This window comes from Girardinichthys multiradiatus, chromosome 3 (assembly GCF_021462225.1).
Source record: "Girardinichthys multiradiatus isolate DD_20200921_A chromosome 3, DD_fGirMul_XY1, whole genome shotgun sequence".
NCBI lineage: Eukaryota > Metazoa > Chordata > Actinopteri > Cyprinodontiformes > Goodeidae > Girardinichthys > Girardinichthys multiradiatus.
The window spans coordinates 3,752,494-4,026,485 of NC_061796.1; the positions used below are offsets into that span (position 1 = coordinate 3,752,494).

General features: G+C 40.3%; 15 protein-coding genes and 2 long non-coding RNA genes across 29 annotated transcripts; 13 read left to right on the top strand and 4 right to left on the bottom strand.

Moving 5' to 3' along the window:
• Positions 1-509: 509 nt before the first annotated feature.
• On the top strand, positions 510-32,893 carry zgc:158766 (uncharacterized protein LOC100009641 homolog). 2 transcript variants are annotated; one of them, XM_047357082.1, is made up of 24 exons: positions 510-728; positions 5,750-5,947; positions 6,795-8,031; positions 16,453-16,656; positions 18,880-19,003; positions 19,422-19,515; positions 20,010-20,096; positions 20,314-20,430; positions 20,730-20,828; positions 21,440-21,582; positions 21,657-21,795; positions 21,911-22,033; positions 22,563-22,715; positions 22,959-23,830; positions 23,913-24,162; positions 25,428-25,517; positions 25,660-25,884; positions 26,021-26,191; positions 26,270-26,447; positions 27,479-27,595; positions 28,281-28,556; positions 28,909-29,138; positions 31,324-31,386; positions 32,511-32,893. In XM_047357082.1, the coding sequence occupies exons 1-23, from the start codon at positions 678-680 to the stop codon at positions 31,366-31,368; spliced, it is 5,223 nt and encodes a 1,740-aa protein (XP_047213038.1). In that variant the 5' UTR covers positions 510-677; the 3' UTR covers positions 31,369-31,386; positions 32,511-32,893. The 2 variants fall into 2 exon arrangements, with proteins under 2 accessions (XP_047213038.1, XP_047213046.1); XM_047357090.1 differs by lacking the exon at positions 31,324-31,386.
• Positions 32,894-33,061: 168 nt separating this feature from the next.
• On the bottom strand, positions 33,062-42,924 carry si:ch211-269k10.4 (uncharacterized protein LOC100150242 homolog). 2 transcript variants are annotated; one of them, XM_047357139.1, is made up of 6 exons: positions 42,794-42,924; positions 37,301-37,491; positions 33,894-34,013; positions 33,751-33,807; positions 33,558-33,665; positions 33,062-33,446 (listed from the first exon to the last, which is right to left on the bottom strand). In XM_047357139.1, exons 2-6 carry the CDS (start codon positions 37,475-37,477, stop codon positions 33,354-33,356), a joined length of 555 nt encoding a protein of 184 aa, XP_047213095.1. In that variant the 5' UTR covers positions 37,478-37,491; positions 42,794-42,924; the 3' UTR covers positions 33,062-33,353. The 2 variants fall into 2 exon arrangements, with proteins under 2 accessions (XP_047213095.1, XP_047213104.1); XM_047357148.1 differs by lacking the exon at positions 42,794-42,924 and adding an exon at positions 38,811-38,931.
• On the top strand, positions 39,196-41,536 carry LOC124862921. The gene is made up of 7 exons (XM_047357126.1): positions 39,196-39,268; positions 39,349-39,514; positions 39,643-39,735; positions 39,831-39,887; positions 40,123-40,233; positions 40,318-40,434; positions 40,523-41,536. The coding sequence occupies exons 2-7, from the start codon at positions 39,353-39,355 to the stop codon at positions 40,550-40,552; spliced, it is 570 nt and encodes a 189-aa protein (XP_047213082.1). The 5' UTR covers positions 39,196-39,268; positions 39,349-39,352; the 3' UTR covers positions 40,553-41,536.
• A 37-nt stretch (positions 42,925-42,961) lies between the features above and the next one.
• ptdss1a (phosphatidylserine synthase 1a) lies at positions 42,962-55,562 on the top strand. Of its 3 annotated transcripts, XM_047357102.1 has the most exons (13): positions 42,974-43,332; positions 43,763-43,854; positions 46,656-46,700; positions 46,794-46,918; positions 47,021-47,179; positions 47,394-47,545; positions 48,922-49,063; positions 50,924-51,036; positions 51,130-51,195; positions 52,078-52,177; positions 52,353-52,421; positions 53,400-53,466; positions 54,168-55,562. In XM_047357102.1, the coding sequence occupies exons 1-13, from the start codon at positions 43,151-43,153 to the stop codon at positions 54,248-54,250; spliced, it is 1,395 nt and encodes a 464-aa protein (XP_047213058.1). In that variant the 5' UTR covers positions 42,974-43,150; the 3' UTR covers positions 54,251-55,562. The 3 variants fall into 3 exon arrangements, with proteins under 3 accessions (XP_047213066.1, XP_047213058.1, XP_047213074.1); XM_047357110.1 differs by lacking the exons at positions 53,400-53,466; positions 54,168-55,562 and adding an exon at positions 52,544-52,737 and having other exon boundaries at positions 42,962-43,332; XM_047357118.1 differs by lacking the exons at positions 42,974-43,332; positions 43,763-43,854 and adding an exon at positions 44,440-44,527.
• A 1,629-nt stretch (positions 55,563-57,191) lies between these two features.
• LOC124865885 (E3 ubiquitin-protein ligase NHLRC1-like) lies at positions 57,192-59,454 on the top strand. The gene has a single exon (XM_047361376.1). The coding sequence runs from the start codon at positions 57,558-57,560 to the stop codon at positions 58,755-58,757; it is 1,200 nt and encodes a 399-aa protein (XP_047217332.1). The 5' UTR covers positions 57,192-57,557; the 3' UTR covers positions 58,758-59,454.
• A 2,175-nt stretch (positions 59,455-61,629) lies between these two features.
• On the top strand, positions 61,630-110,661 carry kif13a (kinesin family member 13A). Of its 4 annotated transcripts, none has more exons than XM_047360761.1 (40): positions 61,630-62,859; positions 63,075-63,165; positions 76,795-76,807; positions 78,922-78,982; positions 79,723-79,815; positions 80,257-80,437; positions 84,088-84,175; positions 84,653-84,787; positions 84,877-84,989; positions 85,084-85,195; positions 88,103-88,315; positions 88,409-88,519; positions 88,601-88,735; positions 90,010-90,140; positions 90,400-90,486; positions 90,921-91,096; positions 91,277-91,496; positions 92,820-92,982; positions 93,072-93,215; positions 93,295-93,444; positions 93,876-94,040; positions 94,149-94,322; positions 94,417-94,568; positions 94,655-94,787; positions 94,874-95,020; positions 96,480-96,512; positions 98,256-98,355; positions 98,449-98,575; positions 98,671-98,726; positions 98,808-98,932; positions 99,299-99,475; positions 99,552-99,644; positions 99,771-99,923; positions 101,352-101,429; positions 101,516-101,569; positions 101,831-101,924; positions 102,011-102,162; positions 103,602-103,766; positions 106,077-107,253; positions 109,361-110,661. In XM_047360761.1, exons 1-40 carry the CDS (start codon positions 62,805-62,807, stop codon positions 109,492-109,494), a joined length of 5,961 nt encoding a protein of 1,986 aa, XP_047216717.1. In that variant the 5' UTR covers positions 61,630-62,804; the 3' UTR covers positions 109,495-110,661. The 4 variants fall into 4 exon arrangements, with proteins under 4 accessions (XP_047216717.1, XP_047216720.1, XP_047216718.1 ...); XM_047360762.1 differs by having other exon boundaries at positions 61,631-62,859; positions 101,352-101,420; XM_047360764.1 differs by lacking the exon at positions 96,480-96,512.
• Positions 110,662-116,317: 5,656 nt separating this feature from the next.
• rbm24b (RNA binding motif protein 24b) lies at positions 116,318-126,076 on the top strand. The gene is made up of 4 exons (XM_047362127.1): positions 116,318-116,628; positions 118,095-118,218; positions 118,391-118,445; positions 123,281-126,076. The coding sequence occupies exons 1-4, from the start codon at positions 116,461-116,463 to the stop codon at positions 123,648-123,650; spliced, it is 717 nt and encodes a 238-aa protein (XP_047218083.1). The 5' UTR covers positions 116,318-116,460; the 3' UTR covers positions 123,651-126,076.
• Positions 126,077-127,225: 1,149 nt separating this feature from the next.
• On the top strand, positions 127,226-134,975 carry grinab (glutamate receptor, ionotropic, N-methyl D-aspartate-associated protein 1b (glutamate binding)). Of its 2 annotated transcripts, none has more exons than XM_047362100.1 (7): positions 127,226-127,378; positions 128,789-129,156; positions 129,240-129,343; positions 130,280-130,480; positions 130,756-130,884; positions 130,982-131,125; positions 134,084-134,975. In XM_047362100.1, exons 2-7 carry the CDS (start codon positions 128,835-128,837, stop codon positions 134,231-134,233), a joined length of 1,050 nt encoding a protein of 349 aa, XP_047218056.1. In that variant the 5' UTR covers positions 127,226-127,378; positions 128,789-128,834; the 3' UTR covers positions 134,234-134,975. The 2 variants fall into 2 exon arrangements, with proteins under 2 accessions (XP_047218056.1, XP_047218055.1); XM_047362099.1 differs by having other exon boundaries at positions 127,237-127,378; positions 128,828-129,156.
• Positions 134,976-135,009: 34 nt separating this feature from the next.
• On the top strand, positions 135,010-136,648 carry LOC124866350 (speriolin-like protein). Its single transcript, XM_047362101.1, has 4 exons — positions 135,010-135,248; positions 135,644-135,847; positions 135,924-136,048; positions 136,259-136,648. The coding sequence occupies exons 1-4, from the start codon at positions 135,089-135,091 to the stop codon at positions 136,589-136,591; spliced, it is 822 nt and encodes a 273-aa protein (XP_047218057.1). The 5' UTR covers positions 135,010-135,088; the 3' UTR covers positions 136,592-136,648.
• Positions 136,649-146,750: 10,102 nt separating this feature from the next.
• On the bottom strand, positions 146,751-147,185 carry LOC124865273. The gene is made up of 2 exons (XR_007037533.1): positions 147,049-147,185; positions 146,751-146,969 (listed from the first exon to the last, which is right to left on the bottom strand). It is a non-coding gene; the product is annotated as an uncharacterized LOC124865273 (long non-coding RNA).
• Positions 147,122-152,679, top strand: smpd5 (sphingomyelin phosphodiesterase 5). Its single transcript, XM_047361238.1, has 7 exons — positions 147,122-148,195; positions 150,198-150,273; positions 150,380-150,520; positions 150,642-150,731; positions 151,361-151,424; positions 151,562-151,721; positions 151,855-152,679. Exons 1-7 carry the CDS (start codon positions 147,122-147,124, stop codon positions 151,960-151,962), a joined length of 1,713 nt encoding a protein of 570 aa, XP_047217194.1. The 3' UTR covers positions 151,963-152,679.
• Positions 152,680-153,254: 575 nt separating this feature from the next.
• On the top strand, positions 153,255-154,757 carry malsu1 (mitochondrial assembly of ribosomal large subunit 1). Of its 2 annotated transcripts, none has more exons than XM_047361585.1 (4): positions 153,255-153,656; positions 154,045-154,220; positions 154,312-154,393; positions 154,481-154,757. In XM_047361585.1, the coding sequence occupies exons 1-4, from the start codon at positions 153,350-153,352 to the stop codon at positions 154,633-154,635; spliced, it is 720 nt and encodes a 239-aa protein (XP_047217541.1). In that variant the 5' UTR covers positions 153,255-153,349; the 3' UTR covers positions 154,636-154,757. The 2 variants fall into 2 exon arrangements, with proteins under 2 accessions (XP_047217541.1, XP_047217542.1); XM_047361586.1 differs by having other exon boundaries at positions 153,257-153,563.
• Positions 154,758-169,678: 14,921 nt separating this feature from the next.
• On the top strand, positions 169,679-170,939 carry LOC124866072 (peptide YY-like). Its single transcript, XM_047361721.1, has 4 exons — positions 169,679-169,757; positions 169,918-170,100; positions 170,194-170,283; positions 170,798-170,939. The coding sequence occupies exons 2-4, from the start codon at positions 169,937-169,939 to the stop codon at positions 170,820-170,822; spliced, it is 279 nt and encodes a 92-aa protein (XP_047217677.1). The 5' UTR covers positions 169,679-169,757; positions 169,918-169,936; the 3' UTR covers positions 170,823-170,939.
• Positions 170,940-173,876: 2,937 nt separating this feature from the next.
• On the top strand, positions 173,877-185,052 carry pals2a (protein associated with LIN7 2, MAGUK p55 family member a). Of its 3 annotated transcripts, XM_047361718.1 has the most exons (14): positions 173,877-174,039; positions 175,471-175,554; positions 175,982-176,105; positions 176,967-177,085; positions 178,996-179,148; positions 179,787-179,936; positions 180,155-180,382; positions 181,483-181,614; positions 182,467-182,569; positions 182,681-182,752; positions 182,841-183,002; positions 183,449-183,651; positions 183,733-183,861; positions 183,969-185,052. In XM_047361718.1, exons 3-14 carry the CDS (start codon positions 176,075-176,077, stop codon positions 184,143-184,145), a joined length of 1,659 nt encoding a protein of 552 aa, XP_047217674.1. In that variant the 5' UTR covers positions 173,877-174,039; positions 175,471-175,554; positions 175,982-176,074; the 3' UTR covers positions 184,146-185,052. The 3 variants fall into 3 exon arrangements, with proteins under 3 accessions (XP_047217674.1, XP_047217675.1, XP_047217676.1); XM_047361719.1 differs by lacking the exon at positions 175,471-175,554; XM_047361720.1 differs by lacking the exons at positions 175,471-175,554; positions 175,982-176,105.
• A 2,644-nt stretch (positions 185,053-187,696) lies between these two features.
• gsdmeb (gasdermin Eb) lies at positions 187,697-192,490 on the bottom strand. Its single transcript, XM_047361005.1, has 9 exons — positions 192,286-192,490; positions 192,008-192,200; positions 191,593-191,767; positions 190,600-190,720; positions 190,407-190,511; positions 188,844-188,971; positions 188,582-188,753; positions 188,417-188,490; positions 187,697-188,297 (listed from the first exon to the last, which is right to left on the bottom strand). Exons 1-9 carry the CDS (start codon positions 192,488-192,490, stop codon positions 188,079-188,081), a joined length of 1,392 nt encoding a protein of 463 aa, XP_047216961.1. The 3' UTR covers positions 187,697-188,078.
• LOC124865687 lies at positions 192,413-193,825 on the top strand. The gene is made up of 3 exons (XR_007037648.1): positions 192,413-192,536; positions 193,100-193,184; positions 193,279-193,825. It is a non-coding gene; the product is annotated as an uncharacterized LOC124865687 (long non-coding RNA).
• A 2,496-nt stretch (positions 193,826-196,321) lies between these two features.
• osbpl3b (oxysterol binding protein-like 3b) lies at positions 196,322-272,927 on the bottom strand. 2 transcript variants are annotated; one of them, XM_047361003.1, is made up of 23 exons: positions 272,783-272,927; positions 238,681-238,824; positions 224,897-225,013; positions 222,557-222,610; positions 221,769-221,882; positions 221,406-221,570; positions 221,187-221,310; positions 219,179-219,282; positions 218,622-218,714; positions 218,374-218,533; positions 214,294-214,424; positions 213,692-213,793; positions 212,133-212,270; positions 211,392-211,485; positions 211,045-211,289; positions 208,410-208,547; positions 208,195-208,258; positions 208,043-208,121; positions 207,495-207,639; positions 199,911-200,055; positions 199,703-199,829; positions 198,541-198,663; positions 196,322-197,171 (listed from the first exon to the last, which is right to left on the bottom strand). In XM_047361003.1, exons 2-23 carry the CDS (start codon positions 238,774-238,776, stop codon positions 197,075-197,077), a joined length of 2,655 nt encoding a protein of 884 aa, XP_047216959.1. In that variant the 5' UTR covers positions 238,777-238,824; positions 272,783-272,927; the 3' UTR covers positions 196,322-197,074. The 2 variants fall into 2 exon arrangements, with proteins under 2 accessions (XP_047216959.1, XP_047216960.1); XM_047361004.1 differs by lacking the exon at positions 213,692-213,793.
• Positions 272,928-273,992: the final 1,065 nt, after the last annotated feature.

A 273,992-nucleotide genomic window follows, 5' to 3' on the forward strand; every position in this document is an offset into this window, starting at 1 on the left:
GTTCCACCGTGACAATATTTAATAGGAATTCTATTACATAGAGTGACCTAAGCCTCTGCTCCTGTGCTGATGTCTTCCTTTCTTTTTTTTTTGAAAAGCAGCAGAATAACCCTGGTCCACTTGTATTGTGGTAACAAAGGGAAACCATTGAGGCAAAATTGGTAGTGGGGAGCTGCTGGTTGGAGGCAGGGGTGCAGAGGGTTGTATGTGTGGGGGAGTTTGGAGAAGAGTTGGTCAGAGTCTGATGCACACATTGTTTGAGTGTTGGGGCTTGAAAGCAGCAGGTTAGGTAAAGTGTGTGTATTTTATGAATGATGAGCTGCAAGTTCCTGCATTTGTCCAGCTGGAGGAGGTTTCAGTAGCAGAGAAGGAGCTGCAGCAGTGGCAGCAGGGCGGGGGAGGTTGTTTTGGGAAAAGAAGGGAGGGTGAATGACGGGGAATCCAGCGCTCTGCCTCTCTCACGCTCTGTAGTTTAGTTAGTCTGCTCCAGCTGCTGACTGCACTGCACGCAGAAAGAGAGGCAGGAAGTGGCAGACTGGGGGTTGAAAAAATGGACCTGGACCTGGACCTGTTGTTATCATGAGAGTGGAGGGTCGGATCTGCATCTTGGAGTTGATCACATTACTTATTAATGTTTTAGATATTTTTCTGGTGCCTGAATGCTGTGACAGGACAAAATGCACTCCAGAGCGAAGTCCCGCAGCTGTGATAACTACCTGAGTATTAAGGTATGAGCCTAAAAAGTAATTTTTATTATAAGAATTCTTTGTGTGTTTTTTCCTTTTTCTCCGTATCAATTACAGACATAACTTTATTGGCAATGTTTAATAACTACAGCCTATGTGTGTGATTGTCCACATTCCACAGATTGATGTTTTTGATGTGGCACTGCACAAGTGGCTACTATTTTGACTGCTTGATCTGTAGCCAAAACATACCTTTCAGCTTTTTATCCATGGAACATGTGAAGCGAAAGGACAGTCAGTCCCAGATTTGCTTCCTGCCTGGATGTTGTGCTTTTATCAGCCTCTCAATTGTTTTTGAAGTGCACACTTTCTATATTTACCCTGCTAAGGTACCCAGCAGTTTGGGAGCCCCCTTTGTCTCTGCTGTCAACACACATCACAGCTCAGGTCGGTCAAAGGAACCTCCATTAATATTTAGGCCTCTTTGTTGGAATTTATTTCTGCAAAGGCACACAAGAAAACATTAAAAACGTGTGTTTTCAGGGTGATAGTAGCATTAATAACGTCATTGGGATCTGTAGGCTTGGTGCAGGGACAATATCCTGTCATTGCTGTCTACGTCCTGTTGGAAAAAGTCATTAGTTTCAAACTTTACATATGTCAAGTCTTTCTGATAAAAACTGTGGGAACTTGCTGGGAAAAGTAGCTCAATTAAATTACCTCAGTCTGAGTTTTAGTGCCTTTTAAAATTATTTTAACCACTTTGACTTTTTCTCATGTTGTCATGTTAAAACCACAAACTTTGATTACTTTAATTGGGATTTTATGTGATCAACACACATAAAATGGTGCATGGCAGTAAATGATGTTGAATAAAAATGTAAAGAACTGTGGCATGCATGTCCACATCATGATGCTGCCATCACTATGTTTTAATTCAATTCAATTCAGTTTTATTTATATAGCGCCAATTCACAACACATGTTGTCTCAAGGCACTTCACAACAGTCAGGTTCATACATTCCAATTAATCCTAACAATTGAACAGTGCAGTCAGATTCAGTTATTTATTCAAATTGGATAAAAAGTTTTTCTATCTAAGGAAACCCAGCAGATTGCATCCAGTCAGTGACTTGCAGCATTGACTCCTCCTGGATGAGCATGTAGACAGTGGACAGTCACTGGCGTTGTCTTTGCAGCAATCCCTCATACTGAGCATGCATGTAGCGACAGTGGAGAGGAAAAACTCCCTTTTAACAGGAAGAAACCTCCAGCAGAACCAGGCTCAGTGTGAGCAGCCATCTGCCACGACCGACTGGGGGTTTGAGAGAACAGAGCAGTGACACAAAAAGAACACAGAAGCACTGATCCAGGAGTCCTTTCTATGGGAAGGAAAAGTAAATGTTAATGGATGTAGCTCCTTTAGTCGTTTCATCTAGAAAGAAAGAACATATGAACTCTGAGCCAGTTTCAAGGTTAGTCTGAAAGACACCACATATAATTAGTTACAGTAAAAGCTCAGTCAATTTCCATGTCTAGGAGAGAGAAAGGGTTAAACACTGAAAGACAGGGCTATGTGGATCATCGGTAGAGGGTGAGCATTAAATTGTTGCCAGCAGAAGCTCGGACGATTCCCCTCTCCAGAAAGGTGTCACAGGCAGACACAGAGTCAGGCCAGGTGTAGCTTCTAGGAAGAGAAAAGAGAGAACAAAGTTAAAAGCTGAAATAACAGCAAATAATGCAAAATTGGAGAGTAGTGTGAGAATGTTTTAAGGGGTATAAATAAATGTGCAAGGCTCCCTTTTCTGCTTTAGAATAACTTCTTAAATAATGTCAAACCTTTCTTACTGCCTCTTTTTTCCTGACCGTCACTCATGAGATTGAATTTCTACTGGTGCAGATCAAAAGCTGAATTGAGCTGCTCAGTGCAGGGGTTTAACCTAGCTCCTTTGTTGGCATCCTGGCACCTGGCAGAGTGGGGCATGTCTGAGCAACCTGCTGCCTTTCATTCACTCTGCTGCCTTTAAGAGCTGTTAGCAGGTTGGTTAGTGAGCAGCCTGTATGGGAGCTTCAGGGTTCTCCTGTTTCACTCCCCTGGTGACTTCATGCTCCACTGGAGTCCTGGTAGGCAATATCTTTTGTGTCCGTGACCCACCAAATGTGTCCGTGACCACCTCGTGTTCTGTCTCCCTGACTGTCTGTCTCTCACTTTTAGCAGTTTCGCTGATGCACTCCTTTGTTCTCTCCTTTTTTAAATCTTCATTGCTTTTATAGGCATGAAGTATGCTAAAATAAGTTTCTTCAATTAAAAGATAAAATCAAACCTCAGGTCATATTTTCCCTTCAGGTTCCCTGATTTCATCTACCCACTCTGTGAGTTCACCTTGCTAACAGCTGTTTTTACCCACGGCTCAGACAAAACCATCCCACCTGGAACTCAAATCCAACAATTACCAGCTCGGCCCTCCATCACGTAGCCAGCCGTTTTACAGAGACCTGGCATCAAAAAGGGTGGGACTTCCCACTTTGCTCCCATCCTGGCTAAAGCTCTGAAGCCAGACAAACACACAACTGCATTCCTCTGTGGCTAGCGACGAATGGGAAGTACAGCTTTGGTGGTTAAGCTCAGTCGTCCTGTGTTTTTTCCCAGCAGACAGGTGATGCCTGAGTCCAAAAGTCAAACGTTTCTCATGAATACTGAAATGTATTATCTACAGAGGGATGAGATAGTTGGGTTTTATCAATGTTGTGCTCTGCAGCTCTAAAGTTTGTTGCATTTTGTTACAACTCCTTTGCACAGGATCACACGGAGAGCCACTCCTGCATGATGAACTGTCTCTGGACTATAACTGAACTCAAATTTCTGCTCTGTTAAGTAATTGTTCTTCAAAACCCTGCTTCTGTCACAAACTGTTTTTTTATGCCTTTGAAATCTGAAGACAAACTTGCCAGTCAGTCCAAGCAAGGGCTTTCCTCCCATTGTTAGCTCTACTCTAATAAAATGCCGCCTCATTCTTCTCCCTCTGGGTGCAACAGTGACTAATGCCCAGAGAAATGTTTGTCTCACCAAAGCAAGCTGACTGCTAATGGAAGTGGGCGTTTTTGTTTCTGGGCACCAACACTGTACAGCACATGCCACTTAAGAGAGGAGGAGTACACAATGAGCCCCTTGTTGCAGGGCCACAGCTTGGCTCCAAATGAGCTGAATTGTACTCACTCTCCTCTAATAGATGATGCTGAGCTGCTCAGATGAACCGGACAGATCCTACAAAGGGGGTGAAACACAGGCTGTCCGACTGGTTGAAACTTGAAAGGGTGTCTTTTGATTTCTCGATGGCATTTTATGCATGTTTATTTTCATGTAAATGTAGCTCAGATCTTCAAAAGAAAGTAGCATAAAAAGCCAAAAGCCCTGCACTCTTGAACACACAACAAGGTTGTTATAGTGTCCAACCTTCCCTGCTGTTTGGCTGTATATCTGTGTGCTTATCGTTGGAGACAGATGTCTTTATTCCACTGTTGTATTCCACTCCGGAAAGACAGATAGTGGGGCAATGTTTGGCCTTGGCTGTGACTAATCAGAGGAAGGGCACAGCCTGAATTGTGAAAGCAACCAACACTGCAGGTCAACCTCATCCAGGACCTCAGTATTCCTGTCTCACCGTCAGACACGATGTAACTAACAGCGTTGGACATTTTCCGCTCTGTCCGTGGCGGATGGTGGTTGGGGAGGTCACGTGTAGGTCAGATAATGATGTGTGATGACCCTGTTGTTATTACAGAATTACAATCCTGCCTAAAACAGCAGACAAGTCTGGACGTTCTAGTTTGTGTGTGATGTCACTCCTACCAGGTGTTTCCCTTCACTGGGATGCTCTAACTTCCTGACTATTCAGCTAATCCTGCACAGGACATCTACAGCAAAGTGCTTAGTTGTTTTCATCTGCACTTAGTGGACATTAGGTTGTGCAAAAGTTTTAACCCATACTCGGTTTCTAATATTTTGCCCCGCAGGAGGTAAACGTTCTTTAATTATAAAGCGGTCTTATTTGATAGCTCTCCTGGTTTTTTGATGGTCTTTTAGAGTTTTTCTGTGGACACTGTTTTTTAATTCACTGGCCGTGTAACCATTTTTAACTGACTGGACTGGGCATAGAGAAGATAAACCAATAATGTCAGGCTAGGTCATACCAAAGCCTAATTCTTTCTCTCACAACGTCATTCTTTTGTTGATTTGGATATGCTGGACTCCAGTGATTTTGAACACCCTCTTCATCTTCAGCTTTCTTGCAGACTCCTTAAGGTTTTGGGTCAAAATAAAACTGTTCATAATATCCTCCACCTTCACAAAAAAAAAACAGTTCCATCTGAAGAAAGGTAACCCCAAATCATGGTCCTTCCACTGCCATGTTTCATGGTTTTGTAGTGTAATGTGGATTGTTGTTTTAACGCTAAACATATCTTAGACTTGTGACCCAAAAGGTGGAATTTGGTTTCATCAGACCATTACATATTCTCCCATGAGGTTTTGGTAGATTTTAGCCATAAATGAATGTTTTCTTCGGAGGAAACTGCTTTTGTCTTCTTGCAGCTCTACTCCTTAGTCTTGACATATTAAGAATAAAGCAGATTGCTGTGACAAACAGTCATTTTCTGCAGTACTTTTCTTCTGACTGGTCTTTCTTCTGACCTTTCGCACAATTAGATCATTTTAATTTTTTGTAATCTCTCCGCAAAAGGTTTTAGTGAAAGGATGCAAATGTGGAAAAGTCAAAAACACCTCCAGCAGGGACAGCTGAATTTTATTTCAGTTTAGGAGATCCACTATAATTGATGGCAAGTGTAAACTCAAAAAGACTGAAAGCTGGAACTGAATCAAAAGTTGTTGTACAAAGTATAACTTTGAGGGTTTTGACATTATTATTGCTTTTCAGTTGTATTGTATACAATATATTTCTCATTAAAGGTGGAGAAAGTTTAGAGATGATTTATCACGATCAGAGAGCCTCTGTACATTCTTTGCAACACTTATTTTTCTCATTTGTGCTCCCTTTTTTTCTCAGGACGCAGAGTCTTTGGACAACTGCATCCAAAGCACCTTGTCTGCGCTGTACCGTCCCTTCAGTGCCACCGCTTCCACCGTGTTGTGGCAGCTCTTCAGCGTGGTGGAGAGGCAGTACCGTGGAGACGGCCTCCGCTGCCTCATCGACTTCTTGCTTCCTGCCAAGAGGATCCTGCAGATTGTCCAAAAGGAGAGCTGCGTGAGTGCCTCACTGGACACGGTTAAACTGAGTAATATCAAGACTGCCTGCTGTAATTTATTTCAACCTCCATTTTGGGACATAATGTAGTTAGAGACTGCTGGACTGATGAACTTAGATTTCTTCTTAACTTTTGTGTGGAAAATGATTCTTGAGAGAAAGTGCGTCAAGCAATACAGTTGAGGGTGAAAAGTTTTGCTGTATATCGACCTGAAAAGAAATACAAATATTTTTTTGAAGAAACAAAGGAAAAGGCATACAAAGTGAAACTCAATATTCCTTTTTCTTTGACTGCTACTGAGTCAGGACTCTTAAGACCAAAGCACTGAAACTTTATTCCTCTGTATTCAACCCTCTGTTGATTACACTGTGACGATAGCCACAGAGCAATAGTTTCACGTAAGCCTGGCCCCTGAGAACAGCTCGCTGTGCATGAGAGTCTTTGTACTGCAGGCAATATGAGAGGTTTCAGGGGGAGATCACCTTCTTAGCCTTTCCCTCGGTTTTCATAAGAGGTGAAAGAAGCCAGCCCTTGAGCGCTGAATCTGTGGGGCTATTTTTTTTTTTTTTCTTTTAATGCTCTCACAACAGAGATTTGTGTTGCAGTGGCTGCAAAACCAGACCTGATCAGACAGGTTCTTATTGTTTTTTTTGAACAATCGCTGCAAGTGATTCATCAACAGCTTGCCGTAAAAGCATCTCGACTCTCCAGTACAGTTAAACATGTGTTCGAACAGCTTTGCAGATGTAAACTGACGTGATAGTAAGTGTAGGAGACATGAAACATGAAAAATTCTAATATTTTTCAGTGAATTTGAAATGAATTGTCTTTTCTCCATTCTCTCAGGTGAGGTTCAGAGGCTTGCTGTTCTATCACGAGGGGTGGCCTCTCTGCATTCATGAGAAAGTGGTTGTGCAACTTGCACCGCTGCATAAGGTTCGACTAAAGCAAGGAGACTTCTACTTACAGACAGTTCCTTTAGGGCGCAAAGCTGCAAAGTTCGTGATAAAATGCCTGTCTGCCAGCGGGCAGGCCATCACAGAGATCCCCATTCCGGAGAGCATGTATGGCAGCGTCTTCACAGCTGAGTTCCTGCAGAATGTGACACGTGACCGGAACCTGCACCCGCTACAGAACTGCCTGCTCACCACCGGTACGGCCGTGTACAGGACGCCGTGGAAGAACGTCATCAATCCACTATTTCTCAGCAGCACGACGGACGCTATCATGCAAGCTCGCTGCAGCAGCAGAGGCAGCTTCAGGGGCCACCTCAGTACCTGCAGCACCAGCGGCTCCACCGGCACTCTGGACAGCCATCGCAGCTCCAGAGAATCCCTGGTCTCTCTGGGAGCTGACTCCATCTTTTCTGAGCCCACTTCCCCAAAGAGAAACCACAGGGACTCAACCAATGAAATCCTAAATGTTTGTAGAGAAACACCTGTAACACCGAACATTAAAATAGAAGGACATACAGAGGAGTGTGGTAAAGAAGTAGGAGATGAAGACGCTAGTGAAAGAAAAAGAGAATCAGGTTCAAGTAGGCTTTCCTTCGATTCCGACCTCAGTAATCCAGACTTTCGCCGCCGCCCAAGAGACTCCAATGGAAGCAGCAGGAGACGTTTCAGGGAATCCTACATGGAGGCCCTGCAGAACCCAATGACTCTCGAGTCAAGCTCTGAATCCATTCTGGAGGAAAGCCCTGAACACAGCACTGGCTCGAGAGAGAGAGCCGTTACACCGGGGAGCAGTCCTGACACCCGCACCTCTCCCAAAGAACATTTAACCTGGAAGTTTGGCAGCCGGAATTGGCTGAGTGGTGATGACTCAAGGCCCAACACGCCTCTGTTTTACCTGCAGAAGGGGTTACGGAGTGCCGAGAGGCGGGCAGACCGGCGCTCCAAGTCACTGGAGAGGACTAACAAAGCAGGCCAGGTAAAAGGTCACCGAGAGAGATCCTCCTCTGGAGGCTCAACGAGTGTTTCTCCCAAAAAACTGATAAACGGTTACTCACTTCGCTTTGGGAAGCTGGATGTGGAGGCTGTGCTTCCTGGAAATGAGAGGAGAAGCAGCAAAGAGGACTCAGGTATGTTCTGCTGTACCAGCTATCAACCTCATGCACTAGCATTGTAAAAAAAAGGCAACATTTATTCTCTTTTAACCAGTTTTATTTGTTTTCACAGCAAGTGAAAGTCAGTTTGTGTAACCCTATTTTTTAAAATAACTGTGAAGTAAAGCTGAACAAACTAAACTTTTATGGATTTTATGTGATAGACTGACACAAAGTAGCTCGCAAGGGTACACAAGGGTAAGAAACATGAAAACAAAAATACATCTTCAACAGAGCCACACAATATATTGAATGCCATTGAATACCTATCTGGAGAACTGCTCGGACTGCAATATTTGGTGGGCTATATTATTTCAGACTCTGAAAACTCTGCTGGCTTTACAATCATATGGCAATTTGAATGGACTGCTGCTGCCTTGTATGCTTACACCAGATCTCAGTGACCAAGATGCTGAAGCAAAATGCTGGAGACATCTTAGTGAAAAGAAATTAAAGTTTGTGGAACACGTGGGTAATTACAATCAATACCATGTTTGCAATATTCAATAATAATATTATACAATTTCATGTCTTAGTAATATTGTGGAGCTCTAATCGCCAACATTTATTTTACCAAAAGAAGTTGCATTTGTCCCCTTTACTCTGATGCTCCAAAATAAAATTTAGTGCAATTAAATGCCTTTTTAGAAGTCATCTGATTATTAAACCGAGTGTAGTTTAATCCTTGTACAAATTCAGCTGTTCTGTGAAGGCCTCAAAGGTCTGTCAGATAACATTAGTGAACAAACAAGCATCATGAAAACTAAGCAAAAGAGTTCAGGAAGGAAGTCTTGGATCTCACAAGCCACTGTTCAATCCATCTTAGAAAGAGTATGAATCACCAGCAAATTGAAAAAGGACATGGAACCTAAACTGACTGGCCGGGCACACCAGAGGCACTTGGCAACTCTGGAGGAGCTGCAGAGAGCTACAGCTCAGGTGGGCCTATGTGTGGTGGAAAACTAACAATGGACAAAAAACTGAACACTACATCCTCATGGTGATACTTGGTAGTGGCAGCATAATGCTATGGGGATTTTTCTTCAGCAGGGACAGTAAAGCTAGTCAAAGTTATTGAAAAAGATACACAATATTGCCAGAAGTATTTGTCTGTCTGCTTTTACATTCACATGAACTATAATGACATACCATTCTTAATCGATAGGGTCCAATTTGTTGATGGACCAATTGTTGCCAGCAATATCAACTTTAACTATTCTGTAAACATTTTCCACATGTTTTAGGAGTGTGTTCAAAGATGAGAAAACATGAATTGCAGCCTCTGCTCTAATTCATCCCAAAGATGTTCAAGAAGGTTGAGGTCAAGACTCTGTGTAGGCCAGTCAAGTTTCTCCACACCAGCTTTATACACCTGCAGCCATGGAAGTGATTGGAACACCCGAATTCATTGATTTGGTGGTGGGACCCAATAATTTTGGCAATATAGTGTAGATGGACTTGAATAGAGCAATCCTGGATGAAAACCTAAGCTGGTAGAGACATATTGCAAAGAAGAGATATAATTTCAGTGACAGATATTTTTAGAAATATTGACTTAGGCTGGGCTAATTCCAACTCACACAACAATGTTTAGATTATATTTGTAATAAAACAAAAAAAAATTAAAACTTTGTTTTGGTACATCACATAAAATCCCAATAAAACACATTAAATATTGTGCTTATAATGTGTCCCAATATAAAAGGGTCCAATGGTTGGGAATATTTCCCTTCTACTTATTTACCCATTTAGTTGCAACAGCTGTAAAGCAAAACCGATGCTGCACGTTAACGCCCGCAACTAGTTAAGGCTGAATGTGTTTTTTTTCCTGGAAACCTGTAGAAGAATTATGAGGTTAATGTTACAGCAGTACAGTTGTTCATGCAAACTTAAAAACCCTCCAACAAATTCATTTTACCACAAGTTTAAAACATACCAATGATTAAAGTGGGTGACATGTTCCTTCATTGGCATGTTCTTGTACTTCACTTTGAGCTATATTCATGTACACCTTGCTTTTATTGTAAATCCTTCTGTTCTGAAATGTGCATTAATCCCTGACAAGAAAATTGGCCTAAATTACGAGAACCCTCTTTGCTCTGCTAAAAATGTCACGTAGCTATTTCACAAATCTGTGCAATTATTTTCAATTGAGAAACTATGCATTTGTGGCCTAAACAAATGGATTCTACCTCTCTTCTCCTGACTCTGATGGCTCCTTGACAAGTTTTGCTTTCTCTAACACTATTTAGATCATGATGACTTATCACTCATCAAATAATACCCTCTGAGCTTGTGCAAACCTCAGACTAATAGCAGGGTGCGCAGTAATGCCCAGCGGCAGGACTGGTTGCAACAGTTCACCCAATGGCTGGTTCTTAAGTCGGAGTAGAGGCAGCTTACATCTCTGGGGCTTTAATGCTCTCATTAATGAGTGATTGCCTCTTTCAAAGACCACACTCTGTGTTCTTTGGCATGTTCAGGGAGGCACATATGGCCCTACCCTGGAAAAAAATGCTTTCGGGGGCCAACCTGTGTTTTCTTTCCCGCCATTGGTCTGTTTTGTTTTCTGCTGGTCTGCCATGGGTGGCACAGGAAAACAGAAATGTGAGGGTACCACCTCGGAAATCATGCTGTTTTTAAATGGTTCTGGGTCTTCCGTGAATGGTGAACGTGCACCGAAAGCGGAGTGTGTTCTGCTAAATGTCTGAATGCGACCAAGAATGTTGCAGAGACACATTTTTAAATAAAAGGACAAATGCTGATCACGTAAAACACTGTAGTTAAAGCCCATCACTCCTGAATTTGCGGCGTTACTTCTGAGGGAATCGTATTTCAGCTTTTACGGAGCCGTTTTTCTCACAGTGGTGATTCAAAGCCAACAAAGGTTCTTGTAAACCCTGTACACTGACCATAGGGACCCCTGCATCCCACAATGAGATGACGCTATAATGCTATTCGGGTTGCTGGGGAATGCAATGATCCCAGATAGGTTCCCTCTGTTACAAAAGTATCCTTTGTGAGCCAAGCAGCCACTGGAGATCTATGGAAAGAAAATTATTTCAAACCATGGTAATGTCGTTGAATAATCCAGGAACGTGAAACATTACCTGCGCTGACATCCGCTTGTATAAAAAAAAAAAAAACAGCATAGGTTTTAATTCCTTATAATGACAGGAAATGTTTTCAATATTTAAACTCTGTTTTTATTTTCAAGCCTGCAACAATTTGTGCAGATTTAGTCTCACCTATTATTTAAAAACATAGGATCATATGCATGCAGCTTTGCTTTACAGTGCTTCCTCTCAAAACAAAGCATTTTAGGAAACATGCTGCAATCACCGGCCAGGTCACACAATTACACAGGAAATGCTCTAACTGTTTGAAGACAAAAGAGGTGATCAGGGAGGGTTTACTGTCACAGAGCACAGCAGGACAATACAAGAGGCCTCAGTCCATTTAAAAAGACAACACACAACAGCCAACCATAAAATCCCAGATAAATACACGCAGAGATACCTGCAGCGTGGGTGTAGCCCTTCATCTCTTATGTTTTGTGGACATATGAGTCAGAAAGGTAAAATACGTGTAAGATTTTCTCATTTGTATTGACAGTACTAATCCAGGCACGGCCTGGTTACTGGTATCAATTTATCCCGAGATACTACAGAGCAGAGTAACCAGAGTTTTCTCTATCAGTACAGAGCATATGCTCATACAGTGCTCTCCCTTTCCCACCTGTTGCTGCGCGCTGCTAGATAGCTGGCTGGAAAAGAGCTACTATACTTTTGCCTCCCAAGAAAGACAAATTTGGATGGAAAGTCATGGTGCGGGAACTAAAGAGGCACTACCCATCGTTTTTGTCATGTAAAACTGTTTTATTCCTGTGGTTGACAAGCAAAATGTATTTTACAGCAGTAGACTGCAGGCTGGCTACAGATAGCCCAACCTATTAACCAAATAATCCCTGTTATAGTTGTTTTGCTCAGGATGAGAATAAAGGACAATAAGCACATTGAAACTAGGTAATTTATTGGCAGTTTATTCTATTTGTTTGCTAATAGCAGAAATTAATGTTACTTTTGTTTTAAAGTAGATCAGGATAGGTTCAGATCACCTGAATGAGTTATGCTGTAGCTCTGAATGTGAACCAAATACAGTGAAAAGGTGGTATTTTTGCCTGATGTTATCCAGTGATAATTTAGCACGGGCCCATGCCCAACTATAAACTATAATCAACAAAATGTCATCATTGAAGAGCTGTTTGATGTGTGAGATCTGGCACACAAAGCATCATTTCATCCAGGATAAATAACATAAACGATCTTGACTTTGGGTTCTAAACACATTTAAATCTAACATCTGGTGTAAAAACAAACAAGAGAGATATTTCCACTTTGTCATTATTTGTTAATGACGCAACACTAAAAAGGTTTGGAAAGAAAATAATGATTACAATCTAAAAAAAACAAACAAGATACTGAATGTAGAAAATTTTTTAAAACCGTAGAATTTAAAGGGGGCATTCTTTTCTTTTACAAAGACTGTACGAAATAAAGTAAAATTTGAACTGTTTTATCAGCCCAACAATAAAACAATAACACTAGAGCCATAGTCTCAATCAATCAAAGTATTGGTAAAGAAAACCCATTCATTTAGAATTTATTTTGTTGGATATTTTCGATTAGAAATATTCAGTATAGAATTTATAATGGGCTAAAGTTCATTTGGCAGCTTAGATTTTTATTGATAATTTTACTTGAATATGCACCACTTCTCATCTAATGGACCACTCATAATACTGTGGGACCACCCATGATACTGAGCAATGATATTACCAGCCTAAATCAATTAAAATGCTTAGGTGTCACACTTTAGTTGTTAAGAACGTCCTACATAAAACTCCCAAAAAGACAAAAAACAAAGTGAAAATGTGGGTGAAAATCAATAGTCAAAAGCAGTTTATATTTCTGTATAAATGTAGCTGAAAAAATGTTAGTTCTTAGGTTACCAAACGTTTCACAAGACTTCTATGTCAAAAATATGCTTTTCCATTTGAAAGACCAATAAACAACCTTTCGATGATATCAAGATCATGTACACTACCCGGCCAAAAAAAAAAGTTGCCAACCTGGATTTAACTAAGCAAATAGGTATGAACCTCCCATTGGATAATTACTGCATGGGCGATTATGTTTCAGCTAGCAACAAGTTATTTAACCCAACTGGTGCAACGAGTTGCTTCTCATTTCTTAAACAACCATGTCGAGAGACATATCCTTTGGTCGTGGAAAAAGATGTCAGTATGTTTCAGAAGGGTCAAATCATTGGCATGCATCAAGCAGAGTAAACATCTGAGGAGATTGCAGAAACTACCAAAATTGGGTCAAGAACTGTCCAACGCATTATTAAAAACTGGAAGGATAATGGGGATCCATCGTCTTCGAGGAAGAAATGTGGCCGGAAAAAAATCCTGAATAATTTTGGTCAGCAATCACTTAAACGTTTGGTGAAATCAAATCGAAGAAAAACAACAGTAGAACTCTGGACTATGTTTAATAGTGAAAGTAAGAGCATTTCCACAACCACAATGTGAAGGGAACTTAAGGGATTGGGACTGAAAAACTGTGTAGCCTTAAGAAAACCACTAATCAGTGAGGCTAACCGAAAAAAAAAAGGCTTCAATTTGCTAGGGAGTATAAAGGTTGGACTATGCAGCAATGGAAGAAGGTCATATGGTCTGATGAGTCCAGATTTACCCTGTTGCAGACTGATGGGGGCATCAGGGTAAGAAGAGAGGCAGGTGAAGTGATGCACCCATCATGCCTAGTGCCTACTGTACAAACTTGTGGGGGCAATGCTATGATCTGGGGTTGCTGCAGTTGGTCAGGTCTGGGTTCAGCAACAGTATATGTTCAAAGAATGAGGTCAGCTGACTACCTGAATATACTGAATGACCAGGTTATTCCATCAATGGATTTTTTCTTCCCTGATGGCACGGGCATACTCCAAGATGACAATGCCAGGATTCATCGGGCTCGAATTGTGAAAGAGTGGTTCAGGGAGCATGAGACATCATTCTCACACATAGATTGGCCACCACAGAGTCCAGACCTTAACCCCATTGAGAATCTTTGGGATGTGTTGGAGAAGGCTTTTCACAGTGGTCAGAACCTACCAAAATCTACCATCATCAATGCAAGATTTTGGTGAAAAATTAATGCAACAATGGGTGGAAATAAATCTTGTGACATTGCAGAAGCTTATCGAAACAATGCGAATGCATGCTGTAATCAAAGATAAAGGTGGTCCAACGAAATAATAGAGTGTGTGACATTTCGTTTTTGGGTGGCAACTTTTTTTTTGGCCAGGCAGTGTTTATTGGCTAGATATTACCACACAGACCAAAGAATGCCGAAATGTTTGCGTAATTTATGTTCATTAATTAACTTTTTTATATCTTTTAAATAACTTTTTATGTGGCTTATTTTACTTCAAAATCTGTGAAAAGCTGTGAACAAAAATGACAAAAGTTGGCATATTTTCAGTTTTTTTCAGATATTGCCGAGATACATTCATTAAATGCTCTTTGGTCAATGTTATACCATTTTCAGTAGTGAGAATAAATATGACTTTATTTCCTCTTTTGTAGTTCTTCAAAGAAAGATCACATTTATCATCTCAAAATAAACAATTTTCACAATGAAACGCAGCCACAACAAACTATCTGCTATGATGTTATTGCGAGGGTTGATCAAATGAGATAACTAAGCATTACTTTATTACTGTCTTTAAGGGTTAGGCTATTTTGACAGGTTGTATGGACTAAAATGTGGACTCAAACTACCTCTTTCAGGGCTAAATATAAAGAAGGCCTGACCAACTTGAAATAACTTAAGAGAGATGTTTGTGGTCATGGATATGCAGTGCTTGGAGGGACTTTTTCTGTCCCACAACATCTGTATGCTGACTACTTGAACCATGCTTTCTGCCTCTGCTGTGCTTTGTTGGCATTGGTGGTTCCTTCAGGTGCTAAACTGCCTCTAGCGCCAATCCAGGTCACTGCTGCCCAGTTCAGTTTCCGCCGGGGTTTCTAGAAGTATATCTCTGGTTATAAGCGAGCCGTCACTACAACTGTTCTACTTATCTTAGTATTTCACTTTTATGTTTTTCTCAGCGCTACAATAAAATCTTATGTGCCACTACAGACCCTTTTAATAGTGTGTTTAATCCCTGCTTAAAGGTTGGTATTGTCAAAACTTACTTTTAATCTGACAAATGAGCCTCATCAGAACACATATTTTAGTTTATTGAATTTGACTATAGTGTAGTACCACAGTTCAAGAACCATGGTCCTAAAGGCTAGGGTCTTGGTTCTTCAACAGGTTCTGGCCTGGCCTGTATGCGTAGCCTAGCCTTTTCAAAGCGGGTGTAGCTGTGAAATCCAACAGGGCTCTATAAGTAATGCTTAAAACTTACTTCTGCAAAAATAAAAAAAATCTATACAGTCAAATCTAACTTGCCCATTGTCTTAAGGTCTGTACATACTCCAGAAGAAGAAAGAAAAAGAGCAAAGTTTGTCCTGGCCTGTTCATTTCATACTTCACAATAAACTCATGCAGTTTACTCATTCAGCTTTTTCCACATAAACCACCCCAGCTTTAATTTTCAGTCAGTAATACAATAAAAATGAAACAATGAACACAATGCATTGTCTGAGAGTTTTTGTATGATGCCTGATGTGTTGAGAACAAGTTTAATGAAATGTATAAAAAAGACCCACATTAACCTTGACATAATTTGTTCACTCAGTAAGTAGCTAAAAGTTAGTTTGACTAAACAAATTAACTTAACACACCCACCATGGTGAACTTGAATCAGCATTATTGTGTTAAAACAAAGGAATTATTTAACTCTATAATAATTCTACCAAGTAAATCTATGTATTTGTTTAATCACTGATTAACTTATTTCGATACAACAATTTTTGTGTTGTGATGTTAATATGCATTAAGTGAGGCACCCAGGAAGGTGTTTGCAGTTTATTTGCTGCTGGGTTAAGGCTGTAACGTCTTGAACCATATGGGAATGTCAGATCATCATTCCTGTAAACGGAGCCTCGGGTAGACTGGGTTGAACAGGCGAAGGTAAAAATATATGAAGGTCTAATAACACCAGACTCACCTGTGACTCAGAAAAACCACACATCTGGACTCCGTGATGACTCAGCGTGCACTCACTAATAGATAACATCTTTTTCTCCACAAATAACCACTTGTTCAGGTACAAGGGACTGTAAAGAGGGAAACCTCTCATTTAACTCTATATTTGAACTCTGCTTAACATCTCTAGGGTATCTATCAGATCTGTGTTGACTGTTTGCATTTATCCCTACAGGTCAGTATATTGACGGCATCAGCAATGACGTCAGACGGCTTAAAACAACTGTTGAAGAATCACACAATCCCAAAGCTGCAAATGGGATGACCCAAAGCCCGGGTTCTGCTCAAAACTCCTTCTGTGATTATAATTCAGTCTTTCCGAAACTAATATCAGAAATCAGTAGGGAGCTGCTTACTTCAGGGGCTGTGACCTTGCCAGGTAGGAAACTCTCATTAGCCAACGAGTTTGCCTTACAGGTACAGTACTGTGAAAATATCAGTTCATATTTTTAATTTACTTTCACTAGTTAGGCTTTCTTTTAACCTTTAAAGTGGTTTTGATCAGCATCGCTTTGTTCTTTCTGAAGGTTTTGTAAAAAAGTTATTTAGATTTTGGCTGCTTTTGCTCTCTTGTGTGGTCCAATAACTGACAATTTTACTAAAATATTCGATCAATGAATGATTCAGGCATAAAAAGTGCCTTTATTAAAAATGTAAATGAGTGTTGCTTCAACGCGTGCCAGACAAAAACCAATAAAGGGATTCCCAAAGAGTTATTAGAAAACTGGACACACTGGACAGTGTCAGTTGAAGGAGCTGTTGTTGCACACAAGACCAATACTGGTCTTGTTCTTGGTCTAAAAACTGTTCTTAAGACCACATTTTCAGAGGATTGGCCTTGTCTCGGATGTGCTGAACTCTGGATTTTTTCCTCCAGTCGAGTCCACAGCACATCCATTTTTTTTTTACTGCAACTTAGTGTAAAACTCCTGGCGATGTTCAAAAGCAATTAATATCATTTTTAATTTGAAAAATTTGATGCTGCCACCTGTGCCCCTATGTGGCGAAGATGAGAGGGATGAGAAAATAAGATGTATATATTTCTGTCTGTACACTACACAGACAAAAAGAATGCTAAGTGAGTAAAGTCCTCCACCTCTGGCTGCTACCTCCCCTCAAATAACGTTTAACTGGATGGACGCGCCGTCTTGGTTTGTCTGTTTAACTTTCTGAGATGCTGTGTTAGATATTTGCTGGATTCTCTTCAAGGTTTTTGACGTCACTTTCAGGTAATGTTCACATGGTGTAGTAGTTTTTTTTGTTTTTTTTTTGTGTTTTGTTTTTTAAAAACACACATTGTAGGCGCGGCGCTGATGGTGTAGGGGTTAAGTGCGCGATCATATGCAGAGGCTGCAGTCCTCGAAGCAGCTGTCCCAGGTTTGAGTCCCGGACCTGGTGACATTTGCCAAATGTCTCCCCCTCTCTCTACCCCTCTTTCCTGTCTGCCTACTGTCAAAAAATAAATAAATAAAGGCCACTAGTGCTGAAAAAATATCTTTAAAAAAAACAAAACACATTGTATAAAATGCTGTCATGGTGCAGCCAAAGTCCAAATAAAAGCCTTCAGAAATCCTGAAGAGCTATTGATTTGAAAAACCAATAACTCTTCAGAAAAACGGTAGGATGTACTTGTGTTCAACCCCCTAAGTCCATACCTTTTGCTCCAATTACAGCGGCAAGCTTTGGTTTTAGGTTCCTCTGTAACTCTGGTTGTGTGTTTAGGGTCATTGTCTGTAATCTCTAATGGGTTTCCAGGATTTAGCTCCATCCATCAGCTCAGATCCGGTTCCATGTCCCTGCTGAGGAAAGCATTCCCACGGCATGATGAGGTGCCACTGCCATGCTTTACCATAGGGAGGATGTAGGATTTTGGTTGTAGGCCAGAAAGTTTCATTTTGGTTTCCTCTGACCTGAGCACCTTCTTCCACATGTTTACTGTTGTTGTGGCAAACTGTAAAGAGAAATTCCTACTTTTTTTCAGCAATGGCTTTCCTCTTCCCTATCTTTAATAAAGCCCAGCTTGTAGAGGGCACAACTCATAGTTTTCCTGTTAATGGATTATTTTGTGAGCTGTGGATCTCTGCAGCTCCTCCAGAGTTACTATGGGCCTCTATGCTGCTTCCTTGATTCAAACTCTCTTTGCCTTGCCTGTCAGTTTAGTTGGACGATTCTTAAAATGTTTGGGGTTAAATAATACTTTTTCTGTCTTTAGAGATGTTTTAAACTTAGGATATAGCTTTGTAACTTAACCCTGCTTTAAATGTCTCCACAGTTTAATTGCTGACCTGTCTGGTGTGTCTCTTTGTCTTCATGATGCCTTTTGTTACCTGATGTTCTCTAACAGACCTCTAAGACCTTCTCAGAACAACTGTTTTAGATTAAATGACATATAGGTGGACTCTATTTACTAGTTATGTGGCTTTTAAAGGTAACTGGATTTTATTTAGTGGTATGAGAGTAAAGGGGGCTGAATGCAAATGCATGTCACAGTTATTTTGAAAACTACGTATCATTTTCATGACGCTTCATAATTAAACGTTGCTTTGTACTGATTGATCACATGACATCCCAACAACGCTGAGATGCGTTTTCTCTCTTCCAGGAAACAGAGACCGTGGGGGGAGACCAGTGATTCAGGTGTGCACAAGAGCTCAGGTGTGGGCGTGTGAGACATGCACAGTCAGCAATGTAACGTGTTTACTGGGCTACTACCACTCAACTCTGAGGTATGCCTTACGTGCTCAGGTTCATTTACCATTAAACAGAACCAGATGGTTATGCTAACTTCAAATGATGAAGGACTTTTGCACCTGTCATTCTGTACAAAGTGGCGTTCTTGTAGTTTTTACAGTTGTTGCTGCCTTTGCAGCAGCATATTTGAACATTTTGTCCGTGGAAGGACCACCTAAACATCTCCTTGTTATTAATGTTTATAATTCCTACATTCAGCATTCCTCCACAAAGAAAGTTGTGCATGTTTTTGATGTGAGTGAAACATCCATAAAATGCCTGTAAACCCAGCACAAGATAATCACATATTAAGGGGTTTGCTCCCTTAGAATAGAGACTATTCATTTCTGTGTTAGTACATGCAATCATGTGTTGGACCAAGGCAGCACACTAACTGTATCACTCTGGTTTTAGGAAAGAAAGGCGTGATCAAGGTCTGGTTATTGTAATAGACAGCAGAAGGCAGCAGCCTCTCCCAACTCTGTTGTCATCTCTGTTTGAATTTCAGGTGAGCCCGATGTGGAAAGTATGTAATTACCCTCCAACGTGCCCAAAAGCTTTTTTTATCCTCTCCACCCTGCTAAAAAACTCTGTAATGCTACGTCTCCGGACCAAAGCCATGATATCGTCTCATTCCTTACACGTTTGCTATTGTTCTGCCTCCCAGCCTCGGACACCGTGTGGTTTGTGTTTTTGTTTTTTTTTGAAGAGACACACCTTAAAGTGTATAGTGTCTGCACCTCCAAGACATATTTTTAAAAAATGTCTGACCTCAGGGCTCTTGCGCTGAGGCCTGTCTTTACTTGTCTGTTCTTAACCACCAGCTGGGAACCGGTTGGCTGCAGCTAAAGCCAAAATATACATATTATCATGTTATGGTTGGGCTTTTCTCTATGTGATGTAAGATTGTCTTTTTTAGCCCTTATTGTGAGAAACCTCTATGGAAATATGATGCATTGTTTTCATTTGGAGCGTGAAACTGTTTGTCCTTGATTTTCTCAGGCTTTAGTACCAAATGCACTTTACTCAGTTCTGCTCTTGGTGGACAAAGATGGATCAACCAAATTGGACAGAGACATCGGTGTACAGGTGAAATTTACAGCTGATTGTTTTATCATACTGGATTTTATAAATGAGTCTGTAATAAATCTGATTGTTACTCTTTCATCTTTTCACTACATGCTCTGATGACTGAGATTAGCGATGTGCAGGAGTCGTCCTGCAGGCATTTAAATTTGCTGTTCCTCTGAGGCAAGACAAGCCGCATGCTTTTGACTCAGACCTTTTTTTCTTCTCTTTGGAACAGACTGAGACAATTTCATCCCTGAAGGCGCTGCTGAAGCACATCGACCAAACCCAGCTGACACGAGACCTGGAGGGCACCTTTCATTACGACCACAACCACTGGATCAGCTTCAGACAAGTACGTTTGATGCAGGCACCTTCTCTGTTGCCAGAATCGTAAATACCTTTGTGAACCAGGTTTTACGAGGTTGAAGAAGCCTAAAAAATATGTTCCTTTGTTGTTAGCATTATTTAGTTTTTTATTGCACATAAAAAGAGAAAGAACAAGTATTGCAATTGCCAAGGTTGAGTACAGTTACAGGGAAAGGCATGTAAGCTTGTTGAAGCATGACTGGTTTCACGTGTAGCAATTGTTTTGACTGTTTAGGCTAATAATCCACCGCTGTCTCTGTTTGTTTCATTTTCATTTTGCTGCAGAAAATTGAACCCTTTGCCAGCAGCTGTAGTGCCGCCATCGGCTTCCTTCAGGAGTCTATCAGAACTCTCAGTGTAGCTGCAGACCTCAAGACCTCGAAGGTAAGGTACTCCGCTGGATACAGTAATAAGCTTTGTGTGCTTTTGAAACATCTGGGAGACCCCTAAAAACTGATTTGTATAGCTGATTTTTTTAACTCCAACTTCATCATAGAATCCCAAATCCAATAAAGTTTCGACATTGTGTAAAACGTAAATAAAAACAATACAATGATTTGCAAATCCCATTCAACTTACACGAACAAGAATACACTACAAAGACTAGATATTTAGTGTTCAATCTGATAAACTTTATTGTTTTTTTTTGTTTGTTTTTTTTTGTTTTGAATATTCACTCATTTGGAATTTGATGCTTACAAATAGTTGGGACAGGGGCAACAAAAACCTGGGAAAGTTGATAAATTCTCCAAAAATGCCCAAATATATGGAAGTTTGTGTTTGTAAGAAGACAAAATATGAAAACATTTTGGTTGTAAATGATTTTCCTAGGTGCTATATTTATTTGTGTAATGCAAACACCAAAACATGTAAGACTACTATGGCAAACTCAAGATATATTGTGAACCTGTGGCTGAACACAATGTGAACCTAAATCGTTGTATTTGTTATCCTTTGTGAAATCCATTCATTTGTCCCTTTGTGTGTTGAATCAGGAGGTGTCTGAAGTGTTAGAACAGCAGCAGCATCTCATGAAGGGTGTACTCGATGATACCCACCTAAACAGACTGCGTCTGGAAGGAGGAACTGTACTCGCCCGCATCAGGAAGGAGGAACCTTGTGAGAATGAAAACTACAGGTGCTGTCAGGGGACAACTTGGGATGCGTAGTGGGAAAATGTAAATTACTTACTGTAATGATTTTGTTTTTCAGAGATGCAGTTGAGATGTTGAATGCACTGTACAACCAGGTGGATGAAGAAGTTCATAAACTTGTGATCCTGTCCAACAAGTCACAGAAAGAGTTGGAGAATCTGCTGGAGGTTCACAAGTTTGAGGAGCAGACACAACAGGTGACTTCAGATTCTGACATTTGTCAGCACACTGGCACATTTTCTGCAGATCCAAATTTTCTATTTGTTCTCAGTAACAAAACAAATTAGATGAACAATCTGTTTTGCTTCCTAGACAAAACGCTGGTTTAGCATAGAGGGTGAGAAGCAGCTTCTACCTCTGGAATCTGTAACTCTGTCTATGGACAAAATAAAAGAGATGAGAGAGAGTTTGGAGCAGTTTCTGGAGGAGTCGGAGGTAAAGAAAACTTCCACTAAATGGTTGGAATGGGACAGTTTTCAGCTTTGCTGGCTGAAAACTGGCTGAAAACTGGCTGTGGGTAAAGCCTGTTTACCCACAGCCAGACAACCAGCTTGGTGCTACGTCATTATATCACGAAAAATGTTTCTGCAGTACAGTTAATGCTTAAAACCTCTATTTGTCATGATATGATTTGTTGTGGCTGTGCAGAAGGAAAGTTTAGCTTCACAAATTCCATTTATTTATCTCAGCAACCTTGCAAACACATAGACATGCATATAAATAACTGTGTAAGGCAAAAGCTGTATGGTGTAAATGTTCACAAGAGAGTATTTACTTGAAATGCAAAATTAATGTATGATAACACTATTCTAGGTTAGCTCCTAGTCAGACCAGCCCTTAGCTTGACACCTCCATGCAAATCTTTTCCTGTGTTCAAACTGAGGTTGTACGGACTGTTGCCTGCTGCAGGTAACTGCTGTTCTGGGGTGGCTCATGCTCAAAAGATCCTTTTTTTTTCCAACAGCACCAGGCGAGGCTTCTGAAACAGTATCCCAAGTCTCTTCCAGACTCAGCTGTATCCAACTCTAAACAACATATGGGGTCTGTCTTAAGCAGAGTACAGGAGAGGAAGGCCAAGTTAGAAATCCTAACAAACCTGTATGAGTTCTATGACTTGGTGAGTTTCAGAAGTTATTTTTTAATTCAGCCTGAAGTCAATGATAGGTCAGCAGTTTTTTTCTTGACAAAAAAGTATTTGCCCTGTACCGATTTCTTCTGTTTTTACTTTTTTGCCACAACTAAATCTTTCAGATTATCAAATCGATATTATTATCAGTCATCAAACGTGAATAAACTCAAAATGCAGTTTTAAGATGAGGATTTTGTTCTACAAGTTAAATGTTTTCTCTCACATCTTTAGGCACAGCAGTGGATAGAGCACTGTCAGGATTATTTCCATCAGCTCAGCTTGGACGACTCAGATCAAAGATTTTCACCGTCTGTGGTGAAAATCTTGCAGGACTACTGCACAGAAGCATCTAAATTCTCCTTGGACAACTTCAGCACTCTCAATAACATGGTGCTCTCTCTGGCGTGCCCCCAGCAGCTACAGCAGTGGAGCTCCGTGTGGCAGAAATGTCAGCAGACCAAAAGGCAGCTGGAAGGGACCTTAGCTCGAGTTTTGTTGTCAGCCCAGAACTCTAATACTGTCAATATAGAGAGTTCCTCACTGACTGCAGAGAGTTACGTGGTGCCCCCAGAACTACCTGCAGCTAATGGAGGTGTGCACTTGCCTGGAGCTATTACTTCACTCTCATTTGAGGATAGTAAAAGTCTCTCTGCTGAACCGTTTTCCAGGAGCCCATCTGGCTCGATCTCATCTCCATCGCGCTTCACTTTCCCCACCGACAGAGAGAACAAGCTGGGGCAGAGCTCATGCACTCTCGATGACACAGACAGCGACTGCACCATCGACTCAAACATCTCCTGCCACTCAGAGCCCGTATATTCCAAGGCCACACGGCTTCGAAAGCACCCAATGAAGAAGATCATGAAGAAGACGATGAGCTACGAGCTGACCCCGAGAGAAGGTGGACACTCTGATGTCAGCCACATTCACGGCTACACGGGGGTCTACATTAAAGGTTTGGAGGTCACAAATAACATGTCAGCAGAGAAGAAGCTGCTGAGACCCGAAGTGACGAGTCCTGCTTTAGGACGCAGCCGCAGCATGTCCACCCCTTCGAGGACGCACAACAGACGCAGTGAAGGAGATGGCAAAAAACAGAGCAGGTGAGGCCCTAAAAAAAAACAGGGACATCACTTCCTGTTAATGTAGTAAATGGGCTTATTTTCACATCTTTGTGTTCCCCAGCAAAGTTCAGCACATCATGGATGAAATGATTTCCACAGAGAGGGAATATGTTCGCTCTCTCAGCTACATCATTGACCACTATTTCCCCGAGATGGAGCGCCTCGACTTGCCTCAGGACCTGCGTGGGAAGCGCAGCATCATTTTTGGGAACCTGGAAAAACTGTGGGACTTCCACAGCCAGTACTTCCTAAAGGAGCTTGAGGCAAGCGCTCACTCCCCGCTGAGCATCAGCAGCTGTTTCCTGCGACATGTGAGTGAAGGTCTCTTAAAGCAGCCCGAGTTAAAATAGGCTTTTTAATATAGAAGCTCACTCAGGTCAAAGACATTTAGTTAAAAGGACAAAAATTATTAGATCTTTTAAAATATATGGAAATATTACCAAATAAATGTAGTGAAAACTGAAATGGGATGAGTGTGGGAATGCTATACCACTATTATATTAGCAAAAAAAGTAAAAATAAAACGAACAAAATAATCAAATCTATAGGCAATGAACAGGAATGTTTTAAAGCAATATTATTCCGTAGATACATAAAAATTTAGCAAGTTCATAAAAACAAACACTATATTAACACAAAAAATATAATTTAAAGTAAAAAGTATTTTATTTATTTAAAAATAATATATTTTTGGTTTGTATTTTTAGGGTTACACATAGGTTAGGTTGTATTCTCCTTTGTTTATTTCTCCACATTTACTAATAATCCTTTTATTTACCTTCCCTTTTAACAATTGACTCAATAATTCACAAATTATTATGTCTCATTTTATTTGTATAGTTTTCTTTATCATTTCTATACTTTTTATTAAAAAATCTAATATCAATATGTTTATATGAAAATAAAAGTAAAAAATGTTTTGGAAATTAATGTCAAGTAAAAGTGAAGAAACTATCATTATTATTATTATTATTATTATTATTGTTGCAATTATTATTATAAATGTTATTACAGTTTATTTACTTGTTTTTATTTTTTTAATGTATTAAATTTGTATGAGATGTTATTTCTTTTTATATTTTTAAATTGTAATCTTTCGAAATCTTTTCTTTACTTTTTATATTTCCATTTGCTTATTTCAGTTTATTTTAATTTCTCTTTTAATAAAATTTATACACTTTATTTACATATTTCATTCATCTGCCTAATTGTTGATCAATTTCTTTTTTTTTACATTTTTCCTCATATTTTTTAGCTTCTATCTTTAGGTTTTTCCGTTATTTTTGTTTTATTTCCTTATTTATTAACTTTTTTAGCTTTGACTTAATAAATAAAATGAATTTTGTTTTTATTTTGTTTTTTCACATTTGTTTAAAGCTTCAGGCATCACTGGATGTAATGATGTAAGAAAATATAGTTTCTAACTTTTGATAGATTTTTTAAAGGAATATATTATATCAGGTGCCTGTTAGCAAACTTCATCTTGTAATATGTTTTGAGGTCTTAGTCTTTCAGGTGACTTGTCAGCTGAAATGTCAGCATGCTTTGTGATGAAACTGATTCATGTTGTGTGCAGGAGGATCAGTTTGGAATGTACGCTCTGTACAGCAAGAATAAGCCACAGTCTGACGCCTTGCTCAGCAGCCATGGCAATGAGTTCTTCAAGGTGCGTTTCAAACTGCTCTGGTTACATTCCTCATACAGTGACTGGTCCCAGGGTTGAGGTACAAGCCACATCATCCTGCCATAAAGAAACCTGTAATTAAAAAAAGTTAAAACTGTCTTCCTTTATCTGTTTCTTTATCCAGAATAAGCAGCTGGAGCTTGGAGACAAGATGGATTTGGCGTCCTACCTACTGAAGCCCATTCAGAGGATGAGCAAATATGCACTGCTGCTTAAAGACCTGATAAAGGAATGCAGCTACTCTCAGGAGCAGGAGCTGAGTGACCTCCGCACTGCAGAGGAGATGGTGAGGTTTCAGCTTCGTCACGGGAACGACCTGCTGGCTATGGATGCAATCCGTGGCTGTGATGTGAGTACTCCGTATGACTAAGGCAACTCAGGGGTCATCAGAGCTATTTTTTGAAATGGAAGTCAGCTTGTTTTCATCCCATGAGGAACTGCATTGTTCTCTGTGACGCATGTGAGCAGCCATGTTTCCTCTCCAGGTGAACCTGAAAGAACAGGGTCAGCTCCGCTGCCAGGATGAGTTCATCGTTTGGTGTGGACGCAGGAAATACCTTCGCCATGTCTTTTTGTTCGAGGACCTCATCCTGTTTAGCAAGACCAAAAAGATAGAGGGAGGATACGACATTTACATCTATAAACAGTCCTTCAAAGTAAGATTTTAGTTGTTTGCGCTTTTTATGCTACTGTTTATGGAGTTGAAGTAAACTTTTGTATTTTTTTACGTGCAGACCGCAGAGATAGGTATGACGGAGAATGTTGGAGACAGCGGCCTTCGTTTCGAGATCTGGTTCCGTCGCAGGAAGTCCCAGGACACGTTTATACTCCAGGCCAGTTCGGCTGAGGTCAAGGCAGTGTGGACAGCTATTATTGGGAAGATCCTCTGGAGGCAGGCCCTCAGAAACAGAGGTGGGCTTGCATGTCAGGTTAAAGAGTCATAAAAAGTACCCACATCACACAAAAGCTGCATCTATTTTTACACAGGTTTGTCATAATATTGTGACGACTAGCAAGTAAGACGCATTATTTTACTGAACTCTTCTTTTACCTGTGGTCTCTTTGGTCGAGACTAAGGTTAAGCCTTTTAGCAACAAGCCTTCCAATAAGGTTTGGAGTGAAACCCATGATGGTTTTGTTGGATCTCATGTGTGGAGGATCTGTGATGCTGTGGGCCTTATAGTGCGTGAACTCTTTTGACCTCTGCCAGACAACTGATCCAAAGCATATGACCGAATTCAACATGGAAATGATTCAACAACCCCAAACTCCACCTTATTAATTTCCTCTCAATCCCCAGACCTAAATCCTGTAGAAAACATATGCAGCAAACTGAACAAAAGAACATAAGAGAGAGATTATGCAAAACCCTCTCTCTGTATGCTCCAACCACCAAACATGTCAAAAGGGGGTTTTAAAAGTATTATCAGCAGGGGTACAAAAGCAATTTTCCCCAGTAATTTTGTTAAAAACCAGTCATCCAGGTTAGATTTTTTTCCACGCTGAGTAGATGTAAAGGGCAGTTTTTCCAAAGATTTTCAGTGGGAGGCTGTGGTACTCCAATAAAAACCTTTGTTAAAGCCTTTTGCACATCTTTACCAGGGCTGTCAATAAATGTGGCTGGGACCGTAAATAGAAAGGATAGCAAAATAATAATGTAGCGAATAGAATAAGCCATTAAGCTAACTTTCGCCTGATGGATTAAATGGATATTTCATTCGAGTACTGCTTAGAAAGTGAGGCACTCCAGTAGCAATTTTCATCCTACATGGACTCATTTGGGCCGTTCCTTTTTGAGTTTATTGTGCTAAAAATCATTTATATTCTTGAAATATACTTTAACTTTCAGACAGATGGTCTCACAAAATCATTCAGAAATCCTTTGATTATATAACATGATCCTTTTCAGATATTTTTTTGTTTTCCTTTTTCATTCATTCTAGAGCTGCGAATGCGGGAGATGGTGTCCATGGGGATTGGAAATAAACCCTTTATGGACATTAAGCCCAGTGATGCAGCCATCAGTGACAGAGCCATTGACTACATCATGAAGGGGACAGGTAAGCAGTGCTCTTTTAATCTGATTTTACTCATTTTTGTTTTCATGAAACTATCCGTCTGTCACTTTGTAACCTAAAAAGGGATAATTTATGTTTTTTGGAGGGGAGGTTCTATGGAAAAAGTGTGAGTAGTTAACATCTTACCTGCAACCAGACATTACTTAGACTCTTGTTAGTTTGAGAAACAGAGAGAAGTTAACATTTCAAAGTTGAGTTAAAGGAGGGGTAGGTTTCAACAACTTAAATTTCTGAAGTTTTATATCAGTCATTTTATTTATAACTAGTCAGAGTAAATATATAAAGGAAATGTATAGGAATCAAAAATAATTCAAACTTTTTAGAATTGAGTTGTTTTAAGCCCAGGTTCCTCTCTAGCAAGGCAAAAGCTGAATTCTCTGATCACATCTAATTGCTCCTTCTATCAATGACGGAGGTCATTGATAGAACTGTCTGCTGCAGGTAAGGCACTCACTGCTAATAGGTGCTAATAGATCCCCTGTTTCAAAAATCCCAAATCCTTATTTATTTCTACTTAAACCAGAGCAAAATTATCTGTCAAAATGGTACCTGATTCGTGTCAGTAAATTAGTTTCCTTCCTTACCATCGGAAATGACTTATTCTGTTTCACATCAGTCTATTACGTACAATTCATGCATCTAATGTGTTTTTTGTTTCTACTCCTAGAGTGTCGGACGAGGGCGTCCATCGCGGTGTCGTCGTTCGAGCACTGCGCTGCATTTAAGAGGCCTCACTCCACCATCTCCAACAGTAGCAGCTCCTCCTCCAGCAGCCAGTCGTCCTCTTCCCTGCTGGGCTCACTCAACCTCCACCTCTACTCCTCGCCGTCCCACCCACACCAGTACCCGATGGGCAGTGTGGCCTCCTTCGCCCAGTGGCCATATGACTGCATAGAGGAGGACGAGCTGGAGCAGGACATCGGGAGCAGCCAGCCCTCCATGAGTCAGTGGCAACGCCATGTGCTTATTTTGAATGTTTAGCTAAAACAGCTTAAAAAATGGCTGCAGCACTCATTGGTTTATTTCAGATTTAATTGATCTTTTCCCTTATTCTTGTCTCTTTTCTATCTCATGAAGCATTAGTTGAAATCTTGTTAAAAAGTATGTATGCTGAATATACATTTTTAATTAAATGATAAAACTATAATAAGTGTCTCTGTTGAAGCTACCACTAGGAGCTACCAAAGACATAAAAAATTATAAAATGATCTCAATCTGTGTTAACATTTAAACGTTTTGCCTGCAGGTATTTTGTATTTTTTTCTTGAAGTATCTACTCTGTGTTTTTGTGGCAGTTACTGAAAGCTCAGAGACTTCCTCCTCCAAGTGCAACTCCAGTGACAGCGTGACTGGGCTGAGCACCCTCACCATTCCCGGACCCCCCAGCGTCTTCATGGAGACATTCAACAACAACGAGGCTTCTGATTTCCTCTGCTCCTCCACACCTAATCCATCCATCGCCTCCGTGTCGATGTTTCACAAAGATGAAGACCTCCAACCGCAGGGCACCAAGTTCATCACAGCGGTAAGTGCCTTTTTATCTGAAGCGCAGCAGCAGTCACACTCTGTGCTGTAGATGACAGTTTGTAAATGCAACATCTGGGTATTTCTTTTCTCAGGGTGCTCTTTAGTTGGCCTCACTTTGTCAAAATTTGCAGTCCAAAGAGACTTTTTCGCCTCTGCTGCTACTAAAGAATTGCAAAAACTACATGAGGCTTAGAGAAAAAGTTGTTTATTGAGTTTTAGAAATAACTGCAGTGTAAAACTTGCACCACAAATATGTTTTGGGGGATTCTGACCAAAAAACTTTAAAGGAAAGAGAATGAAAAGGTTTTCTTGAATTTAACATTATTTTTGTAAAATTAAGAATAAAACCACACCGTTTGCACCCTATTGACAAATAACATTTAAACTACTAGTGTTTGTATGGAAATTCTGCATAGGTATTGCATTTAAGTACACCAAAACATGCTCAACTATCTCTTTAATTTGCCTATCTACATCAAAAACACAGCTCAGTCTTATACCCTTTTTGGACAAAATAAAACCACTGTGTGGAGGAGAACTCTGCTGATTCAGATGTTTCTATGCCACCTTTTTTCCAGATGGGGATACATAATCTAACGCAGCTGGGTAGGTTTTCTGTGGCACATTTATGTCTCAATTTTGGCCAGTCGCGTGTCGTTTTATGATTCTTTTAAAATAAGATGCAGAGTTTGCAGAAGAGCAGAAAATTCAAAGAAACCCCTAGTCATGTCATTGCGTTTTGGCTACCTGTGTTTCCTGATAGAAGTGTTACACCTTTGCTTTTAACAGCTCCATAAAAAGTTAGAAGGAAAAAACAGAGGAGAACTTTTTGTATTTTAGCATTTATTAAACATTAAAAACAACATAACGTTTTGGATGCAGCTGCTGATACAAGCCAAAGTATAGCCGAGGTTTAAACAGTTTTAAAGATGAAATTCTTGTAAAGGAGCTTAAGACACACAAGTCTTTGACTTGTAACTAAGGCTATATTGTTGGCCATTAAAACACTGTAATTAAAGTTCCAGTTAGAGGTTTACACACCCTTATCATGGGCTCGAATATCAAATTAACGCTTTTAATGATGCTTTTAAATCGTTCTTTTTTTCTTTGTGGACTTATTGTAGAAAAATGCAGCTTTAAACAAATTTAAATTTATGCACCATTTGCTGTTGATTTTTGCTAATTATTATTACTGTTGATAATTTGGACAAAATAGTTTGTCTAGTGATGTGGTAATAAGGTTGCAACACTTAAATGATACTCTTAAACATAGTTATACACCCATATTAACATTGGGTTAAATGTTTTTTTTGCAAGAACACCTATCAACAAGCCTCCAGCATATTTCTGGCTGGATATCTTTTCTTACTGGGAGAGATCCTCAGCATCATGCTACCACACCCATGCTTGGCAGCAGTTTCACTATTCTTTGCTTTGAAAAATCACTTTAACTCCCCTAAACATTCTTCTTGAAACTGTGGCAAGACAGCTGAACATTTATATCATTTGATAAGATAGGCTGTCGTATAATATCTGCGAGAATTTCAACCATGCAGCCTTCTGGATGGTAAAGCTTGCAGAACTGTGGTCTAAGGAGAAAGGCTTTGATTAGATGTTGGCAGTTCAAACTTTACAAAGACATCAAAACTTCTGGAATGAATAAAGCAAGTTACAATAAGTAGATTTTCTCAAAGCTCTGACCTCAACCCTGCAAAAATCTGTACCATTTTTATCTGTCAGAAAATCAAACAACTTAAATAAATTCTACCACTTCTGCCAAGAGTAGTCGTCAGATATCTTGCCAGAATAATGCCAGAAGCTTTTTAACAGCTTAAAAAGGTGTGTGGTCAAGGCACAACTCGATCAGAGACATTTATTTCAATATAAGTGGGGTGTTTATTTAAATATTGAGCCACTCATTTTGATCCTGTGTGAAGTACAGGAAATGTAATAGAACTCCATATATAATATTACTGTGCATGCAACTCTTGTTAATCAACTTCACTGAATTGGTTTGTTATTTAAGGTGAGTGTATGTCAGGTTTTTACCATAACTGTGTTTGTTTCTTGCCCTATTGTTCTATTCAATATATTGTATTTTCCGTCTGAAGATTGAAAAGGACCGTTGAGGCTCTTGGTGTTTTACACCAATTCTATTTTTGTTGCTGTTTTGCTTCCACCAGAAAGCAGCCTCTCATGTAGCGGTCGGCCTCACTACAGTGGTCTGACTGGTGGGGTGTAACTCTGTAAGTAAGCTTGGTCACTGCAGTGAACATCTTTGTTGTTCTCTCTCCAACCCCATTGACATTTGTGAGACCTGAGTACTAATCTAAGCGAAAATATTTTTTGGGTTTTTTTTTTTGTAAACGCATGTTGCATGACAGTGTGTCCTGATAAGTTCAGTAGGCTCTCCTCCTGGTTGGGTTTATGCTCCTGTAAACGTCTGTCTGTCGGCTGCCTCAATCTTTTGTTTTTCTCTGTGAAGTTGACATCAAGGGGAAAATACAACCTGTGAAGTATCTCGTGTTCAGCATGTTTAAAATACATGCATGCTGTGGTGCAACCACCTTTTATGACTTTGAGGGGAATTTAACTGCATTATATTTGCCAGAACATTTTTTAATAAAACCATTAAACCTATTTATTGTTACATGCACTCTATAGGAACAGAAATTGAGTCAAATATTCTACCTTTGCACATTTTTAAATACACAAACGTTAGGTAAAACTTAAATAATAATAAAAATGCTTAATATTATTATTATCATTATACCTTTTTAGTTTTGTTTAATTAATTCAACATTTTATTCCTACTATTTATGCTTATATTTACACATTTTCTCCACTTTAGCTTTTTTTTTTACCCTGCATCCGCTTAATAATTCAATATTTACCATGCACATTTTGAAATTATTTTTGTATTTATAGTTTTTTATTTCTATATGATTTTATATTTTCTGTAGGACACTTGCATTTTAGTAGCAAGAATAATCAACTAACATAAAATTCAGATGTAAATGCAATCAATATGATATCAACAAAAATGACATGAATAATAATTAAAGAGCAGAAAAAAGTAAACAGCTGATAAAATGTAATTAAATTCAACAAAAAATTGATATTTATTACATGACTCATACGTTGTTTTTAAATTATGCACAGCTTAAAGTTTATTTTTAATCTATGTGATGCATGAACACCACATTACCATGTGAATGATTTTGAATGAAATAAGATTTCACAAAATCAACTCCGTTCTGTCACTGTCCTTGTTTGCACATTCACTCAACTTTTACTGCTGCAATTTATGTATTTTGACATACAATCATAATCAGTCTTTTTATGGTTGCGTTTCTGTCTTTCTTTGCAGTTGTGAAGTTTTCAAGACGGCCAGCGTATTTCACACCAGAGAGAAGATGGAAATAAGGGCGAGACGATTTTTTGGAGCACTAAGACTTTAAGAACGAAACTCAACGCAGAAAAAGGCATTTATTATGATACTGTAAATCATTGTCACTAACACCTGATATATATATATATATATATATATATGTCCATGTCATGGTACGCCACCGGTCTGTACATTTGATTTAACAAGATAGTTATGTGGTTATGTGTTTATATTGTAGATGTATTTTACAAATAACGTAGCAGACACTTTCAGACAATGCTTCAGTGCTGTATTCTTGTGACTTCTGAGTTACGACAAGTTTGTACAGATTAATAAAAAGCTTAAAGCTCCGACACATTGAAGATTGCTATTAAAGCTGTTATTTACCCTGACTAATGAAGGTTATCTGTGTGTGAATACGAGTGGCAGATATTTCCACAGATAATAAATAGCATGTGAACCTAAAACCATACTCTCACACACACAGAGGCCTCTGAGTACGCAAAGAACTGCAAAGGGAGACCCAATACTACCGTTACCCAAAGAGATGCAGAGTTTGAGGACGATGAGGTGTGGTTTTTGCCTTCATATGAGGGGAACTGACATTTGGTTACCACAGCTCTTGTGTTTTGCAAACCGTGTCAAAACATGAGACACAGACCACAACCCGGGCTACGCTGCAGGGGCTTTTGCTTCAGCAATGGAGACAAAGCCACACATGCATAAAAGGTGACACTGTCTCCTCTAAAGCGAGCAGTTCCCCAGTTTTCTATGCACAAAAAAGCTATACACAGGTAACTTACACACATTTAAGCAGTTTTATCATTTAGCATTTTTCTCTTTGAAGAACCAGATGCAAAGGACTGCAGAGAGGAAAGACTCGAGTCCCAACACGCACAGCCCCATCACTTCAATCTGTCACAGATAAAAACTTAATTAACACACAATATTAGTACATTGAAATTATATGCTGTATATTAGATTATGCTTACAAAAGTCTAATAATTAGTTTTGGGTTATTCTTACTCTAAGAGACAAATCGTTATCTCTATTCCAATGAGACAGGTCGACGCTTATCAGGATCGCTCCGATAAGGGCAAAAACAATGCAGCCACAGTTAACCGCAAATGAAACCTGCAATGAAAAACAATATTCATTATTTTATTTTATTTTTCTAGATAAATAAAAAAATGTGTAAAACTGGTTGGCTTTCACTCACAGTCAGTAACACTGGATATTTGAACAACAGGTTGGAAACAAGTCCAGCTATTACAAACTGTAAAGAAGGAGGATGTAGGTTAGACGCCCATTCATTCTGTTGTAATTTGTTATGTTTTAGTTCTGATTGGAGCAAAAACTTACAAGCACTCCGGTCAGCTGTGACACTCTGAACATAGTGAAAAGAGACTGGCCCATTTCCTGTGTTGCAGCAAAGAGAAGCCCCACTCCCACACTGAGGATGCCGCTCATTATCTGCAGAGACTGAGAAGACAAAGTGAAGAGTAAAAAAATGTCAGCTTACATACTAAACTGGGTCATGTAGTTCAGTGATCAGGTTGAAGTTGCAGTAGATAATTGCAGGTAACATCGTACATGTCATTGAATGAGCAGTCAGAATGACTACAATGGGAGAATATCAGCATATAAGGCACACAAAGTTTTGATCCAAGCCTTAAGAGTCATTTGTCTTCTCTTGATGTGCAACGAGAAATTGCATAATGTTTCCTTTGTCAGCTTGCTACCAACAAATAACCGTGTGAACCTTATTGAGAGGCTTTTTGTAAAAAAAAAACTGTTGATCAGTATCTGAGATATACATTATGTTCTTTACATAGTGTGGTAATACGTTTGCGACAACTAATGATTTTTTACATTTTTTTCTTTAAAAGCACCATTATATCCCAGTCCCAGGTGGTGAGATCCAGGAAAAGGATCTGAGAAGATAATGAGGCAGTGCTGAAGTGAGATGTTTATTGTAGATCAGGAGCAAAAGAACGTGACGAACAAAGAAGCTTGTATTGGCGTTTGAACATTTTTCAAAGTAGAATAGAATGAGTCACTCTGATCCACCAGAGTTTCCCTACTATGGTTCCTTCGGGGGTCAAAGGTTTCAAAGTACATCAAAATATGTGATTATTTAAATAAAATTGGAAACATGCAAAAAGTAGAAACGTAAATGTAGAAATAACAGAAGAGAGAAAAAACCTAAATTTTAATTCATCATATGTGAAAATCTTACCATGAAATGTTAGTGTTTGGAGGTAGGGGGAGGGTTACTCCAGAGTGTTCAGCAGCCTTATAACAGGTTTCCTTCCAGGACTGACATGTTTTTAACTCTCCCTTCCCATCAACTCCTTCTTAAATGAAATCATCCCCTCAGCATGATGTTGCTACCACTGTGTTTCAGTGTGGGGATGGTGTGTTCAGGGTGATGTGTACCATCCATATTCAACTGCATGTAGCATTTTGCATGTGGACACAAAAGTTCTGTTTTGGTCTCGTTTGACCAGAGTATCTTTTTCCACATGTTTCCTTTGTCCCTTACATGATTTGTGGCAACTTTAAATTAGATTTCTATTACTAGCCTACAGATTCTTCCAGCTGTTGATCTCTGCAGCTCCTCCAGAGTTACTACAGACCACTTGGCTGGATCTCCAGTTAATGCTCTCCATGTATACTGAGAATAACGAACACGCATGGAGTCTAATAACTGATAAAGGGACTTCAGAAGGCAAGTGGTTGCACTGGATTTTACTTAGTGGTCCCACACTTTTCAGATTTTTAAATTGAACAAAAAGTATTTCCTCCGTCAATTTAATAGGGGCTAAATAGATTTAGAAATGTTTCTCCTGAATTTGTTTTATGATGATAATTGGGGTCGCCACTAATGACTGAGGCACCACGGACTTTATGAAAAAACAATTTCTAAAACTGGATTTGTTTCTCCACTGAATGGTAAAATTAAAAACATTCTCAGTGTGAGATGACGTTACTGCAGTGAGAGAAGAATTTATTTTAAGGCCTTTCACAGATCCTCAGTCAATTTCAGTGTGCATACTTCTGTTCCTCATTCCAGTTTTATTGTGTTTGCACACAAAACAACTGTTATTTAACATTTTAATATTATAATCCTGAGGAAAACAAAATTGTAGATTGTCGTTTCATTTTTATTTTAGCTATATATCTTTCTGAAGATAAAGAGATTTTTGTGTAAGATATTTAGTGTAAGATGTGAAAAAGTACATTTTTATGGGCAGAAAAGTGTGACTGCTGCACAGTTTTGGAGCATTGGACTATGAGGTGTGAAACTTTGCACATATATGAGGCACAAAAAAACCTAAACCAAGAACTTCCTCTTTTTGGTGCCCAGAGGAGAAGAAACACACTTATGTGCTATTTTTTATATCCGTGTTGTCTCGACCTCCATCTTAATGTGCCTGCTGTATCTCAGATGAACTGTTTTATAAATCTTGGTGTTTTTTTCCTCTAAGTAAGCACTTAGACTGAAGGCTTCTCCTGCACACCAAAAAACATGCATTCATATATCACATCTTAAAATCTCATCAGATGAGATGCAGCTGTCCTAGAAACAACAAGCTTCTGAGATGTAGGACATTTAAACCTCTAGCTCTTCGTCGTTAGCACTGCATTTGCCGTGTGTGTGTTTGTAGCACTCATGTTGACGTTGATCTCAATAAGAAATTGTTGTTTTATAGCTTTTACGGTTGGGCCCATAAGTTTACATACACTGACAGAACTTCTAATATTTCTGAAACTTAAGGTAAACTGTCAAACAATTGAACCTTATCAAATATTTCGCTAAGCTAGTTGTTGATTCAGCCCGCTTTAACATCAAGCTAAGCAACAAGTTTTTGGTCTATCTTGCATGAACTGCATGTTTATTTGTGCCAAACTGGCCCAGGAAAACGGATGTTAGAAAATAGAGATAGACACACTTCAGAATATTAATATTTTGCTGCAGTAGGCAATGGCAGGTCAACGTGGCCTCACTGTTTTGTTGGTACGTTCAAACTAACCAGTAACTAACCATAAACTTTATACCCTTTTACACTGTTAGCAAAATGTTCTTATGTTATCATTATGTTATTGGCTTTATTGCATTTAAAATGGTCAAATTGATAACCTTGTTGTATGTTATTCATTTTTATTATTACATTCTTAGTTGCTACACCATAGTTTAGATTCAACAAAATCTCTAATTTTTCACTAATTGAGAGTTTGAATGTTGTTTATTGGTATTTACATTTCTTCAGATATCTTTTTATATCATTGTCTTGGCTTATAAAGTTTAGCTAGCTTCTCCCACGGATCTTTTGAAATTTATTCTCCTTTTCTGAATCCAGCAATACCAGTGCAGTGCTGCATAAAACATACAGAGGTCCATCAGGAGCCCAGAAAATCGCTTATTTTTTATACACAAATAAAAACTACAAGTACACAGATCACAGGTGAGGATGGCTATCTTTAGAGGTCATCTAAACCATGTGTATCAGCTTGTTGATCATTGTCAAGCCAAAATTTCAAGGTTATGTAAGCTTCTGATCGGGGTCATTTGCATAGTTTCTGCATCATTATGGTCTAAAGAGGAGCAAACATTATTGGTCCTTTTTTCATTCTCTTACCAGGAGTGAAAGAAAGGTTTGTGTATTATTCATTCATATATATTTAAAAGAAATTAGAAACTCTGCCAGGGTATCCAAACATCTGAGCACGGCTATATGTGTTTCATAATCCTTTCACAATCTTACCCCCAACACAGCTGGTTGTTTCTGCAACAAGTTGTGCATTTGGCCTTTTTCATCTGGCAGCATCTCTGAAGCCTGGTAATATCGGACCAGACACGGCGTGGAAGGAAGTTGTCTCCTTCCTTTTTGCAATGGAACATCTTCCTCATGGATGTCCATGTCTATATCGGCAGAGGCCATGGTGCTTCTTTAACCTGCAGGGATAGCCTCATAATTATCTATATTTCAATGCTTTTGTTTCATTTCAGTAGCTTTAAGAAAAAGTGATGGTTACAGTTTTTGGGCGATGTACGGTTGGGCTGAAAAACTGCAGTAAAAGGTACATCTCAATAAAAAAGACATTTTTTCCAGTAATTTAATTAAAATAGTCAAATATATTATCATAGATTCTCTACATGTAGATTAATTTTTTGTGTTTATTTTGATATTTATGACTTCCATCAAATGAAAACTAAAAACATTATTTTGTCAGGAAATTTGAATATTACATAAAAACAATAAAAATTACTGTAAAAACAAAAGTGTTGTACTATTATATACACAATCATGGTGAAGACTGGTGAACGCCCTCCACAAGAAGAGTAAGCTACAAAGGGTCACTTTTAAAGAAGCTGGCTGTATCCAAGCATATTATTGGATAAAATAAATGTTGCATTTAATTAGCAAATCAATGTCCCAGAATCTAATGAAAGAGTGAAAAGAATCTCCAGACACCCTGATGCTTTGAGTCCAGTTTCCAAAGTGATGACTGAGATAGCAATGTCATTAACAGAAAAATTTGAAATGTTAAGAGGAGTTTATGTTTCCCTTTGCTAACAAGCCTCATGGAGATGCCAGTTAAATTTTTCAGCAATACTGCCAAAAGTACCAATATCTGTTTTATTGACCATGTAATCATAGAGAACTATATTATGCATACTTTTCAGACGGCCAATATTTCTGTATTACAAATCCTATTCTGATTGATCTCATGCAATGTTATATTTGAGAAGGTGAATTTGGGCTTTTTATTAGCTGTAAGCTATAATCATCTAAATTAACAGAAACAGACACTTGAAATATATCACTCTTTTTCTGATGAATCTATGTAATATGAGTTTCACTTTAAATTAAATTATTCAAACAAAATAACTTTTCAAAGATTTTGAGATTCATTGAGATGTATCTGTATTATATAGCCTCTAATTATGATAAATAATTATGAACAAAAGGACATGACTATTTTACATATTCCAAAAAATAGGAAATGGCAGTTCATGCATATTGCATTTGATTTCAGAAAGCAGCAGTGCACCACGTTTTCCTGCTATTTAGGGTTGTCTCTGTATAGGAGACGGCTTTTACATCCTATAAGTCCTAAGAAATGCTTTTCTTTGCACACTGAATCCTTGCAAAATTTTAATCTGTAAAACTGTAAAATATCTCAGATGCCCTCCTGCTTAAATTGTCAAATTGTTTAAGTCATCTCTTTGCTGTTTAATTTGAAAAATATATTTTGAAACAACATTCTTACCGTGCTTCGCTCGAAGAGTATCTAATTTGCTGTCAGTCTCAGGCAAGGGTCTCACCCTACAGACATAAGTTCTACTTCCCTAAAAACACTTACACATGAGGTCATCACCCACTTTAATTTCCTCACCCTGACACTCGTCTCTGCATAACTGTTAAATTTAGCCAAAAGCAGCTCTTTCTGTGCTTTTCTGTTTTCCTTGTTAAATAAATGCACTCTTCAGAAATAAACTTATTCTGCATAAATAGGTTCAACTTTTAAAAGTTAAAATATTTGTCCAAAGCTGTATGCGTGCAAACCATCATGTGGTTTTTAAGAGATGGTGGGGGTGTAGTGTGAAGGTGAGAGAGAGAGATAGTCATCCAGAGAAGAGAATTGGCGTTCGAGGTCATTTCCTTGTCGAACTAATGAGACTAAGCTGCAGATTTCAGGTGTGAATCGAGCAAAGGACGAATAGATAGGTAAAGCTGGCTTTAATGAAAACATTAAGAACTAATCACAATCAGCAACATCAGCTGCATTGATATTTTAAACTTTACAGGAGAATGAGGAAGACATTTATTTGTGATGAATCAATTATCATCACCATCCCAATCGGAAGCCTGAAGAATATTCAGGAGGGTCAGCTGATGCCGGAGAACTTCCACTGTGTGTTCAGGGATAACTTCAAGGTGTTTGCTGTCAGAGGAAAGCCGAAACCACTCGGGGTAAGTTTAACTGCCTTACGCTGTAGATTTAATATGGTCAGGTGCTTTTCTCCCATAATTCCACAAAATCTACTGATTATCTGCCTTTTCTTTCATTTTCCTTTTTGTTTTTTTTAAATAAAAAATAGGCAGCCCAAGCAATTGGTAGTATGTTTCTTATCACCCTTGGACTGATTTCCTCAGGATCATTCACCATCGCATACTCTGTCATAAGTGTTCTGGTAAAACTATTTAAAATGACTACAAATTTAGCCATTTTTGTTTTATCTTGTATTATTTAAATTCCACTAAATTGATATAATGTTTGTTTTATTAGTTTTTGATCTCCGGCATGGTGTCCTTTGCTGCAGGAAAATGTTCAAACATGCATATGGTAAGTCAGATAATTTATGATAAAGAGTTAAAGAAGTTCCTCTAAAAAAGGCTAATGCCGATTGTATTTGAACAGCTTCAGTTTGTTTGAGAGTCATGTATTTATTTCTACACCACTGATATAAATGTCTAAATGGTGTGGTGATCTGACTTGTTCTAATACAGCAAGAATTTACAGCTCATGCTGCATCTCATGTTGGAGTTATTTGCCAACTCAGTTTTCTCCCACTTTGCAGGCCAAGCTGTCCTTCTCTATGAACATCATCTGCTTCTTTAGTTCACTGGTGATTTTTTCTCTCTGTGTGGCCGATCTTAATTCTTTAAGTTATGAATCAACTCCGAAGCAGGTAGATACAGAATCTTTACCATTCATTCAGTCAAATGTTGCTCAGCAGGATTCTAAGTATTTGGTTCTTTTGTGTTCGGTCCAGTTAGCTAATGGGATTGTCGGCCTGATCATGACTCTGCTCGTCTTTGAATGTATGATTTCGCTGTTCTTGATCTACTGGTTGAGTAAAGCTGTGTGCAGAGAACATTTCAACACCTTGGTATGCATGTCCCTTTTTTTATATAAACCTCTGCTATACATATAAGAGAACATGTAAACTCATAACGCTGTGTTGTTTTGTTCTGCAGCCCATCATAATGCTGAAGCAGGGGGACTGAATGATAAACAAGGAGCAAAACCAGAAATGATCAACTCCTGTCTACGTTTTTGTTTCACAGACTTAAACTGCAGCTGGGTGTCAGAAATTTGCTCTTTGCTGTTTTGCTCGAAATACAATCAATGAATCAATGGAAAAGTATATAATATAAATGGCTTTCTGTTTATGTACAATTTCTCGTTGTTTAACACAGGTAGGCTACTCATGATAGTATTACATTAGAAAAGGTTATATTCAGCTGCACCGACTGATGTCAGGTGGCTTTGAAATGACTTTACAGTTCCTTAAAGTCTTTTTCAAACTTTCCACAAAAAAAAACAACTCTGTACTTTTTCTAACCAAGGACAAAATATGTAGAAAGAAACCTCAGTTTGGAAATGGGTTATTTTCTGTTTTAGAACTATAGGTAGGAATCGAGGAAAGCCTTTTGCAAGCTGAACTGCAGTAGAAAAAAACAATTTAAATACTGTAAGTATTAAAAACTGTGAATGGTTGCTTGACCATATTGTGTTTGTAAATCATCTGGTCAATTTTTCCAACTCACAATTGTATGTCGATACTTTGTTAATGTTTTGTCTTCTTTCTAATCAAAAAAACCAAAACAAAAGGAACATCAAAATATTTCATGTAAATGCAACATTTTACCAAATGTACCTTTTTAAAGAAAAATACATTGAAAAGAGATGTTATGTATTTTTATATAAACATAAGCTAATTCATGTTTTCATTATATACAAAATACTGATTTTTACTCTGTGCTCATGGTGTAAAATACTGCTGAGCTATAATAATGCAAAATAATAACACTTCTAATTTGTTTATGACACGCAAAACTTACAACATCCTGCTTTCTATGAGAGAATAGCTTAGGCACACATGGGAAAATGCTTAGAGATCATTTAATGTTTATTAAAAAAAAAAAAAAAACTTCTGCAAAATGTGTCATAATTTCTACAGATGATAATTTGGGTTGGGGGTATGCAAAGCCACGGTCATCACTCTAAGCGTTTAGACACATATTAATTAATTTCTTTAAAATTAGAATTTCCTAATATTTAGAAGATGTTTACTTGGTTGTGTTGTATTTAAGGGGACCCCTCGGAAGCCGATGTACAGCCATGAGTGACCGCAAGAGGGAGACAAGCATGAAACAAATCAAGCTGTTGTTTCATCTTTTTTCCTGGAAAACGTGTTTATTAAGAATTATAAAGCTTTTTTATCTACCTCAGTTTTCCATAACGAATTATTGGTGATAGGTTCTACATATGATAGTAACAACAAAAAACTGGACAATGTTGCTAATTCGGTTTTATAAATTTAACCTACATTTCCTTTTCACGCGGGCATACATTTATTTATATTCTCCTCACTCATTGTGTTTAATATTACACCTGATGGTTTTAAAAGCGATTTCTCATGGTTTAAAGTCCTTCAGTTTAGTGATGTGCCAACCATGACTGGGCCAGCTTACTGTGCTGACTCACTTGAACATTTAATCAGATCCTGTCACAGAGGATTTTTATACTCTTTTTTTTTCCTAATGTATAAGCAGTAGATGTCTGAAAGCTTTCACTGAGTTAATTAATGTCAATCAACAACTCAGGTGCAAAGCAACCTGAGTCGTTGCAATTGTAGCACATCTTTATTAGCAAAGCAAAAAACATGCTAATCTGATGGACTTTCAGATTAGCAGATTTAATTTTAGATGATGAGAACAAGTATGACTGCTCATATTCCTTCTTGTCTGTAGAAGGATGCATTTGTGAAATAGGATTTGCTTCACAATCCTCTCAAGGCTGCAGTTATCCTTGTTGCATTCAAACCTTTTTCTAACACACTTTTGCCTTCCGCTTAACTTTCCAATAATATGCTTGTATACAGCACTTTGTGAACAGCCAGTTTATTTAGCATTGGCATTTTGTGTCTAACCCTTATTGTGGAGGGTATCAACCACTGTCTGTCTGACAGTTGTGAAGCCAGAAGTATTTTCCATGCTGTTGTAGCCCATAACAGGGCCACAAATATTCAGTATTTAAAATCTTCTTTTATTGGTCTTATATAATTCTCACATTTTCTTAGCCGCTGGGGTTTTAAATAGCTGTAAGCCATAATCAACAAAAAGACACAGTATGCAGTGAAACTTTATAAGTTTAATGTTTAATTAATGAACTTTTAGATAATAAAATATATCCATATGCATGCATGTGCTAGAGGTAAAGAGCCTGAAAGAACCGGTTCTTACTGATGGGTCGACGGAAATGAACCAGATCACAGTCAGAAACCCGATTTCCCATACCCGCACACAGCGACCAGTCTGCACAGGATGATAAGGTCGAGCACAACTCTTCCGCTTTGTGATTGTGAAGCTCCCCGACAAACCAATCAAAACCTAAACTGAACCGTTTCCTAGGAACTGATTCTCCTCTCATAGTTCACCCCTTTCTGCTTGCACTCTGCCAGTTAGTTATGTAACTTTATATCATTATTTTAGCTGCCTCATCGTCTGATCCGGTGGCTGTGGATCACTTTCCCATGTCGCCTCTGCTGCTGTGAGGAGCTGCTGCTCCGCTGCCTGCGTCCTGCCTGCGTCCTGCCTGCTATGGCGTCCGTGTATAGCGGATCCCATACCTTGAGCAAAGATGATGTGAACTACAGGATGCATTTCCGAATGATTAACGAGCAGCAGGTCGAGGATATCACCATCGAGTTTTTCTACAAACCGCACACTATAACGCTGCTGACATGCACGGTGCTCAGTTTGATGTATTTCGCGTTTACAAGGTGAGGAGTTCCGCTGCTAACGTTAGCTTAGTTTAGCCTAGCGTCAGTGATGCTCGGATACAGAGGAGGCTTAGCTAACCAGCTTTGCTGCTTTCTCTGAGCTTTTCTCGGTGTTAGTAACAGGGATTAGCATTTTAAGCTTTATACTTATTAAACCAGAGCTACACACCAGGAGTTGTGTTAGTTACGTTGTTTTTCATTAGCTGCAACATTATAATTAATAGAGAAACGAGTGGTAACATTGCATCCCTAGCTAACTAATCTGTACCATAATAGATATTAGATTTTTCTTCTTCGTAAGTGTATGAGACACAGTCATTTATCCACAGTAAAGGTATTATAAGCTGTAGTTACATAACGGGCTGGGCCGTGTGTCATAGTTCAATGTTATTTGCTGCTCATTGCTAATTGTTTTCCATCCTGTCTGCAGAGATGATGGAAATCCTGACAGTAATCTCTGGGTGGGGCTCATTCTGGTCATCTCCTTCTTCCTAGTCATCAGTGTTTTGGCATTTCCCAATGGTGAGTACAAAACATAGCGTTTAGGCTGCACCATTGGAAATAATGCATACTATATGTTGATTTCTACAATAAAGTGCACAAGGATGGTTAAATCCATTGTTTGTGCTGTAAATCAGGCACAGAGCACTTTGTCATTTGAGTTTATGCATATGTACATGTAGCAAAACATGTGCAAGCGTAATGATTGGAGGGGCTTTACAGAGGACTGAGTTATTACTAGAGATTTTCTGGCTGCTTTCTGATCACCTATAACAATTTCAACCAATCCTGATTTCATTAAGGACTATAAATAACACACACAAAAAAAATACTTGTGTGCTTCCTGGCAGTATTGAATATTCAGCTTTGTTCAGAGTAAAAGGTTTATAGTAAAAAGAAAAATAATTCGTTTTTTCTACAAATGGAGGAAACCCCAAGGAATCCAACTGTTTTTCAAGAGATCCATTGAAAATAAATCCTGAGACCCTGCGTCCTCAAGTGAGGACTTTGAATTTTTGCTTCTCTGTGCCATGTACTTATTTTTTTTTTCAACTTTAACCCAAAGGCCTCATTACTAAACACTACCAACACCGCCTAGTGGTCAAATCACAACATTACACTCATTTTAGTAAAGACAACATGGCGGGAATTCCAGTACACAGCGTCTACAACTCTTGTCAGAAAAAAGGGCAAGGTAAAAATCCTAACTATATTTCATGCTTGAAACCAGTGCATTTAGACACAGTTTCATCTTTAGCTTCGCGAGGCATGAAATTTTAACAAATTCTTGCATTTGTAGCAAAGTAAGAAGATGATTATTCACCTCCTGATTCACCAGAAGATGATTCTGATGATTATACATCATCTGATGCAGCTGAAGCAAATCACTACAACAGTAACGATAGTGACAGCGAGACTAGGAGTGAGCTACCACACTCACAAGCACGCAAACGCAAGCGTGAACAGCATGGTGAGCTTATTTCGTTGGAAATATGCTCCTTTCACCCCTAACTTAATCCAGTTTCAGGGTGAAGATGATAGCCTGAAAAATGAGCGGGCAGATTGGCAGCCACAGGATTATGTGGAGCACTATATCGGCTCGGAGCTGATGAAACTGGTGGCTGACTACAAATGCCATGTCACTGGCTAAGAGTGGGAGATCTCTCAACACTTCTGTTGATGAGATTTATCACTTTTTTTGGGGCAGCAATCTTGATGTCTTATGTACATTACCCACAAACAAGGATGTTCTGGTCAAATGCTCTGCGAGTTCCTACCATTAGTTCCTACTAAATGGCTGCCACCTTCAGGCTCGACCAGAATGTGTCTCAGTAGATGAGCAGATGATCCCATTCACTGGAGCATGCCTATTCCGACAGTATGTGCCATCAAAGCCCATTCCAGCTGGAATAAAGAACTTTGTTCTGCCATCAGTGGATGGAATTGTGCTGGACTTTGAGGTCTACCAAGGTGAAAGACACTGAGCTCACAAATTCAAGATTCTGAGAGATTGGGTTTAGGAGCCTTGGTTATCAAACGTTTGTCTGAAATGTTGCCTGCTGGTACAAAAGTGTATTGTGATCGATTCTTCATGACCATACCAGCTGTGGATCACATGCTGAAAAAGCTGGTGTATCTGACTGGGACAGTGATGAAGAACTGGGTCCCCATAGCAATGTGTGAAAGAGTTGAACAGGATTTCAGTTGAATTTGATAAAAGCGATAAAATGATCAGCGTTCACATTTTTCTGAGGCATCTTAGTGAGGGATTATCCTGGTTAGTTCATTTAAAGTCACTGTTTGGGACGTTTTCCGTACGCTTCAATCAAGAGAAAGAAAATATGAATGTGTAATTTGTTTTCCTTTAGTCAGAAGTAAATAAAGAATTTTAAAGATATTTTCTGAAAATAGTTAGATTTTTATGATGTCATAGAACTTCAAAAAGTGGTCATTACAGATCTCACTGGATTTTTAGTTTCCGGTTAACCGGATTATTCAGTGCATCCCATTATTATTTATTGGATCAAGCAGAGATGTATTGGGATGTTTCCTGTTTGCAGTAACATGGATCCTACTTAGTTTTTCCCCTGGCAGCTGAAATCTCATTTATGCCTGCAGAGAAGCAAAGGTTAACCTAATGTTCTATCCACTGTTACATTTTCGTGGAGAATTATTAAAACTAACTCCAGCTTTTATTACACCCGTGTCAGGGGAGTCCAAAGGTTGTCTACTGACATCTTGGTCCGATCCTTCACAGGTCCTGTATAGTCTGTGGCTTCACATCTCAAAGCTGTTTTTAGTTGCAAATGGGGGGGTCTACTGAATATTAGGTGGGTGATTCTAATATAAGAACCATACGGGATCTGGAAAAACATGAGACGGATATAAATAGGTGTTTTGGACTGAATTGTTCGCAGTATCTCTGTGCCAAATCATTAACATAGCAGACATGTGCTGTGACTGCTCTCTCTGCTGGCATGAATGTACAATTTGAATCAGTGCAATATGTTTGCTAAACCCTGGTCTAGTTTTGGAACTGTGATTTTACAGCTTAAAGGAAGTATAAAAAGTGCCTCTATGTGGGAGGAATGAACAGAACATGGGCCGTTGAAGCTAAATTTGAACACAGGCGTGAACAGCCTCTGTTAGTGTGGTGTTGTTTTTGGTGTCTATTGTTAGTACATGTCTTTAGCTTGCTTAAACCACATTAAGTGCCTCCACTACCAGTATCCAGTGATCTTATCACAGAAGCAGTAAACATTGGCCTAATCAGAGATCTGTTCCCATCCTTTGACATGTTGTCTTTATAAATCTGGTTTTAGGTCCCTTCACCAGGCCACATCCAGCAATATGGCGAATAGTGTTTGGTGAGTATTTGCTGAAAGTATTTTGGAGCAAAAACATACATATTTATTTGTGGCCACTTTCCCTGCTTAAGTTCATGTTCTTCTGCTTTTAAGGTCTGAGTGTGCTCTACTTTCTGTTCCTGGTTTTCATCATCTTCCTCAACTGGCAGCAGGTGAAGCAGCTCATGTACTGGTTGGATCCCAACCTGCGCTACGCCAAGAGAGAGGCGGACATCATGGTTTGTGACGATGGCTTTCAGCCAGCTTTATTTACGGTGACCTGCTGTGCCCACTGTCAGTGGGGATTATGGTAACGTGGCTCTCTGTGCTACTACCTGCAGGAGTATGCCGTAAACTGCCACGTCATCACCTGGGAGAGAATCCTGAGCCATCTTGACATTTTTGCGTTCAGCCATTTCTGGGGCTGGGGTATGAAGGCCCTCCTCATTCGAAGCTATGGCCTCTGCTGGACCATAAGCATTACCTGGGAGCTTACCGAGGTAGACAAACACTCAAAACAATAAAAACTCAGCAACTCTGAGCCTCCTGGCTGCCTGCCTGTCTAAGTCACTGAAGCTTGTGATGTAATGTGTTTATATAACAGAACAACAGTCAGATTTAGCCTCTTTCAGTAGTTTTGCATTAAATATTAAATGCTGATTTTACACTCATGGTCTATTCTCCAATTACATTCATCTCTTCTGTACTAAACAGCTTTTCTTCATGCATCTGTTGCCCAACTTTGCGGAGTGCTGGTGGGACCAGGTGATTCTGGACATCCTGCTGTGTAATGGAGGTGGAATCTGGCTCGGAATGACCGTCTGCCGCTTCTTGGAGATGAGAACGTACCACTGGGCCAGTATTAAGTATGAATTCACACCCTAAAGTTTATTGATAGATAGAAATGCACCACTCAACATTTTGTCATAGAGCTCTGACCTGGCACCGATTCTTGCTGAATTTAATTTCTTTGTAAAACTATAACAGAATAAGAGCATGAGCCGTCATGAATTATAAATGTCAGAAGCAGAGACAGTGTCGCACCCTTTTTTTTTGAGAGAGGAGATGCTTTATACAGATTTTTTGTGATATTTAAAAAAAAGAAAAACAAAATAAATATGAAGCTGACATTTTAAACTGTCTTTAGCGATATTAGCTATTATTCAAGCAAGCATTACTAAAATAAACTGTGAGATTTGCAAAAGGTTGCCTTCGTTTCCAAATCCAACATGTTTCATAACCAGACAGAGGCTAAAAAACTCAAAAGGTTAAAAGAGATCAGCTTTACATTATGCCGTTCAGCCTTCCTGTTCTCAGCTGAAAGTCTCGCTCAGTTGTTGCCTGATAGAACCACAGACAGGTCTTAAGATGTTGTGGGTATACAGTTTTAGCTTCTTACTTTGACTAGTTTTAAACACTTCAGTGATACTAAAATAAATAACAAAGAGTCTTTGTTTCTGCAATAACAACTTCCACACCAAAGACTGTGGTGGAAGCACTTATATGGTGCATTTACTGATCAGAAAAAGATTGGATCTTTTAGTTTTTGACAGACTTGTCACCTGTCAGAGCAGATCAAGCAGAAAATCATCCAGTTGCAGTCATCAGTCTATTTCTCAGTGCTGCTGTGGTATTATAGTTTGTTTCCTTTTATAAAATGTAACATTTGTAACTGAGATATACGACTAAATCATATTTTTATGCGTCTGCAAAGAATGAGGGGCTTTATATAGAAAGCTTAATGTAAGAATGAAATATAATTAGATGAAAAAGATTTTCTGTTTCTGTTCAATCAATTTTTTATCAGTTCATCTTCTTTTTGTGTAAACTAACTCGGTTTAAATTCAAACCTGTAAGGGTTTTCAAAAGCAATTAAACAAGATCAGGAATTAGTACCTCTTGTTTGATAAAGAAAAAGTATATAAAAAAAACTTTAGAGTAATGATACGGATCTCGCTGTCAAAATGAATACAGTTTATTATTAATATTTTATATTTATTTTCTTTTTGCAGTTTTATAACATTTGGATACAATCTAATCTTCTGTATAAAGGTATTACAGATTTAACGTTGAAATTGTTATTTTGAAAGATATTCCCAGAAATGAATCAAGGAGCGAAGTTGAATGATTTATTTAGTTACATTTATTCTGTTTTATTCTGTTTACTGAAGGCATTAGAATAATATTTCTAATAAATCTATTAGTAAGTCTTTGTAATCCCACTTCTATCCTGCGTAATCAGGGATATCCACACCACCCCTGGGAAGATCAAGCGAGCCGTGTTGCAGTTCACTCCTGCGAGCTGGACCTACGTGCGCTGGCTTGATCCAAAGTCCTCCCTGCAGCGCGTGATGGGTGTCTACCTGTTCATGATCATCTGGCAGGTGGGTCACTGGGCAAATCCTGTTTTGGAATCTAAACGGTGACTTAAGTGCTGACGATTCGGAGATCATCCAGCGAGCTTTGTGCGCTAAGTCCTCGCTGATCTAATTGCCTTGTCTGTTGCCGGAATCCTAAGCCGCATGGATCCATATAATACACCGGTGTCCTGTTGTCTGCACACTGGCTGCTAATCTTTTAAGGCTGAGACTGGCTTGAGTGCTCTGGAGCAGTTTGTGGTAATGAGAAAAGAATAGATGGAGGACATGACTAAGCAGTTATAGCCGCTAAATGTTTGAGCCTCCTGCTGTTATGGGCATAAAAACTATATGATGTTTTTTTTTTGGTTAGCAAAACATTAACTTCCTCTCCATAACTCACCCAGTTGAAGCATTACAATCTGCTGCAGAATGAGGATCAAATACAATCTGCCTGAGAGTTTTAGTGTCAGTGGTGACGTTTCTTATCTGTGAAGCAGTTTGCCAACCCTTACAGGGAGCGTTTCTTTCTAACCACTTCCCAGGTCTAGAACAAAGCCCCTATCGGGTGTCATTTTCCACACCCATGTTTGTTCTACGCTGGTGTTTCAAGATCATATTTCTGTTAGGTGGAAAATCAAAAATCTGTCTACTCGTTAGAAGCTTGAAACTTACTTTTTCCAGTATTGCCTAAAAAAGCTTCTGTATTATTCAAAGAAGCCGGCTGCATTTTGTGTTTTTATGATCCAGAAATACAAATCTCTCCAAAATTGTTGACCAAACTGGTAAAGATGCATATATGCTTTATATTTAGGTACATCTATTCAATAGGGAAATAATAATGTTAAGAAAAACAAGTTTAACTAAGTGTTATTGGCAGCGCAGTACTTTCCTATAAACCATTTCACAGTTGTCCAGTATTTACACAACAAGGTTTAATGTATAAAATGATCTAACTGCTTTAATTTAAAACAGGAAACAAAAATTATTAATACATATGGCATTATTGTCTTTTGTTTTTTTTCCTTTCTGAGCGAAAAGTGTGGTAGCACTGTTTCACCCAGCTGTCCAGCAGTGAGCAGCAACAGGTAGGGGAGGGGCAGCATTACTATGCTCTATGCATAAAAACATCTGCAACAGTGACAAACGAGGCTATATTAAGACTCAAGTTTATTTTGCTACTTCACACACTGGACATAATGATAAGGGAGGTAAAGAGAAAATCTCTAAAGTGGCATCGTGAGTTCAAGTTTCCAGACAAGCATCTAATTTACGGCGCTGACTGAAAGGGGCTGCGTGTAATTGCCATAAACTTAGAATATCAAACACATTCATTTAAACTCTCCAGCAATGTAAGTGTAAAATAAAATCCAAGATCGATCAGCATTTTAAAAAGCTTCACTGTTGGTTATTAGTGTCTGGTTTTAAGATGTTCACAGTACTTCTGAGGACGTTGCTTCAGTCTAACTTTCTAATCCAGTATATTTTCAGGAATGGATGGTTAGTTTGAAGATTACATTTTTTTCAGCAGATTCAAATGGCGAACTCTGGATGTTGCCCCCTTTTTGGAGTGCAAAATGATTGATTTTGGTTACAATGGAAATGCCTTTTTGTCAAAGAAAATTGTGGCTTCAGGCAGAGCAGAAACTATTATCCAGTAATCCAACTCTTGTCCCTTTAAAGAAGAAGTCTTCTTAAATTTCTTAAATTTTTACACATTCTGTAGAGTCTACTGAGTACCAGCAGTTAGTTTTCAAGGGTTCTCAGATCTCTTTTTATTACCTACCCCAAACATGTAACGTATGGATGCACAGTATTTTAGCAACCTTTTGGGGAAGTAATGAACTTTAATATTTTTTTTTTGTTTTGCCTGTGTTTTCCTCACAGCTTACAGAGTTGAACACATTCTTCCTGAAACACATTTTCGTCTTTCCTGCGAGCCACGCTCTCAGCTGGTGTCGAATCCTGTTTGTTGGTATCATCACAGCTCCGACCGTAAGGTACGTTGTCAGGACATTTTCTCTTCAGGGCAAGAAGAAGGATGGAAAGTGTAGCTAAAATGTGTTAATGCATGCATTGTTTCTTTGCTTCAGGCAGTATTATGCCTACCTTACAGACACACAGTGCAAGAGAGTGGGGACACAGTGTTGGGTCTTTGGGTGAGTAACATGTGTACTTGGTCGAGGTTTTTTGGTTTCAATGTAAAAAATGTATCTTTAGTCAAATGAAAACTAGACAATAGTTCAAAACCGAGGGAGGAGGAGATGACTCCTAAAGACAAGCAATAAATATCCTCATGTGAGGTTTAAGCTGATCTGCATCAGCCTAATATCGAAAAAGGTCACGCATTTTTATCAAATGTTTGAATTCAAGCTCAGCGCTGCTCTCTCTTAAAAGCTACATACAGTGGATTTGCAAAGTATTCACACCTCTTGTAAAATGGCTTTTTAATAGGATAAAATTAAAATGTTATAAATGATTTCAAAACGATTTGCATGTTTCTTGTGACACACACTTTACAGTTTCACTGGAAACACAACAATAAATTGGGGCAACATAAAAAAGTATTGAAAAGTGAAATAACCAGGTTCCATAAGTGTGCACATCCATCTTTTTATTTAAAGGTAGCATTCTATCAGCTTTTTAGGGAGTCTGGCAGCATGCCTCATATTGGCCCACTCTTTATTGCTAAATTTCTCCAAACGTATGGAATTATGAGGACATCTCTCGTCCAAAGCCCTCTCCAGGTGACCCCACAGATTTTTATTTTTTTGGTAGATTCTGCTCTGGACTCAGGCGAAGTCATTCCAAAACTTCAGTTTTTGTTCTGTGCATTTGTGCCTTTGATCATTTGGATGCATACTTGGACTCACTGGGATGCAAAAGATTCATCTTCAGCTTTCTAGTGAATACATACACATACAGTTTCTATCCACTGTATGTTTGTCTAAGGCCTTGTGTCTCCTCGTTTAAACTAAAAATATACTCCAGGCTGGCCAAAGGTTTCAGCTCAGTGTCTGTTTTCTTGTTGTTGTTTGCAGGGCGATAGCCTTTCTGGAGGCCTTGGCGTGTATTAAATTTGGACAAGACTTGTTCTCAAAAACACAGATCCTCTATGTAGTCCTCTGGTTGTTGTGTTTGGTAAGATCAGGAGTTCTGAGTGACTCTATACAACTGCTGCTTAAAAATATGTTCTTTAACCACCAACCGACAAGAGCTTTTCATGCCAATCAGAAATCTTCCATCATTATTAATATTGATAGTTGCATTTTTTAGAATTGTTTGACAGTCTCTGTTACGTTTGATCTGTTTTCAGGCCTTCATCACATTCCTGTGTCTGTATGGGATGGTGTGGTATGCAGAAACATATGGTCCGAGGGGAAAGGTGTGTTTCAGCTTTCAGCTTTTTGTTATCTTGCACTTACAAGCAGGGTGTGTGGCATGGTGAGAGGGTTGGCCTTTAGTTGAAATACATTTCTGTTATAGCTTATGCTCCTGGTCTTTCAGAAGCATCGGAGACCACCTCAAACGTTCACTGATGATCATCTTTAGTGAGGGAAGCGATATGTTTTTACATATAGTCTCTGATGTCGTGTTGATGTGTACATAATAAAAAAAAACGGTGTAGCTTGTGGCTTAAATGAATCAATTTCATTTTGGAAATGTGTAAAAAAAAAAAAAAGAGCATAAAATAAAGAAATCTGACACTCAGCCAAAAACAGCTTCAGAATAATGGCATTAGCTAATAAAAACTTGGCATCACTGCATAACACAATGGCCAATCAAGACAATAGTAAGGATAGCAAGTAAGTGACTATTAAGTCTCCAGTTTGAATATATGTTCCTAATCTGAAGGTTTATATGACAATTTGTTGGAGCGGAGGATGAAGTTAGGGGAGTTAATCTGGCATCCTACCCGAGGATTCTTTACAGCAGTCCATTACTGCTTGTGACAAAAAAACACAAAAATAAAATTCTGGCAGAATTTACATAGCTTTTTCTTGAGATATTACTCTATTTGCCCACAGGGGTGGACCAGTAAAATGTTTTCCCAAGCTTACGTGGTATTAGAATTAGTTACTCTAAAATATGATCAAATGTTTCTGTCCAAATTAAGCTGAATTCACCTCACACATTCTGTAGATCATAGCGGCTAAAAGCAATATATTATACCTTGTTAGATTTCCTATATGGCAGTAACTGAGCTCTTATTTTACAGTACAAAACTTTTTCCTTGTGAAGGATTCTCATTAGTCAGTCTGCTAGACACATTGTGTAGAATCAGTTGCTGTTGCGTATGATTATGATTCGCTCTGTTACAGGAATGTGTGTCATGTGTCTTTAATCTGCTCTCCTCTCACAGAGCTTCTCAGAGTATGAGGACAGTAATTACACAGAGTCTCCTGATCACATGCCGGGGGAATTTAAAGGTACAGTCTCTACTGTCAACAACATCATTTGTTTCTTTGGAAAACACTGACCCCTAGTGTCTGCACGAGTGTTTCATCCAGGTTCCTTCGCTGTCTTTGCAGTTCTGTCTTTTAAAGGACAAAAATCGAATAATGTTTTAAAACTGGAGGGGGTTTAGCATTTATTTATATTTAGATCGCATCTTATCTTTGATTTGTTACATCACATCTTGACTTTTAACATATTACCCATTAGTATTTCCTTCTCTGAATGTATGCTCATGCAGATATCAGAAAAAGGTCAATTTCTTTACTTTTCTTGGACTCTAGACAAGTTTAAATCTAGGCTGAGATGAACATTGAAGGGGTCTGGTTAAAATGCCAAACAAAGCACTAAAACTGCAAATGTTTTTTCATTTTCACAGGATAAAGGTACTAGCTTTCACAAACTATGCTTTAAAGAAATCTGCAAGTACTGTAGGACACTCCAGTTTGTATTTAAAGTAGTTCAAGTGTCAGATTTTGAAATAGTGCTGATCTGCGTTACATGAGATGCCAAAGCAGCAGGAATGCGGCCCCATACCTTTAAAACAAAAAGCCAAACTGTGTTGTTTAAAGACTTGGAAATGTCCTGCATGTTATTAAAACCTAGTAAAATACGCAGGAACTGTAATTATTCACATTTCATGTATTTTTGTGTGAATTTCAACTTCATTTTTCAGACGACATTGACTCAAACGGTGAGAGCCCAACAATCAGACGAAGGGGGAAAAACAAACCCTTAAACGGCATCGACAGCCAGTAGGACGCGGAGGCGGTGCGGCATCCAAACTCAATCTGCAGAGCCAAGTGTGACGAGAAGGTAAAGATGCAAACGCTTCCCGGTGTAACTGAAAATCCACCACCCACCGCCACCACCCAACCACCACCACCGCCACTTTCTGGGGAAAGAGAGTGCAGACAGCAGAGGAGGAGAAGTGGATGAACAGGTCGTCGTAGTGTTACGATGAAAGTGTAGTGGCTCAGACTACAGAGATGCACATTGCAGTGTGCGCTGAAGATGCTCCTAAGCCACTAACCACAGTCTGTGGGTGTATGAGAGAATAAAAACCATTATAGCTGTGACTGCATGTACATTGTAGCTTTTAAATTACACGTATCCTCTGACACATTATCATTAAAGGCAGATGTACATTTGAATGAACGCCAGTTCCAAACATTTCAATGTTAAAAGCCATCTTAAAGATTTGATCACTTTATTTGGAGCCTGTTTTTTTATACTTGTATCCTTCTCTGATGATCTATTTACTATTAATGTGGGCAGGATTTCAGTGCCAGACAGCTTTAGCTTGTTGGTGTGAACGATTAAGGTTTAACTTGCTATGAAGCACACAGTTTAAAGCACTTTGCAGGAGGCTTTCCTTGTAAATACTGGACATGTGATTATGTTCAAGTATTATGTGAACTTTGGTGATCCAGAGTGACTTTAATTTCTCTCTCCACCTGTGGCTGCTATGTTATTTAAAAATGTTCTATGTTTTAATCTACAGATAAAGTTGGGCAATTATTCGGATACTTGCATGTCCCCGTGCAACTGGTTTTCTTTTACTGGTGACCTTCTTGTTTCACTTATTTGTTTTGCATGACTGATCAAGTGTTTTGACTGGAAAATGTTACAACTGTAAGAAAAGAGTCTTTATATGATCTAAACCTGAAAATAAGTATCGTCTTTTACTGTCATTGTAATATTTTAATTCACGCCTTGTGCCTGTTTGCATGGAATATTTCTTATTCCTAACACTTCTCAGTCTGTATTTAGACTAAATCTAAGCTCGCTCTCATTATTTACTCCCACCTCGAGTGCTTCGTTATAGCTTTGTTGACATTTTGTTCTATCAGTATCATCTCAGCACTGAGATCTATCTTGTATCCTCGACAATCCAAATGCTGGCCTCTATGAAGCAGTTTCTTGCGCAATACTAGGCTTTGTAAATGGTACAATGTCTCTGGATTTACATTTCATTTTGCCAAAAATAATACTGTTGATGATGACCTGTGCTGTTTGTTTCACTGTGAAAAAAAGTCAACATATTAAAATGTTTTACATTTCCTCTTGATCTGTGAGTATTTTCTTTACAAATCTTTCTTATTTTTTAAATTAAGTATTAGGAACTGATTTTACATTTAGGAACTTAACAGTAGTGGATCTCTGACCGACGCCCCTGCAGGAGGTAAGTACTCCCATATTGGCTGACTTCAGCACTGCCCCTCTGGAGTCAGGTTTCACTCAGGCTGCATAACATGAAAGTCATTCAGAAATAACTTCCTAATTCTGACCCATACCAGTACTTACAGAGTCTTGCAATATATATCCTAACCATTGACCTTTTTCACAAGTTATCACATTCAGCCACGCATTTTCATATATATTTTTTGGGTTTTATTAAGATAAACGAATACATAGTAATGCATAAATGTGCAAATGACCTGATATGTATGGCGTGCATTTGTATTCAGCTGCCCTGGGAAATACATTAAAGAGCTACATTTCTCTCTACCAGTTTGTAAAACAGCATCTGCAAACATTAGTTTTCAATTATATTTCGGTCTGGACTTTGATTGGACCATTCTAACACATTAATATGCTTCAATCTAAACCATTCTATTTTAGCTGTAGTTGTGTGGTCAGGGTTGTCCTGCTGGAAGGTGAACCTCCACCCCGGTCTCAAGTCGTTGAAGCTGTTCACCGGTTTACTTCCAGCTCTGTCATGTATTCAGCTCCCTCCATCTTTCCATCAACTCTTACTAGCATCCCTGTTTCTGCTGATGAAAAGCATCCCTACAGCATGATGCTGCCACCACTATGTTTCACAGTCGGGATGGTGTGTTCAGAGTGAAAGCATACCATTTTACATATAGGGCAAAAACTATTTTTATTTTAGTCTCAGTAGACCAGGGACCCCTCTTCCACATGACTGCTGTGTGCTTAGAATGGCCAGTGCCAGACTTTAAACTGGAGGTCTTTTGCTTTTAACAATGGTTTTCGTCTTATCTCTTTCATAACGGTCAGATTTGTGGAGTGCACGATTAACAGCTATCCTGTCAACAGACCCCCTCCACTCCTGAGTCGTGGATCTCTGCAGGTCCTCCAGAGTTACCAAAAGCATCTTGGCTGCTTCTATGATTAATGGTCTCATTGCCCATCCTTTCAGATTTAGCGAACTGCCATGTTTTCGAGGGTTTGTGTTTTTTCCACATGCTTTCCATTTTTGGATGATGGATTAAACAATTCTCTGTAAGAATTAAAAGCTTGGCATATTGTTATACTTTGCTTTAAACTTCAACACAACTGTACACCAGAACTATCTGGTTTCTTGGCCTTCATGATGCTTTTTTCCACTAATGTGCTACAACAAACTTCTAAGGCCTCCACAGAATGAGATTAAATTACACACAGGAAAACGTTTTACTGATTAGGTGATTTCTCAAGGCAAATGATTGCACTGGCTTTCATTTATGGGTATCAAGAGCGAAGGAAGCTTAACTAAAAAAATGCCACTCTTGAGTTTTTTATTTCTCAAAATGCCACATCACAGTTATACACAACTTTTTATTGGACCATCCCATAAAATCCTAGCCAAAAAAACATTAAAGTTTATTGTTTTATTGAGGCAAAATATTTACAATTTTAAGTGGTGTAAATACTTTGGCAAATGATGATTTTAAATAACAGCAATAAATCTATAACATTCACCTGATGGACTGGCTTCCATATATTCCTACCTGTACTTCCATTAATTTCAGTGATCATGGTGTTAAACAGTCAAGCACAAGATATTTGACAAGCTCTCCTCATGTTTGAGATTATTTCCAAAAGAGGGCAGCAGAGAGTCTGAGTGAGCTTCAAAACATCACGTGATGACTGAGGCCTCAGCACAGGACATGTACACACAGAGCCTCTCCGGTCCATTTTGTTCTGTTGGTCTTCCTCATCACATCGCCTAAAAATTCCCAGATTTTCATTTTTTGTTTTGTGAACCTTACTCAGCCTGCACTGGTTAGCTGAACTAGCTCAGTACAGACTGCCAGGACATCAGTGTATTTTACTGATCATGGACCAGAGTCCTGGTGTCCCACATCATGGCTGCCTGAGTCCTGAGGCAACCCTGAGAGAGATCCAGATCAACTTACTGGAGTGTAAAGTCTGCTTTGAGACGTTTAACACGCAGCAGAGGGAGCGCAGACCGCAGAACCTTTCCTGTGGTCATGTTCTCTGTCTGGAATGCATCACAGGTTTGTCCCACGCTCTCCTGAGGAAGCTGGAGTGCCCGTTCTGTCGACAGCTGTGCAGTGTTGACACCATCTCCCATTGCCAGGTTCTCAGCGACCTGCAAGAGCTCCTTTTATCCCCGAAACCGTCCTCCTCTGCTCCCCCTCACAGGGCTAAAGGAGGATTTATCTTGGAAACATCTCTGCATCTTCGTGCCACATTTGGGGGCTGGGGGACTCTCATCAACCCCACTAGAATTGCTGTTTTGGGATCTGCTGGGGGAGTAGTCGTGGTGCATGATGGAGAGAAGAGAGTGGTGGTGTTCAACCAACAAGGGAGGAAGCTGCACAGTTTTGGAGAGAGAGGAACGGGCAATGGGGACATCTGTTACCCAGTGGATGTGGCAGTGAGTCCTACTGGTCATGTCATAGTGACAGATGCAGGGGACAAAGCCGTGAAGGTTTTCACTTCCAGAGGGTTACACAAAGTGACAATCAAAGATTGCTTCCAACTTCCTTGGGGCGTGGACACAGACAGTGGTGGGCAAATCCTGGTTTCAGACATCCAGGTTGGCACACTGTTCAGAATAAAAGTGGACCTTAATCATGGCGTTATCCTGGAAATTCAAACAGTCATAGCCAACCTTCAGTGTCCCAAAGCTGTGGCTCACTGTCGAAAAACCGGAAACACGGCAGTGATGGAGCATCCAAGAGAAAAGCACCAAAACAGAAAGCTGAAAGTGTTTACGAAAGACTTCCACCTTCTTTATCAGATGGACAGTTTCATCCTGACCCTGCAGTCCTCCTTCAGGTTGAACATATCAAATGTGGCATTCAGCAGCGATGGAGATGTGGTTGTGTCTGACTCTGACCAGGGGTTGATTTGTAGTTTAGGAAACCTTCAGAATAATCTAGTCCTGACTCCTCTTGTGGGAGACCATCTCATCCGACCTGCTGGGTTGGTGTTACTGGACAGCTCTATCATTACTGTGGATGGAGGCGATCATACGGTGAAGATTTATTCTACTAAGCCTGATGCTTGATGCACCATGTACATTATGTTAGAGGGAAAACAGAATAAAGTTCCTTTGAAGTGTCAAAAGTAATAAACTGTTTTTATTGTCTCTGCTTTTAAAAATGTCTAAAGATGAACTTGTTTGTTTGAAGGATACGTATTGTGTGCTCCATGTACATAACCAGCTGCGAGCCTGGTCTATAGGGCTATATGGGTCTTTAAAATTCAGTCATATTTAAAAATTAGGATTTTGACTTACAAACTTAGGTTGTAGCCATGCTTTGTTTGCTTTACGATATGCACAGTTAGAGTTGTAATTTGTTGGTTTCTAAAATTTCTCCTTACTGCAAATATCTAAGAAGCAATTCTGTTTAAGTTTATTGTCCTGCTGGAAAGTGAACCTTTGTCCCCGTGTCAAGTCTTCTGCCGTCTGCTTTTCTTTCAGTATTGCCTCTATTTATCTTTCCATCAACTCTGACCAGCTTCCCTTGTTGCTGAGTTAACATATCCCCCCACAGTTAGTTGTCCTCCACATCTTCACTGTGTCTCCTACATTACTTGAAGCAAACTGCAAACTGGACTTCTTATGGCTTTCTTTCAATGTTTTCTTCATACCACTGTGGCTCAAGGGTCAGATTTGACGAGTGTTTGACTAATAAACTGAACAGGGTAACATGTAATTGAACCAGTGATGCAGTTTGAGTCATAATAAACTCCGCAATCAACACAGTCTCTTACGAAGAGTTTGTTCCTGCAGAAAGATGGATTTTGAAGTCAGGTTTGTCAGGACATTTTTTACTTATGCTTTACTTGTGCCTTATTGACCTGGGATTTCCAACTCCCAATTACTTTATACAAGCTGCAGGTAAGAACACTATATTTTTGGTAAACAGAGATCCTAAGCAAAATAGTTGTTTGCATCAGCACTTAAAAAGGATTACAGAAATAAGCTAACAAAAAAAGACAATAAAACAAATTCTCTGCTTGTTTCACTGTTTATATACAAGGGAGCATTAGCACTGCACCACAGCTACCTAGCTGAAGTGTAGCTAAGCCCACATAAGCTATTAATGTGGAAACTGAATGGCAAAATAAGAGAACAAACCAGAAACATGAGTTGGGTAGCAGGTTGATCCAACAATGACTGAAAAGTCTGGAGAATAAATACTCGGAGGACTGCTTAATGGCACAAGGAACAAGTGAGTCTGATCATTGAGTTTTAAATGGCAGAGAGAGGAGGACAAATTTAAATGCTATAATGGAACACAGGGGAAAATAACATGATCAGGATGAGTAAAACAACAATCACAACAGGGGTTAACACAGCAGTACGTCAGTTGGAAAGAACTAAACCAACAAAATTACAACCAATTCAAAAGTAGTATGATTTTATTACCCAGTAATGGATTTTCAGCCACACTGCATTCATTTTGGCACCTAACTGTGTGAATGGGGGACACACAGGATTGTGTGAATCCTAATTGGATAACACACCTAATTGTGTGAATGCTTTACAGCATTCATACAGTTAGGTGCCAAAATGAATGCAGTGTTAACCCCTGTTGTGATTGTTGTTTTACTCATCCTGATCATGTTATTTTCCCCTGTGTTCCATTTTAGCATTTAAATTTGTCCTCCTCTCTCTGCCATTTAAAACTCAATGATCAGACTCACTTGTTCCTTGTGCCATTAAGCAGTCCTCCGAGTATTTATTCTCCAGTCTTTTCAGTCATTGTTGGATCAACCTGCTGATCCAACAACATTAGCATGTTGGCTATAATTAACTCACTCCATTCAATAAACATATTGAATGGAGTGAGTTAATTATAGCCAACATGCTAATGTAAGCCAACATGCTAATGTTAGCATTTAAGCTAACATTAGCTTTTAGGCAAATTTTCACTTGTAGTACTAAATGAACATATTGAATGGAATGAGTCAATGTTAGCCAACATGCTAGTAATAGCCCACATGCAAATGTTACCATTTAAGCTAATATTATCATTAAGGCTTATTTTAGTTTAAAAGGCTAAATTGACATAATGAATGGAATGCGTCAATGTTAGCCTACATGTTAGTGTTAGCCAAAATGCTAATGTTAGCATTTTAGCTAGCATTTGCTTTTTAGCTAATTTCAGCTTATAAACTGCTGTTATAATACTCTGTTTCAACAACTAGTTTTGAGGTAATGTTAGCTTGTTAACTTGTTTTTTTAGCTCATAGTCTTCTTACTTGAAGAGTTCAGATGGCCATTTCTCTTTGCTAATGTTCCAGCTATTTATGTTAATTAATCAGATTTCACCAAATTTTCTGCGGTCAACTTGTGCTTCTTTTTGCCAACTCTTCTGTTAACTGCTAATTCATTGAATTTTAGCCAACATTGTGCTGTCAACTTAAGTTTCTTTCCGCCAGGTTTCAGAAGAGGGGTTTATCGTTTCAGTTTTCCTGTTAATTCATTACATTTCAGCAGATTTTCTGCAGTCAATTTCAGCTTGTTTCTGCAAGCTCTCAGCTGGAGAATTCAGCTTTCAGCATTCACACTGCATTTTTGTAGGAAATGAAATTTTTCTAGTTATTTTAGGTATCTGTGTTTGTAGCTCAGGAGGTTGCGGTGACAGGTGTTATTAACAATCATGGTAATAGAAGTTCCTCAAGCAAAGACTGAAATGCTCCTTGTGAAACAATTTCTTACTATTGTCCCATATTTTAGTTATCACTAAGTAGGGTCTGTGTAAGTTTTGTTAGTTTGATATTTTCATAATAAATCAGAAATTAAAAAGAAAAAAAAAACAAGCAGGTTTTGGATTTTTATTTTGGAAAGAAAAACATTAAATTCAAAAATACAAGCTAGGTTTCTCTTCTTGATGAGAAGGTTTTCCTTTCTTTTCCTATTTAATAAAATGAAAATAAAAAATCAGTCAAAACAATTCTGCGACCCTCGTATTCTGTGTCTGCAGGCGGCGCTGTTTCTTCAGAACACCTCAAAGGTGTTATATTTCATAATGTTTAACCACAAAGCTAATATAGACATATAGAATAGCATACAGATATACGAATATATAACGCAAACACATATGGAAACTATTAATGTGCCTGGACGAGCGCAAATATATAAAAATGTGGCTTTTTAATTGCTTACCATAAGGCCAATAACGTCACGGGGCATCAATTTCAAGTAGAGAAAATCAAAGCAAATGTACATTTTCTGCTCTCCTGTTAGTCAACACAAAAACAAAAAATAAATGCTTTTATGTATTTATTTATTTTAAAGTACAAACCCAATAATCACTTGGTAATCTTTTCTTTTCTGGTTTTTGGTGAGAAAATCCACTTTCCACAACATGCAGACAGACCAACTCTGACTTGAAATGTTAACAAATAGGATTCCAATGGAACTACTAAAAACCGAAATGTTACCGCTTCTGATAATAATCTTCATTATATTTAAAAGTCAATAATCTGATAAAGGTTTAATCATCACAATAAATGTACAATACAGAGTTTTATTTTGGAGTGCCGTAGAGATAATTGAAATAATTAATATAACTTAATTAATCGTATAGCTTAATTTATACCCCAGTCTGGCTCATCATGAAGCTTATCTTTGTTGCGTGTAAATCACTTGTCATGATGCAGATTGCCATTTCTCCGCCGTTGCTTTTCTCCTCCCCGTTAAGGAGCGGCGCGGTGCGTAAATCCTTTCCCCTCCTTTGGCACAGCCTCTCCAGCCCTGCCAGAGGAGAGCAGTCGTGCTCCCGGGTGGAAGATGGCGGTAGGGATGCTGTCTGGGGCCGGAGCACAGGGCTCGATCAGCACAAGAAGAGAACCCAGGTGGATTTAAAGCAAGGAGAATGAACTCATCCGGATCTATTTTCCTGAAAATCTGGACTCCTTTAGGGCTTTGTTTTGACGATCAGCGTCTGCTGAAGCGGTTTTAGTCTGGAAGAAATCCGGGGCTGCTTGTCGGGGGATTTACGGACTATACATTTATAGCTCGGTGCACAGACAGACCAGACAGGGTGGGAGTAAAGCAAAAAAAGCAACAAAAAAAAAAAAATAAAATAAGTGGACGAAAATGTCGGATACAAAGGTAAAAGTTGCTGTGAGAGTTCGGCCCATGAACCGCAGGGGTAAGTGTTCAAAACGACGATTTCCGCTCGCAAACTCTTCGCTCTTTCTCGCCTGATCATAAACTGTTGCTTTCCTCATCATTCTCTTGAGTTATAATCCTGAAGTCATGCTCGAGTGTACTTTCAACATGGTGAAAGTGGCTCGGATTCTCTTTTCACACCCCCGCATTCTCCCTTATTTTCCACAAAAAAAAAAAACTCTTCTCCTTTTGCAGAGATTGAGCTGAATACAAAATGTGTGGTGGACATGGAGGACAACCAGACAGTCCTGCACCCTCCACCCTCAAATACAAAAGGAGAGAACAGGTAAACAAAGCTGAAATGCAAGAAAAAGTTTCTCTCTGCGGATCATTTTGAACATAATGCAAGTAACATGCACCTTATGGCTTGTTGGAGTTCATCAGGAAAAGTCGGGGTTGTGGGTGAAATGTCAGAACAATGCAAAGCAATGAGAGTGCAACCTGCTGTAAATGAGCCAATGACTATGCACATCTCTCACTAAGACTGCACATAATTTCCTTCTGAAGGAAACCTTAAAGCTTGTAGTTTGTGGAGAAACTTTTAAATTAATGGTAGTAAAGAGATGCAGTGGTTTTACAGGAATACTGCACTGCTGCTGCTGCTGCCTCAGAGGACATAGTGTCTGTCACCCACTTGCAACATGATATATTTTGTCATTCACTTGAACTTTCCAATATCAATCATTGCAGAGTCACAACTCCATAATGCATGTCATCTGGAAAGATTTCAGAACCGTTCAGTTTGCTGAACAATTTTTCCACTTTTATCCGTTTCCGTAGTTTTCTCAAACTCGCTGAACTCTGCTAATGTGTAAGTGAGGAGGACACAATCAGCAAGGGCACAGGAGGTGCTTGCTGTGTAGGGTTTCACAGTTCATCGTTGTATTACACAGAAAATCAGGAACAAGATGCTGCGAAGGGACAGATGTGGAACAGTGCAGCAATTGCAAAGTGAAGAACCTGAAGTGAGCAAACAGTACATTTGACTGCCCAGCCTGACTGAACAGAGTAGGGGTCTGCAACCTGCCCCTTAGGGTCTCTTAAGGTCATCGACAGTGGCTCTTGATGACTGGCTGAAAATGGTGAAGAACTGCAATGTTGTTTTGTTTTTTTGCAGTTTTAGCAGTTTATGGGGTTTCATGCAATACCTGTGTATTATTTCCACAACAGAATGATACTTCAGCTGTAAGAGATCCTTTTAGTTCGGTATTTTTTTATTTATGTGTGTTGCAAGTTACCAGCTGTTTTTCCTCTTTTTCCTTAAATATGAAACCTTCTATGAAAGAAGAATAATTGTTGTCTGGTGTAGGCTTTTAAACAAAATCATAAATTGTCTTTTTTAGAGCATGTACCTTTTGTGGCTCTATGTAAATTTTATTTAGCATGAGGTGCAGGATCGTTTCAGTGTCAGAATAAACTCATCTCTTAGGTGTCTCTTAGACTGCCAAATCAGCCTTTTTATTTGAAGATTGATGGGCACACTACAGTGAGCTCATGTCTGAGAACTTAAAAATGCCCTATAAGTGATGTTCAATATAGCCCAGTTTAAAGAAGTGGCCTTTGTTCGACCTGAGAAGTCGGACTTATTTCAACTGTTTAATGCCAAACCTCAGGGTTTTGCTGTAAATCTTTCGATCCAGAGCAAATTTATGGTGTGCTGTGCCGAAAGCGCTATTATATTGCGTACTTTCTATGGAACTGTCTGCATGCTCCACGTTTCATTAAAAGTTGTCTCTGCTAGAAGTGAAGAAAGGCTTCACCAGGAGAAAGTTTCACAAAGTACCTGCACAGAAAGGGTCACAAGAAGTCTGGTCGGCTGCCTTCTGATCTGACATGCTTTCAAGGTGTAATGAGAAGATCAGACTGTGTTTAGGCGTGTGATGACTGCATGCTCATGTTTCATGCCTGTTAGCGGTTGTCAGAAATGTCAGATTTGTCCCACAATTAAAGCTGCTCTGCAGTTTTACATTCGGTTTGTTAGCTCTCCTCTGCTGTCAGTGTCACACATTGTTAGACATCTGACCTGATTACCCACAGGCGTGCAAAGCATCTAACAGAATGCTGTGGTCCAGGGCTGTTTGTTTTTTATGATTTTTGATCATTTTAAATGGAAAAACAGCTTTTTAGGGTGCTCAGTTGTTCCCAGCGTGCCTGCAGAGAACAAGACGTGCATATGACGGGTCAAGCCTTTTTCTTATGAGCAGAGGGAAATCTTGTAAATTTGTAACACTTTCCTAGTTAACTGCTAGTCAGCATTAATGAGCATGAGTGAGCAATAATGAGCTGACTGTTCCAGCAGCTCTGCTCATTCGACTAATCTGTATTTAAAGCAATTATCAGAACAGAGACTGCCACACAATGGCCACTTTCCAGGCGATTGAAGAAATCTAACTCAAAGCTCACAAGTATTTAAACATCTTTAATGTTTTCACTTTTTGTCATGCTACAAGCACAAACTACAATGTATTTTATGTTATAAAGTTAAGTTAAAGTTCAAAGCAGGGTTTAGGCTACAAAAAATGTTCTCAATCATTGAACATCTATGGCACAGCTGAAAACCTAGCAAGACATGGGCGTCCACCTAAACAGATGAGCAGGACAAGAAGAACATTAATCAGAAAAGTAGCCAAGAGGCCAATGGTAACTCTGGAGGAGCTGCAGAGATCCACAGCTCATATGGGAGAATCTGTGGATAGGGAATCTACCAATAATGCACCCCATTAATTGGACCTTTGTGGAAGAGTGGCAATAAGAAAGGCGTAAGAAGACTCATTAGTAGTTTGCCATGGAGAGGACTCTGCAAACTTGTGAAAGGTACTCCAGTCAGATGAGTCCAAAATGTAACTTTTTTGTCTACATACAAAACTCTATATGTGGCAGAGAACTAATAATACACATCTACCTGGACACGCCATCCACTCTATGAAGCATGGTGAAGGCAGCATAATGCTGCAGGGGCGTTTTACTTCAGCAGTCTCTGGAAGACTGGTCAAAATTCACGGGAAGATGGATGGGCAATCCTGGAAGAAAACATGTTCTCGAGACTGGGATGGAGGTTCACCTTCCAAAATATATTTGTTTATTAGGTTGGCCTAGTCAAAGACGAAGCTACCTTGATCTGGTCTATTACATTAAATCTCAATAAAATACATAAAGGTTTGTTGTGACAAAATGTAAAACAAAAATCAAGTACTCCAGCAAGGCGTTGTGTGTGGATCAGGATGTGGAAACCTGTAGATTCAGAACTGGTTCAGGAACTATGAGAACCTTATACCAGTTATGTGTTACCCGTTTCCGTGTTGACAAGCGAGACACAAACATACTTTACTTTATCGTCCAGTGGAAGCTTTCATATCTGATTTAGATTGAGTATAACATCCACAGGAATTTAATTGTTGGACAGTGGTGGAAAATGTTCTCTGACTTGTTTCAGTTTCACACTCACCTTCTTTAATCCTTGGTGTTTTAATTTTGATGAAGCCATTTTGGTTCTGATCCTAGGTGCAGTCAAGTCTTTAAGCATACAGCTTGGACGGTTTTATTGTATTTATGTCACATTTCTGCTCTAAGATGCAACCTAGGCATGTACTTATTCAAGATTTCAATACTGCTGCTGCTTAGTGTGTGTCGGTGTGTTGGTGTGTCTTTTGGCTTCCTTGGTTTTGTAAAACCATGTAATTTTCCTGTTTTTCTGCGTGTGAAGCCCACAGAACAGGGGCGGGGGTACCCTGATCTCTGGAGCTTTGCCAGGTTTTGAAGACACCTGTCCCTGCGTGTTGGAAATGTGTCAAATTCAGAGGGTATTAGCCTGCCGAATATGGTTGCAGGGGCTGGGACCATGGGAAACTCTCTCTTGTGGGAATGCTCAGCCGGAGCATCAGAAAGAAAACACCCATAATAGATATTTTTATGAACACACCACTTAGGGTTTAAATCTTTGGCTGCTTACTTATAAATACAGGGTGTCTTGACATAAGAAAACTGGCTGAGTTTCTTACCTTGAAAACTGGCTCAGAATTTATCTGTTCTTTCTTTCTAGATGGAACAACTAAAGGAGCTACATCCATTAACATTTACTTTTCCTTCCCATAGAAAGTACTCCTGGATCAGTGCTTCTGTGTTCTTTTTGTGTCTCTGCTCTGTTCTCTCAAACCCCTAGTCGGTCGTGGCAGATGGCCGCTCACACTGAGCCTGGTTCTGGTTCTGCTGGAGGTTTCTTCCTGTTAAAAGGGAGTTTTTCCTCTCCACTGTCACTACATGCATGCTCAGTATGAGGGATTGGTGCAAAGTCAATGCCAGGGACTGTCCACTGTCTCTACATGCTCATCCAGGAGGGGTGAATGCTGCAAGTCACTGACTGGATGCAATCTGCTGGGTTTCCTTAGATAGAAAAACCTTTTTTCCAATTTGAATAAATAACTGAATCTGATTGCACTGTTCAATGGTTAGGATTAATTGGAATGTATGAACCTGACTGTTGTGAAGTGCCTTGAGACAACATGTGTTGTGAATTGGCGCTATATAAATAAACTGAATTGAATTGAATTGAATAAGAAGGGGAACATTTGAAAGTTATGTCAAGCTGTTCTTGCACCAGTGGTTTTTGCTAGATAAAGAGGTTCTTAATTCAGTATTTTTCTTTGCATATTCTATCAGGTTGATCAGACCGTACTGCGCCTCTTAGTGTAATAATTTAATATAAGTGATCTGATGATTAGGCCTCATTCTCTGCTCCTCAATGCCTATGGGCTGCCCTATTGATCGCCCCACCCTCCTCTCCAGCTATCCTGAGAAATGAACAGTAATTTCACCGAAGGACAAATGAAACAGATTGTGACTTCAGGCCAAAAGGTAAAGTTTCCCTGAGTCTCACCTTTCATCTGCTCGTTGAGCTGGCAGGTATGGCATATTTGAAACAGGAGTCTGGGAAAAGTGGTTTTCCTTTCAGACACCAGTCATCTCTCCTTAGGTGCGTAGACACAATAAGTCAGGGCAGGAGATGGAGGTGAACAGAAATACCTGAGGCAGTTGTCTGTGTAAGGGGGTGAGTGGTGGGGCGTAAACGAGAAAATACCCTGCAACCCACAAAATGGGACCATATTACACTTATCGTTGTGCATGTCAGTCACCATGTAACAACTGAAAAAGGGGATATAGAGTGTTGGAAAAACACCTGAAACCCCACAATATTGACCTAAAAATCCGACTCAATTGAAAACGCACTGCAATCTAAAATTTTGCAACGCTCTGTGAAGGAATGTCTTTATCTGATATTGTCTGTCCTCAAGCTTGTAATTTCCACTTTAATCTCTTCTTATTACTGGTGGTTACAAGAGCTCAATTGGGATTATCTCCACCAGCTGATGTTATCTTGCTTCCTTGGATATTGTTATCTGGTTGGCATGAAGAGGAGCTACAATTAGATCATTCTCTGTTAGAATGCTGCCCATTCTGTCTTCCCAATCGTTGAATTATCCTGAACTAATACCCCTGTCACAGTTTTTGCACATCTGCCTTTCAATTCATTAGCTATAAATAGACATAGTCAAGTCAAATCAAGTTTATTTATATTAGTGATTTTCAGCAACAAGGCACTCAAGGCGCTGTACATGAAGAAAAACATTACAATGATACAGAAAATCAAACAACAGAGGTAATAAAAAAAAATAAAGAGAATAGAATGATGGATAAGAAAATGAAAGGAAAATTGGACTGAAAACTTAAATGTTCAGATAACACATTCAAAGGCAACTCTAAACAAATAAGTTTTTAATCTTGAGGAAATATAGAAATATATAGGAAATATGCCATAGGAAAATATGCTTCCTAACATCTCTCTAGGTTCCTGCTTTTATTTTTTTTAATCCACCAGCATACAAGGCAATGTAAACAGTGTAATGGTGGCCTAAGATATTTATTGAAACTGTTTGTTTCTCATAGGTTTAATTTCTTCCAGTATTCAAGATGGTTTTTTTTCTTCCACTAGAACTGAACTAAAAGTTTCTCCAGTAAAGTCAATTATATTAGAAGTTTTACTAAAGACTGCACAAATAGCATTTCTGTTTATTTGCACAGCTATTGCCAACACCGATGTTAGTGTTAAAGTTATAGAGGTCAGTTACTTCTGGTGAAGTGTCATCATGTTTTCTAACTTCCATATTAAATGACAGTCCTGCCTTGTCCAGTGACTGCCCTCAGGAATGTTCTCTTTGTCTTTCCATACTGCTCGTTTCGTACCAAGAATCAACCTTTCCACTCAGCAGGATCTTGTTCTCAGAGTCATTTGGCCCTAAAGCATTCCACATTGGCTCACATTTGCTCCATAAAACTGTGTTGTTTTGTGCTGTTAGGAGAAAGTGCTGCAAGTGAAAGCCTTAAAGCAGTCTCATTCACTTTGCACTGTTTACTTGTTTGTTTAGAGGGCGGGATATTGTTGATATCTTCATTCGGAATCGAGAAAAGATGGCGCCCTCCCTCTTTGTTGAGCCTGCACCTCATGTCAGATGTGGCCTCTTATACTGAGTGTAGCAGCATATGTAAAAATCCAGAGTCAGGCATTGCTTCCATGATGTTTTTTTTGCATGATTCTCTATGATGAGACTTTTTTGAAGTTTGCAAGCTGGCATTTCATTTCATGACTTTAGTTTAGAGTTATGGTCACATTTAAGAGCATTGATGGCATAAAAGTTTTCAAGCTTTAATTTAAGCTTATCCTAAGCATTTCATTAGTTTCTTTAATATGTTTGAGCACATTTCTTGTGTTCTGTTTTGCTCTCAGTGAGCCAGCTCACTTTGGATTTTGTTATTCTCAGCTGCTACATGCCAGATCCATTCAGATAAGTGGCATTCAGCTGACAGACAGCATCACAGGAGGTGTGTTCTGGCAGTAAAAATGTCACTTCCCTTTCCTTGGAAGAAGTCATACCTCTGAAACATCTTGAACTTCTCTTCTCCCCAGCTTATTTGCCGACTTTGAGACTCTGCAGATTTAAGAGGTTCCCAGCACACGTGGTCCATTTTATTCTCCGCATTTCAATATGCACTGACTTGGCCCTCAGCCTGCGGACCTGACTTGTCACTGGAGTGTCAGAAATACCGGAGAGGATTAAATTAGAGCCTTCACTGCATCATATGCGGCGTTGTGAACATTTGTTATGGAAACTTAGAGGCCTTATGCTGAAGGTGGTATGATTATCATGTGTGCTGCTCGTGGCAGTGGTTTTAGCATGTTTTTCAAAATACACAGTTTGGCTTTCATATTGGAACTTTGACTCATGAGGCTGGTAGGCTGTGTCTCCTCCATGTTTACCGCCGTCGCTTAGAGACAGCAGACGATAGATACAAGAAGGTTCTGGGGGTTTGTGGATGACCCGAAGAGTGATAATCCCCAAGCCACTCCAAATAGTTGCATAAGAAACTAATTTTAGAACAGTTCATGCCCTCCTTTGTTTCAAGAATGCTGAATTAGTCAGGAACAGAAATAACAATTCTTTTGTTTTAAATGCTGAACTGTTTAGACGAAGTTTAATGGCTTATTTTTAATTTGGTGTTTTGTTGCATCTGATCTATATTTCAGAGGAAAATAACACAACTTTTATTAATATTAATATACAAAATAGTCTCTGATCTGATGCTTTGTTACTTAGAGGATTTTGCATGAAGTTTCTAACATGCAACATATTAGGATTCAAAGCTTTGCTTAATGCTTAGTTCTCTTATAACTTTTCAACAGAATTAAAGAGTTAATTTTCAGTGTAATTTATGCTTTAGAACATCATCATAGTTATCGAAATTTGCTCGGTCTGCAGGTTCAACCAATGTAACTTCACAGAGAAGCACGAAGATAGTTCGGCTGGACAAAAGAACACTCAAATGTACCAACTGTGCGTTGGGAAATTGCAGTCATAATATTCACTAACATTGCCTCGTGTCCCACAGATATAAACTTTATTATTTTGAGTCATTGTGATTTGTTAAAATGAGCTAAAACAGATGGTGTACGTCTGATTAGCTGTTGGCTTCCACCACTTCTAATCCATAAAAGCTCATATTGGTACAACATTTTTCTACTATTACAGAGCCTTACTTCAAAAACTGAGATATCATCTGTTGATTTCTCAGTGTATTTTCATCTTTACTGGCCTGAGCAGCTGGTTAGAAGTAATAAGATGAGGTAATCGCACCATACTGGTACACTAATGGGTTGTGCTGGAAATAACACTTTTATTGGCAGATACTGTTGTAGATAGAAGAAAAATTTAAGTTATCCATTTTCAGTATCATTGAAGTGTTTAAAATAAAGTCAGAGGAAACATAAGGTGTAAGAAGATTTTAAAAAGGAAACTTGTTTTTTCTAACCAATTTCGAGACATGTCTGTGGCCTTGTCAAATGCTGTTCTTTCATAACTTTAGAATTGATGTTTTATATTGTCTATCATGGGCCTGATGTTGTGCTTTAAGTGAGTGTTTTAATTGGCTAGGCCACTGAGCTGGGCTACAGTTGATTCATTACAGGCCGAAATAGAGCCAGCTTTTAGAGTTGATCAAATCTTTCTTTTAAATTTATTCAGGTCAGATTTGTCTTGAAACTCAAACTCTGGGGTTATCGAGCTGTGATTGGCAGATACTGAAAAATCAAAATAGTTTTTGTCACATGTATTAACTGGAAAAGTTTGGTAAAGTAACTTAAAAGTTAGGGACATATGCTTGGACTGATGTCTAAATCGAAAATCTTGTAATTTGTCATTCCAAACTACAACCTGTATCAAAGCACGAGTAGCCATGTTTAAGGAAGGAGTTCCAGAAATTGTTTGTGTGTCAGGAATTAGGTCTGTCTGTTTTTGTCATCAGCCGGCTAGTTTCCTTCAGCTCTGCGTTGACAGCATTTCCAAATGTCCACCATGGACACATCTGACAGAGAACACTTGTCCTGTTCACTTTAAATCGCCCATGCTCGATAAAGAAACAGTTTTGCATTAGTCTGTAACTTTCTTTAGAACCTGACTAATGTGTCAAACCCCGTATCTCTAGTGTAACACTGCTTGCTGTCTGTGCAGCAAGATGACCTCTGCAGTGAGTGGTTGGAAACTCAAGTGTCCTGTTCTAAACACACTGAAGCTTGTTTGAAATGCTGTCTCATAGCCTTCCAGTGCACAGTCCTGTAGCCCTGGTCTTCAACTCCTGGAGGGTTCCTGCTGCATTGCCACTGTCTTAAAGCTTCAGGAACAGGGAATAAGTCATATGTGAGAGTGTAGGAGGTTAAAGGGAGGGGTAGCTTCGAGAATAGATCAAGAGGAGGGGCGAAAATATGTGACGGGGAGTGGCGGTAAAATGTCTCATACTGTATGTGTCAAAAAGTCTCCTAATAGGAGGATGAGATCTGCCATTTTGGCTGAAAGAAAAAATTGTTTAAAAATTTAATTACATTTCAAATCGGTGTTGACCCATTATAATAGTTGTTTTGCAGTCATCCAGCTTACAGGGTGTGTATGGATAGAGGATTAAATCAAATGCTTTACAAAAATGCAAACTGTTTACTTTGTCTAATACATCCATGAGAACAGACTCACATTGTAATGTTTTGTTTTGCATGGATAGATGGCTCAGTAGTTGAATGATACTGTAGATTAATCTGGTTTGTTGCCTGCTGGGCTTGAAGAGTGCAGTTTTCAGTGGCATAATAACCCAGTGGCCTTAATCCAACACCGTAACCACAGAGTTGGGGGCGGGTGTCCTCTACTGTGGTTCCACTCTTTATACAGATGCTCAAATGGCATCAGTAAAGATGCCAAAAAATGTTCTGGGTGATTGGTCTGTCTGTGACCGTCCATAGAGAGTTAAATTGATTAAGAGGGATCCTACGTAATGAAAAACCAAAACTGAGTATGAAAAAATAACATTTCCAGGCTTTATTCCATGATACTTCTTCTTTTGAACTTTTAAGCAACAAATCGTAATTAACTGAGCTTATTATTATTATTGTTGCTGCTGTTTTGTTTTTTTAAATAAAATTATACTGTTCACATAGTACTAAATAATCCTTAATCTAATGTAAAACACATTAGCAAAGCTAAAGAAAAAATTGTAAAAATGATAAATAATGATTAATTTCATAAAAATGGTACATAAATAGACTTTTTCATACATACATCATTTTCTAAGCATAAATGGCTAAAATGTAAAACTATTAATAAAATATACCAATTAAAAATGTGCAATTTTATGAATACAATTTAATAAACTGATAGATTCTATTAAAATAATTCATAATAAAAGTCTAAAAGTTAATTTCATAGTTACCTTAGAATAAAACATGTATTTAAAATACTACATTAAAAAGGCAAGTCTTTGATTTGCCTTCAAAAGTTAGGAGAACTGTGAGCCATCATTATGTCTTCAGGGAGCCTGTTCCAGAGCTGCATACACAAGTCACAGTTAATTATTACTAATTATTATGAATTAATACTAATTATTATGAGACATTTCTTCCCCTACTGAGGTTAAATGAGCCTTAACTGGCCTAGCATCACGTAGCTGGAGGTATTGGAGCTGGAGCATTCCCTGGGGATCTCACAGCGGGTTCCTGCTGGGACTCCTGGCTTCAGCCATGCTCTCGTAAAGCTGAAGCTGCAGCGGAGTGCATCTGCCTTCAGGGGGCTACAAATCTGATGCTATGTGGCACTTCTGGGCCATACAGGCACTTTTATATAGCTAAAACAGTGTCATTGATAAGCTGTCTGAACCTAATGTGACATGCATGCTGATTAATAGGCATGTTTGAATAATAATAGAGGCCAGAGGTGTACAGTAGACTCACTGACTGATAATACAATATATCAATAGATAAAATGAATCTAGAAACATCGAAATTACAGTTAGAATATACAGTGAAACAATTTTGTTTTTACAGAAATACAAAGTCAGTCTTGACCTGTTATAATATATGTATATTTGGCATGTTTGTTAAGATGCAAGTTAAACATTTTCTTTAAATCAAAATTGAAGAAAACTCTGACAAAGAGGACAGACTGTACTGTAACTTGGATGGATTGTGAGGGGGCACACGGGTTTTTGAGGGGATTAGGGAGCTTATTTCCAAAGCAGAGTGGGAGAACTGGAGCTTAATGTGCTTTAATTTACTTTGGGGGGGGGGTTCATGTTTTGATAAGGAAAGGCGGTTTAGATGAGTGCGTGAGTTTTAGAAGAAGTATTTTCTTTATTATAAAATGAGAATGTTTCAGGAAGTTATAGCTTTCTAGCATCTTAAATAAATCTTGTTCCTCCCATTGTCATGTGAAGCATTCCGGGCATACCAGAACTGGAGACATTAACTGTACATACAATAGATTAAACAATGAGCTGGATGCCCCAAACTGCAGCAGCAGCAGCAGCCATGTGTCGACTTGTACTCTGCTGCAGATGCAGAGCCGTTCTTCATGATGTTGGATACTTGGATTTGTTTTAGTCCCATTTTTTTTATTTTAAATGCGGTTGCTTTAAACTTCCATTTTCCCAGAGTTCATACTTTCAGACCTGGTCAAATGCCTGACCATAGGACTGCAGTTAAAACCCCCTAGCTGTCTGAAGCTTATTTATGTTAGGGACTTTATTCTTTTCTTGGACATCCTCTCATCTCTACAGCATGAAAGCACATATCAGACCCAGTTTCGGTCTTGGTCAGTTGTTAAGCCAAGTTAAGACAATTTTATTTAAAATGCAAATTTGAGCAACAGAAAGTGCTGTCCACAACATTACGGCTAAGCAAAAGCAAAATCGGTATAGCAGAAACAAAATTAATAGTGAAGAAAAGAAATTTAAGATTTGCCAAAGTGGCAAAATACAGGTAAAATAACTAGAAATAGAAGAAGTAACATTTCTAACATGGTAAAGATGTTCAGTACAGTTACATTTCTACCATTTCCTACTGTAACAAAATGCCCGTAGATTTTGTGCTGTTGATTCTTCATTTGAAGTCATGAGGAGCTGTGAATAAAATTATTCACTGCCTGAAAAAGTGAATACTAATATAATAATTTTTATCACATATTTTTACATAAAATGTTTTTCTTTGAGTACATGTTATTTAACTGGTTATCTAGTTTGCTACAAATGTTCATTGACAAGGTGTTTTAAAAAGAATCAGTGTTAAGGAACAGTAACGATAATATTAAACATGCTACACTGAGATGCATCATGTCCCACATTATATTTAGTTGTTGTTTAGGATGTCCCAATCAGGATTTATGTGTCCCTGGTACCAAATCAAGTCATTTAAGATTAAGATTTGCCAATATGAGTCATTCCTTGTTGTTTAAAGAGTCAAATATTGGTGACAAAATATTGATGTTTGTAAGTGTATTTCCTGCAGCTTATATCCCAATATGAAATCTCAGTCCTGTGACTTTGGTCTCCACCAATCACCCACCCACCCCTTAATGATTTTGAAGGAATGGCATTCATGCTAGATCCGCCAATGTTCAACTCAAATAAGATGACCTAAAACCTTCATATATGATACAAATACTCCTTGCATGTGCACAGAGATTATTAATCAAAGAGCCTGAGGTGCCCATGTTTTTTTTTAGTGTTGGAGACAGAACGCTCTCAGTCTAGATTTAGATTAGGAACCCGTACCCCCAACCACCCCCACCCCCGTATTACTCCTCCACCCACTCACGCTCATTCTGTCCTTCACTATAAGGAGCCCAAGCACAGCTGCAGGCTCGCCTGTATTCTGTAAAGGAGATAATAATTTTTGCTTTGAGGATAACACTTTGCATGGCAACAGCAGGTTTGAATAGAGAATCGCTCTTTTTTTTGGCTGAGTGTGGGTATCCTCTCGTGCAGCTCTCTAGCTGGTGACTCAGCTCAGATTTGTGTGAGACTCCCTGAAGGGAGTGGGGGGGTTGGAGCCTTCCTGATGCACCCTGCCCTGCATTAGTTACCATGTGAACCTGATGCCCACCCTTGTCTTTGTGCCAAGAGAGTTCTACAGGAAGGATGTGCTGACTGCAGAAGGGGTAGACTGGCAGAAGGGTGGAAGTGTATTTCAATACGTTGTTGTGCACAATATAGCAGCATGGTTGCTTTTATGCTTATACAACAGTGGCTGTCATGTTAGTCCAGGACCTGTTTAGCTTCAGGTTCTTCCATCTTCACTTCAGATAATATCATTTATGTCATAGACACACACAGTCATGCATAATTCTGAAAAACGGATGAACATAGTTTTCAGTGTGGCTTGCATATGTATTCAGCCCCTTTTACTTGAGTGGCAGCATCATGCTGTGGGAATGCTTTTCTTCAGGAGGGGCAATGATGCTGGGCAGTGTTGAAGAAACACAAATGCGCACCATACTTTTCAGATTTTTCTTTCTAAAAATAAATTTAAATCATCCAATAAAGTACATAGCAAAATGTGAAAAACTTTAGTTCAGAGGACAACCTTACAACACATAGTAGCGTATATATAGCGTGTATTCAACAGTCTTGACCTTTATGGCGGTTGCTGGTAGTGGTGAGTGCAGCTTCCCCAAACTGGCCTCTGTGTTAAGTCCACAGGAATAAGAGCGATTTATTCAACAGAGTCAGTGGGACATTGAATCTTAAATCTCTTCCCTTCCTCACGCTCCACTGGACCAATTATGAACCTAATCACTGTAGCGCCTTCCACCAGGATCAACCGTGCACTCCCTGTGCGGAAGTGAGAAAAACAAGTGAATAAAGATGTCACATAAAGGGGTTTTAGGTGTCTTTCATATAAAAATGAAGGATTTTTATCATGAGAAAAGAAGAGATTTACTTTAACTAAATTTGTTCTGTGTAAATTCTAACCTTTTAATTTCTCTCTGCTTCTTTTTCTGCTCTATCCCTCACTCGCCCCTGCGTATGATGGATTGACCTTCTGCTTCAACAGGAAACAGCCTAAGGTATGTATATTTTATCCATTTGTTCAGCAGACATTTATTACTCACATATGACAACATCCAGAACTAATATACCCAACAAGCGGGACTATTTCTCCTGCACAGGTCGATTCTTCTTCGAGACGTTGTTCCTACGGATGTGATTGAGGGGTTTTTTTTTTTTTTTGATAGATCAGTGGGTCAGCAGGAGCCAGATAGATGTCCGTGTGAATGTGTCAGCTCTCTGAGATCTCCCAAACACCCACAAAGGTTTCCACAATGAGAGAGGGATGAGCGCGGACATTGGGGCTATGTGTGCGCACATTCAATGCCGCATTGTTGTAGCGCACCCCCACTTCCCCCCCTGACAACACGCTGGTGACTAGCTCAGAGATGTTTCACACACCAGGGACTGGCTTTGTGCTCAGAACGCTTGGGGCCCCCCCTGACTGGACCACGGGCTACACAGTCTCTGGGGCATGCAAACCTGAGCCGCCCTGTAATAACCCTTCACTCAGACAAGCACGTGGCCGTCTGCTTGGTTTTGACACTCAATTTATCTTCCCTGCATTCCTCAGTGCAATTGCAGACAACTTGTTTTCTTGACAAAATAAGGGGGAGTTTATCCGTCTCTGCTTTGTCATCATTTGCACTGCTGATTAATATTAATAGTCCAATCAAGAGAAATCTGTTGTGCAATCACACCCTCAGGCTCGATGGAAACAGAACAGAGGGCACTGAAGCCCTAGTTTCCAAACCAGCTCTAATTGAGAATGATAGCACTTTTGTTACTCTGAAGTCACAAGAGGAAGTCTTGCTTTCAGTGCATTCAGTGATCTCGGAGCTTCCCATGCTGACTGTGCAACCACGGCTTCCCCTGGCCATTAGTCGTTTTTGTGATTAGGAGGGAGTTCAATTATTTTGTGGTATTTGTGTTGGGAGGGGGGATGTTTTGGCAGAACTGCCTCAGCAGCCTGAAAATCACGGAGGAGATCCAGTGCAATCTGAGGATAAGAGAGCAACTGTTTTCGTGTGTCTCAAAAAAGAGAAGGAAAGTAAATAGTCCCAGATATACAAATATAGACAAAAACCAGATGAGAAAATTGCAGAATGAATTTCATATGGAAAATGAAAACATTTCTAATAGTTTTGTTTAACAAAAGCCAACTTTAAAGGTTGAACTTTTTTTCTATTCATTAAATACATCAAAACTGACTAACACTATTTAAACCCTATAAACCACCAACGACATATTCCTCGATTTGCTTTATTTTTAGTTTACTGAAAATCAGTTACAGGTTAGTGACATATGCTTTGATGTTTCAATGGAAATAATAATTCATTAATTTCTGCTGGATTCAACACTACTGCCACTATCAAAACATCTTCAGCATTTGTTTTCTCTTTTATGTGGTATGTTCCTGTTAGATCAGACCTCAAAGTAAATTTGATAGTAGTATCGGACGGGAAAAGACTGATTGGTGCATCTCCAGTATATAACACCACGTCGGTGTCCACTCTGGGCCGCCATTACTTCACACCTGCTGAACTGCAACTGGTGCAAAACAGACAGATGAATGTCACCAAGGCTGTTTAGAATGAAATTAAAGATTCATAAATGATTACACGGCGCATGCAAAGTAGCAAGGGCTGCTCTGTCTGAGATAGCCTTCTCTCTGTGCCTCATCAACCCAGTGCTCCTGCAGGTGCCTGGAGGATACTGGGCCTTTCTGTTGTTTAAAGTCGGTGCTGTGAGACCTGGGCCTGAAAGCCAAGAGCCAGCCTGCAGCACCGGGAACAGCTATGGCCCAGTTTCCTTGGAGATGAGGGTCACTGGGTGCTGGGATTCTTTCCTCAGAAGCACACACACTGATTTATGAATTCATTCCACTGCAACAGACAGAACACTCTGCTGCTTAACGCAGGCAGTCGTGGTCTGATCCTGATGAATGTCACCTCAAACAAAGGCTCTCAGGTTTCATCTTTACTTGCTCAGACAAGTCCTGTCCTGCTGTTTGACTGTACAAAGCCATACAATAATCCTGCATCTGTGCACTTCGGGTTTTGTTTGCGCTGGATGTGCTCGGACAGGTGTGAGAATGCATGTTTACGTTGTCTGTCTCCATCTCCTCCCGTAGGTGTTCGCTTTTGACCACTGTTTCTGGTCCATGGATGAATCCAACGTTCCCAAATATGCTGGTGAGTCATTGATCTTGCACTCACCCGAAGAGCTCAGATAATGGAATGGGCCTTTGTAAAGAGCTTTGTGTTGCCACTCTAGAGGCAGGGAAATTCCAGCCTGGATATGTTGCAAAGCCTCAGCAGGGTTTGGACAAATGGAATCATTTGGATTTTGGATGCATACATTAGGCAAGAAGTTGGCACTTTGTTGTCTTTCTATTAACAAATATAAAAGCATGTAAGATTTTACCAATGTACTCATCTAGGAGTGTTATACCCTCTTCTGTTGAAAATAAAGCTTCCTCAGAAACCATTCATCTCTAATTGGCGCTATATTAAAACAACAGTATAAAACTGATAAGATTATAAGCCTGGTATAATAATTAATCTGAATACTTGGTTTGTCATTTTTCTCTCATTGTGAGACAGAAATATAAAGCTTGCATCCTCTTTAGGCTGAGCAGACAAGGCAGTCTGCTCAGTGAAAGGCTGCCTCAAGGACCCGAGCCAAGGCTTTATTTAGCTCATTAAACAGCTGTCTCATTCAGCAGGGCCGCGGCAGCGAGCAACAACGATTTCTCTGCACAGCTTTACATTTTCCACATGACCAGACAGGAATCCTCCAGTCTCTTATTCTGTGCTCTGTGGACCTTGTCAATACACATCTCTGTACTGATTTTACACATTAGTGAGACCACCTGTAGGTAGTGGGAACTGTTTATCCTGATCTCCATGGTGACTGAATCTTTCTCTGAAAGGTCAAGAGGTGGTGTTCAAGTGCCTTGGAGAGGGAATACTTGAAAATGCATTCCAGGGATACAATGCCTGCATATTTGCCTATGGACAAACAGGTAATAAGAAAAACATTAATCTAATGAAATCCAGGGTTGCATGCTGGATTGTTGGACCATGCTTTCTGTTTACACTTTACAAATTGTCCTTAAATGCCTCAGCTGGTGGCAGGTTTCTCTCTTCAATTTTCTCATAGACTTCAGAATTTCCTTGTGGTAAAAAGGTGCAATAATTAGCCTCTGCTCATGTAATGCCTCCCGTGCAGTTTATTAAATATAAAAGTTGTAGAAGAAGTGTTTCCACTTCAACAACCCTTTCAGCAACCACAGTAGCTTCTGGGACATTTGGTAACTCCCCCATTTCCACTCCATCCATCCATCCGTCCGTCCATCCATCCATCCATCCATCCATCCATCCATCCATCCATCTTGTGGAATTTTTACCTTAACCATGCCGTCTAACTGTTTTCTTTTAATTGTGTGACTCTGCTGTGAATCCAGGTTCAGGGAAGTCCTTTTCCATGATGGGAAACGGAGAGCAGCCCGGTTTAATCCCTCGACTGTGCTGCTCTTTGTTCGAGAGGGTCCACAAAGAGGAGAACGAGGCCCACACTTTTAAGGTCGAGGTGTCCTACATGGAAATCTACAATGAGAAGGTCCGAGACCTTCTGGATCCCAAAGGGTGGGTGTGGTCCTGTGAATTTAATGATCTGTACGTTTTGAACTGCTTTTGATCTAGCAAGAGAGCTACGACTGTGGGGTCAATTAACTCCAGTTCACAGCACAGCACTGTCCTTCCATTCCCACTTCGTACTGGTGTCAGTGTTGTGTCTGCTGGTCTGAATGGTGAGAAGTTGACAGAAAAACGTGTGTAGGCCGATGACCCAGTCATTTCCTTTTGAACAGCATCTAGCGTCGTCCTCTGACACTACTGCATTGTTTGCTTCTGTGGTCTGATGTGGGTTGGCAGACAGACTACGAGGAAGACTGAGCTCTGAATGGGCATGCTTTAGGGACATCTGTTCATGAAGCTTGGAGCATAAAGGATGTCAGAGCAACCCTGTGGGCTAAAAGCCAAGCAGGAGCAACAGTGCACTGCTCTGTGTGTTGCAGATGTCTGAAGATGCAGGTTCAAAACAACTTCCTCCTGCTCAGAAAGAAATCATTGGTCCTGGCTGGACAAGTAGACTTACCTGTGGTCTGGACATGAGAAATTGGGGTCAACAGGATCACCCTGACTTTTATGTCTCATATAAGTTGGTAGCTGGTCATTGTCCTCCTGTTGCATGGATTACTGCTTTGCATAGATTAGTAAAGATGACACAAGGATCATTGTTTCAGTTGCTGATCCATAAAAGTATGTGAATGTTGAAGAAGAAGAGCTGTTTTTCATCTAGTGGAGCACCTCATTTACTTGGTTTAAAGGCAGATACCACCTTATTTATTATTAATTAACAAGTGTGGAATGTGATCAATAGTGATATTACCATATGATGAACTGGTCATCGGTATTGAGGAAAGCCATGGTTTTAAAAATGTTCAAAATGGAAAACATTTTTCATCATACCATTTTTACGTTTGTTTTTAACCCTTTTTAAAAAGAAGCCAATGATAGAGTGACCAGAGCTTCTCTGGCTGTATGAAGAGCTGAAATGCAGTCCTGCTCACTGCCAGTCAGATGGCTGAAAAACCGCTACCACAGTTTTCCCTTGCTTACAAGAAACAAAAGTTTGGCTGTTTGAAGATATTACGCCTTACTGCGTAATAAGCACATTTACATGAAAGCGTTACTTCATTTAACAGGTTTTTCTTATATTTTTAATAATGTTGCTAGAACTGTAATTTTTGCAGTAGTACGAACCATCTCTCTGTTTTACATCATCAATTTGCTTTATTTATTAATTCAAATCATGTTTTAGGTTTTTATTTAGACTATTTGCGTACTGTACATACAAATGTTGTCACAACAGCAACCATTTAAATAAAAAAGGAAATATAGAAAAATCTGGCTTTACTGGATAGCAAAACAGCAGAGACGATCGCTAGAAGGGTTAATATCATCGATGAAAGTATGTATCTTGTATTCAGTAATGCAAGTAATTGGAAAACTGACTTCTTAACAGTGTAAATGAGGATCTAGTCCATGCAAATATCTTCAGCAACATCTGTGTTCAGTTTCTCTGTTTCCAGTTATTTTGTTATTTTATTATGTCTTCTTTGATCAACTGAAGTCGGTGGGGTATGTTAGCATGAGCTCTGACTACTTCCCGCTCAACTTTTCTTAGCTTTATGCTGAATCCTAAAAGACACCTATAAAACATAACTTCTTGATGTAACGCCGTTTGTTAACATTAAATGTGTAGAATGTATGACCTTGCTGTCCTCATCCTAACCCGCTAAATCCTTTACTGCTGAACAGAGGAACGATGAAGGAGTGTGCTGGTCATTTCATCCCCAAATAACCTGGGATCCCGACATAGTGTCCAATGGAGTGAGCTGACGGAATACCTCTTAATACTATTTACCAAGTTTTTTTAAGCTACCTCAATTGAAAATATCATGAAGTTAAAGGGGCAGCAGGTGAAATTTGTTATCACCAAACACAATTTGGTGTGATGTGACTTTATTTCTGAACCTACTCAGCAGAAACGGTTTGCGGTTCAGCTGGTGTGATAACCATTGATGAATTTACTGCTGTTTCACTGCATTAGAGGATTTAAAACTAGACACATAACAATCTCTTACCTTTGGTGTAAAACCCAAAATGCAAGTCCTGTTATTCCACACACTGACAAATTATGACATAGTGGCATTAGATAGATTATTATTATTGCTGTATTATAATTACTTTTCTTTTGATGCAAAAACACAGCAGGAGCGTAAGAGAACAGGACTGAACAGGTCGACAGTCACAAGTCAGTGTTAACTGAAAGACCATAAAGCCATTAGGCTACTTAAGATAAAAATATGTGTTTTTGGCAGAAATGAAGGACCTGAATAAAAATATTGAACAAATAACTTCCTTTCTGCTGTTGTGGTCTGTATAAACTAATGCTGAATACAAATCTTTTTTAATGAAAGTGTTTCAAGTGGCAAATACAATCTTGGCAGGGATGAAAGAAATGCTCAGGATGTTGTATTTAATGTGTTAATGTCAGTAAAATTTAACCAAGCAAGAAAAAAGAAACCTAACCATCCTACTACTCCCAGAAAGCTGCAGATAGGGTGTGTATCACAGAAGAGTTGTACATTCACAGGTTTTGAAACTTGTCTATCAAAGAAATGATCAATCTGAGCTTTTGAGTAAATATCTATTTTTTTAAGTTTAAGGCCAAAGTGATATTGAGAGTCTGACTAGTTGATGTTGGCTGGTTAGTAAGTACCGTTAAATAAATAAAAAAGATGACGGATGGTGCTCCAGTGATAGCACAGTCATGTCTGTGTTATTCACTGCGGTCAGACAGCTGACTACATATAACAGGGAAAAGTTCAGAAGGTTTACACAGCTGACTGACAGAAAGCAGCAATGCCATTTCATCCACCTATTTTATCTCTCATAGTGGTTGAAATGGCAAAAAACAAATAATAATGTAAATTGTTACTTTATTATGTGTATTTATAAAATGGAGAATTTATACATGCAAAGCAAAAAGCCTCGAGACAAAAACATGATTTTACCAAGTAGGCTGATAAAGAGAAAAACAATGATCCATACTAAAGCATTATGTAAGTCAACAATGTAGAGAATCTTCAAAAAAGGACAAAAACATTATATTTCCAGTCAGTCCCTCAAACACCATACTGTTACCACAAACGCTTATTAGCACAGCCGCAGTTTTCACAAACAGCCCCTCACCACCTCACCTCAAAATTGCACCCTCGCCTTCTTGTGGCGTTGGGTTTTGTTGATTTTACTGAAATCAGCTTCAAACGGCATTGCCTGTATGAAGACCACTTCAAGGACCTTGCTGGCTGTGATCTGTTTTTTACTGTAGCTTCTGAGAACAGACAGACTCTCACACAATGAGCAGTTAGCTGGAAACCATGTAATAGAGTTGAGTTGTTTCTTTTAACAAAAAGCCCCTGACATACTGAAGCTATGATATACAATTGTGGTCTTTAATGCCGACTCACAGGGTCGTGTAATCACATAATACATAATGATGTTTGACATAACGTCTTTTTAGTGTGTCTTTCCATCAGGAAGATGATGTTGGCTTATGTTTGATTTTGCCAAAATGCTGAGTTCAGAGCAGAGATCTCTTATTGTTTTTAAACAACTAAATATTCCCTGCTTTGCTAACTCCTTCCAACCTTCTCTGTTTTCATCAGGAGCCGCCAGTCCCTTAAAGTCCGGGAACATAAAGTACTGGGTCCATATGTGGACGGCCTTTCGCAGCTCGCTGTTACCAGCTTCGAGGTTTGTCTCTGACACCACCAGAGCTGAATCTACTGGGTTATGTTCTTGTGATTCATAAAGTGCAGCAGAAATACCTTTGTGTAATCAAACCACTGATTTATAACGGAATACCCATTTAGCTTAAAGTCCTCCCATATGCAGAAGCTGCAGTGAGACTTATCCCTGCTGTGGCTACAGTAATGAGGTTGCATGCAGTTTATATGCCAAGCTTTGGCAGGTCCTTCCTCAGTGACGTTAAAACATCTCCACCCTCTTCCTCTGGGCTCTGTGCTGCCTGATCTGAGTTCAGTGGAATTCCTCCTGCCTGTTACCCAGGTTTGAAGAAATGCCAAAAATCCTCATGTGAAAAACTCTAGTGTTCACAGCAGTCATAACAATCCTTTCAGAAGCTTTAAAGTCAATCTCTAAATCTGTTTATCACACTAACAAAGAGATGTCTTTCTGTGTCAACATTTACCTGTAATTTGACCAATTTAGGACATTGAGGTGTTAATGTCTGAGGGGAACAAGTCCCGCACAGTCGCAGCAACCAACATGAACGAGGAGAGCAGTCGATCACACGCCGTCTTCAGCATCATCGTCACGCAAACACTCTATGATCTACAGTCTGGAGTTCGTCTTGTTTTGGTTTTTCACACTTTTCTGGCTGCTGTTTTTAATTAAAAAAACACATTTTAAATCTTTAAATGTGTCTCAAACAGAATTCAGGGGAAAAAGTGAGCAAGATGAGTCTGGTGGACCTGGCAGGAAGTGAACGTGTATCCAAGACTGGAGCTGCCGGGGAGCGACTCAAAGAAGGCAGCAATATAAACAAGTATGCCTTATTTGTATCAATATTATGAGATGTCACTGAATTTCAACTATTGGATGACTAAGCTGTGTGATGCCCCTGATTCGTGCCATTTTAGGTCTCTTACTACATTAGGATTGGTGATTTCTGCTCTGGCTGATCAGTCTGCGGGGAAGGGGAAGGCCAAGTTTGTGCCCTACAGAGACTCTGTCCTCACCTGGCTGCTGAAGGTTTGACGCCTTAGCAGTTACACTTTTTCAGAACAGATGAGAAGTGACAAAAGAAGATGACAAAAGTTAATGAATGAATAAATACAAATAAATCTTTATTATTTTTACATGTATTTTCAAAATAAAAATAAAACAGAGGATAGATACAGGGGTTGGACAATGAAACTGAAACACCTATCATTTTAGTGTGGGAGGTTTCATGGCTAAATTGGACCAGCCTGGTATCCAGTCTTCATTGATGGCACATTGCACCAGTAAGAGCAGAGTGTGAAGGTTCAATTAGCAGGGTAAGAGCACAGTTTTGCTCAAAATATTGAAATGCTCACAACATTATGGGTGACATACCAGAGTTCAAAAGAGGACAAATTGTTGGTGCACGTCTTGCTGGCGCATCTGTGACCAAGACAGCAAGTCTTTGTGATGTATCAAGAGCCACGGTATCCAGGGTAATGTCAGCATACCACCAAGAAGAACGAACCACATCCAACAGGATTAACTGTGGACGCAAGAGGAAGCTGTCTGAAAGGCATGTTCGGGTGCTAACCCGGATTGTATCCAAAAAACATAAAACCACGGCTGCCCAAATCACGACAGAATTAAATGTGCACCTCAACTCTCCTGTTTCCACCAGAACTGTCCGTCGGGAGCTCCACAGGGTCAATTTACACGGCCGGACTGCTATAGCCAAACCTTTGGTCACTCATGCCAATGCCAAATGTCGGTCTCAATGGTGCAAGGAGCACAAATCTTGGGCTGTGGACAATGCGAAACATGTATTGTTCTCTGATGAGTCCACCTTTACTGTTTTCCCCACATCCGGGAGAGTTACGGTGTGTAGAAGCCCCAAAGAAGCGTACCACCCAGACTGTTGCATGCCCAGAGTGAAGCATGGGGGTGGATCAGTGATGGTTTGGGCTGCCATATCATGGCATTACCTTGGCCCAATACTTGTGCTAGATGGGCGCGTCACTGCCAAGGACTACCGAACCATTCTTGAGGACCATGTGCATCCAATGGTTCAAACATTGTATCCTGAAGGTGGTGCCGTGTATCAGGATGACAATGCACCAATACACACAGCAAGACTGGTGAAAGATTAGTTTGATGAACATGAAAGTGAAGTTGAACATCTCCCATGGCCTGCACAGTCACCAGATCTAAATATTATTGAGCCACTTTGAGGTGTTTTGGAGGAGCGAGTCAGGAAACGTTTTCCTCCACCAGTATCACCTAGTGACCTGGCCACTATCCTGCAAGAAGAATGGCTTAAAATCCCTCTGACTACTGTGCAGGACTTGTATATGTCATTCCCAAGACGAACTGACGCTGTATTGGCCACAAAAAGAGGCCCTACACCATACTAATAAATTATTGTGGTCTAAAACCAGGTGTTTCTGTCACGGTTTACTTGATATTGGACCCCAGAATGCAGACGAGCAGGCAGCGTGATGGTAAGTGAAAAAAAAAGGTTTAATAACAAAAACTCACATTCAGCAGGAGGCAGGAACAAAACAAACGGGCAGGCAAGACAGGCATGGCATGATCAAAAAAAAACAAGACTTGGTTAGAGAACTAGACATGAGCATGAGAGTGAAAGATGTTTCCGCCAAGACTAACAGAACAGGTGTGAATATATGGCGTGAAAACCAGGTGGAGTAAGGAGACAGATTAACTTGAAGCAGGTGAACTGAATAAACTTAATTAACAGAACAAAACGTGACTGGAGCAAAACAGAGACTCTTGAACACAAACTAGAAAAACATGAAGCAAAAGCATAACCAGATCTGAAAACCAAACTTGACAAAACATGAACAAGACGACAAAACAAAAGCATGACCAGGAAAATAAACAGAAACATGATTCAAAACTTGAACAGTGAAAAACATAAGGAAAAACCACGAAACCAAAAACCAAACAACCCTACATCATGACAGTTTCAGTTTCATTGTCCAACCCCTGTAAACACATTTACCCATAATTACATCTAATTCCAAAGTGCCAGAAAGTAAAAAACAAATAAATAATTCTACATTAATTTGTACATATAATAATAATAATAAACATTAAACAAAAATAAATTAATGATATTAATACCATTATTATTCAAATATGTTAATAAACTATTTAATGAAAAATGTAGAAATTAAATGTGGAATTCAATCATTAAACTATGTAGTCATTGTATGTTAAAATCATATGTAATAATTTACAATTTCTTTAATCAATTCAAAGCTAATTTGTTTAAGTGCACCATGAAATAACTTAAACTCTGTCATTTTGGTTCTTTAAGTAGATCCAAACATCTGATTTATGTACCTTCAGTATGTCCACTTCAGACCAATCATCATGAATAGATCAATATGAGGCCAGCCCACTGGCTTTAATTAGTAAAGTTGTTGTTAAAAATTTGCTTTATACGCTCACTTGGTATTCATTAAATTCATAAGGTAAAAATGTCTTTGTTTTACGCAAAATAAATCTTTGTTTAATTGTATGTTTATGCAGTCTGTTTCCTATTTAATTAATTGTTGGCATAAATAAATAAGAATTTTATGATTTTGAAAAATTGTTTGGCACCTTTGGTCTTCCATATTGATTACTAAGATTTAAAAATGCATGTTATTATTTATTTCCCATCTCAATGTGGCACTTTTTTAAAGTTTATATTTGTGACAGATGTTGCTGTTGAATTGTGGCTCTTGGATCTCCACAAATTTAAAATGATTATTGAGACATTTCCAAAATAATTTCATTATTAATTTTGCAAAGAATTGTGGCACTTTTGTATTTCCATATTTTGGAAACAAATTATTGACAGGATTAAAAATTACCGTATTTTTTTTTTTTTTACGAGAATTTTGCCACTTTTGGTCCTCCAAATGTAACAATAATTTACCTTGACCTCAGGACAACCTAGGTGGGAACAGTAAGACTGCCATGATTGCCACAGTGAGTCCAGCTGCTGATAACTACGAGGAGACGTTGTCCACATTACGTTATGCTGACAGGGCCAAAAGGATCGTAAACCACGCTGTGGTGAATGAAGATCCCAATGCTCGGATCATCAGGGAGCTCAGGGAGGAGGTGGAAAAGCTTCGAGTTCAACTTTCTCAGGCTGAGGTGAGACGTGGCCCATCACAGATTTTGGTTCTGTTCTCCAATCACCAGAAATCATGTTCTGATTGTTTTTTCTCTCTCACGGCTATCCTTCAGTCCATGAAGGCTCCTGAACTGAAGGAGAAACTGCAGGAATCAGAGAAGCTCATTCAGGAGATGACGGTCACCTGGGAGGAGAAGCTCAGAAAGACTGAGGAGATTGCTACTGTATGCTCATGAATCACAAAAACACTAGAATCTGGACTGTCTTTCTTTGCAATGTGACACTGTTATTATCTGTGTTTACAGGAGCGTCAGAGGCAACTGGAGAGCATGGGCATCTCTTTGGAAACCTCTGGGATTAAAGTGGGAGAAGACAAGTGTTTCCTGGTCAATCTGAATGCTGATCCTGCCTTGAACGAGCTGCTGGTTTATTATCTAAAGGTAAATCTGTTTGCAAAGAGATGTGCAGTGCTTTTTCCTCTTATGGTCTGGCCCCTTAGCCATTACCGTACTTTGACCTGTAGCGTTTAACAACATTAGGGAGTTGCTTTGAGATTTCTGACAGATTTCAGATTTTCATTTTTTCTGCAGCTTTAACTTAAACTGGTTTCTCTATCAGAACCATAATTACACAGCTTTAAACATAGTTCTTGCTAGTCTTTCTGTTGTAACCATTCATTAGATATTTATCTGTGTGTGTATGTCATAGCAGATGCCATAAAATAAACATTTATTATTTTAAAATAGGGTTTAATTTAAGGAGAGATTTTAAACCGTCTTAAGCATGAGATATTTAGCAAGGTTAGTATTACTAACTATAATCAGCAGTGTCTGTGCGTATTCTCTAAATAATCTTTCATTGTTGAAGAATCTCAATGTTAAACTGCCAAACCTGTAAAGTGGTAAAGGAGTGAAATGACTATTAATAAGCAGAGTTTAGCTCTTGTTTCTTCCAGCCTAAATAAACGGCCAACATGCCTCCTTTAAAACCTTAAAACATTTAAAAGTACCTCTTCCTTTCTAAATGTTTCCTACACGTTTTCTTTATTCTTAATCTTTCTAAACACCTCAATGATACTAAATATGCCCAACTTTAAAAGATCAGATTTTGACAAGAGTGAGCTAAAAAACATAGTGACAACCCACACATGCTGTTAATGGCTGCATTTATGTACATAATGTCTGTAAAAACGTCCTCACATTAGAGTAACATTTGCTACAGAAGGCAAAACTCCGTTACTTTTGTTAATGTGTACTGTTAAAATACTTTTCCTCAAATGCAACTCAGGCTTTTATTCAGATGATGGAGAGTGTTGAGAGAATAGAGAGAATTGTCCACTTAATGCAGGTCTGGAATCATTAAACAGCTATTTAGACCTGTAAGAACAGAAGTATGTGAGAAAACAGCCTGCACGGCGTACAGAACAACAGCCCGTTGTCTGGCCTCTGTAGTCCGGCCCATCAGTCATTCCTCAGTGAGGAATGACTATGGCAATGTGAAATGAGCTAGAACATCCTCTGTTAGCTGGAATGTTTGTGCCCCTTCAGCATTTTTCCCCACTGAAACCTGTTCTTTCTTCAGTTCTTCACATTCCCAAAAGCAAAAGGCTGTAACTTTACGTTTTTTATTCATTTTCTGAGCAGAAGTTCACTAAATCAGTTTAAATCAGATTTGCTGCTGTGCTTTTATCAGTATGTTCTCCACCTCTGTGTAGGAGCACACCCGCGTGGGTGCAGACACCTCTCAGGACATCCAGCTCTTTGGCATCGGGATCCAGCCGGAGCACTGCGTCCTGGAACTCTGCCCAGAGGGTGATGTCACCTTGATGCCCATAGGGAATGCCAGGTGAGTTATTGTATAGATTACCTAGGTTCAGTGTACTTGCTATCCCTCAGCCTCTCTGCCTGCATTATAGATGACTGGACTGCAGAGTTTCACATGACATCACTGCAAAGGAAGCTTATGAACTGAGACCCTACACTTTGATATCAGAGCTTTGTCTTCCTCCTATTTACAAAAAGATTGTTTCTGCCGCGGTAATCAGTTTTTCCCCATTTAGAGATGAAGATTAGAAATTCCACTGACATGTCTGTGTTTTCTGCAGGACTTGTGTGAATGGTGCAGTTGTTGACTCCTTGGTGCACCTGTGGCATGGAGATCGTATCTTATGGGGAAACAATCACTTCTTCAGGTATGAGTCCTTCACTGTAATCCAGATGTTAAGCACGTTTATTTGTGTAGCACTAGTTGTACACAAGATAATTCAATGTGCTTTACAGGAAAAGGGATGGAATGGAGATAAAGAGAAATACATAAAAACAGTAACAAAAGTTCAACTTTGAGCATCACATAAAAAAAAGAAATGTTGAAATGCAATTTTACAACAAATAAATAGCGAAGACATGAGTCACGAGTAGTGATTTAACGGAGGCACCAGTTTTTGCACATCTCAGGTACTTATTGAGTTGGTTCAAAAGCAGATGGCAAAGTTCTGGTTCTGGAAACACGGAGGAAACAGGTTTTTGACGACGGTTCATGGTTCAAATCAAATAGGCGTTTTTGGAGCATCACCATTTAGACACATGTCATTTCAAACCTTTAGCAGTGCATTGTGTTGTGTTTCAGAGTCAATTTGCCTAATCGAAAGCGGCGAGACCGTTTGAAGGAGCTAGAGAGAGGTTCACCCAGAGAGAGCTTTGTCGAAGCAGATGTGGAGACAGCCAGCGAGGCCTCCTCCGAGCAGGACTACAGTTATGAGTTTGCCCAGATGGAGGTCATAATGAAGACTCTTGGAAACAATGGTATGATTAGGACAATGTGACAGTGCTTATTTAAATGGAGGAATTTATGCTTGCGTTCTATACCTTGTTTTCTACTTGGATGACATTTGTCATGTATTCCTTTGCAAAATACAACAAAGAAAGTGTATTATTTTATTTTATACATTGTAATACAAGATCATTTTCTTTCCACGTTCGTAGACCCAATGCAGAATGTGGTCCAGGTGCTGGAGAAGCAGTACCTGGAGGAGAAGCGGACAGCTCTCGAGGAGCAGAGGCTCATGTATGAACGGGAGCTGGAGTCCCTAAGGCAACAACTGACTCCGGAGAAGACGCAACAGTACCACCGAAACAGCAGCGAGCGCCTCTCTTACCCGACACACACACCCCATGGCAAGCTGAGACTGTGGACAGAGGAACGGTGAGTGGAGCCCTCACAACCAATCATGTCTCCCTTACAGTTATCAGTGTCCTGCCTCATCATGAAAGGAAAATCCACATGACACATTTGATCCAACGATAAACAAACCCAAACACATACAGACATCACTGCTGGAGGAGCAGAGCTACAAGGCCTGCAGCCCTGCCTCCTTGGGATATTTAAAGGGCATAGCAACTCAATTTAACATTACCCAAGCAACAGGGAAGAATGTTAAACCTCAAAGAAGATAATAGATGGTAAAAAATAATAACTAAAACTGAATCTTCTTTCGTTTGTTTGTACATACAAGCTAGCATTAGAACTAGCATTAGCACTGCAGTACAGCTAAATGCTACAGGAGGTTAGTAAAGTCACTGTTTAAAGCTGCCATGTTTACAAATGAATTGCTAATGTTAAGCTCTTTGTGTATAGATATAGACTATTATATAGTCTATATAGTCTATATCTATTACTATTATATATCACTACTGTTATTCATATGGGATACAATAACTGAATAAAGTTAATTAACAGCTTTGTTCTTAATGAATCTTGGTTAATCAGATTTTCATCAGACAACATTATTGGACACAAAAAAACTGTTTTCTGAATCAGTTTTCGTTTAGGGATTAAATAAATGAAAATACATATTCGTTAACTTAACAACCACCTCAGACAATTGACTTATTTTGGCTCTGAACCCCAAAATCTGGTCTGGCTGTGTTTTCTGTACCGGGACAGTCGTAGCTAACATTAGCTCTGGATGTTTTAACTGGAGTACAGTAATATTATATGAATGTGCAAACTAAGACTGAAGTAGTGCAAACTCTGCACTCCGTTTGTGTCTTTTTTTTTTTTTTGCATTGAGCTGATACTGTAGGCCGGTGTGGTCTTCAATGCATCCAGGGAATCTTCTTTACTGCTATCAAACAAACAGTAGGTGCAATACTGCCACCTACTGGGCTGGAGAGTTTGAATCAGTGTCAACACTGTCAGAAATGAAGGAACTCAGAAAAAAGCGATTAAATGTGTTATTGTAATTTATTAACCAAAACGAATGCTTTAAAGCCATTTGCCCTACAGTATAAAAAGTGTCTTCAACTAAACAGTTTTTTATTAGACAACTTACAGAAATTTAACAATTTACTAAGACTGTGCTTTAAAGCAACCAAATGTTATCCAGGTGTTAATATATTTTTAAACACATCTTGAGCAGATTTTTCACTTTAATCTGAATAAACATATAACATCATAAGTCTTCTACCTCATGAATGAATGTCTTTGTTCTAATAACGTGTCTGTACGTCTATGTTTGCGAGACAGGGACGAGCTTTTCCGTCAGAGTCTCTCTCGACTCAGGGAGCAGGTCGTCAAGGCCAACACTTTGGTGCGAGAAGCCAACTTTTTGGCCGAGGAAATGAACAAACTCACCGACTATCAGGTTACCCTTCAGATTCCCGCAGCCAACCTCAGTGCAAACCGCAAGGTCAGACCTTTGGACCCCCACTTACTAAACATACTCTGTGCAAGCTGCACATTAGGATCTGACATGTGCCCAATTTGTTTTTGATGTAGCGTGGAGCAATCGTGAGTGAGCCAGCCATTCAGGTACGGAGAAAAAGAAAGGGGACCCAGGTGTGGACTATTGAGAAGCTGGAGAACAAACTGGTGGACATGAGGGACCATTACAGAGACTGGAAAGAAGGCAGAGAGGAACAGGTGAAAAACAAAGAATCAAACAGATGAACATAAAACCAGATGGAAAAAGAGGATTACCTCTGCTTCTTTCTCTTTCCAGTATAACAAAGCAAACAGAAAACACTGCGACTCTTTCTACGAGGGCCAAGAGAACCACAACCTGATCGGCGTGGCCAATATTTTTCTGGAGTGCCTTTTCCATGATGTCAAACTACAGTATGCTGTCCCCATCATCAGCCAGCAGGGAGAGGTGAATATGATCATGCAGCTTTTTGATGTGCATCGTTATGTCCAAATAAATTGTGAAGAAAGGGTTTTGAATTTTTCAAGGTGTGCAAAGCTCAGAGAGACATAAACCAAAAGACATGCAGCTATAATTGCAGCAGAGGGTTGTTCTACAAAGTATTAACTCTGGGGGTGCAGAATACAAATGCAACTCACACTTTTCGGATGTTAGTTTGTAAAAATAAAATTAAAACCATATATGATTTCCTTTCCATTTTGTAATAATAAAATACACTAAAATACACTAAAGGTTTTGGTCATAAAGTGACAAAATATGAAAAAATATTTTTGCAAGGCACTGCATGTGGATGAATAATATTCAGTAACATTAAATTTGCAGCTCTATGATGACATCTTCCATCGTTTACACATGAACACTTTTGTTTATGTGTTCAGGTAGCAGGCAGGTTGCACGTGGATCTGATGCGAGTGAGCGGATCAGCACCAGAGCGCCTCTCCGGGGGAGACGACTCGTCGGAGAACTCCAGTGAAAGCAGCTGCTATGAGGTTATGGACACTAACGGGGAGATAGTCCACATGGCCAAGAGGCTCACCTGTAGGGTAAGGCGCACCTCCAAGCTCTAGATCCATCTGCCACTTTATGGGGAGGATTCATTTCTGGGATTACCAATATACATAATCTCCGTCCTGTTTGTTTCCATGCTGCAGGTGAGGATAAAGGAGGCCACAGGACTGCCGCTCAACCTGTCCAACTTTGTCTTCTGTCAATACAACTTCTGGGAGCATGGTGAGCCCACTGTGGCGCCTCCCATGGTCAGCCCAGACACTCCTTCGCCTCGAAGCCCAGATTCTCAGTTTACTGTCCAGTTTGATCACTGCAAAGTAAGGAAATAACTCCTTACACTGGAAATGTAAGTAGTCCTTTTCAATTTTAATTTAAAACTAACTTTTTTTATGCTATTTTTGTTTTGTCCAGGACTATGTTGTGAATGTGACAGATGAGTTTTTGGAGTTTATATCAGATGGTGCTTTGGCCATAGAAGTGTGGGGCCACCGCTGTGCCGGGAACGGACGAGCACTCTGGGAGTTAGATGTTCTGGAGGCCAAGACCCAAACGCTCCGAGACAGGTACAATGGACTTCTTGACTTCTGAATTTAAATCCTGATGCTGAAACTTTACATCTTGCTTAATCCCTGCTGCTGCATGTTAAAAGGTGGAGCGAAGTGTCTCGCCGGATTGAGCTGTGGGTCTCCATTCAGGAGTTGAATGAGCAGGGGGAGTACACATCTGTGGAGCTGCAACCTGCAAAGGACCTGAGCACAGGAGGCATCTTCCAACTCAGACAGGTCAGAGGAAAATAAGGGCGGCTGTTTTACTTGATCTCAGACTGACTGAACGAGAGCAAACATGCGCAACATATCTATGTGAGCAGGGTCACTCCAGGAGGCTCCAGGTGTCTGTGAAGCCGGTCCAGAATTCAGGCACTCTGCCTCTGCTGGTGGAGGCTGTGTTGTCTGTGTCGATCGGCTGCGTGTCGGCTCGTTCCACTAAGCTGCAGAGACCGCTGGACAGCTACCAGGTCTGTGAAAAGCACATTTACAGCCTAAGATGCACACATCCCATTGGAGTAAATAAGCTTGACATCAATGGGAGGGTGGGAAAGGGATGAAAGCAGATATCTATCTGAGAACAGCATGCTCACATTGTTCCACAGTTATACAATATCATGCTGAATCAGCCTGGTTAGGTTTATGTTTTTTGAAGACAAGCAACTTGGAAGTGCTGCTGGGTTCTTGTATTAAATTCACATAGATTTTATTTTAATGCTTTCAGGTTTACTGGCTTTTCTCTGTTGTCTAAGAGGCTTTTCCACTTTGAGTAAAAAACTATCAAATCAAACAAAAAAAATAGCAATTTATACATAATTAATGACACACTATGAGGTTTGTGGAAAATAAACGAAACATCTTTATTTCACATGGCAATAAGAATTTATCCAAACCAAACTTGATTTTGTCTTTTTTTTCATTCTCTTTTTCTATCATTTTCCTCCCATTTAACACTGTTTTGAGATTTGTTCCTAATATATAATTTTTATTTAAAAAAATATTTTATTAATATTTTTCTTTGTTTTCTTCATATTTTCTTCATATTTTTTTATTTTCTTCCCTTTTTTTATTTTTTTCCTTTAAGTTTTTTATTATTTTGTATATTCATTTAGCTTTCCCCACTACTCTAATGTGATGTTCTCTGTATTTTTGTCTGCAGACCAATTGAACCAGCTATTAGTGTTGATGTCAGTCAGCTAAAAACAGAACAGGAGTTTATTTTACATCAGACAGTGATACTGTTAAAGCCCAAGATTGGTGGCATTGTGTTATTTCTTTTTTTCTTATTAAGACATGCAAAATAAAGGTTTTCTTGGCTGCTTTCTGGATAGTACCAGTTATCAGTTTTTTTATGTCTACCCTGCCGATTATTAATTTTGAAAGAACTATAGCACATAAAAGAGGAGAATATGCACTTCAGGGTCTGACAGATGTAGTTATTTTTAATTCAACACAAACTAAAACGAAAAAGACAACTGATGTTTCAAAAGCATTGGTCCACAACCTTTATCTAATTTTTAATAAACTAAAGAAAAAGTCCACCAAAGCATTTGATGTTGGTTGATGGCTTTAAAATGTTGGGATTTCTTAGTTTTAGTGCATTCAATGAATAGAAATAATATTTTTCAGTATCTGACCTGCTGCTCATCGATCAGGGATGAAAATAGAAAATTGGCAGATTCCAACTTCTGGACTATTGATTGGTGCATCTCTAGTTTTGTGCTTTGACTCATCCTTTCCAGAGACTGACTGTCTCTTTCATTGAAGCCAGTTTGTTAGAAATGCACCACTGAATCCTAAAGAAATTTTTGTTTATCTTTTGTAATAACAAAATAAATGATTGTAGCTTGTATATTTTGCTCCGAGTTTCATTGCTGGAGCTTGTTCAGGTTTCCTCACATTTGACTGAGTGTCCTCTCCCCTTGCCAGAAAGAGGCGGAAGACGATATGGATAGTTATCAGGTACCCTCCAAGTCTCCTCCTGCTGCTGTTCTCCACCCTGTAGTTCACTTTGCAGCATGAAGGACACCAATTGATCATATGTTTGTGAGGCAACAGCCTCTGTTGACTAAAAAACATGCTTTATTAAACAGCATTTGCACATGTGGATGATTTCGGATGCTGTAATTATCCATTGCACCAGCAGCTTGTTGACGTGAAAAGCAGCTCCACCCGCTGCTGAGCTGGCAGCCCCCGCTCCACCCAAGCATAGCAGCATGTCTGGCAGGATCTCATCCCTCGCTCACTTTTCCTTCCTGGTCAGGATATTCACACTAATGCTACATATTGCATGTCACCCCCGAATAGCTGAAGTTACAACCCTCACTTAAATGTAAGGACATTGCATGGCTGCATGATTTACTGCACATTGCATGGTGAAAGTGTGTTTATGTCAGAGGCGTTACTTGTTTGGTTTTAGGTCTATTGAGTAAGAAACATTTTGCATAGGGGAGCCTTCTGCTGTGTGGTTCTGTGACAATGCCAGACCCATGTGCCTTATAAACAGGTAGGACTGTGGGCAATAGTTGTAGCAGGGGAGTGTATGCAAATATGTGAGTTAGTAGATGTTTAAAAGGGGTTTCAGACATTTTTTAGGTATTTATACCTGTTCAACTTCAATGTAACTTCAATGTACTGTAGTAAGATTTTATGTGATAGAGCAACACAGTGTTAGATTTAAAAAGCAAAAGAAAATGATGTATGGTTTTCAAAAATATTTTATATAAATAAAAATCTGAAAAGTGCATCGTAGATTTGTATTGAGCCTGCTTTACTCTATTCCCCCTAAATTTGTAAATCTGTAAATCCATAACTTAACCGGTTTGTAATTTATCTCAGTATGAAAATAGCTGTTCTGTGAAGGCCTCAGAGGTTTCTTAAAGAACATTAGTGAATAAACAGCATTATGAAGACCAAGCAACACAGCAGAGAGGTCAGGGGGAAAGTTGGACTTTAAGGTAAGGTTAGAATTAGAAAGAGTGTGGCACAAATGCAAACCTGCTATGAAATGACCTTCCTTCTAAGCTAAAAGGCCAGGCAAGGAAAGCATGAGGAGATACAGATGCACATCCACAGCTTGTGAAATATGACTGTTGCAGCATCAACCTGCGGGGAGCCTGTCTTCAGCAGGGACAGGGAAGCCGGTCAGAGTTACTGAATGGGTGGAAGGAGCTTAATGCAGGACAATCCTGAAAATAGTCAGAGGCTCCTCCACTCCAGACTTGAAACTGGAGTGAAGATTCATCTTAGCTTTAGTGTCTTTGCTTAGGTAGAGACATACCCCACAAATTGTACATCACACTTATCAGACTTTTATTGGTGACAACAGTGTTGAAACCATTTATTTTTTTCTCCAAATCACTATTATGCACTACTTTGTGTAGGTGTGTCACATAAAATGCCAATAAAAGACATTAAGGTTTGTGGTTAAGTGACAAAGTGGGAAAATGATCAAGGGGTATGAAGACATTCGCAAGGCCCTGTAGTTAGTGCAGTACCAAATGCTTTTAATTCTGACACCTTAGTTTTAGAAAATATATTTCCTAATTTTCAGGGTTTTTTAAGAAACAGTGTGGGTGCTAACTCACATAGGTGAGACCTGTGAACACCCCCACGCAGCCAAGGTAACACTTGTCTGTTCCCTGCAGTAGATTATCAGCCCCATTTAGCCAGCTGGAATTGATTCTGGTCCTTGTCTGGTTGTAGGAGGAAGACCTAAACTGTGTTAGAGAGCGCTGGTCAGACGCCCTCATCAAACGCCGGGAGTATCTTGATGAACAAATCAAGAAAATTATCAACAAACACGGTTAGTTTGAAGACGTTAGTTTGGCACAGCTGAAGGAAGGCAATCAGTGCTGTTTTTATTAAAACTATCTTCTTGATTAAATTGTTTTTTTAGAAAAGTCGGAGGAGGACGTGGAGAGAGAAGCGCGGCTGGTGGAGCAGTGGGTTGGCCTGACCGAGGAGAGGAACGCAGTTCTGGTGCCTGCAGCTGGCAGTGGCATCCCTGGAGCTCCTGCAGACTGGTGAGAGAGATAAACACACACATACATACACAGTATTCACTTTAGATGTGCCCTTTTGACTTTTCTAACCATTAAATATATTAATCTGTATGTAGGACTCCACCTGCAGGCATGGAGGCTCACATCCCTGTCCTCTTCTTGGATTTAAATGGTGAGTAAGGCCAAACCTAAAGCTTTATTCACAGCTTCCTCTTTGGCTTTCCAAAATTCAAACCATCTTTTATGTTGCCAGCCGATAATCTGACAGTGAATGAGCAGCTGACCGGGCCACACACTGCTGGAGTTAACTCTATCCTGCCCAAAGAGCATGGCAGCCAGTTTTTCTATCTGCCGATCATCAGACACAACAATGAGGAGGTAAGCAATGATTGTACTGCCCTCTGGTGGCTTAAAGTTAGGAAATACAGAAAAAAGGTTTTCTGTAAAAAGCCCTCGGTGAATAGAGTTGAAAGTTTTTGAAACCGTTTATAGTGATGACGTTTTTGTTTTTTTTTTACATTTATTGACAAAAATCTGAATCCCAGCAAGAATCATGCAGTGATCTCTGATGTATTTATTATATGAAGCTGTCCCACAAGTATAACCACACCCAGAGGTGAACCCCGCATCCACCACTGTCATCCATGTTTCTGAATGAGCTGTTACCTCCCACTCACAGCTTCTGTCTGTTTGAACATCTCTGGAACTGCATGAATTGAAAACAAAGCTCCTGTAATCCACCAGATGTTGGCTGTGTGCTCCTGGGACTCGTCCATTCATGACTCTGTGCACCTTAACCGGGTCACGTCCCCCAACGAGCGCATCTACCTGATCATTAAAGCCACGGTGCAGCTAAGCCACCCGGCCTCCATGGAGCTGGTCCTCCGCAAGAGGATTGCTGTCAACATCTACAACAAACAAGTTAGTGCTGGAATGGGTCAGAGGTGAACACGGAGGCTTGCAGTCATGTTTGACACTTTTGGTTTGTTTCGTTCAGAGTTTCACGCAGAGTCTCAAGAGGAGGATGTCTCTAAAGAACATGCTGTACTCCTGTGGTGTAATCTATGAGATTGTTTCCAACATACCAAAGGTACAGCTCAGGGTCCACGCTTGCAGATTTATGAATTTAAAAAAAAAAGCATCCAGGTATATCAATATGTCATTAATATGAAGCTAAAATGAATCTTTATCATTATTTTCTCTTCTGTCCTTCCAGGCATCAGAGGAGCCAGAGGAGAGGGAGACCTTAGCCCTCATGGCTGCTCGAGGGGACAGCGAAGAAACTCAGGATGGAGAAACGTACATAGAGAAATACACCAGAGGGGTTCTGGAAGTGGAGAACATTTTGAGTTTGGAGAGGCTAAGACAGGTATCCGACTGACTGATTTATTCTCTAAAAAATAAGATGGCACAAATGGAGCCTAGTTCAGTTAATTATTATTATTATTATAACTAATAATCTTATAATGTAAACTACAGTTTGGACTGAACATCTGTCCAAGCAGCTGGATGCAGATGGCTGAACTAATAAATTGCTGTGCATCTAGTATGCATAGGAAACATGACAAGTGTCAAGGTAGGTCAAGTTTTGAAGAGGTTTCCAATCCAGTTGCCATCATACCGTCCCTTAGATTTGAAGTCATTTTAATCATATGCCAGAGAAAGTACCACACACACACCTGCTGCTGCACACTGTCGATCTGCTGGCTGAAAGAGTAATATTATCCTATTTCCTTGCTTACAAAAATCCCAGATGTAGCTATTTAGAAATGTATATAAAATAGTCCTTTTTATTCTACATTTTTGTGTAAATAGCGTGATATTTTCACTGAATTATTATATGATGAGACTCTCATACCACCCCATTGATAGTGTCTAGTTGGTAAGTCTCATATTACACTATTCAAACTGCTTTGGATTACTAAAACGTCTAAAAATGGCTTGGAAACTCCCTCACAAAAGATGGTCCTGGGAGAGTTTGTTTGTAATTAAGCAAAATAAATGCTCAAATGTCACATATATTCAGTTTTTATTTTCTTAAGATGTTATATTACAAACTACATCCAATGATTGTGGTTCTAACCCAGTTTTGTCTATTAAGTCTTATAAAATATAAGTGATTATGATCAAACCAAAATCCCCTTGATTGCCGTCATGCTTTTCCACTCGAGTCATACATTTGCTTACAGTAGCCTATGAGTAAATTATATGAAACCACTCCTTAGTCATCAGGTACAAAACGTCCTGATCACACGTCAATCTGTACCAAAACGTACAGATTGACGTGTGAGCAGTATGAAAAGTCCTTGTGGCAGAGAGCATCTTTATTTTTCGGCTAGAAAACGACTAAAGTCCAAAAGTATGAAATGGCAATGAAGCGAAATGACCAGCATTGTTCTGTTCTGCCTATCATCTTTCCTGCAAACACTGGAAGTAAACGGACAACTTTTTAGTGGCTGTTTCAGACGGCCCTTGTCTTTTATTTGCCCATAAAAATCAAGGTAAAAAACGTTACATCTTTTGCCCATAAATTCTGTCTAAATTTAACCAAAACAAAAATTCTGAGTGTCAGACTTTGTAGCCATATTTAGACATTAACAAATGTCTTTATCTAGGCATCTTTACACCTTTCGTCCATGTTTTCACATTTTCCAGACTTAAGGCAAAGTCGTCCTTTCTACATCTTTTCAAAAAGCTTTTGCTTGGGTGATTAAATTTTGTTAATTCACCTGAAACTACTGCTACCATAACTTTGCTGTTTTGCTACAGACAGATCTATCCTCGTATGTCTCTGCAGGCTGTGACTGTGAAGGAAGCACTTGCTGCTAAGGGAAGACATTTACGAAGGAGTGCAAGCACACCAAATGTACAGCATGTAATTAACGCAACCTTTTGCGACTGAACACATGCATATTATGGTTTGACCATAAAGTTACTAAAACGTTTTTCGTTTTTCCACAGTCTTCGTGCAGTAAAATTGACCTGACTGAGGATGAAGATGGCAAGACTCATCAGGCATGGTTTAACCTCCTCTAAAACACACTTTCTGTCATTTCATTATAAGATTTCCCTTTTTTGTATTATGTTGGTAAAGGTACACTCAAAAATAACACATTTATATAACGAGAACCTAAATAAAATGTTGCCTCGACTTATTGTTTATTGGAAAATAGATTCTTTGCTTGGCCTAAATGCTACAAATAATTTTGTATTAAACCTAAGGGAACACAATGTGTTCATATTTCTAAACCTCTGAGACTGTATATTGTTGTATAGGAGCTCTGCGATCATGTGGACACTAACTGCAACCCTCAAGATGGCTCCATTTGTACCACACCCATCAAAAACAATCAGAACCCAGATAAAGCCGGTAAAAGTCAGCTACACCAAACAGATCAGATTTTGACAATGTACAGAAAAATTATGCCTGGGCTCTCTCCAAATGTTCTCACACAGGATCGGGTACTGAGAGTTCCACCTTTTTCAGCGCCAGCCCCTTCAAGGTCCTTTCCCCTCAGCCGCCTAAATTCCTCAAGTCTTTGCTTCCTGTCAAAGAGGAGAACAAGGCGAAGAAAACCCTGGAGGCTCGGCCCCTGCTGGGACTGGAGGTAAAGAGGACTGAGTTTAGTCTGTTTTTTGTTTCTTCGAGGGTTTTTGTCTTATGTTTTTTACAGATTTGTTCCCTGTGCCATTTGATTCATTCTCAGCTCCATCTGTCCTTGCTTTGTCAGTCCTGACTTACATTTTACCATTTTCCCCATCAAATTCCATTTTCAAATTGGCCTAATAAAAGGTGAACAGAAAGAAAAGATCCCCCTCATTATTTGCAATGTTGCAAGGGCCAAAACATGACTTGAAACTAAAAATATTCTCTTAACTTGACAAAACCCTGCTGCCTTCATTTTTTTGTGTGATTTTGTTTGAGATCATTGCATTATGCAGTATATGGCTACTCTGACCAATTGAAATATCCATGTTTTATTTTGATTTTATTGGTAAAGTGTCCTAAAAGAGGTTTAGGTACTTAAAGTTAATTTGGAGTAAGGCATTTTGAAGGTCGTTCAAAGTTTTTATTTTGACTTTGCAGGGATATTCACTGATTTCCTACTAATTTAGTAAATTGTTCAAAGTGAAAGAGTTCCAGAGTCTAGGTTTCAGCCTTTTTTGATGCAGCCATCCAACGTTTAATAGAGCCTAAGTACCTGGACCACATCTGTATTTTAGAAACATCTTTGGGCTTAAAAGATATATAACTACATATCATCTGCATAGCAGTGATTTCCATAAACTTACTAAGAATTTGCTCAAATGGAAACAGGTACTATGGTACTAAGACAGAACTTTGTGGCACACCATAGACAAGAGCAGTGGAAAGGACCTTAATGTAGAAGCAGTCAGAGAAAAGGATTATTCAGACAATATGAAGAGAACTATTCCTAAACAGACCAGTAGACCTTGTACCTGACCATGACATCATATTGTGCAGTTTGTGTATAAAAATTAAAAAAGTTGTCGAGTTGAATGGCTGAATTCAGCTGACAAACTGAAAAAAAATTATCTTTGTGACAGGCTGCTATAAACAAACTGCCTAAAAATCTATTTTTCCAAAGGACCTTTGTTGTTTGCCGTGTAATGATGGGACACTTGCCCATCCTTTGAGTTTTGGGGCCTTTTAATTGATCTTAGTTAAGTGTCCTAATAAGCAAAAACCCATTTGTCTAAAATGGTAAAATGCTGGACTGAAAACCAGTGAAAAATCAGCAGAAGTCCAAGACAAACTTGAAAACCTATTAATTAGAAATATGAATTTATAGTTTTTTTTTTCAAGCAAAATACTACAAAGAAATGGATTAAGACTCATACTTATGGCATTTTTGCACCAAACTACATGTTTATTGCAGTAAAAATGTTGCATTCCTCTGATTTAGGGCACTCCAAGCAATGTTTTTGTGAAATGTTTAACTGCATGGCACTAACTGTAACCAGCCTGCCCAGCTCTGTGCATGCTGTGTGTGAGTGTGTGGTGTTTGTTCTGACCCATCTGCAGAGCATGCGCTCATTTGTGGACAGCCCTGCTCTGCTCCCCTCTCCCTGCTCCTGGCGCCGACCCAGGGCAGGCAGCGAGGGCCACTGCAAGCCTTCCACTCCCACCTCCAACCCCACCTCCACTGCCACCAGCAGGCAGCTCAGCCGCACACAGTCACTCACTGCTGTAAGTGCTACACATGCATACATACAGGTCGTAAACAGAAACTGCACTTCCTGACACATATTGGCTCATTAACTGCTAACTACAGTGGCATCACTGGCATAGTTTTTGCTTTGATTGACTTTGCTTGAAGAGCCTGAGCTGCTCCCTGAGCTGCTGCTACTACACACAAGTCATTTTGTGAGCTATGAGTCACAACAACAAGGAGCAGTTTTGGGTGGCTGACCAGAAAACATAATTTCCAGCTCTGAGAGCAAAGCAGGAGGCTATATGTGCAAAAAATATCAGATTGTTTATGGCTTACAATCATTCAAGTATTTGGCTTGCTTCTTTTTCAGAATTATCTTTTACAACTAGTGTTCTTGCATCCACCTTTAATGTTGCATATATTCTGTGCAATTTAACGGAAAAACAAACATCTGTTTGAGTCAGAGAAAGAGAGAAAAGAGAAAATCATGAGTACCTCCCATCAATTATAGTAAATCTGAGTAATCTGAGATAAGGGTAAGCTGTCCTAGAAGTATTTTCTAAACAACTGATGATTCAAAAGGGATACAAAAAGTAACCTCAGCATTCTGTACTATATACCATGGCATAGCAAAAGTAATTGTCAATTATTGGAGAAACTTTGGGATAACAGGGACATTATGAAAACAGCTTGTCTCTCCAAAATTGCTAAATAATCAGGCATAAATTAACACAAAAGAAGCTGCAGGGGTTTCCAAAACATACTGGTTTGGGTTCTACATGTAAAAATTAAATCCTGTGTTCTCCACAATAATCTCCATACATCTGATTAGGGTGAAGAGTTACAAAAGATAGACATTCCACAAGAACAGCCCAATATGGCCAGAATCTCTTAAAACCTTGTTTGTTGAAGACTGTCTTGATCTGATAAAACCTAACTTCAAATTTTGGCCACAATTACAAAAGATACATTTTGGAAAGCTTGCTAGAAAAAATAAAACCAGAAATCAAAATTTTAAAGGGTTCTTTGTTGCATAAAGATAGAACTTTAGCTCACTTTGAGTTTGGGAGCAATTCATAGACCTCAGTTAAGTGGCCCAATAAGCAATAACACATTTGCCTGACAGTGGGGCAAATACAGTCATAATTAATAAATTTGAATATTATTAAAAATTTCATTTATTTCAGTAACTGATTTTCACTTACACCTAATGGAAACATGACATTTAAGATTAGAATATTAATATATCAGACCAATAAAAAAACATTTTTCATTGAGAAATGTGCGCTTAATGAAAAGTAGGTTTAATACCTGGTTATTTTCAAAAGGCACTTTTAATCTGACAAACGAGCCTCATGTTCTAATTTATTAAATATAACTGTACATCATTGCACATACAAACATCAGCAGCATCTAGCTGTGGGGTTGAATGTTTTTCAGATCTATAATTTTTTTAAGCTGGATTAATTTATGAGGAGTTTTAAATACCAGTCGGTTGTGACCCTAAACCTTGAGGCGTATGCTAGTAAACTTCAAATGTAGAGCAGTTTTATTTTTCAGCATCACCGTTTTAAACCATTCACTTCCAATCGCTTGCGGTAGTCATGCAGCCAAGGTGGAGTATCCATCCTACCAATGCTGTTTGATGCATATTTTACACATACCAAGGATCTTCTTGGAACCACTTTGTTACCCATTGAAGTTATCTGTTTTTATGCCTGATTTTGCTAAATTGGCATACCAAATACTTAAATTTATATGCATTGCATTGTTTTTTAAAAGAATATTCTCTTCATAATTTAGCATCTGATTGAGAGCAAAACACATTTTTAGTATAATTGTAAGAGTTAAAGTATTGGAAAGGCTGAGCTAGAACCCAGAAAATGAAATCTGTTGGCTACTCTGGGGAGGACCTTTGTACAAGAGATTATTTTGTGTATTTCTTTCTCTAACACCCTGTTTTGTTTTTATGAATAATTGTACAGAATATGTCAGATTAAAGGTGAAACCAATGAAATAATTTACCTTGGATTCTACATTGTCTATCACAAAACCCTGGCATTTGACACTAAAGCAAACGTAAGGGATGGGGGATCAAAACCCACATCTTCAGGTTGAACACCTGACATGTTTCGATTCACATTCACCCTCTGTTGGCTTTGTATACAATTTTGAAATATATACTGAGGTATCCTGTATCACAGAGTTCATACATCATATTTATGTTTCATCATCACTGAGCATTTTCACTGACTCCATTCTCTTTAGAAACTGAATGAATCCATAGAATACAACACAAATTTAGCTAAATTCAACTTTTGTCTTGCTGCCTGTTTTTTGATCAGCACGACTCTGAAGAGGAAGACACGGATGTGTCTCTAAATCTAAATAGGGGCCCACTGGACCAAAGCAGCTTCCAGAGTTACATCCCAGAGGATTTTGCAAACTTTGAGATATACAACGCCACTCTGGAGAGCTTGGACGGGTTTCGCACTGACTCAAAGGGAAGCCGGTGTGGAGGTGGGAGCGGAGACAGGGAGGTGTCTCGCAGCCCCACAGCCAGCAGCTGCACCAGTGGCTACTTTTCCCACAGTGAATCCAACGCCACTCTGTCCGACGTGCCTTTCAGCACCAGTGAAAGTTCTGACCACCTGAGCTGTGCCTCCAGAGAGTTCCACGACCCTGCTGGACGAAGCTCTGCTCAGACCAAAAGTGTTTCAGCAGGGAGCAATGGAGACCAGCCTCTTTCAGCGCGTGGTGGTCCTGAACAGTTCATTCATCCATCCTCTCCTCCTGTCAGTATTCCTAACTGCACAGATAAGCAGCACACTGTCCCACTGCCACACAACTGTATTCTGAGTACCAGCCAGGAGTTCACAGACTTTAAAGGGGCTGATGACAGTATTAGAGAAGGGGATCTGGCCCATTTTACTGAGAAATGGGGGCAAAGTGGGTTGGAACTTTCTACAAACCACCAGAAGGAACCAGAACTTGTAAAGACATGTGACAATCAGCTCTCATCTGACCCTGAAAATGTAATATTCAGATGTCCTAATTATGAAAACCCTGTTAGCATAACTGTGTCTTGCTCCAACACAAAAGTACCTAGCACTTCCTTAAATGCCGCCATCTCTGCACCCGATAGAGGCCTGCTCCTGTCCTCATCCTCCAAAGATCCCTTTCCATCACTCCCACCTCCAGCATCGGCATCTGCAATCAAACCTTTACCAACAGCACAATCCTCTGGTCCAGCTCAAAGAGCGGGAGGAGAGCCCCCTATACAGGAGCCGGCACAGGGAGACCTGCCTCATGGTAGCCCCTGCCCCAGTCCGAACCCCAGCAGCGCCGAGCCCTCCGGGGACTCCAGTGGGGATGAGAGCAGCCCTGTAGCTCAGCTTCCTGACTGGATGGCACCTGGGGAACAGGTGTGGGTAGGGAAAAGAAGAGGAACAGTTTACTATGTAGGAGGAGTGGAGTTTGCAAAGGGGATCTGGATTGGTGTGAAGCTGGATTTGGCAGTGGGTAAGTAACATATTTCTGTTTGTGGAGCAAAGTGAATTTGTTTAAATTACTTGTAAACCTGTAGGTATTATTTGGTGCTTACTTTGTTTATTTTTGTTAAAACAGCGTGTCCCTACTGAACATAGACTATTTGGTTTTCAGAGGGACTAGAGAGACAGGTACTGGCTCAGCGGGTGTCGCCAGAATCAGAAAATGTTCAGCTAGACTGAGGACATACTTCTTAAAAGAAACAACAGGATTTTTTATGTACAGTTGCAGTCAGAGGTTTACATACGGTCTTTATTGGTAAATGCGGCTTCAAACGGGGACAGTGTCCTGTGTCCTATTTGTGCTGGCTCCAAGCCCAGCCCAATGCAGAGGGTTGCATCAGGAAGGGCATCAGGTGTAAAACGTTGTCACATCTGCCATGCCAGTCAAGAACATGATCTCCATACTGGACCGGTCGAGGCCCAGGTTAACAACGACCGCCAGTGGTGCTGGTGACCAACAGGGTACCGGTGGAGATTGGGTTACTGTTGGTCAGCAAAGAAGAAGAGGAGGAAGACGTGTCCATAGGCAGAGAAAGAAGTGGAGAGTTAAAGAGTTTGCTCACATGATGCAGAGGAGGAAGGTGGAAATATACTGTGTTCAAGAGACCAGGTGGAAAGGTAGCAAGAGTAGAAGCTTATGAGCAGGGTTCAAGCTGTTCTACCATGGTGTGGATGGGAGTTATCTTGATGGAGGAGATTGTCAGGATTGTTCTGAAGGTGAAAAGAATATCAGATAAGGTGATGAGTCTGAAGCTAGAAATTGAAGATGTCAGATTGTTAGTGGTTATGCCCTACGGGTAGGATGGAAGTTTGAGAAGAAGGAGAAATTCTGGAGCGGGTTAGATGAGGTGATGCAGAATATCCCCAGAGGTGAGAAAGCGGTGATTGGTGCAGATCTCAATGGACATGCTGGACCAAGGAACATAGGTGATGAGGAGGTGATGGGCAGGTTTGATGTCCAGAACAGAAATGCAGAAGGACAGATGGTGGTAGAGGATGGAAAAGTTCTGTATGGAATGGCTGTAGTGAAAACTTTCTTCCATAAGAGACAGGAACACAGTTTGACTTACAAGAGTAGAGGTGGGAGCACACAGGTGGATTACATCTTTCGTCGACGATGTGATCTGAATGAACTCAGTGACTTCAAGTGAGAGTGTTGCCAGACAGCATAGGATGGTGGTGCGTAGATTAACTCTGGTGGTGAGGATGTAGATTAACTCTGGTGGTAAGAATGGCATTGAAAAGGATAAAGACTGGAAAGGCAGTTGGTAATGATGATATACCTGTGGAGGTATGGAAAAGTTTAGGAGAGGCAGCAGTAGAGTTTTTGACTACTCTGTTCAATGAGAAGATGTCTGAATGGAGGAGAACAAGGAAGATGTGCAGAGTTGAGGCAACTTCAGAAGAATAAAGTTGACGAGTCATAAATTGAAGTTATACAAGTGGAAGCTAGACTAAGGCCAGATGTGAACATCTGAGAGCAGCAATATGGTTTTCCTGCCAAGGAAAAGTACTACAGATGCAATATTTGCTTTTAATGTTAATGGAGAAGTACAGAGAAAGTCAGAGGGAGCTGCACTGTGTTTTTGTAGATGAAGAGAAAGCATATGACAAGATGTGGAATTGCTAGAGGATGTCTGGAGTATGTTAGAGTGGTGCAGCACATGTATGAGAGCTGTAAGACAGTGGTGAGGTGTACTGTAGGTGTGACTGAGGAGTTCAAGGTGGAAGTGGGACTGCAACAAGGATCAGCTCTGAGCCCCCTCTTGTTTGCTGTGGTGACAAATATGGATATGGATTATGGTTATTCCAAAAGATATAAGCTTCATATTTAAATGGCAAACACCCTAGATGTACTCCACTTTTTTGTATAAAACATCTATTTTTTCATATTTTTTATCATGCAAATATAACCTATAGAGAGACTTAAAACAAATGTTTCTACTCATGTTCTAGTATGCTATGTATGTAGTATTAAAAAAGCAATTGTTTTCTGTTCAACTTTCTGACTCACAAACTGTATTTCAAATCTTTAAAGGCTCCCTTTAAAATTAGTAATCAGTTCGACGTTTCTCTAGGTAAGCACAATGGGACTGTCCAGGGCAGAGTGTACTTCCGCTGTCCCTCGGGCCACGGTGTGTTTGTGAAGCCATCTCGACTCACCAGAGGACAGCCCTCCATGGACACAGACGCCCAGACTTTCATCAAATAGGACCCAAAGAAGAACGTGCGCTCTGGGGAGCAGCAAGGACCCAGAAGTTGCCCCCTCGCCTTCTGCGTCTGACCCCGCAGACTGATTTCTGACCACTCATGCGCTCTGTTGGTGTGGATGCTTTGCTAAACGGCATATCTTACCTGTGCATTTAATGAAGTATTTTGTAGTTGCTGTTCAATGAAAAAACAAAATCACTATGCACATATCTGAGTTTTCTATATGCTCATATTTTTATAGAGGACTCAACTTTTTCTGGGAATATTATCCGCCTAAGTTTTCTTACATCGCTTCTGAAGAATATGTCATATTTTTGTATTACAAAACATGCCCCTCTCTGAGGCTCATAATGAAGTGATCTGGGATTTGAAGATTAAGAATGTACTACTGTTCATAAACTTTGATATTTACGTCAATATGTCACGTCAGGGCTAACCAAAGAACTACGGTTCCATATCTGCTGTTACGAGTGTTGTGTTATATTTTCTATTGTATCTATACATTGAGATCCTCACTATAAATTGACGTGTCCCAGTAAAGCTTAGTGCCATATCTGGAGGAGCAATGCCACGTAAAGTTAAAGCTGGAGGAATCTGCCAAACCTGGGAGCAGCTTTCAGAGTTTGCAGGTAGTAATTGTCCTGTTGATGTACTGTAGCACTGTGGAGGAAATATTTCCTGTTCGGCCTGAGACTGAATGAGGAAAGGTTGCACTGGAAAGGGATATACAAATGTATGTCTTATTCTGTTACTTGCAAAGACCCCTCTCACTACTCGGTGAGAAGTTTAATGAGTTATAAATCATATCTAAAGAGTATGGACCTGTGATCAGTATGTCAAATGCAGAATGTGATCCTTCCTTTCATGGAGGATTGAATAAATAATTCAGAAACAACCGTAGTTAAGGTAAGAAAATTAGTTTTCCTCTAAAGTTTCATTTTTATAAAAGTTATGACCTGTCCAGAAAAATAATCAAGCTGCAGTTTCACTTAAATAAAACAAACCCAAGACCTTACTTTAAAGAAGATTACAAAGCTGCTCTCCCTTATAAGGAGTTGTTAATGTAAATGTATTTGAACATAGTATTTACGCTATTGTACAGAATTGTATTTATAATGTATCTTGTTTTAATTGGTACACGGTGTTCTAGAATAGAACATTTAAAATACTTTCTGTGTGTTGTCTCTTCATTTTAATAGGCTGTTTGATCATAATGCTTCGTTATGTTTGGTTTTACACATTCAGAACGCACAGGCATCAAATAGGAATGGAACAATATTTGTATTTTAAGACCTTGTTCCCTGTGCCACTATTTACATGATGGATATACACTACAGACCAAAAGTTTGGACACACCTTCTCATTCAAAGAGTTGTCCTCATTTTCATGACTATGAATATTGTAGCTTCACACTGAAGGCATCAAAACTATGAATTAACACATGTGGAATTATATACTGAACAAAAAAGTGTGAAACAACTGAAAATATGTCATATTCTAGGTTCTTCAAAGTAGCCACCTTTTGCTTTGATTACTGCTCTGCACACTCTTGGCATTCTGTTGATGAGCTTCAAGAGGTAGTCACCTGAAATGGTTTTCACCTCACAGGTGTGCCCTGTCAGGTTTAATAAGTGGGATTTCAAGCCTTATAAATGGGGTTGGGACCATCACTTGTGTTGTGCAGGAGGTGGATACAGTACACAGCTGATAGTCTTACTGAATAGACTGTTAGAAATGTGTATTATGCCAAGAAAAAAGCAGCTATGTAAAGAAAAACGAGTGGCCATCATTACTTTAAGAAATGAAGGTCAGTCAGTCCGAACAATTGGAAAAACTTTGAAAGTGTCCCCAAGTCCAGTCGCAAAAACCATCAAGCGCTACAAAGAAACTGGCTCACATGAGGACCGCCCCAGGAAAGGAAGACCAAGAGTCACCTCTGCTGCAGATGATAAGTTCATCAGAGTCACCAGCTTCAGAAATTGCAGGTTAACAGCAGCTCAGATTAGAGAACAGGTCAATGCCACACAGAGTTCTAGCAGCAGACACATCTCTAGAACAACTGTTAAGAGGAGACTGTGTGAATCAGGCCTTCATGGTAAAATAGCTGCTAGGAAACCACTGCTGAGGACAGGCAACAAGCAGAAGAGACTTGTTTGGGCTAAAGAACACAAAGAATGGACATTAGACCAGTGGGAATCTGTGCTTTGGTCTGATGAGTCCAAGTTTGAGATCTTTGGTTCCAACCACCATGTCTTTGTGCGGCGCATGAAGCATGGAGGAAGAGGTGTGATGGTGTGGGGGTGCTTTGCTGGTGACACTGTTGGGGATTTATTTAAAATTGAAGGCATACTGAACCAGCATGGCTACCACAGCATCTTGCAGCAGCATGCTATTCCATCAGGTTTGCGTTTAGTTGGACCATCATTTATTTTTCAACAGGACAATGACCCCAAACACACCTCCAGGCTGTGTAAGGGCTATTTGACCGAGAAGGAGAGTGATGGGGCGCTGCGCCAGATGACCTGGCCTCCATAGTCACCGGACCTGAACCCAATAGAGATGGTTTGGGGTGAGCTGGACCACAGAGTGAAGGCAAAAGGGCCAACAAGTGCTAAGCATCTCTGGGAACTCCTTCAAGACTGTTGGAAAATCATTTCAGGTGACTACCTCTTGAAGCTCATCAACAGAATGCCAAGAGTGTGTGGAGCAGTAATCAAAGCAAAAGGTGGCTACTTTGAAGAACCTAGAATATAAGACATATTTTCAGTTGTTTTACACTTTTTTGTTCAGTATATAATTCCACATGTGTTAATTCATAGCTTTGATGCCTTCAGTGTGAAGCTGCAATATTCATAGTCATGAAAATAAAGAAAACTCTTTGAATGAGAAGGCGTGTCCAAACTTTTGGTCTGTAGTGTATGAATTTCTAAAAATAAGTTGCGCAAGTCGGGCTGCTTTTTAAGTTGCTGTTTTTTAATCAAAGTTCATGTCCATTTGTTCCTCATTCCACTGATGAACCAGCTGTTCATCAGTCTATCCATCTGTAGGTCCACCCTTACCCTTTATGTTGTCCATCCATAATTCCAGTCTACCATTTGTTCATTATTCCATCAGTTAATCTACAGGTCCTTCTCAAAATATTAGCATATTGTGATAAAGTTCATTATTTTCCATAATGTCATGATGAAAATTTAACATTCATATATTTTAGATTCATTGCACACTAACTGAAATATTTCAGGTCTTTTATTGTCTTAATACGGACGATTTTGGCATACAGCTCATGAAAACCCAAAATTCCTATCTCACAAAATTAGCATATCATTAAAAGGGTCTCTAAACGAGCTATGAACCTAATCATCTGAATCAACGAGTTAACTCTAAACATCTGCAAAAGATTCCTGAGGCCTTTAAAACTCCCAGCCTGGTTCATCACTCAAAACCCCAATCATGGGTAAGACTGCCGACCTGACTGCTGTCCAGAAGGCCACTATTGACACCCTCAAGCAAGAGGGTAAGACACAGAAAGAAACTTCTGAACGAATAGGCTGTTCCCAGAGTGCTGTATCAAGGCACCTCAGTGGGAAGTCTGTGGGAAGGAAAAAGTGTGGCAGAAAACGCTGCACAACGAGAAGAGTTGGAATCGGCCCTTCTCCACAATCTTCCTCAGATCCCTGAGGAAGATTGTGGAGAAGGGCCGATTCCAGACCTTGGGGGACCTGCGGAAGCAGTGGACTGAGTCTGGAGTAGAAACATCCAGAGCCACCGTGCACAGGCGTGTGCAGGAAATGGGCTACAGGTGCCGCATTCCCCAGGTCAAGCCACTTTTGAACCAGAAACAGCGGCAGAACGCCTGACCTGGGCTACAGAGAAGCAGCACTGGACTGTTGCTCAGTGGTCCAAAGTACTTTTGTCGGATGAAAGCAAATTCTGCATGTCATTCGGAAATCAAGGTGCCAGAGTCTGGAGGAAGACTGGGGAGAAGGAAATGCCAGAATGCCAGAAGTCCAGTGTCAAGTACCCACAGTCAGTGATGGTCTGGGGTACCGTGTCAGCTGCTGTTGTTGGTCCACTGTGTTTTATATCAAGGGCAGGGTCATTGCAGCTAGCTATCAGGAGATTTTAGAGCACTTCATGCTTCCATCTGCTGAAAAGCTTTATGGAGATGAAGATTTCATTTTTCAGCACGACCTGGCACCTGCTCACATTGCCAAAACCACTGGTAAATGGTTTACTGACCATGGTATCACTGTGCTCAATTGGCCTGCCAAATCTCCTGACCTGAACCCCATAGAGAATCTGTGGGATATTGTGAAGAGAACGTTGAGAGACTCAAGACCCAACACTCTGGATGAGCTAAAGGCCGCTATCGAAGCATCCTGGGCCTCCATAAGATCTCAGCAGTGCCACAGGCTGATTGCCTCCTGGCCACGCCGCATTGAAGCCGTCATTTCTGCCAAAGGATTCCCGACCAAGTATTGAGTGTATAACTGTACATGATTATTTGAAGGTTGACGTTTTTTGTATTAAAAACACTTTTCTTATATTGGTCGGATAAAATATGCTAATTTTGTGAGATAGGAATTTTGGGTTTTCATGAGCTGTATGCCAAAATCATCCGTATTAAGACAATAAAAGACCTGAAATATTTCAGTTAGTGTCCAATGAATCTAAAATATATGAATGTTAAATTTTCATCATGACATTATGGAAAATAATGAACTTTATCACAATATGCTAATATTTTGAGAAGGACCAGTATTTAATCCCATTTTATCTGCCATCCATCCATCCATCCATCCATCCATCCATCCATCCATCCATCCATCCATCCATCCATTCAAGGCAGCCCCAAAGCATAATGCTACTGCCTCCAGGCTTGATGGTAAGTGCTTGATGGTAAGTAAGTACAGTTTTTTGGGTCTCAACGCCCATCTTGACTATTCCAAACATATTTCTTGTCACTGTGGTCATTAGCTAAATGCTTGTCTCATCTGACTATAAAACTTCCTATGTGGATGGATGTAAAATTTTCTTAACTTTGAACATTGACTGATTTTTTTGTAACTTCCGGAGCCTGGGAGTGGGGGAGAAAACAGGAAGCATCTGATGGTTCTTTGGTTTTCTTTCAGATCTTGGCAGAGTAGTGACACATCTGAATAACTTGTAATGTACACGTATTTGAACTGATGATCTCCGAGTCTAACGTTGTTTAGAAATGGCTTCAAACCCCTTTCCCAGCTAGTGCAAATCTACAATTCTTCTTAAATGGTTCCCTTGGACTTTCCCCATTGTTCTGAATAGTGATTGATCAAGTGAGTGCTGTCAAAAAAAAACCTTTTGATGCTGGTGGCAAAAAGGAACTACCCAGTGCAGACAACTACAGGGGTTGGACAATGAAACTGAAACACCTGGTTTTAGACCACAATAATTTATTAGTATGGTGTAGGGCCTCTTTTTGCGGCCAATACAGCGTTGATTCGTCTTGGGAATCACATATACAAGTCCTGCACAGTGGTCAGAGGGATTTTAAGCCATTCTTCTTGCAGGATAGTGGCCAGGTCACTACGTGATGCTGGTGGAGGAAAACGTTTACTGACTCGCTCCTCCAAAACACCCCAAAGTGGCTCAATAATATTTAGATGTGGTGACTGTGCAGGCCATGGGAGATGTTCAACTTCACTTTCATGTTCATCAAACCAATCTTTCACCAGTCTTGATGTGTGTATTGGTGCATTGTCATCCTGATACACGGCATCTCCTTCAGGATACAACGTTTGAACCATTGGATGCACATGGTCCTCAAGAATGGTTCGGTAGTCCTTGGCAGTGACGCGCCCATCTAGCACAAGTATTGGGCCAAGGGAATGCCATGATATGGCAGCCCAAACCATCACTGATCCACCCCCATGCTTCACTCTGGGCATGCAACAGTCTGGGTGGTACGCTTCTTTGGGGCTTCTCTACACTGTAACTCTCCCGGATGTGGGGAAAACAGTAAAGGTGGACTCATCAGAGAACAATACATGTTTCACATTGTCCACAACCCAAGATTTGCGCTCCTTGCAACATTGAAACCGACGTTTGGCATTGGCATGAAGCATATGACTCTTCAAAACCAAATAGACAGTACTTTAAATAGCTTGTAAAATACCTTTCATACAACCTTTGTTCAGAATTTTTAATTAAAGAACAGTTAAAATTTTGAACAAGGTCACTGTTTTTAGGCTTAATAATTTTTTTTCAATGGGACATTACATTCTTAGAGAAAGTGACTTTAAAAGGATGAATAGGCATGTAGTTTGCAACCTATTGCCAATTACACTGTTAGTGTCGTTCTTTGTGGGAATGTTGGGCATAAAATGCATGAAAAGGCCTAGGAAAACATGCTGAAGGTAGCATTTTTTCATTTACCTTTATTTCTTAAAACATTGCTCTATTCGTTAGCATTTTTGGCCAAGTTATTCAAAGCCACATGTAGACCTCCTGATTTAAGTGAATGCATGTTCACAGCTCTATGTATAATTTACTATGAATTTTGAGTGAATTCTGCCATGTCCAAATAAATGTAATCTAAAATGGGAAAATGTACAATAATAAACCCAGATGCACACTTCACAAAAAATAAAGTAAGAGAAGGAAAATCCTTGACAAAGATTAAACCGAATAAAGAGCCCATGTCTCTGGCCTCTATTGAGTGTCCATGCCACTGTTGCAGCAGCTGTGCGACTGTAGGTAGCCTGAACTCTCTGAGCGGTGGTCTGCAGATATGGGTGGAGTTAAGTTTCTGTGTCACACGAGCTGACAACTGGGAGAGCTTCACAACAAACTAACAGGTGTCCTCCTCCTGGCTTCAGGTCCTCAGTTAGTCAGTCCGTCACAGCAACTCACCGATCAACCACACGCGTTTCCTTCCCTTTATTCTAACCTTTAAAAGACTCCAACCGGACACTTAAATCCACACATCATGCACTCGGCACAGAAAGACACTACCTTCACCAAAATCTTCGTGGGAGGCCTTCCTTATCACACCACTGACTCCAGCCTGAGAAAGTATTTCGAAGTGTTTGGAGACATCGAGGAGGCTGTTGTTATTACCGATCGGCAGACGGGGAAATCCAGAGGTTATGGATTTGTAAGTACGAACCTGCTGATGTAGCTGAAACGGCTTTTAAAACCTGGTGGCACTGATGCACAACAGGGTTCATTGGACTAACAGATACAGCGGTGATGGAAGAAAATCTTTTTTTTTTTTGCCATTTTACAATATTTTTCAACTTACTTTGAATTTGTCATGATTGGGAATTTATGAGGCAAAATCAAGGATATTTATTTGTTCGCTTTTTTGGCATAGTGTAGCTATACAAGAAAAAAATATCACGCTACCAATCCAAGGAATTCTTAAAAAACCTAACTAAACTAAATGAGAAAAAGAGGTAGTAAACTGCATAAAATAGTTTCTTGCCAAGCGTCTTTGAGCTGGATGTCAGGTTATGGCAGCATGAGGCTGTCGGAATTAGTTTGTTCTTAAATGGGTACTTATACTTTTTTATATATATTTTTTCCATTTCAGTTGTGTTCTGGTTTGTATCTATAATAGCTATATTTATTTTCTTGGCCAAACTCGAGAAATATGTAAAATAAAATAAAAATTGTGAGATTAGAATAGAGAGCTCAAAGCCGAAAGTTGCCGAAGGGTGGTGACGTCACGTCTGGAACGCCGAACTCGGCCATCAGTCCATGGCCCCGTGTCCACCAAAGATAACAGTTTTAAAAACAAAGTCTTCAGCTTGTAAGTAAGTTCAAAACGTCCGGATTTATCTGCTTATTTGTCCATTGAGGAGGAGGAACTCAGGAGAAATGTAGTCTGAGGGGCGTAGCTTGGATACCTTACAAACGTCACCCTATAGAGATAGGATATAAAGGTATTCTGTTGGGAGGCCGCTCCATCTGTTACTTAACCCAGTAAAGAATGACTGCTTGTTACAAAAACTGCAATTTTACAAACTAAAATTCTGATAGAATTCATGTAGAGATTGTAATTTCTGATCCTGTTCTGTACGTTTTACTCTGAAGGTTCACTTCAAGCTAATGCTGCTCAGTTAGTCATGATAAACAGTCAGACAGCAGCTGCAATCCAACATTTATTTGGCTCAGACACAGAGAAAAAAACGATGCACAAATAAATCAAATTGGGAACGCTAAGCAAGATTTTCAATGTTTTGTACCTTAAAACGACATATGAGAAGTTAAAACCGCTGTAAAAGAACATACCTGAAGAATATACCTGATAAACCTTATACAATAAGCAGCCACACAACATATTTCGGTTAAAAAGCTATATTTTTTTTAACAATCGAAATTCTGTGTAGAAAAGCTTTCTGACAGTGTGGATCCAGATGACACATCATCATCATGTACATATTGTTCTCTTCCTATTTTTAAGAGAAGAATAGCTACAATAGTTTTTCTTGCCTAAAAGTTCTTTTAAAATTACTTATTTGCTCTGAAAACTGTGGAGAGGGCAGTTATTCATGTTTATTAATTTTACAGATTTATATGTTGTCTGACTCAAAAATATGAATGTATTTCCTGTTGAAGGTGACCATGGCAGATCGGGCCTCAGCTGACCGAGCATGTAAAGACCCCAACCCCATTATAGATGGAAGGAAAGCCAATGTGAACCTAGCCTATCTGGGGGCCAAACCCAGGGTCATTCAACCAGGTAAAAAATTTAAATACACCAGCCCTTGTCAATCATTTTGTGGGACTGATGCAGAAGTTGGCAAGGGTTGCAAACATTGGATATATTTCAAAACAAGTTGTTCACTTTTTTGTAGTTTTGCTTCCTTTGAAATTTTAACCCAAGGTTTGACAAATCTTTACCTTAATTCTAGGTTTTGCATTTGGCGTGCCTCAGATCCATCCTGCGTTTATCCAAAGACCATATGGGTATGTTCAGCAATAAAACCTCTGTTTGTTGTACAAAATCTGTCTATATAACAGTGGAAAAACATGTTATGGTCAAATATCTGTTTTAAACATTCATTTATTGTTGCCTCCACTTTTTTTTCCACATGAATGAGGACATGAGAGTGTCTATGTGTGCTCCTTTGTTTGAGGGTTGACTGTGAAGGAAGTGCACATATGTCCCAGAGCCACTGCAGGACTTGACTCCATGCTGTCTTGTCTCTCTCTGATCTGACAGGCTCGGTAACGGTTAAAATAGCTGATGGGGGGACATGATGATTTGAAGGAATAGCTGAGTCTGCATTGGGCAGAGCGCTAAAGTGTTACCTGTATACTGTGACATACACAAACGAACCGCAATGGTGACTAGAAAAGTGCATGTAAAGTATTTGGTTGTTGTTTTTTTTTTATTTGTTCCAGTTTTTATATAGTACATAGATTGGTGTGTGCATTGTTTTCGGTATGATGTGGTGTTCAGCTTAACTGTGTGCCTATTTCTACTTGCAGTGGGGGGGAGTGGGACGTGCAGAAGGGGCAGATTTGATCAGATTTGATAGGGAGTTATAACTCTGCAATGGAGTGTTGATTCTTTTTTCCCTTTTAATTGATTGCGCTTTAGCCTGTGGTTTCTCTGATTTATTTATTTTTTCTTTCTCGGTTTCTAGTTAACATGACATGTTTTGTTGTGCAAGGGGCGGGCCGATGAACACTCACAGTGTGTTAATTTCAATTTTTCATCCCCTGCAACAAAACAAACACTGGCTTGCATGTGGAAGTTGATTTTCTGTTCACCTTACCCCATGATGCTGTGTTTTTATTTTATTAACCTAGTGCTTTAAATTTGTAGATTAAATCAAAGACACAACAAACTCGACTTTTTTCCTGTTACTGGATATTTTCAGTGATATGACAAACAAAAAATGTGATTAAACTTCAGATTAAACGCAAAAATTTAAATCTACATTGATTTTTCTGTAGAAATGAAATTAACAATGTTAAAACTTTCAGTCGGTGCTTTGACCATTTTTAGGCTGTAGATAACTTTAGCTTAGGCATGGGCCATTTGTTGGCATCAAGGTTTTATAAAGTCACGGTTTCAAAATTATTCAGTTTTTGGTTTTTTTATCATACAATTCCTACTGTTTTAAAGTACTTTTATTAAAATGCAAGAGAAAGTGTGAGGCTTTTCTCCTGTTTTATGGACCCAAGAGTAACTCCTCCCCCACCTGTTGCTGTTCACTCCTGGTAAGCTGGCTGAAAAAAAAGCTCCAACATTTTTTGGAAACGTGTCTGGTTATGAAAAGCGTGGCCTGTCATGATGTTGAAACTAAGGAGCGCCACCTATCACTCTTGCTAATGTAACATTTATTCATATCTCTGCATTAACACCAGATAACCCCGAGTCTCAGCCTTCCTGTCGTCACAATATCTTCTCAAATAAGTGATATGATTAAATTGGTTTTGCTGGCCTTTATTTTGCACTATCTACTACAGCTTTTGACTGCAAAGCTAAGACTTAATAACATTTAAAGCTCTGAAACAATGTGTCCACCTGAGTAAAAGTACTTTTTTTTTACAAAAGATTTGCAAAATGTATTAAAATGCATTTTAATTAGTCTTTACTTTTATTATCTCTTGTGACTTTGCTGCAGCCTAACACTCACCGCAGTGTACAGAAACATTTTGACATGTTTATACCTGGGGACAGACCATGATTCAAAAGCAAAGAAATGAAGGTATATGAAAATGAAGAGAACAACCATAGACCTATAAGGGTAAAACTGCATTTGGCAAGCAGTTAGGGACGTCTAAGCAGCAGACTGCAGGCTAGCTACCACAGCAGATTGCCTGACTATTTAGTCAGGGAACACAGTAAAAGCTTAAACTCAATAAAGAGTAAAAAAGATATATATAACATACAAATAAATGTTATAAACAACTGTAATATTCAGTATTTTATATTAATTTAGCAGCACTAGGAACATTGTTGTTTTTTTACTTCTATGTAAAAGCAATTCGATCCTGTTATCTGTTATATTAAATCTAGTTCATTCTACCAACTCATTTTAGCCCATGCCTGCTTTAGATATGATTAGACATTCATTATATACAACAAGAAAATGAAAAAGATGTCTGAATTGGACTTTAGGTTGGAGATGGAGATCTTAGCCACTTGGTTAGGCAGCAGCTGTTTGCCACAGTGATCTGCACGGCGTCTCAAATTCTCTTGGAAAATAGGAGTCAGTCAGCGGCACTGTTAATAATGTATGGCACAGACGGGGCCGCTCAGCTCCGGACAACAGGTGGGTCGAGCCATGTGCCCATGAAGACTTTGGGTTATGTGCTCGGGATTATCCATGTATCCTGGTGATTTTCAAAGCACCTTTATTTAGCTCCCAACTTGTGGGACAATGAAATGATCCTCTGCTTTCAAAAAACTTAGCCACAGAGGTATACGTTTTCATTTCAACGCATCATATTACAAAAACGTTATTTTTAACAGGGAATCAACACAGTTTTATTTTAAGTTTCTGTCTCTTCTGATGGAAATTTACAGAAGTACTACACATAGTCAGAAGAAGCATAACATCAGAGTGCCAATTATTTAAATCAGCAGCACTTCTTGGCTGTGATAATTAAAAATTAAGGAATGTAAATGAAACCGTAGAACAGTTGACCAGCACTCTGCCATGTGGAGTGAAGGATAAGATCAGCTTGTCCTTTCGAGATGACAAGGGGAGCAAAAATAGCGTGCTTCCAGCCTCCCTTGTCAGTCAAGTTGAGTTCTATATGTGGGGGGGCTGCATGTCTCTAAAAAAAGGGGAGGGGGGCACTTATCTGTGGACAGATATGTTTCACACCTGTTCCTCTGTGTATTTACTGAGGGTGACTTCACTCAAGTTTGAACTGGGGACAAGTTTACCCAGATACAAAGATTTCTGTTTGTCTGCATATAATGTGCTTTGCCAAAGTATTTTCTGGCTTTACAACCACAAACTTTGATGTATTATAATTTTCTTGTGATGGACCAACAGAAATCTGCTCAAAATTGTGAGGCGTAACAAAAAGGAATAAAAAAAAAAATTGGTTTCAAATATTTTTACAATTTAAAAATCTGAAGAGCGGGCGCGGCGCTGGTGGTGTAGGGGTTAAGCGCGCGACCACATATGGAGGCTATAGTCCTTGAAGTGGCCGTCCCGGGTTTAAGTCCCGGACCCGGCGACCTTTGCCGAATGTCTCTCCCTCTCTTTGCCCCTCCTTCCTGTCTACCTACTATCAAAAATAAAGGCCTTCTTAAAAAAAATCGGAAGAGTGGTGCCTCCTTTTCTCTAATATCTCTAAATAAAATCCAGTGATGAAGACCAAGGGACACACAGGATCAGGGATAGAGTTGTTGAAAGTTTAAAGCAGGGTAAGTTTGCAAAGCAAACCTACAAAGACATGGCGGTCAAACTAAACTGACAGGAGAGCGTTAATCAGAGAAACAACCAAGAGGTCCATGTTGGCTCATGTGAAGCTGCAGAGATCCATGGCTCAGGTGGAAGATTCTATTGACAGAACATCTATCAGTCCTGCCTTCCACAAATTTGACCTTTTATGCAGAAGAAAGCCACTGATGAGATAAAGCCATAAGAACTCTGGTTGAAAAAGAATGCTGTGTTCAAATGAAACCAAAAAGAGACTTTTTTGACTACATGCAAAAGGCAGTAGGTGTGGTGGTAAACTAACACTGCACAGCAGCCTGGACACACCATCCCCACAGTAAAACACGGTGGTGACAGCATCATGGTGTGGGAGTGCTTTTTCCAGCAGGGACAGGGAAGCTGGTCAGTTGATTCACCTTCCAACAGGACAACAACCCTAAATACTGGAATAGGTTGGATCAAAACATAGTGTGTTTAGAATTGATTCAGTCAAAGTCTCAACCTAGACCAATGGAGAATCTGTGGCAATACTTGAAAATGGATCTTCACACAGGTTCTCCATCTAATCTGACTGATCTTGGTCTATTTTGAAGAATAGTCACAAATTTATGAAACATTTTCAAAATGAATATGTATGATTTTCCTTGCATTTTAGAATTGTACACTTCTTTGTATAATTGTAATGATCTGAACATACAATCCAAATTAAAAACATTGAGGTTTGTGGTTGGCAAAACATGGAAAAGTTTAGGGGTGTGAATACTTCTGCAAGGCACTGGATCTTCATATATTGTTCTTCAGATGGAATACACTACTGTTACACAATTCTTTCTGTTTTGTTAAATAAATGCTTTTTTTTTTTTTTTTTAAATCTGCAGTATTTTTTCCTACGCAGTGTCCAGTCATTTCAGACACAGATATGTTCATGTTTTAGGACGTATTAACATGTGTGGGCATGCCAGTATGTGTGGTGTTGTGCCAGACTGTGGACAGAGAGAATAACGTCCACTTCTTGGACTGAGATTTTGTGGTGTTTTTGTGACAAGCTCGCATTTTGTCAAATATGTTTTTATTTCCCTGTGGTGCAGAGCTTGGTTGTGCCTTCTTTTAATGCCTCACCGTGTTTCAGATTCAGGTGCTTTTTATTTTTCAGAATTAAAAGCTGCACCCGTGTTACTTTGTGGTTTTGCTGCTTTTCTTTTTTAACTTTCATTTCTAGGTAGATTTTTATTTTTCAGTTGTTAATGAATGGATTTGCTGTGCTCTGAGGACTGGATTGACATATTTGGCACCTGCTTTTCAGTTTTCCAGAGTTTATTTTTTTTGTTTCAGCGTTTAGAAGATGACAGGCCGTGGCCCTTCTCTAAACCTGTGAACATTTCTGTCCAACAGGATCCCGGCCCACTACGTCTACCCTCAGGCCTTTGTCCAGCCCAGTGTGGTGATCCCTCATGTCCAACCCTCTGCTGCTACAGCAACAGCCGCCGCTGCTGCTGCAACTTCCCCATACCTTGACTATACTGGAGCGGCTTATGCCCAGTACTCTGCTGCTGCCACTGCTGCCGCCGCCGCTGCAGCCGCTGCTTACGATCAGTACCCCTATGCGGCCTCGCCAGCGCCCACGAGCTACATGACCACAGCCGGGTATGGATACACTGTCCAACAGCCGCTTGCTACTGCTGCAACACCTGGGGCTGCTGCGGCTGCTGCAGCCTTCAGCCAGTATCAGCCACAGCAGATCCAGTCAGATCGCATGCAGTAAAACCCCAAAGACCACCTTCCTGCCAGGGAAAAGGGGAGATTAACTCCTTCAGTGAAGACATTAAAGTCATGAGGTTATCCCTCCAATATTTTTTACTTTATACCAAAGAGCTTGAGGAAAATATGGAGACACATGAGGAATAACTGTATATTTTATTCAAGTGCGATCAGTATTGGATGTGTATGAATATTTAATATTTATTCAGCATTAAAATATTTCATGTGAAATGAACAAAATTTGCTTGATCTTATGTGAACTGTTGCTAAGTTGTATTTATAAAGTGCAGGGTCTTTTATATGAAACTCCCAAGTGCATATTATATCTCATGATTGGGTTATTTCTTCTAAGGTTTGACAACAACAAAAAAAACTTGGATATACTTGAGAACAGTGGTTTATATCATCATCCACCTCAGTATTTCATAGTTTCGGACCATTATTTTGTTTGGAAGGGCTGTGAACATTAAGACAGTAAGTAAGAGGTTTTTTGTTTTTTTAGGACTATTTTTTTAACTGCTTTTAGAGTGAAATACAGTATTTTCCTTTCAGTGGTTTGCTTTAAAATGTATTTCTTGATCGCACATGTGAAATATGACAACTGAAGCTGGTAAAAGCACTCATCTTTTCTTCCCTTTGCTTGAGCAAATGAGAAGAAAAAAAAATGCTGAATGTGACTCTTATATTTTGATAAAATGTTTTCACTGTGTGCCTTTTAAAATTATGCTATTTATATATTTATTCAGGAGCAGTAGAGCAATAAATGCTTTATTTAACACAAGTATAAGGCCTGCTGTTGAACATGTCCACATGTCCTGCTGCATTTCTCATGATCAATAGCACGTAATGGCTAAGTTAACATGGTCTGACTAAACGCTGTTCTGTACAGTGAATATGTGTGTGGACAGTAGCTATAAATTTAAAGCTTTTTTTTTGTTTTTTCCTCTAGTTTTAATGTTGTTTTTTCTAAGGTTTCAACTCTTAAACTTGTTGTTTTATACTTTACCTGTTTGATAAGGACAGTGCTTAAACTGCATGGACCTTTAACTTGTTAAAGTTTCTTGCATTTTATGTGTTCTGACATTAAAGGTTTTCAAATGCAGGCACATCGGCTGTTTACCTTGTAATGCATGATTCCAAATAATGTAATTTGGGTAATAAATTAATAAACGTTTAAAGCACAATGAATGTTTTTGCATAATTTGTTTCTATATTGAACAAATGCAGTGTTTAAGGCCATGGTAAAACAAAATGCACATTTCAGTTCAAAGTTGTATTTGTTTGAGAATAAGGCTGCAGAACAACCCTCTTTGCAGTGCCTCTTTATCCCTCCTATTATCCTCTTATCTGCAATTCCTTTTCATCCCAATCATTTTGCTCATTCCTCTTTATTATCACAAGTATCCCACCCATCCTCCTTATCTGTATTTATAACTTATTTTTATCTTGCTTATCCTCCTCATTCCTCTTCACTGCCTCTTCTTCACATTCATCTTCCTCAATCCTCATTACAATATTTTTAATTCAATTGATGTTCCTCAGAGATAGTAATGACCCACAGTTATCCCACTCATCCACCTCATGGCTCTTCACAACCCCTGCATCTCACTAATTGTCTTCATCTCTATTTAAGACCTATCTTAATCCCTTTGATCATCTTCACCCAACTTTTCAATCCACTTTTCCCACTCATTCTCCAATCTCTGCTTATGACCCTTTTTATCCCACTCATCCTCTTTAGAACTCTTTATGAACCATTCCTAACACAGATTTAACTCTTTTCAGTTCAGTTTTTATTAACTCTACGCCAGTTCCCAAACGACGATACTCTAGAGTGTAATTGTGTCCAATGTAGAACCAATATCATCCTGTCAGTCTTTTCTGTTACACTCATATTAAATTTTACAAGAACAAATGAATGCATTATATCAGGCACCATCACCCCTAGCAGTGTTATTTGGATCCATCCTTTGTTCTGATTTTGATTTTTTTCTATTTGTGGGATCTCAGGTTGGCCAGGTTATTTGTCTACTGAGACAGAACTCCCACTCTGTCTTTTTCTTTGCAGTGCCGAAGAAAGAGACTAACCAGATAGCGCTCACCCTTGTGGTCCATTTATATCCTCCTCATTCTCTGATCAACATTTATTTAACACAAACTGAGTCCGAACCAATGTTTTAAAAACTGCACCCAGTTAGAACCAACTTTAGCTTCAACAACTTTATCCTCATCTTCTGTATGGCCTTTTTTCACTCTCATATTTTCGTGGTGTCGTTTTGATGACCTCTTTTGTAACATTTTAAGGTTTGCAGGACAGAATGTTTTATTCATCGTTATGCATGTTCATTCTTTTCATTTTAAATTATTATGTTTTAGAACTGTATCTCTGCTTTGGGCTGTAACTGAATAAATAAAGGATTTGTTGTTTAATTGTAAGGGTTTTTCTCTAAAGCATGTGTAGCATTCTTTTTGTAATAAGATATGGTTTTTATTTGTTATATAAGTATTCTTACAGATCTCCACATTGTAAATCATATATGGACATTCAATGAGTTATATTAAATGCAAAATGACTTGTGGTTCTTAAGGTTCTTAACTTCAGCAATATTGCAGTCAATTTGGATATTTTGGTCCTTACACAGTATTTGATTTCCAGTTTAACTTATCATCATTAATGACTCCTAAAAACATTGTTTTCTGGACTATGTTAATTTCCACCATATTGTAATGTTTTCAGTGTTTATAAAATGAATTTCTAAATAGAATGCTTCTTGTTTTTCAAAGGTAAATGAGTAATTGATCAGCCATTATTTAAATAACTCTAGTTTACACATCAGCAGATTTGTCACCAAAGATCAACCATTTATATTCAATAGAAAAAAAAATGAACCAAGTAATTAACTCTATGGTACCCCACCTCACACATTTAGCAACCCAGAATCCTTTTTACAACATATTTTTTTGCCTATCAAGTTATTTTTTCTAGTATTTTGAAGCATTGGCCAACAATGAAATTGGTCTGTGATTTGGGAATCCACTTTATTTCCAAAGTTCGTTTTTGTGGATCTAATGTAATATTCTAATTTTCAAAAAATTTTTGATTTTTTTTCTTATGTGTGAGCCATAATCATCAAAATCACATGCATTCATTGGTGTATCTCACTTTCGATTCCACTGAACCATTTGAGGCGGAGCTAAAACCACTTGAACACACCAACAGACCATGCTACGTTCAAGTCAAGTAGAAATAATCGTAACTACCTAATTTCCTTATCTTAAAAACATGTAAAAAAAAAAAGCGTTTGCTTCATTTTGTAAATGCAGACAAAAAAGTCAAAGAATATGCCAACAAGCTATTGGGTAATAATTTGAATTTGCCAAAAATACAGAGAAATATGAGCTCATCTACTACAAATGGATTCTAATTCCTAAAAAATCCAAAATGTAGGTAATGAGTAGCTAATTTTTTAATACGTTACATTTTAAGTGACTTAGCCATTGTCCCACTAATGTGGCTAGTTCTAAGAGCTAATGCTCTTAAACTGTTGATGTGCTGGTAATAATTCCCATATTTCCTATCTTTTTCATTTAACTTTAATGCAACAGCTGTTCACATGAGAAGCGGAAGTTTCATATCGCCAGTCTACGGTTTTCTGTCAGATTTCTAAAAAGTTAGGCAATTTGCGAAACAAGTCATCTGACAGTGTGAAGGCCGTTTTTATTCTCTTCAATGTAAGTACTCTTTTACTAATCTCACTTTTTGTTTTCCTTGTGGAAACCGCTGGTATAACAGTAAAACCAAATGTGAGCATCAACTAAAAGTATTTTTGTATTAGTTTCAGTCAGTTGAACTTTAATTGCCTGGCTTTTTAAATATGTAAAAGTCGTATCTTGACATGAGAGTGAAAAAAAATAAAATATTTTGCCTAATATGTAAACCTCGCGATACTCTGTCACACTCATGGATGTTTAAAACACCGTAACAGTGTGGACTTATTGGTATTAAAGTTGTGTCTAAAATTGTGTGTAAAATCGTGCTTAAACTGCTGTTAAGCTTTAAAACAGATATAGTTGTTGTGTTGCAAAGTGCAGACCACATGTTCAACTGCTCGGAATGGTTTCAATTTCTGATTTTGCCATTTGCAGGTGTTGTGTCTATTCAATGTCTTTCCCCACTAGCTGCGCGTATACACAGTGTTTTACGGCCTCGTTTTAACTATATGGTGAATTCTATTCAAGTACAATGATGACCTGTTTAGAAATTATATCAAAATTAAACGAAATCATTTTTATTCATTAAATTCCTAAAAAGGCCTTTCTTAACATTTCATAACATCCTTGACCTTTTCCAGACAGGGGCTCCTCCAGAACGTTTTGAAATGGGGGGCCTGATGGTGACCACTTATTATTTTGGAGTGGTGCACTAAAATTTAAAAGCTATAACAGAACCATAACTTTTATTTATTTTCCCCATGCGCACTCATACTCATAAACTTACACAAATATTCAGTTGCCCACTTACATTATATAACAACTATATACTTTATATACTAATCCCTTTGGTTTTGCTCATTTGTTTGTATAATTCTCACTTATATGTCTTTTATGTCCAAACTGTGTTGCTAACATTGTTAAAAAAATATTATCCAAACATGCTGCTGTATTCATTTTCTTTATTAGCTAATCATGTAGATACTGTTTGAGTTAGATTCAGTCATTCAATAAAACTAATATACAACAATAATGCGGTTTTAAAATGGCCAAGGATGTTGTTTAAGAGGTATTGAATAGAAGTGTGGTGAAATTTGCTAATAACAGAATTTTGATTAGTTTTATAGTGATTTCAATACTGGTGATGTAGTGTACGAGGTGTAGTTGAATGCACCATGAGGGTATCTTTCCTGGCCGTAAAACTCTTGTAGGAACGCAGGGGTGTCATGACAAGACGCAACCGGTAGGGGAAACGCATCGAACGGTAGAACTCAATAGTGCGCATCACCGGAAGTGATGGCTTTCACGTGACCTCGCTGACGTTAGTTCTCTTTTTTTTTTGTGGGTTCTTCAGCCCATCATCGTCGTCCTCATTATCGACCTGCCATAACATTATTTTCTTTTTTCTCCGTTAAATTATTTTGCCTCCAGTTTTCCAACGCTCTTGTCATACTCTCCTCCCGATATAAGGGCAGGGATGACCACCGAGAAGGCCGATTACACTCCCGTGGAGGTGGGTTCCTCTCAGCCTCTTGGCCCCGGCAATCCTAATTTTCCTGCCGTGTTTGGCGTCAACGTACCAGGCCCCGAGGTGCCCGGCGGCGGCGTCCTTGCACCTGGTGGCCTACCTTACCCTCCTCCACCGGTCGCCTTCGCGCCGGTCATCCCCGGAATCTACGGGGCAGCACTGAAACCACAAGATGGAAGCTCAGGCTATGTCAACCCCATTTACCAGGGTTATCCAGAAAATGCCCCACCGTATTCCCCACCTGCCCCAGGCTTTGTTGACACCTACAGTGGTGAGTGCGCCTACACCTGTCATTACATTGTCGTGGTAGAATCCATACATCAGTTTGATTATTATTATTATTTGTAATTTTAGGTAATCCTTACCACAGCGAGGAGGCTCCTCCAGCCTTCAGTGAGAATCAAGACTTTGATTTTGGGTTGGACAACAAGAGCATAAGAAGGGCCTTTATTAGGAAGGTAAGTACAAGTAAATCACAAAACTTAAAACAGTCTTTTAAGAACAGTTCTTAACCAATCACTCTCCTCCAAAAACTGGATGTTCCTGGATAACTTAAAAAAAAAAGATTGACACAGCAGTGTAAAATGGGTATGGGCTGGTTGCTGGTATCAAGGTATACATACCAAGGCTAAAAACCTGTTTCAAAACTGCCCTAATTTTTCATCGAACAATTCCTTTTGATGTGATGTGAAAGAAAGTATAAAATGCACCTCTCCCACATGTTGCTGTATCCTGACGCCTTTGCTTAAAAGAAAGATATATTCAGCTGTTTGGAAAGACAGACGTTGGCAATCATTGTGTAGAAATGAATGAAGAGGATCAGTCTTATTAATGTATCTCCAGTTGGGAAGCGGCAAGCAGCCTGTCTGTTTAAGAGCCGACTGCGGGATCACTTCCTGAGCAGATAGCTCAACGTATTAAGCAACCTATACTAGCACATTATATCTGTGTTACTTTATAAAGAGAAGTTGGCAAAGCCGTGTAACATTTTGTGAAATAAGAAAGTTCACTACAAAAATTACACTAATTTAGGCAAATATTGCTTCAAGGGCTGCTGGATATTGTGAAAATATGCAGTTGTGGCGTCATCTTGGAATACTGCAATGACAATATCGATTGCAATTATGTCTTATTCTGCTAGCTCTCGCTCCTCCTCCCCCATCATCATAATGTTCCTGTTATCCTCCGAAAGCTTTGGCATCTCAGTCAGATCCAGGGTGCAGAAAGTCCACCCTTTTGCCAAATATATTATTGGGATACATGGCTCTTGAAATATAACAGCCTGTCAAATATTACATCCAAGCAGTCCTTTGCAATATTGTAATGATGATTCCAATCTTTTATATTTTGCAGCTCTAATATATTCTCTTTTTTTGGGGGGGTTTTATCTGCAGGTATACTTGGTGTTAACTGCCCAGCTCATGGTGACGTTTGCGTTTGTGGCCATTTTCACCTTTGTGAAAGAAGTGAAGGTTTTTGTCCTGCGAAACACCTGGACGTACTTCTTGTCCTACGCCGTGTTCTTCGTGTCAATCTGTGTGATCAGCTGCTGCGGAAACGTCCGCCGGAGACACCCCTGGAATCTGGTGGCACTAGTAAGACAGACTGATTTTTGCAACTGGAAACACATGAGGCAGAGGTGGTTTCATCACAGGAAGTTGAGTGGTGTTTTATGTTGATTTTTGGACTGCTTCTGGGAAAAAAGTACAGATTGCAGTTTGAGTTGGTGTTTTCATAAAAAGACCAGTATGGGCTTAATGTAATTAAACCACATATGAAGCTGTGTTTCTGTTCTACTCCTTAAATATGTTTAAATAATGTTTTTAATGGGTGGATCAGTGCTGATGTACAGTATTTGTCTGGTTTCCAGTCTGTCCTGACTCTCAGCATGTCCTACATGGTGGGTACCATCGCCAGTTTCCACAAAACAGAGTCTGTGATCATGGCAGTGGGAATCACTGCAGTCGTGTGTTTCACAGTGGTCATTTTCTCCATGCAGGTTCGTATCCCTCAGCTTCCCCACATTTCAGTCCAGTTTTTTGACTTCACAGAGGAATGGCTGTAATATAATTGCTAATCTTGTTTCTGGCCCACAGACCAAGTACGACTTTACTTCCTGCTACGGCGTGCTTTTTGTCTGTTTTCTGGTCCTAATCTTCTTCAGCATCCTCTGCATCTTCCTTCAAAACATCATCCTGCAGATTGTCTATGCTGGGCTGGGAGCTCTACTCTTCACTGCAGTAAGTCCTTTGTTTTCTCACATATAAGAAAGAGACATCTGATTCACTATTTGAAGGCTGTTTGTGGCTACTGACTAGCCAACCTAAAACTAAAACCCTCAAAGAAATCTGTGCAAACTTTTTTTCTATTAATGTTGTGGTGGTAAAAAGTAGGTTTTGAAGGCACAGGGTTCTTTCAATTCAATTCAATTCAATTCAAAAATACTTTATTAATCCCAAAGGGAAATTAAATGTTGTTATAGCTCATATTATGAAGGTTTCCTCAAAGAGCTGTTGTAGATGCTGATGGCTGTGGGCAGGAAGGATCTCCTGTAGCGCTCCGTCTTACAGCAGATCTGAAGAAGCCTCTGACTGAAGACACTCTGTTGTTGTAGGACAGTCTCATGAAGAGGATGCTCAGGGTTCTCCATAATGTTCTTCATTTTATGAAGAATCCTTCTTTGCACAATGATCTCCAGAGGAGTCCCCAGAACAGTTCTAGTTGAGAACAAAAATTATTAATTACATTTTTTTTTTTTGATAACTTTAATTTTATCTTTTCAGTTTAGCATACAAACAAAAGATATAGACAGAAATAGAATATCCTCAGAACAAACAAAAGACGATGGAAAAAGAAACCCTAACTCAAAATCCACAGATGATTGACAACTAAAAGACACATTTGGAGTATTGATCAAATGGTGTCAAATTGGAATTAATTTAACTTTCTTAATTATGGTAAAACCATTAAGTAAGGGACAATTCAACCCTTGTTTCAAAAATGTGTCATTTAAAAGTGTCACTTCCCTGTTTGGCAAAGCAGGAAATGAGATAAGACTTGGCATAAGTGTCAGTATCCTTAATGGAAGCGTTTACCTTTTTAATCAGTCGTGTGATTATTATATTTCATAATAATACGCTTGTCTTTAGTATGACACTGTTTGCTACTATTTGCCTGTCAATTTGATGTTGATACTGAGGGGCAAATAAAGGATAAATCTATACTAAAATGGATCTGGTGCATACAAATGTGTTCAACAGCAGCCCTGTACAATTTCTTTCTTTCTGCTAATTTTGCTGAATATTTCCTATAGTGATCAACTATGGCAGCAGGGTAGGTTGCTATGGGTTCCTACTTTTTCTGCTATAAATGTCAGCTTCAATTTGGCTCCACCATAACCTGAGTTCTCATTAGCCACATTAGCCTCCAGTGCCTTTACAGCTAAATGGAGGAGTGCTGGAGGGCGGCAGACTGCTTTGTTTAATAGCTTCACTATTTAGTAGCCAACTCCGCCGTCAGATGATTAACGTTTACGAAGCGTTGCGTGGTTTAGAACTGCACACCTCGACGGGGGAGTTTAGGCCGACAGAACACCGTTTCCTGTCCTGGTTTATAGAGAAAGCACCTCAGAACGACTCTTTGATGTTTGGCTCGTCGGTGAAAGAGGGTTGCATGTTTTCTTGGGGGTTTTTTCTGGATGTTCTCGCCATGTTAGCAGAGTTTCAAACTTCCAGCATCAGCTACTTGTTTTGGTCAAATGATGCTACAGGGAGGAGAGGGGTTGAGAGGTTCTGTTATTGCAGCATTGTGAAATCTGTAAGGTGTTGGGTTCAAACCCTCTTATTACCTCAGAAGGTTTCTACATGAACTTTCAAACTCTGTGGTTGCAACTTCTGTCTGGTGTAGTCTAGTTTTCATCACAAATTTTGCAACAAAAAAATCCCATATTTTTACTTGTTGTTTCTCTTTGCTTATGTTTACATTTCTCTTCACGGTTTTTGCCTAAAAATAGTGTCTATCTCCCTCATTCATTGGGCGAGAAGTGGGGAGGAAGCCGGAGTACCTGCAGAGAACCCACACATGCACGTGGAGACCATGCAAACTAGATGCAGAAAGACCCTAGGATGGGATTTGAATCCAGGACCTTCTTAAAATGTCTTAAAGTGAACTTACAGAAACCCTCTGTATTTATTTAAAGGGATAGTTCAGATTTTCTGTTAAAAAGTTGTAAACGCTTAATATACTGACAGTAGATAATCTCCTGGTGTTTTGAGTTAGGATAAAATCCAGATTAATTGCATCTGGAGGCTAAAGCCAGCCTCTAGTCCTAGAGTATTCAAAACCAGACAACTTGTTGTCAGTCCTTTTCAAAGGTTCTAAAGGTTATTTACAGAGAAAATAAGGGTTGGAGGCAGTGGAAATGTCAAAGCACATTCCCTGAACTGTCTGAGAGGGTCCCTGTTTAATATTTAGGTGACTTCTGTAGGCAGTTGGTTGCACTGGATTTCATACAGACTGTTGAATACATAAGCATGCGAAACACGCCATGTATCATTTTCCTTCCACCAGAATTATGCACTCTTTGTTGGTCTATCGTAGAGCTGTTCAATCTATTACAAGGCAACAATTGTTGAATGCAATGTAGAATCACAATCATTAGAGCGTTCAGAAGCAATATCTGGTGCTTTATTGTGTTTCAGGTCTCATGCCGTCATGCTCTCCATGCCAATAATATATTTGGTGAATTGAGAGGACTTTTATTACCTTTGGCACAAACACCTGATATAGGTTTTACTGACAGAGATAATAAGGCTCACTGAGAGTGATGGTGAAAAAGAGAAGCAAGGGTTAATGACAACCCCTATCATCATTGCAATATAAAGTATCACAATTACCTTTTTTCCTGAATATTGTGAAGCCTAATCGGTTGCATAAAACTACATTAAAATGCACTGACATTTGTGGTTGTAAAATGACAAAATGTGATTGAGTAGAAGGGGTGTCTTTGTTTCAGTTAACTGCCAATAATAAAATGACAGTAGGTTAAGATCTGGAATGTACTGAGGAACTTTCAACTTATATTACAGATTTGATGAGATTAATGCATGAAGATCTTAATTAATAGCGATTAAATTTTGACACATTTAGACACTACATTGACGTGCTTGACCTGTGTTGAACCTCCTCGTGCCTTTCAGTTCTTGGCGGTGGACACCCAGCTACTGCTTGGCAACAAGGAGCTCGCTCTGAGCCCAGAGGAATACGTCTTTGCCGCTCTCAACCTGTACACGGACATCATCAACATCTTCCTCTACATTCTTGCTATTGTCGGAAGAGCCAGAGGTTGAGCGGAGGGAATCTCAGACAGAACATTATTTGGAATTTGCATAAAGAAGCGAGTTTTCCTAATCAAAGCTTTCGACTTTCTTTCTAGTGTGTATTTACCATATGGTTAAAGGCTGCTTTTGGTTCATCCTCTATAAATGCTTCTCTTTAATTGATACTGTCAGTAGCTGTTTTGTTGATAACTGCAGATCTCTTTGTATAACCTGTTTATATTGAAATCATATTTTTATGTTTATGAGGCTCTATCTCACGCTGTAGAAAATAACCAACAGTGGAAAGATCTGACAGAACAGTCCCAGCTGCAGAGCATTTAATGAGGCTTCCACACAGCTACATAAGGAGTTTTAACAGATCAGTGTTTTTGATGCAGAGTTTTCTGCTGGTATGACTGTATGATAATGTCTGAGATTACTTCTTCACCAACCAAAGACCATAAATAATAATTTGCAGGTTCAAGAGTGATGTTTTTCAAAAGCTGTCAGCAGGAATGAGGACTAAAAAATGGCATTTGGGGAAAATCATTAGAGCCGAGTCTCTGGGACAACAGGAAAAAGTAAAACCCCTGCTAAAAACTTTTTTAGTGACTACCAAGAGTGACTACAAAGTGGTCGTTGTGATATATTTCTTCTGTTTTTCCAAAGTACTGTTTTAAATGTTACAGTGTTTTCTCTATGATGCTCTTATGTCTTAAGTACTTTTGTAAACCTGCCTGTTCTTTGTATGGAATAAAATTCAAAAAATGCATTCTATCAGAGTATGTAATTATGTTTTGATTCAATTTTATTCCTTGACAATTCAGCTGGCATCTGGGCAGTTTGTTGTGTTTGTGGTTCGACTCTGTATCCAAAAGCCTCGGGATGAACCTGGAACAATTTCCAGCAGCCTTGCAGGTCAAAAATGATCAACTGATGCATGAAAATGATCATCTGCAGACTATGGTGAGGTTGCTTCAGGAAAACAGTGATCTGAAAGCCAGGCTGCAAGGCACCACTGACGACTCAGTGGCTGGTTTGACAGGTAAGGTGTTCCTCTCCTGTTAGGTGGCAGCCTTGGCTTGGTTTAGTTGCCGTGTGGTTTACTCAATATAATGATAATTCAATTTAACCACTGCATTCATTTATTTGTGTTTATTACTAAAGAGTTTTGGAGGACCCTTTATACCTGTATAGATGTCATGATCTACAACTCTAAAGGCAAATAAAAATTATAAAATAGATTGACAGCAGCAATAAAATGATGCCCAAGCATGACCCTGTTTAAAAACCTATTGCCATTTTCTTTATTTGTCTTCCCAAATGTCTTTTTTCAGATCGTTTATGAAAAATTGAAGGAAGTGGTTAAATCATATTTGTAGCTAGACCACACTGATCCGTCTCTGCCATGCTATGACAGATTTTATGTACCATCACCAGGAATTAAACCCTCAGGCCTGTGGCAAAACAACTTTGATGAGCGACAGTTCAAGAGAAATCTGCAGCAGACCAGATCCAAACCGGAGCACAGAACATCATCTCCAGTCAACTTCAAGTCTTTCCTTCAAAGTTCGGTGCTCAAAGATACTGAAGAAGCAGCAGAGCTTCAGAAAAGCCAGGCTGATGTTCCTCCTCCTGTCATAGGTCTCACATTCACAGTGATTTTAAGAAGAATTAGATGTGTTTGTGCATTTTGTTTCAGGGATTTATTCATTTTCAGGTTCAACAAGGCTGTTTGGGGAGATTGCCTATCAGTTGGATAGGAGGATTCTGTCCTATGTGTTCCAGGCTCATCAAAGGTTGTATGGGTTCACACTCCTTAATATACCAGAGAAGATCATTGAGGTAAGAACTTTCTCAGTGGGAAACCTGTGGGTATCAATTCAAAATATGCTTGGAAGGGATTTGCTTAGCTCATGTACAGCTAAGAGTGGAAATTCAAGGTTTTATTTGGCTCAAGAACTTCCTCATTTTACTACATTTTGAACACAGACTAGAAAATGCCCCATTAAAAGACCAGGCAAGAAGTACTAAATCTTCCTGCCTCTCTTGCAGGTGAGCACACACCCTCTGACAGGGAAGGTGGATGAAGGCTATCAGCTCCACCTCACTAAGAGGTATACAGACCTCATGGAGGAGCTCAGCCAATTCGAGTACAAAGCAGCTCTCCACCCTCCTTTCTGTGAATTTATTATCAATACATATGGGATCTTGAAGGAGAGGCCGAGTAAACACAGCAGCCAAGGGACTGAATACAACAATCCAGATTTTTTGATGAAGCTCATAGAAAACATCGCTCCAAGAAGACTGCAGAAAGACCTGTTGCTGGTGCTCTCTTGTCTCTGCTACATGGCAGTTAAGGACAAGAAGCCCCTCCTTGCATGGTAGTCATCAACACAACCTTGGAGAACTTAAACCTTCCTGAAATAAATAAGATGTGGGAAATATTGTATTGGTGTATTTCAGTTTGCAGAATAAATACATTTGCCATCCTACAAGCAGATTAGCTTGTAAAGTTGCACACATGCATGGACAGACATAAAATACTAAAGAGTTTCTTATGAAATGCACTGCAGAAGGGGAGGGTGTTTTTGGGGAATCTTATGTGATATTTCAACACAAAACGGTGGAGGATTGTAATGTGAAAGGAAAATGACTTTTAAAAAGATTTAATAAATTCAAATCTGAAAAGTGCAGCATGCAAAAAAAATGACAATGGCTACATAACAGAATGAGACCAACACTTGTCTTTAGGAATTATTTAGGACATTGGTGTTTTTTATGTTGGCATATACAGGGGTTGGACAATGAAACTGAAACACCTGGTTTTAGACCACAATAATTTATTAGTATGGTGTAGGGCCTCCTTTTGTGGCCAATACAGCGTCAATTCATCTTGGGAATGACATATACAAGTCCTGCACAGTGGTCAGAGGGATTTTAAGCCATTCTTCTTGCAGGATAGTGACCAGGTCACTACGTGATACTGGTGGAGGAAAACGTTTCCTGACTCGCTCCTCCAAAACACCCCAAAGTGGCTCAATAATATTTAGATCTGGTGACTGTGCAGGCCATGGGAGATGTTCAACTTCACTTTCATGTTCATCAAACCAATCTTTCACCAGTCTTGCTGTGTGTATTGGTGCATTGTCATCCTGATACACGGCACCGCCTTCAGGATACAATGTTTGAACCATTGGATGCACATGGTCCTCAAGAATGGTTCGGTAGTCCTTGGCAGTGACGCGCCCATCTAGCACAATTCAATTAAAAAATACTTTATTAATCCCAAAGGGAAATTAAATGTTGTTGTAGCTCATTATGAAGGTTTCTTCAAAGAGCCGTTGTAGATGCTGATGGCTGTGGGCAGGAAGGATCTCCTGTACCGTCTTGCAGATCTGAAGAAGCCTCTGACTGAAGACACTGTTGTTGTAGAACAGTCTCATGAAGAGGATGCTCAGGGTCCTCCATAATGTTCTTCATTTTATGAAGAATCCGTCTTTCCACAATGATCAAGTATTGGGCCAAGGGAATGCCATGATATGGCAGCCCAAACCATCACTGATCCACCCCCATGCTTCACTCTGGGCATGCAACAGTCTGGGTGGTACGCTTCTTTGGGGCTTCTCCACACCGTGGGGAAAACAGTAAAGGTGGACTCATCAGAGAACAATACATGTTTCACATTGTCCACAGCCCAAGATTTGCGCTCCTTGCACCATTGAAACCGACGTTTGGCATTGGCATGAGTGACCAAAGGTTTGGCTATAGCAGCCCGGCCATGTATATTGACCCTGTGGAGCTCCCGACGGACAGTTCTGGTGGAAACAGGAGAGTTGAGGTGCACATTTAATTCTGTCGTGATTTGGGCAGCCGTGGTTTTATGTTTTTTGGATACAATCCGGGTTAGCACCCAAACATCCCTTTCAGACAGCTTCCTCTTGCGTCCACAGTTAATCCTGTTGGATGTGGTTCGTCCTTCATGGTGGTATGCTGACATTACCCTGGATACCGTGGCTCTTGATACATCACAAAGACTTGCTGTCTTGGTCACAGATGCGCCAGCAAGACGTGCACCAACAATTTGTCCTCTTTTGAACTCTGGTATGTAACCCATAATGTTGTGTGCATTTCAATATTTTGAGCAAAACTGTGCTCTTACCCTGCTGATTGAACCTTCACACTCTGCCACAGGGTGCCAGAGGATGCCACAAGGTGCCACTGGATGCCACAGAGTGCCAGGGGATGCCAGAGAGACAAGACTGATAGGTCATTCTCCATGTATTGTTCGAAGCTCTAACCTGTTACTCAGTTGTTAGCTGCAGACAATGATGCAGTTATTGGTTGTTTCTTAACCAACTGTCAGGATCTGTGCTTTGTCTGTTTGTTTGGTGCCTTTACTGTGCTTACCCCCTAGATGGCGTGGAACCTGGAGGAGAGGTGACAGGTGTTCATCATTCCCTTGATTACCTACTGAGGAGTATATTAGGAGGAGGCTGCCAGCAACTCCCTGCCAGAGTGTTGTCCCTTAGTTGTACAGCTCAAGCCACATTACCTTGTCTTGTTCTTGCCTTGAACTTTTAGTAATTTGAATTTTGTTACCTTGCAGGATTACCAGAACCTGACCTTACCTTGTCGTGTGGAACTCTGCCTGGATTAACAACTTCTGGAAGGAAGCTATCCAGCTCCATGAGCAAAAACTGTAACCACTCGTTACTTCATTGGACCTCACCATTTGGCAGCCTCCTGAATTCTTCGCTCTTTGGATTACCACTCAAGAACCCTGTCCACCCTCCACCTTCCACTGCACCAACTTCTGAAAACCCTGGACCGTCTTATCATTCTGGCACACCATTATCCACCATCATCTACCTCACGGGTAAACAACTATTTGGTCTCTCTGCTCCTCCACCCTGTGCCGGATCATTCCATCTTCCCAGTAAGGCTGAATTATTATTCTTTAGTTTTTGACCCTGAGTATTCCCTGCTTACCATCCTGTTTATTTTACAGTTGGTTTCCCGGTTCCAGTTTCCCTGCCCACGTCATTACACTATAAATAAACTCTTCACCGAAAAACTTTGTCTGCTGAATTGCTTTCTGCATGTGGGTCAGATCCGTTAACACCAATATGACAGAACACTCTGGCCAACCAGACCCAGCAGAAGCATTCAGGAGAACTTTATCTGAACAACACCACCAAATCATAACACATGATTCTTCCTTCCGTTCTCTGTTTGAACAGCAGAAACAGACCAATCAGTAGATTGAACAACTAGCCTCCTTGTTACAGCACACCTTGAGTAATTTCTCCACCCCGGCAGTAGAGGGCGCTTCAGCCTCTCCTGTTTCCCAGCAACTATCGTATTGTCACTTCCCCGAATCCTGAAAAATTAGATAACAGAATGAGAGAAATAAAAAGATCCCGATTAGAACGGAGTGCAGTTAGGACTCATTTCTCTAGCTCTACACCTGAAACTATTCGCTCCACTTCTGCCTCACAGAATTCTGGGGCTGAACCCATGCAGATTGGGTGAACTCAGCTTTCCCCAGAGGAAAGACTGAGACGCTGCCAATCAAATCAGTGTTTTTACAGTAGGCTTTACCATATCTCAGGACCAGAAAGAAAAGTTATGGTGGACTATATTAATGAGTCTCTGACAGGATTAATTCGCCCCTCTTCATCCCCACTTGGAGCTGGATTTTTCTTTGTGGGGAAAAAAGATGGCTCTCTACGCCCTTGTATCAACTATAGGGGGTTAAACCAAATTACAGTCAAAAACAAATATCCACTTCCTCTTCTGTCCTCGGCTTTTGAACCAGTTCACGGTTCAACCATTTTTTCTAAGTTAGATCTCCGTAACGCCTACTATTTAGTTAGGATCCGCCAGGGGGATGAGTGAAAGACCGCTTTCAAAACCCCGTTGGGCAATTTTGAATATCTGGTTATGCCGTTTGGATTAAGCAATGCACCTGCAGTTTTTCAGTCTTTCATCAATGACGTTCTTAGGGACTTTTTGAACATTTTTGTATTTGTCTACCTGGATGACATCTTGATCTACTCTAAAGACATTAAAGATCACACCCGTCACGTCCGTCTAGTTCTACAAAGACTTTTGGAAAATAGTTTGTTTATAAAGGCCGAGAAATGTGAATTCCACAAGACTTCAATTACATTTTTGGGTTACATCCTGGAGGGTGGACAGGTCCGCTCGGATCCTGAGAAGATCAAGGCCGTGCTGGAGTGGCCTGTTCCAGACTCTCGCAAGCAGCTACAACGGTTCCTTGGATTTGCAAACTTTTATCGGCGATTCATTAAGAGCTTTAGTTTAATCGCCGTACCACTCACTGCCTTGACCTCCACAAACATTGTGTTTTCCTGGACACCCGAAGCTGACAAGGCTTTTCAGACATTAAAAGAAAGGTTTTCTCAAACTCCCATTCTTGTGCATCCCAATTCTTCCAGACAGTTTAATTTGGAGGTAGACGCCTCAGATACAGGTGTTGGGGCCGTACTATCTCAGCAGTCAGTTACAGATGGAAAACTCCACCCATGCGTTTTGGTTTTTTTTCCCGTCGTCTCAATAACGAAAGGAATTATGACGTGGGGGACAGGGAGCTGCTAGCTATTAAGCTAGCTCTCGAAGAGTGGAGACATTGGCTGGAGGGAGCTAAGCACCCTATTTTAGTATGGACTGATCACAAAAATCTGGCCTACTTGCAAATGGCCAAGAGACTGAACACCCGCCAATCACGTTGGTCATTGTTTTTCTCTCATTTTGATCTCTCCATTTCTTACACACCAGGCTCCAAGAACGTCAAGCCGGATGCTCTTTCCCGGCCGTCCCATTGGACCTTTGGAGCTTTAGTTTGGGAGGTAGAGGACCTCATTGATAATGCCCAACAAAACGAATTGGACCCTGGGACTGGTCCTCCCAACAGGAAGTATGTACCTATCTCTGTTAGGTTTAGGCTCATCTGCTGGTTTCACACCGCCAAATTCTCAGGACACCCAGGGGTTAGCAGAACCATAACACTCATTTCTCTTCATAAAGATGTTACTGAGTATGTACAGGCTTGTTCGGTATGTGCCAGACAAAAATCGAGCAACCAGCCTCCCTATGGTTTACTTCAGCCTCTCAGTACACCCAAACGCCCTTGGTCTCACATCGCTCTGGATTTTGTTACAGGTTTACCCATATCAAAAGGGAATACAGTCATTCTCACCATTGTTGACCGTTTTTCTAAGTCCTGCCATCTGGTACCTTTAACAAAAGCTCCCATCTGCTTTTCGCACTGCCCAGCTGTTGGTTCAGCTTGTTTTTCGCCTTCATGTGATACCTCAGGACATTTTGTCAGACCGTGGTCCTCAATTTATCTCTCGTGTTTGGAAACAGTTTTGTTTGGTTCTCGGAGCCAAAGTTTCCCTGACTTCTGGTTATCATCCCCAATCTAATGGACAGACTGAATGCATGAACCAACAGATAGAGTCCATTCTCAGATGCATGACCACAACTGAACCACTTGACTGGTGTGTTTTTCCTTCCCTGGGTGCAATTAATTCACAAATCTCATCTGCAACAGGCCTCTCACCCTTTGAGATTTCCCTGGGTTATCAACCTCCTTTGTTTCCCACTGATGAAAAAGACATTGGTGTAGCATCCGTTCGGCACCACATACACCGTTGTAAACGGATCTGGGGAGATGCAACCAGAGCTCTCCTTCGTACAGCAGACCAGAACAAGAAGTACGCTGACTGCAGATGGCGGCCTGCGCCTACGTACCAGCCTGGCCAAAAGGTTGTCCTCCCGAGACATTCCATTGAAGGCTATGTCCAAAAAATTGTCTCCTCGTTTCATTGGCCCTTACACTATTGACTCAGTCATCAGCCCCTCTGCTCTACGTCTGCGTCTGCCTTCCAGTTTACGTATTCATCCTGTTTTTCATGTCTCACAAGTCAAACCTTTCATTTCCAGCACTTCTTTGGTCTCTCTGCTCCTCCACCCTCTGCCGGATCATTCCATCTTCCCAGTAAGGCTGAATTATTATTCTTTAGTTTTTGACCCTGAGTATTCCCTGCTTACCATCCTGTTTATTTTGTAGTTGGTTTCCCGGTTCCAGTTTCCCTGCCCACATCACTACACTGTAAATAAACTCTTCACCGAAAACTTTGTCTCCTGAATTGCTTTCTGCATGTGGGTCAAATCCGTTAAAACCAATATGACACCAACATTCTAAACCTAAATTCAAAGTCACTTCTATTTTTAATAGAAAAATATTGACAGACATACTTTTTGATCTCTTTAGCTCAATAGTCCATAGCTATGTGTCATTCTGCTTAGTTTGTCTTTGGCACTTGAATTACTTCTTCTCCATTTGTGTTCATGCTTTATGATTTGTTTTAGATCAGTTCGCGAAATACAACATAACCCTATATTTCATGAAAGGATTAATTAACAGTAAGATACAAACTTATGGTAGTATCATTTTCTGTATGTCATTTTTGGTCTAGGCTACAAAAACATGCTGCAGTTAATAATGTACTAAGAACACATGATGCACCCTAGACAACGGCCCCCATGCCAGTGTGTAGAGTGTCTGTAAATTAGGGTGTGCGAGCGCAACTGCAAAATATAGAAACAGATAAAATATGTTTTTTGACTGACAGAATAAAGTGCATTTATTCAGCAAATGAGTTAATGTTTTATTTCTGGATATGCTGGTGGGATCAATTTGAAATGGTTGCCAGATATGTGTTTGAATGCTGAATCCTGTTTAAAGTTTCAGTGAAAAGCTTACTATGCGGTATGATGCTTGTTTACACAAAGGAGGTAAGAAATAGTTGTAATAGACACAAAATGTAACATACACTGCTCAAAAAAATAAAGGGAACACTCAAATAACACATCTTAGAGCTGAATGAATGAAATATTCCCATTTAATACTTTGTTCTGTACAAAGTTGAATGTGCTGACAACAAAATCACACAAAAATCATCAATGGAAATCAAATTTATTAACCAGTGGAGGCCTGGATTTGGAGTCACACACAAAATTAAAGTAGAAAAACACACTACAGGCTGATCCAACTTTGATGTAATGTCCTTAAAACAAGTCAAAATGAGGCTCAGTATTGTGTGTGGCCTCCACGTGCCTGTATGACCTCCCTACAACGCCTGGACATGCTCCTGATGAGATGGTGGATGGTCTCCTGAGGGATCTCCTCCCAGACCTGGACTAAAGCATCCACCAACTCCTGGACAGTCTGTGGTGCAACGTGACGTTGGTGGATGGAGCGAGACATGATGTCCCAGATGTGCTCAATGGAATTCAGGTGTGGGGAACGGGCGGGCCAGTCCATAGCTTCAATGTCTTCATCTTGCAGGAACTGCTGACACACTCCAGCCACATGAGGTCTAGCATTATCCTGCATTAGGAGAAACCCAGGGCCAACCGCACCAGCATATGGTCTCACAAGGGGTCTGAGGATCTCATCTCGGTACCTAATGGCAGTCAGGCTACCTCTAGCGAGCACATGGAGGGCCGTGCAGCCCTCCAAAGAAATGCCACCCCACACCATTACTGACCCACTGCCAAACTGGTCATACTGAAGGATGTTGCAGGCAGCAGATTGCTCTCCACGGTGTCTCCAGACTCTGTCACATCTGTCATGTGCTCAGTGTGAACCTGCTTTCATCTGTGAAGAGCACAGGGTGCCAGTGGCGAATTTGCCAATCCTGGTGTTCTCTGGCAAATGCCAAGCGTCCTGCATGGTGTTGGGCTGTGAGCACAACCCCCATTTGTGGACGTCGGGCCCTCATACCATCCTCATGGAGTCGGTTTCTAACTGTTTGTGCAGACACATGTACATTTGTGGCCTGCTGGAGGTCATTTTGCAGTGCTCCTCCTCTTCCTCCTTGCACAAAGGTGGAGGTAGCGGTCCTGCTGCTGGGTTGTTGCCCTCCTACGGCCTCCTCCACGTCTCCTGGTGTACTGGCCTGTCTCCTGGTAGCACCTCCAGGCTCTAGACACTACACTGATAGACACAGAAAACCATATTGCCACACCTCGCATTGATGTGCCATCCTGGACGAGCTGCACTACCTGGCACCCTGTGGCATCCTCTGGCACCCTGTGGCATCCTGTGGCATCCTCTGGCACCCTGTGGCATCATCTGGCACCCTGTGGCATCCCCTGGCATTCTGTGGCATCCTCTGGCACCCTGTGGCATCCTGTGGCATCCTCTGGCAGCCCCTGGCATCATCTGGCACCCTGTGGCATCCCCTGGCATTCTGTGGCATCCTCTGGCACCCTGTGGCACCCTCTGGCAGCCCCTGGCATCATCTGGCACCCTGTGGCATCCCCTGGCATTCTGTGGCATCCTCTGGCACCCTGTGGCATCCTGTGGCATCCTCTGGCAGCCCCTGGCATCATCTGGCACCCTGTGGCATCCCCTGGCATTCTGTGGCATCCTCTGGCACCCTGTGGCATCCTGTGGCATCCTCTGGCAGCCCCTGGCATCATCTGGCACCCTGTGGCATCCCCTGGCATTCTGTGGCATCCTCTGGCACCCTCTGGCATCCTGTGGCATCCTCTGGCACCCTCTGGCATCCTGTGGCATCCTCTGGCAGCCCCTGGCATCCTCTGGCACCCTGTGGCATCCTCTGGCATTCTGTGGCATCCTCTGGCACCCTGTGGCATCCTGTGGCATCCTCTGGCAGCCCCTGGCATCATCTGGCACCCTGTGGCATCCCCTGGCATTCTGTGGCATCCTCTGGCACCCTGTGGCATCCTGTGGCACCCTCTGGCAGCCCCTGGCATCATCTGGCACCCTGTGGCATCCCCTGGCATTCTGTGGCATCCTCTGGCAGCCCCTGGCATCCTCTGGCAGCCCCTGGCATTCTGTGGCGTCTTGTGGCATCCTCGTGGCAGCCTTATGGCCTGGGACATCCAGCGTGTTTTTAAGCATTTATTTATAATTTTCTGTGAGTGATAATTCAGAATAGCCGCTCGTGCTCTATAATAAACCGGCTGTTTGTGCAATAAATCTTCGTCATCCTTTCAACACGTCACACATATACATAGTGCTATTTATTTTCCATGTCAAGTAAATACAATCACCTTATGTTATGGGTCTAAAGCTGTTTATTAAATTATAATCAATAATGAAATCATTATTTAAAGGTAACAGGCTATAACAACAATGACATCCCGTTTGCCGACAATCAGCATTGGCATCACTTCCGGTGGCAGCTCCACAGACACTATTAACAATAATGACAACAAATTGGCCGATAATCAGCATCAGCTTCCATAAAAACAGCGGCAACCTCCGTGGCAAGCATTTACGGCCGGTCTGGCATCCTCGCGGAATCCCCTGCCACCCTGCGGCAGGCTGTGGCAGTTCCGGTGGCAGCTCCACAACTACTAAAAACTAAGAAGGTAAATCTTTGTCTTGAAAGAAAGCAGAAATATATAAAATTACCACAGAGGTGTCAGAATGAAGATTTGTGTGACTGTGTTCGAGGAAATTCTGCTTCAAAACAGTAAAAAGTTCAATTTTTTAAATTTCTGCCTTAAAAAACCTAACTTGTGTAAGTGGAGTGTTAACTTTGAATGATTTGAAAGAAAGTACATATCATATATGAATTATGAGACTAATATATGATGAGCAACTGTGCAAATTAGATGCTAAAAAAGTGAACCTGAGCAGTTTTAGAGATGTTTTTATACAGGTTAATCACCAAATGCTGCACAAAGAGAGAAATCAGAAACAAATAGAAACCATATTTTATAAATAGATACAGGACAAAAAACAAAAATGTGATTGGCAACAGCGATGGGGGCGTGGCCTGAAATCAGCCGGGACAGGAAGGGTTTACGTTTCAAAGTGCTGCTTTGCTGGGTCGAGTTTTCTGATTTCACCTCGAAGCCTACATGTTTGTAGAGGGCACGCAAAAACAGATATGATGACATAGGTACACAAGACATGTTTTTAAATGAATGGCTCCATCACACGGACTGCAGAGTTTGTCTTGTTCAGGTAAGACCAAGCTAGCCGCAGTATCCATAGAGACAGGTGCGTTATAAACCGTGTGTAAAGCATGTTAATTCATTAACCCTGCGTTATAATCTAGGTCCGACGTTGTTATTTTTCAGCGCTTTGATTTGTGAATTCGTGTTTTAAGTGAAACGGTTCAGTGGAAGATCAGCTAAAGAAAAATGTCCGTCCAGTCTTGAACGCTTTACGCGTGAATTATCATTTAAATTTTACATCAAAATGTGGCAGAGCAAGTTTGCAAAAGTATCTGTTTAACTCTGTCTCACCCAGCAGCTGTAGATGGTGGATTTCATGTGTAAATACAAACAAGGGTGTGGTGCTCAGGTCAAATAAACGACACTATGCAGAATATGCCTGAACTGATAACCCATGTTTATATTCAGTGCTGCTTTTGAAGGCGATCATCACTATTTTATACAGTTTTATAACCATGAGTCATTGCATAAGCTTGCTTGGAGGGAGTGTGGTGGTAAAAAATATTCAGAAATATTCTGTTGGTCACTTTACAGCCACATGTGTCACTGTAGTTTATTAAGATTTTATGTAATAAAGTAGCATAAAGAAGTGCACATGCAGACTTGCCTTTTTCTTTAAGGCAAGGCAAGGTAATTCTCAAAGTAGAGTTGCATCTTTGTATTTTCCACTGCATGCACGGGCATGCAGTCAAAGAACCAGTCATTCCTAGCAACTCCAGTGCAGATGTTGGAGCTGTGGGCAGGAAAAAGCACACAATAACAGCCTTTTTTCTGTTTTAGAGTCGAGTGGAGCTCTGGGGATAGAGATTTACCTGTGGAAGAAGGCCAGAAGCAGATATCTGGATGCTGTTCAACCTTGTTTTTGTTTAGAGACAGCGGAGAGCCATGGCTCTGAGGGCGTCTCCTTTTCCTTATAAGTTTGTTTCCGGTATCCACGCCATAGGATGGACATTAATTGTGCCATGCTTCTGGTATCTTGATCGTGTTATTGCTGTATGCAAGTCGACTACAAAGGAGAGAAGTGAGCGACAGGAACAAGAATGTTACCTTCACCCCCTCAAGGTCTTCTTCGGCTCTATTTCCTTCTTCCTTTTTTTCCTCCTCTCAGCCCCCTTGGCTTTCCTGGGATTTCTGCTCTGGGCGCCGCTTCAGGCCTGCCGCAGGCCGTTTTCCTACCACAGAGTGGGACCGACCTCAGCAGAGAAAGAGACAAACAGAGGCTTTGAGCAAACGGGAAAGGCATCGTTTACCTTTGCCTCAGCCAATCTGTGTCTCCTACCGGACGGACTGGCTCGCTTCAACAACCTGGGCCACACCCAGCACAGGGCGCATGAGATTGGCCAACGTATCGCAGAGAGTGTCGGGCGACCCCATGTGATAATCACAGTGGAATCTCCCAGCAGCTGTGGCCCTTCTGACAGCATCATCCCCAGACCATGCTCAGATACAGATGGAGGCATGGAGGGACAGTCTCAACCTCCAGGAGGTCATTATTCAGAACCAACCGAAAGCTCTGTATCCTCTGATGATGCAGAGGAACCGCTGACTGAGCCATCCTCTTCCAAACCGAATTATAATGAGAACTCCAACAAACAGGGGCAGTCAGATCATGGGAGTCCAAGTGTTTTTCTCCCAAAGCGTCCTCGTCTGCTGGATGAGGAACCCTGGGAAGTGTCGTCCTTCTTTCCAGCCAATATCGATATACTGTGTCTGCAAGAGGTTTTTGATAAGAGAGCTGCCAAAAAGCTCACCAATAAACTTAAACCATTGTTTGGACACATACTGTATGACGTCGGCGTGTACGCCTGCCAACCGCCCTGCAGGTGTTCTGCTTTTAAGTTCTTCAACAGTGGTCTGTTCATGGCCAGTAGATTCCCGGTGCTGGAGGCCCAGTACCACTGCTTTCCTAACAGCTGTGGGGAAGACGCCCTGGCTGCCAAGGGTCTGCTCTCTACTAAGGTACCTTGTTAAGATTGACAATGAGTAGTTTTTTTGTCAGCTTCCTGATCAAATCTGTTATAAGAGATTGAGGCATGAACATGTATGAAGATATCCTAAATATTTAGACATGTTGGATCCACTAATTAGGCTTTGATTCTTGATTAAGGAGGAGGCAGAAAAGGCCACATGAATATTTTCAAATCAGTTATTAAATAAAATAAATGTAACTTGACGTGCACCGATCAGACTTTTCCTGGCCAGTACCGATTTCCAGTTTTTTCAGGGAACTCTTCTGCTAACTACAATTTCTTTAATCTAAAGGATGCAACACATAAAAGAGAAAAGTTTTTTTTATTCAGAGAGTAGTTTTTAATCCATCAGAATGAAGAAATAGAAAATTACCTCCACTCATGCATCAAAGCATGTGTCCCTTACTTTTATCTGGATTGTATTAAACTCACAGAAGTATTCGCTGTTGGGTAATTTGTTTACACACCAAAAATGGAGGGAAGTCTTTGCTTGTGTGCATTTAATGAACAACAACAACAAAAAACAGATTTTTTTTCAACATTTGACCTGTCGTTCTTCAGTTAGGGGAAAATTGGTCTGTTTTGATCTCTGGCTAATTGGTTGATGCAGCTTTTACTGTGAAACTATGAAAATACTATGAAGAACTATAAAAATAGACATAAAGGATATTACATCTCAAGCATCCTGTTGTTGTTTTACAAACTACATAGGCACCCCTGGTAAGAATGTCTAAAAATACTTAAGAAAAAGTATTTTAATGGCAGCAGCATAATCTCACATTGACAAAAAAAAAACAGAAAAGTCCAGCCTAGAATCTGAGTACATTTATTCAATGTGGAAAAAAATCCCACGTTTTTTTCCAAGATCACTAGTGTCACATGAAATGGCTTCCCTGACAAATCCTTCAAAATTAATTCAGTTTAATTCAAAAACACTTTATTAATCCCAAAGGGAAATTAAATGTTGTAGCTCATTATGTAGGTTTCTGTAAAGAGCTGTTGTAGATGCTAAGGGCTGTGGGCAGGAAGGATTTCTTTTAGCGGTTTGTCTTACGGCAGATCCGAAGAAGCCTCTGACTAATGACACATGACAGTCTCATGATTAGGATGCTCAGGGTTCTAAATAATGCTCTTCATTTTATGAAGAATCCTTCTTTGCATAATGATCTCCAGAGGTTCTAGGAGTCCCCAGAACAGAGCCAGCCTTGTTAATTGGCTTGTTGAGCTTTCTTAAGTCCCTGGCTCTGATGCTGCTACCCCAGCAGATGAAGGCAAAAGAGATCACACTCTCCACAACAGACTTAGAGAAGATCTGCAGCATCTTGCTGCAAACACTGAAGGTCCTGGGCTAAAATGTAAATCAGTGTATTTTTTTATACTTTACTTTTCTGAGTGGAACAGAAGGTCAAGGAACCTGATCATAGAGAACCGCAGCATAGGGTGATGTCTTAGGGTCTCCGTAATGACGATTGGACAGTTTGTGCATGCCAGCCAGCTTGTTTTGGAGGCGGCCAGAATTAAAGCCTTTTCTGTCCCACCATCACAGAGGTAATCATACGGAGTTTACTAGCACTCTGTCTTACTGGAACCACCACTGTCAAGTACGTTGGAGGATCGTGATGCTGTAGGCCTCTTTCTTGGTTCTGAGAACCTTGTTTAGAGTATTCTGGATGATCAAACGAGGGATGATCACCCCTTTCCCTGTATGCTCCAACCTCTCAAATGTTATAAGAGAAGAGCTGTACTGTTGGCAAAATGGGAAATATGCTGGTTATTAGTGCTGTTTTCCCATCCAAAATGTATAAATGAACTTAAATTAAAGGTTGGGTAATCTTTAAAAAAATTAAGTGGGAAATTATGCTCCTGCCAAACAAGATGAATTTATTTAAGATGGTGTTCAGTAAAATTTTTGGGTTGGCAATAATTATGGAATGTGCATCATACGGTAACCCTAAAATAAGGTAAAACTCCATGTTGTTTAAAATTCTCAGGTGCTAATCGGGCAGAACCAGAAAAAGAAGAAAGCGGTCGGCTATTTCAACTGCACACATCTACATGCACCAGAGGGCAAGTCCCAGTTTCCTATGTGGTTCAATCAGAAAGACCCACATTCTTAAAAAAGAAGAGAGAAGATGAATCAAATTTCTAACAACGTTCCCTGCGTTGTCACCAGGTGATGGAAAGATTCGCTGTGAGCAGCTGGACATGGTCACCAGGTGGATCAGGGATTTTCAGACTGCCCACAAACAGCCTGACGAGGAGGTGGTTTTTGACGTGCTCTGCGGGGATTTCAACTTTGATAACTGCTCACCCGGTGCGTCAGTTTCGCGGTCATAGTTGGTATTTTGTTAAGATTTTGGACATTTTCTGCAGTGTTTTTTTTTTTAAGCACATGTTAGACATACTTTAATAACCTTGTAATCTGTCCTGTCTAGATGATGTTTTAGAACAGAACCACAGTTTGTTTGAGGATTACAGAGACCCTTGCAGAGCAGAAGCTGGAAAAGAGAAACCCTGGGTCATTGGTTGGTATTTGTTTTTATATTTTAAACTAGACTATATACAGTGCTTTGCCAAAGAATTCACACCCTGGAATTTTTCCACGTTTTGTCACCTTGTTAAGGAGGGTTGGATTCAAATCCACATCACATTTTCGATAAGATTTTCTATTTGTGAAACATGTTTATGCATCATGTTCATTTCACTTGAGTGTTATGTGCTACTTTGTGTTGGTTTTTCTCTAAGAAATGTCAGCAAACATACAACTGTGGCTCAGTAGGAAGAGTAGTCGTCTTGCAATCAGAAGGTTGTGGGATCGATTCCAGCTTCCTCCTGCCATAGGTCGATGTGCCCCTGGGCAAGGCACTTAACCTCAAGTTGCCTACTGATCTGTGTATCAGTGTATGAATGTGTGAACATTAGTGAGTGTGATTGGGTGAATGTGGCTCTAGTGTAAAGCGCTTTGAGCGGTCTGTATGACTGGAAAAGCGCTATATAAGTTCAGTCCATTTACATACAAGTTTATGGTTTGTAACATGACAAAATGTGGTAAAACTCCAGGGATATGAGTCCTTTTTCAAAGCTCAGTACCTACTTGCAGCAAATGTTGACAGCTCTGATTGGACTCCATAACTGTGTTGTGTTTTTCCTGAAGGTACTCTGCTGGAGCAGCCTTCTTTGTATGAGGATGATGTAAACTCACCAGAAAAGCTACGAAGGTGTTTTTTTTTTTGTTTTTTTTTGGCTTTCTTCTGTTTATTGCTGGAACAAAAATATGATGAGAGGAGCATTTTTTACATTTTGTTTATTCACTAAGGTGAAATGACAAATTGTTGTTTTCTTTGTGTGTCTGTAGGACTTTGGAAGCAGAGGAGCTGAGGAAGCAGTACATCTCTCCTCCTGTTGCTAGAGAGGGCGTTCCTCTGATTTACCCAGAACCCGGCCAGCCGTGGATTGGACGTCGGATCGATTACATTCTCTACCGGGAAATCTCCATTTCAAAGCTGTGCAGAACAGTACGTTCAATGTTGTGTGTTTTTCTTTCACTGCCCTGTTACCATTTAACCCATGTTCCTTCGCATCATCCTATAAAATGTCTTATTAAACTCAGAGTTCATCTTATATTAACTTTATATTTTTTCCCTGCAGGAACTTGAAGAGGTGACCTTTATAACTCAGCTGGCTGGGCTGACTGATCATATTCCTGTTGGCTTGAGACTGAAAGTAATTATGGACTCTGACTATTATGATGAATGAGAGCATAATTTAAACAACATGAGACAAATGTACACAGAGTCACACAGTTTTACTTAAACTGTTTTGTTGAAATACTTGAATTGGTAGTTTTAGAGAAAGTTTCACTCACTGGTAAGTTTTTGCCTTGGGTGGAACTTATTTTTTATTAGTTTGATGTGGTTTCACACTTTATACACATTTTATACACATTTTATACACATTTTATACATTAGAAGCTGCTCACAGATATTGCATTGATATTTTCTTTCTTAAAGCTATATTTTTATCCACCAAAAAGAAAATCCTTGAGAAATATTTTAGAAGAACAAATCTTTCTGTTTGGCCTTTGATGTGGCACCTAGTATGATATGAAATATCTCACTTTTCTACTCAGTTACCACAGGTACGTGCATAAACTTTACTTGCTTGATCATAAATTTTTTATATCTCTTAAGCAAATAGTTGCTTGTCAGGTTTTTTTATTTTTGGGTTGATTAAATCAGTAAGTCATGAATAGATTAGTGTGATTACTAATAAGTTGATTTGTTCAATAACTTGTGCCAGATTAGTTTGGAGAGCTTTTTTCATTTAATAAAAGCGATCTTTATTTAAAAAATGGCATTTTGTGTTTTTTTGTTTCTTGTTCTTTTTCTGATATTAATTAATGATTAACATTTTTGATGCTCTGATACATTTATGTATGATTTAAAAATATATTAAACCAAATCATATCTATAAGTGGTCAAATGCTTTTTTCATGACATGGTTGAAGATAAATTTAGTGTACTCATATTGTTGATTTCATAAAATTAAGTTAAAAATTCAAGTGTCAAATTCTTTTCAGGTTTAATTTAGAGGTAAATAAAAACAGGTAAATTATAATTTTCAAAATTGATATTTATTATGAGAAATGCTGACACATCTGAAATTTTCTGTCAGAAACTACCTTCTTGGTTGAATTAAAATAATCTTAAATCTAATGCCATCGGGTGTTTGAATATTTCTGGCTTTAACTGTAACTGTCAACATATTCATGAAAGAAAATCTGAAAATAGTGCTATGTACTACAGATGACTATGATATAGTAATGAGGTGATTTAATATTTTACTCTGAAGGTGCTCAGTCTGTTTGGACTTCTTTCACAATTCCATTTAATAAACATGTCTGAAAATTCTGTCATAAATCAAGATAAACATTTTGTCAAAGCTTCTTTAAAATCCTGCTTTGCAAAATACAGCCGATTATTTCTTTCGCCGCTAGAGGGCGATAACTTCAGTTATTTTGTGCAAAGAACAACGAAGAACTGTACAAACCAATCAGAATCCAAGGACAAGATCCACTTCCTGTTTTTACTGCTCGTGGATAACATTAACAGAGAGCGACAGTTTTGTTCTTAGCTTCAAAATCATGAGTTTTATGTGTAGATTCAGGATACTGATATCATCAGTTTGTAGGAAAAGTAGTTTATTAGATGACTCGGCTATGTCTAGATGCCTCAGTATGTTTTCCAAAGCTCGGTGCCACAGACTTCCTGTTGAGTTATCCTCATGTCAACAACACTGGCGTCAGGGAGCGTCTCCTAGGTGTCTCTTTGAGTCAAAAAGACGTTATACAGACCGAGGTGAGAGCAGACTTACAGAAAGAACGGAGAAATTCGAAGAGCAAACCGATGAGATGGAGGATAACAGGAGGACCATCAACTCCCAGAACCAGGGTTAATAATCATGGAATAAATACATGCAAATTAAATATGTCACAAAATTCTTAGAGATGCCGCAACCAGTTTTTCCTTGGCCGGGACTGATTTCTGGTTTTCTCCAAGCTCTGATCTGCAGATTTCAATTCTGTCAAGGTCTAATTTTCCTGCTTTCATTTGGCCTTAAATAATGAATTTGACTGCATTGTAGGTATGATTGGAGTGAACTGACTACGATCCTCTCTTTATACATTGATCTGTTTGTTGAATTGGATGTATAAATGTGATAAATTGAACTGATTTGAACTGTAGTTCAATCCAACGGCAGCAGTGTCGTCAGTGCATTGTCCTAAAATCTGTATACCGCTGGAAGTTTTCAATCCGAGATTTCATTTCTTTTCCCCAGGATTTTCCGAGACGTTCAACCTCGACGTCCTGGTCTCTCTACTGCGTCAGGAAAATGCTGTGGACCTGTGTGTGATTAAAGTGCCGGATCATATCCAATATGCAGAGTACTTTATTGTTGTCAGTGGTGTATCACCAAGACATCTCCGCGCCATGGCTCTTTATGCCATCAAAGTGGTAGCTATTCTTAATTTGCTTTCTGTTAGATACATTTGAAATCCGGCCTGCATTTGCTTCAAAGCCTGTGCTAAGAACTGCTCTCCTTCAGTACAAGTTTCTGAGGAAAGATGGAGAACTACATGTCAAGATTGAAGGCAAGGGTGCAGATGACTGGATGTGTGTTGACTTTGGTGAGTAAATCCAATCCTTAACAAAATGGTTTATTCCTACTGGTGTCAGCTGTTAGAGAAGTTGAAAAAACGTTTATTCCTCCTCAGGTAACATGGTTGTTCACCTCATGCTGCCTGAGACCAGGGAAGTGTATGAACTGGAGAAACTGTGGACTCTGCGTGCCTACGATGAGCAGCTGAGGAAAATTCCTTCAGAGATGCTTCCAGAAGACTTCGTATTTGATGCCGAGCTCACAAAGTGACTGTATATTTAAACAGAACCAGTAGTTAACTAATTCAAATGGACATTCAGTGTTTTCCTCATTTTTTTCAGTGATTGGTTAGTGCATTTGCTTTTGTTTTAAATAAAAAAAAATGAAAAGGATCAGTCCTTTGTTTATTTTAGGTTGCTCCTACGTCACACTGATAAAGTTTTCTACCTCCTTAATATTTGCAGCACGTCGCATTTATTGGCAAGCCTCGTAAAGATGTGTAAGAAGCCTAAAATAAATACATATCTTATTGCAGTAGCATAATGTCACACTGGAAGAACTTGTTGCAGTGAGTTTTTGGAGATTTGTTGAATTTTATTTTATCTCTTTTACCATTTAGCTTACTGAGCAAGATCAACTTGAGTCCTTGTTTGTTACTGTTCCAGTTGTTCGAAACTTTTCATTTGCTGACTGCAGATATGAGCAAATTTGTCACCATATCCTGACTAATTAAGATTGACACATATCGGTTTTATTTAAATGGATTGTTCTCCTGTTTTTCCCATTTTTAAGAGTGGATAAGAGAAGACATTGAATTTGTACTTCAGGGAAACATAAGGTCAAGGATAAAAGTGCCTGGACTCCTGGATCAACCAAGAAAATTACAAAAAAATCTTCAGTTACATTTCAGGTGCCATTAATTGTGGCAACTCCCACAAAAAAGCAACTTAAAGTCCCAACAAAAAAATTTAATAAAACTACAATGGACTTAAACCTAAACATTTTCTAAAATTTAAAAGTCAAACATTTATATCTGCTTTAACCCAAAACCCACAATCATTGAGTAAAATGTTATGTTTATGTGTCTAAATCCATCTCATATACAAGTGAGAAACAATGATATCTTAAAACTTACCTTCACTTTTAACATTTCAATATATCTGTGAGGATAGAGAATGGTTCCAGTTACCATCAACACCTGGAGAACTGTGCAGAAGAACATAACAGTTTTGCACTTTGTGACCTTCCAATTACTGGACTGACTCACAGCAGTTCCATGTGTGCAAAAAGAGAGGCAGAAGATCATCAAAGCAAACAATTTCAAAATGATGTTTTTTACCAGTTCAAACAATTTGATTGGGTCTTACAGGAAAATTGATGTTGTTTGCCCATCTTTTAGCTATGACCTGCTTTAACCCAGCACTTACATGCCATGAAAGACCGACCAGCTATAGGTTCTACATCACAGAACCGTGTTCACTAAAGTACCGTTTTTAAAACCAAGATGATAGAAATAGACAAAGGATATTTTGAGATGACCTTTAACATTTAAACAAATAAAACCAGAATTGTTCTGGGAACAACTTTAGGCTAGGAAATCTTCTCTCTCCTGTCTCTTCTTGTTTTCAGAACATGTTTTCGGTCCGGTGCCATTAATTCCCTCATTGTTGCCTTCACCCCTCTATATTTCCCTACCAGCTTTAAACACTTAACTAACCAAACTTGTTAGTAAAATCTCCCTGCCTAAAAAAGATCCAAAGACCAGATTCAAGCACAACATTTACACCATTGTACAAGATCCAAATCAAGATTCTCCACTGACCTAGTCCATGTTAAAGTACAAAACAAACCACAGCCCGCTCAAGCAGCACCACTGGTCCACCAATGGTTCAAACCTTCTACTAAACAACCTCAAGCTACAATCAGTTTTTTGAGTCTGCTCCTGGATCCAACTTCTAAACACTGTAATAAAATGTCTTTAAAATGAAACACGTTCTCCTTTTGGGGCCAGTGGTGGTTCTGACATGAATGTTACCTTGGGCAACCCTCTACCTCTGCCATCCTCCAACCAACTGAAATGGAAGAAATTACCTGGGATTCTGGGGGGGAAATAAATTCAATGTAATCCTGCAGAAAGCACATAACCTTGTTTCCCAAATGTCATCAGCAAGCAGGGGACCACAGCACTAGATACACATCAAAGCGACAGAAAACTTGTTCATGGCACAATTGTGTGGATAAGGTAAATTTTCTTATCTGCTTGTCTGTCCCCTTTCTAATACCACCCTGGGCAACTGTCCATATGGCCCATATCAAAAACCACTGGTTGGGGCTGCAAATATTTTAAAGATTTCTTTAAATAAGACCTCTCTGTGGTCCATACTACACTGATTGATAATAAACTGTTTCTGGTTTAGACACGATTAAACACCAGAAGATTCAGTAATGACATATTGAAATGACAATAGACGGCCCCACAAAAGTATTAACATGCCTTGAAGGTTTTCTCATTTTATCATGCTGTGGCCACAACCTTTAGGATATTTTATTGGGATTTTATGTGAAAGACCAACACAAGATAGAGCATCATTGTGATGTGGAAGAAAAATCATACATGGCTGCAGATTTCCTTGATCGAGGTAAATATGAAACAGAAAATAAGAGAATTACAAGATCATCCCCATTTTGGCATCAAAGCATATGTTTTGAAACTTCAAGACATTTTACTGAACTCAAAACAAAGCATATTAAAATAAAACAGAAAAAACTTGTTGGTTGATATTTTTGCAGACTGAAAAAAAACACAAAGATTTCTGGCATAATTTAGCATACCTCTTGTGCACCTTTCATGATCATAGCAGACAGGAAAAGATTATCTAATGTGAAAAACAGGCAAAATTATCGTGTGAATGTCTGGGGTTTACCTTTACCTGGTAGAGACATACTCCAAAAGACTCTCAGCTTTAGATGCAGCACAAGGTAGTTCAATAAAGTATTGGCTCAGGGGGGGGGGGGCAAATACATACGTCACACTTTACAGGTTTTTATTTGTGAATCAGTTTGAAAACCATGTATCTTTTTCATACTCTAGTAAACATGGTTCTCTGATGTAGAACTTGTAGAGGTTTCATGGCTAAATTGGACCAGCCTGGTATCCAGTCTTCATTGATTGCACATTGCACCAGTAAGAGCAGAGTGTGAAGGTTCAATTAGCAGGGTAAGAGCACAGTTTTGCTCAAAATATTGAAATGCACACAACATTATGGGTGACATACCAGAGTTCAAAAGAGGACAAATTGTTGGTGCACGTCTTGCTGGCGCATCTGTGACCAAGACAGCAAGTCTTTGTGATGTATCAAGAGCCACGGTATCCATGGTAATGTCAGCATACCACCAAGAAGGACGAACCACATCCAACAGGATTAACTGTGGACGCAAGAGGAAGCTGTCTGAAAGCGATCTTCGGGTGCTAACCCGGATTGTATCCAAAAAACATAAAACCACGGCTGCCCAAATCACGACAGAATTAAATGTGCACCTCAACTCTCCTGTTTCCACCAGAACTGTCCGTCAGGAGCTCCACAGGGTCAATATACACGGCTGGGATGCTATAGCCAAACCTTTGGTCACTCATGCTAATGCCAAACGTCGGTTTCAATGGTGCAAGGAGCGCAAATCTTGGGCTGTGGACAATGTGAAACATGTATTGTTCTCTGATGAGTCCACCTTTACTGTTTTCCCCACATCCGGGAGAGTTACGGTGTGGAGAAGCCCCAAAGAAGCGTACCACCCAGACTGTTGCATGCCCAGAGTGAAGCATGGGGGTGGATCAGTGATGGTTTGGGCTGCCATATCATGGCATTCCCTTGGCCCAATACTTGTGCTAGATGGGCGCGTCACTGCCAAGGACTACCGAACCATTCTCGAGGACCATGTTCATCCAATGGTTCAAACATTGTATCCTGAAGGCAGGATGACAATGCACCAATACACACAGCAAGACTGGTGAAAGATTGGTTTGATGAACATGAAAGTGAAGTTGAACATCTCCCATGGCCTGCACAGTCACCAGATCTAAATATTATTGAGCCACTTTGGGGTGTTTTGGAGGAGCGAGTCAGGAAACGTTTTCCTCCACCAGTATCACGTAGTGACCTGGCCACTATCCTGCAAGAAGAATGGCTTAAAATCCCTCTGACCACTGTGCAGGACTTGTATATGTCATTCCCAAGACGAATTGATGCTGTATTGGCCGCAAAAGGAGGCCCTACACCATACTAATAAATTATTGTGGTCTAAAACCAGGTGTTTCAGTTTCATTGTCCAACCCTGTAAATCTGACCAGATCAGTAAGAAGTTGAAGGAGGCAAAATACTAACATATGACACTAATATTAAAACTTTTAAAAAACTATATTCAATAAATTAGAATATTATTGAAAATTTCCTTTATTTCATTTACTCAATGAACTTTGGGTCATGACTGAAAGAACGAGATCCCGGATACAAGCGGCTGAAATGAGCTTCCTCCGTAGGGTGGCCAGGTACTCCCTTAGAGATAGGGTGAGGAGCTCGGCCATCAGGGAGGGGCTCGGAGTAGAGCCGCTGCTCCTCCACATCGAGAGGAGCCAGTTGAGGTGGCTCCGGTATGTGTTACGGATGCCTCCTGGACGCCTCCCCCACAAGTATGAGTACAAGTATGACATGTAATTCGATTGTTGTTTTTGTGCAGCTCTAAAACTTGGTTTGTTTTACTACTTGATAGTAAACTTGATATTTATTCTGTACATCTTTTTATTGAATTCCTTTCTTATTTAATCTACTTCCCCAAATTTCCGTGACCTGCTTAAACCCCTGAAGCTTGACAAAGTGGATCGAGATGAGAACATGGAGAAAAGGGAATGGTTGGGGTGAGGAATGAGAATTGGCGGAGGTTCGGTCTAGGCAGGGAGTGTGGGTGAGGCTTATTTGATGTGGGCACGGCCTAAAGATCAATCAAGCAGTGTTTGACAGAAAGTGGGTTCTTAAATTGTTTTACCTATAGTGTAACAATAGTTGCTCCATTTTTTTCAATTTTTTCACATGCATTTTAACTCAAACATTTGAAAGTCATGTTGCAATGTTTATGTGATGAAGTCACATAATCTGTATGTGGTCCACTTCTGTTTGATTCAGTCTCGGTTGCAAGACATTTAACAAAAACATGCTAAATGCTATGGGTCACCAAAAACAAAATTCACCCTGAACACAGTGAAACATGGTGGTAGCAGCATCATGCTGCAGCTATGCCTGTCTCCAGCAGGGACAGTGAAGCTGGTCAGAGGTGATGATACAGAAAATAATCTAGATACAAGGAAATGCAGAAAGACAAGCTGTTAGAGTCTGCAAAAGACATGAGACTGGGGTGGAGGTATACCTCCCAGCAGCACAACAACCTTAAAGAAACAGCCAGAGCTACACTGGATCGGATTAGATCAATTCAATTTAATCCAATTTATTTGTATAGCACTGATTTACAAATCTCAAGGCACTTTACCATACAAGCAAGTCCGATTTATATACTGAAATATACAGTCAATATAATCTAATCATGTAAACAGATTAAAGGTCAGTTAAATTCATTCCAATTTGATCCCAGCTATAAAAAAATTTAGGAAACCCAGCTGATTGCATCGACTCACTGACTTTGATGCAATCGTTCTTCCTGAACAAGGATGTACCGACAGTAGACAGCTGATTGCATAAAGTAGTATATTTTGTATGTGGTGACAGCAGAAAGGGAATCTTCAACAGGAAGAAACCTCTAGCAGGGCCTGGCTTTGTGTGAGCTGCAATCTGCTGTGACCAAGTGGAGGTTCGAAAACACAGAACAGACACACATAAACTCTATTTTGTTGTATTAAAAGCTACAAAGAAAAATAAACAGTGTTTCTCTAGTCATTTGGTGTTGGAGCCTGATTTTTGTAACTGTTCAGATTGTAATATTTTGCTGAAACAGCTTTTTAATGTATCCATGCAGTCTTAAAACATTTTTTTTTGTCTTTTTCAACTGTCGCCTCCAGACATTTTTTAATCCCTCATTGTGTTAATGTTCACATTTAAGATGGAGATCAAGCAAATAGCTGGAAAGAGAAAGGGAGAAGCTCAGTGAGAACAACTAGCATGGCAACAAGTGCTCGTACGCGTATTCGTCGTCTTCCGCTTTATCCGGGACCGGGTTGCGGGGCAGCAGACTCCCAGACGTCCCTCTCCCCAGACACCTCCTCCAGCTCTTCCGGGGGGAGTCCAAGGCATTTCCAGGCCAGCCGAGAGACATAGTCCCTCCAGCGTGTCATGGGTCGTCCCCTGGGCCTCCTCTTGGTGGGACGTGCCTGGAACACCTCCTGAGGAAGGCGTCCAGGAGGCATCCGGTATAGATGCCCGAGCCACCTCAACTGGCTCCTCTCGATGTGGAGAAGCATCGACTCTACTCCGAGCCCCTCCCGGATGGCCGAGCTCCTCACCCTATCTCTAAGGGAGTGCCCTGCCACCCTACGGAGGAAGCTCATTTCAGCCGCTTGTATCCGGGATCTCGTTCTTTCGGTCATGACCCAAAGTTCATGGCCATAGGTGAGGGTAGGAACGTAGACTGACCGGTTCGCTTTTCGGCTCAGCTCTCTCTTCACCACAACGGACCGGGACAGCGTCCCCATTACTGTGGCAGCCACACCAATCCGTCTGTCGATCTCCCGCTCCATTCTTCCCTCACTCGTGAACAAGACCCCGAGATACTTAAACTCCTCCACTTGAGGCAGGAACTCCCCTCCAAACTGAAGAGGACAAGCCACCCTTTTCCGGTCGAGAACCATGGCCTCGGACTTGGAGGAGCTGATCTTCATCCCAGCCGCTTCACACTCGGCTGCGAACCGCCCCAGTGCATGCTGTAGGTCTTGGCTACAGGGGGCCAGCAGGACCACGTGATCTGCAAAAAGAAGAGACGAAATCGTCTGGTCCCCAAGCCAGACCCCCTCCGGCACTTGGCTGCGCCGAGAAATCCTGTCCATAAAAGTTATGAACAGGACCGGTGACTAAGGGCAGCCCTGCCGGAGTCCAACGTGCACTGGGAACAGGTCCGACTTAGTGCCGGCAATGCGGACCAAACTCCTGCTCCGCTTGTACAGAGACCGGATGGCCCCTAGTAAAGGGCCCCCGATTCCATACTCCTGGAGCACCCCCCACAGGGCATCACGAGGGACACAGTCGAATGCTTTCTCCAGGTCCACAAAACACATGTGGACCTGTTGGGCAAACTCCCATGAACCCTCGAGTACCCTGTAGAGGGTATAGAGCTGGTCCAGTGTTCCACGGCCGGGACGAAAACCACAGTGCTCCTCCTGAAGCCGGGGTTCGACTATCGGCCGGACTCTCCGCTCCAATACCCTGGCCTTACCAGGGAGGCTGAGTGGATCTTACATATCAATTTCTTAGACTGGCCAAATTTTAAACCAAGGCCTAAACTCAATTCCGAATCTTCGGAAAGACTTGAAAATTCGCTGACCTTCTTCATCTGATCTAACTGAGCTTGAGGTATTTAACAAAGAAAATTTCTTTGTCTTGGATATCAAGTAAAACCAGCAACAAATCATGCAAAACATTGAAATTTTTTATTTTAATGTGACAAAATGTGATAATGTGATCTTAAAGGGGAGATGTTTTTAAATCATCCTATGTACAGTAGAACTGCAATGCTTTGGTCTGAACTCCTGGTTATTGTAGTTTCACAGGTCCCTCTATTATCCCTGTTCTGAGAGCAACTCGTTTTGGTGCGGTCTCTTTAAATGCTCTTAAGGCACTTCACACCCCACTCTCCTCCAGGTGAAAGAACGCTCCACTTTGACCCGTTGGGCCATTTTTGTAGTATGATAATTATCTAGCGCTGCAGAAACAAGACAAAAACGGCAAAAACAATGCAAAACTGTTTTGTGTAACAATATCATTCAAAATGCACCGGACGGTTATGTCCTCAAGGAGCTAAAAGCAGCACACAGCCCTAACATAAGCACAAGGCACAATGCTACTTCTATCAAAACATGACTGTTAGGTTAATTTCTCTTTAAATTGCCCCTAGGTGTGATTAAGTGTGTACATGGTTGTTTGTCCTGTATGTCTCTGTGTTGCCCTGCAATGGATTGGCGACCTGTCCAGGGTGGACCCTGCCTCTTGCCCATAGACTGCTGGAGACAGACACCAGCTCCCCCATGACCCATTATGGAATAAGCGGTATAGAAAATGAATGAACGAATGAATGAATAAAGTTTGCTGTCATTTTAGCATTATTTGCAGATTACCGCTTTGCTGTGTCCATTGTTTCCATAGACAGAAGGAACTGACCCCTTAATCAGATGAAGTCTTTCAGCAAATCCTTCTTGATTCTGGCAGGATGTTGCTGAAGGTACTTGTCCTTAAATGATGTGGGTAGATTTCCATGAAAAATAGAGTTTAACCAAACACTCTGAAGAGGTTCTGAAGCTGGGGGACGGTATAATGCATGGTGTTGGTTAATACACCCAACAACCGAACCAAACTTATCCTTTTCAGCGTAGGTATAATTGAGCTTGGACTACCAAATCACAGTGAGAAATAAATATGGCGGATACATGAAATTGATCAGTCGGATATCCATAACCGTATTTAGCTGTTTCGCATCAAATACTGTGATGTAACAGTTGGAAAAACGTAACAGATGATAGAGAAAACCGAAGTGACTGAAAAATCCAACCCAAACAGAATATGAAGATATCTACGCAGCACCTGGAGAAGCTAAATTAAACTTTCTGCACTCTACAGACGTTTGCACTCTACAGACTCCAAGTACACAACAAAATGTATTTAAGCGGATATCGCCCCCCCCCTTGAACCACCACCTTAACGTGGTGGAGGGGTTTGAGTGCTCGAATGATCCTAGAGGCTATGTTGGCTTAAATGCCCCTGGTAGGGTCTCCCATGGCAAACAGGCTCTAGGTGACGGGTCAGACAAAGAGCGGTTCAAGAACCCCTCATGACGACTACAAAATCGAGACACGTGACGTTGCCCGGTACGGCAGAGCGGGGTCCCACCCTGGAGCCAGGCCTGGGGTCGGGACTCGTTGGAGAGCGCCTGGTGGCTGGGTTGCTCCTCGCGGGACCCAGCCGGACCAAGCCCGAACGAGAGACACGAGACCATCCCCCAGTGGGCCCACCACCTGCAGGGGGAACCGTGAGGGACCAGTGCAAAGAGGATTGGGCGGCGGACGAAGGTGGAGACCTCGGCGGCCCGATCCCCGGATGCTTAGGCTGGCTCTAGGGACGTGGAATGTCACCTCACTGGGGGGGAAGGAGCCTGAGCTTGTGCGGGAGGTCGAGAGATATTGACTAGAAATAGTCAGGCTCGCCTCCACGCACAGTGTGGGCTCTGGAACCCATCTCCTCGAGAGGGGCTGGACTCTCTTCTACTCTGGAGTGGCCCACGGGGAGAGGCGGCGGGCTGGGGTGGGTTTGCTTGTCGCCCCCCAGCTCAGCCGTCTCGTGTTGGGGTTTACCCCAGTGGATGAGAGAGTTGCATCCCTGCGCCTTCGGGTTGGGGAGAGGTCTCTGACTATCATTTAAGCCTACGGGCCGAGTGGTAGTGCGGAGTACCCGGCCTTCTTGGCGTCCCTGTCGGGGGTGCTGGATAGTGCCCCTCCTGGGGATTCCATTATTCTGCTGGGGGACTTCAATGCCCACGTGGAGAACGACAGTGACACCTGGAGAGGCGTGATCGGGAGGAATGGCCGCCCCGATCTGAATCCGAGTGGTGTTTTGTTATTGGACTTCTGTGCTAGTCACGGATTGTCCATAATGAACACCATGTTCAAACATAAGGGTGTCCATCAGTGCACTTGGCACCAGGATACCCTAGGCAGGAGGTCAATGATCGACTTTGTTGTCGTATCATCAGACCTTCGGCCGCATGTTTTGGACACTAGGGTGAAGAGAGGGGCTGAGCTGTCCACTGATCACCACCTGGTGGTGAGTTGGATCCGCTGGAGGAGGAGAAAGCCAGACAGACTTGGCAGGCCCAAGCGCATAGTGAAGGTCTGCTGGGAATGTCTGGCGGACCCCTTGGCCAGGGATGTATTCAACTCTCACCTCCGGGAGAGCTTTGACCAGATTCCGAGGGATGTTAGAGACATAGAGTCCGAGTGGACCATGTTCTCCGCATCTATTGTCGATGCTGCCGCCTGTAGCTGTGGCCGTAAGGTCTGCGGTGCCTGTCGCGCCCGGTGGTGGACACCGGCAGTAAGGGACGCTGTCAAGCTGAAGAAGGAGTCCTATCGGCTGTGGTTGGCTTGTGGGACTCCTGAGGTGGCTGACGGGTACCGTGGGGCCAAGTGTGCCGCGGCCCGGGCGGTGGCAGAGGCAAAAACCCGGACCTGGGAGGAGTTTGGTGAGGCCATGGAGAAGGACTACAGGTTGGCCCCGAAGCAATTCTGGCAAACCGTCCGGCGGCTCAGGAGGGGGAAGCAGTGCTTCGCCAACACTGTTTACAGTGGGGGTGGGGAGCTGCTGACCTCGACTGGGGACATTATTGGGTAGTGGAAGGAGTACTTCAAGGATCTCCTCAATCCTGCCATCACGCATTCCCTGGTGGAAACAGAGGCTGGGGACTCGGGGTTGGACTCTTTCATCACCCGGGCTGAAGTCACCGAGGTGGTTAAAAAGCTCCGCGGTGGCAAGGCTTCGTGGTTGGATGAGATCCGCCCTGAGTACCTCAAGTCTTTGGATGTTGTGGGGCTGTCATGGTTGACACGCCTCTTCAACATTGCGTGGCGGACGGGTCAGTGCCTTTGGATTGGCAGACTGGGGTGGTGGTCCCCCTACATAAGAAGGGTGACCGGAGGGTGTGTTCCAACTACAGGGGGATCACACTCCTCAGCCTCCCTAGTAAGGCCTACGCCAGGGTATTGGAGAGGAGAGTCCGGCCGATAGTCGAACCCTGGCTTCAGGAGGAGCAGTGTGGTTTTCGTCCCGGCCGTGGAACACTGGACCAGCTCTATACCCTCTACAGGGTACTCGAGGGTTCCCCATAACCTCCTAGCAAGCCCCAGCTACACATTGACTTGTCAGAGCGTTAACTAAATGTCTAAATTTGATAATGCATTGAAGCTGAGGATGCCTGTGCAGACCTGCTGCTTGGAAGTGTCAAACATTCGGTCAGCTGACATGATTTGACCACATTCTGTGTTGCACTATTAGTTGAGGTCATTTTGTCCTGTCTTGATGGATTTATATGCATGTTTCTGGCTTAAACTGGCTCTCTAGCTACCACTAGATGTGTAGTTTTTACTTATATACTGATTATCACTCTTGACTGTTTTCTGAAGATGCATAACTATCTCTTTATATTTTCTCCCTGTCTTCTAACTGTCCCTGCATAAGCAGTTTACACTAACGCTACAAAATGACGGAAAAGAAGAAATGTATGTAATAAAGAGTACGTTTTAGCGAGTAACTATTTTGAATTGCATTGTTTTTGTAAATTGAAAGTAATAAAAAGACCCATTACTTAAGGTTTATAACTTCCTTGTTCCTAATTGAATAATATCAGCTCCTCTCTGGTGAGCTCTGGAGGGAATATTGAAATGTGAAATAAATTTTCCACTCAGCCTTTGCTATGTGACTTTATGATATCATTATCCGCACAGCCATGTAGCCTACTGTTGTGTGGTCATTAGGATTCTACTCCGTGATGGAGTAGATTATGAGGAAAAGGGCGAATAGTTATAGCCTTCTACAAACAGCAGTGGCAGAGTATCTCTCCTGTTGTTGTATAACAACAGGAGAGATGTTGTTGTATAAAGGTGCAGCACACTGCCCTAAACGGATCATTTCATTAGCTTCCATGCAACGTAAATGAACTAAGCCAACATAAAGCTTTCTATTCTATACTTATGTGTATGTGACAACTTAATGTTCCACACAGGAAAATAGGCTGGATAATGGGCGGCTATTTATCACTCCCTCAGCATGCAGCTATTGGGAAATTAATCAGTCATCTCCCACCACCTCAAAACAGCTTCAGGCCACTGTCCTCCACACTGTTGGGATTCCTAGGCCATTCTAACAGTACTTAAAATATGCTTCGATTGAAACCATTTCATTGTAGCTCTGGCTGTATGTTGAGTATTGCTGCCTTGCTAGTAGGAACCTCCACCATAGTTAAAATTATTTTGCAGCTTCTTAAAGTTTTTCTTCCAGGATATCCCTATATTTAACTCCTCCTTAATTCATATAAACTCTGTCCACTTTCTATCTGAAATCCTCTCCACAGCATGATGCTGCCATCATGCCGTGTAGATGATGTGTTCAAGGTGATGTTTTAGATTTAGTTTTAGTTTGCTGACACACGTCAGGTTTCACATACAGGCCAAAACGTTCCATACTGGTCTAGTCTGACCAGAGCATATTTTTCAACATGTTTTCTGTGCCTCCTACATGACTTGGTCCCAACTCAAAAGCTACTTCCTCTGACTTTCCTGTAATGATGGCTGTGTTCTTGCCTTTCTTACATAAAGGCCAGATTTGTGGAATGCATGACTAATATTTGTCCTGTCAACAGATTCTTCCACCTGAGCTGTGGATCTCTACAGTTCCTCCAGAGTCACCATGGGTCTCTTGACTGGTTCTTTGATTAATGATCTGTTCACACAGCCTGTCAGTTTAGGTGGTGTTTTGGTAGGTTTACAGATTTGCCATTCTTCCAAATGATGGGCTGTAAAGCACTTTATATTTAAGCAAATCTCAAAGTGCTACATTAAAACAAATACTAAAAAATGAAAAACACAAAGAGAGCATAAAAACAAGACAAGGCGAAGGAAATGAGCAAGAGTTCAATCAAAGGCTTTCCTAGAAAGGTGGGTTTTAAAGCCACATTTAAAATCATTCATAGTCTATCGTGTTCTCAAGTGATCAGGGAGAGCATCCCACAGACTAGGAGCAGCTAAGCAGAATGCCCGATCTTCCATTGTACAAAGCTTTCTCCTGGGAGGTTTCAGAAGATACCCTGAGGCAGATTGGAGTGTGCGTGTGGAGGGCAAAGGGGTGAGAAGAACCTTGAGATGGTAGTGGGGGACTTTGCCATGGATGCACTGATTTATAAGGAGGGAGACCTTATTCTCAATCCTGAGTGAGACAGGAAGCCATTGAGTGATTTAAGGATGGGGGTGATATGGTCGCATCTTCAGCAAGATCCTAGCAGCACTGTTCTGAATGTAGTGCATCTTCTGAAAGATTTTCTCAGAGATTCCTGATGTTAAATTGTCCCTCAAACCAAATTGGTGTCAATCAGTTGTGCTACGTTTGTGAGACTTAAAGAATTTGTTTGTGATGTTTACGTTTATGTAATTTGAGGGTTGACCTTTGGATAAGCTTTAGACTTTAATATCTCTAAAACATTTGGCACAATGTAGTTAGATTTGAAGAAGGTGTTAGGTGGGAATTCATTCAGGTTGGCCTGTCTGATGTGTTCCTCAGACTTCACGAAGTTTGTTCACTGATGTTCTCTAAGAAACCTGTGATACCTCCATGGGACAGTTGGATTTAAGCTGAGATTAAATACACACAGCTAATTAGGTGACTTTTGCACTGAATTTTATTTAGGTGTTTTCTGACTAAAGGGGTATGAACACTTCAGCATGCCACACTCCAGGTTTGTTTTTTTAAAGTATAATTTCTCCTTCAGTTCAGAGCTATGCTCTTCTTTGTGTTGGTCTATAACCTAAAATCTCAATAAAATAAATGTTTCCATTTGCACTAAGATCACAGAGGACGTTGCTTGTATCAGACAACACACCTGAAAGACTCTGTGTCTCCACCTGGTCCACATTTGTCTGCCAAATGCAATGAGACAGTAATGAGTATGTAAATCAGATGTGCAACACAGATTTTCTGCACAGCATGTGTTTTATTTCCAATGAAAATGATAAATCTTCAGAGAGGAAACTGCTCTGTCCTGTTTAGTTGTTATTTTATGTTTTCACTGCCTGCATTCAGAGTGACTGCCGAACAGGAATGAAAGAAGACAGTGAACACTTTGACAAGTTTATTGGTTTAATCAACAAAAAATGAAGCTTTTGTTGCTCTGTTGTCATTCTGTCCATGCAAATGACAACGTGGAAGTGATACCGTGTGGTATCATAAAATGTAAAAACAAGGCCTAGTGTGGTATACATCTCAATATTTATTAAAAAACATGAGGCTAGAAGTTTTTTCTCTTGTTTTTTTATGTTCTTTTCATGTAGGACCTGTGCTGCAGTTCATGACTGTCATAGATAACAGCAGCACTCATCTCCTGTCAAATTCCACTTGAGTGCTCCTCAAAGAAAATAGTTGCCATTAGGCTTGTCTTACCATTTAGAGGGCTGAGAGCGTCTTGTGCCCTCCATCACCTGAAATTAGAAGTTTGTGGGTTTGTCTGATTTACTGAGCTTTTTTTCCCCTGCTATTTGGCATGATTTGAACCTGTGCAGACTGGTTTGGATCAAAATTGCCAACCTAAAACAACTAATTGTGCAGAAGAAAGCAGAGGTGCAACTGTTTTGTATCCCTGTAGAGACAAGAGATGTGATTATCGCTACGACTGGACTGCTCGATGTGATTATGAGCCGTTACAATGAAAGAAAAAGCTGTTTTTAGTATTTTTGTGTTATGAAGGAGCTTATATGGATGTTTTCAGTCAGCTGTAACATCATCTAACCCAGCACCTGCAGCTTTCTAAGCCATGGGAAAGCTACACATCATCAGCTTTATTCAAGAATATCAAACACAATGTGGTCAACAAGATACTAATTGTGTGGATTTCCTTTATAAACAGATGTGCTTTTTTAATTCCATAACCAATGCAAAATAAAGTTAAATACTACAAAATGGTATGAATCAATGATAAAGGGCCTGTCTGACTTTAATAATTAAAGTCCTAACTAGTTACGATCCTGCAAAACATTAATTTGTGGCACTATAAAGCTGAAATAATTAATTACTCACAGATGATGAACTTCTAATTTAGCTCATCTGAAATTGTTTAAAAGAAGCAACAGGGCATATATATAGTCCAAACAACTTTTTAATGAACATAAAGCCGACACCTTTTGTGTTTTCATAATGTAACTGTGCATCTACATTTGTTTCAACGCTCGCCCATTACAGGTTTAATTAAGCTAATGAGGCAACAGATATTTCTCAGGAGTGACTTTAAAGGAAAATGAAATCAGCCCCTCCACCACCCCTCTCCTCACACACTGCCCTCTCTATAAAAGACAGGACAATGTTGGGAATCTGTTACAGGAGTTCTTGAACCGCAAGAAAACCCACTGCAGCACTTTTATCAAATTACCAAGTGTAAGGAAATCGCCTATTTCTCACCTTAATTGAAATGACTTCATTTTTACAGGAAATCTGGAATGCTACATTTAATTTAGAGTGTTTATTCTGTTTTGCTGTAAAATATTTTTGCTAATTAAGCAATTGGTGTCTTTTTTCCCCCTCACTTTTGAACCAGGACACACTCCGACGCTGTGATGTCGCCGACTCTTCTGGCTCGCTGCCTGCTGGTTTGTATCCTCTCTGGCATAAATGCATATCCAGTCAAGCCTGCAAGTCCCCAGCAAGGAGCTCCACCTGAGGAGCTTGCCAAGTACTACTCTGCACTGAGACACTACATAAATCTCATTACAAGACAAAGGTAGGTCTTTAAACAGCTATTATATTCTGTTAAGTGCCTTAAATCATCTGGGAATCTGCAGGAGGTGCTGATACATTACTTTGTTATGCACAGGTATGGGAAAAGAGAATCTCCAGACACAGTTTTTTCTGACTTGTTTATGAAAGAAAGCACAGAAACTGTTCCAGGATCCAACTATATCAGGTAAGAATTTTACATCTAATCAGGTCTGTGAACCCCAATCTTGATATGTTTTAAAAATTAAAAGCAAGAGAAGTAGAGATGGGTCGATCAATTGGTCTGAGATCACAAACAGCTGATTTTTCCTTGATCAGTGATTATCAGGTCAAATATTACATTTTCTTATCTTTTTCCAATTCTATAAGTGCATAAAAACTGAGAAGTCTCACAATTTTTGGTCTATAAACTGTTAAACCAACTATGAATGAAACAAACGTTGGGGACATATGCCTTGATGCATAAACCTTGTAATTTCTTGGTTTTTGGTTCCATTCAAAACCCTTACCTCTATCAAAGAACCTGCAGAACATTTTCCTTTTTTGTGTTACAATCAGAACCAGTCAAAATGTGAATCGTTAGGTCAAACCTAAACTAAAATCAGAAATCATATCGGCTAGGAAAATACTGACCGATGCATCTCTAAAATGGACTATCAGGGACCTTTCATGACACATGACCTTTGTATGTATTCATGTAGGTACGAAGGGCTCCCAGGGTGGTGATTCTGCCTACATAGTCACGTCCAGGGGAACTTTAGGGATGCTCCAATATGTTCCAATGTGTCAGTTACCAACATGAAACAAACTTGTGTTGCATGAAATAAACATCTTTTGTCACTCCTTCTGGTTGTGCTTCAATTTATTTACTTGGTTTTTAGTCCCGATTGGCACAATAAACTCAAAAGCCATGATGGAATTTCTGCAGTTTTAATAGATACTGTATGTTGCTATAGTGAATATTTAGGACCAATTTTGAAATAAACTCGTGTTAGTTCATGCTACCAACCACCTGTGTCTCCATAATTTAGCTGATTTAACATGATGGCACATCCTTCTTTAGCTCCAGCAACAATTTAGTGTAAATTTTTCAAAATACTTTCCCCCCTCCTAATTTGTTGACCTCCTTATATAAAGGTTTATTAAATCTCTTTCAAATTACTTCCTTTGTTTTTACATAACTTATTGCCTGAGTTAGTTTTACAATACCTTTGTCATAATATAGAGACGTTGTTGTCGGAGTTGGTATGCTGAGGTATTAAAAGTGGCAAGCACTGACTGACAAAAAAAAATGCCACAAGCATATTTGATGGACATGACAGAGTGTGGAGCTCTCCGTGGTACCCCACCTCCTGCCCAGCGACTGCTGGAGATAGGCAAGAATCCACGCCCCCTGTAACCCTGATGAGTGGGTACCCACAGTGGATGAATGGTTGCATGAATGAATGAATGAATCATCAAAGCTTGCAGATTCATTCTTTAAGCAATATACAAATATGACTCTCCAGCCCTCAAGTAAAAAATAGACACCTTTTTGATGGTATCGGACATCTTAATTTAGGAATCTTACATAGTACACCCCAAAACTGGTATATAGTGGCATAGGGGCTCGTTTGTCATTGACTTTCAGTCGTTGAATGCCTGGAAGTCAGATCTCATTTGGTGTGTAGTGTTGCCTCATGTATGGTTTAATTGGTCAAAATATAGGAGATTTAGATAGCTGGCAATCCATGTTAATGCCGGTGGTGCCTAAAGTTGGGGTCAGGACTTAATTAGGGATCAGGAATAAATGTGTACATTCTCTTCAGAGATCAAACTTAACATAAATGGTAAAAGCAACATCTTAAGCTACATATATTACAACAGGTAAAAAAAAACTATAGAAGAATGTAATGTTTAAATTATATTCCTGTTTAATTGACTTACTTGTAATGCCTGTACACTCCATTGATACTCAGGTCCTTTCTTATGCTGTGGGTCTGAACCTGGAAGGTTCTGGAACCACTGACTGAGCAGAACGTTGCATTCTTTATGTAAACATTCATCGCAAGATAAAAACACTGATATAAAAACTGGATTACTAATTTGTATAATAAGACCATTAAAGTTCTTTATCTTAGTTTGGATTAAATCTTGGTGAATGAATCAGTAGCATGTAGGTGTATTAAGCAGTGAGCTCAGTGTTATTTCAGGTACAGGGTAATACTACCCCCTTCTGGTGAATTAAAATATTGTGTTTTCTTTAAATGGGCTTAGTGTGCAGAGATTTAGTGCTGTAAATGTGTAGTTTTAATTGAGTACATTATAAATTATATGTAAACTGAGCATCACACGTATTTCAGTAGCAGATGAGTGAGCATTTGTTTGTGTACATAGCATGGAACATGAGTAATCATAAACACACCTATGAAAACCAACTATATATTTTGGACTAACATATGCTGTCATCAAGATGACATCTTTTTTCCTGTTTTCCTGTCTTTATGCAAAACTATCCTGATTATGCTTTACAAGCCTAAAGCTTGTGATACAGGTAAAGAAACTTCAGGCATAAAAGTGATCTGCCTGCCATCTAGATCTGTCATCCAATAAGAGACAACAAGCATGCAGCAACACTTGGTGGTGGCAGCATCATGCTGTGGGGATACTTGTATTCTGCAGAGACAGATAATCTGGTGATAGCTGACAAGAAGATTTGTGGAACTAACGACAGGATATTGCTTTAATAAAACCTGTGAGACATGCAGAAGACTTCTTTACTTCCAGCAGGATGACATTCCAATTTCTAATTTTATTTATCCTTCAACTGTAATTTATTCAGTTTGAAACTGTTATTTATTATTACATCCTCTGATAGCCATGTAAAATATGTACATATTTATATACATATCGTTACACAAATTCAGTTTACAGCAAATGATATAGTATATATTTTCAGTTGTACATATCATGCCGTCTGCAGTGTATTTTACACTTCATATACCATATTTCTATTTTAAGACAAAACCTTTTTAAATGCCTTATTTGTTTATCCTACTGTGGTGTACGGTAGCTCAGTGCAAACACCCTCAATTTCGTTGTACCCCCCACTACAACGACAATAAAGACTATTCTATTCTATTTCAACCCTAAATATACAGTCAGAGCCCTAATGAAAAGGAAGTGGCCCAGTCAAAGTCCAGACATAAATTAAATGACAATCTGTGGCAACATGCAGTCCATCCAAAATGACTGAGCTTACAAATTTTAACACTACAGACTCAAAAGATTGGTAGCTGTATCGTCAGCAAAATATGATTTTAAACCTGACTCAAGGGGTCTAAAAACATATGCATTCAACACTTTTCTAATTTTTATTTGTTAAAAAATCTCGAAAATTACAAATACAGTTCTGTACTGCCTTTACTGCTCTGTGTTGTCCCAATAACATGCATTTATATTTGTGGCTGTAAGGCGACTATAGATAGAAATGTTCCGAGTGTGTCACTACTTTTGCAAAGCACTGTTGAGCAGCTGAAATAATTCATATAGGGAAAAAAATGACGCTTGCAATTTTAAGTGGAAAGAAAGAGGATAGGATAAAAAAAAAAAAGGTTGATGCGGGAGTCTGGTGTCCATCCAAATAAATGTGAAACATTTGCAGATAAACAATTAAATAAAGAACCTCAGCTTTATGGAAATATGTCTCTGAGTTTGTGTAAGTGTAGTGGTATTAACAGTTGCCAAGGCGGGTTTGAATGGGTTAGATAACTGGAAGCAGCACTGAGTGACATTCACTCAGTCAGTGGAGGACAGGCAGCTGAGAAAGAAGAAGGGGGCAGCCAGGCAGGCACGTTGGAAATGCTTTCACAAGTTACTGCTGCGTGAGAGACCGAGGATTAATTGGCCTCTGGAATAAAGGAAGGCATGGAAGGGTGACTGGACATCGATTACAGGACACCGAGTAAGTTATAACCTATTTGAAAGAAACATTAAACGCCGCATCGTTGGATCTGCTGTTGCTGGTTTAATTAACTCAACCTGCGGCTAATGTGGCACCTAACTAGCTAGCTCTACGACAGTAGGGAACGGCTAACTTCACCTCGCCGCTAACTGCTCTACTTGTAAATGAACAATAACTCAAACATAGCTGCTTTAACTCGCTTGTTTTCCTTTAGGTTTGACACAAACAGTTTTAATTTTTCACACTAAAATATATATTTTAACATCGCTAGCCAAGCGGTTGCTACTAGTTAGCATTGCTAACCTGCCTACATACATGTGGGCTGCAAACCGAAACAGGGTTAAATCTGGATAAAATTACACCACCGAATAACCTGACAGCGCCTAGTTTTAATCATATAAAGTCATCGGACGTTATTATTAAAATGCAAGTTTTCCCCGTCAGCTAGTCAGCAGAGGCTACTTATCGTAGCGAAAAACACGTGTAGCTTTGACAGCATAGTGCAGTCTGTGGAGCCAGCACAGCTGCTCAACATGTTGACTTCGAGGAAGTAATTTCAAGGCAACTTTCTCATAACCTTGGATCCAGCATGGCTACCTTTATACGATCAATGCAAAGTGTGTGGGATGGTTTATTTCTTAACTCTGTTCTCATAACGTCGGTTCAATTGGAGTATTTTTCCAAAAACGTTTAAGCATTGCGTTTACGTAAGTCACGGACAGTTGTTAGGAAGAAACTAAAATATTTTTGATGTTTGAGGCTGTAGTAGACCTGTAAGGAGGATTTTTTTTTTTTTGCCACAACGATTATTTAAATTTTTTTTATTAGTCTGAGATGTGTTTTCCAGCTCAGATTTTTTTCTTTCTTACATTTGATCAAGATTTTGCTGTTTTCATTTATATCAAGCATCTGTACTAGGAGGCTGAAATAAGTAAAGTAGCAGCTTGCTTCTCTTGAGATGTAGTAATTAATATATTTCAGGTGATAAACTGTTTCTGTTTCTATACCCGCCCCTAAAGCACAGTAAGCAGATATTGGTACAATTTCCCATGATAATTTAAGACCAGGTAGAGATGCGTCAATGGCCGCCTGAAGTTTCCCCTTGATCGGCTCTGATTGATGATCTGCAGGTCAAATGCAAAAAAAAAAAAAAAAAACAATCTTTGCTTTTCATTAACTACTTAAAAACCAATAACGTCCATAATTTTCGACTAAAAAGGAGGATCTTGTCATTCCTTTGTTTTTTAATGTTATTTTTAGATTTAAAACTACTACCCCTCTAAAGGAATTAACAGCACATTTTTTTTTTAAAAATTTTTTATGTTTTTGAGGGTAAGAATAAAAAACCCAGAATTGAATAAAGTTTGAATCGGCAGGTCAGATTTTCAAACAGTTGTTGATACGGGATTGTTTTTCCTATTTGTGTTAAAGGCCGATGAACTAGATGCCTGTTTTTTAGAAAATCCGGGGCTCGGAAGTAGCCTGGCGCTCTGATGATTTAAACACACTTCTGAGGTAAGAACAGTAGGCTTGTTTTGTTTGACGCTACGCACATTAGAACGCTGCTGTGTTTTGTTTTAACTGTGCAGGTTGTGGCTATAGGCCTACAGCTGCGATCACCCGACTTTTTACTAAGAAGGTTGTAGACCTGTTTGGGGGGAATATTTGTACAGTACACTCTGTTGTGTGTGTGACTGGTACAACCTTTAACCGGAGGGATGGAACGCTCATCAGGCCTTATGCAGCTGCCAGCTTTGTCATTTCCTCAGTTTATAACAAACCCAGGCTCGAAAGATTCAGATAAAACACAAAGAGAAGCATATTTTCCATGTGTCTGTGTTAGTACAACATGTCAGCTTGGTTGATTTCATTTCATGGTTTGTATATTATGGTTATCGTGCTGTAAACTGCCCTGCCTTGTTGGGTTTCCTCCATCCTTCAGCTCTCCGGTTGCTTCTGTGAACGGGCAGTTGGGCGGCTGTTGACCGTGTTTAGAGAGTTTGACCAACCTGAGCTGAGGAGCAAAGTAATCAACATGACCGTGGCCAATGCAAAGTCTGGTTCAGGTAAGCCAGACAAAAAGACAAAACACTAAATGGCCTTTTCTGACTTGAACTCTTAAAATGGTTTTTTTTTGTGTGTCCTGCTGCTGCCTTTGTGCTTTCCCGTTTTTCAACCCAAGAAAAAAGTGAATAATTCAGTCAAATGTCTGGCATTGTTTTAAAGAGGTAAAGAGACTTTCCTAAATCTGACACTACCTGACCTCAGTCTGCTGTTAGCTTTTAACTGTTAATCTAACTTTGAAAGTAAAGACCTACGCATGTATGTCTGTGTGGGGGGAAACTACTTGGAAAGATCTGAAAGTAATATAGTTTTCCATCTTATTTGGGCTAAATAGTAAAGCGAAAGTTAAGCAAAATTACTTAATTGTTTAGTGGCTTTATAGTTCTCTGGACCAATCTTGTGATTCTATGTGAATCTGTGTTTGTTGCTGCTGCAACAGAAACAATATGGTTTTTTTAGGGTTAACCCCATTGATTCTGTTCACTTGTTCTTATGAGTTTTTACTGCACTGCACTGATTTTCCAGTAGATTTAGCCAGCTCTGAATTTTACTTTTAGATATTTTTTCAGCACTAGTGGCCTTTATTTATTTTTATTTTTTCACAGTAGGCAGACAGGAAAGAGGGGTAGAGAGAGGGGGAGACATTCGGCAAATGTCGCCGGGTCCGGGACTTGAACCCGGGACGGCCGCTTCAAGGACTGTAGCCTCTGCACATGGACGCGTGCTTAACCCCTACACCATCAGCGCCGCGTCCTGAATTTTACTTTTATGAATGCAAATCATACGGTTTTTAGCCAATGTTCAGTTGCCATAAGCTAACATTTGGTTAAGTTGATGTCTGAGACATCTTTATTCTTCTTCAGCCATGCAGCAGGTTCTTGACAACCTTAAAGACATGCCATCAGGAACTGGAGCCAAAGATATTGACCTCATCTTCCTCAAAGGCATCATGGAGAGCCCCATCGTCCGTTCTCTTGCTAAGGTAAGGCACAAACTTACCCAAACCAAACTCCTGTGTATTCTTGCATAGCGAGCAAGACGTACAGCAAATCCAAATGTCATTGTTGGTCCTTTTAGATCTGGTTGAGAGGAATTCCCAAGGTCATGTTTAGTTGTTTTATAAACAGGAAATACGAAGAGCACTAAAGATGCTGGGCTGTGTTCTCTAAAACACTACAAAACACAGAAAAAGGATCAATAACCTGGTGACACACCTTAAATTAATTCTTAAAGTAGTATCATTGAATCACCTTTGATCTAATGTCCGCATTCAGATGTCTTGTCTTTTTTTTTTTTTTTTTTTACTCAGCCACATCATGACTTGGTAATATTTCCCCACTCTGCATCGCAGAAGTTAGTAGAATCTGCCTATTGTTACAACATTTCTCGTCTACAGCCCTCATCATGTGACCCCACAGGTAACCTGTTGATTATGTTCTGGACTCCAGCTAGACAAAACCTTTTAAACCTTGAATTTTCTTTTGTTTAACCCTTTATGACCTACCATAGAACAAGTTCGCCAGAGCATATTTTTACATTTGTACATGCTGTAGAGCCATTTTTTGGAGCATTTCAATTTGCTATACATCAATACAACCCTTAAATCCTACATTTTAATATTTTGTATATAATAACTCCATATTAAGTAAGTAAATTGCAGAAAAGTGCAATTAACCACCAGAAAAATTAAAAACGTTTTTTTTTTTTTTTTTTTCAAATATTCTCCTAAATACAGAAATATCATAGCTGTATCCCTCAAATATTGCAATATAAAAAAGTTGCACAAAACCCTGTCAAACCACTGGAAATTTATTTGGAGTGTTTCCATAACTTCATTTTTGAAATACACAATTTTTTATGAATAGAGACAAAAGCGAACATAAAATGTACATTGTGAACAGTTTGAGAAAAGATAACATGTACATCAAAATAAACTATTTACTGAAGTGTAATGAAATCTCTAAGTGTGCCAGATACCTATAAGCACACATATATGTTCATAAGGCCATCTTCAAACAATAGTGCAAAAAACAACGAAAATGAAAGTGAAAGTGCGAGCAAAGTTTACCGCGAAAAAACTACAGCTACTGGGAAAAAAAACTTCCGGGAAATGACATCACTTTCGGTTGTTGCGGGCATTGGTGTGAAAGAAAACCATGTGATAATTCATCCACCAATGTCATCACGCATATTCCGATGTAGGAAGTACACTTTGGTCTGGATTTTAATGTTTGTTTTTTGTGATTTTTATTTTTATTTTATTTTTTTACTGGATTTCTCGACAGTTTCTGGAAAATAAAAACTGTGCTCTGGGACAGGTGTTGAGTAGAACATTTAAGTTGAACTCTCCGGTTTTATTTGCAAAAAAAAAGTATTGTTCTAGCTTATTTGGTCGCAATTCTACAGGCGTTTAAAAATGGATATGCAAATGGAATCGCCGGCGCTCCCGCCGGTCATAAAGGGTTGAGCAGTTTTTTGTGTTAATTTGGATATATGCTTGATTCACCGAGGCCTCTTCATCCTCTGCTTTCTAAAGATTTTGGTACACAACTGACTGTTATTTGAAACTGGTATTCATTTCCTCCACCTCAAAATAATCTCCAGTTCGATCTACGGAAAAAGTAATCCCACAGGATGATACTGCCACCTCAATGCATATTCAGGGATTTGCTATTTTAATCGATACGCTCAGTGTTGTAATTTTGTCAATGTTTGGTTTCACTCAACCATAATATAGATCTATTTGTTTTCAGGTTGAATTGTACAGGATATAGGTCTTTAAAAGTATTTATTGTGGTATCTTTTATCATGGACACTCCTGATCTCCACTTTATTTTGCAGCTCTTTCTCCTCATACACTTCTGTCATTTTTCTGATATTTTCTGGATTTAGGCCCATGAGCGGCTTGAGGAAGTCAAGCTAAAGGCCGTGGGGGACGACAACGTTCAGCTGGTCAGAGAGATCTTGGATTCTCTCAACAACCTGGAAGAACAAGATTCTGCTGCTGCTGAGCTGGCCAGAATCCTCCAGGAACCTCACTTTAAGGTATTGAGACTCTAATCCCTCTTCTGTCGAAGGTTTACTGAGTCAGGAAGGGTGACGAAGCTTCTTTTAGCTCGTGAAAGACTGAAATTTAGAGTATTTTTTTTGCCATTTTCTGTAATAAGTGTGTCAGAGACATGACAAGTTACCTTGTCATGTTGAGTTTCTGAGCCAATTGGATTCTGCAGCATTAGAGGCTGAAATTAAAATTGTCTTAAGTCTGAGTCATGTGGGTAGAGTGCTAGCATATGTGCGTGGATATTTGTTTTTAAGATAAAGTCCTCGGTTTCATTAGATTTATGAGAACGCTACAAAGCATGTTTGACCAATGGTTTTAATGGTAGAAGGAACAAGGTACAAAGGAAGGGCTTCCACCATTAAGGTTGGAAAATTGCTGCTCTGAATAATGCTGGCTTTATTTTATTGATATATGGGTAGCAATAACAGTGACTCATGTTCTCTTTCGATAAGTCATCAGTCAGTGCTGCCATAAACAAAATGTGCACAAATGGATGTTGCAGTGGTTAATTATTGCAATGATTGAACCACACAAATGGCAGTGGTTGTTGTTTCTCCGCCAGAAAAGCATGGAATAGTGGAACTGTGTTGTGGTTTTTCTTTACCCTCTTGTCTTGTTTCAGTCTTTAATAGAAGCGCATGACAAAGTGGCTGCAAAGTCCTATGAAATGCCTAACGCCACGGCTGACAGCAATTTCCTCTCGTCGAGTTCCCTAATGCCGGCCGATGCTGTGAGGATGATCGGTGTCCAGAAAAAGGTCGGGGAACCTTTGGTAAGCTTGCCAGGCATTTATACCACATACAGCTCTGTAGAGCAAACACAGATTATTTGTTTTAAAGCCTTCCACATGTTTCCGATTTAATGTGACTCAGTTCGACGTACTAATTCCACTTGGTCAAGTTCTTTCATAGCAACTAGAGCTAGGCCACACGTGTCATTTACGTCCTGTGCATGTGAAATACTGACCCACTCGCTCTCACTGTCTTTCAGGGAGTGACGTTCCGTGTGGTGAACGGGGAGATGGTGATCACACGGATCCTGCACGGCAGCTCCATCGATAGGCAGGGCATGCTGCACACGGGGGATGTTATCCGTGAGGTCAATGGTCAGGAAGTCGGCAGTAACCCCCAGGAACTCCAGGAACTGCTGAGAAACTGCAGCGGGAGCGTCACGCTCAAGGTCCTGCCGAGCTACAAAGACACACCTGCACCCCCACAGGTGAGGGGAAGGGAACGTCACATGCAGTCAAATCCCACACAGTCCAAATGAATTACCTGACTGGCTGTTCACAGAATGCGAGGTGTTTGAAAACTGAGTCCACGAGAACCTATTAATAACACTCGGCACACTAAGTAGGACACGCACCACTCTGTTCACTGGAACACCCCTCTGGTCCTTACTGTAACAGGCTCACACAGCAGCTGACACTGGCAGTAGTGTGTAAGGTTGTCACACATTGTCCTCTTTGCCAAATACGACCAAATAATCTTGCTATTCTACTATTGCTGAATGTCTTTATTGGTTTTCAGTTATGCTGACAGGACAAATCACCTAGTGCTCAGTCTGATTTATTTGGAGCTTTTTTGGTGTAGGTTGCAGTGCTGAGAAAAGGTATTTTCCCCCTCACAGATCTTTTCAGTTTTTGTTCATTTGTCATACTTAAATGTTTTAGATCGTCATACAAAGACATAGATAACCTGAGTAAATACAAAATGCAGTTTTCAAATGATAATTTCAATTTTTAATTGAAAAACGTTATCCAGGGCAACCAGCCCTGCCTGAAAGTATGGTCGGTCCCCTTTGTGAGTTTACTGTTTTGGAAAGCTGGGTTTAATGCACTAGTTAAACCTAGGCCTCTTTACCTCCATATCTGTAGAATCAAAAAATCACTTAAATAGCCCCCACCCGTTTGACGACGTGAAGTAGGCTGAAAGATCTATTAAAGGAACACATTATGTCCTGATTTAAAGAAATTAAAGATTACATTTCTACGTCTTTGGGATACCAGCAATCCACAGTGAGAGATATTTCCACAAATGGGAAAATAAACATGTAAGAGGGATGAACCTTCCCGTTAGTAGCTTACCAAAATTACACCAAGAGGATGATTCAGGCAGGAGATAAACGACATCTAAAGCACTGCAGGCCCCACCTGCCTCAGTTAATGAAATGTGCCTTTTATGTTTGAAACTGGCCAAAATTCCTCCATACTACAGTTAAAGATTCATGACCATTTTTTAACGAGAACAAAATGTATTTCTGTTTTATTTGAACTCTGCCCTCTGTAATTTTGCTCTATATTCCTAAATATCTCGTAGATTTATCTGAAGCCATTCTTCAGCTACAACCCAGCCACAGATAACCTGATCCCTTGTAAAGAGGCAGGGCTGGCCTTTGCTAAAGGAGACATACTTCATGTCGTCAACAAGGAGGACCCCAACTGGTGGCAGGTGGGTCAACAAAACCTAGAAATACTGGCCATGTTCAGCTTTGCGTTGCCATATTGAACGGCTGACCAAATGTTTTTTGTATTCTAACTTGATGTTTGGAGTAGGACCCACATGGTATTAGGAGATCATGTGATTGCAGTAATTTTATTGTTCGGTATTGTGATAATCTGTGGCGATAAATCCACCTTATCCTCACTCCTCTCTTATTAAGACTAGGGCTGCAAGTAACAATTATTTTACTAATCGATTAATCTGTAAAGAAGGTTATTCATCTAAATTCCATAGATGTATATTTTTTTTTGTACAATTGTGGCCTAATAACTCCTCTGAGTGGGTTGTTTTGTCAGCAAATGACATGTTTCAGAGTCTGTATAGTCCAGTTAACGATTATTCGATTTGTAAATTAGCTGACGATTATTTAAAAAAATCGATTATTCCGATTAATTGTTTCAGCCCTAATTAAGATGCTTCTCTGTGACCTTTAGCTTCCAGCATGCACAGCAGGAAATTAGGAGATGTGGCATTTCCAGACAGTCATGTACAATATAAATATTCTGCACACTGATATTGCTGTGATATAGTTACGATATATTGTGCAAGTTTGGAAATTGGATTTAAATAATCTTATTATAAATCTGCTCCTTTGCTTTTAAAAAGAAAATCCATGCTTAAAAATCTGCCTCTGTTTTCACTTGTAAATACAAAGTTATTCGTAGAATTTGAATAGAGGTAAAACGTTTCTTTACAAGGATCTCCTGCAGGTCTGGACAAGATTGAGATTGGTGTTTTTCTTCTTTAGTGCAACATTGGTTTGATTGGTCTCTTTTCTCAACTACTTTAATTCCCACAAAGGCATGCAAAGTGGTTGGTGGAGCTACTGGCCTGATTCCCAGTCAGTTGTTGGAGGAGAAGAGAAAAGCTTTTGTGAAAAGAGATTGGGGCACCGCTAGTACAGGTCAGCACACATCCCCAGTTTCCCAACAAACCAGACACCATTGTTCAGCTTTTCTGACAGATGCATTTTGGATCTCCCATTTGCACCAACATGTGGCGTTTTGTGCTTCAGGGATGCTCTGTGGGACCCTGACTGCAAAGAAAAAGAAGAAAAAAATGATGTACCTCACTGCTAAGAATGCAGGTGTGTTTTGGAGCAGTTTTCGGTGCTTTTGTCTAAATGCAGCTGAGATGATACAGTTCTCATTCAGTGTGTGCATTGCCTTGAGCAGAGTTTGACCGTTATGAGCTGCAGATCTACGAGGAAGTGGCCAGGATGCCCCCGTTTCGGAGGAAAACGCTGGTTCTGATCGGAGCCCAGGGGGTTGGAAGGAGGAGTTTGAAGAACCGCCTTGTTGTTATGAATCCCCTGAGATACGGAGCCACCGTCCCCTGTGAGTGTGCCAGACAAACCTGGAAAATCACAACAGTCTACAGTGTGATGCAGTATTCGTAGTCCTTGAACGATTCCTCATATTTTTCATATTAAACCTGCAAATTGTTCGGAATAAATATCTGAAAAGCGCTACATGAATCAGTCCTCCTGAGTAAGTACTTATTGCAACCAAGTTTTGCTGTAGTTCCAGCTGCAGGTCTTATGGTGTATGTCTCTACCAGCTTTACACAACTACACTGAAATGTTGTTTTCAGATTTCAATTTGTAAAAAACATTTGTAGTAATGTTTATTTTCTTTCACCACTTTTATGCCCTACTTTGACTTGATCTTTCACGTAAAATTCCAACAAAATACTTAAACATTCGTGGCTGTAACGTAACAAAATGTGAATGCTTCTGCAGGGCACTATGTGTGACCGCTTTCCTGACTTTTTCTGGCTTTAGTTACGTCACGCCATCCTAGAGAAGAGGAGAAAGATGGGCAGAACTATTGTTTCATGACTCGGGAGGAGATGGAGCGGGACATCAAGGAGAGCCGATACCTGGAGCACGGCGAGTACGACGGGAACCTCTATGGCACCAAGATCGACTCCATCCATGAGGTGGTGGAGGCTGGCCGTACATGCATCCTGGACGTGAACCCTCAGGTAAATCAGATTAGGGCACCTTCAAGCCATGGAGCAATTTTGCCCTAAAGCTTTGGTAATGACATCACAGTTTATGCACAGGCCCTGAAAGTGTTGAAGACTGCAGAGTTTATGCCGTTCGTGGTGTTTATTGCTGCTCCTGAGCTGGACACGCTAAGAGACATGCACAAAGCTGTGGTCGACGCCGGACTCACTACCAAAATACTCACGGTAATCATTAGAAAATTCCTTTATATGTATTGTGACGTGATCGTTAGGTCTCCTGAGCGGTAGCTGCTGCCATCATAAGTATAATCGGACTCCCTGTTCTGTTGCAGGAGAACGATTTAAAGAAGACCGTAGATGAGAGCGCCAAGATCCGTCGGGTGTACAGCCACTACTTTGACCTGACTATAATCAATGACAATCTGGACAAGGCGTTCGACAAGCTGCAAGACGCTGTGGAGCGGTTATTCGAGGAGCCGCAGTGGGTTCCAGTCAGCTGGGTGTACTGAAGTTCCTCATCCTACTGGACCGGACACTGTCTGAGCCGCCAGGCCCGAGATTCCATATAATTTTTAAAACTGTGCTGCACCCAGGAAGTGTGGGAAACATCCTCGTGGTACAAAGCTGCATCCGTCACCTTAATCTGATTCGCCAGTTTTTTTTTCCAACACACTATGCAACGTGGGGAAAAAACAGGAAGTGTACTTATTCAGCGGCAAAAAGTTGTTTTAGATAATATTTCTATTTAAATGAATGAGGCTTTTTGTCAGACTGCTTTTAATCAGCTTTAAGTTTGTCGACTTTCACATCTATAGAAGTAAGTTGTATTTATTCAGTTAAAAGGAGGGCTCTTTCAAAGAAAAGCATGTGATACCTCAGTGTAACGTTTACAGTGTACAAGTGTCCACTGTTTCAAGTCATTGTCACTACAAACTTTCATCATTTTTCTGTGACATTTATAGCTCCTGACCGCTAAAATGTACTCCCCTACATTATATAGCTCGGTGTTGTCCCTCCGATCACTGTTTAAAGTTGCACAGAAAGCGAAGCAATACTGTAGTGTTTACCCAGTGTTCACCAAAGCACAAAAACCATTATGAATAATGCTTTATGAATAATGCTAAGTGTCTGAGAGGTATTTCAGAGTCAGATTCGGTGCTGTGTTTGTGTTCAGAAGAGAAGAAGAAAACTCACCAAGGACTCTTGAAGAGGCTTACTTCATCTCAGCAAACGATCCCTTTCGATGTGATAATACTAAGACTTAACAGTTTGAATAATTTTCAGATTTACTTATAAACGGTATATTTTACTATATTTCGGATAAGATGTATTTTCAGATGTTTAATAAAATAACAGGTGTTTTGTAATGATCTGATTTGTTTCTCTTCAGTAAAAATCCTCTTGTTCAGTGAGTAAGCAAACGTTCAGTTTTTTTTTTTTCATTAAACATCCCATAATATTAGGGCTACTGCAGTGATGCAGCCTTTAGCTTTTCCAATCAACCTCTTGAAACCTTGGAAGTTTATTATTATTAAATCTAGAACTTAATGAACATATCCACTGAAATCTGGAGCTGTTCAACATAATTTGTGCTAGTGTGGATTAATGATTCTGTGAAAAGTCTTCAGTTTCTTTTCCTGGACCATAATTTTATGCCGACATGAAGTTGTAAACCCTGATCTGAGATTTGGGTCTTATTGTACGCTCAAATCAAAATGAATAAAACCTGAAATTTTGCATCAGAATGACAGTACACAGATTTTTCTGCTGTGTACGGTCTTCCAAAAGGAAAAACGCATTCCTTGAATGTCTTCACGTTACAACCACAAGCATCAGTGTTATTAATTTTATGTGACAGACCAAGACAAAGTTTGGAGTAATTGTAAAGTGGAAAAAACTAATACTTGGATTCAAAAGGGATTTTACACATAAAAATCACTTGGATTTGATGGAGAGGAACATCGGTTTTTAGGTCTTGCAAACAAATAACCAACTGGATTGAAGTCTGGAGCAGGTCTAGTCCATTCTTAGACATGCTTTAATCTAAGCTACTGTAGGTCTGGCCTCAGGTTTCCACCCCAGTCTCAAGTCTTTCCATCAACAGGTTTTCTTCCAGGATTCAGAATCAGAAAAGCTTTATTGCCAAGTACGTTTTTGGACATACAAGGAATTTGTTTTGGCGTAGTCGGTGCAATACAATACAAATTAAACAGTATAAACATATCTACAATATAATATAAATATATGTGCACAGTTTTAAGTGATTTAGAGTAAGTATAGAGCAGTATAAGATGCAAGAGCAATACAACAGTGCAGGTGATCATTGTGCAAGTATGGCAGTGCAAGTAAAGCAGGAGTCCAAGCTGAGCGTTAATGTAACGCATAGAGTTGCAGGTTACAGGTGTCCTGTCAGCAAAAAGGGGGGTGTGTGGGGGAAAGGGAGAGTGTCAGGGTGGTTTCCGGGCTTTGTTAACCAGGCTGGTGGCAGATGGGAAAAAACTGTTCTTGTGGCGTGAGGTTTTGGTCCGGATGGACCGCAGCCTCCTGCCAGAGGGGAGAATCTCAAAGAGTCTGTGACCGGGGTGGGAGGAATCAGCCAGAATCTTCCCTGCCCGCTTCAGGGTCCTGGAGGTGTACAGTTCCTGGAGCGACAGTAGACTGCAGCCAATCACCTTCTCAGCAGATCGAATGACACGCTGCAGCCTGCCCTTATCCTTGGCTGTAGCAGCGGCGTACCAGATGGTGATGGAGGAGGTGAGGATGGACTCAATGATGGCTGTGTAGAAGTGCACCATCATAGTCTTTGGCAGGTTGAATTTCTTCAGCTGCCGCAGGAAGAACATCCTCTGCTGGGCTTTATTGAAGAGGGAGCTGATGTTTGGCTCCCACTTGAGATCCTGGGAGATGATGGTTCCCAGGAAGCGGAAAGATTCCACAGTGTCAATTGTGGAGTCACAGAGGGTGATGGGGGCAGGTGGGGCTGGGTTCTGCCTGAAGTCCACAACCATCTCTACTGTCTTTAGAGCGTTGAGCTCAAGGTTGTTCTGGCTGCACCAGTCCAACAGATGGTCCACCTCCCATCTGTACGCAGACTCGTCACCATCAGAGATGAGTCCGATCAGGGTGGTGTCGTCTGCAAACTTCAGAAGCTTGACAGACTGGTGACTGGAGGTGCAGCTGTTGGTGTAAAGGGAGAAGAGCAGAGGAGAGAGAGAACACATCCTTGGGGGGAACCGGTGCTGATGGTCAGGGAGTCAGAGAGGTGCTTCCCCAGCCTCACGCGCTGCTTCCTGTCAGACAGGAAGTCAGTGATCCACCTGCAGGTGGAGTCGGGCACACTCAGCTGGGAGAGCTTCTCCTGTAGCAGAACTGGGACGATGGTGTTGAAGGCAGAGCTGAAATCCACAAACAGGATCCTGGCATAGGTTCCTGTGAAGTCCAGGTGCCGGAGGATGAAGTGAAGGGCTAGGTTGACTGCATCATCTACAGACCTGTTGGCTCTGTAGGCAAATTGTGCTGTTTTTAGCTCCTTCCATCTCTTAAACATTTCTCCCCGGCTTCCCATGATGTAGATAATGTGGACATAGCTTCTGGTAAACTTTAAACTGGACTCCTACGATAAAGATCAAAATTGTGGAGTGCACAGCTAGATGTCCTGTCGGCAGATTACCCCACCTGAGCTCTTTGCAGCTCCTCCAGAGTTACCATGGGCCTCTTGACTGCTTCTCTGATTGATGCTCCCCCTGGCCAACCTGTTCGCTCAGGTGGACGGCCATGTGTTGGTAGGTTTGACCTGTCCCGTACTTTGTAAATTTTCATTTGGCAAACTTTTCTTTAAACTTCTCCACTACTTCACCCCTGACCCCTGCGTTTTTTTGGTTTTCATGATGCTCTTTGTTCTTTAGTCTTCTGTAACAAACCTCAGAGGGCTTAATAGACCAGCAGCATTTATCCTGAGATTAAACTACATATAGACACACAGTTTACTAATTAAATGAATTTGTCTCTGGATTTTATTTAAGTTTTTTTTTTATTTTAAATAAATGAAATACAAAAAATCTAAAATCATGCATCAATTTATTTTCATTAGACAAATATGCTTTACTTTCATCACAAAACCCTAAATAAATGACAAAGTGTAACTGAAGAAAAAGTGAAAAGGTTTTAGGGGAATGTGGGCTTTTGCACTATTTCATAAATAAGGGCCATCCTTTCATCATGTAAGCATAATGTAAGCATTGTTTATTAAGACGGCCTTAAGTGTTTTAGGTTAAACAGTCAATTTAAGTCATTTAAAAGAGCAAAAACAATCTGAAGCCACAAATTATTCCATCGGATCTTCATTCTCACATTTACATTCAAAGTAGTCGCATATCCAGACCTAAATCCCTAAAGGAAATACAAAAATGTCCTTTTATTCAAATATATAATGTTAATATGGCTCAACAACCGTGGGCTAAAGAGGCGAGACTTTTAATAGCGATAAACAAGATCAGAGGTTGATTTCCAGGTTCATTCGTGATTTCAGCCCGCACCACATCACCGTCTCTCCTTAGAGATACACCAGAGGAGGCAAACAGATGTTCAGTCCTCGCATAGACGTCACCTGGCAGTGCTGCGCTGCTCACAGTCGTCTGCCTGTTTCCTGATGCACACTGCACCTAGAGCAAACGTTAGGAAAGGCGTGTGTGAAATGAATCAGCAGTAGAGTTTGTAACTGAGATTAGCTGCCTCTAAACGGATGTGTCGCATTTATTTGGGAAAAACATGCTCCACTAACCAGTAGCTCCAATGTCTGTAGGGTGGCAGGATTACCACATAGTTTTAAAACAGGAAGACAATCATATGACATCTCTGAAAGACACAATTTAAAAACAAGCTAAAACACAAATAAGACAGGTAAAGACCTCAGTTTTTTCCTTCCTAGGCTGGGGACTTTTCCTACCATCTAATGCACTGACGGTCAGATGCAATGCGGTGAGGAGTGACGTCTGAGTCGACTCCTCTGCACCAGATTGCTCCAGCAGGTTAAAAACTGCTCGGATGTTCTGCTGCTGAGACTCCATTAATTCATCATCATCATCCAGGCTGGGTTTCTTACCCAGCATCCGGTCCAGCTGTCACAAAGAAATGCTCCTACATTTATCTGCCGTGTTGTCATTGAAAAAAAAAAGAAGTATATATAGGCAAATCTGTGTGCCTCCTACCGCGTTCTGAAGTGCACTGATGGCTGCCGGGTCCTGCATCAGTTCTGTGACGTGTTGGAGCAGAGACGACCTGGTGGAAGCTGGGAGAGCAGAAAGCAGCTGGAAATGATGCTTCAGTCTCTCCAGTTCTAGGAAAAAAAACATGAAAATGACATATTTACACCATTTATTTCACAAAAATATATACAAACTAAAACAGTTAAGTATGACAGCCTTTCAATTTAGTCTGAAAAAAAAAAACATGAGACTTTGGCTGGGATAATACGGGGAAGTAATTGGAATATTTCCATATTTTCTATGCAACACCACCCTTCCAGTGTTTGGCCGTTCTCCATTTAAAGCCTAAACACTGTAGAAATATATCATCTTAATCAATAGTGGAGCTTTGTTTTTATTCATTAAAAGTTTGCTAACAAATAACTGGAAACTGAGATGAAACTGTAGGATCCTGCAGAGAAGATGCTGTGAAAAGCAGTGAGGTTATCTTTCATGAAGATATGTAAACGCATCCTGAAATGTTGATGAAAATACTGTTTTCACACATCAACAGATGCCTTTTAGAGCAGGCTATCAAGGTGTGTAGTATCTGTGTACAGGCCGTGCAAAATCTTGGGTTCAGCCCCCTTTATACTTTGCTTCCAAGATACCAGACTATTTTTTTTCAGGTGATCTTCACCTGAAAGTGTTCTTTGGACCTTGGCTGCATTTTTGTTCGTGCTCTTACCAGTTTTTGTACTGGACTATATCAGCATATTGTGCAGTGTATCTCAATATATGACATGAACCAGTAATGGACTAAAGGAGTGTAAGGCCACAAAAAGAGAGAGGCAGCTAGTAATAAAGTGTTAATTGACCCTTTTTAAATTGGATCCTTTGCTTAGTTGTGCATTATTTGTTGCAGGGACATTGATCAATCCATTGAGTTTAGGATCTTTAACATGCCTGAATGACTAAGGTCAAAGGTAAATGGCTTAGCAAACCATAAAAAAAAAAACATCAGATATTGGGCTGAAAATGCATGCAAAGAGTTAGTAAGTAAAATTGTATTTATTGAACACCTATAAAACAAGTATTACAAAGTGCTTACAAACAAAGACAAAAAGGCAAAGACATAAAAGCAAAAGTCAGTGCAAAAAAGTTTCCAGCTGTAAAATAAGACCACAGAGTCCACGGTTCTTAAGTTCCGAGGGAAGACAGTTCCAGAGTCTGTGGGTCACTGTTGCAAAAGCTCAGTCTCCTTTAGTTTTCAGCCTCGTTTAATGCACAGCCAGCAACCCCTGATCAGAAAGAGTAGTTACTGGGCAAAGAAAACTTAAAAGCCAGAGGAAACATTGTTCAAGACCAACTGAAAGTGTCGGAATCTAAACATCAAGAAATGATAAATGACTCAAGACTTTTGGGACATTTGCTACAGAAATGATGAACTATTTTAGGTTAGAATATATAATTATCACACTTTATAATCCTAAAGCTTCAGAATGTCTTTGTGATGTAACAAACAATTATCTTTAACTTTTTTTTTCTATTTAAAACGACAAATATACACGAGAACAGTAATTTTACCCTGTTGAAGCGGAAGGTTCTCTGAGGTCTGCACACCCAGCAGCCGCTTCTCAACATGGCCGTCTACTTCAAAACCTCCTCTGGTGCCTGACATCACACACAGCTCTGTGGAAAACAGTTTGAATACTCAGTTTATCTTTTTTGCCTTATTCAATTTGTAAAAATCAGCCTGTAAAAGTTAAAGGATTCTCACCAAAGTGCCCATCCTGCTTGATCTCCAGCTCTATAAGGCTGTAGGCTAGAGTGGTGTGTGTAGGGATCTCCATTGTAATGTTGCTGTCGATGCTCAAACTTCCATTTTCCTTCAGTGCAACCTAGGGGAAAGTTAGCAGAGGGTCATTAAAAAACAACAGAAAATAAATCTAGAAGAGATTATGATTTGATATTTCAAAATATGCAGTATCATTATTATATTTTTCTTTATCTCTCAATACCAAAAAGATTATTTCTACTCACAGCAATTAACAATAGCAACTAGCAGGCTTTCAGCATTTTCCTGACTGAAATTTCCAGCGTTTTAAGTCTATTTTTGACCAATTATTTAAGTATAGGTAGATGGATGGATGGGTGACATTAGGGTGACAAGTGTGCATCTTTTGCATAAAACCAGGGAAAAACACACACAGATTGGACTTAATTTTAGAAGTTCAACATGTTGACAATGAGGTGTGGAATAAAGTGTGGAATTACAAATATTGTTTCTACATTCTAATTTCTTTTTCAATTGTTTTCTAGACTTGGAAAGCACTTAAATCTAATTTTAGACCTTTTCAGACTGTGAAGAAGCATTGAACTGGTCAACACAAACCAGACACAAACTAAATGGAATAAAACAATAACAGAAGTATAGGAGACTGTGTCCATTAACAATACTTCAGATTGTGTGTGTGTGTGTGTGTGTGTTTACAGTTGGCACACATTTCTTCTTTTTAAATAAAACTTATATGCTCAGTTCCCTCTGCCTAACCGTTTAGCAACGATCCCAGTTGCATGCGGAACTGAAACCCGTTTCGGGAACAGTAGGAGACCAGGTGATAACCCATTTCCTAAGTCTGTCTGCTTCCCATTAGGCAACAGTTTACGCATGCATCATACAGGCAAAAATGGAACATAAACACTCCTAAAATCAATTATAGATGTAAGCATGGATGTGTTTAGTGTGCGTGGTAGTTCTTCTCTACTGTACTTTAGATGCTTTGGGGCCGCAGGAGGTCAGACTCCCTCCGCACTGTCCCCCCTGCTGCACCTCCTCTATGACTGAACAGGGCTGTGTGGTGATGATGCGCTCCTTCACGATGCCAAACACCTGTTTCTGTTTCTCTCTGTTCTGCTGGATCAGAGAGTGGGACATGTCCAGAACTCTGAAACAGAAAAGAGAATATTGTGAGAAAGTCTCATTTAATTAAACAGACTGTTGGTGCTGTAATTTGCATTTTTAACCCATCATTCATAACAAATGATGACAATCTCCTACCAATCCCTGAGAAACTCTTATGTTAATAATGAACTGCACTTTTATGGTTAAGCAGAGATCCCTCCTGCTGTTTAAAGATCTTTAACAGGACATGCAAATCAATCAAAGTGGACTCAGGGGAGCTGACCTGTCTTTGGAGTCTCGCAGCAACTTCTGAACTTCAACTTCCTCTTTCTTCAAACTGCCAAAGGACGACTGGAGTTTGGAGGAGTCTTTACTCTCCAGGCTCAGGTTGGCTTTGACAAACTTGGCATCCACGTTCCCCTGCACGTTGTCACCAAACGTGCTGCTGTATTTGATGAAGTCCGTCTCCAACACAACTTCAAATATATAGCAGATAATCAGGTTTTCTGCCATCTTGTTACAAGAAGGTCCTCAAATGAACAATGTAAGGGGGGATTTTACCTGGCGTTACAGGTGAGTCACCTGTCAGCAGGTCGTTCAGGCTAAAGTCGGTTGGAAGATATTTGGGTTTCTGCCAGAACCAGAAGCGTTTCCGCTTCACCACCACCGTCAGAAGACCGACGGTGTCGTTCAGGCTGCACACTGGGATCAGTAAGCCTCCATCATCCACCTCCTCCACAAAGTTTTTGGTTGCTACGGCAAACATTTCTCACGCGGCTCATAAACACCTGTGACGGAGAAAGTGAAATCAGGTGAGCTAAGAAGAACACGGAGTCATGTTTACCCTCGTCTGTCACACATAGAACCTGATAACACAACCTACTACCATTCACCACTGATTAAAATCCTCTTATCTTAACCCTTGCATGTTAATGAAGCGAAACCCGATTTTAACACTTTAGCTCAACGTCTAAAGTAGCTAGCATCAGTTATATTTTTTTAATCAAAGCTGTGCGTTTATCATAAAAACAGCACAATAACAGATACATATAAAACATATTACCACTTATCTGAAGTCCTTGCTTTAGAGCTAAGCTAGTTAGATGAGGTGAAGATGTTAACTTACCGCTGATGTAGTTTTACTGTTTTGTCTGGTTTGTTTTGGACAAAGGACTCGAAGATGCTCCACCCTCTGAACAGGAAACGCCTGCTCTCATTCACCACTGTCAGTGTTATAACGTTTCTGTTATTTAATGTTAGTTCAAACATATCTTTTCTTGACAAATATTCTTTAAATGACTTCCGAGTGCTTTTGTTGAAGTAAAACAGAACTGAACACCAAATATATTCACTGTTGACATTCTGATTTCTCTAGATTCTCATGCGGGGATGCGCTGAGCTCTGTCGCCACCTAGTGGCCGTTAATATTCAGTCACTCGACTCAGATTTTACTCTTCCAGGTGAAAGAGATTTTTCAGATGCATAACTCATTTACAACCCTGGACTCTGTCAAAATATTAACCTTCTCGTGTCTTTGCAACATACCTCGGACAGAAGGAAGGGAAACTCCTTATTGCAGCTACTGCACCATACTGTGATTCAGTCAGCAACACACCCCCTCAATGTTGAGATGATGCTTGTAAGGTACTGCTGTTTGTATCAATTTCCTCAGAAAGTACAATCTCTGCTGGGGCTGTTTTATGATCCTAGTGATGTTCCTCAACCACGTGAGGTCATCAGAGATTGACACTCCTACAAACATAATGCTCTCTAAACCCTCTCTGATGCACAGTGGCAGATGCTAAGTGGTCAAAATTGGACCTCTTCAAGTTGATGATTGTATTCCTCTTGAGGGGATCCAGTGCTCAGTGTGGCAGAGGTGGACATGTTCTTTATTTATATTTACAAACACACAATCATGAAGATCCTTTCTACACATGTTATTGTGTGAAGTTCTCAATAAGACATTATGGCTTCTTTGGAATACATTCCTGTTGTGAAATTTGGTTTTTGTAATGCCAAACATGCAAAACAAAGATACGCATTTCAACTTTTTGTTGTTGCTTCATGTTTTCATTTTTTCGGTCTTTTATTTACAACAGCAACCCCACATTTATTGTTGCTCCTGGTAAAGATATACATAAAATTTATACATCTAAAATTAATTGGATTAGCATAACATCACACAGAAAAAACATCACTGCTCCTTCCTACTAGTAAACTGTTTTTAAATCTCTAAAACCAAAAACGTCCTTGTCCCTGTATGTGATTGCAAGATAAACTTTGATTCTTGTTTATTTACAGTTCCAGTTGTTTTAAACCAAAAATTTAACAAACTAAATGTTTTGTTGTCTTTCCCATTTTGAAAAGTGGTTAAGAAAAACAGGCGTCGTTTTCGTGTTGAAACCCCTGGGAAACAGGAAGTCATAGATAACTCATTAAAAGTTTCTATGACTTCACGATACTCAGTTCACTAAAGTAAAATAGAATAAAAGAAATAAAAGGCTTCTGTAACATTTATTTATGAAGGAATTGTTAGAGGTGCCAATAATTCTTACATTGGTGATTTTGTACAGAAAATTAATTTCTTAATAGGGACTTTTTCCCCGTTAAAAAAGTTTAATCCAATTAATGGTTGGATTTTTCTGAAATCTTTCAGAGTGAGATCATCCCAGTGCCATAAAAGATAAATTTATTTTAAGGCTTTTTTAACATCAGGATCAAAATAGTTTATTTGCTTTTGTCTTTTTAATCATGTTTTATTTTAATGCTCCATTTTTTTAAACAAAGTGATTTTATCTGTGAAAAGTGCTATATGAATAAAATGTACCTATTAATTATTACTCTACATCTTTGTCGGGGCTTTCAGTACACGTGGAGGGCACTAAGATGTGAATTATTTGAGATTTTTCCAGCTTTGCTAATATTTAAGAATGCCATTAAAGTTTAATGTAGGTCCATTAGGAAACTGGAATAATGTCTTACAGCTTTCAGTATGTCTAAGATTGTTTAGTTAAGGCTTACATGCCGTTATAAATGCTAATCATATACAGGATATTTATTTGTATTTAGGTAGTTTCTTTATAGTTGTAATAATACTCATTGCATGTTGTCCTTCCATTTAATGACATGCTTTTCATTCTTTATGCCTATTAGTATGTGAAGATCATCTAACCTATGTTACAAGGAGTTGTAGGGTTTGAAATGGTTATGCAGTCACATTCCCATCTGCTTTACTGCTGTCAAAGGCCTCATGCTTTCTTGACATTTGCCCACGTAAGCAGTGTTTCAACAGACAACCACGTGCAAAGATGTTTAATAAGTAAAGTACTCACAGTGTATAATATGCTGGTGTTCTGGTGGAAAAAATGATTCTCTGCTTGTTACACAGCTGTTTTATTACGATTTGATCGAAATGCTTTAATAGAAGGTATTTTGTTCATGTTTCTCCAAATACAATAAGAAATGCTTCTGAAATTTGATTTTTAAAAAAGGAGGACCACAAAAACTGCAACTGTGAACAAAGTGATGCAAGTCAGCAGATGATCTTTCACCTTTCCTTCACACCCAAACCTTCTAAGTTTATACTTTATGGACTCACTATGGCTTTTGTGGCAATTTCAGCAGCAAGTGTTTGGGGATATATCTCTACCAGGATTGAACTAACGTTTTTGCTCATTCATCTTTGCAAAACAACTCTATAAAAGACAACTTTTACCACTGCACTGTAGCTCTGGCTGTATGTTTAAGGTCATTATCCCAGTGGAAAGTGAACATCTGCCCCAGTATTTTGCAGCTGGTCTGACCAGCTTCCCTATCCTTACGGAAGAAACGATGCTGCTACCACCTTGTTTTAGAGCGGTAATGGTTTGTTCATAGTGATGTGCCAGAAGTTACATGGTGCATTTAGGCCATAAAGTTTGATTAAAGTCTTAACGGACCAGAGTAGCTTCTTCCATAGACTGGATATATCCCCTACATGGATTGAGGCAAACTGCAAATGACTTTCCTATTGCCATGGAGTACACATGTAGTAGTTGTTCTGTTCTCCCACCCGAGCTGTAGAGGTTTGCACCTCCTCCAGTTATCATGGGAAATTAACAATCTCAACCTGTCAATTTATGTGGACAGTCTTGGTAGGTTTGCAGTTGTATTACCTCTTTCCATTATTGTATGATGGATGGAACAGTGATCCAGATCAGATACTACTTGTATAAAGTGTAGAGAAGTATTTGTCTCTTTCCTTCCACTTCGCAATGTATGCAGTATGCTGTATTGGCCTGTCACATAAAATATATTTAGGTTTATGGCTGTAATGTGACCAAATGAGAAAGGTTTAGGGGGTTTGCATACTTTTTGTGATGGCCTGTAATGACTGGAGTAGTGTGATAATGTAGAGTAGTGTAGAGTAGTGTTCATTAACATTTATTATTTTTAGTAATACTAATGACTTCATCAGCCACCAAAGCTAACATCACCTAGTTGTGTAAATTAGGTCATGTTATAATAACACATTAGGTGCGATATTATTGGTCCGCCATTTATTCTCCAAGATCTTCTGAAAAGTTTAAATAACACATAAATAACTTGACAAAAGGAAAGAATAATATTTTATTTTCCTTCCATGAACATTGTTTTGGACTTTTTTGGACCCCAAACCCAGTGTCCAGATGGTGAAATGGATAAAGTTGAAACAAGTGGAAAAATGGTATTTGCTTCTGCTGTTTATATAATAATTGCACAGGCCTTCACAGAGTAATAACTCAAAAGTAAATAAGAGACAGAAAGATGCGCTCAGTACAGTGAGAATATAAACATAATCTCAACAGTTCTCGCATATCCTTACAAAAGAGCGACTTTTAGGCAATGCAAAACTAAATTAAATAGAACAATACGAGTACAACTAGTAAGGCATTAGGCGATGCAGAATAAACACGTGCGCACACAATCACTGACATATGAAGGCTAGTTTTTCTCTGAGGTAGAGAATCTCCATGATAACACAAAACCAAGGTATTCAGCATTTTCAAGCTAGAATTCTGAATTCTTTTTAAGTTTTCTTTATTTATTTTACTTAGTTTCTCTCATTTTCTCAGAACTCATAGCATAAAAGATGCAGCCATGGGGCTGAAAGTTTCCAAAACACATCAACATTTGCCATAAACGCTTCCATGAACGTTAATGCAACACAGATATGCACTTGTTATTAAGGCAACAACTTGAATGAACTGAAGTATAGAAAACAGCATGTGGACAGGTGGGAGTGGGCTACAGACATCACCAGAACCAGCCTGGATCACAGCGGAGACTGTGTGGGTCGAAACTGCAAGTCGAGATCACAGCGCTGAGGTTACCACAGGGTGGGAAACTCCATGTGGGAGAAGCCGTGGTCCCTCCTCAGCTCCCAGTACATGTTGCTGCTCACCCAGGTGTCCTCCTTCGACTTCCTGCAGAGATAACATCACAGTTAGAGGTACTACAATATGATGATGACGGTGTCACAACCTTTTTGTTACTCTGACAAATTGTGAGCAAATTTAAATTTCTTGCTGATTTTCTTTAATCCAAACACTTTCAAAAACGGTACTTAAAAGCTCAAATATTCAGATACACCCCCCTTCTTACCAGGATGCAGACAAGCAACACCCTTTTTGTCACAACCAACAAGCTTCTGGCATAATTCTGGCTGGATATCTCACCACCTTAGTCTCAGAACTTCCTCATTGCAATCCTCAGAGCACTTCTCCTGAGAAAGCTCCATCTTAGGAAAACTCTCCTGAAGGACTCCTGCTGCTCAAACCTCTCCAGCAGTACCCTGCCTACCTGCTCTCCAGCATAAGCAACTTTGAACCTCAAGCTTTAAACTACTCGGTCATAGCTATGAAGACTGCTCTCGCAGATAATATCACCAGGATTTTACACTTCTCAACACCAAGCATCCAGCCTCTCACAGTATGCCGCTGTTCCTTTCATTCTTGTAAGACTCTCTCAATGATCAGCATCGTATTAACTCTTGTTTCACCTTCCAGACATTGTGGAACCAGATGACAGAAGTTCAATCTTCTCAGAATTCATTTTGTAAATAAACTAACTTAGTGTCCTGGTTAATTCTGCATGTCGGTCAGAAAACTCCATCACAATATGTCATTGTCCACAAATTTTTAATAGACTTGACTTTGGGGCTTTAGAATGCTTCTAGAATCTTAATGTTAAAGAGCCCCCGTCTTGTCACTGTTAAACATTTATAGATTAAATATAGAAGCCTTGCCTGTGCTGGAAAACCAACTAATTTTGATGAACTCTATAATGTCATTAAAAAGGGTGGCCAAATATTGATCCAAAAGCTTGGTGGTGGCTACAAGAAAGCAGTTGAATTAGAACTTGCTAAGAGACATTGTCTCCCCTTCTGGATAGAAAAGTGATTTATTTGGCTGCTGCTCCATAAATGCCTGTTTGGTAATGTGGATTTCATTCGTGGGGACCTTTCAACTATGATTTACCATTATCCTTTTAGTCTCCTATTTTGACAGAAAATAAACAGATCTTGAATGAAATGGTCTTCATTTTCAGGATAATGTAAGTGATTGTGCTTTGCAACACCAGTGTTACCACTGTGTTGTTTACACAATCACATATCACAAGTCAACTTCAGCAACATCTTGGTTTAGTTTTCACTGAAACCCATGTATCTGCCTTTTTATAAGAGTCAAGAATTTGGGTAAAGATGCTCTAAATAATCTCTAACTATTCTGCATGAAACACATCACAAAGAGAAAAAAGTCCCATCTGGACTGTAAATGCAGCTTCTCAAGCTACCTGAAGAATTTGGGCTGATGTGACACATTGCTCTCCTCCAGGACTCTCCGTTGGTCTCTCTGCAGCTGCTCAATCCTCTGCTTCTGTTCTTCTGCTTCTTCCAAGTTCCCCTCCTCCAGCAGTCTGCCACACACACACACACACACACACACACACACACACACACACACACATTATGCAAACATGGTCCAACATTAATGTTTAATATCCCAGATCTATTTTTTACTCAGAATTCTTGTTTGGGATTACTGGAAAATAATCTAATAATGAATCATTTGAAGAGACATTCAGTCATGAATGTTTCTTCCTGTGCTGGCTGAGGGTAGTGGTGTTACATTTGAAGATATTTTAAATGTGAGCTAAAATTATCTCAACGTGCTATTTTTACCACTATTGCTGTGGTTCTTTTTGAGCTTTTTGTGATTGAAGAAGAGCATGTTTTTTCATTGTCAAGACCATGTGATTCTGAGTCATGATGTCAGATTATATTAAGACACATTGTTTTTCAAACCAAATGTCCCACAAAATCTAATGATGCTTTCTAACATTTACAGATGCATCTCAGTGAACTAGAATATTAGCAAATTGTTCATTTATTTCAGTAATTAAATTCATAAAGTGAAACTTGTTTATTATTTTGACTCATTACAATCAGAGTGATATACAGGGGTTGGACAATGAAACTGAAACACCTGGTTTTAGACCACAATAATATTATTGTATATTATATATGGTGGTGGCTCCTGAAGCATTACCCCCGCCTTGTAATTCTCCCTCGAATTCCTAAACATGCTTTGCTTCACAATCTTCTCAAGGCTGCACTTATGCCTGTTGCTACTAAACATTTTTCTGCAACACTTTTCCTTCCACTCAACTTTCCATTAATATGCTGGATACAGCTCTCCATGAACAGCCAACTTCTTTAGTGATGACCTTTTGTGGCCTGCACTATCTTGTGCGAGGCGTCAATGACTGTCTGCAGGACCACTCAAATCAGCAGTTTGTTTTTGTAATAAATTACAGAAATACATTAACTTGTTTATAAATTTTGATTAAACTAATTTATTGACATGCAACTGCAACACATGTTTAATTACTGTTAACGATAAGCAGGCATTTTAACTGCATAAATATTCAGTTCAGGTCTTATTTTTGCTTTTACCTCTGGTCCACTCGTAGTCTGGTGTCTGTAGGAGGCAGCAGCTGTTTCAAAGAGGGCTCCAACTCATTTAGCTCCATTGCAAACTTTGTAAAGCCGTAGTACTGCTCATAGTTCATTGGCATTGGATCTACAAACAAATTAAACGAGACACATTAACAAGGAGAATTTATAGAAGAGCAGAAAGTGCGTACTAATGGTAGACACATACTTGCCCTCCAGATGCAGGTAGCTGACGGTGGGTCCCCAAAGAAAACTGCTTCGTGCCATTTACCAAACAGTCTGTGGATGACCTTTCCTTTGATATCCATAATGGTTCCCTCAACATCGTTCACGCTTGAGTTCCAGTATTTGGCCTGAAAGAAACAGTACCAATATGTGGCGGGGATGGATAAAAATGGACATCTCTTGTGCCCTCTTCGCATTAGCAGATGTTACTGTTGTGTAAACAATCCTGAGCCCCTCAGTAAGTATCTGAGTAATTGTGTGTAGCAGGGATGGAGTGTGGGAGATGAGAAATGAGGATGCAGAATGAGTTTTGACATGTCCCAACTTCCTATCCTCTACAACTTCAGGACATCTTTCAAGTGGCACACATAAAAAGCATATATCATATATATAATAATATATATAATAATATATATATATATACAGTACCGACCAAATGTTTGGACACACCTTCCCATTCAGAGTTTTCTTTATTTTCATGACAATGAATATTGTAGCTTCACAATGAAGGCATCAGAACTATGAATTAACACATGTGGAATTATATACTGAACAAAAAAGTGTGAAACAACTGAAAATATGTCTTATATTCTAGGTTCTTCAAAGTAGCCACCGTTTGCTTTGATTACTGCTCCACACACTCTTGGCATTCTGTTGATGAGCTTCAAGAGGTAGTCACCTGAAATGGTTTTCCAACAGTCTTGAAGGAGTTCCCAGAGATGCTTAGCCCTTGTTGGCCCTTTTGCCTTCACTCTGTGGTCCAGCTCACCCCAAACCATCTCGATTGGGTTCAGGTCCGGTGACTGTGGAGGCCAGGTCATCTAGCACAGCACCCCATCACTCTCCTTCTTGGTCAAATAGCCCTTACACAGCCTGGAGGTGTGTTTGGGGTCATTGTCCTGTTGAAAAATAAATGATGGTCCAACTAAACGCAAACCGCTGCAAGATGCTGTGGTAGCCATGCTGGTTCAGTATGCCTTCAATTTTGAATAAATCCCCAACAGTGTCACCAGCAAAGCACCCCCACACCATCACACCTCCTCCTCCATGCTTCACGGTGGGAACCAGGCATGTAGAGTCCATCCGTTCACCTCTTCTGCGCCGCACAAAGACATGGTGGTTGGAACCAAAGATCTCAAACTTGGACTCATCAGACCAAAGCACAGATTCCCACTGGTCTAATGTCCATTCCTTGTGTTCTTTAGCCCAAACAAGTCTCTTCTGCTTGTTGCCTGTCCTCAGCAGTGGTTTCCTAGCAGCTATTTTACCATGAAGGCCTGATTTACACAGTTTCCTCTTAACAGTTGTTCTAGAGATGTGTCTGCTGCTAGAACTCTGTGTGGCATTGACCTGTTCTCTAATCTGAGCTGCTGTTAACCTGCGATTTCTGAGGCTGGTGACTTGGATGAACTTATCATCCGCAGCAGAGGTGACTCTTGGTCTTCCTTTCTTGGGGCGGTCCTCATGTGAGCCAGTTTCTTTGTAGTGCTTGATGGTTTTTGCGACTGCACTTGGGGACACTTTCAAAGTTTTCCCAATTGTTCGGACTGACTGACCTTAATTTCTTAAGGTAATGATGGCCACTCGGTTTTCTTTACTTAGCTGCTTTTCTTTTGCCATACTTAGCTGCTTTTTTCTTGCCATAATACAAATTCTAACAGTCTATTCAGTAGGACTATCAGCTGTGTACTGTATCCACCTCCTGCACAACACAACTGATGGTCCCAACCCCATTTATAAGGCTTGAAATCCCACTTATTAAACCTGACAGGGCACACCTGTGAAGTGAAAACCATTTCAGGTGACTATCTCTTGAAGCTCATCAACAGAATGCCTCACTGGAGACATGTCATGTGCCAGCCTGCTTCAAGTCCTCCACCATCGTCCCTGTTCCCAAGAAGCCAAGGACCACAGGGCTTAATGACTTCAGACCCGTCGCCCTGACCTCTGTGGTGATGAAGTCCTTTGAGCGCCTTGTGCTCTCACACCTAAAAGACATCACCGACCCCCTCCTGGACCCCCTGCAGTTTGCCTACAGAGCCAACAGGTCTGTAGATGATGCAGTCAACCTAGCCCTTCACTTCATCCTCCGGCACCTGGACTCCACAGGAACCTATGCCAGGATCCTGTTTGTGGATTTCAGCTCTGCCTTCAACACCATCGTCCCAGCTCTGCTCCAGGAGAAGCTCTCCCAGCTGAGTGTGCCCGACTCCACCTGCAGGTGGATCACTGACTTCCTGTCTGACAGGAAGCAGCGCGCGAGGCTGGGGAAGCACGTCTCTGACTCCCTGACCATCAGCACCGGTTCCCCCCAAGGCTGTGTTCTCTCTCCTCTGCTCTTCTCCCTGTACACCAACAGCTGCACCTCCAGTCACCAGTCTGTCAAGCTTCTGAAGTTTGCGGACGACACCACCCTGATCGGACTCATCTCTGATGGTGACGAGTCTGCGTACAGATGGGAAGTGGACCATCTGTTGGACTGGTGCAGCCAGAACAACCTTGAGCTCAATGCTCTAAAGACAGTAGAGATGGTTGTGGACTTCAGGCAGAACCCAGCCCCACCTGCCCCCATCACCCTCTGTGACTCCACAATTGACACTGTGGAATCTTTCCGCTTCCTGGGAACCATCATCTCCCAGGATCTCAAGTGGGAGCCAAACATCAGCTCCCTCATCAAGAAAGCCCAGCAGAGGATGTTCTTCGTGTGGCAGCTGAAGAAATTCAACCTGCCAAAGACTATGATGGTGCACTTCTACACAGCCATCATTGAGTCCATCCTCACCTCCTCCATCACCATCTGGTACGCCGCTGCTACAGCCAAGGATAAGGGCAGGCTGCAGTCTACTGTCGCTCCAGGAACTGTATACCTCCAGGACCCTGAAGCGGGCAGGGAAGATTCTGGCTTATCCCTCCCACCCCGGTTACAGACTCTTTGAGACTCTCCTCTCTGTCAGGAGGCTGCGGTCCATCCGGACCAAAACCTCACGTCACAAGAACAGTTTTTTCCCATCTGCCACCAGCCTTGTTAACAAAGCCCGGAAACCACCCTGACACTCTCCCTCCCCCCCCCCTTTTTGCTGACAGGACACCTGTAACCTGTAACTCTATGCGTTACATTAACGCTCAGCTTGGACCCCTGCTTTACTTGCACAATGATCACCTGCACTGTTGTATTGCTCTTGCATCTTATACTGCTCTATATTTACTCTAACTCACTTAAAACTGTGCACATATATTTATATTATATTGTAGATATGTTTATACTGTTTAATTTGTATTGTATTGCACCGACTACGCCAAAACAAATTCCTTGTATGTCCAAAAACGTACTTGGCAATAAAGCTTTTCTGATTCTGATTCCGATTCTGAGTGTGCAGAGCAGTAATCAAAGCAAAAGGTGGCTACATTGAAGAACCTAGAATATAAGACATATCTTCAGTTGTTTCACACTTTTTTGTTCAGTATATAATTCCACACGTGTTAATTCATAGTTTTGATGCCTTCAGTGTGAAGCTACAATATTCAGTCATGAAAATAAAGAAAACTCTTTGAATGAGAGGGTGTGTCCAAACTGTTGGTCTGTACTGTGTATATATAATGAAACTGAAACAGCTGGTTTTAGACCACAATAATTTATTAGTATGGTGTAGGGCCTCCTTTTGCGGCCAATACAGCGTCAATTCGTCTTGGGAATGACATATACAATGGTTCGGTAGTCCTTGGCAGTAACACGCCCATCTAGTACAAGTATTGGGCCAAGGGAATGCCATGATATGGCAGCCCAAACCATCACTGATCCACCCCCATGCTTCACTCTGGGCATGCAACAGTCTGGGTGGTACGCTTTTTTGGGGCTTCTCCACACCGTAACTCTCCCGGATGTGGGGAAAACAGTAAAGGTGGACTCATCAGAGAACAATACAGGTCCTTCTCAAAATATTAGCATATTGTGATAAAGTTCATTATTTTCCATAATGTCATGATGAAAATTTAACATTCATATATTTTAGATTCATTGCACACTAACTGAAATATTTCAGGTCTTTTATTGTCTTAATACGGATGATTTTGGCATACAGCTCATGAAAACCCAAAATTCCTATCTCACAAAATTAGCATATCATTAAAAGGGTCTCTAAACGAGCTATGAACCTAATCATCTGAATCAACGAGTTAACTCTAAACACCTGCAAAACATTCCTGAGGCCTTTAAAACTCCCAGCCTGGTTCATTACTCAAAACCCCAATCATGGGTAAGACTGCCGACCTGACTGCTGTCCAGAAGGCCACTATTGACACCCTCAAGCAAGAGGGTAAGACACAGAAAGACATTTCTGAACGAATAGGCTGTTCCCAGAGTGCTGTATCAAGGCACCTCAGTGGGAAGTCTGTGGGAAGGAAAAAGTGTGGCAGAAAACGCTGCACAACGAGAAGAGGTGACCGGACCCTGAGGAAGATTGTGGAGAAGGGCCGATTCCAGACCTTGGGGGACCTGCGGAAGCAGTGAACTGAATCTGGAGTAGAAACATCCAGAGCCACCGTGCACAGGCGTGTGCAGGAAATGGGCTACAGGTGCCGCATTCCCCAGGTCAAGCCACTTTTGAACCAGAAACAGCGGCAGAAGCGCCTGACCTGGGCTACAGAGAAGCAGCACTGGACTGTTGCTCAGTGGTCCAAAGTACTTTTTTCGGATGAAAGCAAATTCTGCATGTCATTCGGAAATCAAGGTGCCAGAGTCCTGGAGGAATACTGGGGAGAAGGAAATGCCAAAATGCCAGAAGTCCAGTGTCAAGTACCCACAGTCAGTGATGGTCTGGGGTGCCGTGTCAGCTGCTGGTGTTGGTCCACTGTGTTTTATCAAGGGCAGGGTCAATGCAGCTAGCTATCAGGAGATTTTGGAGCACTTCATGCTTCCATCTGCTGAAAAGCTTTATGGAGATGAACATTTCATTTTTCAGCACGACTTGGCACCTGCTCACAGTGCCAAAACCACTGGTAAATGGTTTACTGACCATGGTATCACTGTGCTCAATTGGCCTGCCAACTCTCCTGACCTGAACCCCATAGAGAATCTGTGGGATATTGTGAAGAGAACGTTGAGAGACTCAAGACCCAACACTCTGGATGAGCTAAAGGCCGCTATCGAAGCATTCTGGGTCTCCATAAGACCTCAGCAGTGCCACAGGCTGATTGCCTCTATGCCACGCCGCATTGAAGCAGTCATTTCTGCAAAAGGATTCCCGACCAAGTATTGAGTGCATAACTGTACATGATTATTTGAAGGTTGACGTTTTTTGTATTAAAAACACTTTTCTTTTATTGGTCAGATGAATATGAAATTTTGTGAGATAGGAATTTTGGGTTTTCATGAACTGTATGCCAAAATCATCCGTATTAAGACAATAAAAGACCTGAAATACTTCAGTTAGTGTGCAATGAATCTAAAATATATGAATGTTAAATTTTCATCATGACATTATGGAAAATAATGAACTTTATCACAATATGCTAATATTTTGAGAAGGACCTGTACATGTTTCACATTGTCCACAGCCCAAGATTTGTGCTCCTTGCACCATTGAAACCGATGTTTGGCATTGGCATGAGTGACCAAAGGTTTGGCTATAGCAGCCCAGCCGTGTATATTGACCCTGTGGAGCTCCTGACGGACAGTTCTGGTGGAAACAGCAGAGTTGAGGTGCACGTTTAATTCTGCCGTGATTTGGGCAGCCGTGGTTTTATGTTTTTTGGATACAATCCGGGTTAGCACCCGAACATCCCTTCCAGACAGCTTCCTCTTGTGTCCACAGTTAATCCTGTTGGATGTGGTACGTCCTTCTTGGTGGTATGCTGACATTACCCTGGATACCGTGGCTCTTGATGCATCACAAAGACTTGCTGTCTTGGTCACAGATGCGCCAGCAAGACGTGCACCAACAATTCGTCCTCTTTTGAACTCTGGTATGTAACCCATAATGTTGTGTGCATTTCAATATTTTGAGCAAAACTGTGCTCTTACCCTGCTAATTGAACCTTCACACTCTGCTCTTACTGGTGCAATGTGCAATCAATGAAGACTGGATACCAGGCTGGTCCAATTTAGCCATGAAACCTCCCACACTAAAATGACAGGTGTTTCAGTTTCATTGTCCAACCCCTGTATATATATATCAAACATGTAGGGCAATACAGATGATGGCCACAATCTGGATGCTTAGTTTTGAAACTAATAAAGGGAAAACAGAATTTGATGTGATACATATCATTTCAACAGGGGCTTTACGGAAAGACATCTGCTCGAAGAGAGAATGATAATAATAACCCAGTATTATGGTCTTAACTGCTGTTATCTTTCAGACTTGCAGAAGTGACATCAGTCCTGGAGCTTAAATGCTGTTACAACCATGATCTTCTAGCATCCTTTCTGACACTATATTATGTATTACAGTATTGAAAAACGTAAGAGATGGGGAAGGATTTATGCTTTTCCCAGCAACACTCTCCAGCTTTGAGGTCCCCAAGCGTCCCTAAGCCAGGAGGGATAGTTCCTCTAGTGAGCTCTGGGTCTACTCCCAGTTGGATGTAACTGGAAAACCTAAAAATGGAAGGTGTTTAGAAAGCATCCGGATTAGATACCCGAAACTACCCGGCAGAGTCCTTAAAATGTGGAGATGCAGCAGCTGTGCTCAGATGATGGAGCTCCTCACCCTATCTTGACGGCTGTACCCATCCATATTGCGAAGAACCTGCATTTAAGCCATTTGACACAGTATCGTGATCCAAATCATGATCATAGGTAAGGGTCAAGGATCTTTTTGGCTCTGTTCTTTATTCACCAGAGCAGAACCAAGCACCTCCTTTACTGCAGATGAGGCCCCAATAGATCTTCCATCATGCTATCACTTATATATAAAACACTATAATACTTCACGCCTCTGCTTGAGGCAGAAAGTGACCCAAGACCTGGAGGGAGAAGTCCACCTTTATCTGTTTGGCAACCATGGCCTCAGACTTAGAGTAGCTGACTTCATTTCTGCAGCTTCACCCTTGACAACACACCACTATTGTGCCCAGTGAAGGTCATCGTTTCAAGATTCAAATAGAACTACATCACATTGTAGACCTATTTAACTTTATTTAAGGTTAGATCTGGCCATTTTTAATGGTAACTAAAATGTTTCTGTTCATTGTTCAACATGTCTTGTGTCAATTATGTCACTTCACATTTAATTCATGGTATTGCTTTCTAGTTTTGTGCGATCGTTCTGCTGATTTCAGTGGGTGAAGTCCCAAGGACCACCTCTGCATATGCATATTAGACAGAAGCATGGATAAGTGCTTTTGAAAAGATTTAACACTACAGTTAATATAGAGAAATGAATTAGAAATGGCTCTGAAAATCTGAAATTTATAAATTTGCACAATTAGTTTTTGCAAAATTAGTTTAGAATTCTCTTGAAAAGTTCTATAGGAATTAAACTATTACAAGAAGCCTTTTGTTAAAATAGAATTTCATATTATATACTAGCAAAATGTCACCCTGAATGCTTTCAGTTGTGTCTTTCACCTTGATAAAAGTGATCTTGCATTGACAAACATCGCTGTGGGAGTTTTTGATTGAGATCTCCCCATAGTGCTCAATCCAGCGCTGCCCACTGAGGATGTTGTGGATACAGGAAGTCACTTTATTCCATTCATAGTGATCCCCAAATCTGGAGAGAGTAATCAAAACAATGTTAGTTCAGTTGTCACTCTTGGACTTTCTTTATTTGTACAAGAATATGCACATCCGCAATTGCATTTTTTAAATTCATCTGTATGTATTTATGTGACAAAATATTTATCTTCTTAGTTTATTTCCTGGCTATTTTTATTTATTGTAGATGTGACTTATTTTGAGATCACAACTTAAAAAAAGCAACATGGGTCTTCAATGAACCTAACTGAGGTTTAACTAGTAATACAGGTGGACACAGAGCAAGAACCTAGGGAAAAAACACAAGGTCAGAAGTGCATTAAGATTGACTGCAGGATTTTTTTCACTCAGGTCTGTGTTAGAGGGAGGCGAAAGAAGGTTATGCCGGGGCTTGCGATAATCAAAGCTTACAGACTTACCTTGGCAGCGTGACATGAGTGGTACCCACAGGAACAATCTCCATCGACTTCCCCCAGAATTTGTTCTTACACCTGACATCTATGAAATCAGTTAAACAAATTGCTATTGATCTTATGCAGGAATTGTATTAAAAATACCAGTATTCACGTACCTTGCCAGAAGACAAAGTTTTTAGATTCTGCATGGCAAGCTGAAATAGGTGGGTGGTGGCTGACCTGACATTTCAGAGAAAGAGACACACCTTTTTTTTCTTAAATGCACCGCATAAATAATCTAATTCATTCAGGTAGGACTGGTAGCTTAGTCTTATCAGTAAGTCTGCATATTTTTTTGCACTGCTGATAAAAGAACCACAAGCAATCATACCTGCTCGGCAACAAACCGAAAACCTTTGTCTGGCCGGTCGCATTCATACGTCTCTCCCAGGACAGGATTGAAGGGTTTTCCTCCAGTCCTGTAGAAGCTGGATGCATATCCTGATACAACAAATGTGGCGATATAAATCTACACAAACAGAAATCAGGACAGTTAGAAGTTTGTGTGTGTGCTGCTCTTTATGTCAGAATTGACCTATCCTATGAATATTGCCTATCAGACGTTAGTACCTAACAATATTGGTTCAAAATTAATATAAGATCCCATAATACCAGACTAGAGCTAAAAGGTCCTGATCCTTGCTTCATTGTTTTAGGTCATAACTCCCACTCCTTTACTCATTTGAAGTCTAAACACTCTTTAGATGGTTTTTATTTGCATTTAGTAACTTAGACAACTTAGATTTTCTTTATGGGCTTTTTTTGTCTCCAATGCGTAACGTCTTGTTGCAGCATACTCCCAATGTATTTGTATAATTCATCTTTCTTTTTACAGCAGACTGCACTGTAAGGAATACTGCTGAGTGTCATTGCAGGTTTTGGTTCTAAAACTCTGACACAAGTAGAGCAAATTTCAACAACTAAAGTTTCTTCCTTTGAAAAATAAAACAAAGAACATATGTGGTGTTCTTAGTGAAACTGTTCAAGACTGATTAAGGTTAATGGCCAATACATCCTCTGTAAGAATAGAGGAGTTTATTCTCTCTCTCAGAGCTACAAGAACAAGATTACATAATTCTATTCTTGCAGCCCAGTTGAGAGCTCTTGTAGATTATTCTCGATGCATATTCTGGGGAGAACTTTTTTTTCGTGTGGTGTCCGACAGATACTGCAGTTGGCACGACCTCCCAAGATTCTGCACTTGATTTCTGCCGGAGCATGTGCAGGTCTACTCCAAACGTAGTTAGATGGTCTGGTACCGAATTAAATTTTGGGAGCCTTTGGAGCAGAAGAACCAGCATTACAATTGCTTGATATTATCTGAAACTTGCTATTCTATGAAATGCCATTATATTCGATGTTTTGTGGAAGCTGTTGGTTTTATAATGATCACATTAACATTTGTAGTCTGCTCTAATTCTGGGAAACACACAGTTTTGGGTAAGTTGCATGAGAAGATGCAATTGGCCTAAATATGAAGATACAGAGACTCATGCTGGGTTCAAATTGTCCCAATAATCAGATTGAAACTGGGATTAACGCCAGATTCTGACTTCAGTAGTGACCGAGACCTGGAGGTGAAGGTGGAGGGGTTGGAGGAGTATAAATACCTTGGTATTCACCTGGACAACAGACTGGACTGGAAATGCAACTGTGAAGCCGTCTACAAGAAGGGACAGAGCAGACTGTACATCTTAAGGAAGCTTAGGTCCTTCAGTGTTTGCTGCAAGATGCTGCATATCTTCTATAAGTCTATTGTGGAAAGTGTGATCTCTTCTGCCATCATCTGCTAGGGTAGCAGCATCAGAGCCAGGGACTTAAAAACGCTCAACAAGCTAATTAACAAGGTTGGTTCTGTTCTGGGGACTCCTCTGGAACCTCTGGAGATCATTGTCCAAAGAAAGTTTCTTCATAAAATGAAGAACATTATGGAGAACCCTGAGCATCTTCTTCATCGACTGTTGTACAACAACAGAGTGTCTTCAGTCAGAGGCTTCTTAAGATCTGCTGCAAGACAGACAGCTACAGGAGATCCCTCCTGCCCACAGCCATCAGCATCAACGGCTCTTTAAAGAAACCTGCATAATATGAACTACAACATTTAATTAAGTATTTTTGAATTGAATTGAGTTGTAATAAAAACAGACTTTCCAGTGAAAAGAAAATGCCCCCATTAACCTAGCTAGTTTAGTGTATCTTATCTTAGATTAGTTCAGTTTAGCTTTTCCTAATTTAACTTTAGTTAAGCTTACCTTATTTACCTTGTTTAGCTGACCTTAGCTTTGTTTAGTTCACCTTACCTAACCTTTTCTTAGTTTAATTTAGATTTGCTACATTTAGCCTATTTTATGTTAGTACCTAGTTAAGTTAGCTTGATTTCATAGGATTAAAACAATCAGGGCAGTCAATAACTGACTGAATTAGGTCTATGAAATGTTCTTTTGGATGTACTAAACCAATTCAATAAAATGTCTTGTTAGTAAGCATTACAATGTTGGCAGATTTTTTTTAATCTTTGAAAATAAGTATAACGTTCCTAGTTTTCAGCTTGTTTGACGAAATATCTAATTTTAACATCAGTATTTAACAAAAGGCTCCACTAAAACATGTTGGAATATGATTAAAAGATATTATCTTGATAAACCACAGCATTTTATTACGTGTTTTTATTTTTTGGGTTGTAGATTTTCTCAGCTCATTTTATCAAAATAAAGAAACTGTCTGTTACAAATGAATATTTTATGTTAATAATTGTGTACTTAATCTAAACTTGTTATATTGATAAGTGTTTTTCTCTGAATTTAAAACAATTTTAAGAAATTGGTTGAAATTCCTACTTAAAGTTATTGTCACATTACCCCTGGAATTACTTTTGTCACTCAAATCGCAGAGAGCACCAAGTTAACAGTTTATCTTAAGGGAAAATAAAAACAAAGAAATATCATACAACCAATTTTCTATCTCACCATACGCTCAAAAGGGTCCTGTGTGACAGCAGCCCTGTCCAGCAGCTCACTGTACTCCAGCTCCTCACAGAGTCTCTGCAGGGCATTGAGGGGCTCATTAAGATGCACAGGCATCGTCACCTTGGACAAATCTTTGCCTATGTTGTTTCTGAGGATGTTCCAAAGGCTGATTGTGTTGTTAGTAGGGCTGGGCATGGGCAGACAGGATCTACGTGAACAAAGGACAGCGCCTTCTTCTACAGAACCTAAGTTAGAGGAACAAGATGAATAAGGTCACTGGTGAGACACACTTAGTGAGGGAGAAGCCATTTAACAATTTATCTCTCCACCTGAACAGCAGAAATTACCTGAGTTGGGTCTTTCAATTTCTGTTTCGTTGCTGAAATTGTCCATTGAAATGTTGTCACTAATGTCACTGATGTTTGAGTCATCGTCTGATACCTAAAACAAAGACATTGAGACTGTAGCTAGTAGACAACTGACATACTTGCATAAAGGATGTGGACAGGTCTTTTTCAACATCCTGTCAAGTCAGTACTGGTTTTTGTAAGTGGAGATGAACAGTCTCTAAGCACATGGCGACAGAGGTGCACCTTGCCTTGCTGTGTTTTTAGATTAAAGTAAAAAATCCTCTATTTTTACATTGCTGCCACTCAAGCTGCCATGTCATCTGACATGGAGTATTAACCCTGCAAACAGAAAGGAATAAAAGAACAGTAACACGGTTAGAAAATATTTTAAATCTATTCTATGCTGAATTAAACCCCACATCTTCTATGTAATAACTGACCCATAAACTGGCAGACACTGCTTAAGTAATAGTTTGGAAAAGGCAGTTAATAATTTTTTTTTTATATTTCTCAGTAAATAAATTTTTCTCTGCAAATTTTACTTCTGTTCTTGCTGAAGAGTTGATGTGACACACCGAATTATTTTTGTAAACAGGAAAAATGTCTCAGAATGTCAAATGTAATCCTTATTTTATTACCTAGCTCTGACTGTCAGCATTGAAACTGCCTCCCAGTGGCTGACTGAACGATAAAGGCACACCACTACACCCACTTATATGGTTTACCAACCAAACTCACCTCATTTTCAGAGGAACTAGCTGACAAAAGGACCTCCTGTGCATCAAAGAACTCTGACAAAGACTCTGCAATCGAAGCTCTACTCTCATTGGAAACTTGGTGCACAAGGGGATGGGAGTCTTCTGCTGAGTCTGGTTTCTGAGTAGAGCAAGGTCCATAGTCATAATAGGAACGACAAAGTGGCAAACCAAAATTCCAGGCATTCAGAATATACAACACCTTCCACACCGATCGGCAGCCCTGGAAAACCTTCAGAAAATGTTTACCAGCTGCAAAATAGATTAATCTTCTATTGAGGCAGCAAACCTTCACGCTATAGATTTGATAAAAATACAAACTTTAATTTGCATACATGTGTTCAGTAGGAAAACAAAATCCATGTTAAGAGATATTTTTAAAAAAAAATCACCAGTACAATATTGGGAAAAAGCCTTTTATGTCCTCACATCACAAAAGTGCTTTGGTCAGATCAGACTAAACCTGGACTTTTCAGAAGCAAGCACTCCATATGGGGCTTGTGTTAAAAAAGGATGAATATGACAAAAAGTACCTTACGTCCACTGTTAGGTATGGTGAAGGATCTGTCATACTGTGGGCCCTGTTTCTCATCCAAACGCCCTGGGAGCCTTTTTAGAGTGCAATATGATGAACTTAAAATAACAGAACATTGGCAGTAAATTGCAATGGGTCAGCTTTAGGTCTTTAGACTGGATCAGTACACAAATGTTTCACCAGGCACAAATGAAACAATCAACTTTTTCTTAATATGATTTTCCCCATTGAATAAATTTACTCAGATTAAAGGCTGCAATGTTCAAAACCGGCAGTGAGAGATTATGCTGCAGCAGACAGGGATTCATTTAATTTAAGCCCCTTTTCACATCTTAACCAATGGTGCCAATGAATGTGGAGGGCACTGTATAACAATAAATGTGTAAAAAGACATCAATTTGGCATATAAGAAACTAAAAGACACTAATCTCTAGCACTTTGTATCACAACATGCTTCTTGATTTGACTGGATTTCTTTATTGGAATAAAACAAAAAAAGATTGAAAGCTATTTATAGGTCATAAAAGTCATGCATTCTTTGAATTAAACAATCCAAATAAAATAAAATGGAATAATAAATAAAATACTTGTTATATGTAGAGATAAAGTTGGATATCTACCCTGTATTATTTCTAAAACAGATTAATTAATGTGGACATAATCTTAGATGGGGTGATTTCATTTCCCTTTGTTCCTTCAATAAATTTCAAGAGGTACAATTAAGTGGATCAGCTCTTACTGTCTAGATACCAAATCTGATTAAACAATGAAAGGAGCTTACTTCAGAAGACAATAGGGAGTTTGAGGTCTTTTTCTAATCTATGCCAAAACAATCTGTGCATACAGTGAAAAGAAATTAAATTTAACATGCAACTTCTATTTTTACTCTCATTGCTGACTGTAGGGAGTTCAGAGAGGGAGTGCATTGTGTTGGGAGAAAATAAAGACAGGGATAGTAAAAAATATTATGATGGTAGGGGTGGGGGGCACTGCATTCCTGCACCCACCTGCACAGGGGCAGTGAGATTTATTAGTGTGGGCTCTATGATGTGGGACTCGGCATGAATCTTGTTCAGACGCTCTCTCAGCTCAGAGTTCTGCGCTAAAGCCTGGAAAAATAATCAATGTAAACACTTTTTATGCACACACACTCAGCCCAAACTGTGTTGAAAACTGTTGAAAACAAACTGGTTTCCAACATGTCATTCAGGAATCAGGAGGAAAATTTGCTGGCAGGAAAAGCACCAGTATTCTGATGTGGCAAATAAACTGCAAAAATATTTCTTTCACCACATCAGAATTTATTTGCTTTTCCTGCCAAAACATTTGCTCACTGATAGCGTGCCAATAATCATATGTAGCTAAAAACAGAAAACAGAAAGAGCCTCCAGGTAGGAGGCAGCAAGGTGGTCTTATTCGGGTGGGCAGACATCACACAGGAAGCCCGTACAGTAATCTCGCTAAAAGGCTCATCAATGTGTCACATCTGACAGGAGGTGTGGGAGGACATGTTTTTGTGTGTGGGAGGGTGAAAGCAGAAAAGAGGGTGAAACTCCTAACCCACTTCTGCTGACTGAGAGAGTGCATGAGCAAGCGCTGCTTCACCTACCGCTGCCAGGGTGTTCTTCATATTGACGACTTGGGGTGAGGTTGGGGGGTATGAGTCGTGATCCAGGCACTGCTTCAATCTCTCCCTCTCTGATGTTAGCGAGCTCAGTGCTGACTTCATGGTTGTATGCACTGAAGCAATAAGAAAAACAAGGGGCAAAAAATGAGCTCTTATTGGATTTGACCTCAGAGCAATGTAGATCTAAGTTATTGTAACAGAATAGTCAGTCACACCATGATGGTTATACATTAAGATCTGATTAGCTTTAAAGACCAGATCTCACCATTTAGCACCCCAATATATAGGGTGATTTTGGCTGAGGAACATTATTTGGACACTTGTTGAACAGTTTGTAAATTCATTTTGTCAAAGAACAATGAAATAAAATCGATACATTGGGTTGTAGCGCTGGGAAAGATGGCCTAGCGGCAAATAGTATTGTCAAATGAATTCCTGCAATGAACACACTGATTTACAATCTCGTGAGGATTTATATTGAGGTGGATTGTCATGCGGAGAACATTAAAACACTTATTAGAACATAGGAGGGAGTGCAGTCTTATGTTATGTGTATGAACTATAGATACTGTAGGTGAAGATGAACTACCTGCTAAGCTGCTGAAGGACCACCCTGCAAAGGCAACCCAGATTAATTTCTGTTATTTATTACAATTTGGGAACTTTTTTTGAGACATAATTATCCTTTTTTGTATAACGATGAACTGACAAACTTATGTTATGTGGTGAATTTTTCTTTTCACAGACTTTTTTTTAATATAACAATTATTACATTATGGCCACCTGCCTAATAATGTGTTGGCCCCCCTTGTGTTTTACGCTCTTAAAATACCAGTTCTCTTTCAAACCCAGTACAATGTTTAATATTTATTTACTTTCACTCTTTTGTCCATTTTCATTTGTTTTTGCTGTAAAAAAAATACTTGGGAAATCCCCCCTCAACAAACCACCTTCTTATTATTACAACCTTCGAATATATGGCATTTTTAAAAAATATACTGTTATTTTGTGCCACAAATCCATCCATCACAATTTATCCATCAACATTTAGAATGAACTAAACAAATGCACATTTATGTATTTAAATATAATTAGAAATTAAACCTCCTCCTTTGTATCTTGTATCAGCATATACTACTAATTTAAGTACCAATAATAGATATATGATGTCTGAAAAATAGATTCTGTCAGTTAAAACATGGTGTTGTATAATGAGCAAAGTTTCTAAGCATTTTTGGGGAAAAGCATGTTTTTATTAAATTTACAAAACATAGCAATGGTTTTTAAAAGTCCCTCTGAGTGATTTTAAAGTGAATTCTTATTAAATCAACAGGGTTGTATTGCAGAAATTTGTTAGAGTACAAATGATTTCCATCACTGCTAAGTAGCTTATTCCTTTCCTCCTCTGGGATAGAGCTGCACTACCATTCAGCAATACATCTAATGAAACTGCTAAATTCAAGTTGTTGTTTCTAAAAGCCGTCATTGCTCAAGGCCGGTCTCAGTATCCTATGAAATATTGCCTTGCTTCAGTTAAAACTGATGTAAAGGAAAGGAAGCATATGGCAGTCAGTTATTTTTTCACGTGAGAGAAATATTAAACAGTTTTACTTAAAAATCAAGGTGAAGCTTTCATTTAAAAAAAAAAAACTTCCTACACTTAACCGTAATAATTTAGAATTGTGTTTATTTTAACAAAGCTTTTTAAGCAACAGGACAAAGCACATTTGTTAATGTAATGAGGATCACTAGAGAGCAAAACTGCATTAACATTGAAATGTCACACAGCCTGCAAAAAGCTTGACCTTTGGCAGGACTGGGCCCTTTAGTGAGAAAATATTCTGTGATTTACGACCTAAGAGGTAAAAGAAAAAGTGCTAACAAAGAACAATATCAACATTTCGAAGTCAGGACTTGAATGTAAACAAGAATCTGTTGAAAGCACTACTGTACAGTAAATACCTGGAGGGTACACACACGGATAGATTAAACAAATGAAACTGTGATGATAAAGTAGTATGGGTAAGATTGTTGGTATTGTTGCATCACAGTGATATGTCAAACTTAGTTTAATCAGAATCACTAAAGCTTACTGGCTTTCACCAGACATTCTACCTATTTTCTTAAAAGTTATTATGAGGTACTCGTGGGCTTTATTTGACAGTTTTGCAGACAGAGAGAGTACATGCAGGAAGTGGCCCAGGCCTGGAATCCAACCCAGCACAGCTGCATCAAAGACTATTAGCCTTTGTAGATGGGGTCCCTCGTCTACCCTCAGTGACATACAGCAACAAACATTTTACTTATTTAAAAAAACTAACAAGCTGCTTCAAAGTTCGGTATTATTGTGTGCATCACACTGAACAAGGATCATATGGGAAGTCCGGATCGTAGTAGAGCCAAAGAAACCATTCAAATTATTCAAACTACTACCAAAGAATTCTAGATGAGACATACTGCCCAGTGCCAGAAGGCTCGATTAGAGCAATGGAGATCCCTGGCAAACAGCATTGTTCCCCACATCCTCAGTGTTTTTCTATTGGACATCGATAAAAAGATCTAAAAATTGCAGTGTGGAAACACCACCTTTAAAGCCTGAGACAGCTTGAGCAGCTTCCTCAGAAAGACTGTAGGCAAATGCAGATGTTTCATTGTGAAGAACAGAGACCGGTGGTCGGCAATGATCGCTGCTAAATGTGCTGCCACAAAATATCTAATACCATCTTTGTTTTTGTTGTGTCATTTACAGTTATTTATTTAAACTAATTGACCACTTTATTTGGTACATTTTGTCAGTATCAGATTGAACCCTCTTCAGATCTGCATCATGCAGTCCTTGTATATTTCAATTGTGCAAATCTCCGTGTTCACCACATCCCAAAGGTGATCTATTGGATTGAGATCTGGTGACTGTAGAGGCTAATGGAGTGTGGTGAACTTCTTGCTGTGTTCAGTAAACCGGTTTGAGATGATTTGAGCTTTGTGACAAGGTGATTATCCAGCTAGGAAATAGCCATCAGAGGGTGATTACTTGGTGGTCATAAAGAGATTGAAATGGTCAGCAACAGAACTAAGGTAGGCTGTGGTGTTTAAACAATATTCAATTAAGTACATATCCCCACACGACCGTTAATTTAAGCTACTGTTGTCTTTCTCTCACCGTGAACCAGTCTGCCAATTTTCCTCTGACCTTTGACATTACCAACCACTTCTATTAACACAGCTATGGCTCACTGGGTATTTTCTTTTTTTTCAAACCGTTCTCTATTAACCTGAGAAATGGTTTTCTAGGAAAATCCCTGTATATCAGCAGTTTCTGAAATACTTTGCAACCAAAAAAAAAAAAAAAAAAAAAACACAGCACAATCAAGATCACTTAAATCCCCTTTCTTCTCCATTCTTAAGAAAATGTCTTCACCACATCTAGATGCCTAAATGCATTGAGATGCTGTGTAATTGGCTGATTTCTTAATTATTTTACAAGTAGTTCAAAATGTGTTTTAAGGGTCAAGTGAGTAAATTTTAATATGCAGTCAAATGAGTAATCCAAAAGTTAAGAAGTTTTTAGCTTATTGTGAAAAGACACCTACTAGTTTGTTAGTATCTGCAAGAATGAATCCAATTCCAAGCTTAAACAGTTAATTCAAGCAGAGGATTGGTTTGTTTTTTATCACAGCATGCATTTAAATCCTTTATTAGTAAATAAAAACTTTGCATATAATTACTAATAGAAACTGTGCTAAAATTTGTGATGTCACTATGTAATCAACACAGTATATTTTTCCATTGCTTAACATAAAACTTCTTTAAATCCTATAAATATAGCATAGAGAGGAGTAAATTCGGGACTTTCTTTACTTTACAAAAAAATCATATTGGACTTTTAATCCAATAGTCTCTTTACTATGACCATAAATAATTATGACAACCTTGATAGTGAGTCCTAACAGGTAAAGAAGACTGACTCATTTAACAAAAGTGACCAAATCATGTGACAAACCTATAGACATTTTCCTCGAGCATCTCTTCAAACTGTGAAATAAATTGACAGTTTTAACTCACAGTCGGTGGCAACACGGCAGAAGTCCTCCTGCAGCTTTGCCACATCAAAATGTGAATCCAGGGATTCGGGGTCGACTTTGTCGTTTCCGAGCGCAGCGGTGGAGAGATTGGGGTTGGAGGCGTGGAGGCGGACGGAGGCAAAGGAGATGCAGCTGGGTACCTACAGTGACAGCAGGAGGAATAGCATTTTACAAACTCACACTAGGAAAAGATCTAGCTTTTTCACAATTTATTGTCATCCTAGTTACCTGCAGAGTTGCTTTGTTATCTTTATTGTAGTTTTTATTGCGCCATTTCCTTTGAAGACTCTTTCCTTTTTTGGGGCTGTCAAATGTAGATGCCTAGGTAACATAAAAGAAAAAAACAAAAAACAAAAAAAACCCAATATATATATATATATATATATATATATATATATATATATATATATTGTTTTTTTGCAGCACTAGTGGCCTTTATTTGTTTTGTTATTTTTCGACAGTAGGTAGACGGGAAATGGGGTGGAGACAGGGGGAAGATATGCAGCACAGGTCTCTGTTGTTGGGAGTCAAACTTGGGATGGTTGCTTCGAGGCCCGAAGCCTCCGCAGATGGCTCACGTGCTCTAGCATGCGCCGCACCCCAAAAAATACTTTATATTTAGCAGCAGATGACTTAAAGGCAAATGACAGGACACAAGCACGTTATTTTACATAAATTGTGAGTCATGTGGTGTTTTGGATGTGATTTTCAGTACGTGAGTAATCTTGTGATGCAGTCATTTCAATCCAACCTTCTTTTAAAGGTTAAAGCAAACAGAATCTGACCTGTAGTGCTTGAATAGACGGAGCAGAATAAGTGCGGTGGAGGAATTCCATGCTCTGTATCAGGTGGTTCAGCTCCAGCAGGTAGGCCTCACACACTGACAAGTCTAACAAAGGACAAAAACAGCCTATAATTTAGAAAGGAACGCATAAAATGGATAGTACTTCAGCATATACTCACTGATTTGGTTCAAATAAAAATAAAGAACCTAAAACCTAAAACAAATGCAAAACTGAGATCTTTGCTTCAGAACTTTTTTCAGGTCATTAAAAATACTTTCAAATAACCTAGCATAATAATTTCAAATAGCATAATCTTGGCAACACTTGAAATGTTTAGAATTCAAATGAAATGAAATATTTTGGACCCACAGAACACTGTGCTCACTATTAACATTGTGAACTTTCACTAGAGAGAAAACTTCCTGATAGGTTTAGGGCCTACATCCACCACTCTATTTTATTTGTCCTCTGAAGTTCTACATATGGACCGATTTTAGTATGGAAACTGGAAGCTTATTTATTGCTCTGCACTTTAAATTAGGTGCTGCTCAGTCATTTCATCAATTTTTATCTTCATTCAAATATAAACATTTTTACAATCCTTAAATTTACTGTGTTTATGGACTTTTTGTGCACATTTAGTTTCCCAAAGAGGGATTTTAATAGCAGGCCTTTGTTGCATGGCCCTAAATAACATAAAGAGTTTTCGAAGTGGAAGGGTCAGCAGATGGCAGTTTAAGTATATACTGTATTTGCCAATACAAATCCCAGTCCTTTTCTAACAGTATTTTGGTATTCTGAAAACAAATGTATGGCTAAGCACCTTGCAAGGTTTTTGCAAATGTTTCCTGTTTCATCCTTGGTGTGTTTTTTGTGGGTGCTCAGGCCATGTCCTGGAGTGGTGGGCTCCTGTCTGGAGGCCCATGGCTCCTGCGGTTGTCGGGCCGGCTGTGGACCTGAACTACTCTAGGCTCTGGTGGACGTCCATCCCTCTTGACCTCCCAGGGGCTAATTCACCCAGTGGGATGATAATGTCCTTGGTCCTTCCAAGTTCTGACTTTCACATTGGTGAAAATTATACATACAAGCTGATTTATACATTCACCCCCTATAATATTTGGTTGAATGTTTTTTAGCACATTACACCTTGTTGTAGACATCAACAAGGTTGTGGGACAATTATCTGGGGTTATACTGAGTATGTGAGTACAGAAATGCTAGATTTAATTTGGTTTAATTTGCTGGCAATAGGAAAAGGTGGAAAACCACCAAATCTTTCAGCTTCACCAGAAGCAATTAACAGAGAGATGGTCCAAATGTGGAAACAACTAGGTGTTCCAACAGGACAGTGATATTATTAGGTGTGTAATACACTATATATTTGAACCTGCCTGTATTGTTTTGCCCCTGTGTAAATAAAAGAAAATCCACAATTAATTCAAACCTATGCATGCAGTTCTTGCTTTTAGAATCCATTGAAGTTGTGCGTTATACTATCAGATATAAAATATATATAGTCCATAAAGACATTTAATATCCCAATAATCAACCAATATAAAAAACATAAAACTGAATTGTACCAGAAGATTTATTGCATGTCAGTGGTGTCTAAATTTATCATTTATTAATAATAATCTTCTGCGCATGGGAATATACATGAAATCGCTTTGAGAAGAAGTAAGAAGACATTTTTCATTTCACTTTCACTTTCCTTTGCAGACTGCATAAGGCACTGAGCTCATTCTGTTAAATTATTTAATTAGTGACTAATTCAATTCTGAGTGTAATTAGTCATTGTTAACATAACAAGACAAATGATTACAAAGGAACAAGGAAAACAAAGATTACTCATCAGTACTTTGAACCTGAACATTAACGGAGTGGTTTCACAATTATTTGCATTTCAATAACTGTTGACAGGCAGTAATTTTGTGATGCTTTACTTAGAGGAATTACAGGCTTGTTTGAGTGTTACAAGGCTCACAAATGTCAGAGGTCGCCGTCTCACCTTTGGAGCATTTGTCCATTTCGTCTGAAGACTGGAGCCAGGCAGCTACCTTGGCCTGGCAGTTGGAGTTCAAAGGGAAGCCCGCTGCGGGATGGACTGAGGACTGCCTCCGTAGAGACATGCACTGCAGCAGCAAACAAACTCAAAATTAGTAATTGTTTCTGTACGTTAAATAGCCCATATCAGTCTAATTGCATGCTTTGTAGTGCTCAGGTGTACCCTTCTCAACGATGCGCCTTCTGCTATGCCAGGGGAGTTAGGGGAGGGGAAGATGGGGTAGAAGAAGGGCTTCTCATTGGCGCACATGGCGATCTCGTTCTGCCGATAGAGTCGATGGTGGCGCAGCTTGGAAACCCATTCATCAAACAGCTCCTGTGACTTAATCTGCAACCAGAAATCAACACAAGGTCAAGGTCAGGTGGAAAGACTTGCAGAAAGTTACAATTCTTCGTCAGCTGACAGTCCCTTGCACAAACAAGAAAAGAGATTAATTTACTGTTATATAATTCAAAAGAAAAAAAAATTAGGAAAGCCTGCTGTGCTCCTGGGTTAGTTATTTCATTTATGGGCTTTGTGGTTTACCTTCAGGTGATAAATGTTCTCCTCGGCGTCAAGATCAATACACTTGGCTTTCTTCTTAATGGCCATTACGGAGAGACCCACGTCAATGCAGCCGTGCACTTTCTTCTTCTCAATCTGTGAGTTGGCGGGAGAACAAAATGTCAAATTCAAATTTGATGGAACGTTACACAAGCGTTACAGTATGATGTCCAGTTTTAGAACGAAAAAATAATCCCATTATTGGCTTTGGGAAGATGATTTACCGCCTGGTTTAACAAATGTGACACTAGTAGGTAAAATACAAATCATCATTCATTGCAATGCTAAAGACATTGAAAGGAAATCATGGCTTTTTGCATTGAGATTCCCAGATATATAAAAGGCATATTACAGAAGGCATAAAGTATGCTTCACAGCATTCCTACTCCTTTTTCCACATTTTGTCACAACAGCCACAAACCTTAACGCATGTTATTATGTTTTACCATCAACATACCGTCCATATCACGAGACATGGTGATGGCAACATCATGCTGAGGCAATGCTTTTCTACAAAAGGGAAGATGGTCACCACTGATGGGATAGATTGGGTGTAATACAGGCTAATCTTAGAAGATAACTTGTTAGAGACAGAGGTGGAGGTTCACCTTCCAGCAGAACTTCTAAAGCTATATAACTTCTTTCAACTTCACATACAGTGACGTCTAAGAGCTCTAATCTGACAAAATATAAAAAATATGTAAGCGCTGTGAAACATTTTGTAAGTTACTGTATTATCTGACTACCCTACATGATAATTTTGTACTCACATCAGCACTGCACTTGCCATATTTAAGGATCCCCTTGTCCAGGAAGAAGTATCTCTGTAAGGATAAACAAGGACAATGAGTACACATGATGTAGCTGGGGGGATGTGGACAATTCCTGACAGCAAACCGAGGACTCTGTTATATCCCTGTAATCATGACAGAGAAAATCTCTTGATGATGTCTGTAATTAACTTTTCTACAGTGAGATATTTGTCATCCCGGACTCTTCCCTTGTATCTGTCTGCCTTTACTACTCCTACACTCACTCAGAGCCACTCTTCCTCCTCCACTAAATGTAATTCTCAGGGCTCCTAAGATACATCACGAAAATCAGACTGGCAAAAGCCAGAGACCCGACAGGGAGTCAATACTAAATGTAGTTTAGTAACCAAAACGCCATAAGCTAATGTGTCTGAGTGGGGCACTAAGATATCTAAGCATTATCATGTGAGGAAAAGCTTTCAGACTGAGTGTAAACAGGCGCTGACCCGGGTCATATGTGATGCTTTCCAAGGGTGGAATCATCTGCTGCATAAGATCATTCAATTAGTTTGACGCAACCATAAGGCGTGTCGGCAGGACTCCAAAAGCAACATGAAAATTGTGGAGAGATGTAAAATTTAATAGACATCAAGTCATCGTGGCTTAAAATATACCACTCAAAGGGAAGTGCAACATATCAAAGGATATTTACAGTACAGACCAAAGGTTTGGACACACCTTCTCACACAAGAGTTTTCTTTATTTTCATGACTATGAATATTGTAGCTTCACACTGAAGGCATCAAAACTATGAATTAACATGTGGAATTATATACTGAACAAAAAAGTGTGAAACAACTGAAAATATGTCTTATTTTCTAGGTTCTTCAAAGTAGCCACCTTTTGCTTTGATTACTGCTCCACACACTCTTGGCATTCTGTTGATGAGCTTCTAGAGGTAGTCACCTGAAATGGTTTTCACTTCACATGTGTAAGGTTTAATAAGTGGGATTTCAAGCCTTATAAATGGGGTTGGGACCATCAGTTGTGTTGTGCAGGAGGTGGATACAGTACACAGCTGATAGTCCTACTGAATAGACTGTTAGAATTTGTATTATGGCAAGAAAAAAGCAGCTAAGTAAAGAAAAACGAGTGGCCATCATTACTTTAAGAAATGAAGGTCAGTCAGTCCGAACAATTGGGAAAACTTTGAAAGTGTCCCCGAGTCCAGCCGCAAAAACCATCAAGCGCTACAAAGAAACTGGCTCACATGAGGACCGCCCCAGGAAAGGAAGACCAAGAGTCACCTCTGCTGCGGATGATAAGTTCATCCAAGTCACCAGCTTCAGAAATCGCAGGTTAACAGCAGCTCAGATTAGAGAACAGGTCAATGCCACACAGAGTTCTAGCAGCAGACACATCTCTAGAACAACTGTTAAGAGGAGACTGTGTGATTCAGGCCTTCATGGTAAAATAGCTGCTAGGAAACCACTGCTGAGGACAGGCAACAAGCAGAAGAGACTTGTTTGGGCTAAAGAACACAAGGAATGGACATTAGACCAGTGGAAATCTGCTTTGGTCTGATGAGTCCAAGTTTGAGATCTTTGGTTCCAACCACCATGTCTTTGTGCGGCGCAGAAGAGGTGAACGGATGGACTCTACATGTCTGGTTCCCACTGTGAAGCATGGAGGAGGAGGTGTGATGGTGTGGGGGTGCTTTGCTGGTGACACTGTTGGGGATTTATTCAAAATTGAAGACATACTGAACCAGCATGGCTACCACAGCATCTTGCAGCAGCATGCTATTCCATCAGGTTTGCATTTAGTTGGACCATCATTTATTTTTCAGCAGGACAATGACCCCAAACACACCTCCAGGCTGTGTAAGGACTATTTGACCGAGAAGGAGAATGATGGGGTGCTGCGCCAGATGACCTGGCCTCCACAGTCACCAGACCTGAACCCAATCGAGATGGTTTGGGGTGAGCTGGACCGCAGAGTGAAGGCAAAAGGGCCAACAAGTGCTAAGCATCTCTGGGAACTCCTTCAAGACTGTTGGAAAACCATTTCAGGTGACTACCTCTTGAAGCTCATCAACAGAATGCCAAGAGTGTGTGGAGCAGTAATCAAAGCAAAAGGTGGCTACTTTGAAGAACCTAGAATATAAGACATATTTTCAGTTGTTTCACACTTTTTTGTTCAGTATATAATTCCACATGTGTTAATTCATAGTTTTGATGCCTTCAGTGTGAAGCTACAATATTCATAGTCATGAAAATAAAGAAAACTCTTTGAATGAGAAGGTGTGTCCAAACATTTGGTCTGCACTGTACATAGCATGAAACGGTTTTATTTTACCTTGTGCCAACCCTTCATGGGCCACTTCCTCCTCTTCAGCATATAGCCCTCCTGTTTTTGGGGCTCCAGGACATTACCGATCCCCCCACGCAGGCCCTCCACTATTTCCCAGCTGTCCTGCAGGTGCACATAGAAGAAACTGTTAGGGATGCATGATATCTGGAAAACATGTAACTGTGATACAATTGCTAAATATTATTGATTAATCCAGCTCTTCCTCACTTTCTTATTTTTCTTTTTTTATTGTAACCTTCCCAACCATTAGAATACACAGCACATCCGGCATGGGCATCAATATTGATGAGTCTATCCAACTGACCAATTGACCAAATATACAGTATTAGTGGTAAGCAGAGTTTTAATGCATGGCACTTAGAGTATAATGGCCTGCCAACAGTTGCTTCCTTTGCAGATGTGGTATTGCACACATTTATATTGCATTGTCGATTGCAATTTAATATTTTATGCTCTAAAAAGTATCTTACCCTAAATTATCTCATGGCACACTGTTCAATCCATCGTCCGAACATTGAAAAAGTAAGACACAACTGCATACCTACCATAACATGGCCCTAAATTGACAAGTCGTAAAAGGAGATCTTTGAAAAAACAGCTAAGATGCTCATGGTAACACTGGAGGAGCTGCAGAGATCCACAGCTCAGGTGGCATAATATGTCAACATGACAGCTATCAGTTGTCGCTCCAAATATCCCACCTTTATGCAAAGAAAGCCATTGTAGAAAGGACGCAAGAAGAAGGAAGCAGTTTGAGAAAAGCTACGTCAGGGGCGCAACAAACATGTTGATGAAGGTGATCTGGTCAGATGAGGCCAAACCTGAACTTTTTGGTCTCCATGCAAAACCCTATATGTTCATCCTGAACACTGCATCTCTATAGTGAAACATGGTGGAGGGTGGATCATGCCATGTGGATGGTTTTCTTTGGCAGGATCAAGGAAGCTAGTCAGAGATACAGGACAGTTTTGGAAAAGACTTGGAAACGACTTTCTAGCAATCCAGCAACCCTACAAATACAAGCACAGCAACAATGCAAGGCTTTAAATTTAAGCACAGTCATATGTTAGAATGGCCTAGTCAAACTCAGACCTAAATCCAATTGAGAATCTATGGAAAGACTAGAAATTTGATGGTTATGAGGTGCCCCATCTGATCTGACAGAGGTTGTGCTGCTTATAAAGAAAAAAATTAATTTTTAGATTACAAAGAATTTTGAAAATCATGTATAATTTTTCTTACCTAACAATTATATCCTTCTCTTTGTCTGACCACTCTGTACGATCCCAATGTAAAACAAAAATGGCTGTTTTTGTAACCTGACAAAATTGGAACAAAGTCCCGCTTTAATTTCTTGCCTCATTTCCATTAGTCATTAGAGGGTAATTGCTGTCAAAACAAATAGTCAAATGCCTGACTTTAAAGTTTCACCTCATGGTCTCATTTTTCAAAATTAACTTTTTGGTTGCATCTAATTTGTCACCATAACCCTTTCCTCACTGAGATTAAAAGGGTTGAGTCCAAATCCCCAGCAAATACAATGATTGAGATGATATTTCATCATAAAATTAATCCCTCACAGCTGTGTTTGTTTTGCAGCAGCGACATTTCTAGGAAGGCTTTAGAAACATTATAGAAGAATCTGGCATATCTGTGGGGCAGTGGCTTTGTTAGGATTTGGAAATATCGGGGGCTTAGCCCAGGTCAGAAATAGTTGATTATTTTATATGAGAGTGGCCTAGTTTATAAGTAATTTCATATTAAAACGATATAGGACATATTATATCCGTTTTCTGCCTTGGCTGGGTTTTGAATGAATGTAAATTCTTGTCAATTAAACAAAAAAAGTATACAACTCTTTAACTGGGTATATTTTTAGTGTTACCAGCTGAAATGAAGGACTAAGAAGAACTCAAAGTTTAGGATTCATGAAAAAATTACTTTTTTATAAACCAGTTAATGAACATCCTGTGATATTAAAAAAAAACCTTATTTAAAATTCTGCTCCTTCTGTTTGACAAAAGTTGTTTTTAAACTTTGAGAAACTATGTTCACTTTGGGTCTGATAAATGTGATCCATTCCTCATTTACAGAAATTATCTTAATAAATCCTATGGTCTCATCAACGTTTTCCACTACCTGGCCTCCACATTCATTATTTCTTACATTTTTAAAATTCTAAGTAGTTAATTTATTATCTTTATCTTAAAAACGTTTTACTTTACTTTATATTAGACAGAAACAACCGATCCTCTACAAGGTGCTTTATCTCCCTTATCATCCCATCAGCTCAACTCCACCACCCTACTTTTGTCATAAGTAATTTTGGCAAGGATTAAGACTTTATTACTGTGCTTTGTAGAAGATCCATTATTATTATTATTTGGATGTTATCCATCCATCCATCCATCCATCCATCCATCCGTTGGGACCCAGCCATGGGCACAACATAAATGGCCAGTATGAGCTATTCATATATTTTTAATATTCATAATTACATCATCCATCCATCCACATTTCTTCTTTTGATATTTTCTTCTGACATTTTACGTCATTGATCTTTTTTTTTTTTTTTATTGGACTTTTCGTCTTATTTGCTCAATACAAAAAAACTGTACCATTTGTTCTCACAAATGATAAAAACATTTGAGAGGAGCCGGATAAAACCCCTCCAGCCTGATCTTGTGGAGGAAGCAGCTCAGCGCTGATGTTATTGCAGCAGCTGGAGTAAACTTTATTTCTCCTCCACCAGACTCAGAAGCCCTTCTCTGACTTAGGAATAAAACTATTTTATTACCGGTGTGACAACAAAGATTTGACACGGAGAACAATGACTGGTAGCCTGTGCACCTAGTTGCAATATGGAAATACTGTGTGTGCACAATTTACCTTTCCTTCCCTCCTAATTTGCTTTTGGACAAATATAGAATACAACAAAAACAAATCAGCTCGTTTATAAGTAAACACATGCAATGGCATTCTTGGAGCTTAATGCATCTGTTCGATAGACATGTATTTTTAAACGCCTTCCTTCTTGAGATCCAGAGCTGGTAAAAAAACATCCCGGGCATCAGCCTTGGAGGCCTAGTTCTAACAACGCCAATGCTGTGGGGAAACAATAACTATGGAGTTATTTATAGTTTATATTAATTTTAGTGTTGAAACAGTTGTACAATTCTAATTTTACCAAATTTTTGTTGTTGTGAATAATCCTGTTATTTAGCAAGTAGACAGTGATTCGCAAAAGTTATCATATCCGTTGAAGTTTCCTAGAAAACGTTTGTTAAAAGGCGTAAAAAAATACCTGTTTGCAGATTGCTGGAAGCCACGTAAGGGACACAGCAAACACGAGGAAGAAGGTGTACTGGTAGGCCAAAACTGAACTTTTTGGCCGACGTGCAAAACACTATTTGTAAAACATGGTGGTGGTAGCATCATACTGTGGGGACGCTTCTCTTTAGAAGGGACAGGGAAGCTGATCACAGTTGGCTGGAAAATTAATGGAGCTAAAAGACCAATTCTAGGGCATGGATACTTTTGCAAGGCACTGTAGATGAACTGAGGTTGTTTTTATGTCGTATTTTAAGATTGCTTCATAATTAAATATCATAGTTCAAGGTTCTGTTTTTTATTTCTTTAAGATTTGCCTTGATTTCAAATGCAGGCGATTTCTTAAATGTTACTCCTTGTGCACCCTACTTCTTCTTTCATTCTTTTGAGGTGTTTTCCCTGAGTTTGGCTAAGGTTACTCCCTGCCTCTTTGTCACACCAGTTATCTGTCTCCAATCAACCACCTGCAGGATCTTTGTGATTATTCCCCTCTCTATATATAGTCATGCAGTTTTCTTTGTTGCTTGCCTGTCCTGCCTTTTTGATCCCCAGCAGTATTTTGCTTGTCTTTAATTGTTTGCAAATAAAATGCCTGTCCAATGCCTGAATACTGCTTCTTTGAATCCTTCATACCATGGAACGTGATATTCGGAGACATTGTCTGGATCTCGAAACATTAGGTTTTGAAAAAACCTTTCTTTTTAAACCGTTTCACTCCTTTCAAATAATTTGAAACCCAATTTCCTTAACCAGTTATCCATAAAAGCTGGAGTTCACATCTTTTTATCCCTTCATCTTCTCCTTCTGTTCTCATTAATGAAGAAACCAAAGTCGGATCCGGTTTCTAATGTTTTAATGTGATGATAAAGCTACATTGCTTTAATGAATTCTATCTGCATAACCCAGATGCCAGTCTTTGTTGCAGTTCCTTAACAGCGTATGTGTATTGACTTCTTTTCCATCATCCTCACTGTGTGTGGTAACAAGATAAGCTTGGGTCCTCATCCAGCCTATTTTGTCACAGTTCCACTTGTTTTATTTTGAACTTATTATTTATTGCTAGGACTACAGATTACCGTACTTGAAACTGATATTGACGAGTATCCATTTTCTGACTTTTAAGCTTTCAGATACATCTCCCATACTTAAATGGCATATTCTTTTGTTTTACCCATTTTGTTGCATCCGTATCCGTATACCCCGAGGACAGTAAATAAGTAAGTAAGTAGCTGATCTCAGTTACTTCAATGGGAAATGTCAATGTCACGAACTAAAAAACTTTCCTTAATGTGTTATTTTCCCCACTGAATCACCATATTCAAATTAAAGGATTTATTTTTCTTCAAGATTCATGAGAATCTGCTACTGCAATGAAACATTTTGGGTTTTATTCACATCTTCACCAGGGATGACAATAAAAGTGGATTGAATTGTAGACATTCAGTTTTATCAAGCTGGGTGTTGGAAATTCAACATTAAACAATTTTCAATTAAATAATATAAACAAGAATCAGAGCATGCAGGACAAGATTTAGAGACAAAAAGGGAAATTTTGGGGTATGCATCCTATACACATAGTGTAGAATTGACACAACATTTCATAAAAAGAACATTATAATGATAGTTAAACATGGTGATAGGGTCGGGGTTCTGGGGATTTCTGTCCTGTTAGTTGTCATCAACCATTCAGCCACTAGGTGAAGCCAAGGACCTTGTGAGATGAGCACAGGTGTTTCCCATCGGTAATCTTCTCTGGAGCTTTAAAACTCACCACTCTCTCTTCCTGTGCAGGTGATCCCCGCCACATTCAAGCCCAGATCCAGACGACCTGTTTTCGTGTCAAAATAAACTAACTTAAGAACTGTTTCACATTCTCCTGAGTCTTTCTGCATGTGGGTCAGAGCCATTAACGTTAAGATGACAGAACACTTAGGCCAAACTGACCAAGCAGATCCTCTCAGGAGAACATTGTCTGATCATGCCCTCCAGATCCAATCCCACGAAAATCTCCTGCGCTCTATTCTGGAACAACAAAAACAAACAAACCAACAGATTGACCTGATGTCTTCCGTGTTGCAGCAAACCCTCAGCAGTACTTCCTCCTCCCCTATTGGGGGCAATGCAAGCTCAGCAGTAACCCAACAACTTCCTCACTCACGTGACGTCATATCCCCTAATCCGGACAAATTTTCTAGTGAGGGAAATAACTGTCCTGGGTTCTTATTACAGTGTGCTTATCTAGTGTTCAACCGTTCACCCACTTCTTTTCCCCACGATGATATAAAGATTTCATTTATACTCTGACTTCTCACTGGAAAGGCTTTAAGATGGGCTGAGGCACGATTCACTAACTATAACCAGTTTCGATGCACCATTAATCAATTTATTCAAGAGTTTCGCCAAACCTTTTTCACAGAATCCGATCAGGCTAGCGTATCCCGTAAAATCTGGCCGTTAAAACAGAAATCGCCCCGTGCCGGAGCACGCTATAGAATTTCGCACTTTAGCCGCAGCCTCTGGATGGAATGAAGAAGGCTGCATTCTTCCAGTCATTAGATTAATCTTTAAAGGATGAATTAGGGGTTCTTGAGGAACCCAAGGAATTAGATGCCTACATTGCCTTGTCGACAAGAATAGATGGAAGAATCAGGGAAAGACGCAGGTCTAGAGCCATGCACAGACCTGCCCAGACAGCCTGGGTCCAACCTACAGGACGACCTGTTGATGTTCATCCTCATTCTGAACCCATGCAAGTAGGGGGAACCAGATTAACCCCGGAGGAACGTTTAAAAAGGAGACTGTCTAATCTATGCCTCTATTGTGGTTCAGCTGAACTTTTCATTGCCTCCTGTGATGTGCGCCCAAAAGGCAGAGTCCACCAACTCTAGTGGGAGAGCCGGTGGACCAAACAATCCCACTCAGACGCACCGACTTCTTCCAGCCACACTACTGTGCAATCTGGAGGCCCTGGTGGTTTCAGCTTTAATAGACTCTGGTTCTGAGCAAACGTTTATTGATCCATTGCTAGTTAAACAAGCAGGAATTGAAATTTAACTGCTCACTTCTCCCCAAAAAGTAGTGGCCTTGGACGGACAAATACTTCATAAAGTAACACATCGCACTAAACCCCTTGATCTGATTCTTTCAAGTAACCATCGTGAGAGTTTTGATTTTTTTGTATTTCCAGTTACACATAATCCCCTAGTTTTAGGCTTCCCCTGGTTGAAACAACACAATCCTCACTTCAACTGGTCTGAAAACCGGGTGGAAGCCTGGTCAACTAACTGTTACTCTTATTGTTTACAGTCTGCCGTTGCACCTCAAGCAGCCATCACTGAGGAGGGACAGGAGGAGCCTCCAGATCTTTCATCAGTTCCCACAGAGTATCATGACCTGAAAATGGTGTTTAGTAAGTCACAAGCCCTGTCCCTGCCACCACATAGACCATACGACTGCGCTATTGAACTCTTTCCTGGGGCTACGTTTCCCGCCAGCAGACTCTATCATGTTTCCGGACCTGAGCAACAAGCCATGGAGAAATATATCTCCGATTCACTTGCTACAGGTATTATCCGTCAGTCCTCAACTCTGTTAGCAGCCAGATTTTTCTTTGTGGGAAAGAAAGATGGTTCTCTGAGACCTTGCATTGATTACCGTGGCCTAAACAACATAACTGTTAAAAACAAGTATCTCCTACCTCTCCTTGCTTCAGCTTTTGAACCCATTTGTGATGCCAAATTGTTCACTAAGTTGGATCTCAGAAACGCATATGACCTGGTCAGAATTCGCCACGGTGATAAATGGAAAACTACATTTAAACCCCCCTAGGTCATTTTGAATATCTTGTAATGCCTTTTGGCTTGACCAATGCTCCCGCAATATTTCAGGCCCAGGTTAATGATGTCCTCTGGGACTTTCTGAACATTTCTGTTTTTGTCTATTTAGATGAGATTCTCATATATTCAAAGGATCTACAGGAATACCGTCACCATGTAAGACTCGTTCTCCAAAGCCTCTTGGAAAATTGCCTTTTTGTTAAAGCAGAAAAATGCGAGTTTTACAAGTCATCAGTAACCTTCCTGGGATTCATCCTCGAGGATGGGCAGGTTCGTTCAGACCCAAAGAAGATCAGAGCCATTCTGGATTGGCCTACTCCAGACACACACAAGAAGCTTCAACGTTTCCTAGGTTTTTCCAACTTCTTCCGTAGATTTATCAGGAACTAATTGCTGCCCCCCCACTGCTCTTACCTCCATTAAAACCACCTTCAACTGGACACCTGAGGCCAATCAAGCTTTCAACTCTCTCAAGGAACTGTTCTCCAGTGCCCCGATCCTGGTTCATCCTGACACCACTAAACAGTTTGTTTTAGAGGTTGATGCCTCAGACACCGGGGTTGGAGCTGTACTATCTCAAAGAACTCAAAAGGATAATAAGCTTCACCCTTGTGCTTTCTTTTCTCACAGACCAACGCAGACCGAACGCAATTATGACGCAGGGGACCGGGAGTTATTGGCCATCAATCTCACCTTGGAGTAATGGAGGCACAGCCTTGAGGGGGCTGTTCATCCTATTCTGGTATGGATTGACCACAAGAATCTAGCTTATTTACAGACAGCCAAACGCCTTAACTCTAGTTAGTCCCATTGGTCTCTGTTCTTTTCCCGCTTTCACCTGCATATCTCTTACAGACCTGGGTCAAAGAACATTAAGCCGGATGCTCTCTCCAGACAGTTTGCCTCTGACGATCCAAACCGACAGCCAGAGCCCCTTCTTCCTCCCAGTTGTATTGTGGGTGCCCTTACCTGGGAAATTGAGGAGAGAGTTAAACAAGCTCAGCAGGAGGAACCTGATCCCGGAACCGGTCCCAAGAACCAAATTTTTGTTCCCGCCACACTACGTTCACAAGTCATTCACTGGTTCCACACTGCTAAATTCTCAGCCCATCCTGGCATCAGTCGCACAGTGGCCTTAATCTCCAGAAGGTTCTGGTGGCTATCATTGCATAAAGATACTAGGGATTACATTCAAGCATGTGTGGTCTGGACCCGGATTAAGACCTTGAATAAACCTTCTATGGGTCTGCTTCAACCCTTAGGAATTCCTCATCGCCCATGGTCTCACATTTCCCTCGACTTTATCACAGGCCTTCCCAGATCTGAAGGTATGACCACCATTCTCACTATCATTGACCGTTTCTCTAAAGCCTGCCACCTTATCACACTCAGAAAACTACAATCAGTGTTCCAGACAGCCCAGCTGGTTGTTAAACATGTTTTTTGGCTCCACGGCATCCCTCAGGACATCCTTTCTGACTGGGGTCCGCAGTTCACATCGCAAGTATGGAAACAGTTTTGTCTAGCATTAGGGGCCAAGGTCTCTTTAACCTGCGGTTTTCATCCCCAGTCAAATGGTCAGTCCAAAAGGATGAACCAGGAGCTTGAGACGGCCCTCCGTTGCTTCACTTCCACTAACCCCGCTGACTGGAGTAAGTTTCTATGAGTGGAATATTCTCACAATGCTTACACTTTAGCTGCAACTGGTTTATCTCCTTTTGGAGCATCTCTAGGCTATCAGCCCCCACTTTTCCCTTCTGATGAGAAGGAGATTGCTGTTCCCACAGTACGTCACCACATTCGCTGTTGTAGGCGCATCTGGGACGCCACGGTTCAGGCACTCCACAGGACAGCAGCTCAGAATAAGTGTTTCGCTGATAGGAAACTAAGACCTGCCCCCCATTACACTCCGGGTCAAAAGGTTTGGCTTTCATCCAGGGACATCCCTCTTAAGGCTATGTCCAGAAAACTTTCCCCTCGTTTCATTGGTCCTTACCCCATTGATGCTGTTATCAGTCCCACCGCTGTCCGTGTCCATCTTCCTGCTACCATGCGCATTCACCCTACCTTTCATGTGTCACAAATAAAGCCGGTCTTTTATTTTCCTGGCATCTTGCTTTCTGGCCCTGGAAGAGGACCCCGGTTCCGATCCAGTCCTCGGTACCTTTCTGGCTGACTCCGCGGATCCACTAAGGCTGGCTGCCCTCCAATCTCTGGAACTTCGGAACACCAGCAAACGAACCTGCCCACTCTCCAACGTGAGTCGAACAAACACCGCACTCAATTCCACTAACCATTCCTTTATTTAAGGACCTCTGTGACGTAACGGAGAACTTACCACATCCATTTGGAGAGATCTTCCTGCCCCGTTCCCTCCCCTGGCGAATTCCTAAGTCTTCACTCTGTGAGCAAACAACTCCGTTAATAAATCCTCACTATTTTCATGAAGGCAACCAAACTCACCACTCTCTTCCTGTGCAGCTGATCCCTGCCACATTCAAGCCCAGATCCAGACAACCTGTTTTTGTGTCAAAATAAACTAACTTAAGAACTGTTTCACATTCTCCTGAGTCTTTCTGCATGTGGGTCAGAGCCATTAACGTTAAGATGACAGATAGTAGTGCTTTGCTGCTTCAGAACCTGGACGACTGTAATTAATGGAACCAGGAAATTTGCTCTTAAGCACAGAATGCTGAAGTAAAAACACTAATCAAAGTCTGGGCTCAAGATGTCTTGTTAAGAAGCTGTGGCACGACCTTAAACAGGTTTTTCATAATTGAAAACCCTCCAAGGTGGCTTAATTAAAACAATTCTGCAAAGAAGAAAGGGTCAAAATTCCCTCCATGTAAAAAGGGTGGCATAACCAGTTATTAGGTTTAGGGGACAATTACTTTTTCACATTGGAGCAGGTTGGTTTGGATAGCTTTTCTCCCTCAATAAATTATATTATTATTTGGGTATTTTCTTAGTTTATATCTTTTTAATATAACATTTTAATGATATATCCACCCATTTCTATACCTGCTTCTTCCACACAGGTTCGCAGTGCACCTGGTGCCTATCTCCAGCAGTATACGGGCGAGAGGCAGGGTACACCCTGGACAGGTCGTCAGTCCATTGCAAGGCAACACAGATACACATAGGACAAACAACCATGCACACACTCATTCACACCTAAGGGCAATTAACCTAACAGTCATGTTTTTGGACTGTCGGAGGAAGCCGGAGTACCCGGAGAGAACGTGCAAACTCCACAGAGAAAAAAACCCATGCCAGGAGTCCAGGACCTTCTTGCTGTAAGGCAGCAGTGCTACAAACTGTGTCACCATGCAGCCCATTTAAATGATATATCTTAAACATAAACATTTTGCAAAAACCAAAAATTGAAGAAATCTGTAAGTCTATTTATAGCTCTAGAAACTGGGTCTAATATTCACTGTTTAGGACATCAGAAAACATGGCAAACTCGATGTATGGATGACCTGAGTGGATTTATTTTAATTTCATTTTACTAATTAACAAACAACACACACTCTGAACAGGTGGCTGGGTCACTGAGCAGGTGATGTGGGTGGACAGGAGAAGGATAGAAGATCCAGGCTGCCGCATACTGATAAAGTGCAATGCTTCCTGGCTGAGTGTAAACTAAAATTAAACAGATTAAGAAAACAAATTAACAAAAATGGCATGTAGAAAGAAGCAGACAGCATATGCAATTGACATCTGAAGGCAAGTTTCTGATCTCTTCCCTGAATAGCTCTACATCAAGTAAAGTTTTAAAATTTCTTCTTTAGAAAATAAAATCTTAATAAACCTGAGCATTGATTAGCACGACAGCTTGTTTGCATTTTTACACCCATTTCTTAAATTTTCTGTTAGATTTATGTTCTAGTTTTGGACATCAATAGCAGAATGAGGGCGGGGCAGGCGCACTGCAATGGGTCAGTTGTTAAGTCCTGAAAAAGATGCAGCTCTGAGCAGCCTAATCCATATCCATATCATAAAGTTATCATCAAAAACTAAAATAAAAATGTTTTTAGTCAGGGCTGTTTAGAAAGGCTTTGGGTTTTGGCAGCGGTCTGAGATGACTTGCATATTGTTGTCTCAGCGCATGTTCCAGTTAAACTAACAGTCAGGCAGGGTGAACGCTGAAGGTGAGAACATCTAAAAAATGGGAATGAGGACAGACAAGGACAAAGCTCATGGACTGCTCTTTCAGTCTCCCCCTCTCAGTTTGTCACGAGCCCCTCCTCTGACAAAGTCACACCGTGAGTCATTATTGTTGCACCCTGCCTGGACAATTCAAGGTCAAGAGACGGTCTCAAAAAGACGCAGTAATAAAGATCCCAGAGGACAAGACCTTCTTAGGAAAACCCCTTAACATAAGGTAACTGTAAACTAAAAAATTTCATAGTTGGCCTATACGTTGTGTTTGTCCTTACAGACTAAGCCTTTTCTTTCCAAACCACATTTCCTATAGTCCAGGTTCCAGCGTCTGATTAAATAAAACACAGAAGAAATTGTTAAGTCTCTGCTCCCTGCTAAATGTTCCTGAGAGCCTCTGTGTCTCTTTCTCTTTGTGTATCTTAAGCTGACTGCAGGTGGTGGATATAGTGCACTGCTGCCAGAGGCTCAAACCCTTATCACCTGTAGTCTCAGCTGCTTCTTCCACAACCTCACTGCCCAGATGGAGATCCAACCACCTGTTGTTATTGCTTAATCCTATGTTTCATATTTTGAATGGCTGGTTTTTCAGTAAAACTTCCTGTCTCTCCGGCCTGTCATCACCTGAACTGTTCGCTCTCGAAACCCACTCTGAATCAGTACATCTCTTCCAACTAACATCACTCTTGATTTATTCTGCTTTCCCAACAAATAAATCTACTGACTCATCGCCTAATTCTGATTCAAATTAAAACGTCCCACCCTTTGTAAAAACAAACATCCTGCTAATTTGAACATGACGTCACTTTTTATTAATGAAAATAAAGAGCTTTTGTGTGTTTGAGGCTTACAGGTTTGGAATCCAAATTTACCCCTGCAGCATAAATGTTTATTTTGTGGTTTTCTGTTGATGGAAATGCCTTCTCAGTTGTTTGTTGTTTCCATAGAATGATCAGTTCAAATATTGTTTGGTTGGTAGTGTTTGAGTGACATTTAATTACTTACATGTCCTAAAAGGAAAACATGTTGTGGAGCGGTAGTTAAAAATTAATAGATCTGCAGCCTGCTGATAAAGACTTGAAGGAAATGCAAAAACAAAATTAGCAGTTAATTAAAGAAATTATTTTCTGTTTGACTGGCCTTGACTGATCACTAACTATACATACGCACTACAAGGTAACAGCAGGGCTGTTTGGTGTGGATGCTGTTACTGAGTGAAGAAGACTCAAAGTTTGCTATTTTCAGGCATAAAAGCAAGAATTTTCCAGGTGGGTCTCATACACTCACCAGCCACTTTATTAGGTACACCATGCTAAGTACATTGATTGACCCTGTCTTTTAAATACAGAACTGCCTTAATCCTTTGTGGCATAGGGGTTTTTGAAACATTTTCAAGAGATTTTGGTCCATATTTACTTAATACAGATTTGTCAGCTGAACATCAGTGATGCAGAGCTCCTGTTCAACCACATCAAGGTGTCCTACCGATTGAGATGTAGTGACTACGGAGGTCATTGGAGAAAAGTGAACTAATTTTTATGTTCCCAAGACAATACACAACACCATAACACCAATACCAGCACCTTGACCATTGAGTATTGGAGATTGTATTTTGCATATCTTGGTTGTAATAAGTTTCTATGTGAGCTACTGTTGTGCTTCTGTCATCTTGAACCAGTCTTCCTATTCTCTGGGGTGATGGTGGTGGGGGTACGTCCTGTAACCGGTGGGTTGCCAGTTCGAAGCCACTCACCGTCCGTATTAGTCGTGGTGTCCTTGGGCACCGCTTTGGGCACCGCCTTGCCAGTTGATGGTGGTCAGAGGGCTTGGTGGCACCGATTGTATAGCAGCTATACAAGTCCAGGCCATTTCTCCTCGCACATCAAAATTGCATTTTCATCCAAACAGTTGTGACTCACCGTTTGTTTTCTCCTACTTCGACCATTCTCTGCAAAGACAACAGCAGTTTCTGGAATTTTCCCACAAAGCTGCCTGGCAATAACAACCAGTGATGGTCTTCAGTGGCATATAGATGCCTCAATACATAGAGTTGCTGCCATGCGGTTGACTGAGTCACTTTTTGGGATAAAAAGAAACTTGAAAAGGTGTATCTAAAAAGTGGCAGGTATAGCATCTTCTTATACTCTAGATTTTAAAGAGAAATTTGATTTGGCCAAAGTTGGTATAAGGTCAAAGCTTTCTCTGCTTGTTCATGACGTTCATTCCTTGTTGTTTATGCAAAAATTACCTTTCTAAGGAATTTGTTGCAAAACTGTTTGAGGTAAGTTAGAGCAAAAATAAAGATTTTTGCATTGAAAAGAGGAGATTGAAGAGTGGCCGAGTCACATTCACAACAAAAACTGCTAGCTGAAAACATAATTCATCAAACACCTCTCCACTCCCTGCCAATGAACACATTACAATGTTCTGAACTATTACCTGTCGGCTGTCGTGCTTGGAGGAGGAGCTGCTGTTGCTCCTCGACATAGAGGAGATCTTCTGTGACATGGCAGAACTGCGCTCCTCTGAACTCATCCTCTGACACGTTTAGGCTATAGCTGGATCACAAAAGTCATTTCCCCGCTGGAAGAAAAAGAGGGTGAAGAGTGGGTCAGGAGAAGAGAGTGGCAAAAAAGATGCTGTGTACAGGAAAGTCCTCTAAAAGGCTTTTAGCGCTCACTGAAAAATGCATAAGGTTATTCAGAGTGATTAGTTTTTCCATCTGTGTATAGCAGAAACATGGTCTTTAATAAGCTTCACTCTGCTCTCAGCATCAAGAGGGCAACATCGACAGTCAGGACTGGGGGACATAAATTAGGGTGCAATTGAAAAGATCAGAGGTTTTTAATATTTTATACTTTACCCTTTCAGAGAGTGATGGACTGTCAGCGGTTAAGGATCCCATAAATATAAGGCACCTACTTGAAATGCATACACTCAGCAGTGTGGGAGGAACTTCTTTCTGCCATCATGATACAAAGTGGCTTATTCTAAAGTGTTGGCTGTGTATAAAAGTGGTTTAATTATAAAATGTCCAATGTGAAATCTGGAGTAATGTCATAAATAAATTATCCAGCCAAATTCTTTTTTCACACTAATTAACTACTTTATCAAAACTACATCTATTAAAAGTACATTATTCTGTCAGACATGCAAATAATACAAATTAGTATAAAATGAAAGGCAACAACACATTATAGTTAAGATTAATCCCCCCTTAGAGACACGTGATCCATATATTTGCTATGACTCATTTCACATGGTATCTCCATAATGTGGAAATTAAAGACAAGTGGCTCGTGTAAAGGCTTAGCAAGGTGTGAGATCATCAGTGAACTATGAGATGATCACTTCAGCAGAGCGTAAAAAGATTTGGTCAACTTAAAGAAATGACAACCTTGAGTCAAGTGCCACACAGCACATTGTCTTATTTAACATGATGCAGGATCTGCAGGATCAAAACATAAGTGTTTTGCTAATTTGGTCTAAGTGGCGGTTTGTTGCTACCTGGCTGGTCAACAGCCAGGTAATGTTTGTGCATATCTTATCACCCGTGCAGGAACAAGCAGAAGGTCAGTTTTACCAAAGATGTGAAAACACTGTTGGTTTTATGGGTCATTAATCCCCTGCTCATCAATGTGTTACGTGACCATCTGTGAAACTCAAAGATACAAGTTCATTAGGAAAATAGAGCTGGTCTTCAACCTCTCAAAGTGGTTATTGGACTGTAGAGTAAAGGCTGAAACTAGCTCATTTTCTCAATGTTAAAGGGTCTTTCACTTCTATTTAATTATAAAATAAAGAAATAAAACACAAGGCACATCTATCTTTGGTTATTAGCTCCAAGTCTTTGAGGTTGGCAAAGTCTCCTTGCCATTACCCTAATCTTTAGCTCCCTCCACAAATAATTTAAAAGATGTCAGAACCATTGCTGGGCCACTTCAGGATGTTGATATTACATTAAGTTAAAAATAACATTTTGATAACTTAAAAAAATTAGTCTGTCAGAGGCAGAAATTATTTTAATAATTTTAGGCTGAGTGCATGGAGCTTTTTTGAGAATTTTATACCAAGCAATGTTATTGTTTTACATTATAAACTTAATTATGATGATTAACTTTACTGTATTTGGTGATGAATACAAGAACTACACAAAGTTTTTCAGGTGCAAACATTGAATGTCTTATACAAAAAGAGTTGCAACGTTTTCCCTGGAGGGGAGCTGGCTGACTGCTGAGGGGTATGGGTTTGTGTTTGCGGGCACCACAGGAGCCTTTCAGCTGTTGTGCGGGCATTTTTTGCCATCTGTCTGAGGACCCATTACTGTTAACGTATGCCTCCCTTACTTTAATGCCTTGTGCCTCTCTTTAAACATAGGAAATAGAACTGACGGCCCATGCCCTGACCTTAAAAACTATTAAACCTAACTGAGGTTTGTTTTACACCCTAGTTTTATTGTTGATGAACAGGATATGCTGCAGAGTCAAGCACCATTCTATTACACTAACATTTTCTCTCAGAAATTAATTTGTATCATTTAAGATTTTTTCTCCGAATGTGCTTAAACAGAATGAGGGAGGATTTTATTACAGAGAAACACCAGTGTTTTAACCCCCTTATGACCAACATTTTATTTAAGCAACACACACACACATCGAGCCATATATAAGGTTAATCAAAATACCTGCTCCGTATCTGCAATCCTTGAGCCACACAATGGCCACAGGCTCTTATGTTAGCAAAAAAGTGTCACCAAACATCTCTGTCGTGCCAATGCCGCACCAGCTCTTTGTCGGTAAACCAGAGGCTGTGGCTGACAGCGCAAGGCACTCAAAATGGATTCAGAACAATAGATCAAAGCAGCTGGACACAGAAAAGAGCCACAATGTCAGACAGAGAATTTTCCAGCTCAGTTAATGCTGAATACTATTAGCAAAACCGTGTCAGAAGAAAGCTAAGCTTCCGACAGCTGTGATTTAGACACACTTAAATGCTGTCTCTCGGTTAATCCGCTGCTTCCTTACTGTCTTTGTATGATTTATTCATCCACTTTTCTGCTGATCAGAACAACTATATACAGGTCAACCTTCAAGGTGCCTTTTCATCTTCTTATAACAACACAATTCCTCTGTCTTTCACCAGAGTGATGGCAGGATCAGACATCAGTACTCCTATAATTACCCTTTCTCACTGAAGGTCCCATGTACTGTGTTTTACAATCACCTATCAGCTCCCAGAGTAGCTGTATTTAAAGTATAGGGAAAATCTCAATTTCAGAACCTTGAGGGTTCGAACCACCATGAAGAGAATGTGCATTTCAGTCAGTGGTGTGAAGGTCTGGAATAAACTCCAAAAAGAGCTGAAGCAATGTCCAAGCATGAGTCTGTTTAAAAAAAGACTAAAACTGATGTTTTTCAACATGTATTGGGATGAAGAGGCGAGGTGAATGGTATCTCATCTGAGCACGGTATGTATGTGTGTGTGTGTGTGTGTGTGTGCGTGTCTGTGTTTCTGCTGTGTGTTTGCATGGGGTGCATGGGGGTGCGGGGCCCTCTTCTTTGCTTCTGGTACTCTGTAGCTGCAGCCTGACGCTGCAGTTGTTGCAGCCTGGCTTCTCTCGCTGCTCCTCGCTCTGTGCCTCGTGGTGGTGGGGGGCAGGTCGGGGTTCAGGGGACTCTTGTGGACGGCTTGGTAGTTCAGGGGGGTCCTGGGGATCTTGTCTGCCACCTTGCGCTATGGGGTGTGGGGTTGGGATTGGTGGGGGGAGCTGGTGGTGGTGGAGCTGTGGTGTTGGATTGTGGCTCTGATGATTTGGGGGGGGGTCTCGAAGTGCCGATATACAGGAATGTGAATGTGGATTTAGGCCTAATGTGTGGTGTGTTTCTGTGAGTGTAGGTATGCATGTGTGCAGTTACATGTACATATGTGGAGGTACATGTTTGTTTGTATGTGTACATGTGTATATGTATGTATGTGTGTATATATATATATGTATGTATGTGTGTATGTGTATGTATGCGTGTGGGTATTTATGCATGTGTATATATGCATGTATGTATGTGTATGTGTATGTATGTATATATGTGTAGATATATATATGTGTATATGTGTGTATATGTATATATATAGATAATTGTGTATATATATTTATTTATTAGTTTTTGGTTTGTGAATTCTGGATCAAAAACATAGATGTTAATTAGGAAGGTTACTCAGTTAATTTAAGTGCAATTAGAGGGAGAAGGGGTATTAAAAATAAGTTTTACTTCTTCATACCCCTTTTCAGACAATTTATATTAATTAATAATCAATGTCAGATCTCAGGTTAAATATACTGACAAGTTTGCTTGTTGGAATATGTTTATTTTATGTTTATTTTACTGGTTGCTATTTGTGTTTAAGTTAATTTAATTTATTTGGAACTGGAAATTTAATTTAATGTTTACCAAACACTTTTTTGTATGGTATTTGGATATTTGTTCGTTTGTTATAAGCATTTCTGAAATTGATTTATTTACCGAAATCATTGTCTGAAATAAAAAAAAAAAAAAAAAAAAAAAAAGTAGGAACGTATAATTGCTGATGTAATTTATATAGGTAGGATAAATTAGTAAAATATGGATAGATGAAAACAGTGTAGATTAACATGGTTAGATGATAAACTGTTTCGCATATTGATGTTGAAGTCAGTAATATGAGGGACCTTAACCAGCCTTGGTGGTGCCTATCTCTAGTAGTGTCCAGGTACACCCTGGACAGGTTGCTGTCCATCACTGCTGAACATGCTGATACTTAAGGAACTCACATATTTATTTCTTGTCAAGTCCTTTTAAAATTAAGTCACCTTTGTTACACAGTATTTCAAAATATAAAGTGGGCCTAACTGGGAAGAGGGGCTCCAATGAGTTTTGATGAAGTTAAATAATTGATCATTGGAGAGGGTTTGATGTAGTATTTTACTGCTTCTCAAAGAAGTAAGACTTTAACTGTTTTTCCTAGTGTCAGAAATACGTATGGATTTAAACACCATAATCATGATTCTACAGATGTAAAGAAATTGAGCAATAATGAAACTGTTGTACGTTTTTCTTTCCAAACTTTGTCTGGGAAGATGTTTACTGTGTCAGACTGTGTAAAACCCCTGATGTAGATCTTTCAGGTTTAATGACTAAGTTTCACACCACAGAGGAACATTTCTGTGTGACGATGTCCTTTTTGAAACCACATCAGAGACAAAAGGCTTCATGGCCTTTGCTTAGAGGGGACTCACATCTTTTCAATACTTCAGCATGTGTGGGTGGGTAGTAGCCACAACTGTTTCATAATGAGTGTAATTTCCTAATCAATGAAGCCATAAGCTTGACACTCTCCATGTTTCATCTTTTATCCACGTCTCCACCAAAACAGAAAAAAACAGACTGGATCCTCTTGATAAAGTCTAACTGTTTTACTCAAAAAATAAAGACAATACAAACGTAACTTATCCACAAACAATAAAGAGTAAAGAAAATAATATGAATGAGATCAAAAAACTGTGTGGCTCCACTCCAACTATCTGACTCACAACTGAATAGTGTCAGGATCTGGGTTGTGTTTGTGTTTTTGTGCTTGCTACATGTGCTCATTTTCAGACAGTGCTGGAGCTCTCAGGTGTGCTGGGTGACAGGTGTGACTTATTTCCACTGATTACTCTGAGGAGTACTTAAGCAGGAGGCTGCCAGCACTTCGATGCAAGAGTATTTGGCCACCAGTCGTACAAGCCCGAGCCAAACACTAAGTTTATGCTTCGTCATTCAACTTTGTGTAACTTTGTCTTTGCTCCTTTTGCAGATTCAGAAAGCCTAAGCTTTGGATCTATGTCACTGTGTACTGACTACATCTCAGGAAGTTACTCTGGATGATCAAGCCTATCTACGCTTTGTGGATTTCATATCCTATCTCCTGTCTTTGTTTGGATTTGCATCAAGCTGGCAGTTTCCTGCTCCCGTTGTCTCCTGGACCAAGCCGTAAGCGTAACCTGTCCACCACCCAACATAAGCATCTGCACACCGAACTCATTCCTGTCCGCTCCGAGCTCACACAGAACGGCACCCAAGAAACCTTCTATGTCTAGTGCTGGTTGACAGTTGAGGGCCTTAAAGCAACGTCACAGTCCCATTACAGAGTTTTCTATGGAATTTTGTACGTTAGCAGCCACTTCAGGCTGAAATAATGAAGCTTTGAAAACTAACTTTTTGCATACCTTAGATGATTCACTAAAAAATGAATTAACTATGATTGATGAACCCCCTACCTTTAGATGAGGTTATTTCTTTAGCAACCCGAGTTGACAACAGAATAAGAGAGAGGAGACCCAGAGCAGACAGGTCAAATTACAACCCCCAGCTGAATAGTAATTCTCCAACCTATGCCAAGGCTTCACCTCAGCAACCAGTTTCTGAACCCGAGCGCATGCTGGTGGGACGCACACGTCTCTCTTTTGAAGATAGACAGAAACGCAGAGTATCCAAGCAGTGTTTTTACTGTGGTTCTTCAGATCATTTCGTATCAACTTGTCCTTTCTGCCACGGGCCGTTGAAAGACAGGTCCACCGGCTTTGAAGGGGGGGTTGGTGGACCACACTCAGATTTGTAAAGCCCCCAGATTCAGTTTACCTGCTACTCTCATAGCGAACCAGCTTACTATGACCTTATCCGCTCTTATTGATTCTGGCTGCGAACAGAACCTTATAGATTCTGAGTTGGTAAATCAGGCAGATATAGAAGTGGAACTACTTGAATCACCACGTTCAGTTCTAGCTCTAGACGGTAAGAGGTTACAGCAGATAACTCAACGAACCAAACCAAACCAGTTGAACTTTTATTGTCTGGCAATCATAGGGAGATTACATCTTTTTTTGTATTTCCAGTGTCCCAAGGCTCATTAGTTTTAGGTTTCCCCTGGCTGCAAGAACATAATTCACATCTAGACTGGTCTAAGTGTCACATTGAGTCCTGGTCCACTAATTGCCATTCATCTTGTCTCCAATCTGCTTTTTCCCCTAGTCTGTCCCAGCAGGCCAACAAAGAGAATGAGGTAATTGATTTGACTCATGTGCCCCTTGAGTACCATGACCTTAAGGGAGTATTTAGTAAGAATAAGGCCCTATCCCTACCACCACACAGACCCTATGATTGCGCAATCAACCTTCTTCCCGGTGCACCTCTGCCCTCTAGCAGACTCTATAACATCTCACGTCCTGAGCAGAAATCTATGGAAGATTACATAAATGACTTTTTATCTGCAGGTATTATTCGGCCTTCCTCCTCACCACTTGGGGCGGGTTTTTTCTTTGTAGGGAAGAAGGATGGTTCATTACGTCCCTGCATTGATTATAGGGGCTTAAATCAGATCACCATTAAAAATAAGTACCCACTTCCCCTCATCACTTCCGCTTTCAAACCCGTTTATGGTGCCACTGTTTTCTCCAAGTTAGATCTTCGTAATGCATACCATTTGGTCAGGATTTGCCAGGGGGATGAGTGGAAAACGGCTTTCAAGACACCGCTGGACCATTTTGAGTATTTGGTCATGCCTTTTGGACTATGTAATGCTCCTGCTGTGTTTCAAGGCTTAGTCAACGATGTTCTCAGAGATTTTTTGAACATTTTTGTTTTCGTATCCTCGGGTGACATTCTGATTTACTCAAAGGACATTCAGGAGCATCGCAAACACGTTCGCCAAGTTCTTCAGCGTCTTCTGGAGAATCGTCTGTTCGTAAAAGCCGAGAAGTGTGAGTTTCACCAGTCTTCAATCACTTTCTTGGGCTACATCCTTGAGGGTGGACAGGTACGTTCAGATCCAGAGAAAATAAGAGCAGTACTGGAATGGCCGGTGCCAGACTCATGCAAATCTTTACAGCGTTTTTTAGGATTTGCTAACTTTTACAGACGTTTCATTGAAGACTATAGTCTCGTTGCTGCACCTGTGACTGCTCTGACTTCCTCAAAGATCTCCTTCTCCTGGTCATCCGAAGCCGAGACAGCTTTTCAAGCTCCCAAGAAAAAGTTCTCCCATGCCCCCATCTTGGACCATCCGGATTCCTCAAGACAGTTCATCCTAGAGGTCGACGCCTCTGACATCGCAGAACTCAGAAGATGGGAGACTTCATCATTGTGCTTGCTTTTCTCGCAGGTTCAGTAATACTGAAAATAACTATGACGTGAGCGACAGAGAGCTGCTGGGGATTAAATTGGCCCTTGAGGAGTGGTGCCACTGGCTTGAGGGGGCTGAGCATCCCATTCAAGTCTGGACTAGAAGCTGACATTTTTTCGGGAGTCCCGCGGGTCACGGGAGACAGCATCAGTAAAGGTCACGTGATTGGGATGGTACAGGATAAAAAATGAACGGGAGCAGACGGGAGCGGGAGCTAACCAATAGGAGGGAAAATAAACTAGGATCAATTGTCCTTGGAAATGTAAAACTGAGACTTTGTTATAAACTTTAAGAAAAAAAAACTTGGATCAACGCCGCCATTGTGTAGTTTTTTTCCAAGAAGCCTATACTATAATGTGAGTCAAACGAACTACACGACCCACAAGCCAACAGTGCTTCTGCACGATGTTTTCCACCTGCGTTCAGAATGGAGGGAGCAAACGCAGGTGGAGAACTGGACGCGGTAAAATTGGATTTGTAACGTAAAGTCAGAAATAAGGACTTATCTATTAAACTCATAGAGCTGACAGAAAAGTCGCAAATATTACCGAACTTCAGGAGAGTTGAATGTAGCAGTGTTAACACGCAGTATGATGCTTGTAAAACGTGTTTAGTTGTAATCAAGTTCACCAGTGATTAAGGGACACTTGTAAGGCAGATTCTGGATTAAATCAGCCCTGCATCTCTTCATTCATCAAACCAAAAGTACCAACATGTGACAAGTCTCATCTGACCAACAAAATTGCTGCATGTGCACTAAAGATTTAAGAGGCCCGGGAGGGGACCTGGGGAAATGTATTTCTTTTGCGTCCCCACGCAATACTTTTGCGTTCGGCATTTTGGAACAGCAGCACAGATGACAAACTGCTCATAAAACAAACAGCACTGATATGGCATTGGTATGGTTTATTTGTCATATGCAGGTTAACACGCAGTAAACAATGTGATGAAATGCTTAGGATAAGAAGAACCGTTCAAATCACGATAAAAACAAAAACACTAATGGCGTACAAAAAAAAGTACACATCATGCAGCAGTAATAAGCAAACAAAGTGTCACAGATGTGGTTTCATGCAGTATAATGGTCCAGAGTTCAGTAGTTTGTTTGACAGCTTGTGGATAAAAACTGTCTTTTATTCTGATTTGAAGATAATTTTATTTAAGGCTGATTTCAAAATAAAACTCAATAAATCTCAAAACAGGTGTAGTGTTTGTTTCATTTTTGCAGTTATCTGGTTTGGAAACTATCCCACAAAGTATTGCGAAATAACGCAAAGACTATTGCGTGGGAACGCAAAAGAGAAAAAATTCCCCCTTGTCCCCTCGCGGACTCTGTAGAAAGGCTTCATCAAGGGAAGATATTAAATAAATATGTTGTGAAATAGAAAAAAATTAAATGTACCATTAAATGTACAATTTATTTAATACATCATTGAATATTAAGTGTACCACTAATTATGTCATGTCATCTTTAAAATTATACTTAATTATTCAGTGGCACATTTAATTGCATAATATTCCATTTCATGATATAATGGTACATTTATTGTTTCTAATGATGTATTAAATAAATAAATGGTACCTTTAATTTAATGGCACATTTAATGTTACATTTCTTTCATGTTACATTTACTTCACTTATGGGACATTCACAACATTCATTTATTTCATGATGATTTTATTGTATTAAATTTGTCCAGTTTGACCCACCATTCTTGATGCCTGTATAGGAGGTCATGTCAGAATTGTAATCAGGTGTTCTGGAGCAGACACATATCTAAAACTTGCAGGGAAGGGGTCCCTGAGGACCAGGGCTGTGAACCATTCAGGTACAGTTTCTAAATTATGAAGGTAATGCCTTTTTGTCCATTTGTTCAACAAGTACAGTTCTCTTACTAGGTGCATTTTTCTTTCGTTTGAGCAACTTGAAACATAAAAGTAATGTCATTGTTCAAAGGAAACAATCACTTAATAAATGAGTAAAATACAAATATGTACATTTTGTTTATTCAGCTAAGATAGGCATGGTCTGTTTCCTTGTTTGATATTTTATTATTTCTTCATTATTATTCTTTTTACTTTAACTGGCCTTTACTACAGCTAAAAACAGGGACCTAACTGGTCCTTCAAAAAAAGAAATTGCCAAAAGACTAAATGAAGAAAACAAAAATGGGAGTGGCACAGGAGTGGGAGTCGTTCTGAATGGGAGCGGGACGGGAGTGGGAGTCAATTTACCAGGAGTGGGACGGGACAGGATTTTTTTCGTTATGCTGGCCTGGGATTGGGATGGGACAAGACATTTTTCTGTGGGAGCGGGATGGGACAGGAGAGAAAATCCACTCCCGTGTCACCCTCTAGTCTGGACTGACCACAAGAACTTGGCCTACCCACAGTCAGCTAAAAGACTTAACCCACACCAGTCTCGTTAGTCCTTATTTTTCTCTCGTTTTAATTTATGCATTTCTTTCAGACCCGGACCTAAAAATACTAAGCCGGATGCCCTCTCCAGACAGTTTGCCACAGATAATTTGGTGAAGGAACCTGCGCCCATTCTACCACCCAGTTGGATGGTTGGCACACTCAGATGGGAGATTGAGGATACTATACTAAAGGCTCAACAACAGGAACCTGACCCTGGCAATGGACCGCCTAACCACATCTATGTCCCATCTAAAGTACATTCCAGAATAATCGATTGGCTAACAAACAAACGTTTTGCTGATCGTAAACGCAGACCTGCACCTAAATACCAGCCTGGACAGGAGGTATGGTTGTCTGCACAAGATATACCCCTTATGTCTATGTCCCGGAAGCTTTCGCCTCGTTTCATCTGTCACTGTGTACTGACTACGTCTCCGGAAGTTACTCTGGATGATCAAGCCTATCTACGCTCTGTGGATTTCATATCCTGTCTTCGTTTGGATTCGCATCAAGCTGGCAGTTTTCTGCTCCAGTCGTCATCTGGACCAAGCTGTAAGAGTAACCTGTCCACCCCCCAACGTAAGCATCTGCACAACAAACTCATTCCTGTCCGCTCCGAGCTCACACAGAATGGCACCCAAGAAACCTTCTATGGACTCACCTTCATTAAACTAGGATCCTGAATCTCTCTACCCCTGGCATCCTGACCACAGCTACCTAGTAAGCCGAACTCACAATCATTTTAGTTTATTTTTCTTAGTTTCGTTTACTTTCCGTTTCCCTGTATTCACTCAACCTCTTCCCCTCTCTCCATATAGTGAGATTTTTGACCATTATGTTCCTGATTATCATCTTCCAAATAAACAACCTCTTACTCATTCTGTTCTCCGGAGTGGTCCCTGTAGGTGGGTCAGGTCTATTGCAAATAAAATGACAAATATCCCCACCCCAAAACTCCTTAACTGTCTAATAAGCAATTACATATGCAAATTTACTAGACGGCCTCAGTATAATGTCTAATATTACAATTCCTTATGCATGATGGTTCTTAACCAGTAAATGGTCATTTTATTCTAATAAACTTGAATTATCGTTAGAAATATAAACATCCTCTATCCAAAATAAAGGTCTAAATAAACTAAAACCGAATTTAGGCTTCTACAATGAGAAACCAGCATGACACTTGGATGACATCAGTGTTTAACTAGCTGAATATAACTTTCTTTTGGATTTTCTCATTTACGTGTTTACTCAGCTTCTACTGAGTAGTTTAGCATAATGTAAATATGTCATTAACAAGATAGAAATGTGTAAAGATAAGAACATATTCTAGGTGAGGTAAAGGGTAGCACTATAGTCTCCCAACAAACAATGTAAAAATTCTGAATAACAGTGTGTTTAAATAGATTGTTTTGTCTTATTTTAATATATTTGTACTCGTAGTCTTTCGCTTGTCAGGGACCGGGTCGCGGGAGCAGCAGTTTCAGTAGAAACACCCAGACTTCCCTTTGCCCAGACACCTTCTCCCGTTCCTCCTGGGGAAGACCGAAGTGTTCCCAGGCCAGCTGAGAGACATAGTCCCTCCAGCATGTCCTGGGCTGTCCACTAGGGCCTCCTCCCGATGGGACAGGCCTGAAACACCTCCCGAGGGAGGCATAAAGGGGGCATCTGAAACAGATTCCCGAGCCACCTGAACTGACTCCTCTTGATATGGAGGAGCAGTGACTGTACTCCGAGCCACTCCCAGATGGCCGAGCTCCTCAACCTATCTGTAAGGGAGTGCGTGGCCACCGACTCATTTCAGCCACTTGTATCCAGGATCTCGTTCTTTCGGTCATGACCCAAAGTTCATGCACATACAGGTCCTTCTCAAAATATTAGCATATTGTGATAAAGTTCATTATTTTCCATAATGTCATGATGAAAATTTAACATTCATATATTTTAGATTCATTGCACACTAACTGAAATATTTCAGGTCTTTTATTGTCTTAATACGGATGATTTTGGCATACAGCTCATGAAAACCCAAAATTCCTATCTCACAAAATTAGCATATCATTAAAAGGGTCTCTAAACGAGCTATGAACCTAATCATCTGAATCAACGAGTTAACTCTAAACACCTGCAAAAGATTCCTGAGGCCTTTAAAACTCCCAGCCTGGTTCATCACTCAAAACCCCAATCATGGGTAAGACTGCCGACCTGACTGCTGTCCAGAAGGCCACTATTGACACCCTCAAGCAAGAGGGTAAGACACAGAAAGAAATTTCTGAACGAATAGGCTGTTCTCAGAGTGCTGTATCAAGGCACCTCAGTGGGAAGTCTGTGGGAAGGAAAAGGTGTGGCAGAAAACGCTGCACAACGAGAAGAGGTGACCGGACCCTGAGGAAGATTGTGGAGAAGGGCCGATTCCAGACCTTGGGGGACCTGCGGAAGCAGTGGACTGAGTCTGGAGTAGAAACATCCAGAGCCACCGTGCACAGGCGTGTGCAGGAAATGGGCTACAGGTGCCGCATTCCCCAGGTCAAGCCACTTTTGAACCAGAAACAGCGGCTGAAGCGCCTGACCTGGGCTACAGAGAAGCAGCACTGGACTGTTGCTCAGTGGTCCAAAGTACTTTTTTCAGATGAAAGCAAATTCTGCATGTCATTCGGAAATCAAGGTGCCAGAGTCTGGAGGAAGACTGGGGAGAAGGAAATGCCAAAATGCCAGAAGTCCAGTGTCAAGTACCCACTGTCAGTGATGGTCTGGGGTGCCGTGTCAGCTGCTGGTGTTGGTCCACTGTGTTTTATCAAGGGCAGGGTCAATGCAGCTAGCTATCAGGAGATTTTGGAGCACTTCATGCTTCCATCTGCTGAAAAGCTTTATGGAGATGAAGATTTCAATTTTCAGCACGACCTGGCACCTGCTCACAGTGCCAAAACCACTGGTAAATGGTTTACTGACCATGGTATCCCTGTGCTCAATTGGCCTGCCAACTCTCCTGACCTGAACCCCATAGAGAATCTGTGGGATATTGTGAAGAGAACGTTGAGAGACTCAAGACCCAACATTCTGGATGAGCTAAAGGCCGCTATCGAAGCATCCTGGGCCTCCATAAGACTTCAGCAGTGCCACAGGCTGATTGCCTCCATGTCACGCCGCATTGAAGCAGTCATTTCTGCAAAAGGATTCCCAACCAAGTATTGAGTGCATAACTGTACATGATTATTTGAAGGTTGACGTTTTTTGTATTAAAAACACTTTTCTTTTATTGGTCGGATGAAATATGCTAATTTTGTGAGATAGGAATTTTGGGTTTTCATGAGCTGTATGCCAAAATCATCCGTATTAAGACAATAAAAGACCTGAAATATTTCAGTTAGTGTGCAATGAATCTAAAATATATGAATGTTAAATTTTCATCATGACATTATGGAAAATAATGAACTTTATCACAATATGCTAATATTTTGAGAAGGACCTGTAGGTGAGATTAGGAACGTAGACCGACCAGCAGGGGTGAAAGTGAGCCAGTCCGGTACTGCGTACCACTAAAAGATTCTGCGCCGGTACGCAGTACCGGGAAGAACGGCTGTCTGCTATAAAGCCGTCATCCAGAACCAGTTACAGCTGCAAAAACTCCCGAGCACACAAAGAAGATCAGACATGCTACCAATAGACAGTCCAAAATACGAGTTGATCTGTTTATAAATATAGCTTTTTTCCCCTCATTCCAGATTGTTTCTGAACTGTTCTGCTATGCTGGAGCCTCAATGCTCTTGCTTTGCTTCTCTCTCCTCGGAGCTCGAGGCTTTTGTGAACGGCCAGCGTTTAAAACGAGCAACGCTACGTTTAATGTCTGTCTGCTCGCTGCTAAATGCCCCAGTTAAAACCAAAGGGAGAGTAACTAGTTGTGTTTCATGTTACTTTGCTGAATTACAACAACACAGTACAGCTTGAAAACACCACTTATGACCAGAGATTTCACATACACTACACGAGAGCGCATGCGCGCTTAGCCCCAAAACAGAGCGGTTGCCAAAGAGATTGGTGCGTTCGATTTAATGGACTGGGAGAGTTTACATAGGTGGTGCACAGACACAAAAATACGCTTTGCATTAGGACAGGACGTACAATAAATCACTTACCATCTAAAGACTTTTAAATAAAAACCGCGAAAACAACCGAACTGTCAAATTTTTTATTTTAAATAAAATCAAAAACTGAACAATTACTTATTTGTTCAAAAGAAAAGACAGAAACTGAAGATGAAAAGTTAGGCATCAGAAAATGGTTTATCATTGTTTTATACACGGCATTTCTTTAACAATTGAAATATGTACAGTACAGACCAAGTTTGGACAAACCTCATTCAAAGAGTTTTCTTTATTGTCATGACTATGAATATTGTAGCTTCTCACCGAAGGCATCAAACCATGAATTAACACATGTGGAATTATATACAGAACAAAAAAGTGTGAAACAACTGAAAATATGTCTTATATTCTAGGTTCTTCAAAGTAGCCACCTTTTGCTTTGATTACTGCTACGCACACTCTTGGCATTCTGTTGATGAGGTTCAAGAGGTAGTCACCTTTGGCACACTGGCATTGCGTTAGGGTTCAATGATCTCAATGAAAGGCAGACCAGAACAACAGACCCTTGCCCGAAGTAGTAGGACTGGGACATCCCTCTGGAGTTAGGCCTGGAGTTAGGCCCAGTAGGCAGCTTACCAGTGAGTGCACAGTGGTCAGGCTCAGTATCAGGAACCCCCGTCCACATTGGTCCACAAGTTTTAGGGAGGAACAATGGAGTTTAGTGCCATACAAGCTGGGCTGGACAGGAGGAATAATTTGTTTTCTGATAATATGCTTTAACCCTGGTAAATCCAGTAGAAACAAAAGAGGGGTAAAGAATGGCTCCAGAAAACTATCCCTGCTCCTGAAAATTATTCCTGAAGTGAAAATGCAGCTTTTTTGTTACATCAAACTACTATTTATTTTCAAAGTTTGAATTTACATTTCTGGAACTTTTTGGCATTAATAGTCTTGTTCTTTTACAATACATTCTTTTATCTGCACTTGGGTCCTCTTTTACCCGTTCACAAAACATTTTAGGACAATTGCTAATATTCAAGGGAACAATGCGTAAGATTACTACCATAAGCCCTTTCAAACTTTAATAAAACCACACTTTTATCTTGTTGCAGATATGCATATTGAGTTTAGCATTCCAGATAGCACTGGCCCTTACATTTCTGGAATTTCTCCTCAAGATTGGACAGTCTTGAAATGAGATAAGATGGAAAAAGTGAAGTCCAGATCTATTCCTGGTTTACCATTTTGAAGTGTTCAGGGAATAAACAGATAGTTTATGATTTGTACTCTTTCATCCTTCTCAGAAATTAGAATCTCCATAATCTGTGAGCAAGTAGATACCCTTATAATCTAAAATTTGTCTGCCGTTGTCTTACATGTAAACCTTGAGTCTTTTAGATCTTGTGGTTTGTGGCCTCCATGCATTTGGCTTTTTTGATTAATCTCATCAATGGCTGAGTGGACTGGGATCAGAGGGGAGGATTGGACATGGCCTCCTTATTATGTTCTTCAAGGTTTTTCAGAATGTTTTTATTACCAGAAGTTTGCAAAACTCGCTTCCAGACCTGCTGATGATGATCATGATAGTGGTGGTGTGCAAATAAAAACAATTTAAAGGCAAATGAGAGAACTGCTAACACATTCTGCCTCAGCCTAATCTCTATTTAGGCTGTCCCAACTAAACTGATATAAGCCAAAAAGCCTTCCAGTCTGTCTCCTCTGCAGTTTCCGTTACAGATGTTCCTCTGTCTATCCACTGTCTCCAGAGGCTGTAGGAGCAGCTCACAATCCCGGCAGGCTTTCAGAACTCATTAGGATGTGACTTAAAAGAGTGAGCGGCTCTCAGTCGATTCCCCCTCACAATGCAGCTTTCATCGGAAATAGAGCCATAAGTTGTAGAAATTACAGTACTTAATCTCCTATTAGCAGCAGATACGTGACAGTATTTCAGAGAAGTCGGGTGGAGATGGGCACTCATTTCTGAGAAAGATGAAATGACGAGTACAAAACAAGTGCACAGGTCTCCTAGAGTTCAGTAACTGGGAGGTAAATAAATTATATAATTCAAGAAGTAGATGCAACACAATAAATTTTACTAGAACATCTTAGCTTTCAGTTTATGTGCAACACAGAAATATGGCCTGTCGCAATGTCTGTTTGACAAGGTAACCAGTGTTTATGTAAAAACCCATCAACCTGGAGGTAAAGCTGTGACTGAAAACTCCATTCTAGCAGGCTATTGAGCTTGGAGTGAAATCTTAACTGAATCCCTGCCTTATGATAATGGTTGAATGAATGAAGCAGAAGAAAATCAATGTTGATTTAATAATGCCTCAGAGGTCAAACGTTGCTCTAAGCTCCTGTGTGCTCTTTTTAGTTGTGAAACAACTTTCTTTCAGGTGGCAAACGGCATGCAGAACCAGTGTTAGGGTGTGCAGAAAATAGGGTGTGCATATGCCGCACAGCTAATGCTTTGGTAGCAATGTTATTTTTGCAGCCCATCAGCAGTTTTTAGCAGCTGATTCATCTCAGTTCAAGCTTATTAGTTGCAATGTAAAAGTTGGTAACGGAAGTGGAAGCTAGAGCACCATCTCACTAATCTGTCTTCATCTTTTAATCAGAAATTATATATGTATTCAGCCCTTTGTAGAACCACCTTTTGCAGTGATCACAGCTGTATGTCATTTGGAGTATGTCTCTAGCAGCTTTGCACATTTAGAGATTGAAATTTCTGCCCATTCGTCTTTGCAAAACAACTCAAGCTCAGCCAGATCAGATACAGAACTTTATTAAGAGCCTCATCCGCCTCATCTGGGAAATTCAGTTTTTACATCTTGTCATAGATTCTCAAGTGGATTTAGGTCTTGTCAAAATAAGGTGAGATCTTTCTATGTAATCCATGCAACATTTAGTAACTGTCAGTCATTTTCTACCGCTTATTCCATAGTGGGTCGTGGGGGAGCTGGTGCCTATCTCCAGCAGTCTATGGGCGAGAGGCAGAGTACACCCTGGACAGGTCACCAGTCCATCACAGGACAACACACATACAACCATACACACACCTAAGGGCAATTTAGAGTGACCAATTAACCTAACTGGCATGTCTTTGGACTGTGGGAGGAAGCCGGAGTACCCGGTGAGAACCCACGCATGCACGGGGAGAACATGCAAACTCCATGCAGAAAGACCCCCGGCCAGGAATCGAACCCAGGACCTTCTTGCTGCAAGGCAACAGTGCTACCAACTGCGCCACCGTGCAGCCCACATTTAGTAACTGCTCACAGTTAACTCCATAAAAGTTACAATAAATCTCCTTATGTGTAATCTATGCAATAATTATTAAAACACACAGTTGAAGCAGTAGGGACTGAAACAAGCATGTTCTCATATTCAGGAGCTGAGAGACTGGAGAGGCCTGTGTGGAGCCACATATTATCTGCCACATATTATCTGTCTTATCTTTTGCAGAAGTATAAACAAGTATTCAATGATGTATGATGATTTTACATTCTTTCACATGTATTAAATGAAATTAGTAACCTTTGGTTAACAAGTTAAAAGATGTATGATTGAAATGTGGGTAAGAACTGAGAATTAGAGTAAAAAAACATTAAGGTGTGACATTCTCAATCAGCTATATATGAAAGAGATATAACGTTAATCATTTGTGAAGCATGAATAAAAAGAATGAAATGATGGTTTTGCAACTGTGTTTTAAAGTAAATGCTGAAAACTTAAGAATGGAATGTGTAATATTGTGTAAAGTTTAAAACTGAGCAGATTAGGGAAAGAACTGTAGGATGACTAGGAGTGACAAGAGCCAGCTGCATGCTGACAGCGGACCTTTTCAAGGCAAACGGGAGGAAGGGAGGATGCGACTACAGACCAGCTGTGTGGCTATTACCGGCATCTCCAAGGCTGAGAAACAGAATCAGTAGGTCACAGTGACCATTACTAAAGTATTGAGCAATAATCAAGAAGCTGAGCTGAATAGGTTGCGCAATAACTGAGACGCCTAATAAGGGGCTGACTGGTGAAAGCATCAAGCACCATAAAAGCAATGCTGAAGGAGGGAACAGGGTTGATTCCTTGCAGAAGACCAGCGAACAAGATCGGATGGAGAAAAGAAGCTTAGATGGAAAAGGAACAGAGACACAGCCCCACTGATCGACTGCAGTAAAAAAGAGGATCAACCCGTGGGCCCAGAAAGGACTGTGCCTCAAGATTAAGAATCTGATTTCATCTAAAGCCTTTTTATCCAGACAACAGAAGTGAACTTGATGGGTGAACAGCTGATTGCTCTAAGTTTCAGGCTTCTGGAAGTCCTGAATCAACCTCATTTATGTCTTCGGGTTTCCTTCAACTCTTCAGCCTTTGGAAACTACTGTCTTCGGAGACATATGACAACAAAGATCCTGTTTAACCATCAAAGCCTGGAGCATCAGTGCCTGCCACTTAAAGGAAGAAAACTGAAGATTAAGTCGTATTCCCTTCAAGAAACCACTCGTTACCAGAAAAATTCTTCTCCATCAGGTGCATGGATGAGTTTTCGTCTTCAAAGCCTCTTCAAACTCACTAGTTTCAGCATCAGGGAAAGACAGGTTGAGTTGATTGATTCATTTCTATTATTTAAATTATTTTGTGTTGCCGAATTTAAGCTGTTACTGACCCCTGCAAAAGCATTACTAATTAAAGAAAGCATATAAAATTCTAGTTAAATCGAGGACATTCAATTATTTGAGTCACCGTATTTTGTGGTTTTTCATTGGTGGTAAAAAGTCTTGTTGCCTGGTTCCAAGATATTTTAGGAGGTTTTTATAGGTTGCCTTAGCCAAGTTTGTTAAAACAGCGCCCCTGGGGCTTGTGCCGAGCCACTAAAGTCAACCTAGCCCATATACCAAGAGCCAGTTGTAAAATTAGGGAATGAGCAGCCGTGAACAAAAGTGACTGTCGAAGGTGTGGATGACTGCGATAGGCTACTCAGTCGTCCACACCTCCAGTTGAAGAAGGGCGAGACTTTTGGATGAAGGCTGTCAGAGGCTAGAAGAGTCATTTCCCGACACCAGCTTAAACAGAACTTTCATTAAACCTGCTTAGTAAGACCTTTCAGGTTTGGGGAAGTCCGGACCCATTGGATGGAGAGCTGGTTTGAGCAATCCCTTTAGACATGGGGAAGTAGGAGGGAGGGGTTAGCTCATCGGACAACGAAAGTCTGACACCAAAGCTTTAATCAAAACCATTCCATTGTATCACTGGCTGTATGTTTAGGGTAGTTGTCCTTTTGGAAGATTAATTCCTGCCTCAGTTTCAAGTATTTTGCAGCCTTACAAGTCTTTTTCCAGAATTGTCCTGTATTTAGCTCCATTCATCTATCCATCAGCTTTGGCCAGCACCCTTGTCCCTGCTGAAAAAGAGCACCTGCGCCTATTAATCTGTCTTGTTTCACCTGGTCACACTCCATAAATACACACCTTCCATTCATTGCGGAAACATTTCTCATATCATGTCTTGTTTTTTGATCATGCCATGCCTGTCTCGCCTGCCCGTTTGTTGTTTTGTTCCTGCCACCTGCTGTGAGTGAGTTTTTGTTATTAAACCTTTTTCACTAACCATCACGCTGCCTGCTCGTCTGCATTCTGGGGTCCTACAGGTCCTTCTCAAAATATTAGCATATTGTGATAAAGTCCATTATTTTCCATAATGTCATGATGAAAATTTAACATTCATATATTTTAGATTCATTGCACACTAACTGAAATATTTCAGGTCTTTTATTGTCTTGATACGGATGATTTTGGCATACAGCTCATGAAAACCCAAAATTCCTATCTCACAAAATTAGCATATCATTAAAAGGGTCTCTAAACGAGCTATGAACCTAATCATCTGAATCAACGAGTTAACTCTAAACACCTGCAAAACATTCCTGAGGCCTTTAAAACTCCCAGCCTGGTTCATCACTCAAAACCCCAATCATGGGTAAGACTGCCGACCTGACTGCTGTCCAGAAGGCCACTATTGAAACCCTCAAGCAAGAGGGTAAGACACAGAAATACATTTTTGAACGAATAGGCTGTTCCCAGAGTGCTGTATCAAGGCACCTCAGTGGGAAGTCTGTGGGAAGAAAAAAGTGTGGCAGAAAACGCTGCACAACGAGAAGAGGTGACCAGACCCTGAGGAAGATTGTGGAGAAGGGCCAATTCCAGACCTTGGGGGACCTGCGGAAGCAGTGGACTGAGTCTGGAGTAGAAACATCCAGAGCCACCGTGCACAGGCGTGTGCAGGAAATGGGCTACAGGTGCCGCATTCCCCAGGTCAAGCCACTTTTGAACCAGAAACAGCGGCAGAAGCACCTGACCTGGGCTACAGAGAAGCAACACTGGACTGTTGCTCAGTGGTCCAAAGTACTTTTTTTGGATGAAAGCAAATTCTGCATGTCATTCGGAAATCAAGGTGCCAGAGTCTGGAGGAAGACTGGGGAGAAGGAAATGCCAAAATGCCAGAAGTCCAGTGTCAAGTACCCACAGTCAGTGATGGTCTGGGGTGCCGTGTCAGCTGCTGGTGTTGGTCCACTGTGTTTTATCAAGGGCAGGGTCAATGCAGCTAGCTATCAGGAGATTTTGGAGCACTTCATGCTTCCATCTGCTGAAAAGCTTTATGGAGATGAAGATTTCATTTTTCAGCACGACCTGGCACCTGCTCACAGTGCCAAAACCACTGGTAAATGGTTTACTGACCATGGTATCACTGTGCTCAATTGGCCTGCCAACTCTCATGACCTGAACCCCATAGAGAATCTGTGGGATATTGTGAAGAGAACGTTGAGAGACTCAAGACCCAACACTCTGGATGAGCTAAAGGCCGCTATCGAAGCATCCTGGGCCTCCATAAGACCTTAGCAGTGCCACAGGCTGATTGCCTCCATGCCGCGCCGCATTGAAGCAGTCATTTCTGCAAAAGGATTCCCGACCAAGTATCGAGTGCATAACTGTACATGATTATTTGAAGGTTGACGTTTTTTGTATTAAAAACACTTTTCTTTTATTGGTCGGATGAAATATGCTAATTTTGTGAGATAGGAATTTTGGGTTTTCATGAGCTGTATGCCAAAATCATCCGTATTAAGACAATAAAAAGACCTGAAATATTTCAGTTAGTGTGCAATGAATCTAAAATATATGAATGTTAAATTTTCATCATGACATTATGGAAAATAATGAACTTTATCACAATATGCTAATATTTTGAGAAGGACCTGTATATCTCGCAAGCCATAACAGAATGTTTCCGCCGACAATGGACCTCGCGGATGAGCATCAGGCTAGCTCCATGGACCTCTTTACTTTCCTGTCTCGGGAGGCGGAGAAGTTGTTGCGTCGGTCTGCAGGGCTGTCTGTGCCGCAGTCGGTTTTTTATGGATCCAGGTTGGTGATTCCATGTTCGGGGACAGGTCCCCTTCGTAGCCCTTCTTCTCCTCCCCTTCATTTGGCAGTGAGGCCCACGTCCTCCTCCCACCGCAAGAAACGCCGACGTGCAGGGGTTCCCAGCCGGTCGGCTGGCGAGGAGGTGGTTTCCCTGTCAGCGGACGTGAGGTCTGCAGGAAGTAAGCCCGCATTTTCGCCTGCCACAGCACTGTCTGCCAGGCTCACTGCAGCTCCGCCCATGCCATCTTCGCTCGCTCCAGCCCATAGCACTGAGTCTTCGCCTGATGAACTGGAGGAGCGGCTAAGGTTCTACGCACGACAGATCAAGAGCTTTAGGAGGACCAGTCTCATGTGTTCCTCTCCGGAGCTGATGGAGAGGATCAGGCAGATGGAGAGGGACTGAGACTGCAGTAAGGCAGTTTTACTGCCGTCCACCTCCTTCCACACCAGGACTCCACTGAGCGCTGCTGCAGAGCAGCCCACGTCAGGTCCACAGAGCGCTGCTGCAGAGCAGCCCACGTCAGGTCCACAGAGCGCTGCTGCAGAGCAGCCCACGTCAGGTCCACAGAGTGCTGCTGCAGAGCAGCCCACGTCAGGTCAAGGTCCACAGAGTGCTGCTGCAGAGCAGCCCATGTCAGTTCCACAGAGTGCTGCTGCAGAGCAGCCCATGTCAGGTCCACAGAGCCTGACACACCTCAGCCTGGCTCCAGGCCAGACACACCACAGCCTGGGATGACGCCTGACCCTAAGTCAGCCTCAACCCCCTCCACACGGCGCAGAGGACGTCGTAAGAGGTACGCCCCGGCTCAAGTCATCGGAGCCCCGGTGACTCCTCTGCCCACGCCACTGAGGGTCCGGCTGACGCCTCTGCCCACGCCACTGAGGGTCTCGGCGACACCTCAGCTCCTGTTCCTAGTCTGCAGTGTTTCAGTGAGGAACTGGTCCTCGTTCTGGCTTCTGAACCCTGCGACGAGGGGTTCGAGGAGGAAGCGCTGCCGAACCCTGTTTATGAGAGGTTCAAGGAACAGTTTGTCATCGTTCTGGCCTTTGAACCCAGAGACGAGGGTTCGCCAGGCTCTGCTTCAGCCTCTGAGTGTGAAGCAGAGCCTTTGTTGATCAATCAAACAAATCAGTTTTTGTATTTTTATAAGAGACTGTAAATAATTTCCTGAAAACATCCCTTTCTTAACCCATTTTATTGAAGTGCTGAGTTTTTGTTGACAAATTCATTGATTTGTGGTTGGTTTGGTGATATACTGATTTCTGCTGATACTTCTGCAATTACCATCTGTTAGGATGGCTTGCTATATTAATGAGAGTGACTAAGATGCCGGATGGGCTGACCAAGATGACAATATCCTAATTGAGAACCATCATGAAACCCCAAATCACCAAATGAATGTAAGAGGAAGCACTCTGGATGTACAGCAGAAGTTAAAACCATGTTTCCTGCTTGTAATGGAGAACATAAGATCTTCGGAAAATAAATTCAACAACCTGGAAGCACAGTAGTAAAACCTAGAATCTAACACTGTGTATTGTTTTAGGGTTGGGCATCTAGTCTCGAATTGATTGAAACTAAGAGTAACATTCAGATTCTCCAGGAATCATTTAAATTTAAAAAAAATTTTTTCACATTTTTTAATTTCGATTCCTAGTTTCCATACCCAGTCCTCCGACCAGATAGAAGAAGCCCCGAACATAAAGAAGAATCTGCAGGAAATCTGTGCACAACCATGGACAGGCAATCAAAAGTGTGGCTTAACTTTAATAAAAGAATGACCAGTCGGCTCAGTGTAACACTTGCAGTAAGATTATATCATGCAAAGGAGGGTGCACAGCCAACGTTATTAAACATCTCCTGATTCATGGTGTAGAAGCCATCTAGTGCCCTGTCTTTGACACGTTGCAGCGGCCTTCCACCACTTCCTCTATAAATAAAATACGTCTTCTACCAACACTGAGGCAGCTAACAATTCATACTCGACCTAAAACGGTGGGTTATCTCAAATGCAAATACCCAGCTAACGTTAGCCCATGTATTTTTCATAGACAAATGACCTTAAATTGCTGCGAAAAATTCATAGTAGAGTTTATGAAAAGTAAAAGGTTCGTAGAATTAAACTTCATAGAGAAGTTCAGACTATTTCATCCAGAAAGCCAGCTCATTTAAACCATGTAAACTTTGTAGACCCTGCCTCCTAAAAGAATCGGAATCGGAACGAAAATCATTCAAACAATGCCCAACCCTAATTGTGTTTGATAGACATGCTTTTACTTTATGAGTGATAGACTTGAGACTGAGTTGTAAGACTAAAGGATTTTAGTGCTTTTTACTAAAGACAGAGTAAAACTGAACAATAAAATAGTAGAAGTGTAAATGTGCTGCTAGTCTGTGTCCATATTTCCAGACAGAGTTTATGTGTGTTGTTTTGTTAGCTGTAATTAAATCACCAGAAAGTACTGCCTCATTAGCTCAGTTAATGAGTGAATAAAAAGGAATTTTATATTAATGCTGGACATCCCTCGCATTTCAAATTTTATGCTTTTATTATGCAAATATCATAAAAGGATGATAGCATCATCACCAACCTGAGTTGTAATTAGGATCAGCATGAGAGCAGGAGATAGAAATATTCAGATACAATGAGGCCCATGCTGTGTCACTCAAAAATTGACTGACCTTCAAGAGGCTGCAATCAGTCAAAGGGGATAAGTAACAGCTCCTGTGTGAGTCAGCTTACTACTTGAGTTTTTGTGGTTAGTTAAACAGTCACCTTCCCAGGAAAAGGAATAAAGACAGAATTTCTGTCTTTCTATAAAGAAAGGTGGATTCTGTCTGCAGCAGAAACTGATGTCTATCTTTTCCCCAGAAAACTGAAGAATAATGGAAGCACAGAAATGTCAACACATTTCTCTCTAAAATTACTGTGCCTTCTTCAGCCGGTAGCACAGGTTATAAAAGCGGCATCCCATTAACATAGAAGGTTGAAGCAAACACAATCCAACATGAGATTCATTATTCAGAAAAACTTCTCCTGACCAGACAGAGTCATTCTCATCAGCCCACAGTCTCTGTGCATCAGTGTGCTTGTGCCACACCTCTTCTGGAGGAGATGCACAGATGTTAACGCCTGTTCCTGTTCTGCTTAAAGGCATCACAGTGAAAAGTTGCCAGTACAAGAGGAAACCACTCCAAAATCAAGACACACACAAGAAAATCTGTTTCCACAATCTTATAACAAACCTTCCTCAACATTACAAACTCAATATTACAACCTCAATATTTAATGTATTTTGTTGTAATTATATGTGAAAGACAAACACATAGTATAAAGGAAGCGGTTTTTAAATAACTTTTCATGAAACCAAAGATGTGTGGAAAAACGATCTGGGCATCATTATTAGAGATAAGCTTTGGGAAAGCCTCTTAAATTGGTTCATAAGTCCTCCATCTGTGCCCATCATGGGGTGACTCAGTGCAAACTCAGGCACCAGATCTATTACACAAATCATAGACTATCTTAATTGATCCCAACATAGATGAGTCCTGCAACAGGCTCTCCCAGTCCCCTGCTGACCTCATACATAGGCTTTGGTACTACCTCGAATTAACTGATTTTTGGTCTAATACATTAGATATGTTAGAAAAAGCCTATATCGTTTCAGCATATCCACATTCACTCTCAGCTCTCTTCGCCAGTCTGTCATACAGCTCCCTTTCAGTTGAAGCACGTCCTTCTATGGCTTTGTGTACGTTACTGGCCAATCTTGCTTAGGTGGAAATATACTCTGCTCTTTTCCTATTCTGTATGGATCAAAGACATTTTGTATGACATTAGAAAGGCAGAAACTCACTGGTGCAGACTCTCCAACGATCTCTGAAAGAATCTCAAGCTTGTTGCTTGTTGATTGTTGCTCATTATTAAATACTGAACTTGAAGTTGCTATTAATATTTTTTCTCCTTGTTTTGTTATTTTAGGGCCTTTTGCATTGTTCTTGTCCTTTATACCTATATGTTGTATTTCTAATCTGCTGGGTAAACTTAAATAAAATTTGTCCCACATTTAAAACATTATTTCTGTTAGTGTTCTTTCATATTTTGGTGTAGTAACTGGGGGGGTGGGATTGGGTGAGTTATAAGATTATGAGGCTTTGTAGGTTGTGGTGAGTGGTGGTTGAAATACTGTTACCTCTAATAGAAAAAATGTCAGCATCATCTTGTTTTGGCTGCCTCTTGCTTCTTAAGATGCTGTATTACATGCATAACAAATTAGTTAATATGATCAGAGAAGCAGCCAAGAGACACAGCAAACATGTGAAAGAATGATTTTCATAAATGACACCAAAATCAAACTTTTAAGCTTTTTTGCACACTGCACTGTGTGGTGGAGAACCAACACTGCACATTCTGCACACCTTAAATACTAAACATCCATGTTTAAACATGTCAGTGACAGCATCATCCTGTTGGAAAACTTGTCTTCAGCAGGGATTGGGAAGCCGTTCAGAGTTGGTGGGAAGATGAATGGAACTAAATACAGGGCAGTCTTGTAGTAAAAAAAAAAATGTAAGAGGCTGCAAAGGACCACCTACAGGACATCCACCTTCGACACTTTGAACATCAATGGTTTAAATCAAAGCAGATGCATGTGTTAGAATGGCCCAGTCAAAGTTTAGACCTAAATCCAATAAAAATTCTGTGGGACCTGAGCTATTTTCCAATGAAGATTACACATATGAATGAGAAGAAGAATAAGACATAGCCCAAAGGTCATTCAGCTGTAACTGCAGCAAAAGGTGGTTCTATAAAACCTTGACTCAGAGGGACTGAATACAAATTTCCATTACAATTTTCAGATTTGAAATTTGTAAAAATATTGAAAACAATGTTTTCTTTCACTTCACAGTTACGTTCTACTTTGTGTTGGTCAATCACAAAATCCTAATAAAATACATTGAAGTTTGTAGTTGTAACCTGATAAAATGTTGAAAAGCTCAAGGGGTAGAAGTACTTTGGACCGCCGACGGTTGTGGAGTTCTGATCACGCTGATCCAAGAGACACTAATGCAGTCGATTCTCATTAACTTGCAGTAGAGAATGTATTTTCATTCATGTCTAAAGCTGTAAGGTAAACGATTGTTCTTGTATCACTCTCACAAACACGACACTGCATCCTGTTAAACCACATCCTCATCTTGCAGCCTCTCCTCTAAAGCCTCCTTTCTTTCTTTTTCTCTGTCTTTCTGTTTTCAGCCCTGAATGTGGCAGAGGTCCTTTCCTTTGTTACACACAGTGAGGGGGAAGCCTGACAGCCTCATAACTCAACACCATCTCATCAGGACACACAGGAGCTGCAGCTCAGTTCGACAAAAACTCACCGCTCAGCCGATCCAATTGAGGTTAAATGGCAGGGTGAAAAATGTTCCTCATCTGGAAACTTGGTGACCAACCAGCAATTTTAACAATTAAAAGCGGCAGTTTTGATATAAATGCCATCTTGGTCTCCATTCTGATCCTAATGTAGAGATTATCTAAATGATCCATTTCTCTTAGAATGAACAAGGCCAAAGGTGGTAAGCCATAAAAAAATGGAAACAACATCTGCACTGCGACAAGCCATCTTGATGTCCTTGCAGTGAAATTAGATAATGGCACAGTCTTTTACTGACGTCCATTTATGGACAGACAAAGATGAAGTGTCTCTGAGATGCAGCTTACATTTTAGTGCAAAACTTAGCCCTGTGAGTTACATTAGCAAAGCATTTTTGAGTAAGTGTCCTGCATAAATAAATCTACAGCACAAAACTATCTCTGAAAAAGCTTATTGAAGAACTTGGATGGTTCCAGAACCAAAAGTGATAAAAAGAAGAAAGAAATGAAAAGCAGCTCATAATCTTCTTGTTTTTGTGGTTAAACTACAGTTGTGGGTTTATTAGGACTCTGTGCAGTTAAAGCAACATAGGTATTTTGTAAGTTTGGCCTTGTTTTTCTAAGTGCAAACTTTTAATGACCCAATTTGGCTCCATTGTCTAGTGTACTTTACAGTAAGAAAATCTCAAATATTTACCATATGGTGGACCATTTTCACTTCCTAGACATTAAAAGGAGAAAGGGCTTAAAACACTAGTACTGCTGTCACATCTTGTTTTTTTATGACTTTTCTTACTTGTAGTACTACAGGTCCTTCTCAAAATATTAGCATATTGTGATAAAGTTCATTATTTTCCATAATGTCATGATGAAAATTTAACATTCATATATTTTAGATTCATTGCACACTAACTGAAATATTTCAGGTCTTTTATTGTCTTAATACAGATGATTTTGGCATACAGCTCATGAAAACCCAAAATTCCTATCTCACAAAATTAGCATATTTCATCCGACCAATAAAAGAAAAGTGTTTTTAATACAAACAACGTCAACCTTCAAATAATCATGTACAGTTATGCACTCAATACTTGGTCGGGAATCCTTTTGCAGAAATGACTGCTTCAATGCGGCGTGTCATGGAGGCAATCAGCCTGTGGCACTGCTGAGGTCTTATGGAGGCCCAGGATGCTTCGATAGCGGCCTTTAGCTCATCCAGAGTGTTGGGTCTTGAGTCTCTCAACGTTCTCTTCACAATATCCCACAGATTCTCTATGGGATTTCAGGTCAGGAGAGTTGCAGGCCAATTGAGCACAGTGATACCATGGTCAGTAAACCATTTACCAGTGGTTTTGGCACTGTGAGCAGGTGCCAGGTCGTGCTGAAAAATGAAATCTTCATCTCCATAAAGCTTTTCAGCAGATGGAAGCATGAAGTGCTCCAAAATCTCCTGATAGCTAGCTGCATTGACCCTGCCCTTGATAAAACACAGTGGACCAACACCAGCAGCTGACACGGCACCCCAGACCATCACTGACTGTGGGTACTTGACACTGGACTTCTGGCATTTTGGCATTTCCTTCTCCCCAGTCTTCCTCCAGACTCTGGCACCTTGATTTCCGAATGACATGCAGAATTTGCTTTCATCCGAAAAAAGTACTTTGGACCACTGAGCAACAGTCCAGTGTTGCTTCTCTGTAGCCCAGGTCTGGGGAATGCGGCACCTGTAGCCCATTTCCTGCACACGCCTGTGCACGGTGGCTCTGGATGTTTCTACTCCAGACTCAGTCCACTGCTTCCGCAGGTCCCCCAAGGTCTGGAATCGGCCCTTCTCCACAATCTTCCTCAGGGTCCAGTCACCTCTTCTCGTTGTGCAGCGTTTTCTGCCACACTTTTTCCTTCCCACAGACTTCCCACTGAGGTGCCTTGATACAGCATTCTGGGAACAGCCTATTCGTTCAGAAATTTATTTCTGTGTCTTACCCTCTTGCTTGAGGGTGTCAACAGTGGCCTTCTGGACAGCAGTAAGGTCGGCAGTCTTACCCATGATTGGGGTTTTGAGTGATGAACCAGGCTGGGAGTTTTAAAGGCCCTAGGAATCTTTTGCAGGTGTTTAGAGTTAACTCGTTGATTCAGATGATTAGGTTCATAGCTCGTTTAGAGACCCTTTTAATGATATGCTAATTTTGTGAGATAGGAATTTTGGGTTTTCATGAGCTGTATGCCAAAATCATCCGTATTAAGACAATAAAAGACCTGAAATATTTCAGTTAGTGTGCAATGAATCTAAAATATATGAATGGTAAATTTTCATCATGACATTATGGAAAATAATGAACTTTATCACAATATGCTAATATTTTGAGAAGGACCTGTATGTCTAAACAGCATTGACCACACCACAACATTTTACTATATAGGCTCTTATTGATTGCAATCTCTCGAATTGTCCTTAAGTAGTTTAACCTAAGTCTCATTTGAATGCTTTGACTTGAACAATGGAGAACAGCAAGGCTCAATTTTAGATACCATACATTTAATTGATGAACTATTTAATTGCAATTTAGATAATAAATGATGAATTTCACTTAGTTTTCTTCAGCTGAATCAAGGCAAAAGTGACGTTTAGTACAGAACCTGCGAAGGGACACGGGGAGATTTTTTTTTCTTTTGCGACCCACGCAATACTTTTTGCATTCTCATGCAATAGTCTTTGCATTATCTCGCAATACTTTGTGGGATAGTTTCCAAAACAGACAACTGCAAATATGGAACAAACACTACACTCCATTTGAGATTTCATGAGTTTTATTTTGAAATCTGCCTTAAATAAAGGGATATTCAATCAGACTTAAAGACGGTTATTATCCACAAGCTGTCAGACTACTGAACTCTAGACAATAATACTGCACTAAACCACATTTGTGACACTTTCTTAGCTCATTGCTGCTGCAGGATGTGTACTTTTTTTATTGCACGCCACAGCTTTCTCAAGGTGATTAACAACTTTTGCGAGGGAACACAAAGGTATTGTTTGGTAATGCAAAAAGTATCGCAAGCAAAAGCAAAAGAAAAAAATTCCCCCATGTCCCCTCGTGGGCTCTGTAGTTTAGTCACTGACACAGACATTGGCGGAAATAAACTCACAGTGTAACTTCAACCATAGGCAATGGGGCCCTTAGATCTAGTCCAAAAACGTAATATTTGAATATATTTCAAAACAGCTGAATTTGTCTTTGTAGTAAACAAAGGAAAAAACATAGAAGCCTTCCTACAGCCATCTGAGAGTAAATGCACAGCAACAGGTGGGTAAGGGCCACCCAAGCTTTATTTCGCGTCACTCTGATACGTTCTCTGGTATCATATGAATAGGATTTGATTTTAAACTATAGTAATATGACAGAAAATGTTTGCATAAATCATAACTTCTTAAAAGCTTGGTATTTCCTGTTACCTGTGCAAATCATTTGAAATGTAAGTTGACATTTTGTTAACAGATCCCATTTATTGTTATTTTTTTTATCTTTAGCTTTGTCTCATTCAAAATTTAGGATTATTTATTTCCAAAGTGCCAAAACAAATTGTATTTTTGCCATATTACACTAACATATAATCAGACATAAAACTGAAATAACTGAATTATTTATTTCAATTATTTTTTTGTTCTAATAGTAAATGATATATTTCATTCTGTAAATACTTAATGATTTTACTACTGAATACTTCTGAACTTGATGATACTTAATGTGTTTGCGGCAAGTTGCTGCATATCTTCTATAAGTTTATTGTGGAGAGTGTGATCTCTTCTGCCATCATCTGCTGGGGTAGCAGCATCAGAACCAGGGACTTAAAAGAGCTCAACAAACTGATAAAGAAGGCTGGCTCTGTTCTGGGGACTCCTCTGGAGATCATTGTCCAAAGAAAGTTTCTTCATAAAATGAAGAACATTATGGAGAACCCTGAGCATCCTCTTCACTAGACTGTTGTTCAACCACAGAGTGTCTTCAGTCAGAGGCTTCTTCAGATCTGCTGTAAGACGGAGCGCTAAAGGAGATCCTTCCTGCCCACAGCTGTCAGTATCTACAATGGCTCATTGAAGAGACCTGTATAATATGAGCTACAACATTTCATTTTCTTTTGGGATGAATAATGTATTTTTGAACTGAACTGAATTTGATTAAAAAATCTTACATTTGAATTGCATGAGACACCAAAGATTTTAAAAAATATATAATATATATAAACTGTGTACAAAAATATAAAGTAAATGAATGTAAGAGTTGAGTATAAACATATTTTTGCACGTGGAGTGCAATTCTGTTTAAGTGAAATGTAACTGCCAAAGCCACCCTCATAAAAATTCGATGCTGATATCTGGCAGTTAGCGCTGGAGCATCCTTCGGTCCCTCTGACGCCTAGAGAAGGCTGAGGAGACAAGCAGCCTGCCATTAAAAACCTATTGCTACTTATTTAACGATACAGAAAAGAGCTTGACAGACAAGTTGCTTTTGTTCATCCTATGGATTTCTTAACATAGTAAGTCTGATATTATTTTTCATAAATGGTACAAATACCCTATTGCCTCAGAAAGAGACTTGCAAAGCAGACAATGTGAATAGTGGATAATGAGTGGGCGGAGGTAGGCTTGGGGTCTTTCCACACCCCTGTTTGCGGTTGGAAGCCTAGTGGTCAGGTCTGGATTGGAGTTGAAAGTCTGGTCTTTGGGGTCGATTGGTGGCGTTTTGGCTCTCTCGGAATTGTTTGGAGTTTTTTGGACCATGGGAGGGGTGGTGGAGCGTGTCTTGTATATGCACTGTAGCAGTTGGTCGGCCCGGGTGCAGGTACCTGGCTGGAGCATACTTCTCTCTCATGGACCGGCAGGGCTGGGACTGCTGGGATTTGCCGGATGGTCGGGGGATCCATTGTGAGTATGGTGCTCGGTGGTGTCTGCTCTGTTGCACTTGTCATCAGAGGATGGGGTGGCATTGCGCAGGCCCCTGCCTTACTGACGCGCTGCACTGTGGGGTGGGGGGCAGAGGGCAGAGGGGGTGCATGGAGCGGGGCTGGGTGTGGAGTTTGCGCTGTGTGGATTTGTCTTCATCGGCTTTTCGGGAGTGTTGCTCATCTGGGTGTGCCCCTGTGGGGAGGGGAGTCATGGCGTTTGGGCTCAGGAACATGTGTTCGATATCCGTGTGTGATAGCCCTGTGTGGAAATTCATTTTGGGGTTCACTGGAGGTGGGGGGCTCATGGGGTTGAGATCGGATTTCATTTGGGAGATGGGACTGCTTTCGTGTCCATTGCAATTGAAATAATCTCAAAGCAGTTTCTAATGAAGTTTATAAATATATACACTGTATATATATATATATATATATATATATACGAGTCATGTTAGTCTATCACAAAAAACCCTTATAAATACCATAAAACTTTGTTGTCAAAATGTGACAAGTGGAAAAAAGGTCAAGGGGTATGAATACTTTTTCAACCTACTCTGTAAGGTTTTCCAAACATAGAGAACTGAATCGGAAGATGGATCTGCTCTCCCTTTTAAAGAGGCACAATTTTCCCTCAGAATTACAGGAAGCCTATTATTAAGTCCACAACATGTTTGAACAGACACAGCATCTGGTAAGCCTCCCCTGTTGACACAACACCCAAGAGAGCTGAGAGGACGCAACGCAAGTCCTGAAATTAACAGGAGCACAACATCTCACCAAACAGATGAGTCACAAGTCACAACTGCAGTTCCAGTCAGAATTTTATTGTGCACATCGTGTGCATGCATTTGAACTTCTCTTTCTTAGGGAACAATTTTCCATATATTTTCCAGTAGGCTTGAGGTCGGAGACATTCTAGAAACCTAACGTAAGCCTGCTTTAGCCATTTCAAAGCCAATTTTGAAATAATTGGGATCATGGTCCTGTGGGGACATCAAATTGTGTTCAAGTTTCAAACATCTGACCAAAGCTGTCACCCTTAGTTAAGAAAGGTTTTGGAGAAAGGTTTTATGGACGGTGGAGAAGACAGGAGCTACTTGGCCACAGAGACAAGGAGAATGTTTGGAAGAATCAATGTAAGGCTTTCAAACTAGGAAAAACTGTAACAACTGTTGAGCATGGCAGTGGCAACATCTTGCTGTGGCACACTGCACAAAGTGGGTAGAATAATTAAAGCACCTTCACAATTAGGTGCTCTAACTGGACAATAATGTTAAACACACATAAAATGTGGTTTGGAATGGATAAAGGGGGCGTGCTTTCAGCTTCTGCCTGACCTCAATCCAGTTGAAATTTATGGACTGCCCTTGAAAGCCAAGCCCATGCAGGGAAACAAAATGAATGAAATTAGCCAATTTTGCCAATGTCAAAAGGCATGTAGTCGAGGTGCCTTTTGCTAAGGGACATTTAACCAGGTTAAACTGGGTCGTGTCTTTTTAGTCATTTCCATCTAAAATCTCTGCTGTAATGCAATAAAATAAAAATAATCCTAGTTTGTCATTGAACACTATGCAGCAAAGAATGAGATGCCAACCCCTACCGAGGTCTTCTGTACATCCACCATCACACACCTACATCTTCTCAGCATGACATAAGCTCACACTGAAACCAGTTCATTATTTCTGCCTTGTGAGTTCAGACATGTTAATCTCTGTTGAACTGTTTCAGGCTACTCTGGAAAACACCATGCTGTCATCGTTCATCTAACACTTCATATCTTCATTTTATTCAGATGAGGAGCAGGGGGGCTCAGAGTAACCATGGAGACTAAAAAATGATCTACTGGTGTTTACTAGCTGAACCATAGATCATGTTCACCAAATATCTGCTGCTTGAAGCTCTACAGACTTTTACACGAAGCTTTGCAGTACCTCTAATCCCCTTAAATACTTTATCATGAGTTTGTTTGACTTCCTAGCTTTACTTGAGAACTCGCAGATTTTACAGATAAACTGCAGTGAAAACTGAACTTAAAATGTCCCCGATTTATAAACAGAAATGATAAAAAAGAGGCTGCAACAAGCAAAACACTGACATCTCTCACCTTGAAATTCCAGATAGAAACACCGGGTCTGATCAGGGTAAATTAAACTACATCCAGTGAGGACGTTTCTACGTCAAATTACAGTCAGAACAAAAAAACAGCCTGGAGCAGCGGTCCTGTATGACATGCACTCACTTGCAGCGCTCTTTCCCTCTGAAAGCATCAATTTCTCCACCGTTGTAGGGAGGAGGAAGCAGCAGCGTGACGGAATGAGACCAGGTCCTATTAAAATCAAGCCTTGAGGTCTAGCCGGCTCAAAGTGGGCGGGATCTGCATCTTTGACAGCATATTTTCCATGACGTTTGGAGGACCCCCACAAAAAAAAAAAAAAAAAAAAAATCAAACAGCAGAAAAAGAGGAAACAAATCAGACTAAGTTAATTAGCAAATAATTTTAGAAAAATGCTATGAAAAATTTTATAAAGAATACATTTCTGAAATTAAAATCGTGTTTTACATTTTAATGTTAAATATGATACAATATTATAATAATAATTTATTTATTTACTTTACCTTAGTTAAAAATTATATCAAAAACTAAACTAATTAATTGTGACACAAACTGTCAGGATTGCAAGGTGCAGCTGAAGATTCTGCTGTGCTGCCACCTGCTGGAGACATTAATGCCTTACAACCTTTCAGAAATACTGACAAATACCAAGATGATATCTAATTAAACCCGAACCAACCATCCAGAAAATAATGCTATCAGCTATTTTCTGATTAAAAAAGCTAAATTCATCCCTAATCTTTTTTTTTTAACTTTAATTATTTTACTTGATTTGCAAAAGCGACGCTGCACGGCGGTAGCACTCTTGCCTTGCAGCGAGAAGGTCATGTGTTTAACTCCCGGACGGGGGTCTTTCTGCATGGAGTTTGCATGCTCTCCTCGTACATGCATGGGTTCTCTCTGGGTACTCCGGCTTCCTCCAACTGTCCAAAAACATGACTCTTAGGTCAATTGGTCTCATAGGTGTGAATGAGTGTGTGCGTGGTTGTTTGTCCTGCCGCTGTGTTGCCCTGCAATGAACTGGCGACCTGGGTGAACCCCACCTGTCGCCCTTAGAGCGCTGGAGATAGGCACCAGCTGCCCCGCGACCCTGTACGGAAGAAGCGGCAAAGCAAATGGATGGAGGTGCAAAAAGAGATTAACCAAAACAATTTAGATAGAACGATGCACCTTCTCTGGAAGTTTTATAACCACAACCTGC

What these genes read in the sequence shown, in the direction of transcription:
- pals2a (XM_047361718.1), top strand. Translation starts at nt 176,075, where the DNA reads ATGACCGTGGCCAATGCAAAGTCTGGTTCAG. An exon ending in AGGACCCCAACTGGTGGCAG is followed by an intron (nt 181,615 to 182,466) that starts GTGGGTCAACAA and finishes ATTCCCACAAAG; the next exon opens with GCATGCAAAGTGGTTGGTGG. An exon ending in ATACGGAGCCACCGTCCCCT is followed by an intron (nt 183,003 to 183,448) that starts GTGAGTGTGCCA and finishes TTCTGGCTTTAG; the next exon opens with TTACGTCACGCCATCCTAGA.
- si:ch211-269k10.4 (XM_047357139.1), bottom strand. Translation starts at nt 37,477, where the DNA reads ATGGCCTCTGCCGATATAGACATGGACATCCATGAGGAAGATGTTCCA. An exon ending in CACAGCTGACCGGAGTGCTT is followed by an intron (nt 33,808 to 33,893) that starts GTAAGTTTTTGC and finishes CCTTCTTTACAG; the next exon opens with TTTGTAATAGCTGGACTTGT. An exon ending in ATAACGATTTGTCTCTTAGA is followed by an intron (nt 33,447 to 33,557) that starts GTAAGAATAACC and finishes TATCTGTGACAG; the next exon opens with ATTGAAGTGATGGGGCTGTG.
- osbpl3b (XM_047361003.1), bottom strand. Translation starts at nt 238,776, where the DNA reads ATGAGTTCAGAGGAGCGCAGTTCTGCCATGTCACAGAAGATCTCCTCT. An exon ending in AGAACATTTATCACCTGAAG is followed by an intron (nt 221,571 to 221,768) that starts GTAAACCACAAA and finishes TTCTGGTTGCAG; the next exon opens with ATTAAGTCACAGGAGCTGTT. An exon ending in AAGGCGCATCGTTGAGAAGG is followed by an intron (nt 221,311 to 221,405) that starts GTACACCTGAGC and finishes TTGCTGCTGCAG; the next exon opens with TGCATGTCTCTACGGAGGCA.
- grinab (XM_047362099.1), top strand. An exon ending in GAAGGGCCTTTATTAGGAAG is followed by an intron (nt 129,344 to 130,279) that starts GTAAGTACAAGT and finishes TTTTATCTGCAG; the next exon opens with GTATACTTGGTGTTAACTGC. An exon ending in TGGTCATTTTCTCCATGCAG is followed by an intron (nt 130,885 to 130,981) that starts GTTCGTATCCCT and finishes TCTGGCCCACAG; the next exon opens with ACCAAGTACGACTTTACTTC.
- malsu1 (XM_047361585.1), top strand. Translation starts at nt 153,350, where the DNA reads ATGAGTTTTATGTGTAGATTCAGGATACTGATATCATCAGTTTGTAGG. An exon ending in CATCAACTCCCAGAACCAGG is followed by an intron (nt 153,657 to 154,044) that starts GTTAATAATCAT and finishes TCTTTTCCCCAG; the next exon opens with GATTTTCCGAGACGTTCAAC. An exon ending in CTGGATGTGTGTTGACTTTG is followed by an intron (nt 154,394 to 154,480) that starts GTGAGTAAATCC and finishes ATTCCTCCTCAG; the next exon opens with GTAACATGGTTGTTCACCTC.
- kif13a (XM_047360761.1), top strand. Translation starts at nt 62,805, where the DNA reads ATGTCGGATACAAAGGTAAAAGTTGCTGTGAGAGTTCGGCCCATGAAC. An exon ending in TCGGCCCATGAACCGCAGGG is followed by an intron (nt 62,860 to 63,074) that starts GTAAGTGTTCAA and finishes CTCCTTTTGCAG; the next exon opens with AGATTGAGCTGAATACAAAA. An exon ending in GCACACAGTCACTCACTGCT is followed by an intron (nt 103,767 to 106,076) that starts GTAAGTGCTACA and finishes TTTTTTGATCAG; the next exon opens with CACGACTCTGAAGAGGAAGA.
- rbm24b (XM_047362127.1), top strand. Translation starts at nt 116,461, where the DNA reads ATGCACTCGGCACAGAAAGACACTACCTTCACCAAAATCTTCGTGGGA. An exon ending in AATCCAGAGGTTATGGATTT is followed by an intron (nt 116,629 to 118,094) that starts GTAAGTACGAAC and finishes TTCCTGTTGAAG; the next exon opens with GTGACCATGGCAGATCGGGC. An exon ending in TTTATCCAAAGACCATATGG is followed by an intron (nt 118,446 to 123,280) that starts GTATGTTCAGCA and finishes TCTGTCCAACAG; the next exon opens with GATCCCGGCCCACTACGTCT.
- zgc:158766 (XM_047357082.1), top strand. Translation starts at nt 678, where the DNA reads ATGCACTCCAGAGCGAAGTCCCGCAGCTGTGATAACTACCTGAGTATT. An exon ending in ACTGGATCAGCTTCAGACAA is followed by an intron (nt 20,431 to 20,729) that starts GTACGTTTGATG and finishes ATTTTGCTGCAG; the next exon opens with AAAATTGAACCCTTTGCCAG. An exon ending in ATGCAATCCGTGGCTGTGAT is followed by an intron (nt 25,885 to 26,020) that starts GTGAGTACTCCG and finishes TTTCCTCTCCAG; the next exon opens with GTGAACCTGAAAGAACAGGG.
- ptdss1a (XM_047357102.1), top strand. Translation starts at nt 43,151, where the DNA reads ATGGCGTCCGTGTATAGCGGATCCCATACCTTGAGCAAAGATGATGTG. An exon ending in TGTTTTGGCATTTCCCAATG is followed by an intron (nt 43,855 to 46,655) that starts GTGAGTACAAAA and finishes ATCTGGTTTTAG; the next exon opens with GTCCCTTCACCAGGCCACAT. An exon ending in TGTTCATGATCATCTGGCAG is followed by an intron (nt 49,064 to 50,923) that starts GTGGGTCACTGG and finishes TTTTCCTCACAG; the next exon opens with CTTACAGAGTTGAACACATT.
- LOC124866072 (XM_047361721.1), top strand. Translation starts at nt 169,937, where the DNA reads ATGTCGCCGACTCTTCTGGCTCGCTGCCTGCTGGTTTGTATCCTCTCT. An exon ending in AATCTCATTACAAGACAAAG is followed by an intron (nt 170,101 to 170,193) that starts GTAGGTCTTTAA and finishes TGTTATGCACAG; the next exon opens with GTATGGGAAAAGAGAATCTC. An exon ending in CCAGGATCCAACTATATCAG is followed by an intron (nt 170,284 to 170,797) that starts GTAAGAATTTTA and finishes GTATTCATGTAG; the next exon opens with GTACGAAGGGCTCCCAGGGT.
- LOC124862921 (XM_047357126.1), top strand. Translation starts at nt 39,353, where the DNA reads ATGAGGAAGACATTTATTTGTGATGAATCAATTATCATCACCATCCCA. An exon ending in AATGTTCAAACATGCATATG is followed by an intron (nt 39,888 to 40,122) that starts GTAAGTCAGATA and finishes CCCACTTTGCAG; the next exon opens with GCCAAGCTGTCCTTCTCTAT. An exon ending in ATGAATCAACTCCGAAGCAG is followed by an intron (nt 40,234 to 40,317) that starts GTAGATACAGAA and finishes TGTTCGGTCCAG; the next exon opens with TTAGCTAATGGGATTGTCGG.
- gsdmeb (XM_047361005.1), bottom strand. Translation starts at nt 192,490, where the DNA reads ATGTTTGCCGTAGCAACCAAAAACTTTGTGGAGGAGGTGGATGATGGA. An exon ending in TGACTCACCTGTAACGCCAG is followed by an intron (nt 192,201 to 192,285) that starts GTAAAATCCCCC and finishes ATATATTTGAAG; the next exon opens with TTGTGTTGGAGACGGACTTC. An exon ending in GAACCTTCCGCTTCAACAGG is followed by an intron (nt 188,972 to 190,406) that starts GTAAAATTACTG and finishes TTTTTTTCCTAG; the next exon opens with AACTGGAGAGACTGAAGCAT.
- smpd5 (XM_047361238.1), top strand. Translation starts at nt 147,122, where the DNA reads ATGGCTCTGAGGGCGTCTCCTTTTCCTTATAAGTTTGTTTCCGGTATC. An exon ending in ACATCTACATGCACCAGAGG is followed by an intron (nt 150,274 to 150,379) that starts GCAAGTCCCAGT and finishes CGTTGTCACCAG; the next exon opens with GTGATGGAAAGATTCGCTGT. An exon ending in AGAGAAACCCTGGGTCATTG is followed by an intron (nt 150,732 to 151,360) that starts GTTGGTATTTGT and finishes TTTTTCCTGAAG; the next exon opens with GTACTCTGCTGGAGCAGCCT.
- LOC124865885 (XM_047361376.1), top strand. Translation starts at nt 57,558, where the DNA reads ATGGACCAGAGTCCTGGTGTCCCACATCATGGCTGCCTGAGTCCTGAG.
- LOC124866350 (XM_047362101.1), top strand. Translation starts at nt 135,089, where the DNA reads ATGAACCTGGAACAATTTCCAGCAGCCTTGCAGGTCAAAAATGATCAA. An exon ending in CTCAGTGGCTGGTTTGACAG is followed by an intron (nt 135,249 to 135,643) that starts GTAAGGTGTTCC and finishes TACCATCACCAG; the next exon opens with GAATTAAACCCTCAGGCCTG. An exon ending in TACCAGAGAAGATCATTGAG is followed by an intron (nt 136,049 to 136,258) that starts GTAAGAACTTTC and finishes CCTCTCTTGCAG; the next exon opens with GTGAGCACACACCCTCTGAC.